General features: G+C 38.3%; 1 protein-coding gene across 35 annotated transcripts; it reads left to right on the top strand.

Moving 5' to 3' along the window:
* Window positions 1–56764: 56764 nt before the first annotated feature.
* SLMAP (sarcolemma associated protein) lies at window positions 56765–207036 on the top strand. 35 transcript variants are annotated; one of them, XM_055557639.1, is made up of 24 exons: window positions 56765–56966; window positions 121042–121189; window positions 140413–140485; window positions 147831–147867; window positions 149756–149818; window positions 153865–153960; window positions 154224–154295; window positions 155826–155966; window positions 156895–157032; window positions 158300–158468; window positions 158558–158608; window positions 159100–159150; window positions 163594–163656; window positions 178256–178315; window positions 183520–183600; window positions 183895–183954; window positions 189565–189687; window positions 190706–190780; window positions 193024–193344; window positions 193751–193868; window positions 197363–197534; window positions 201442–201576; window positions 203676–203765; window positions 205134–207036. In XM_055557639.1, exons 1-23 carry the CDS (start codon window positions 56769–56771, stop codon window positions 203757–203759), a joined length of 2529 nt encoding a protein of 842 aa, XP_055413614.1. In that variant the 5' UTR covers window positions 56765–56768; the 3' UTR covers window positions 203760–203765; window positions 205134–207036. The 35 variants fall into 35 exon arrangements, with proteins under 35 accessions (XP_055413614.1, XP_055413613.1, XP_055413620.1 ...); XM_055557638.1 differs by having other exon boundaries at window positions 121042–121195; XM_055557645.1 differs by lacking the exon at window positions 158558–158608.
* Window positions 207037–207486: the final 450 nt, after the last annotated feature.

Below are 207486 nucleotides of genomic sequence, written 5' to 3'. Positions count from 1 at the left end.
TAATTATAAGGTATTACAAAATTGTTAGAACATAGTGGTAACAGTGGCTAACATTTATTGAATACTTACTCTGTGACAGATGAAGTGCCAAGGAAGTAGTTACAAATATTACTTCACTGAATCTAGTGGGTAGACATATACTAGATATTTATACATCTTTTTAGATAAACTGAGGTTCTGAGAGGTTACCTGACTAGTCAAGCAAGTACTAAAACTCTGATGCAGGCTTGCAATGCACGCAGGCAATTTGCTGGGCGTTCATTCAGCAGTGTCCTCTCCACAAAATCCCCTCCCATCTTTCTTGGCCTGGTTTCCTGTGACTCATTCAACACTCACACATCTCCGCACCCTTCTGGAGCCAGCACCTCTACAACAACCTATGGATTACTGTCTCTCAGCAAGAGTCTAGTCTCCTGAAGCTTAGTATTCTTGGAGATCGGCTTCGGACTGGGTAAGCAGGAGGCACTTGGTCTGTGGACTGATTATGGATCCACCCTGGTACTACTGACTAGGATTCATTCAGCGCCTACTATGCTGAGCATAACTGAAGAACGGAAGTAAATAAGAAACACACAGTAATGCTCCAATAGGAAAGTGAGTAAAAGACAATGGATAATAACTCACAATAAACGTGTGTTTTGAAAAACAGCACAGTATTCATGCTTTTACACACTCTATCTTTAAAAATATATATATTTATGTGGCTGTATTGATCTTAGTTGTGGCCCTCGGGCTCTTGCTGTGGCTCAGAGCCTCCAGAGCACTTGGACTCACTTGCCCTGGGCATGTAGCATATGAGATCTTAATTCCAGTGTCCCCTGCTTTACAAGGTGGATTCTTCTTCTTTATTTATGACCACTTCTGCATTTTTCCATTGTGTTTAATTTTTAAAACAATAGTTATTTTTTGGCTGCATTGGGTCTTCTTTGAGGTGCATGTGGGTTCTCATTTCGGTGGCTTCTCTTGTGGAGCATGGACGGTAGGCGCCGGCTTCAGGAGTTGCGGTGTGGGGGCTCTAGAGCTTGGGCTCAGTAGTTGTGGCACAGGATCTTAGTTGTCCAGAGGCATGTGGGATCTTCCTGGACCAGGAATTGAGCCTGTGTCCCCTGCACTGGCAGGTGGACTCCCAACCACTGGACCACCAGAGAAGTCTCTACACAGATTATTTTATCTGATTATCCTAAAAGATGCGTGTGTGCTAAGTTGCTTCCGTCATGTCCAACTCTTTGCGAACCTATGGACTGCAGACCGCCAGGCTTCTCTGTGGGATTCTCCAGGCAAGGATACTGGAGTGGGTTTCCATTTCCATTCCCTCCTCCAGGGGATCTTCCCGACCCAGAGATCAAACCCACATCTCCTGCATGGGCAGGCAGGTTGTTTACCATTAGCACCACCTGGGAAGCCAAAAAGATAGGTCCTATTATTATTCCATTTTACAGGTAAGGACTCTGATGCTCCTCAAGATGTTGATAATGTCACAGCCAGTAGGTGGCAGAACAAAGACTTAAAACCCATTTCTCCCATTGAACCTCAGTACCTAAGCATTTTGCTGTACTACCCAGTCAAATTTACCATTAGACAAGAACTGTTTTGTCCATACCCATAGGATTTTTAGTTGAAATAAGTGTTAGCATCTCTCTTTTCAGGGAGAATTTCTAATATCCTCAGGCATCAATAGCGATGTTTGCTGGAGACTTTATTTAGAATAGAAAATGATCTTTTCCCAGCATCAGGGTATTTTCCAAGGAGTCAGTTCTTTGCATCAGGTGGCCAGAGTATTGGAGTTTCAGATTTAGCATCAGTCCTTCCAAAGAATATTCAGGACTAATTTCCTTTAGGATAGACTGGTTTGATCTCCTTGCAGTCCAAGGAACTCTCAAGGTCTTCTCCAACACCACACTTCAAAAGCGTCAATTCTTCGGCGCTCAGCTTTCTTTATGGTCCAACTCTCATATCCATACACGACTACTGGAAAAACCATAGCCTTGACTAGATGGACCTTTGTTGGCAAAGCAATATCTCTTCTTTTTAATATGCTGTCTATATTGGTCATAACTTGCCCTCCAGGGAGCAAGCGTCTTTTAATTTCATGGCTGCAGTCACCATCTGCAGTGATTTTGAAGTCCAAGAAAATAAAGTCTGTCACTGTTTCCATTGTTTCCCCATCAGTTTGCCATGAAGTGATGGGACCGGATGCCATGATCTTAGTTTTTTGACATTGAGTTTTAAGCCAACTTTTCCACTCTCCTCTTTCATCAAGAGGCTCTTTAGTTCTTCTTCACTTTCTGCCATAAGTGTGGTGTCATCTGAATATCTGAGGTTATTGATATTTCTCCCAGAAACCTTGATTCCAGCTTGCGCTTCATCCAGTCCAGCATTTCTCATGATATACTCTCCATATAAGTTAAACAAGCAGGCTGACAATATACAGCCTTGAAGTACTCCTTTCCTGATTTGGAACCAGTCTATTGTTCCATGTCCAGTTCTAACTGTTGCTTCTTGATCTGCATACAGATTTCTCAGGAGGCAAGTCAGGTGGTCTGGCATTACCATCTCTTTAAGAATTTTCCGCAGTTTGTTGTTTAGAGTCAATTTAACATAGTTTCTATGTTTAACATTTGTATGGGATCTAAGGGGAAAAGGTTACAAGCGCTTCCTTCTTTATTGAGGTTCTGTCATTAGAACCTTTGAATCTGTAAGGCTCTTAGATCAGATTTTCTCTCCAAACCCTTCATCGTATTCATGAATTTTCTGTTTTTTTTGGTCAGCCAGTTATCATTCTAATACCCCTTATTAAGGTAAAATTCTCCAAGCCAAGCTTCAGCAATACGTGAACTGTGAACTTGCAGATATTCAAGCTGGTTTTAGAAAAGGCAGAGGAACCAGAGATCAAATTCCAACATCATCTGGATCATGGAAAAAGCAAGAGAGTTCCAGAAAAACATCTATTTCTGTTTTATTGACTATGCCAAAGCCTTTGACTGTGTGGATCACAATAAACTGTGGAAAATTCTGAAAGAGATGGGAATACCAGACCACCTGACCTGCCTCTTGAGAAATTTGTATGCAGGTCAGGAAGCAACAGTTAGAACTGGACATGGTAGAACAGACTGGTTCCAAATAGGAAAAGGAGTATGTCAAGGCTGTATATTGTCACCCTGCTTATTTAACTTATATACAGAGTACATCATGAAAAACCCTGGGCTGGAAGAAGCACAAGCTGGAATCAAGGTTGCCGGGAGAAATATCAATAACCTCAGATATGCAGATGACTCCACACTTATGGCAGAAAGTGAAGAAGAACTAAAAAGCCTCCTGATGAAAGTGAAAGAGGAGAGTGAAAAAGTTGGCTTAAAACTCAATGTTAAAAAACTAAGATCATGGCATCCGGTCCCATCACTTCATGGCAAATAAATGGGGAAACAGTGTCAGACTTCATTTTTTTGGACTCCGAAATCACTGCAGATGGTGACTGTAGCCATGAAATTAAAAGAGGCTTGCTCCTTGGAAGGCAAGTTATGAACAACCGAGATAGCATATTGAAAAGCAGAGACATTACTTTGCCAACAAATTCCATCTAGTCAAGGCTATGGTTTTTCCAGTAGTCATGTATGGACATGAGAGTTGGACTGTGAAGAAAGCTGAGTGCCGAAGAATTGATGCCTTTGATCTGCGGTGCTTGAGAAGACGCTTGCGGGTCTCTTGGACTGCAGGGAGATCCAACCAGACCATCCTAAAGAAGATCAGTCCTGAGTGTTCATTGGAAGGACTGATGTTAAAGCTGAAACGCCAATACTTTGGCCACCTGATGGGAGAGGTGACTCATTTGAAAAGACCCTGATGCTGGGGAAGATTGAGGCAAGGGGAGAAGGGGATGACAAAGGATGAGATGGTTGGAGGGCATCACCGATTCAATGGAGATGAGTTTGAGTACACTCTGGGAGTTGGTGATGGACAGGAAGGCCTGGCGTGCTGCAGTTCATGGGGTCGCAAAGAGTTGGACACAACCGAGCGACGAACTGAATTGAACTGAAATAAAGTCACTACCTTGCAAAGTTGCTATTTTCTGGATGTTCATGAGGGATAGAAAGTGCTTCCTGTTATGGAGACAAGATCAACTGCTTTGTAATGTACACTCATTGGTCTAAGTTGTGCTTGCTGAGATTATACAGAAGAGACCAACTCTTCTACATGATAGCCCTGTAGATATTTGAAGGTGGTTATCCCACATCCTCATATAAAACCATACTCACAGAAAACTAGTCAATCTAATCACACTAGGACCACAGCCTTGTCTAACTCGATGAAACTAAGCCATGCCTATGGGGCAATCCAAGATGGGCAGATCATGGTGGAGAGATCTGACAGAATGTGGTCCACTGGAGAAGGGAATGGCAAACCACTTCAGTATTCTTGCCTTGAGAACCCCATGAACAGTATGAAAAGGCAAAATGATAGGATACTGAAAGAGGAGCTCCCCAGGTCAGTAGGTGCCCAATATGCTACTGGAGATCAGTGGAGAAATAACTCCAGAAAGAATGAAGGGATGGAGCCAAAGCAAAAAGAATACCCAGCTGTGGATGTGACTGGTGATAGAAGCAAGGTCCGATGCTGTAAAGAGCAATATTGCATAGAACCTGGAATGTCAGGTCCATGAATCAAGGCAAACTGGAAGTGGTCAAACAAGGGATGGCAAGAGTGAATGTCAGCATTCTAGGAATCAGCGAACTAAAATGGACTGGAATGGGTGAATTTAACTCAGATGACCATTATATCTACTACTGCGGGCAGGAATCCCTCAGAAGAAATGGAGTAGCCATCATGGTCAACAAAAGAGTCCGAAATGCAGTACTTGGATACAATCTCAAAAATGACATAATGATCTCTGTTCGCTTCCAAGGCAAACCATTCAGTATCACAGTAATCCAAGTCTATGCCCCAACCAGTAATGCTGAAGAAGCTGAAGTTGAACGGTTCTATGAAGACCTACAAGACCTTTTAGAACTAACACCAAAAAAGATGTCCTTTTCATTATAGGGGACTGGAATGAAAAAGTAGGAAGTCAAGAAACACCTGGAGTAACAGGCAAATTTGGCCTTGGAATACACAATGAAGCAGGGCAAAGACTAATAGAGTTCTGCCAAGAAAATGCACTGGTCATAGCAAACACCCTCTTCCAACAACACAGGAGAAGACTCTACACAGGGACATCACCAGATGGTCAACACCGAAATCAGATTGATTATATTCTTTGCAGCCAAAGATGGAGAAGCTCTATACAGTCAACAAAAACAAGACCAGGAGCTGACTGTGGCTCAGATCATGAACTCCTTATTACCAAATTCAGACTTAAATTGAAGAAAGTAGGGAAAACCACTAGACCATTCAGGTATGACCTAAATCAAATCCCTTGTGATTACACAGTGGAAGTGAGAAATAGATTAAAGGGCCTAGATCTGATAGATCGAGTGCCTGATGAACTATGGAATGAGGTTCGTGACATTGTACAGGAGACAGGGATCAAGACCATCCCCCTTGGAAAAGAAATGCAAAAAAAGCAAAATGGCTGTCTGGGGAGGCCTTACAAATAGCTGTGAAAAAAAGAGAAGCAAAAAGCAAAGGAGAAAAGGAAAGATATAAGCATCTGAATGCAGAGTTCCAAAGAATAGCAAGAAGAGATAAGAAAGCCTTCTTCAGCAATCAATGCAAAGAAATAGAGGAAAACAACAGAATGGGAAAGACTAGAGATCTCTTCAAGAAAATTAGAGATACCAAGGGAACATTTCATGCAAAGATGGGCTCAATAAAGGACAGAAATGGTATGGACCTAACAGAAGCAGAAGATATTAAGAAGAGGTGGCAAGAATACACAGAAGAACTGTACAAAAAGGATCTTCACGACCCAGATAATCACGATGGTGTGATCACTCATCTAGAGCCAGACATTCTGGAATGTGAAGTCAAGTGGGCCTTAGAAAGCATCACTACGAACAAAGCTAGTGGAGGTGATGGAATTCCAGGTGAGCTATTTCAAATCCTGAAAGATGATGCTGTGAAAGTGCTGCACTCAATATGCCAGCAAATGTGGAAAACTCAGCAGTGGCCACAGGACTGGAAAAGGTCAGTTTTCATTCCAATCCCAAAGAAAGGCAATGCCAAAGAATGCTCAAACTACCGCACAATTGCACTCATCTCACACGCTAGTAAAGTCATGCTCAAAATTCTCCAAGCCAGGCTTCAGCAATATGTGAACCGTGAACTTCCTGATGTTCAAGCTGGTTTTAGAAAAGGCAGAGGAACCAGAGACGAAATTGCCAACATCCACTGGATCATGGAAAAAGCAAGAGAGTTCCAGAAAAGCATCTATTTCTGCTTTATTGACTATGCCAAAGCCTTTGACTGTGTGGATCACAATAAACTGTGGAAAATTCTGAAAGAGATGGGAATACCAGACCACCTGACCTGCCTCTTGAGAAATTTGTATGCAGGTCAGGAAGCAACAGTTAGAACTGGACATGGAACAACAGACCGGTTCCAATAGGAAAAGGAGTACGTCAAGGCTGAATATTGTCATCCTGCTTATTTAACTTATATGCAGAGTACAACATGAGAAACACTGGACTGGAAGAAACACAAGCTGGAATCAAGATTGCCGGGAGAAATATCCATAACCTCAGATATGCAGATGACACCACCCTTATGGCAGAAAGTGAAGAGGAACTAAAAAGCCTCCTGATGAAAGTGAAAGAGGAGAGTGAAAAAGTTGGCTTAAAGCTCAACATTCAGAAAACGAAGATCATGGCATCCGGTCCCATCACTTCATGGGAAATAGATGGGGAAACAGTGGAAACAGTGTCAGACTTTATTCTTCTGGGCTGCACAATCACTGCAGATGGTGACTGCAGCCATGAAATTAAAAGACGCTTACTCCTTGGAAGGAAAGTTATAACCAACCTAGATAGCATATTCAAAAGCAGAGACATTACTTGGCCAACAAAGGTCCGTCTAGTCAAGGCTATGGTTTTTCCTGTAGTTGTGTATGCATGTGAGAGTTGGACTGTGAAGAAGGCTGAGCGCCGAAGAACTGATGCTTTTGAACTGTGGTGTTGGAGAAGACTCTTGAGAGTCCCTTGGACTGCAAGGAGATCCAACCAGTCCATTCTGAAGGAGATCAGCCCTGGGATTTCTTTGGAAGGAATGATGCTAAAGCTGAAACTCGAGTACTTTGGCCACCTCATGCGAAGAGTTGACTCATTGGAAAAGACTGTGATGCTGGGAGGGATTGGGGGCAAGAGGAGAAGGGGACGACAGAGGATGAGATGGCTGGATGGCATCACTGACTCGATGGACGTGAGTCTGAGTGAACTCCGGGAGTTGGTGATGGACAGGGAGGCCTGGCGTGCTGTGATTCATGGGGTTGCACAGAGTCGGACACAACTGAGTGACTGAACTGAACTGATAGTTCCTGTGTGAGTCCAAAGGTCTGAGAATGAGGAGAGCTGAAGGTATAAGTCCCAGTTTGAGTGTGAGTCCTACCTACAGTAAGAGAAGACTGTTGTCTTAGTTCAAAGACAGGCAGAGAATGAATTCTCCTTTATTCAGCTTTTCTTGTTTTTTTCAGCCCTCCAATGGACTGGATGAGGCCCACCTCCACTGGGCAGGACAATCTGCCTTACCCAAGTCTACCAATTCAAATGTTAATCTCATTTACAATCACCTTCATAAACACACCCAGCATAATATTTAACCAAGTATCTGGGCACTCCATGACCCAGTCAAGTTGACACATAAAATCAATCACCACAGTGGCATAGCAATTTCTGCCACGAAGACATTAGTGAAAACTTTGTGCTGCTAAGTCGCTTCAGTCGTGTCCATCTCTGTGCGACGCCATAGACGGGGGCCCACCAGGCTCCCCCATCCCTGGGATTCTCCAGGCAAGAACACTGGAGGGGGTTGCCATTTCCTTCTCTAATGGGTGAAAGTGAAGTCGCTCAGTCGTGTCCGACTCTTAGCAACCCCGTGGACTGCAGCCCACCAGGCTCCTCCGTCCATGGGATTTTCCAGGCAAGAGTACTGGAGTGGGGTGCCATTGCCTTCTCCAAGTGAAAACACTGTAATTTACTTCTTTTTCTTTCTGTTTCAGTTGTTTTCTTATTATATATACATAAAGGAAGGATTTAGTTAAATAGATATTACACAGATAAAATAAAACAAATATTTAATTCCAAGCAAAAAAATTCTCCAACTCTAATGTCTTTTTTCATTGTGCATATAGTCTATATGAACAGGATCATTCATTATATTTGTGACCTACCTTTTTCTACTTAAAAATATATAATTTGAACATTTCTCTGCTACAAAATATTCTTCTATGACATTTTAAATGACTGCATAATAGTCTATTGAATGGGTATATGACATTTTTCAGTCTCCTCTTGTTGGAGTGTCTTTAGGTAGTGTCTAATTCTTCACTATCATAAGCAACTCTATTACACTCTCGTTACCTCTTAATGTTTAGTTAATGAAAGCAATACATGCCTTCTCTAAATAACAATACAGAATTGTGCAAGATAAAAGCAAAGCTCCTTATTTCTATTCACCAGCTCTTCTTTTCCTCAGCATTTCTATTCCCAATGGGTCAACCAATGATTAAATAATTCATTGTGTGTCTTTCTGATATTTTTTGTTTTCTGACTTCTTTTTCCCTTTTTCTTCCATTCTGTTAACCTGTAGACTTTTGTTTTCTGCTCTTCTCATGCTCAGCCTTGAGCAGCCTCTCCACCCTTATTTGTTGCTTAGTCTGGAAAAACAGGGTTTCCCAGGTGATGCTGTGTGTGTGTGTGTGTGTGTGTGTTAGTCGCCTCAACTGCCAATGCAGCAGATGGAAGAGATGTGGGTTCGATCCCTGGGTCGGGAAGATCCCCTGGAGAAGGGCATGGCAACCCATTCCAGTATTCTTTCCTGGAGAATCCCACGGACAGAGGAGTCTGGTGGGCTCTACAGTTCATAGGGTGCCAAAGAGTCAGACATGACTGAAGCAACTTAGTACACCCTGAAAAATCAGACTAGCACATCTACTAGAATTATTTAGACTTTGTCAAAATATTTTATGAATGATGGCCTCACATCTTTCTGACTAAAGAGCATGAACTTCACTGGTTGCTCTTTCTGTTTGGCATTTTGTAATGGGCCTTTTAAACCTGCCTCCTGGCACTAACTGGGTCAAACGGGTGTAAAATAACCTTCAAATACAGTGAGGTGGATGTTTACTTTTCATAAGCTAAGAGTGAACTACATTTAAGAAATATTTTTATATTAACTTTTCATGTGTTCATAGAACTGATCATGAAAGGAAAATTTTGTAAAATAAGAATATTTAAATATATTCTTTTAGTGTTTTCATTCATTCAGTAAATATTTAGGGACTTCCCTCGTGGTCCAGTGGTTAAGAATCTGCCTTTCAATGCAGAGGATCCAGGTTTGATTCCTGGTTGAGGAACTAAGATCCCACATGCCTTGGGAAAACTAAGCCTGCAGGCCACAACTACTAAGTATGTGCCACAATGAAGATACAACACAGCCAAAAAAAGAAAAAAAGAACAGTTTTTTAAAAAGTTATAAGTTTGTGTAAATCAACTGTACTTTAACAAAATTTTTAAAAAGTAAATATTTACTGAGTACCTGTCACATGTCTAGATATTAAGAACGTCAAGATGAAAAACCAAAGCTTATTGTCTTTTTTTTAAAGCTTTCACAAGCACTTTAGAAAGCACCTGACAGTATGCTTTGTCTTCTTTGCCTGGATCCTCCCTTCAAAATGTGCGTTTGAGCATTCTGTCTCTGAGACGTGTGGCAGTAAACTCAACTCTCTATTGATAACACGTCGGCACCTGAGTTTCTGTATTTCTCTCTATTTTCTTACCACTACAAGCATAGTTACACCCTAGCAGCTACAACAGCATCTAGCTCAGGATCAGGAGGAAATTCCTCTGGCTGCCCAAATAGGTGGATATCTAGGGCATTTGGATCCCCTACAGGTCCTTTTGGTAAAACTAAGTCTAGAGACCTTGGCACTGCAATTCACACCATTATCTAAAGTTCACCCTTTCTTTTTTTTCCTTTCTTCTTCTTCAACTATGAAAATTGCTGAAATGCCAAGAGTTTGGTTACAGGTGAATAGGGAAGTCTGGAATGTTTTTAATCCTGCTCTCAGTATTGTTGGTAATATTAGAAGAGCAGCAGAGCCATGAATCCAGTCATGCTCTTGGCTACAGCAGACTACCCTGACTTAAGTGCACCTCACATGAAAAAAGGCCCAGGGCTTTAGTTGACAGTAAATGCAACCTGAGCCAGTGATGTGACCTGGCTGCCAAAACTAGCAAATGTGATCTGAACCAGCATTAATAGAAGGCTGGTGGCTGGGACAAGTAAGGTAATAGTCCCAGAGTACACCCTGCAGTGGTCGGATCACACCTGGAGGATAGTGTTTCATCCTGGGCACTGCATTTTAAGAGTGATGCTGACAAGCTGGAGTATGTCCAAGTTGGGCAACAGGATGATGAATGGCCTAGAAACTATACCCTTTGAGGAGTACTTAGAGGAATTGGGAAGTTTACCCAGGAAACTACAGGCCTAAGGATGTGGGATCAGAACAGGTCAGATCAGACCAGTCGCTCAGTCGTGTCCGACTCTTTGCGACCCCATGAATCGCAGCACGCCAGGCCTCCCTGTCCATCACCAACTCCCGGAGTTCACCCAGACTCACATCCATCGAGTCAGTGATGCCATCCAGCCATCTCATCCTCTGTCGTCCCCTTCTCCTCTTGCCCCCAATCCCTCCCAGCATCAGAGTCTTTTCCAATGAGTCAACTCTTCGCATGAGGTGGCCAAAGTACTCGAGTTTCAGCTTTAGCATCATTCCTTCCAAAGAAATCCCAGGGCTGATCTCCTTCAGAATGGACTGGTTGGATCTCCTTGCAGTCCAAGGGACTCTCAAGAGTCTTCTCCAACACCACAGTTCAAAAGCATCAGTTCTTCGGCGCTCAGCCTTCTTCACAGTCCAACTCTCACATGCATACACAACTACAGGAAAAACCATAGCCTTGACTAGATGGACCTTTGTTGGCAAAGTAATGTCTCTGCTTTTGAATATGCTATCTAGGTTGGTTATAACTTTCCTTCCAAGGAGTAAGCGTCTTTTAATTTCATGGCTGCAGTCACCATCTGCAGTGATTGTGCAGCCCAGAAGAATAAAGTCTGACACTGTTTCCACTGTTTCCCCATCTATTTCCCATGAAGTGATGGGACCGGATGCCATGACCTTCGTTTTCTGAATGTTGAGCTTTAAGCCAACTTTTTCACTCTCCTCTTTCACTTTCATCAAGAGGCTTTTGAGTTCCTCTTCACTTTCTGCCATAAGGGTGGTGTCATCTGCATATCTGAGGTTATGGATATTTCTCCCAGCAATCTTGATTCCAGCTTGTGCTTCTTCCAGCCCAGCGTTTCTCATGATGTACTCTGCATATAAGTTAAATAAACACAGTGACAATATACAGCCTTGACATACTCCTTTTCCTATTTGGAACCGGTCTGTTGTTCCATGTCCAGTTCTAACTGTTGCTTCCTGACCTGCATACAAATTTCTCAAGAGGCAGGTCAGGTGGTCTGGTATTCCCATCTCTTTCAGAATTTTCCACCGTTTATTGTGATCCACACAGTCAAAGGTTTTGGCATAGTCAATAAAGCAGAAATAGATGCTTTTCTGGAACTCTCTTGCTTTTTCCATGATCCAGTGGATGTTGGCAATTTCGTCTCTGGTTCCTCTGCCTTTTCTAAAACCAGCTTGAACATCAGGAAGTTCACGGTTCACATATTGCTGAAGCCTGGCTTGGAGAATTTTGAGCATGACTTTACTAGTGTGTGAGATGAGTGCAATTGTGCGGTAGTTTGAGCATTCTTTGGCATTGCCTTTCTTTGGGATTGGAATGAAAACTGACCTTTTCCAGTCCTGTGGCCACTGCTGAGTTTTCCACATTTGCTGGCATATTGAGTGCAGCACTTTCACAGCATCATCTTTCAGGATTTGAAATAGCTCACCTGGAATTCCATCACCTCCACTAGCTTTGTTCGTAGTGATGCTTTCTAAGGCCCACTTGACTTCACATTCCAGAATGTCTGGCTCTAGATGAGTGATCACACCATCGTGATTATCTGGGTCGTGAAGATCCTTTTTGTACAGTTCTTCTGTGTATTCTTGCCACCTCTTCTTAATATCTTCTGCTTCTGTTAGGTCCATACCATTTCTGTCCTTTATTGAGCCCATCTTTGCATGAAATGTTCCCTTGGTATCTCTAATTTTCTTGAAGAGATCTCTAGTCTTTCCCATTCTGTTGTTTTCCTCTATTTCTTTGCATTGATTGCTGAAGAAGGCTTTCTTATCTCTTCTTGCTATTCTTTGGAACTCTGCATTCAGATGCTTATATCTTTCCTTTTCTCCTTTGCTTTTTGCTTCTCTTTTTTTCACAGCTATTTGTAAGGCCTCCCCAGACAGCCATTTTGCTTTTTTTGCATTTCTTTTCCAAGGGGGATGGTCTTGATCCCTGTCTCCTGTACAATGTCACGAACCTCATTCCATAGTTCATCAGGCACTCGATCTATCAGATCTAGGCCCTTTAATCTATTTCTCACTTCCACTGTGTAATCACAAGGGATTTGATTTAGGTCATACCTGAATGGTCTAGTGGTTTTCCCTACTTTCTTCAATTTAAGTCTGAATTTGGTAATAAGGAGTTCATGATCTGAGCCACAGTCAGCTCCTGGTCTTGTTTTTGTTGACTGTATAGAGCTTCTCCATCTTTGGCTGCAAAGAATATAATCAATCTGATTTCGGTGTTGACCATCTGGTGATGTCCCTGTGTAGAGTCTTCTCCTGTGTTGTTGGAAGAGGGTGTTTGCTATGACCAGTGCATTTTCTTGGCAGAACTCTATTAGTCTTTGCCCTGCTTCATTGTGTATTCCAAGGCCAAATTTGCCTGTTACTCCAGGTGTTTCTTGACTTCCTACTTTTTCATTCCAGTCCCCTATAATGAAAAGGACATCTTTTTTGGTGTTAGTTCTAAAAGGTCTTGTAGGTCTTCATAGAACCGTTCAACTTCAGCTTCTTCAGCATTACTGGTTGGGGCATAGACTTGGATTACTGTGATATTGAATGGTTTGCCTTGGAAGCGAACAGAGATCATTATGTCATTTTTGAGATTGTATCCAAGTACTGCATTTCGGACTCTTTTGTTGACCATGATGGCTACTCCATTTCTTCTGAGGGATTCCTGCCTGCAGTAGTAGATATAATGGTCATCTGAGTTAAATTCACCCATTCCAGTCCATTTTAGTTCGCTGATTCCTAGAATGCTGACATTCACTCTTGCCATCTCTTGTTTGACCACTTCCAGTTTGCCTTGATTCATGGACCTGACATTCCAGGTTCTATGCAATATTGCTCTTTACAGCATCGGACCTTGCTTCTATCACCAGTCACATCCACAGCTGGGTATTCTTTTTGCTTTGGCTTCATCCCTTCATTCTTTCTGGAGTTATTTCTCCACTGATCTCCAGTAGCATATTGGGCACCTACTGACCTGGGGAGTTCCTCTTTCAGTATCCTATCATTTTGCCTTTTCATACTGTTCATGGGGTTCTCAAGGCAAGAATACTGAAGTGGTTTGCCATTCCCTTCTCCAGTGGACCACATTCTGTCAGATCTCTCCACCATGATCTGCCCATCTTGGATTGCCCCATAGGCATGGCTTAGTTTCATTGAGTTAGACAAGGCTGTGGTCCTAGTGTGATTAGATTGACTAGTTTTCTGTGATTATGGTTTCAGTGCGTCTGCCCTCTGATGCCCTCTTGCAACACCTACCGTCTTACTTGGGTTTCTGTTACCTTGGACGTGGGGTATCTCTTCACGGCTGCTCTAGCAAAGCACAGCCGCTGCTCCTTACCTTGGACGAGGTGTATGTCCTCACCGCCACCCTTCCTGACCTTCAACGTGGGATAGCTCCTCTAGGCCCTCCTGCTCCCGCGTGTTCTATACCTACAATACCTACCTAACATTGCCTCACCTGGCTCTCCAGCTTGCCGCTGCAGATCATGGTATTTCTAAGCCTAAACAACCACATGAGCCAATTCCATATAATAAGTCTCTCCCTCTCTCCCTCTCTCTGTAGTCATATCTGACTCTTTGTGACCCCACGGACTGTAACACACCTAGCTTCTCTGTCCTCCACTGTTTCCCAGAATTTGCTTAAAATCATGTCCATTGAGTTGGTGATGCTATCCAACCGTCTCATCCTCCATACATGTATTTCCATCCTATTGGATCTTTTTCTCTGGAGACTAATGAATACAGATTTCAGAACTGAGAGTGGGGTGCTACTGTAACAAATACCAAAAAACATTGAAGTGGCTTTGAATTGTGCAAAGGGTTGAGGCTGGAGAAGTTGTGACGTGCATGCTAGAAATATGGGCATTAAGGGCAATGATTCTAGTGAGGATTCACAAAGAAAAGGGGTGAGCTGGAGGGAAAGCTTCCCTCTATTTATAGAATATGTAAATCATCCATGCTGCTGTTGCTGCTAAGTCGATCCAGTCGTGTCCAACTCTGTGCGACCCCACAGACAGCAGCCCACCAGACTCCCCCGTCCCTGGGATTCTCCAGGCAAGAACACTGGAGTGGGTTGCCATTTCCTTCTCCAGTGCATGAAAGTGAAAAGTCAAAGTGAAGCCGCTCAGTTATGTCTGACTCTTAGTGACCCCATGGACTTCAGCCTACCAGGCTCCTCCCATGGGATTTTCCAGGCAAAAGTACATAGAACGTTAATAAATATATGGGTGGCAAAGGCTATTCTGGTGGGATCTCAGAATGAAATGAGGAACATGTTACTGAACAGTGGAGAAAAGGTGATCCTTGTTATAAACTGGCAAAAGAACCTGGCTGAAGTATATTCTAATGTTTTACGGAAGGTAAATCTTTCAAGTTGTGAAACTGGATAGTTAACTGAGGAGATTACTAAGCAAAGTGATGAAAGAGCAAGTTTGGTTCCTTCATGAATGCTTAGCATTAAAGGCAAAAGAGAGAAATGAGTCAAAGCAATGAATTGTTAAGCAAAAATTGACTAGAACTTTAAAAGTTGGAAAATTCTCACCCTGTTTATACTAAGGGTGTGGCCCACAGTTTGATTAGGAGCTTAGCATGGGTGTGAACCACAGACCTGATCAGCCACCCCAGCTCAGAAGGAAGGAAGGCTGTCAGACTTCTTAGACCCTATACAGAACTGGACTGTGGAGCTAGGTAGCTGCACACATGTGCTATTCTTCAAGGCAAAGGAAGAAGGATGCCCACAAAGGTGATTCAGAGATCACTGGGGCTGCCTCCTCAGTTTCAAGGGTGGGAAGTTTGTTGCTTCTGATTCAATAGGCTAGACAGCAGCCATCTGGAGCTTGGAGAGTGGGACCCCTCATAATTTTGGGACTGTGACCTCCCCCACCTGTCATAGCGGCAGAGGTGGGACCACCCCATTGGGTCTGGAAAGCAAAGGATCAAACCAAAAAGGATTATTCTCAAGCCTCGAGATCTAATATTATTTACCTTATGAGGTTTTGGAATTACTTGGGATCTGATACCCTCTTCTTCCTTCCAGTTTCTCCCTTTGGAGAAGTCTATCCTGTACATGTCTCTGTATTCTGGAAGCACTTAACTTATCTGATGTCATAGGTTCAAAGCTAGAGAAGAATTTTGCCTCAGGGTGAATCATACCTCCTGTCTCACTCATGCCTGATTGAGATGAGATTTTGAACTTTTAGACTTTAAAGTTAAGAAGCTAGAATGAATTAAGACTTTGGGGACCATTAGGACTGAATGAATGTATCTTACATGGAAGGGGGATGTAAACTTAGGGAGGGGTCAGGAGTGGCATGTTCTGACCTGAATATTCCTGTGCTGATGCTCTAACTCCCTATGTGATGGTATTTGGAGCTGGAAGATGATTACATTTATATGAGGTCACGAGGGTGAGGCCCCTTGATATGATTAATGTCCTTGTAAGAAGAAACCAGGACTCTCTCTCTGCCATGTGAGGACACAGCATGAGGGGGGATATCTACAAGCCAGAGTGCCCTTACCAGGGAACTGAGTTAGCCAGCACTAGAACTGTGATGGCACCCCACTCCAGTACTCTTGCCTGGAAAATCCCACAGCGGAGGAGCCTGGTGGGCTGCAGTCCATGGGGTCGCTAAGAGTCGGACACGACTGAGTGGCTTCACTTTCCCTTTTCACTTTCATGCATTGGAAAAGGAAATGGCAACCCACTCCAGTATTCTTGCCTGGAGAATCCCAGGGACAGGGGAGCCTGGTGGGCTGCCGTCTATGGGGTCGCACAGAGTTGGACACGACTGAAGCGACTTAGCAGCAGCAGCAGCAGCAGAACTGTGAGAAGGAAATTTCTGTTGTTTAAGTCACCCAGTTTTCTTATAGCCACCCCAGCTGACCGAGACAGTCCCCTGATATTCATTATCCCCCTTTTCCTTAGTTATGCAGCCTGGTTTAATTTGGGGTGGCACTGAGCCCATCTAACAGATTATTTCTTAACCTCCACAGAAGATACATGTGACCATAAGGTGAATAAGATGTATGCAAGAGTATTGATTAGAACATCTGGTTATACTCTTTTAAAAGTACACAGGAAAAAAAAAGGAGATATATAAATATAGATATAGACAGATAGCAAGCAGCTCTTGCTCTTTTGTACTCCTCTGCTTCCTTCTACTGCCAGCCTGGACATGAAGCCCCAAACTGCAGCAGCCATTTGGGACCATAAAGAAAATATTAAGAGACTCACATCCATAAGGCACCAAACTAATGCCTGCAACAATGTGCCTCTGAACTTCATAAAAATTAACCTTTATCTGTTAAAGCCACTGTAGTTAGATCAAATTGTAAGTAATAAATGACGTGAGTCAGCTTTTGCATTAAAGCTTTAACGGTGTATAAAAGCTGCATCAGAAAGCTTTAGGAGTTAGATGCTAGAAACAAGTTTGTCTTTAGAGTTGAATTCTCAGTTCATTACTTTTATATAAAAACAAAATTATCAGAGCAGATCAGATCAGTCACTCAGTCGTGGCCAACTTTTTGCGACCCCATGAATCGCAGCACGCCAAGCCTCCCTGTCCATCACCAACTCCCGGAGTTCACTCAGACTCACGTCCATCAAGTCAGCGATGCCATCCAGCTATCTCATCCTCTGTCGTCCCCTTCTCCTCTTGCCCCCAATCCCTCCCAGCATCACAGTCTTTTCCAATGAGTCAACTCTTCACATGAAGTGCCCAAAATACTGGAGTTTCAGCTTTAGCATCATTCCTTCCAAAGAAATCCCAGGGCTGATCTCCTTCAGAATGGACTGGTTGGATCTCCTTGCAGTCCAAGGGATTCTCAAGAGTCTTCTCCAACACCACAGTTCAAAAGCATCAATTCTTTGGCGCTCAGCCTTCTTCACAGTCCAACTCTCACATCCATACATGACCACAGGAAAAACCATAGCCTTCACTAGACGAACCTTTGTTGGTAAAGTAATGTCTCTGCTTTTCAATATGCTATCTAGGTTGGTCATAACTTTCCTTCCAAGGAGTAAGCGTCTTTTAATTTCATGGCTGCAGTCACCATCTGCAGTGATTGTGGAGCCCAGAAGAATAAAGTCTGACACTGTTTCTGCTGTTTCCCCATCTATTTCCCATAAAGTGATGGGACCGGATGCCATGATCTTCATTTTCTGAATATTGAGCTTTAAGCCAACTTTTTCACTCTCCACTTTCACTTTCATCAAGAGGCTTTCTAGTTCCTCTTCCCTTTCTGCCATAAGGGTGGTGTCATCTGCATATCTGAGGTTATGGATATTTCTCCCGGCAATCTTGATTCCAGCTTGTGTTTCTTCCAGTCCAACGTTTCTCATGATGTACTCTGCATATAAGTTAAATAAGCAGGGTGACAATATACAGCCTTGACGTACTCCTTTTCCTATTTGGAACCAGTCTGTGGTTCCATGTCCAGTTGTAACTGTTGCTTCCTGATCTGCATACAAATTTCTCAAGAGGCAGGTCAGGTGGTCTGGTATGCCCATCTCTTTCAGAATTTTCCACAGTTTATTGTGATCCACACAGTCAAAGGCTTTGGCATAGTCAATAAATCAGAAATAGATGTTTTTCTGGAACTCTCTTGCTTTTTCCATGATCCAGCGGATGTTGGCAATTTCATCTCTGGTTCCTCTGCCTTTTCTAAAACCAGCTTGAACAAATTCAGACTGAAATTGAAGAAAGTAGGGAAAACCACTAGACCATTCATGTATGACCTAAATCAAATCCCTTGTGATTACACAGTGGAAGTGAGAAATAGATTTAAGGGCCTAGATCTGATAGATAGAGTGCCTGATGAGCTATGAAATGAGGTTCGTGACATTGTACAGGAGACAGGGATCAAGACCATCCCCATGGAAAAAATGCAAAAAAGCAAAATGGCTGTCTGGGGAGGTCTTACAAATAGCTGTGAAAAGAAGAGAAGCAAAAAACAAAGGAGAAAAGGAAAGATATAAGCATCTGAATGCAGAGTTCCAAAGAATAGCAAGAAGAGATAAGAAAGCCTTCTTCAGCAATCAATGCAAAGAAATAGAGGAAAACAACAGAATGGGAAAGACTAGAGATCTCTTCAAGAAAATTAGAGATACCAAGGGAACATTTCATGCAAAGTGGGCTCGATAAATGGTATGGACCTAACAGAAGCAGAAGATATTAAGATAAGAAGATATTAAGAAGAGGTGGCAAGAATACACAGAAGAACTGTACAAAAAGGATCTTCACGACCCAGATAATCACGATGGTGTGATCACTCACCTAGAGCCAGACATCCTGGAATGTGAAGTCAAGTGGGCCTTAGAAAGCATCACTATGAACAAAGCTAGTGGAGGTGATGGAATTCCATCATCCTGAAAAATGATGCTGTGAAAGTGCTGCACTCAATATGCCAGCAAATGTGGAAAACTCAGCAGTGGCCACAAGACTGGAAAAGGTCAGTTTTCATTCCAATCCCAAAGAAAGTCTATGCCAAAGAATGCTCAAACTACTGCACAATTGCACTCATCTCACACGCTAGTAAAGTAATGCTCAAAATTCTCCAAGCCAGGCTTCAGCAATATGTGAACCGTGAACTTCCTGATGTTCAAGAAATACCATTACTGTCATATAATCATATAATCACCACCACCACCTACCTAAAAGATAGGTATATATATATATTGTGGAGAAGGAAATGGCAACCCACTCCAGTATTCTTGCCTGGAGAATGCCATGGACAGAGGACCCTGATAGCCTACAGTCCATGGGGTTGCAAAGAGTCGTACACAACTGAGTGACTTCACTTTCACTTTCACTTTCATATATATATCGACAAAATTAGGAAGCAATAATCATTGAAAAATAATCTTCAGAAAAAAGATAGTTCAATTCATTCTCCCTTTCTTCCTTCAAATATTTAACTTATAAAAGATATAGTCTTAAAGTTTGAGGGATAGCAAGCTGAATATGATGTTTTCTAGGACTGTACAATTTAGCAGAGCAGACCAAGCATGAATGCTATTAACAGTTATGCACCATTTTCTAAGAATTAGAGAATAATAGGAAAAATATCTGGGGGAAGTAAAAAAAATTCTCTCATATTATTGTAGCTATTAGAGTTCTTAGAGATACAACAGTTCTTTCAGCACATTGTTGAGGAAATTGTGGCTCAGAGAGCCAGTGACTTATTTCCCATAGCAAGTCCGTGGCAAAATCCTGCTGGGAGCCAGACCTCCTTAGATACAGTCCAACATTCTTTCTTACTACCCCACCCTACCTCTGTTAGGAGAAAGGCAAAATACCAAGAAGTTTTTCAAACTATAATTTTTCCACCACACAATCTGAAGTGGAGAGGAAAATCTCAAAGACCACAATAAAATAAGCCTGATTCTCTTTTTATCATGTACAGAAGCAATCCAGAAAGGCTGTGCCTCAGCTTTGAGACTTTGTCTTTGACTTCCTGTCATGATTTTTCTCTCATTGAATTTTTTTATTTTTAAGTCTAATCTTGACTGTGCAGCAACCCTGCCTCATAAAAATCCAACCAGCTTGTTTTGAAAATGTTTGTTCTCTTCTGCATTATGGGCAAACTAATGGAGTCTGACAGCAAAGCTTAAATTACCTAAGTTAAACTTAATCCAGAAAGTCTTCTTTGATATCCCAACTGGGCAGTGCCAGCTTGCACAAAAGACTAAGTACACTGCAAGCTCTAATTCTTGTGTGAGTAAGAGTTTCTTCTAAGGAAAGTAAGAGAAATAAACAGACTCCAAACTAGAACTGCTGTTCCTAGATACCTTCTAGTGAAGAACTTACAAAGAAACCAGTTCTTCTTAAAAAGAATTGCTGTGAAGTGTGTATTTTTGCAGTGTTGCTGAGATGGCAACCCCTACAAATAATTTTTTATGGAAAATAATTTTCAAGAGCCAGGATTGCTGATTTATGGGTTTGTTTGTTTGTTGTCAAATAATAATATGTACTTTGGAGTCACATCCTCTCAGTTTTAAATATGTGCTTTGAAGTTTCATTCATAAATATTCAGTGACAACTTGCTGAGCTTACAAAGTGAGCAAAACAGATGTAGTTGCAGCATGGCAGAGCTTTTAGTTTATTGGGGGAAACAGGTAAAAAAGAAAAAAAGAAAGTAAACAAGCAAATAACTAAAATGATGACAGATTACATACGAAGAAGTAAATACTGTGATAAGATACAGATTAATGGGGGTGGGCAAGACCTACTTTAGAAGGGCTCGATTAGTCTGCTAGGGCTGAGTGATATGATAAAAATAAATATTTGATTTTTGTTCCAGTTTGCTGGCATACAGCCCCCGAAACCCTTGGAATCTCTGGAGAGATAAGTGGGACTTTTGTATGTTAATGAGATGACTGGTAGCTGGGAGCCCCAAAATGACTGGTGACTGGTGCTGGTTGCCAGAAAGATCAAGGCATAATTAGAGGGTTGCGACTTTCAGTTCCACTGAAGGGGGAGGGGAGAGGTGCTGGAGATTGCCCTAATCACTGCTTGCTGATGATTTAATCAGTTGTGCCTTCATAATGAAACCCCCATTGAAACCCCTGAATGATGGGGTTCAGAGAGTTTTTTGGGTTGGTGAATGCATGGAGGTGCTAGGGGAGACCATGGACACGCTGCTCTTCTTCCCCCCTTACCTTGCCTTGTGCATCTCTTCCATTTGGCTATTCCTGACTTGTATCTTTTATAATGAACTAGTACATTGGCGACGGAGAAGGCAATGGCACCCCACTCTAGTACTCTTGCCTGGAAAATCCCATGGACAGAGGAGCCTGGTAGGCTGCAGTCCATGAGGTCGCTGAGTCGGACACGACTGAACGACTTCACTTTGACATTTCACTTTCATGCATTGGAGAAGGAAATGGCAGCCCACTCCAGTATTCTTGCCTGGAGAATCCCAGGGACGGGGGAGCCTGGTGGGCTGCCATCTGTGGGGTCGCACAGAGTCAGACACGACTGAAGCTACGCAGCAGCAGCAGTAAATTAGAGAAGGAAATGGCAACCCACTCCAGTATTCTTGCCTGGGAAATCCCATGGACAGAGGAGCTTGGCTGGCTACAGTCCATGAGGTCACAAAAGAGTCAGACACGACTTAGCAACTAAAACAACAAAACAAGAAACAATAATAGTAAGTAAAGTATTTCCCTGAGTTCTGTGTGCTGTCCTGGCAAATCACAAACCTGAGGAGAGAATCGTGGAAACTCCTGATTTCCAACCAGTTGGTCAAAAGTACCTGGGACTGGGACTGGTGTCTGAAGTGGGGGCAGTTTTGTGGAACTGAATCCTTTACCTTGTGGGACCTGATGCAAACTCAAGGTACATAGTGTTAGAACTGAATTGTTGAACACCCATGTGGTGTCTGAAAAGTTGGCAAATTGGTTTAGTGTGAGGAAATATTCATACCTTCGGTATTAGAAGTATCATGAGTAAAAGCTGTTCAGAGGCTGCCATAACGAAATACCACAGACTGGGTGGTGGCGCTAGTGGTAAAGATCCTGCCTGCCAGTGCAGGAGATGAGAGACTGGGGCCCATCCCTGGGTCGGGAAGATCCCCTGGAGGAGGGCACGACAACCCACTCCAGTATTCTTACCTGGAGAATCCCATGGATAGAGGAGTGTGGCAGGCTATAGTAGGGTCGCTGAGAGTCGGACACGACTGAAGCAACTTAGCACACATGGGTGGCTTGAAAGCTGAAATTTATTTTCTCACAGTTCTGGAGACCAAAAGTGCAAGATCACAGCGCCATAGGGTTTGTTTCTGGTGAGGCCTCTCTTCCTGACATGTCTTTTTGCTGTGTCTTCACATGGCCTTTGCTTAGTGTGTACAAGGAAAGAGAGAGAGAGAGAGAGATCTCTGGTGCCTCTTTCTCTTTCATAAGAACACAAATCCTATCAGATTAGGGCTCCATCCTTAGGAACTCATTTAATCTCCCTAAAAGCCCCAATTCAGTCATATTTGGGTTAGGGCTTTAACTATGAATTTGGTATGGACACAATTCATTCTATAACGGAGGATAATCAGAGAAGGCCTTTCAGAGGAGATGACATTTCCACTGAGATGTAAAGGCTATAGGAGCTTGTTATAGGATGAGCCAGAGGAGGGTCACAGAGAAGAAATAGGTGCAGAGGTAAAATGTGCGTTTGTTATACTATTTTGAGAATATTGAGTTATGATAGAGAAGAAAAGAAAAAGCAAATGGGATAAATGAAACTCATAAGATGTGCTACATATAGATAAGTCGTTAGTGGGTAGAACATGTGTGTTAAATGTAAATAGAAAGCAATTAAAAGATCAAGAGTAATATCCAAAAGGTTCTAAGTATACATAAGGCATGTAAGCACTAAATAAATATTCATGACATATTAAATATATATGAGATATTTAATGTCCAGGATACACTAAATATACATGAGCACTTAATATTTATGAGGTCTTAATCCAGCCACCCATGGGTAATAACTATTCTGGTCCATGTGTCCTCTGCCCAAAATATAGAAGTTCATAGCTGTTCAGCAGGGTAATTGGCAAAGTATAGCTCTTGGTCAGGTGTACTTGTCCCTATGTGTTTCTTGTAAAGCAAGTGAATACCATGGGCCCAGGGCACCCTCTGTCTGTGGGCCCTCTTGTTGGGCCCTCTTGCTTGAACTTCAACTCTGGCTCATGAACAGAGAAGGCTGACACAGCAGAGAGTTGAAAGATGTAAAAACATTCCATAACCCATAACATGTTTATAGGTATTGTTATGATTTTAATGGGGCTTCCCTGGTGGCTCAGACGGTAAAGAATCTGCCTGCAATTTGGGAGACCTGGGTTTGATCCTTGGGTTGGGAAGATCCCCTGGAGGAGGGCATGGCAACTCACTGCAGTATTCTTGCCTGGAGAATCCCCAAGGACAGAGGAGCCTGGCGGGCTACAGTCCATAGGGTCGCAAAGAGTCGAACATGACTGAACGGCTAAGCACGTTATTTTAATATTTGTGTATTTGCACAGGGTCTTAGCTGCATGCAGAATCTTCATTGCAGCAAGCAGGATCTTTAGGTACGGCATGTGAACTCTTAGTTGCAGCATCTGGGATCTAGTCCCCTAACCAGGGACTGAGCCTGGGCCCCCTGCATGAGGAGGGTGGATTTTTAGCCACAAGACGACCAGGGAAGTCCCTCCATAGCCCAGGATTTAAGCAGTGTGATCCTTCTGCCTTTCTCGCATCCTTTCCTAATAGTGTGTTAACTTACCATTTCTCTTTTCCTCTACCTCATGCTGTGTGTTTTAAATTGATTTTATGAACTATGTGATTCGAGCATTTAGTTTTATCTGTAAATTGAAATTAATTAGAATTAATTAAAATTAAAATTCATGTCATCAGTTACACTGGCCATATTTCAGGTGCTCAGAAGTTATGTGTGTTTGGTGGACAGTGCAGAAGAACATTTCTGTTATTGTGGAAAGTTCTATTGAGCAGTGATATTTTCAAAACTTAGAGGAAGCCATTGTGACTGGAGGGTGATGCCGAGGAGAGTGATAAGAAATAAGTTTGAGGGGAGGGAGTTGTTGAGGGACTTGTGGACCATGGTAAAGAGTTTGCATTTTAGTCCAAAATACAATACACATAATTAGCTTTATTTTTTAAGAAGATCCCTTGTGGTATTGCCTGGAGAATGGGTTAGAAGATGTGCAGAAGTGAGTTAACATAGAAGGCCGACTACTGTCCTCTGAAAGCGTGACTTTAAAGATTGTCCTTGGCAGGTGTCTGGAAATTTGGATTTTGGGAGAATTCCCACAACCCAGTTTTTAAGAGTGGTTCATTTTACTTAAACTGTTTATATAAAAGAAATGTGCTGTCTGCTGAAGACCTGCTTTCCTTTGAGGAATATGGAATTTTGATACCTGTGAAACAGAACATTGGAGAAAGAAGTGAGAACACATTTCAGGATTCTTGCCTGGGAAATTCCATGAACAGAGAAGCCTGGCAGGCTACAGTCCATGGAGTCACAATGAGTTGGACATGACCAAGTGACTAAACAACAGGTAGAACATGTCTGTGTGATTTGCCCCCAGTCTCTGGATACCAAGGTGTTTTGTTTTGTTTTTTAATTATGTATTTATTTGCCTGCATCTAGTCTTAGTTTCTGGAGAAGGCGATGGCACCCCACTCCAGTACTCTTGCCTGGAAAATCCCATGGACGGAGGAGCCTGGTAGACTGCAGTCCATGGGGTCGTGAAGAGTCGGACACGACTGAGCGACTTCCCTTTCACTTTTCACTTTCATGCATTGGAGAAGGAAATGACAACCCACTCCAGTGTTCTTGCCTGGAGAATCCCAGGGACGGGGGAGCCTGGTGGGCTGCCGTCTATGGAGTCACAGAGTTGGGCACGACTAACGTGACTTAGCAGCAGCAGTCTTAGTTTCAGCACCTGGGATCTTTGCATTGCATCATATGGGATCATTCATAGTGGTGTGTGGGCTCAGTGGTTGTGACTCACATGCTTAGTTGCCCCATGCTATGTGGGATTGAATCCACATCTCTTGCATTGCAAGGCAGATTCATAACCACTGGACCACCAGGGAAGTCCCTGGATGCTGAGTTTTAAACAAGCGTCCCTGGTTGGCAACATTTTGTTGTCACAACTTTTGCCAGGGTAATTAAGTATATACTGTGTAATTCTAGTGGGATAAGACTCCTGGAAGTTGGCTGATTTTGCTTAGAACCCCTTTTCTGTAACATGAATATGATTATATGTATTTTGCGTCCTGTTAAGTCTTCCTAGCAAATTATTAAACATGGGAGGTGGTCATGGGGACCCCTGACACAGAAGATGACGAGATTAACAATGAAGTGGAAAAACCATTTAAGAAACAATTTCAATCATCCATGCAGGTGAGAGATAATGACTTGACTAGAATGGCATCAATTTGGCTGATGTTAATGATCAATCTTCAGGTGCTTCTTACCCTTTCGATGCTTACATAAATCCTGACAATTATGGAATCCAGAAAAACTGAACCAAGAACTGTGACTCTAACTCATGGTAGGTTGGAGATATTCACTGCACTCATTTTCTCCTTGAATCTGCGAAGCTCCTACTGAGGGCATCTATCCTCTCTAAACCATTGGAATTTTTACTGTAGATCCTAAGGCTAAATTTGCTTAGTGTTGAGAGCCCAGGCTTCCATACTCAACTTCTTCATCTCCCATGACAGAACTGTATATGGGATCAAGGCTCATGTCTCTGTTAGTCATATACTAATATATTCTATTATAGTAAGTGCTACAGTTTTACATGGGTAAGATTTTTCTTCCAAGAGAAACTGTTTGCTTTATAATTTATACTTTTATATAGGCCTCACTTTGCTGAGCATAAAGAATGTAATAAATATTGTAGATAGGTATAAAAAAGAGATTACACAGTTTCTGCCTAAGGAAATTATTTACAACTTTCCAAGGAAGTATAACCAAGAAGGAGAGACCCAGATATGACCACAAATCAAAGAAGGGTAATAAAACTGGAAATGAGAAAATGAAGTGCTATAGGTGATCCAAAAGATTAAATCTTGCTGAGAGTTCCGAATAAGATACATAGAGACTTCCTTGGTGGCCCAGTGGTTACGAATTTGGGCTTCTACTACAGGGGGCTTGAGTTCAATCCCTGGCTGGGGAACGAAGATCCTGCATGCCATGCAGTACAGTCAAAAAAAAGGATGCATAGAAATAAACTCATTAAAGAATGCCCTTGAAGTCTTGAAACCCTTTGAGAGAGAAAAGAGATTTTTAGTTTTGATTTTCTAGTTTTTTGAAGGAAGGCTTTTAAGATCTAAAACAGCACTGTTGGGGGTGGATGCAGAAGTCCCACCTAGATCCCTGATCAGGGGTCATACTTATGTCCCCTGCAGTGGCAGGATGCAGTCCTAACCACTGGACCACCAGGAAGTCCCTTATTCTCTCTTGATCCCTTTGCATTATGATTCAGACTTTGTTTAAATGTTATTTGCAAGAGGTGTCATTTTATTACTGTAACATTTAGTATCTGTTAATGTGGATGCAAAGTGTGCAGTTTCATTTCATAATTGCTATGCAACTAGCACTGCCATTCTTTCACTCCATCTTCTCACCTTTCATGTCTGTGGTAGAAACCCTTGAGGCAGTCTGTAGCGATGAAGAGGTAGACCAGCAAACTGCAGGCACCAAGTGCCTGTTTCAGCACTTATCTCTGTCCCTCAATCTTAGACCCTAGAGAATGGTATAATAAAGTCATGTTTAACTATGTAATATCAAAAACTGGTAAATACTATATCTGCCATTTCCCCCTTCCTCTTCCCAGGTACTTTTCCAAAAGGACTGACTATGAAACTAGCTGTCCTGATATAAGACATGGCTGAAGAGGAACACAGTGACTTTAAAGAAGCATCAGATATAAGAAAAATAATTTTTTCTGTTGCGTTAAGAAAATACTCTGAAGCAGAGAAATAAACATTATTTGATAGAAATATTTACATTTCATTTGTATGTTAAGACAAGTAACTAGTAAAATAAGAAATTCTGGAATGCTATTTACATAGTTTTGAAAAAGAGGTACCAGAACAGCATTTGTATGGGCTGTCTTGCAAAAAGAGCACTAACAATAGGATCAGAACTAAATTGCTATATTTCAAATAAAACAGTGCATGGCTGGATAAGGGTGTGGAGTCCAAGTTGGAAAAGGGATTCAATACCAAGAAGGGGAAGCTATTCAAGCTGCATTTGTTTCTGCAGCCAGGAGTTCTCTGATGGTTCTTTGACCCACATGGACTGAGCCCATGTGCTACAACTACTGAAGCCATGCAGCTAGAGTCCATGCTCCGCCAGGAAGACACTGGCAACTGCAATGAGAAGCCCAATCGATGAGAAGCCCACATATATACCTAGAGAGCAGCCTCCACTTGCCACAGCTAGAGAAAGCCCATGTGCAGTAACAAAGACTCACAACAGCCAAAAAATAAAAATAAATCTTAAAAAAAAAATCCTATGATGTTAATACCCCAAGAGGGCACCCACTGTGAAAGAGAACTAGACAACCAGAATAAAAAAAAGAAAAGAAAAAGCGGTTTGCAGTGCTTTTCCCTTAAAGAGTCAGATTTGGTAGATGTAGGTAGGATGCGGGGGACGGGGTGGGGTGGGGGTGGGGGGCTCAGTGGTAAAGAATCCACTTTCCAGTGCAGGAGACGCAAAAGATGCTGGTTCCATCCCTGGATTGAGAAGATTCTTCTGGAGGAGGAAATCACAACCCACTCCAGTATTCTTGCCTGCAGAAGAATCCCATCGACAGAGGAGCCCGGTGGGCTATAGTCCATGACGCTGCAGAGAATCGGGCACAAACTGAGCAACTGAGCACACACACACACACACACAGCCAGGATGGGGAGTCTGCATTTTTTAACAAACTCTAAGTTATTCAGATGCAGGTGATCTGAGGATTGTACCTTGAGAAATGCATCGCTGCTTCAGATTTTCTATACAGAAGGTAGAGTGTGGAAAGCTCTCCAGTTGGAAACGGTGGCTAAGGGGACTTTTCTAGAGGTCTGTTTATAAAACAAACATCCTATATGTTTATTTGAGGTAATGAGGGCCCCCTGGGGGCCACTGGTTCAGCCATTGGTTAAGGGATGCTTAAGTGGGATACTTCTTAAACATGAATGTGCATATATATCACCAAGGATCTTGCTAAAATGCAGATTCTATTTCAGAGGGGCTGGGTGGGTCCTGGAAATTCTGTATTTCTAAAAAGCTCTGAAGTGATGCCAATGCTGCTGGTCCCAGGACCGCTCTATGGATGGCAAAATTTTAAGTGAAAGTGGGGTTATATAATGTAAAGAGATATAGTCAGAAATTGCACGTGAAGTGGAAAACCAATACATGAAATACAGCCATAGTCAGAAGACTTAATCCAAAGGTTGAGCAAATTAGAATCATGAAAGGGGACATAACTAAGAGTGAATCACCAAGGCTCTGGCTCTTAGCCTTTTTCTTCACATGGAGCATCTTTGGTGTCTGCATGAAAAGAGTGAGTGGGTGTGGGTGATCATAGATAAGGTTACAGGCCAGGTTCCAACAGACAGAAAGGTCCAACAAAGTTTCCTAAGAAACACAGTTTTCTCTGATTAACAAACACACCTCCCACAGACTAGAAAAATGCAGCTTTGCAATACAGGATAACTGATTATCACCACAGAAGTTTCAGAAACCAAGATCTTATCTTATCTTCCTCTGCTGAAAATCCTGGATGGTTCCCCACTGTTAGGGACAAATCTAGACTTCTGACCCTTGAATTCAATTCACTCCACATTTATCCGTACATTTCCAATACTATCTCTTACCAATATCTAGGTTTCTCACACTTTTTTTGGTGCAGGTCACACCAAACTACAGGTATAGTAAGCCTCTGCTCTAGTCAATTCTTTGCTGAAATATCCTTTTTCTAATATAGTCTTCAAAGTCTCATATAAATATAATAATGATATAACAACTATCTGTATTTACAAAGTCCTTACTGTTCAATAAGTACTACATTATCAGAATGAATAATTCTGAAAAAAGAATGTTTATTATGATTGTCCATTCATTTGTTCAGCAAATATTTATTGAGCCCCTGATGTTGGCTTCCTTGGTGGCTCAGCAGTAAAGAATCCCCCTGCCAATGCAGGAGACGTGGGTTGCATCCTTGGATAAGGAAGATCTCCAGGAGAAGGCGATGGCAGCCACTCCAGTATTCTTGCCTGGGAAATCCCATGAACAGGGGAGCCTGGTTGGGCTACAGTCCATGGGGTCGCAAAGAGTTGGATATGACTGAACGACTAAAACCAGCAATGTGTGCTTGATACTGTCTAGGCACTGAAAATCTAAATAAACAAGTCCCTTCCTTCAGTAGGCTTTTATTCCAGCTGTGAAAGTGAAAGTTGCTTTGTTGTATCCAACTTTTTGTGACTCCATGGACCGTACAGTCCATGTTATTCTCCAGGCCAGAATACTGCAGTGGGTAGCCATTCCCTCCTCCAAAGGATCTTCCCAACCCAGGGATTGAACCCAGGTCTCCCGGGTTGCAGGAGGATTCTTTACCAGCTGTGCCACTAGGGAACCCCATATTCCAGGTTTATCCAGAGATAGAGAAGTAAACATACTATATGTCAGTGATAAGTGCTGTGGAGAAAATGAGGCAGACTTGGGATAGTGATAACGGTAATTGGGCAAATACTTGCCTGGAGATAACAGTCATCCTGAGGATAGAGACAGAGGAAACATCTAATGCAAAAGGCATGCTTGTCATGCTACGGCAAGGGGAGTGTGAATGAAGAAGAGGATGGCTGGAACTGAGAAGTGGTCAGAGAAGTGGGGGAGGTGGTGCTAAATCATATAAGAGGGCTTTCTAGGTTAGTCTAAGAATTTTGCCTTTTCTTCAAAGTCAGATGGAAAGCCATCATCCTTTTCAAACGACTCACGGGCTATTGCCTTAAAAACTGATGACAGGGCAACAGGGGCCGAATCAAGGAGACCTATTAGGCAACTACTGCAAAGATCCAGGTGAGACATGATGGCAGCTTGGCCCAAGGTGAAAGCACGGGAGCTGCAGAGAAGTGGTCAGGTTCTCAGTCTATTTTGAAAGGGGCAGAATATGAGTGGGAGTTAATGAATGAGAGGAGCTAAAGACAAAGTTTCTGGGCTCTTTTAACTGGCAGGACAGAGTTGCTGTTTGTTATCTTATAGATGAAGAATTTGGGGTTTCGGGAGATTACCTAACTCCTCCGAAGTCAACTGTCTAGCCGTCTGTTAAAAGGTTCATGTGGAGAGATTGAGTGGTAGTTCTTCCTTTTACCCATGTCCTCAAGAAAATAGCTTTCATTAGTATAAAGATAATGCAAAGGCTGGGGAAGAGTTGTGGAATTTTAGGATTTCCGAGTGTCTCCCACTTTCAGAGACTCAGGAAAGAACAGACCCAGGTTGGGATGGCTGCAGGATGCCTCAGTGACATGTCGTCAAGCACTGAGACCCTGAAAGCAGCTTTAAAAGTCCTGGGGATCATCTTGCCTGCCTGCCTGGAATGGAAAAGACCTCTGGAGAGGGCTTTCTCTGGCCAGACGAAGGAGGATCAACAGCATAATCCCAATCCAGTTTCCCAGGACCACTCATACCCTAGAGGTCTTTGTTGTTGTATTGTTCAGTCGCTAACTCTTCGCAACCCTATATAGACTGCAACACGTTAGGCTTCTCTGTCCCTCACTATCTCCTGGAGTTTGCTCAAACTCATGTCCATTGAGTCAATGATCCTTTCCAGCCATCTCATTATGGTATGATATGAGGATCACTCATACCCTAGAAGTCTTGCATGGTTCATTGTAGTGGGAAAAAGAATCCCAGAAATAATTCTTGTCCACTTTGATAAGTGGGGGTTCTGAGCCATGTTTTATTTGAATGAATGAATTAATACACATATAAACAAACAAACAAAAGAAATATGACAGAGATGTTTACTATAGCATTGCTAATTAAAGGAAAGCCTTGGGGCAACCCAAATGTTCAACAGTGTGGGAATGGTTAATTAAATTTTGGTATTTAGAGAGAGTGTGACACTGTGTCTCTGTTTAGAAAGCTGGACCAGATCTGTATTTATGGGTATAGAAAGGTATCCACAACCTGTTTCAAAATGAAAGGATCAGTAGAATGTTATGCAGGGTATGAGTCTGTATAAATCAAACTCTGGGTGTATATATGCATATACAAATATGTGTATGAAGAGATGATTGGAAGCTGGTTCACAAAATTGTACTAATACTTATCTGTGGCTGGTGAGGTTTATGTAATTTAGTTTATTTCCTGCTTTTCTGGATTAACTGAATTTTTTAAAAATAAGCGTGTCTCAATTATGCAATCAAAAAGAACTTTTTCATCTTGGAAAAAAAATCTATTACCCAGGATTTTGCAGTTTTACCTTTAACTGTGCTGTAAAACTCTTTTATCTAAAGCTAAATTTTAAATATTCAGTAGACATTTTGCGCCTTAGAAAATTTTTATTAAGCCTCCATTTTCATCAATTAAATGATGAAAAGAAGTGCATTAAGTGGTGCCTCTTGATGCTAACCACTAAGCACTCAGCTCCATTTACTTATTTTAAACATTACTTTTCTTGAGCTTTCTTGCTAACAAAAATGAAGTGGTAATTTTTAAAAACCACAGTTTTTCCACAAATAGGATGACACGAATTCCACTGATGATACTTTTTAAAATGTGTTTACTTATGTTTGGCTGTGCTAGGTCTTCACTGCTGCATGGGCTTTGCTTAGTCGCAGCGAGTGGGGGCTACTCTCTAGTTGTGGTGCTCAGGCTTCTCATTTCTGTGGCTTCTCTTATTGTGGAACATGGGCTCTTGGGCACGAAGCCTTCAGTAGTTGCAGCACATGGGCTCGGTCGTTGTGGTTTCTGGGCTCCAGAGCACAGAATCAGTAGCTGTGGTGCACAGGCTTAGTTGCTCCGCGGCATGTGGAATCTTCCTAGACCAGAGATTGAACCCACGTCTCCTGCATTGGCAGGCAGATTCTTTACCACTCAGTGAGCCACCAGGGAGGCCCTGATAATAATGTTTGCTGAGGCAGAAATAATTTTGAGACAGCCAAAAGAAAACGTACTGTTTGAAGTCTGGGATTTTAGCACATTTATCACAGTGATCCTTCTTCTCAACTTGATTACAAAACTACATGACCTGCAAGTTGCTGCTGCTGCTGCTAAGTCACTTCAGTCATGTCCGACTCTGTGTGACCCCATAGACGACAGCCCACCAGGCTCCCCCATCCCTGGGATTCTCCAGGCAAGAACACTGGAGTGGGTTGCCATTTCCTTCTCCAATGCAAGAAAGTGAAAAGTGAAAGTGAAGTCGCTCAGTCGTGTCCGACTCTTAGCGACCCCATGGACTGCAGCCTACCAGGCTCCTCCGCCCATGGGCTTTTCCAGGCAGGAGTACTGGAGTGGGGTGCCACCTGCAAGTTACTTTTTCTTTAATCCTTGAAATTCTAGTGCTATGGACACTGCATTTATCTGTGTGATATTTCTAAATACATAGTTCTTGGATAAGTAGATCAGGTCAAATCAGGTGAACTGGTTGAATTCCAGCTCTTGGAGTATTAGGTACTAGGTCAAACTTAGGTCTTAGAGATGAAAATCACTATTAGTTGAAAAAAAATTTTTCAAAGACAGACGGCTATTGACAGTGAAATCAAGAACGGCACCATGGCTATAAAATGTTCAAATAAAAAACTCAAGAACTCTGCTACACCTGTTATTTAGTCACTAAAGGGAGAGGTTTTATTTTCTTTTGTTCACAGAAAGCAGGAAGAGGAGAAAGGGGGAAAAGGGAGGAAGTAAAAGATCATGAAATTGATACAGATTTACTGGAAAATAGATGAAAACAGAAGCAAATGTTAATTCATAAAAATTTAAAGTCAGTGATGCAGAAATGGAGCAGAGATCATATGATGTTTTACATGATGAAAAAAGTAAATGTAAAAAGGAAATTTTGGGGAGGGACAGAATATTTTTTTAGACTCTTCTCTCTCCTTCAGTCTTTTTATTAGTCACCAGATTCTGCTGATGGTTGAATTCCCAGCAAAACTAAGATATTAGAGAAGGTTCTTCAGGTTACCCTCACTACCTGTACCTGGTTCTAACTTCATTCCTCTAATCCTATCCTAGGTTATTACTGTAAATCTTATTTATTTTAAAACTTATTTATTTTTGGCTGCACTGGGTCTTTGTTGCTGCCCATGGGCTTTCTCTAGTTGCAGCCAGCATGGGGCTACTCTCTACTTGCAGTGTGTGGGCTTCTCATTGCGGTGGCTTCTCTTGTTGCAGAGCACTGGCTCGAGGGTGCTCTAGGGCGTGTGGGCTTCAGGAGTTGCAGCACTCGGGCTCAGTAGTTGTGGCACATGGACTTAGTTGCCGCATTATGTGGAATCTTCCTGGACCAGGGATCAAACCCGTGTCTCTTGCATTGGGACATGCATTCTTACCACCAGACCACCAGAGGAGTCCTAAAACTCCTGTTTTCAAATGCCTTTGTTTCAGTGAAAGACAAATCTAAAACTCCAAATTGTATTTTGATTTCATTTCACCCATGGAATTACTTACATTTTAGTGAGGAATAGTTGTATGAAAAAGCCTTCAAAATTTAAGTGTCCATCTTCAGCCTGAGTTTGTTCCCTCTTGGATTCCATGCCAGACCAGTTTTTCTAGTGGGCTGCTGTACATGTTTACCTGGACGTCCTACCCACCATTCAGACTCACCCCTTCAAGGCTTGCTCTTCCTTCTGGATCCCACATCTTCCCTTTTTCTCATCCCTCACATTCTGAAAATTATACCTCCTAAAAGCCCTCTTTGACTGCAAGGAGATCTAACCAGTCCATTCTAGAGGAGATCAGCCCTGGGTGTTCTTTGGAAGGAATGATGCTGAAGCTGAAACTCCAGTACTTTGGCCACCTCATGCGAAGAGTTGACTCATTGGAAAAGACTGATGCTGGGAGGGATTGGGGGCAGGAGGAGAAGGGGATGACAGAGGATGAGATGGCTGGATGGCATCACCGACTCGATGGACATGAGTTTGAGTGAACTCCGGGAGATGGTGATGGACAGGGAGGGCTGGCGTGCTGGGATTCATGGGGCTGCAAAGAGTCGGACACGACTGAGTGACTGAACTGAACTGAAAAGCCCTCTGAATCCATTCCCCCTCCTGTGTTCACAAGCTAAGACCTCAAATCAGGCGGTAACCATTTCTCATCTGGACCTGCAGTTGCTTCTGAATGGTTTTTCTGCCTCCAACCCATCTTCCATTTGGCCATGATTCTAAAATGTACAATTGATCATGTCCATTGCCTGCTTAAAAATTCTTCAGTGGCTCCTCATTGCATTCAGGATAAAAAACAAATACATTAACATGGTACTTGGGGTCCTCTGCAAGCTTGTTCCTATCTCCTCCTCTAATCTCTCTCTACCTCATTCTTTAAACATACTGCACTGCAGTCATGCTGAACGAATTGTTGTTTTTTCAAACGAGTCATGCCTCTTACTTCTGTCAAGCTGCTCCTTCAGCCTGAAATGTTTCCCCTTTCTCTACTTTACCTCTACCTGCAAGCTCCTTCTTATCTTTGAAGACTCACCTCATGTCCCCCTCTTTTCTTTCTGAAGACATTGCTGACCTATTTAGGCAGAGTTTCATGTAGACATTTATTCTGTAGAATCTATAGTATAGTTTTTTTTTTTTATTGATTCATAACAAATTGTCTCAAGACTTAGTGGCTTAGAACAATAATAAACATTTATTACCTCTTGTAGTTTCTATGGGTTGGGAATATGGAAGCCACTTGCCTAGGAAGTTCTGAATAGGCTTTTCTCATGAAACTCAGTCAAATGTCAGCTGGGCTGCAGTCATCTGAAGGCTTGAACGGGGCTGGAAGATCCACCTTCAATGGCTTACTCACCTGGCTGGCAAGTTGGTCCTGGATGTTGGGCAAGGCCTCAGTTCCTACTCTTGTGGGCCTTTCCACAGAGCGGCTTTCAAGTCTTCATGAGATGGCTGCTGGCCTACCCCAAAGCAAGCAATTCAAGAGACCAAAGCAGAAGTTGCAAATCTTTTACAAACTACCCATGGGAGTCACCCACTTTAACCTCTGCTATATGCTGTTGTTCACATGGACTGGCCCTGGTTCATTGTAGAAGAAGACTACACAAAGACATAAATATATATTAAAAAAGTAAGGCTCTTTAGGAACCTTCTTGGAGACTGGCTATGGCATACAGAGTAACAAATATAGTTCATGATGCCTACTAGCCAGTGACTACCAAATAAGATCATATTTACGTTTATTGTTCAAATTATGATGGCTTAAGCACTCATGGCCTATTTCCTGGAATAAGGAACCTCCTACTCTATATTTCTTTTCTTTTTAAAATTTATTTCTTTTGGCTGCACCAGGTCTTTGTTGCGGCACATGGGAACTTTAGTTGCAACATGCGCTCTCTTAATTGTTGCATGTGGGATCAAGTTCCCTGAGAAGGGATCAAACCCAGGCCCCAGGCACTGGGAGTGTGAACCACTAGGGAAGTCCCTCTTCATATTTCTGATGTAGCTCTTCTGTTCTCAGGAACAGCCCTTCCTGTACTTCTGCCCCAACTTTCTGGACCTGCTGCAGCTGACCTGTCTCTCACCTTTATGAGGACAGTGGGCACGGCTGTCTTAGACAATTGACTGTGCCCATGGCTTCTACCATTGACTTTGAGAAGTGCTTGATGTTCTTCCAGGAAAGTAAAACAAGATCAAGAACGCAACTGAGGCCAGGTTGTAACAGTGAGCAAGTCTTTTCAGCAGGCTTGGGAATATCAGAAAAGAAGTGAAATAGACCGGGTGACTTACACTGCTATTAGTAGCGGCTACTCTGAGAGGTCCACAGTCTAAACTTATCCTCAGAATGGTACAAACCAAGGTCCTCTGGAAAACACCATCAGCAGATGCCCCATGTCCTCCAAAAAACAAAGTGCCACACAGCCTGTCGTTAGTCTAATTTCTCAGGTCTGGGATTTTCAGTCTGTAAATACCACCGCAGGTAGAACGCCACGATCCATGCCATGGCATGCTGGGCCAGGCACTCTGTTCTTGTTGACAGCCTGCTCTCCAGCCCTGGCTGAAGAGAATAAGCCTGTTTGCTCTTCCAGCATTCCTTTTCTTCCCACTTCTATGACCCTCCCAAACAAAGAATAATCCAAAGAATAGTCCTCTGTATTCTACAAGGGTATGTGGTAATGTTTAAGCACAGGGTAGTCTAAATCCATACTTAGGGAAAAACATTTCCTTATAGAAATCATAACTTATCATTAAAGCATAAAACTACTGCGCGAGAAAGTAGCATTGACATACATACACCACCCTGTGTAAAACAGACAGCTGGTGAGAAGTTCCAGTATAACACAGGGAGCCCAGCCTGGAGCTCTGTGATGACCTAGTGGGGTGGGATGGGAGGAGGGGAGGGCAGCTTAAGGGAGAGGTGATATATGATAAATTATGGCTGATTCACATTGTTGTATGGCAGAAGCCAACAAAACATTGTAAAGCAATTTTCCTCCAATTAAAAAAACAGAAACAAAAACTACTAAGAGACGTCTTGTTAACAGCCTGAAACATCTACATTTGCTTTACCTTTAATTATTTCAGGCTTTCTTCAAGAGCTAGACTCGGGTGGATTGCTTTATATTTACATGTAGAGACTCCATCAGGATGTTTCCCAGCACTTAGGGAGAGTTAGTACCCAGGGGAAATTAGATCCTATGCTTTTAGAAGGTAGTTTTCCCAGCTGCTTTACTCATCAAGGTTAAAAAATAAAATCCTGGCCTCTGCCAGCCTGGTTATATCACCTGCCGTATTTACTTCTTGGAAAGCATGTCTCCTCTTCATTAGAGAGCCCAGAGGTCAGGGAGCAAAAATAGGAGCTGAAGGGAATAAATAATGCCTGGAAATAGAAAATAATGTCCAGCAGATTGTCATGTGGGAACAGTGGGCTGTCGTGAAATGGCAAGAGATTTTGATGTAAGTCTACTTTATGGTGGATGCTTCCCTTATGGTGGGGTAACTCAGACTGAACTTCTCTGAGCCTTGTAAATGATGTAAAATGATGGTAATAATCTCTACCTTACAGAGTCGAGTATTAAATGAAAAAATATATATATGATCAAGTCCCGGCAGGCAGGTCATGCTCCAGCTACAGCACTGGATGGTAGGAATAGAATGGTGAGCAAATAAAAATGAGTCACTGTCTTCATTGAGATTTCAGTCCAGAAGGGAAGACAGGCATTAAACAAAGAACTATCTAATTACGATTTGTAATGACTTGACCTATTTTAGGCTGGCATGGAATGTGGTCTTGACGTAGTGATGCCAAAGGTGGAGAGTCAGGGTTAGGGAGAATGTGTCAGGCTTCAGTCAGAGCATTCTAGGCTGCTGGAAGGTGCTCAATAAATGGGAGCTGCTGTAATAATTACTATTATTATCATTATTAATTTAGTAAATATTTATTGAGTATCTACCATGTGTACTATGCTACTGTGCATACTAGGATATGCTAAATATGTGAATTTAAGCAAATATCTTAACTTCTTTGGGCCTCATTATGTTCTCTGTAAATTGGGGACATTAAGAGTACCTACCTCTTTAGTTTTTCTTTGAGGATCCAAATGAAATAGTGTATATAAAGTGTTTAACAAATTGCCTGGCAAAAAGATAAGATAATGTATGTTAGTAATATTACTATTCCTCGGTAGTCAGGGCCAGCTACAGAATTTGCAGGGCTCCCTGTAAAATGAAAGTACAGGGCTCTTTGTTTAAAAAGTAATAAGAATTTCAGGATAGCAACAGCAAAGCACTAAACCAAGTGAGGGGCCCTGTACGACTGCATAGTAAACACAATCATGAAGACAGCCTTGTCACTAGTTATGTCATATATATGTATTTATATGCTTAACTATCCAAGAAGCTTGAATTTTTTTGTGGGGGATGGGGGCAGACACAACTTCTATAACTGTCAGTTGAATTTAGTTTATAAGAAGCATATATATTCAACATATCAATATATCAGTAGATAATTGGTGATATTTTCCTCAAATTTTTATTATGAAAAATGTTAAAGTGCAAAATTATAAGAATTACATAATGAACACATGTATATATACATCAACTAGGTTGTACAATTAGCATTTTATTATATTTGCTTTATTATATATTCATCTATCTAGTCCTCAAAACTTCTGTTAATCTATATTGTTTTTGGTGCATTTCAAAGTAAATTCCAGATATCAATATCAGTTACTAAAATCCATTTTTTTTCTTTTGATGTAATATTGACATATAGAGGAGCGTGGTAAATATGTTGAGTTTTGACAAATACATATACCTCTGTGACCCATACCTTTAGAATATTACCCATCACCCTAAAACCTTCCTTCATACCTTTTCCAAGTTAATCTCCATCTCCAGCTTCCATAAGAGACAACTGCTGTTCTGATTTTTTTTCCTGGAGCTTATAATCTTCAAAAGTACTTCATAAGTACTTAGCTTCAGTGCTGTCTCAAATGGGTGCACAGAAAATTCTGCAGACTGTAAAACAGGAAAGACAATTCTAGAATACCGTGTTGCAATCAACAAATATTTGTTGAGTCAAAGAGTAAAACTATTGAAATCACTTGAATGCTTTTTCTTTTTCTTTATTTTTCTTTTCGGCCACGCTGGCGGCTTGTTGGATCTTAGTTCCCCAGCCAGGGATCAAACCCAAGCCCTTGGCAGTGAAAGCACAGTCTTAACCACTGGACTGCCAGCGAATTCCCACCTTTTTCTTTTTAATAGTTTAATCTTCTGGTAAAAATTATAATAATGTATACTCCAGAAAAGTGTAAATAATATGGGAAAATAAAGAGAGGACATTAAAAACCACCCATCATGGAGGAATAAACATTTAAAAATATTCTATGAAATTTCTCCCAGATATCTGTGCATATATACATATAGTGATCTGTGGATGAAATTTAATAAAAATGGTTTCATACACATGTATGATCCATTTCTATCACTCACAAGTGCTGCACTGGGTTACAACATGAGCACATTTTACAAGCTGATTTATGATTCCAAAATGCCATCCAAAGAGGAGGCACGGATTTCCATCCACTGACTGGCTATGTTTTAAATTCTTAAGGATGGAAAATAAATGTTTGTTTTATATTTTTTCTTGAGGGTAGAAGAGAGAAACAGGTGAAGGGCTAGTAAGTGCCCCCAAAAGCACATCAGTCCAGTTGAACTCAGTTCAATAAGTAATTACTAAGCAAAGATAAGAGGGCTTCCTAGGTTGGTGCTAGTTGTAAAGAACCTGCCTGAAAATGCAGGAGATGTAAGAGACACGGGTTCAATCCCTCAGTCGGGAAGATTCCCTGGAGGAGGGCATGGCAACCCACTCCAGTATTCTTGTTTGGAGAATTCCATGACAGAGGAGCCAGGTGGGCTAGAGTCTATAGCATCGCGGTCGGACAAAACTGAAGTGCCTTTGCATGCAAAGTTAAGACTAGCTGCTGGGAACAGAAAAGATAAGGCATGAACCCAATATGTAGAATGCTCATACCCTAACCGGAGAAGGCTATGGCACCCCACTCCAGTACTCTTGCCTGGAAAATCCTATGGACGGAGGAGTCTGCAGTCCATGGGGTCGCGAAGAGTCGGACACGACTGAGCGACTTCACTTTCACTTTTCACTTTCGTACATTGGAGAAGGAAATGGCAACCCACTCCAGTATTCTTGCCTGGAGAATCCCAGGGACGGGGGAGCCTGGTGGGCTGCCGTCTATGGGGTCACACAGAGTCAGACACGACTGAAGTGACTTAGCAGCAGCAGCAGCATACCCTAACAGGACAATTTCTTTGACTACAGGGATTTATCCTTACTTGAGCCTACATAATGAGGGAGGATCATAAGGATCTCCTCCCAAAGGAGCACTGAGTCCTGCATTAAATTTGGTACAAAACTCAAAAGATATAAGTGAAAAGCCAGTCTCCCTCCTGTCCTTCTTTCCTACATCTCTCACCCAGTGTTTGATTCTTTAGGGTTTACCACTGTTACTGATTTCCTGTATCTCTTCCCAGAAAACGCTCTGCATATATATACAGGCATATGCTGAGCAGGCAAAAATATTAATTGTCCACTCATTGCTTACTCATTCAAGCAATTTAAAAATACAATTGTATGATACCTACACATAATTTTGCATGTTGCTCTTAACATTATACCTTGGAGATTGCTCCATATTTATTCATATGGAGGTGCTTCATTTATTTTTAGCTTGGAAATCATTACATAGCCACTCTTAGAGAGCGTCCTCATTCTTTTGTTTTCTTTAACTATCTCCACAATATACCACTGCGTGAATGTAATTTATTTAACTGGTACATTATTGATGGACCCCAAGTTTAGTCCCGATATTTTGCTAATATGATCCTGCAGTGATTGAAAAGATAAGGCATGAACCCAGTGATTTACAAGAATCATCTGGCTTTGAATTGAGTTAGTAAGTACTTGGTAGAGGCATTTGTTGGGTTATAGATGAATATTTAGAAGTACAAAGCATTAAATATATATGCCGTGTCTGAAGTATGTTCCCCTAAAACCACTGTTAAAACAAAAGCCTAAGAGCCAACAGGAAATCTCCACCCACTTAGTCAGACTCCTCGGGAGCAGTAAATAGACAGGCCTATCCAGTGTCTTCCAGGTTCACAGAGGAGCTTTGTCACACTAGTAGTAGCTCATTGTAGAGTCCATGCTTTGGCACTAAGAACTTCCCCTAGAGAGTTTGGATCTAGCAATATAGCATACAAATATTCACTTGTCACACAAATAATTCATCAAAAGGCCTTGGGAAACGCAAACGCAGAAACAGATTTCCTCTTGCCCTTCCCATTGATTTTTTTTTTACTTCATTTTGAAATAATTATACTTAGAGAAGAGTTTCAAGAATAGCTCATAGAACTCCCACACACTTTTTATTCAACTTCACCACTTTTTAACATTTGGCCACTTTTTAATATTTGGAGAACCTTTCCATACACACACACACACAGACACACACACACATACATGTGTATTTATGTATGTATTTACATGAGTGTTTTTTTAATGGATTAGTTAAGAGTAGGTTGTACATATAATGTTCTTTTATCCCTTAATATATTCCATAAAAATGGGAATAGTCTGTTGATTTTCAGGAGAAAGTCTGACCTGGCTACCTTCTGTTCTTTTTTGAGAATCACTGACTTTAAGAGCTAGAAGTAACCTGAAAGTGTCTAGTTCACCTCCTTTACACACAGGGAAACCCAGAATTAGCAAATTAGTCAGTCAAAGTCATATTGCTAATATCTGCCAGGAGATCCTCTCTTCTGGCTCTTTCCTCTTTACAAGCCACTTGGTATCATCTGGTCCAAACCATTCAATAGGTTTTATAAATGAGGAAACTATGGCCCAGAAAGGGTTTATGATTTGTCTAAGATCACATAAGAAGTTACTTTCCTGGATTCCATAGGTAGGTATACCTTTTAGTATGGGGCTCAAGAAGAACACTAATTTTCCTGTATTTGCACTCAATGGATAAGCTGATGAATGGACATCTCATGCTTTTGCCTGCCCAGCAATCCTTCCCCCTCCTCTGTCAACAGCTTTGGGAAACTATCCCTCTCCCATTAGATACAGAGTTAGTGGGACTGTACTTTAAAGTTCTGCACTTTTCTGGCCATGAAATGGGCATGTAACCCAGCCTCAGTCAGTCAGCTTCTCTAGGGCATTTGAATTTTTTTTTTAAATAAAGAACAGACTCTTTCCACTTGTTTATTTCTTTTTGGTTGTGCTGGATCTTTGTTGCTGCTCATGGGCTTTCTCTAGTTGCAGTGACCAGGGGCTACTCTTTGTTGCCATGCACAAGCTTCTTATTGTGGTGGTTTCTCTCCTTGCAGAGCACCAGCTCTAGGGTGCTTGGGTGTCAGTAGTTGTGGCACAGGGGCTCATTAGTTGTGGCACACAGGCCCTAGATCACGTGGCCTCCCATAGTTGTGGTTCACAGGCTTTAGTTGCCTTCAGCATACAGAATCTTCCCAGAGCGGGGATTGAACCCTTGTCCCCTGCCTTGGCATATGGATTCTTATCCACTGCATGGACTGTGCCCACCAGGCTCTTCTGTCCATTGGAGTCTCCAGGCAAGAACACTGGAGTGGGTTGCCATTTCCTTCTCCAGGGATTCTTCCTGACCCAGGAATTGAACCCTGGTCTCTTGCATTGCAGGCAGATTCTTTACCATCTGAGCTACCAGGAAAGCCCTGTATCCACTGAACCTCAAGGGAAATCCAGGCATTTGTATATTGAGTAGAAAGCCTCGGATTGAAAAAGATTGAGTTGATAAAGAGGCTCAGTTCAGTCGCTCAGTCATGTCTGACTCTTTACGATCCCATGGACTGCAGCACGCCAGGCCTCCCTGCCCATCACCAACACCTGGAGTTTACTCAGACTTATGTCCATTGACTTGGTGATGCCATCCAACATCTCATCCTCTGTTGTTCCCTTCTCCTCCCACCTTCAATCTTTCCCAGCACCAGGGTCTTCTCAAATCAGTCTATTCTTCACATCAGATGGCCAAAGGATTGGAGTTTCAACTTCAGCATCAGTCCTTCCAATGAATATTCAGCACTGATTTCCTTTAGGGTGTACTGGTTGGATCTCTATGCTGTCCAAGGGACTCTCATGAGTCTTCTCCAACACCACAGTTAAAAAGCATCAATTTTTCAGCGCTCAGCTTTCTTTGTAGTCCAACTCTCACATCCATACATGACTACTGGACAAACCATAGCTTTGACTAGACAGACCTTTCTTGGCAAAGTAATGTTTTTGCTTTTTAATATGCTGTCTAGGTTGGTCATAACTTTTCTTCCAAGGAGCAAGCGTCTTTTAATTTCATGGCTGCAGTCACCATCTGCAGTGATTTTGGAGCCCCCCAAAATAAAGTTTGTCACTGTTTCCATTGTTTCTCCATCTATTTGCCACGAAGTGATGGGACCGGATGCCATGATCTTAGTTTTCTGAATGTTGAGCTTTAAGCCAAATTTATCACTCTCCTCTATCACTTTCATCAGGAGGCTCTTTAGTTCTTTGCTTTCTGCCATAAGGGTGGTGTCATCTGCATATCTGAGGTTATTGATATTTCTCCCGGAAATCTTGATACCAGCTTGTGCTTCATCCAGTCTAGTATTTCTCATGATATACTCTGCATATAAGTTAAATAAGCAAGGGGACACTATACACCCTTGACGTACTCCTTTTCCTATTTGGAACCAGTCTGTTGTTCCATGTCCAGTTGTAACTGTTGCTTCCTGACCTGCATACAAATTTCTCAGGAGGCAGGTCAGGTGGTCTGGTATTCCCATCTCTTGAAGAATTTTCCACAGTTTTGTGATCCACACAGTCAAAGGCTTTGGCATAGTCAATAAAGCCAAAGTAGATGTTTTTCTGGAACTCTCTTGCTTTTCTGGTGATCCAACGGATGCTGGCAATTTGATCTCTGGTATCTCTGCCTTTTCTAAATCCAGCTTGAACATCTGGAAGTTCACAGTTCACATAGTGTTGAAGCCTGGCTTGGAGAATTTTGGGCATTACTTTGCTAGCGTGTGAGATGAGTGCAATTGTGGGGGTAGTTTGAAGATAAGGAGGCTACTTACTGGTTTTTGTTGAGCATCAGCTCTGCTTCCCATCCTTCCTGAGACTTGCTTCTTCATTGTTTATTTCCGTTCTCTTAGCTACCCTTGTTTTTCTAGGACTTTCCATAGGCTTATGTTGGCCAGGGGTAGTTTCTGTTGTTTGCAAACAAAGGAGTCTAACCAGTAACAGCTGACTGAAAAAAGTTTTGCTTTCTGCAACACTTGCTGAAACAGAACTGTGACATAGGTTGCAGAGGAAAAAGTTGGACCTGGGTACACCCTTTCTCAAAGCTTAGCATGAAAGGGTTTTTCAGGCTCATCACTGTGCCATTCAGTCTAACTGATGACATTCCACTTTCCCATTCCCTGAAGTATGTGAATGTGTTCCTTCACAGAGCAACCTTTCTGTTAGTTGTCGTTCTTAGAAATATCTCCAGCAAGGAGGCACCACTTAGTGGTTATTTTAACTCATTGTCCCCAAAGTGTCCATCCGGGTAGAGTGGTGAAATACAATCTGATTTGAGAACAGTAATCAAGGGTGGGCTCCCTGCCTGATTGATTCTAGGGTTTGCCACCAGTAGGAAGTGAAGACACCACTTGTTGTCTTTCCTGACCACCTGAGAGGACTTTTGGAAGGAACTCACTCATATGCAAGAACACATTGGTATCTCCATATTAACATTCAGACAGTGTAGCCTGAGTCTTCATCCAGGAAGAAAAAAAAAATCTCCAGGAAAGCATGATCATCTTCAAAGAAATTCACAAGTCCTCGTTGAAAACAGCTTTTTCTTCCTTAAAATTTTAAAAAATTTTAATATTCTTGGAATAATATATATATTATATATAGTTAACATTATATATAGTTTATTATTGTTAATATTATGACACAGAGCAATTTAGCTTCTCATTAGCCACTCAAGAACCATGCTTTTGCATGACTAAAGATCCAGTCATTTAACAAATACTTTTAGGTCAACTCTGTGCCAGGCATCAGAGTTGACCTAACAACTCTTTTGTTGACCATCATGGTCAACAAAAGAGTCCGAAATGCAGTACTTGGATACAATCTCAAAAACGACAGAATGATCTCTGCTCATTTCCAAGGCAAACCATTCAATATCACAGTAATCCAAGTCTATGCCCCAACCAGTAACACTGAAGAAGCTGAAGTTGAACGGTTGTATGAAGACCTACAAGACCTTTTAGAACTAACACTCAAAAAGGATGTCCTTTTCATTATAGGGGACTGGAATGCAAAAGTAGGAAGTCAAGAAACACCTGGAGTAACAGGCAAATTTGACCTTGGAATACGGAATGAAGCAGGGCAAAGGCTAATAGAGTTTTGCCAAGAAAATGCACTGGTCATAACAAACACCCTCTTCCAACAACACAAGAGAAGACTCTACACAGGGACATCACCAGATGGTCAACACCGAAATCAGATTGATTATATTCTTTGCAGCCAAAGATGGAGAAGCTCTATACAGTCAGCAAAAACAAGACCAGGAGTGGACTGTGGCTCAGACCATGAACTCCTTATTGCCAAATTCAGACTTAAATTGAAGAAAGTAGGGAAAACCACTAGACCATTCAGGTATGACCTAAATCAAATCCCTTATGATTATACAGTGGAAGTGAGAAATAGATTTAAGGGCCTAGATCTGATAGATCGAGTGCCTGATGAACTATGGACTGAGGTTCGTGATATTGTACAGGAGACAGGGATCAAGACCGTCCCCCTTGGAAAAGAAATGCAAAAAAGCAAAATGGCTGTCTGGGGAGGCCTTACAAATAGCTGTGAAAAGAAGAGAAGTGAAAAGCAAAGGAGAAAAGGAAAGATATAAACATCTGAATGCAGAGTTCCAAAGAATAGCAAGAAGAGATAAGAAAGCCTTCTTCAGCAATCAATGCAAAGAAATAGAGGAAAACAACAGAATGGGAAAGACTAGAGATCTCTTCAAGAAAATCAGAGATAGCAAAGGAACATTTCATGCAAAGACCAGCTCGATAAAGGACAGAAATGGTATGGACCTAACAGAAGCAGAAGATATTAAGAAGAGGTGGCAAGAATACACAGAAGAACTGTACAAAAAGGATCTTCACGACCCAGATAATCACGATGGTGTGATCACTCATCTAGAGCCAGACATTCTGGAATGTGAAGTCAAGTGGGCCTTAGAAAGCATTGCTACGAACAAAGCTAGTGGAGGTGATAGAATTCCAGGTGAGCTATTCCAAATCCTGAAAGATGATGCTGTGAGAGTGCTGCACTCAATATGCCAGCAAATTTGGAAAACTCAGCAGTGGCCACAGGACTAGAAAAGGTCAGTTTTCATTCCAATCCCAAAGAAAGGCAATGCCAAAGAATGCTCAAACTACCGCACAATTGCACTCATCTCACACGCTAGTAAAGTCATGCTCAAAATTCTCCAAGCCAGGCTTCAGCAATATGTGAACCGTGAACTTCCTGATGTTCAAGCTTGTTTTAGAAAAGGCAGAGGAACCAGAGACGAAATTGCCAACATCCACTGGATCATGGAAAAAGCAAGAGAGTTCCAGAAAAACATCTATTTCTGCTTTATTGACTATGCCAAAGCCTTTGACTGTGTGGATCACAATAAACTGTGGAAAATTCTGAAAGAGTTGGGAATACCAGACTACCTGAACTGCCTCTTGAGAAATCTGTATGCAGGTCAGGAAGCAACAGTTAGAACTGGACATGGAACAACAGACTGGTTCCAAATAGGAAAAGGAGTACATCAAGGCTGTATATTGTCATCCTGTTTATTTAACTTCTATGCAGAGTACATCATGAGAAACACTGGACTGGAAGAAACACAAGCTGGAATCAAGATTGCCGGGAGAAATATCAATAACCTCAGATATGCAGATGACACCACCCTGATGGCAGAAAGTGACTACTACTACTACTCACTTCAGTCGTGTCTGACTCTGTGCCACCCCATAGACAGCAACCCACCAGGCTCCCCCATCCCTGGGATTCTCCAGGCAAGAACACTGGAGTGGGTTGCCATTTCCTTCTCCAATGCATGAAAGTGAAAAGTGCAAGTGAAGTCGCTCAGTCATGTCCGACTCTTAGCGACCCCATGGACTGCAGCCTACCAGGCTCCTCTGCCCATGCGATTTTCCAGGCAACAGTACTGGAGTGGGGTGCCATTGTGTTCTCTGGGCAGAAAGTGAAGAGGAACTAAAAAGCCTCTTGATGAAAGTGAAAGTGGAGAGTGAAATAGTTGGCTTAAAGCTCAACATTCAGAAAACGAAGATCATGGCATCCAGTTCCATCACTTCATGGGAAATAGATGGGAAACAGTGGAAAGAGTGTCAGACTTTATTTTTTTGGGCTCCAAAATCACTGCAGATGGTGACTGCAGCCATGAAATTAAAAGAAGCTTACTCCTTGGAAGGAAAATGACCAACCTAGATAGCATATTCAAAAGCAGAGACATTACTTTGCCAACAAAGGTCCCTCTAGTCAAGGCTATGGTTTTTCCTGTGGTCATGTATGGATGTGAGAGTTGGACTGTGAAGGCTGAGCGCCGAAGAATTGATGCTTTTGAACTGTGGTGTTGGAGAAGACTCTTGAGAGTCCCTTGGACTGCAAGGAGATCCAACCAGTCCATTCTGAAGGAGATCAGCCCTGGGATTTCTTTGGAAGGAATGATGCTAAAGCTGAAACTCCAGTACTTTGGCCACCTCATGCGAAGAGTTGACTCATTGGAAAAGACTGTGATGCTGGGAGGGACTAGGGGCAAGAGAAGGGGATGACAGAGGATGAGATGGCTGGATGGCATCACTGACTCGATGGACGTGAGTCTGAGTGAATTCCAGGAGTTTGTGATGGACAGGGAGGCCAGGTGTGCTGCGATTCATGGGGTCGCAAAGAGTCGGACACGACTGAGCTACTGATCTGATCTGATCTGATCTGTGCTAGGCACATAGCAAAAGCTAACAGGTTCCTTACTCTTATAGAGTTTACAGTCCAGAGATTAACAGACGTTAATCAAGATGTTATACTTGTACCCCATTACAAAGTGTTATAGGTGCTATGAATTGACAAGTACAAAGATCTGTGAGAGATCGAAAGTAAACAGTTTTTCTCAAAACAGATTCCGTAATTCCAAGTGAATTTCTTAAAAAGGCTAGAGGACAATCCCTCCCCCTGCTCTATGAATCTATAAGTGGTCTGTGAGTGTACCAGCCCAGCCCTGGTCAAAACAACCATTAAAAATCTAGTCCCCCTTTCAGAGCAAAACTCAGGTTTTCTGCCCTTATTTTCTCATTGTGTTAATCATTATTGTTTTCAAAGTGAAAGATAAGAAGAAAATCAGTCAAAATGTTTGTTTTAAAGGCAAATACCATTGGGAAGATATATTCATTTTCTATTGCTGCTATAACAATCTACCATAAGTGGAGTAGCCTAACACAATTTCTTAAAATTCTATAGACTGGCAGTCCAACTGGGTCTCACTAGGATAAAAGCAAGGCATTGGCTTTTCTGAAGTCTCTAGGAGAGTATTGGTTTCTTTGCTTTTTCCAGCTTCTAGAGGCTTCCTTCATTTCTTGGTTTGTGGCCCCCCTTCCTCCATGTTCAAAGTCAGCAACAGGTTGAGTTCTCAGGTCACATCTCTCTGATTTACTTGCTGCCTCCCTCTTCCACTTTTAAGGACTCATGTGATTAAAAGTAGATTCACCCAGGTAATCCATGATAATCTTCCCAGCTCAAACTCTGCACCCTTAATTATACCTGCAAAGTCTCCTTTGCCTTATATAACCTAATGTACTCTTTCTTGTAGGTTCTTTGGATTAGAATATAGACATCTTTGAGAGGCTGTTGTTCTGCCTACCACAGAAGGCATGGAAAATGTTGGTAAGGGTGAAAAAAGGGAGATGCTTCATTCTTTGTGAACAAGAGGTACAAGGTGATGGCATTTTTCTACATATGGTAGTTATCTCCCGGCAGTGGAATTATAGGTAATTTTTTTTAATACTTCTCTGCTTTCCAAGCTTCCTACATTATAAATAAAATACTTTTTTAAAAAGCACTATATTTTAGTTATTTCGAAGAGTGTCTATTGTAAGGAAGTGGACATTGAGACATTTCAGAATAGAGTCATGATTGGAACTCACTGTGAAAAGTTTGGTTTGTGTGTGTGTGTGTCTCACACATACACACACACACAGATACACGGAAAAGGCAAAATGGCCAAATGATATGTCAAAGAGGAGTAATATGTGCATTCATTGTAATTGTAGTTTTCCTGTGCATTTGAAATGTTCTATAGTAAAAAGCAAAACTCGAATGGACAGAGAATGTATTTGATTTCATAGTCTAATTATCATTTTAAAGAATAACAGACTCTAAGAGTGAAAAGATAAGTTACAAAATCAAGGCATGTTTTCTCTGGCAACCATCTTTCCTGCTGATACCAAGTTATATAATTCGATTCCAGGAGTTAGAGACATAGACCTGACTGGTTTCACTTGAAAAGTTCTCATTTCTATAAGAATGCTTGTTTACTGTCAGCAGCCTCCTAATTTGTCCTAGCATTTCATATGCTCTCCTTGTTAGCATGCTGGACTTGAACAGAGCAGACTGGATTCTCAAAACAATATGCCCAGTGTGTGACCAGCTCTGTAATTTGACGGGCACAGTACAAAGTAAAAATGAGGGGCCTTTTGTTTAAAAAAAGTATTAAGAATTTCGAGACAACAGAGTCCTTCTCAACGCAGAGCCTGTGTAAGTTCACACGCTTATAAAATCGGCCCTACACAAAGCCCAGCAGACTCCACCAATGGTCTCCTCCCACCAAGCCTTATATGCTGGGTATGCTTGGTGGGAATAGGCGTGGAGGAAGAGCAGGAACTCTAGACTCATTTTACTAGTCTCTTTACTCCATTTCAACCAAATGTCTTAGGAATGCTTGCAATCAAAGATTCCATCTATGAAGTCTGTGAATTATTACCATTCAGTGAGATGCTTTTGACCATTATCAAGGACACTGTTGTATAATTATAGAACAATGCACTTATCTGAAACAAAAGCTCTAATGTAGCTTATTAAAAGGAAATTAATATTAAAAAACAATGATTTAGAATGTTAGTCTTCTCAAAATAAAGAATATACTTTAAATATTTTTTTAAAAATCACTAGATGAACAAAACCACCATGTATAAACAGTCTCTGATATTTTAATTGGTAACTAAGTTATTTAAAAACAAACCCAAATATACCAGTAAAAATTGAGAAAGAAAATGCCTCATGTGGCTTTTTGACCCATCCCTTTTATTCTTAAGCATTTGCTGCATTCCAGCTAACATTCTTAAATTGATTATAAAAAGCAAGAGAACGCTCCCAGTAATCAAAAGGGAACTTACACAAGAGTGACCGAAGAAACACAGTTTCTTATCTTCTTCTTTCTCCCCCTAATCCAAGCTTTTTGCTATTGATATAAAATATTTATCATATCTAGCAACTGAACAACAGCAACAACAATAATATTTATCACGTTTAGTAATAAGGCTCCTAGTGTTGATTTTCCTATTTCTGATAATATGATATTTTAAAAAGGGCATGCCTCAAATGGGCTTAGAAAAACATCTGAAAGGATATAGCTAATAAACTGTTAACAGTAGCTAGCCCTGGGCTGAGGATTTGTGATGAGGATAGAGAGAATTTTTACTTTCCTTACTTTTGCTTATATGAATATATACAATGAATATGTGTTCACTTTATCAAAAAAAATCAATAAAGAAATTTTTCAAAAAGAACAACAAATAAAGCCTATACTTTAGGTTTAGCATGGAGATTTAGAATCAGTCACTTAATCTCTTTAGTCTCACTTTCCCTACCTATAAAATGGGGTTAGTACCACACAGAGATGTTATGAGGAAAATGTATGGTAAATACACTTTCAATAAATGTTCCTTCTCTGAGCCTCAGGTTCTTTGCCTGCAGAATGAGGGAATTTGATTAGTTGTCCATGATCTTTCTGAAAGTTAATCTTCGGATTCCCTCTTTTTATATTCACAGAGAAAGACTGCTACGTGAAAAATAAATCTCTTTATTTGTCTGCAGGTAATTGTGTTTCTTTTATTTCCTGAAGAACCAGGAAGCCAAAAACTAATGAGCAGTACCTCTGGAATGTTTGGGTAACTCCACCCTGGGCACCTGGGAAATGACAGAGTATTTCCACTCATTAGAATCTCCCTGATCAGAGGGGGATGGGGTGGTGCGGGGAGAGCTTTTCTTATTGTGAAGATTAAACTTCAGTTTCAAGAAGCCAGTGTGTGCCATTAAAAATAGTATATCCTCTCAATTTTAATCTTTGACTACTCCAGTTCTTCTCTTTAATTAGTTCGCTTACTTATATGTGTTTGCAACTCAGATACTCTCCTTAAGCAGTTATGCAAGTTATTCACTATATCATCTGCCATTGGTTAAAATCCAATTTGATGATTATCGAATGCATATTAAATGAGTTTACAGAGTAAACTCTTTAAGTTGAGTTGTCTCTTACACATCTGAAATGCTAATAATTGCCTATCTTTCATGGTGCTAGGGAAATAATTTTGCAGTTCTTCCTTTCTTTTTCTTAGATTGAAAAGTAGCATGGATCATGGCAGTGGTAGTAATGATCAGTTTATTTAAAAAATAAAAATAAAAGAGGAAGAGAAAACTACTCATTGGGAAATACTATAATTCCACATTTCTCAAAACATAACATGCTTTTTATTTAATTAAAGTATTGTATGGATACAGAATCATAGACAGCAACACCCACATGGCTTAGAATTCAAAATATCTCATGTTTGAGATGTCTTAATTTAAGCCTTTTTTGTGCCTACCAAATACCAGTGGGTGAAGAACGCCTTCAATGCCATTTTAGCATTTCCAGCACCCTCCATAGCTTCATAAAATTTTTTACCCTTCCAGGTTATAGCAGTCCCAGCTATTCTTTGGAAAAATACGTGAAAAAGCGTATTCTCTTTGTTTAACATTCGTTTTAAGAGACTGTAGTAGAATTGAACATAAAGAGATAAATTTTGTTTCCACATTTATGAATACATTTCTCTATATGCAAATTAGAGATAATACAACTTGCCTCTTACTGTATGTGGAAGGCTGGAAGAATTCTTAGTATTAGTAATAATAATAGAAACTGACCTTCTTTGAGCATCTACTATTTTCTAGGCATCATTATCTTATTTTATCCTAATGTTATCTTATTTAATCCTAAGACTCTGTGGGGTACTATCTACTTTTTTTTCAAATGAGGAAATTGAAACTTAGAGAAGCTAAATCATTTATAATTTACAGTGCTTTTAAATGGTGATGCAATGTCTGATTTTGAAACCTTGATTTTCATGATTCTACTTTGATCTTCTAGGAGAAAGGTGGGAATATTCTGAAGACCACTGCATTCATTGCCTGCAAGTCCTTCAGCAACTGAAACTACTTTTCTATGTCCTTCTTTCTTGACCACCTCTCCTTATGCTTACGTGAACTCTTAGTTGTGGCATGTGGAATCTAGTTCCCTGACCAGGGATTGAACCCAGGCCCCCCTGCATTGGGACCACAGAATTTTAACCACTGGACCACTAGGGAAATCCTGATTCCTACTTATTTTTCACGTCAGTTTAATTACTCTACCATGCTCCCATTATCCGTGATAAATTCATTACAGCAAGAATCTTATTGTAATGTTTCATCACCTAAATAGTGAACAACTCAAGGGAGTCTTTTTTTTTTTCTTTCCATTGTTGTATTTCCAGGATCTATGGCAGTAGCTGTTTCCCACCTTCAAATAAAATATTTATAGAGTGAATGAATGAAAAGACTTTTAAGTTAAGTGACTTATAAGTTCATGCAAAGAACTGATTAGGGTTATGTGGAGAGTCCTATATTAGTTTATTCTACAAAAGCCTAAAAGTTACTACAAATGAAAAAAATTTCATCCTCTTATATTAAAACTTTTCAACACATCCTTATTTTTCTCCAGAATACAGTACCAGGAACACAGTAATTCAGTACATATTTGGTAAAATAGTGAAGAATGTTAGAAAAGTATACAAGGTCCTTATAATCTTCTATAATCTAACACATATTCTAATACTTTCAGTTCAGTTCCGTCGCTCAGTCGTGTCCGACTCTTTGTGATCCCATGAATTGCAGCACGCCAGCCCTCCCTGTCTATCACCAGCTCCTGGAGTTCACTCAAACTCACGCCCATCGAGTCAGTGATGCCATCCAGCCATCTCATCCTCTGGCGTCCCCTTCTCCTCCTACCTCCAATCCCTCCCAGCATCGGAGTCTTTTCCAATGAGTCAGCTCTTCACATGAGGTGGCCAAAGTACTGGAGTTTCAGCTTTAACATCATTCCCTCCAAAGAACACCCAGGACTGATCTCCTTTAGAATGGACTGGTTGGATCTCCTTGCAGTCCAAGGGACTCTCAAGAGTCTTCTCCAACACCACAGTTCAAAAGCATCACTTCTTCGGCGCTCAGCTTTCTTCACAGTCCAACTCTCACATCCATACATGACTACTGGAAAAACCATAGCCTTGACTAGACGGATCTTTGTTGGCAAAGTAATGTCTCTGCTTTTGAATATGCTATCTAGGTTGGTCATAACTTTCCTTCCAGGGAGTAACTGTCTTTTAATTTCATGGCTGCAGTCACCATCTGCAGTGATTTTGGAGCCCAAAAAAATAAAGTCTGACATTGTTTCCACTGTTTCCCCATCTATTTCCCATGAAGTGATGGGGCCAGATGCCATGATCTTCATTTTCTGAATGTTGAGCTTTAAGCCAACTTTTTCACTCTCCTCTTTCACTTTCATCAAGAGGCTTTTTAGTTCCTCTTCACTTTCTGCCATAAGGGTGGTGTCATCTGCATACCTGAGGTTATTGATATTTCTCGCGGCAATCTTGATTCCAGCTATGTTTCTTCCAGCCCAGCGTTTCTCATGATGTACTCCGCATATAAGTTTATTTTGTAATAATGAAAAGTACAGTATGTACTTTTCAATCATGTATCAAATACTTATTTAGTCACTATTATGTGCTAGGCATATTGGCCCATTGTTTCAAACAGCCTTATTCTTTTTCTCCCTGGAACCTTATGAAGCCATTCATCAAATACTATATTTATTGTGGTTTTCCTACCAGCCTTCTTTCAGTTCAGTTACCTCCCATAGAAGACCATCTCTGACTCCTTTAGCACCCAGTGCTTGCTTAGCCCTGATTACATCAAAGTGAAGTTACCTCTGTTTGTCACACTTCTCTCCCCATCCCTATCTCATAGTACTCAGGTGTAATCTCAGAAGAAAAATATGAGGTTTTATGCACCTATGTGTTTCCAGGGTTCAGGACCAAGCTTGGGACCAGGCCTCAATTCTATATATACGAATTGAAATGCACCGTCCGTTACTCTTTTATGAGCAAATGGATTACTACCTTGAATTCTCACAACAGGTGAGTTAAGTATTATCTCCATGTAATTGATGACAAAACGAGGCTTGAAGTGGTTTAGAAATGTGCCCAAGGTCACACAGTGGTGAAGCCTGTTGTCAAAGGAATCTGAAGAATGAAGTCACCACTGATTCTAAATGAGTATGGCTCATTTCTTCTATCTTTTTCTTGAAATTTTCGTTTAGATTTGGCGAAGTCTTTCCCTTTTGAGACTAATGACTCCTTATCTACCTTATTATTTTGAGTGCAGGAAATACCTCTTTCTTCAGATTCGAAATTGTTCGACCTCTTTCTGGAAGCAACGTGATGTTAACTTTTCTGATATAACTAACACTCATTTCGGGGTAGAATCTGAGTTAGGAGCCTTGGGGGACAAGATAGGCCCAGTTTACAGTAAGGTCATTTGAAATGGAATGCAGGGACTAAGAAAGTTTTCCTCCGGGCAGGATACCTGGCAAGGGGAGAATGGACCTTAAGATGCACAAATCCTAAGGCTTGTGGGAATTTAATTGCTCACACCTAGGGCAGCTGTGGGGTACTGTGTTGCCCACAGCTAAGATGGATGCTAATAGCATCTCCTTCGGATGAGTTTGTCCTCCTTGCTCATTGGTATTTTCAACCAGGACTATAGTGAATAAAATTTAGGAAAAGCAGGCGCCTTCTTACCAAGATGGTAAAGTAGGAAGTTGGCAAGTTACATTTAGGAAACCTTCAACAAGTCAAAAAAATTTTTATTGCCCTTAACCAAAATGGTAGTAAAGGTTGCCCCACGGTTTTGAAGCGTCTAACCCTTAACTAAGATGGCGTTCGGAAGCTTGTTGAAAATTGGCTTGCCCTCTTTTCCGCCCTTGACCAATATGGCTTCAGCGGCTTCGGTCACGTGACACCCCGACTACGGCGCGGGAGAGGGGGTAGGAGGGCCTTTGAAGGGTGCGCGTTCCCGTGGCGGTGCACCGGGTAGGTTTCAGTCAGAGTCACTATGGCGGCTGGCGCTGGCAAGGTAAGCTGAGGCGGCGGCGGCAAGGGAAGGTGGACCCGTCGTGGCGTCTGGGTTCCCAATCCCCTGAGCCCGTCCACAGAGAGGTTGGCCGAGGTCGTGGCCAGTCGCGGGGTTTGGCTGGGGTGGGTTGAGAGGGGCGAGGGCTGAGGCGGGCGGGCACCGGCGCCTGACGGCCGTTTGTTTTGATGTTTTCCCCCTCAGGTCAGAAAGTTTCCTGCCTCGTCGGTCACAGCCTGAGCGTGTCCCACCGGCCGCGAGTGGTGGAGGCTGCGGCGGACCCAACCCGGGGCCTCCAGGCCTCTCCCCCAATCTCCGGGCCAGCCTCCCTCCCCCACCTCCTCGTCCGCCTGGAGCTTCGGCTGCTGCCCCTGAGATGCGACCCTCGCGGGGGCGACCCTAAGAAGAGGCGACCTGTGTGCTGAGCACCAGCCGGGAGCCCAGGCGTCCGGGGACCAACTTCCTGCGGCCCAAGACCCCAGAGCCTCCCTCCGGGTCGCGCCTTGCTCGGTTCGCACCCGCCTGCGGAGCCGGATCCCCGCCCTGGTCGCGGGGACGCCCGCCAGGTGCCCGGGAGTCCCGCCTCGGCCGCTGCCCGCGCCCCCGCCGACCCCAGCTCCTCGTGCCAAGGACCCCAGCCACCGCCGCCTGAGCCCGGGCGGCCCGGGCACCCGGTGCCACCTCCCGGGCGGCCTCCGCGCAGCAGGGGCAATGCAGACTGTCCCGCTGGCCGTCTAGAGCCCTCCGCCGCCTCCTCCATCGCCTTGTCCCACCACTCCCGAGGCCCTCGAGGACCGGCGGTGGCCGCCCAGGGGTGCTCAGCTACACCTTTCTTCCGCCCGCAAGGACCCTTCTGGCCGCACCGACCCTTCCTTCATGCTGCAGTGCTGCAACATTTCCGCCACCGAGGGGGAAAAGCGGCCGCGATCCCAAACAAAACACAAGAATTGGCGTGTGACTCATCTGCTTGGATACCTCCAGCCCCCAAACTGTCTTCCAGGAGTTTTCTGGGCCGAAGCTGTCCGATGTTTGAGCCTTTACTTCCCAGGGAAGAAGATGGACTGAAAGCCGCCAGTTGGGGACTTCTGGGTGATCAAGGCGCTGCTGGGTTTTCAAGGAGGTGATGGGGCTTGCGCTGGCTTGTCTTCCCACCCAAGTGAAGAGTTGTTGATGTTCACTGGTTATGCTTAGACAATGTACAGTTTGCTTTAATTTAAAATTGTGGGGGGGGATAAGGGGGTCTAGGCTTGTGAAGGGCAGCTCGGATCCGGTGGAACTCCTCTTTGTCCCTGGTAGGAGAGACACCCCCAAGTCTGTCCTCGATGCCGTCAGCCTTGGCCATCTTCACTTGCCGCCCGAACTCACACCCGTTTCAGGAGCGTCATGTCTACCTGGACGAGCCCATTAAAATTGGCCGCTCCGTGGCCCGCTGTCGACCAGCGCAGAATAATGCTACCTTTGATTGCAAAGTGCTGTCCAGGAACCATGCTCTCGTCTGGTTTGATCACAAGACGGGCAAGGTAATGTCACTAAGTTGTCTAACAGTTGTTGCTTTTCGTTTCCCTTTGCGCTTTCTGTGTAAATGTATGCAGGATCCCAGGGTTTGCACCCAGAGGAGACTTTTCAGCCAGGCGGGGAAACCCAACTTTTTGTGTGTCTGGTTCTAGTGACTGAATGGAAAACAGAGAAGGAATTGTAATTAAATGCCTCGAGAGGGCGATGGCATCTTGATAACGTGGTCATTCCCATTGAAATCCTAAACCCTAATGCGTTTTAGAAAACTAGATAGTGAAACTTGGCTTCTTGCTTTCGTTCTTTTCCGAAAGGTGAATTTGCAGTTCAGTGCTTGATGAAGAAAGCAGCACTTCCCAGAGCAATGCAGGGAATCTGTGGCCAGTACTACCCTGGGGCTCAAGTGTCTCAGTGATGAGATGTAGTTAACACCACAGCTTTTAACTGAGGACCTTTCTAGCAAAGGACAGTGTTTGTGTAAATTTACATTTTTAAAAGATTTGATACATATTTACCTATGAAGGAGTAATTTGCAGTTATCAAAGCTAATTTAATTAAGCATGAACAACTGTAACTTTATAATTTCAGAGTTTTGTTTGCAAATTGGATGAACATATACCAATTGCTTTTGAAAATCACTGTTGATGTGCCCTTCAGCACTTATTAAAAACAACTAATGCATCCTTACAAAGGTGATATTTAGAAATCATTGTTAAAATTATTTTCTGAAATTACATCCAACTCTCGATTATTGCATTTCCTAGATGTTATAGGATGAATTTAGTTCTCATTATGTGTATTTTAGCATTTTTATATTGGCACCCTAATTAACTGTATATGTAGGTGCTTATGTCTTATGAATACAAGAAAAAAAATTGAGTAAAAAGACCCTTTCAATTTTAAAACTATCTTTGTATGTGGAGAATACACTAAAGAGTTCATCTTTGTGCTTAAATCTCAAGTTTTAGTTAAGCTACTGAATCCGTTCCAACTTAGAATTAAGTTATGTAAGACTAATAATATCTCCAATTTTACCTCCTGACTTTTTGGATCCTCTTGCTGAGTTTAATGATTAAGTCTGTTTTAAAAGAAGAATTTAAATCTTTTAGAAGAGTTGTGTTTTGAAATGAAGGAAACCTGAGCCTGAAAAGGAAGAGAAAAAGGAATACTCCTGAATCAAGGAATTATTACATAAATTGTTGTTCACAGAAAGGAGGAAAAGATTGCCCAAGTGCTCTGTGCTTGCATAATATCTATATCCTACTCTGTATGTAGAATGAGAACTAAAAAGTGTGTTATTTTTCTGTGTAACACCAGATGCTCCTTATCTGTGGAACAGATCCTTTTTTCTCCCTGGGAACTAAAGTTTGGGTGCCTGAAAGACCTCATAGATTACCAATAGTTATTTAAAGAACTCATCTTTCCAGCAGACAAATTCAGACAGCAGTTACCAGCTAGTTGCCTTAACCAGCTTTTACATTTTTGTCTTTTTATGTCCCTGAGTAACAATTATGATGCAACTTAATCAGATAATAAGTTTTATTAAAGTACATTGTACATGCACCATTTTTATTCTGATTCAATACTTAAAGGAGGCTCAGATTTTTTCTTTTACTTAGTTGAAAAACAGTGATTACATGAACAGTGCTTTTCATGGTTATACTAAAACCTGCATAGTTGGTTATTTTGAGATGACATATCAATATTGTGTTTTATGTATAAATTGATATGATATGTTAAACTTTTGAATGGAATTTATTAGAAAACCTCATCAGGATCACAGCTTATTTCTACCATTTGAATTTTTTTTTTCTTTCTTGCTTTTATTAGCTAAAACATACTCAGAATGTGAGGCCTTTAGAGTTCAATATAGCTATTGATTATTGTACCACCTAATCTAGTTAAGACAAATAACCTGTCAGATCTTGCCATGTGATCAAATTGCTCTAGGAATTAACTACTTAAAATTTAGGTTTGAACAGACAGTAGGTTTTTATTGAGCGTCTGTTATGTGCCATATATTGTAAGGTACATAGTTACAAAGAAAACCCACAGTTTGACTAAGTATCACTTACTGTTTTCTCTGTATGAAATTTCTAGTATAAGGATTTGTTATAATTGTATCATAACAAAAGTCCCCAGAGCCTAATATATATTCCCAGCAAATTTCTTTAGATAATACTAGAATCCCCTCCTTCTGTATGCATTGCCTCAGGTAAGTTTGTTTGTTTTTCCTCAACCTGCTTTAAACTTCAGGTTTCTCTTCTGAGGATAATAATAGTCCCTGGTGGCTCAGACAGTAAAGCGTCTGCCTACAATGCGGGAGACCCGGGTTCGATCCCTGGGTCGGAAAGATCCTCTGGAGAAGGAAATGGCAACCCACTCCAGTACCCTTGCCTGGAAAATCCTATGGACGGAGGAGCCTGGTAGGCTACAGTCTATGGGGTCGCAGAGTTGGACACGACTGAGTGATTTCACTCACTTCACTCCTTGTTTTCACGATTCAGGTAATCATGTAAATCACTTAGCACCCTGTTGCTTGCCCTTACTGAGGGCTCAGTCCTTAGAGAAGAGGGTATTTGGAGTGGAGAGATAAGGGAACTATCTAGGCAGGTCTTTGCAATTTGCTGTGGTGCTGTGGAATCTTAGGAAGGTAGAGTGACATTTTTTTCTTTCATGTGATGGCATGTGTGGAAGTAATTTTTTAAATTGAAACACACGAAGTTGACCATTTTGTCCAAATTGGCACCTTACCTGGGAAGTGGAGAATTGGGGTAATATGCCCTTTGGTTGACTTTCAATTTATGAGTGTTGCATTCTGCATTTGCCATTAAGGGAAGACCTTTAAAAGCTGAAAGAAATAATAACCATTTAAAACCTTCTGATTAGTCAAGCAATACATGTTTATTGTAGGAAATCTGCAAAGTGTAGGCAGATGGAGAGCTCGGTGACACTTTTTAATGCTAAGTTCAAGGAATGTTTAAAACCTGGTGACAGGTTTGGCACAAAGTGGAATTTAATAAGCTTCCCCAAATCATCTACTCAGTGATGTAGCAGGTGGATATTGCCCAGCTTGGATTCCGGCCCTGTGTATCATCTTTCACTCCTTTTTGGAGGTCAGACTCTTCAAATTAGATGGCAGATAATAGCATGTTATGATTTTTCTGTTGACTCAAGGTACCACTGAGCAAGCAAATCTGTCCATATGGTGGTTACACAGAAGAGCTAGTAAAGCAGGACTGCCTCCTGATTTGGATGGCCCTGTTTGATTTGAATCTTTGTGAACCAGTAATGGTCTAGTGGCTGACACAGTAGTCTATTTCCAGTTTCACTGTAGTTTACCAAGTAGTAAGTCCTAGTGGTAGTTGTCTACTTCCAGTTTCACTTTTTAAATTTAAATTCAACACATTCTTGAGCACCTCTTCTATCATGATCTGTTTTAGTGGAGGGCATAGTGGTGGGTGAAGGAAGGGGGAGAAACATCATAAGAATTGGTGAGAAATTGTTACCCCTTTTTAGGAGTTTATATTTCAGATCAAGAGGGTGACTAAACACCTTGAGAACAGTTGATTTGAGCCAAGATAGTATTATTTAAGTTTAAATGGCAAGAGAATGATGGTATCTGAGACTTTAAAATAGGAGTGGATGGGTACAGGTAAAGAGAAGATGCTTTTCTGGCTTGTGTTTGTGTATGAGAGGATGAAGGTGGAATAAAACAGACACGGAAACTGATCTTGTTGGACTGAAGGGTCCTTTTGGAGAGTCGCCATGATAGTAGCTGTGAGAGAACATTCGCTGTGTGTATGTTTTCATGTTTGTGCTTTGTTTTTGTGATGAGTTGTCAGACCCTGGAGAAGAGGGTCTCTGCCTTTTGTGTCTGTTTTCTTTTATTTCTTATGAGGTAGATGTTGAGTAACTGAAGCTAAGTAGAGAGTGGAGACAAGTTGTGGAGTGCCTTTATTTACTTTTCCAGGACGTGGACCCACGGGCTATGGAAAGACAGGGAGAGTTCTGTGCAGAGCACTGACATATGAAACCATAGTTTACGAGTGATAAAACAATATGTAGAATGACCAGGAACAAGGACAAGGGATAACCATTAGCTTAAGTTATTTTGTACTCTGTTACCATGCTATTCTAAATACTTTACATGTTAGCTTATTTAATACTTAAGTATCTATTTAAGATAGGTGGGAGTTCCTTGGTTGGTCCAGTGGCTAAGACTTTTTGGCCTCTGTCTCACAGGATCTTAGTTCTCTGATCAGGGATGGAACCTGCCCCCCGCTGCAGTGGAAGCTCGAAGTCCTAACCACCCAGCCACAAGGGAAGTCCTGAATCCAAGCACTTAACCACTCTGCTATTCCAGGGCTTTGTGAAAGCTTAGATACGATGCCATTTTGTAGGGGTACAGGCCAGGTTCACAGTAGGAATGAAAATGACTAAATGCCAGAAAGTGAAAAAAAGACAAGTGTGTTGTCTGTTAGGACTTCAGCAAATAGAGAAGTGCCATATGGACTGGAGATTGTAGGGAAGGTTTCATGGATGAGATGCAATTTGAGCTAAGACCTTAGGACTTTCTGAATAGGGCAGAAGGTAGACAGCCAGAATCAGTCAGAAAGGAGTTTTGGGTGGGAAGAAATCTAATGCCTCAAGTAAAGGCATAGAAGCAGGAATGATATGGTATGTTTCAAGGACACTGCAAGAAAGTCACTGCAAGGGAGAAATCTCCAGAATTTGACAACCAGGGTTGTTTTCTTTTGTCTTCTTCCTATATGACTGCAGAGATCCTGGCCTCAGTTTTTGGGGAGAGTGGCAGATCCTGTATTCATTGATTTTGTTTATTTGTGTGTTGTTTCAACAGATGCCTAATTTTTTTGTTGTGGTTGTTGACAGAAGTTATAAAGGTCAGAAAGAGCTGATTTTTGTGAGAAAGACATGTTTAATACGGATTAATGTAAACATGTTTGGAAGGCCCGGTTATATATCCCCAGGATGTAATCATTTCCTTCTGTCTTACTTTTCACAGTAGTGGAAAGTTAATGAAATATTTTATCCATCTTATCCATCCATTGTTTAAAATACGGACTACGTATACACTTTAAACATTTTTGTTCTACTTATTTGACTTTACTCCCTTGGTTGAATTTACTCTTCTCAGGCTCCTATTTGGTTTTCTCAAATGGTATTTATGTTAAAGCTTAGTATCTATTCTTTTTTATAAATAGGGAGGAAGGTATCTGTCATTCAGAGTTTTAAGTGAAAAGATTGTGAGATTGGTTCTTGATATATGTTAGCTACTTGAATTGAGAAAAATGGTGGCATTTGTTAGCTGCAGAAGTGTTCTAAAGACTCCTGCCTATACTTCTCTCACTGCCACTGCCAGTAGATGAACAGTTGATATACCCCTATTCAAAATCTAGGTTGCTATACCATTAATTTTTTTTCCCCCATTGATTTTTAGCATGATATGAGTGAGTGAATGAGTGAGTGAAGTTGCTCAGTCGTGTCTGACTCTTTGCAACCCCATGGACTGTAGCCTACCTCCATGGGATTCTCCAGGCAAGAGTACTGGAGTGGGTTGCCATTTCCTTCTCCAGGGGATCTTCCTGACCCAGGGATCGAACCCGGGTCTCCCGCATTGCGGGCGGACGCTTTAACCTCTGAGCCACCATGCAAAGCCTTCAAAATCCGTCTCTCATTTCCGTTTTTTTTCCAGCTTTGTTTTCTGTTGCTCTTTTTCTTTTTTTTTACCCTTTGCCCCAGACTCTGCAGTAGCTATGTGACAGTCCTCACTGTCCCTTGAAAAAGTGCCTTCCTTCCTTTTTTTTTTTTTTTTTAGCTATTTTGTCTTCCAGAATGACTTCTCCCCTTTGTCCCTTGAGGCCCAGTTCCCTACTCCCACTAACTGAAGAATTAATTGCTTCTTCCTCTCTGTTCCCATGGAACTTTGTATATAATTTCATTATGAGACACAAACAAGAAAATAACTGTGATGCAAATGTACCGTTGCTCAGCCAGATCTGTGCTCTTGAGCACAAGGGACTAGACAGTACATAAATGTTTGAATGAGTGAAATGAACAATGAAGCAGTCTCTGTTTCTGCGAACCCTGAGGGTCAAAGAGCAGAAGGTTATTCGAGTTAGTTCTCAATTTGAGATCACAGACTCAGTTTCCAATAGGTAGTGTTTGTATAAATCAGTACGTATAGAGCAGTTGCAGTGTGCAAGGCACTTTGCCAGGTGTTTTGGTATCTTAGATAATCTTGTGGTTGGTGATATAATTTTGAGCCATTATATTTATATCCATTCTCATGCAAAGTAATACTTTTAAGGATTTAATAATATTCAGCATGCTTTCTTATTTCACTTGATCTGTATAACACGTAGGAGGTAGGTAGAGCAACCGAAGACTGGCTCCATTTTATGAAAAAAGAGTTTGCTCTTTAGAGGTTATTTGCCCAAGGTCATCTCTTAGTAGCTATGGAGAGGTGGAACCAGAATCTAGATTGTTTCCCTCTGAAATAAAAGCTAGCTGCTACATTTATTCTAAACTATCTTATGGAATTAACAATCATAATGAAAATCTGTCTCTTGCTCTCTTTAAGGGTAATCTGATCTATTATTTTCTGGGAGTATGACTGAAAAACTTGTTGTATGACAAACTTCCAAAGACTGAGAGAATCTGAGTTAATTATTTTTCTGAGTCAGCTAGCATTTTTTAAACATACCCCTACTACTCCTAGCAATAAATGTATTTTTTCCTAAGTTTGCATTCAGGCAGCTGATTTGGATTTGAGTGTTTATGCAAATAAATGAAACGGCCTTGGAAAAACTTGTTTGCCATGTAAATTTTTAATCCTTTATAAAGAGAACAACTGACAGGTGTAGAGGAAAAAGGTAAGTTTGTGTAGGTATTTAAAAGCATGGAAGACTTTGGTGATTGTATTGAATCCTTTGTAAAATGTATAATCTGGATTAGATTTTAATTTAAAAATGTAGGAAAGTTTGTTTTCTTATTTATTTGCTTTAAGGTTTTATCTGTACTTTCAGGCTTATGGTTTTATCTACATTTATAACTACTGACTTATTCTAGCTGAGCCAGGTAGAAATGAATTTCAAATATGGATTTTCAAGCTATTATTTATTTTCTTATTTTTTACTTGCACAAGTAACAGGAATACATTCTTATAAAAATTGAAGCAATAGGGAAGTATGTGGAGTATATGTACATCATCTTTCACATAGGTACCTTTTACCTTCTTCCCTTCTAGGAGTAACCATTGTTATTAGTTTGGTATGTAATTTTCAGAACTTCTACTGTGCATTTGTCTACTTGGTTATATAGATAAATAGTTTTTTGTTCGTTTTTTTTTTCATAAGCAATTGGATCATAATTCTGTATGTACCTGTTAGCTGATGATATCAAGTGAATTGTGATAAGCTTATCTAAAATGTGTTGATATGCTCCGAGTTAAGACCAGCATCTAGACTGCTGTAAAATTAATATCACTTCATTGAGTGCTTACCAGGTAGTATACTGAGTTCTATGTACGTTATCTCATTTAATCCTCACAACAGACTTATGCAGTAGGTACTATTATTATCCTCACAGTGAGAAAACGTAAGTTTCAGGGAGGCGAAGGAATTTTTTGTTCAGGGTAACACAGGTAGTGGTGAAGTCAGGGTTCAAACCCCAGTCATTTGATTGCAAAATGCATACTCTTGATCACTCTGTTGTTTGCTTCCTCAGCACCTCTACACAATTAGTCATCGTTAATCTCATCACCAACCAGTTAGTGAGCAATAGACTGAAAGAAAAAAATTGAAATAAAAACCTTATTGTTTATTAACTCATAGATATTTTTTGTAGTAAATCTGTATAGAGTTTTAATTGAAGGTCAGTTCCTCAAACAGTATTTATTCATCACTTAAATTTTTACAATTTGAAAAAGAAAACAACTCTACATGTAAAGATATTGTAGTATCACTGTTCAGATAGTATAATATACTAAAAAAAAGGTACATTGTACTTTATATAGTATATAATATGCTAAAAAATACTTTTTCATTAGATAATTTATAAATATACTTTATTTTTATTGAGGTATAGTTGATTTGCAAAATGTGTTTCACGTGTATAACAGTAGTTCACGATTTTTATTGACTATTCTCCATTTAAAGTTGTTATCAAAAATGGACTATATTCCTTGTGCTGTACAATTTATCCTTATAGCTTATATATTTCATAGATAGTGAAGTGAAGTCGCTCAGTTGTGTCCGACTCTTTGCGACCCCGTGGACTGTAGCCCACCAGGCTCCTCCGTCCATGGGATTCTCCAGGCAAGAGTACTGGAGTGGGCTGCGTTCATAGATAGTAGTTTGTACCTTTTAATCTCCTACTCCAGTCCTTTCCTTCTCCCCACTGGTAACCACTATTTTCTTCTCTGTATCTGTGTGTCTATTTGTTATATTCAATGGTTTGCTTTATTTCTTAGATTCTACGTATAAGGGTTAACATACAGTATTGGTCTTTTTCTTTCTGACTTATTTCACGAAGCATAGTACCATCCTGGTCCATTCATGTTGTTGCATATGGAAAAATGTCATTCTTTTTTGTGGCTTAGTAGTATTTCATTGTATATATGTACCAAATCTTCTTTACCCATTCATCCGTTGATGGACACTTAAGTTGGTTCCATATCTTGGCTATTGTAAATAATGTTGCTATGAACATTGGGGTGCATGTATCTTTTTGAATTAGTCTTTTTTGCTTTTTTTGGCTATATACCAAGGAGTGGAATTGCTGGATCATATGGTAGTCCTATTCTTTGTTTTTTAAATAATATTCATACTGTTTTCCACAGTGGCTACACCAATTTACAGTCCAACCAAAAGTGTATGAGTTCCCTTCTCTCTACATCCTTCACTGGATAATTTCTAAGTATAATATGTTTGGGGTTGTATTTAAAATTATATATATGAACCTCCCCCTATAAGTAAATCTAATTTAGAAAACAATGAATTAATTTTTTAACTATTTAAATGTAGAAATATTAACTATATTATTAGATGCCAATTATAAATTTCCTTTCACTTCCAAAGTTCAGGGATAGAAGGTAAGATAATGTTGTATGTTACTAGTATGGCTGTGGTAGCTGGTTGTAGAATAAACGAAATCTATAGCTTTGAATTTTTTGGAAAAGTTTGCTTAGTAAAAGGGAATGTTATAGAGTTATCATATAAACCAGCAATTTTACTTCTATGTATATACCCAGAAGAAATCAAAACATATGTCCACACAAAAACTTGTACAGATATTCATAGTAGAAAAAAAAAGAAACTACTCGTTATCCATCAACTGATGAGTGGATAAATAAAGTGTGGTATACTGTATAAAAAAATATTATTTGGCAGTTAAAAGGAATGAAATATTGATACATGGAATAACATGGATGAACCTTGAAAACACTATGTTAAGTGCAAGAAGCTAGACACAAAAGGCCACATATGGTTTAATTTTATTTACATGCAGTTGGTAAAGACTCTGCCTGTAATCCAGGAGACCCATGTTTGATCCCTGGGTTGGGAAGATCCCCTGGAGAAGGAAATGGCAACCTATTTCAGTATTGTTACCTGAAGAATTCCATGGACAGGGAAGTCCATGGAGTACAAAGAGCTGGACACGATTGAGCAACTAACACACATGGAATGTGCAGGATAGGCAGCTCACTGGAAAAGAGCCTGATGCTGGAAAGACTGAAGGTTGGAGAAGGGGGCGACAGAGGATGAGATGGTCGGGTGGCATCACCCGCTCAATGGACGTGAGCTTGAGCAAGCTCCGGGAGACAGGCAAGGACAGGGAAACCTGGTATACTGCAGTCCACAGGTTGCAAAGAGTTGGACACAACTTTGCTACTAAACAACAACAACAACAGGATAGGCAATTCTACAGAAGGAAAGTAGATTAGTGGTTATGAGGAGCAGGAAGTAACAGGAAGTGTGATGGTTAATTTTATGTGTAAACTTGGAGAGGCCAGGGTGTCCTGTTTTGGTTAAATATCAGTCTAGATGTTGCTGTGAAGGTATTTTTAAAATGTGATTAACATTTAAATCAGTAGGCTTTGGATAAAGCAGATTACCCTCAAGAATGTGAGTGAGCCTTATCCAATTAGTTGAAAGCCTAAAGAAAAAAGACTGAGGTTTCCCCCAAGAAGGAATTCTGCCTTCAGAGGGCCATCGTATTCCAGGCTGCAGTAGCAGCTCTTCCTTCTCTAGCTTGCTGGCCTACCCTGGAGATTTCAGACTTGTCGGCCCCCAGCATGTTACGGGAGCTAATTCCTTAAAATAAATCTTTATCTCTGTATGTATATATGTATATGGTGTGTGTGTGTGTGTGTGTGTGTGTGTGTGTGCGTGCGCACACACCTACATCCCCTTAGCTCTGTTTCTCTAGACAACCCTGGCTGATAAATACATGGAGTGACTGCTAAATTGGGACAGGTTTCTTTTTGGGATGATCAAAATGTTATAAAATTGTGATTGATGGTTGCACAGCTCTGAACTGTATACTTTAAATTGGTGAATTAAATTGGTATGGTATGTGAATTAAATCTCAAAAAAAAAACTCCTATGGAAAAAGAGATATTAGATGCTGAAATAGACTTGTGAAACCAAGTAGTATGTAAGGAAGTGGAAGAGTGTAGAGTTCAGAGTGGGTAGGACCAGCAGAGCAGCTTTTGAAGTACAGTGTGGCTTAATTTTTGTCACTCGTTTCTTAGTGTGAATACCTTATACTCTTGGTTAGACTTTTGTTTATTAAATTTAGTAGACAGAGAATGTGTTTCGAAACTTTACATTTGTTGAAACAAAAGTCTAACCAAGAGTAAGATAATTGATATTAAGGAAGTAGTGACAAAATTTTGGTATTACTGAGAAGTTTTAATGCCAAAGTCTTCATGTGGGAGTTGAGAAATGGTTGGAAAGGTGCATTGTATAAGTCTCAATCTGAACCTGGAGATCTTAAGATAATAATTTTACTCACCAGTGACTCTCTTGTATATTCAGGCTCATAGAGCATGGTAAAATATTGGTAGAATGAATGTTGTTGTCTTGACTAAGGAAGTATTCATAGTTGTGCTTAAACTGGGACTGTTTCTGGTCTTTAACAAGTATCTCAGTGTCTCGTGTGCAGACAGAGCAGTGTAGTGCCCAGTTGTTAGTTGCTAAGTTGTGTCTGATTCCTTTGCGACCCCATGAACTGTAGCCTGCCAGTCTCCTCTGTCCATGGGATTTCCCAGGCATGAATACTGAAGTAGGTTGCCATTTCCTTCTCCAGGGCATCTTCTCGACCCAGGGATCAAACCTGAGTCTCCTGCATTGGCAGGCGGGTTCTTCACCACTAAGCCTCCAGATAGTGCCCAGTATGTAGTACTGAAAAATATAGTTATAATACAAGTAAGTCCAACAATAGAAGTATTTATGAATCACTGTTTCCAAGGAGCTAAGGGAGTGATGTATTCCTTATCCTAGGATTGGGGGTAGGAAATATGGAAGGAGTGAAGAGAACTTCCCAGAGAAAGTTGTTTTTAAGCTACTGTTTGAAGAATGAGTTTTTTACTCTCTGTATAAAAAAGAGCAGGACTTTCCAGCCCCAGGGAATCGTGTGTATTTAAGGCAGAAAAGCCTAAAGAGAATGATGTAATCTGGGAAATGCAAACCCAGAAGTTAGCAGAATTGAGGAGGGTAGAATAAAGCTGCTGTCAAATCTTTGGACTAGTCAAACACTGCTGGTAGAAGTTCTAGGGTTGGGCTACCTTAGTTGGAATCCTGGCTCCACTGCTTGCCAGACGTGTGACCTTGGGGAGTCTCTGTGTCTCCTTTTCCCTCATCTGTAAAAGGAGGCTAATAGTGGGATTTGCCCTAAGGATCGTTGTAGAGACCATGAGAATTCACATAAAGCAGCTAGCAGAATGCTTGGCATGGAATAAGCACAAACAGTCTCTGCCTTAGAGTAGTTCAATTTAGGATTTTTTTACTTCATGATGGTATGAAAGTGATAATAGATTCAGTAGAACAGTACTTCAGATTTTGGATTTTGATCTTTTCCTGCAGTGTGTGGTATGGTACTCCCTTGGGGTACAGGGGTAGTGACAGCAAGCCACGGCTCCTCGTCAACTATGAAATCACAAGGGTAAACAGCCTATACACTTACAACCATCTGTGCCCACACAACCCTTCTGTTTTTCATTTTTAGTATAGTATTCAATCGGAGAAGGCAATGGCAACCCACTCCAGTAACTACTGAGCGACTTCACTTGCAGTTTTCACTTTCATGCATTGGAGAAGGAAATGGCAACCCACTCCAGTATTCTTGCCTGGAGAATCCCAAGGACAGAGGAGCCTGTTGGGCTGCCGTCTATGGGGTCGCACAGAGTCAGACATGACTGACGTGACTTAGCAGCAGCATAGTATTCAATAAACTACATGAGGTATTCAGCACTTCATTATAAAATAGGCTTTGTGTTAGATGTTTTTTCCCAACTGTAGGCTAACTTAAGTGTTGTGAAGATGTTTAAGGTAGGCTAGACTGAGCTATGATGTTCAGTAGGTTAGATGGATGAAATGCATTTTCAGCTTATAATAGGTTTATTGGGACGTAACATCATTGTAAGTCTAGGGAGATCTGTACTCAATAACTTGTATCTATTTTAATTTTTCTTTGTATTTTTAGTTGATGTGTTTCCAGAGTAAGACCTATAAGCTTATTTTTCATAAGTATGCTTTTTCATGATTAAAAAGGTTTTCTCTCCTTTGAATATCTGTCTTTAGAGTCTCCTCAACTAAGTAAATTATTTGATACCTTGGAACTTTTTTGAATGTGTTAAAGAAGTAGTGTGACACAGTAAAAAAAAATACTTGGTCTTTGTCCGAGGTTCCTGGCACACAACTAAAATTCTTGGAATCTCCTGAATTTATCATTCTTATTGAGTGTCTTTTGTATGTTAATAAGATGACTGGTGGGTGGCAGACCCTGGATAGCTGGTGCTGGTCAGGATGATGCTGGTCACCAGAAAGACTAAGTGATTAGAGGGCTGGAACTGTGAGACCTGCTTACCATCTCTGGGAAGAGGAGGGGTAGCAGGTTGAATGAAGTCTGAATTCTATAAAGACTCTTGAACAGTGAGGTTCTGGGAGCTTTTGGTTTGGTGATCACATCAAGGTCCTGGAAGGGTGACTCAGCTGAGAAGACATGGAACCTTCTTGCCCTTTCCCCCATATCTTATTCTTTGCAACTGTTTCATTTGACCGTTCCTAAATTATATCCTTGTTGGAGGTATCAGTGACAACCTGGGACTTTGGCATTAGAAGTAGGGGCAATCTTGTGGGAATGAGCCCTTAACTTTTTGAATGTGGAATCCACTCCAGGCAGATAATGTCAGAATTGAATTGTAGGACACTCAGCTTGTATTGGGGCTACCCTGATAGCTCAGCTGCTAAAGAATCCACCTGCAATGCAGAAGACCCCGGTTTGATTCCTGGGTTGGGAAGATACCCTGGAGAAGGAAATGGCAACCCACTCCAGTGTTCTCAACTGAATAATCCCAATGACAGAGGAGCTTGGTGGGCTACAGTCCATAGGGTCGCAAAGAGTCAGACATGACTCAGCAACTAAGCACAAACACAAATGAACAGCTTGTATTAGAAAGTTGGAAAAGTAGTGTTGGAAAAGACAACCACACATTTAGTAACACAAGTATTGTGAGTATAAACAGTTCAAATAGTCTTATTAATATCCATTATCCAGCACTACCAAGTTTGTATGGTTTCCCTTTAAAAGGAACAAAAAATCATTAGCATACTTGGCCTACGATGCTTGATATGGAATTAAAGCAGTTGAGTAAGTTATAGGATGAAAATCTAGTTAATCAGGAAATGTAGAAGAGTGTATATGCTATATTAGGCAACATGGGGCATAATGAAAGTATTAGGATATTAACTTTGATCTTCGAGGAGCTTATTGTAGTTTAATTGGGAAGCCAAAGCTAACTCCATAAACAACTAGGGAAGAATTAAGTTCTAAATGGAATTAAGAGCTCTATGTGGTTAAGGTGGAGAAAGCTTCAGTTGGACCCTGAAGATTTAGGGTAGAAAATAAAAGGTGTACTTGGTGTATAAAAGTCTGCTTGAAAAGGCATGAAGCCAGAGGGATAGTCTAGTGGCAGTTGTGTGTTCAGTTCAGTTCAGATCAGTCCCTCAGTTGTGTCCACCTCTTTGCGACCCCATGATTCGCAGCACGCCAGGCCTCCCTGTCCATCACAAACTCCCGGAGTTCACTCAGAATCACGTCCATCAAGTCAGTGATGCCATCCAGCCATCTCATCCTCTGGCATCCCCTTCTCCTCTTGCCCCCAATCCCTCCCAGCATCACAGTCTTTTCCAATGAGTCAACTCTTCGCATGAGGTGGCCAAAGTACTGGAGTTTCAGCTTTAGCATCATTCCTTCCAAAGAAATCCCAGGGCTGATCTCCTTCAGAATGGACTGGTTGGATCTCCTTGCAGTCCAAGGGACTCTCAAGAGTCTTCTCCAACACCACACTTCAAAAGCATTGATTCTTCGGCACTCAGCCTTCTTCACAGTCCAACTCTCACATCCATACATGACTACAGGAAAAACCATAGCCTTGACTAGATGAACCTTTGTTGGCAAAGTAATGTCTCTGCTTTTGAATATGCTATCTAGGTTGGTCATAACTTTCCTTCCAAGGAGCTCTAATACAGGATGGACCAGGCAGTCGGGGTTAGATGACAGGGCAAACTTGTCAGGTTCCATTTTAGGAAGACTGTGAAGGTACAAGCGTTGATGGGGCAATAGGGCAGAAATCTTGAAGGAACCAAGGCCCAAGCCCTGGGATTAAGAATCTTGGTTTGTAATTTAGGGGAAAGTCATGCCTCCCATTAATCCAACCAAATAACCCTGATAACTAGGCTGATATGTTCTACAGTGGGTTATGAAATACCCATCTGCTTTATTAAGGTGGACTTAATAATAAAGTGATAGGAAAATGGTGAGGACTTGATTCATAGTGAGTAGACAAAATTCAAAGTTTCCCAAGTATGATTTCTTATTTTCAAGATTCTTTTTCTCTTGGCATATTAAAAAATTCCACTTGTGTGCCTCATTTCAAGGTATTTTTTTGGTCAGTTACTCTGAATTCTGGAATAAACTTAAATGACATTTCTGACATTGTCAGAAGTATGGATTTACTGTTTTGAATGAAAAATGAAAGAAGTTAAAAGGATAATGAAGAGAATATTGTATACGAATGTCCAAGTCAGAGGCAAATATTAAGTGACAGCACTTACTTCAGTAGATGTAGATTTTAAAGCATAAAATTTATGTAGTAGTACAGCTCGTGCCATTTTAAACTGATGCTGTAAGCTGAGGTTTTTGTTCATAATTGTCAGTTGTATGGAGGCAGAGTTTTCAGATAAGCATCAGTGAAGTTTATTGACATTATTGTGGTTTTTCTTTTTCATTTTTTTTAGCTGTATTATTCCTATTGTTCTTGGTTTTAATAGTTCATTTATTCCTGCCCCTCCTTACCTGATTTGAGAATTGTATCAGAATTTTATCCTTTGTTTTAGCTGCATCTGTTTTGAAACCTGATGTAACAATAGGTAAACTTTTTGAACAGTGTGTGAGAAACTGATTAAAAAGCATTTTCCATTATTAGGTGGTTACATTATAAAAGTTAGTCATTGTTGCTTCCTAGTTTTACTATTTACTACTGGTCTGTCATAGCAACATGGAAGTACAGGTAAGAAAATTACAGATTTCATTGTAGCTCTACTGATTACTGTTGCCATGTTTCGTGTGTGTGTGTGTGTGTGTGTGTGTGTGTGTGTGTGTGTAGAAAATATATATGTATTTAATTCTGATATTTGACTCTTGCTGCCAAAATATTATTCCCCAGAACAAAATATTTGGAATGTAGGTATCTGAATGTTGGGACTAGAGGAAAAAAAAATTTTTTTTTTTTAAAAGACTTGTTAAAGGGGAATACTCTTTTTCTTTTCTGATTTTTTGTTATTAGTGTCATAGCTCCAGGTTTATGACTATGTAAAACCCTGATGCTAACTGCTAAGTCGCTTCAGTCGTGTCCGACTCTGTGCGACCCCATAGACAGCAGCCCACCAGGCTCCCCCGTCCCTGGGATTCTCCAGGCAAGAACACTGGAGTGGGTTGCCATTTCCTTCTCCAATAACCCTGATAGTAGCAGTTAATATTGTTACTCAGCTCACCTAACGTGTCAGCTTTCTTTTGCTTTTGAATTTTCTGATTATCTGCAGAGTTGGGCTGGGTAAGTCTGAGTTTTATATATAGCTTTAAGCAGTGCAGTTACACAAAATAAACTGATATAATTTTTATGTATGTTTTACATTGTTACTTTTATTATATTTTCCATTTTCTATTGCTGTCACTTGCAAATTTTTCATTAATTCCTACTTTGTGGTTTTTAATCTCTTGGCTGTTTTAAGTATAGATATATTTTGGATAAATTCTGGATTTTGTTATTCTAAATTAGAATTTATTAGATGAAAGTTTAATGCTGTTGTGACAACATTTTGCTGATTGCCACAATTCTCACTAGTTTACCCCTTGTCTTCATAAAATGAATTTGGATCATGTTTATGACAAAGCTTACCCCTTGATTATATATTATTCTGGAAATTATATTTTTCTTGAGTATATATTATCAACTCCTTAATTATTATTGCCCTAAGAAATTTGCAGTCTCTAGAAAAGACAGTGGCCTGTGCTGCCTTGTATCCCTACAGCGTAGGTACAGTGCCTTGTTCTTGGTATGTAGTTGAAAAAGTTATTGCCAGTACAGTACCTTTCTTCAAAGAGATTGTAGAAATACTAACTTAAGAAATTTGTCTTTTTTTTTTTTTTAAGACTTTGTAAGGGAATATAGACTATTTTTTTCCTTGGAGTAGGGAAGAATACCAGAAATAATTCACAGAAACAACACATTGAAGTAAAATATCGATAAATTGAAATATGTTAAAATTAATTGTTTTCATTCAATAGAATAAAAAAAATGAAGACAAAAAAATAAGAGATAATTATAGTACACATCACTTGTAAAGGATTGATATCCAGAATGTAAAAAGAACTTTGTCCAAATTAGTACCAGATACAACCCAACGGAAACAGTGGTCAAAAGAGACTCCCAGAAGACGTAAGAATGGCTAATCAGATGTTCAGTGTAACTAGGGAGCTGTGAATGGAGACCTTGAGGCACCATACATACTCATCTTAAAGTTAGATAGTATCGAGTGTGGGTGACACTAGAGCAATAGGCCTCTGATGCTGTGTTCTTGATATGATGAGTTACACCGATTGAGTTTTGAATATTAAATTAACTTCATATTCGTGGGATAAAATCCACTTGATTGTACGTGTTATCCTTTTTTACATTGCTGGATTTGATTTACTTATATTTAGTTCAGGCTTTTTGCTTCTCTGTTCCTGAAAGATTAGTCTTAAATGCGTGTTAAGAGTTTGCTAGTGAAGTCATCTGGATCTGTCTTTTTTGTTGTTGTTGGAATGTTTTAAACTGTAAGTTTAATTTCTTTGTTAGCTATATAGCTTTTCAGGTCTTTTTCTTCTCATGTTAACTTCATTAGGTTGTGTCTTTCGAGTAATTTGTCTGTTTCATTTAATTTGTTGCATTTATTGGCATAACATAACATTACCTCATTATCCTTTTAATGTCTATAGAATCAGTAGTGATGTTACTTATCTCATTCTCAATACTGATAATTTGTATCTTTTCTGTTTTCATTATTTTGGATAGACATATATCAGCTTTATTTATTTCTTAAAGAATCAAATATTTGAAATAGATTTTTTCTTTATTATTTTTTCTACTTCCTGTTCTATAGCTTTCTGCCCTCATCTTTATTGTACCCATTTTTCTACCTTCCTCAGGTTTAATTTCCTCTTCTGTTTGCCAGTTTCTTAAATTGGAAGCTTAGATCACTGATTTAAAACCTCTTCTAATAAAAGCATGTGATGCTATAATATAACCATTTTAATGAACAAGTTGACATTATTACAATGTTAAACTTGTATATATCTAGTGACCCAGCAGTTTTTCACCTAGATATATATGCTAGAAAATTTTTCTTTCTATAAATCTGTATCAGGAGACATGCTCAAGCATGTTGGTAGTAGCATTTTTCACAATAGGAAAAACTGGAAACAGTGTAGATGCCCATTGACAGAAATACATATACATTTCTTCTAATTTACACTATGGAATACTGTACAGAAGTGAACAGGAATGTACAACAGCTGTGTATGTCAGTGTAGTGAATCTGAGAAATTTTGAATGAAAAAAGCAAGTTAAAAGAATACTTAGACTATGATGCCAGTTAGTATAAAGTTTAAAAATCACAATACTCATTCATACATCCATTTTACTACATATATAGTAATAGAATGATAAACATATTTCCTCTTGAGGGTGGCAGAGACAGAATATAAAAATAGCTAAATTTTACATAATATATACTGTAAAGTGTTAAATACTTTACATATATATATATATACTTATTTAATTCTCATAATTAAAGAGTACTTGTTATAAAGCAGGCACTATTATTATTCTCATTTATAAGTAAAAGGGGTTATAAATAAAAATGCAGAAAACTTTAACTTCCCCAAATCCTACTGCTAGTAAGTGGTAAACTTATATTCAGACTCCAGCACAGTTTGGCTGTAGAGTCTGTACTCTTAACCCTTAAACATACTGCTTGAGCCATGGGATGGGTAGGGAATGGGTTCTCAAGATGGGTGTTAAGGACATGGATATTTCTTTTATTATTTTTTTAGTTGTTATTCATGTTTATTTTTATATGTATCAACTATTTAATTAAACATTTAAAAGAAAAATAACAAAAATCAAGCTATGTGAAATGGAATGTAAGAAGCATATGCACCCAAACTGTACCCCCAATGAAAGTTTAGGAATTCAACACTTTTAATTTTCTCTGACATATTTCCTAGATACTAGTAGATCATGAAATGTCAGCAGTCATATAGATGATGTGTTATTAATGTTTTATGTCCTTATCTTGGTGATAATTATGTGAGTATGTTGGCTTAGTAGTGATTCATCAGGCTGTACAGTTTTTATTTGTTCACTTTGTAGGTATTCCATACTTTAATACATTCTTTATAATAAAAAAATCACAATGTAAGATTTTTCTAAATTCCAGGGATTTCTTATTGTAGCTACATTATGTATGTGTTTGCTGAGATGATCACAAGAGCATTATAGGATGAGTGATGAAGTAAAGGGGCTGACTTTTTGAGATTCTGCTTCATCATAAAGTCTATAAAAAGAATGAGGGAGATGTCTTTGTACTGAAAGAGAGAATTTTCCAAGATATGTATTGTCAGATAATAAAACAACATGACAAATGAGGCACAAAACAGTGTATATAATAATCTACCTTTTGTGCAAAGGAGGGAAAATCTATATTTATTGTTTATGTGTTTATGCATAAAGATATCTGGAAGGATACAAAGGAATCAGTAACTGTGGTTACTTGAGAGTAGGATGAGGGGTGAAGACTGAGTTGACCTGAGATAAGGTGGCAGAAAGACTTTTCAGTGTATGTCCCTTTCTGGTTCTTTTGAAACTATACCACCTATTCTAAATAAATCAACAAAAATAATTTATTAATTTGAAAAGAAAATATGGTTAGCATGGCTCTTTTAGGTAGATTCATATGTTTCCATTTCCAGGAGATTTGGTTTTATAATCTCTTGAAATGGAGAAATGTGGGGAATACTATACCATTAATTAATAAAGATTTATGGTCAAAAAGGACTATTTCAGTTAGATTCTCACTCTTTCCAGAATCTCCCCTTTTCTAGTGTTACTTCACTTCTTTGATTACCTTCAGCAGCCTCTTTTGGGTATTGTGCATTTATAGGGAGAACTTACCTTTTAATGATGAGGGTTTTTAAAATAATACAACCTTATTTTAAACAGTTTTATAATTTATAAACTGCTTTGGCACTGTGACTTTGACATTTCTGATGTCATTTAACTTTTAAAGTAGGAAAAGTTAGTGTTTAGATGGCCAAAATATTCCTTTTATTCTTTTAAAACGTATCTTTTAAAGACACATTTTATAAGCATGATAAAAACTACTCTTTAAATCAAAATCTCCAGAAGTTGAAATGGAGAAGTTGAAATGGAGATTAATAATATAAATCTATATACTGTTTTAGGGATATATTTAAAACCACTCCCTTAAAAACTGATCCAGAATTAAGGTGAAAGAAAAAGTTGTTATTTTTTTGTAGGGACATGGAAAGAAATATAATATGCATCCTAGGCTGCATATTAGAATCATCCAGCGCTTTTAAAATACACCAGGGCCTAGGCCCAGTCCCCTAGAGATTATGGTTTAATACTTATAAATTATTCATATTTTAAAAATCTGTACATTGTTAATATCTATGCAGATCATGTTGGCAGTATGAATATACTATTTTGATGGAATACTGAGAAGTGAAAATATATTAACCTAACCATACATTTCTGTAGTAAGTGGAATAAAGGATCAATTTTTTTCTTAGGCATTTATTTTCCTGTTTAGACTGCTGATATCAGCTAACAGATAAAAAATAAAACCTTACCTTAAAAAAAAAAAAAAGATAAAGAGAAAAGAAACACATAGAAAATATCCTGTGTAATGTTTTTGGTTAGTGATTTTTATAAACTGCCCATATGCCCATACAGGTGTTATAATGAAGTTTACTTATAAAATGAGTGTGAAACTCAGTTGAAGTGCTGTTATGGTTTTAGATGCTTTGAATAAAAATAGTACCAATGTGTAGGAAAATGAGAAAGATTAAGTATTAACTTACTGTGAAAATTTCCATTTCAGCACCTTATGTAATTTTTAGTGCATGTACTCCAGTATGGAATAAAATGCTAGCAAGATTTAGCAAACATGAACATTTACTTACTTTTAGAGATTTTGAAGTACATCTCTTAGTCTGTATAGATTAGGAATTGTATCAGTCATAATTAAACCATAATTTCCTGACACCCTGAGAGAATGAGTCATTTTAGAAGATTGGATTTTCTGATGAGCTGAAAATTTATACCTTTTGCTTCCATATAATTTTTGCATCATGGAAATTTTTCTAAAGTGATTGGACATTTCTCTATCGCTTTGACTCATGTAAAAGATATAACCTTTTCTTTTTTTAATTTAATTTTAAAATAATTAAAAAAATTAAAGTACAGTTGATTTACAATGTGCTTATTACTACTGTACAGCAAAGTGATTCAGTTGTGTTAATACATATATAATACAGATACACACACATACACATTCTTTTCTATATTCTTCTCCATTATGGTTTATCACAGGATATTGAATATAGTTCCGTGTGCTATACAGTAGGATCTTGTTGTTTATCCATTCTGTATGTAATAGTTTGCATCTACTAACCCCAAACTCCCAATCTACCACCCCACCTCGGCACCACAAGTCTTTTCTGTACGTGTATGAGACTGTTTCTGTTTCATAAACAGGTTCATTTGTGTCATATTTTAGATTCCACATGTAAGTAATACCATATGATATTGGACATAAACTTTTCATAATGACTTAGGTTATATTTACTGATACTTAGAGGCGTTAGAGGTTATACATTTTTTTTTTTAAACCCTGGTGCTGAGTGACTTTTCATAATGACTTAGTTACTTTTCATAATGACTTAGTTGTATTTACTAATACTTAGAACCCACTCCAGTGTTCTTGCCTGGAGAATCCCAGGGACGGGGGAGCCTGGTGGGCTGCCGTCTATGGGGTCGCACAGAGTCGGACACGACTGAAGCGACTTAGCAGCAGCAGCAGCAGAGGCATTAGAGGTTATTCATTTTTTTAACCCCGGTGCTGAGTGACTTTAGATTAGCAGTTTTAAAATGACTGAATTACGCATTTTTATGTGTTGGTTCTTCTTATGGGTTGTTATTTGTCAGTTTTCTGGGTCAGCCATTCCTATAGGAACTGTTTAGAAACAAAATAATTAAGCATATGTAAATATGAACCTGTGAGGGAGCATGTGAACTTCACAGTGGGTCAGCTTGGACATCTGCTCCCACAGTTCTCTTCTTTCCTTTCTGGGTATCGAGTGAATGTGTTGAGAGCAAAATGGTATTGTTGGAATCTTTGATATGTATGTTGTTGAAAACTTTTAGAAAAATGTTGATACTTTACATAAGATCAGATAACAGATGGTCATCAGATCTCTTCAACTTTTCTTTACAGAATAAGCAATTTTTGATTTCCTCAGCTTTTTTTTTTAATAATATGAAATACTTTTGTATTATAGTTTCAAAATTTTCACTCACTTTATTTATTGGCAAATAAAATGTAGATGGTACTTTTATAGTTCTTTCAGCAAACTGTCAGTCAAACTTAACAGTTCTATCAAGTGTTAGAGATTAAAAAACAACAACAACAAATGTTTGCCTTCTTAAAGGTCTCTTTGAATAAGGTAGTAAGAAATCTTTAGTACAGTTTTTTTTTTTAATTTGTATTTTTAATTTGTAATTGGAGGATAACTGCTTTACAGTGTTGTGTTGGTTTCGGCCATACAACATCGTGATTCAGCCACAAGTATCCATATGCCCCCTCCCTCTTGAACCTCTCTCCCCACTCCCCCAGTCCCACCCCTCTAGGTTGTTACAGAGCCCTGGGTTGAGCTCCCCATGTTCTACAGCAACTTCCCACTAGCTGTCTATTTTACATACGGAGTTTGTCCCACCCTCTCCTTCCCCTGCTGTGTCCTCAAGTCTGTGCTGTGTAGTATAGTATTTTTATAATGGCATATGCCTGAGTATTATTATATTATAAAGGAAGAACAACTAACTCAGTGTGTTGGCTAGTTTATGCTAGTTATGCTGTGGTGATAAACAGCCCCAAGATCTCAGTGACTTATAACAAGAAAGATTTATTGTTTGTTCATGTTAAATGTTTAGGAAGGTGGCACCTCCACCCACTTTTGTTCTCCTTTCTGGAATGCAGGGTGAAGGAACAACACCTATCTCATACATGGTTTGATAGTAAGTAGTAGAAGCAGAAGAGCTATGGAGAGCCATGGACTTAACAATTAAAGTTTCTGCCCAGAAGTGGATCATGTGACTTGCTCTCACATTTCATTGGCTAGAGTAAGTCACATGGCTAAACATGACACAGCTAGGCAGGGAAATGTAGTTAGTATTCATTTAGGTAAAATCAGTGGAATAATTGAGTCCAATCATATGTTTTACTATACTCAGCTTACTTCCGAACTCAGAGTGAAAATTATGTAGCCTTGAGAGCTGAGAAGAATATGTTTTAGCAAAAATGAAGTTTCCTACTCCCTTAAGAGTATTCCAGTATGCATGAGTGAAATGGCTTGTGTCTCTCTCAGAGATGAGAAAATTAAGGCATAAAGAAATTATAATTTAAAGTAATGTTCTTTTTATGAGAGAGTATCATTGATACACTACCTAATACCTTTTGTGAAAAACTCTGACAGTGAGTTATGGAGTTTAGTCCTAAGTGATTTTTTTCCCAAACATCTATTCATCAACTTTATTTTGCCTATTCATCTGCCTTGTCATGAACTAAATCTGTATTGATCATATTTTAAAATAAAACAGTGGGTTATATTGGTTCATAGAGTTGAACATTACAGTGTTTATTATTGAGATATTATTGATTTACAGTATTAGTTTCAGGTATATGATGTATTGATTCATATTTTTTATAGATTATACTCCACTCAAAGTTACTATAAAATATTGGCTCTGTTGCTGGTGCTGATAATATATCCTTGAAGCTTATTAATTAATTAATTAATATTTATACATAGTTTAGTTTGTACCTCTTAAGCCCCTACCCCAGTTTTGCCCTTCTCTCCTCACCTTTCCCCTCTGGTAACTATTAGTCCTCTATTTTGGAGAAGGCAATGGCACCCCACTCCAGCACTCTTGCTTGAAAAATCCCATTGTCGGAGGAGCCTGGTAGGCTGCAGTCCATGGGGTCGCGAAGAGTCAGACACGACTGAGCAACTTCACTTTCACTTTTCACTTTCATGCATTGGAGGAAGAAATGGCAACCCACTCCAGTGTTCTTGCCTGGAGAATCCCAGGGACGGCGGGGCCTGGTGGGCTGCCGTCTGTGGGGTCGCACAGAGTCGGACATGACTGAAGCGACTTTGCAGCAGCAGCAGCAGTCCTCTATATCTGTGAATCTGTTTCTGTTTGTTATATTCATTTATTTTTTTTTTTTAGATTCCACATATCAATGATATGTGGAATATTTGTAATATTTGTCTTTCTCTGACATTTCAGTAAACATAATAACCTCTAGGTCTATTCATGTTGTTGCAAATGGAAATTTTCCCATTCCTTTTTATGACTGAGTACTATGCCAGTGTGTGTATGTATCTGTATCTATATACACTATATCTTTACCCATTCATCTATTGATGAAGCCTTAAGTTTGCTTCCATATCTTGGCTATTGTAAATAATGCTATTATGAACATTGGAGTGCATGTATCATCTTGGCTATTGTAAATAATACTATTGTGAAAATTGCAGAGCTTATATCTTTTTGATTTAGTGTTTTCATTTTCTTTGTCTATATACCCAGAAGTGGAATTGCTGGATCATATAGTAGTTCTCTTTTTAGTTTTTTGAGGAACCTCCATACTGTTTCGGAGAAAGCAATGGCAACCCACTCCAGTACTCTTGCCTGGAAAATCGGGTGGACGGAGGAGCCTGGTGGGCTGCAGTCCATGGGGTTGCACAGAGTCGGACACGACTGAAGTGACTTAGCAGCAGCAGCAGCATACTGTTTTACACAGTGACTACATCAATTTACATTTCTACCAATGATGTACAAATATTTCCTTTTCTTTACATCCTTGGCACATTTATTATTTGTGGTCTATTTGATGATAACCATTCTGACAGGTGTGAAATGGTAGCTCATTCTGGTTTTGATTTGCATGTCTCTGATGATTGGTGATGTTGAGCATCTTTTCATGTACCTGTTGACCATCTATGAAACAGTAGAGTATTTAAAATAGAGAGTGACATAAACTACATAACATTTGTTTATTGGGCATCTCTGTTGCCTAGGTCCGTCTAGTCAAAGCTATGGTTTTTCCAGTAGTCATAGATGGATGTGAGAGTTGGACTATAAAGAAAGCTGAGCGCCAAAGAGTAGATGCTTTTAAACTGAGGTGTTGGAGAAGACTCTTGAGTCCCTTGGACTGCAAGAAGATAAAAGCAGTCCATCCTAAAGGAGTTCAGTCCTAAATTTTCATTGGAAGGACTGATGCTGAAGCTGAAATGCCAATACTTTGGCTACCTGATGCAAAGAACTGACTCATTGGAAAAGACCCCGATGCTGGGCAAGATCAAAGGCAGGAGGAGAAGGGGATGACAGGATGAGATGGTTGGATGATATCACCAAATTGATGGACATAAGTTTGAGCAAGCTCTGGGAGTTGGTGATGGACAGGGAAGCCTGGTGTGTTGCAGTCCATGGGGTCGCAAAGAGTCGAACACGACTGAGTGATTGAACTGAACTGATGTGACATGCTTGCTAGCTAACAGGGATACAGGGGTGAAAAGATACAACCCCTATTTTCAGGGATTCTGTTTAAGTGGACATGTCTACCAAAACTTAACAATTCAGAGAAATAATTGCTTGGAGAGGTACTATTCAGACGAACTGCTGTAGGAATGCTGGAATTGAATGGAATGACCAATTGACAAGGTCGTGAAGGCAGAATAGAATGGCTTCTCTGGAGGTGATTGATATCTGAAACACCTCTTAAAAGAAGAATGTGTTTTAGCTTGCAGATGTGTGGGAGGTACATTTTAGGCAGCCTGAGTGATAGATTTATTAGTACTGATAGGAGTAAAAATAGGTGGCTTGTTTGAGAATCTGACTTTGTGTGGTATTATTTGGGGAAGGAAGAAAAGATGAGGCAGAAAAGGTAGTTCAGAACCAAGCTGTGAAGGATTTTAACGTCATGCTACTTTTTCCTTTAGAACAAGTGGTGAGGCATTCCAAAAGATTTTAATAGAATTATACGATTAAATCTTTGTTTTTAAGAGTTGCAGTCTGGTGATAATGTGAAAGGCATTGAAATTGTGCTTAGAGGCAAGGAGACCTGGTAGAGTGTTAGAGTAAAAAGGACAGTTCGAGAGAAATTGCTGGAGTGCAACCAAACCATCTGGATGGAGTGAAACAAATTTGGGAGTCATCAGCTGATACAGTGAAGGCTGTAGGAAGTATTCCCAAGAAAGTGTATACATCTCTAGTAAGGTAGAAGCTAGGAGGGAACCCTGGGGTGATCAACATTTGAACCAATGTAAGTGAAAAAGAAAACAGACTTAGAAGGACAGCCAGAGAAGCTGAAGAACCAGGAAAGAGTGGATTAGTGAGGTACAAGGCAGGGAAGAGTTTCTGATAGAACACTCAACTGTCACCTTGTAACAGCTGAAAATATTGCTTGGATTTGGCAGGTAGCAGTCTCATCAGTCGGAGAAGGCAATGGCACCCCACTCCAGTACTCTTGCCTGGAAAATCCCATGGACAGAGGAGCCTGGTAGGCTGCCATCCATGGGGTTGCTAAGAGTCGGGCACGACTGAGTGACTTCACTTTCACGTTTCACTTTCATGCATTGGAGAAGGAAATGGCAGCCTGCTCCAGTATTCTTGCCTGGAGAATCCCAGGGATGGCGGAGCCTGGTGGGCTGCCGTCTGTGGGGTCGCACAGAGTCGGACACGACTGAAGGGACTTAGCAACAGCAGCAGCAGCAGTCTCATCAGTGACTTGAGGGCTATTCAGTGGAGTGGTGGGTATGGAAACTTACTGACAGTGGATTAAGAAGACTGAGTTAGGCAGTGTGACAGCTCTCAAAGTGCTTGACTGAGTGGATGCAGAAGGTAATTAAGGGTTTTTCCATATGAAAGATAAGTGTGTGTATACTTCAATGATGGTTCCCCCTCCCCAACCTCAGTTTTAATTTTTGCTACTTCCAAGGAGACTGTGGTGGTTTCCCACATGCTTTAGGAGAAAATCTGGAATGAGAAAAGCCATACAGGCACCCCTTGTCCACATTAATTTCTAAATAGACTTAAATGTAAACTGAAATCTTATTGAGTTAAATATACTTGTACAAATGGGACATGAATCACAGAGGTCAAAGTATATGTTAAAAGTTTATAATTCCAGGGCTTCCCTGGTGGGCCCGTGGTTAAGAATCCACCTGCCAATGCAGGGGACGTGGGTTCCATCCCTGGTTCAGGGAAGAGCCCGCATGCAACAAGTCAGCGCAGCCGTGTGCTACAACTCTTGAGCCCATGCTCTAGAACCCATGAGCCGCCACAACGAGAAGCCTGAGTACCACAAGGAAGAGTGGTGCTGCTCGCTGCACTAGAGAAAGCCTGCCCACAGCTCTGAAGACCGAGCACAGCCAAAAATAAATAAGTAAATAAATCTTAAAAAAAACCCCACAAACTTTGTAATTCCATACATACTAGAAATTAAGTAGTCATAAATGATATTCCCTACTACTTTTTTGATATTAAGTTTTTTAAGCTATGAATTTATCTATACATTTCTGTTGGTAGGAAAAAAGTACTTCTCTACAGAGTTTGTGTGTGTGTTTGTGTGTATGGTGGGGGGATGTTTGTGTGTAACTGGATACATATCCAGCTTTTACTCTGTCCAAAATATGTGAATGTCTCTGCAGACAGTTTAATGTGGGGATGATTGAGAATTACAGTTGGCCAGAATTAACCTTTTAGCATACATTTTATAATCATCAACAAAAGGTTAAATATTTTAGTATTCACCCTGACAAACACACACCTATTAAAGAACAACAAACTGTGGAAAATTCTTAAAGAGATGGGAATACCAGACCACCTCACCTGCCTCCTGAGAAATCTGTATGCAGATCAAGAAGCAACAGTTAGAACTGGCCATGGAACAACAGACTGGTTCCTAATTGGGAAAGGAGTACGTCAAGGCTGTATTTTGTCACTCTGCTTATTTAACTTATATGCAGAGTACATCACGCAAAATGCCAGGCTGGATGAAGCACAAGCTGGAATCAAGATTGCCAGGAGAAATATCAATAACCTCAGATATGCAGATGACACCACACTTATGGCAGAAAGTGAAGAAGAACTAAAGAGCCTCTTGATGAAAATAAGAGAATGAAAAAGTTGGCTTAAAACTCAACATTCAGAAAACTAAGATCATGGCATCTGGTCCCATCACTTCATGGCAAATAAATGGGGAAACAGTGACAGACTTTATTTTTCTGGGCTCCAAAGTCACTGCAGATGGTGACTGCAGCTGTGAAACTAAAAGACGCTTACTCCTTGGAAGGAAAGTTATGACCAACCTAGACAGCATATTAAAAAGCAGAGACATTACTTTGCCAACAAAGGTCCATCTAGTCAAGGCTATGGTTTTTCCAGTGGTCATGTATGGATGTGAAAGTTGGACTATAAAGAAAGCTGAGTGCTGAAGAATGATGCTTTTGAACTGTGGTGTTGGAGAAGACTCTTGAGAGTCCCTTGTACCGCAAGGAGATCCAGCCAGTCCATCTTAAATCAGTCCTGAATATTCATTGGAAGGACTGATGCTGAACCTGGAACTTCAGTACTTTGGCCACCTGATGTAAAAAAACTGACTCACTGGAAAGGACCCTGATGCTGGGAAGGATTAATTAAAGGCAGGAGGAGAAGGGGACAACAGAGGATGAGATGGTTGGATAGCATCACCAACTCAATGGACCTGAGTATGAGTAGGCTCTGGGAGTTGGTGATGGACAGGGAAGCCTGGCGTGCTGCAGTCCATGGGGTCACAAAGAGTCGGACGTGACTGACAACTGAACTTACTGACTGAACTGATGGGAATTTATACGTTAAGGTTGAGAAAAAGATGAAATAGTATGGTAAAATTTGAATATTTTTGTTTTAGAGATATGTTTTGTGAGTAATCAAATTCTATTTCTTCATTTTTATAGTACTTTGGTAGCTTATTATCTATTTATATAATTTTATGATAGTTTTCCTGTTGTTAATTCTTCTTGTTCTGGTAGTTCATTGCTGAATATGTAACTGTTTATTAAAATGTACTTCAGCATTAAGTAGACATGAAGATATCAAGCAGTTATTAAACATGTATGACTAATAATTTTCTGAATTTATACTATGTAAACTGAAGTCATGTATGTAGAACTCTTTTATAAACAGGGTAGTTAGAAATTAAGGTAGTTAACACTACAGTTTTTAAAGGGCTTCTCGGGTGGCTCAGATGGTAAAGAATCTGCCTGCAATGCAGGAGACCCGGGTTTGATTCTTGGGTTAGGTAGAACCCCTGAAGAAGAGAATGGCAACCCACTCCAGTATTCTTGCCTGGAGAATTCCATGGACAGAGCAGCCTGGCGGGCTGCGGTCCATGGGGTCGCAAAGAACAACACGACTGAGCTTTCACTTTCACTGTATTTAAAACAGATAACCAGCAAGGACCTACTGTATAGCACAGCAAACTCTGCTCATTATTCTTGTATAACCTAAATGGAAAAAAGATTTTGAAAAAGAGTAGATTTAAAAAGAGTTAAGTAGTTAATTTTACATATAAGGCGGTGGTTGCGTGTGTGTGCTTAGTCGTGTCTGACTCTTTGTGCCCCTGTGAACTGTAGCCTGCCCAGGCTCCTTTGTCCATGGGATTTTCCAGACAATAATACTAAAGTGTGTTGCCATTTCCTTCTCCAAGGGATCTTCCCAATTAAGGGGTCAAACCCATATCTCCTTCATCTCTTGCATTGCAGGCGGAGTCCTTACCTCTTGAGCCAAGAGATATGTTTAAAATTCACTCTAAAGTTCATGGAAAACATAATTAAGTTACTCTGGAGCAAAGAAGTCAAATAAAATCTTTTCAGTTTCAGAGAGTTATATCTATTAATGTAAAGATAATAAAGATGTACTGAAATATGTATTTTGAATATATTTTATGAGTTCTAGGGTGAAAAAAATTATTTTGAGCAGGGATAAGGGAAGGAAATTTTGGAGGAATGGCTTTTTAGGAATTTGAGCCCAGCATAAGTATATAGCAACAGTCTTATTTTTTTTTTTAATGTAGTTTTATTTAGCAGGTGTTGCAGTTTTCAACCTTAGTACTTTTTTTACTTGCACAATGTTTTCTATTGTAAAGCATGTATGTCAAAACCCAGAATCTGCACTGTCACTTCCTTAGTGTAAATCCGGCTTTGCTACTAAGATAATGTGCCTCAAACACAGTGTAAATCTCTCAGGGTCTTGAAAAACAACTTGAGAACGAGACAAAAAGTTTAAGGTATGATTAATTTTCTAATTTATGATTATTTAGGAGTTCATTCGGTATTTTCAGCATGGTTTTCAAAAAACCTATCTAGCGAACTCCTATATTAACAGAAAGTGCCCAAAATTGCTTAAGTTTTTTCACATAGCTTCAAGCTTGCTCAGATTAAATATTCAAAAATTGTTAATAATAGAAATCTCTCATACTTGAACCAATTTATTTTCTTTGCTAAACTTTAGAGTTGAAACTGATCCATGTAAAGACATGTTTTCTAATGGAAAGCAAAACACCATTTCATCTCAAAATTTACTTGATATTTTAGATTCTAATAAAGTTCTTAGAGTAAATCTAAAACAGTACTCAAATATGAGAAATACAGCAAGATGTTCTGGTGGGCTGTTTTTTTAGTGTATTCAAAGGGAATTATTTGACCCTGAACTACAGCTTTAATTGCATGTATATTACCTTCCAGCATCTTTTTTTAAAAGAAAAGTGAGGTGAACTAACAAGTAATATTTGTCATCATTTTAACAATAGAGTACTTTGATTTAAAGAGTAAAAGTTTGTAATAATTGTGTTGATTAAATGCAACCTTCTTAGTGATATTTTAATATAAAACAGTTTGTTTTGTTGGTGTTAATTCTACTGTTTTGTGACAGGTATAGTAATAATGCCTGCTATGTAGTAATGTTTAAAATAAGATGTGTCTTTTTAAAAATTGAGGTAATTTGGTTTATAACATTATATATTTTGTGTCTACAACATCATATTTCTGCTTATGTAAACCCTACACTGTGCTCACCACCAAAGTTTAGCTTGCATCTGTCACTGTACAGTTGACCCCTCTTTATCAGTTTTGCTCCCTCCCTTCCCCTCTGGTCAGCGTTGCTCTGTTTTCTGTATCCACATGTTTGTTTTTGTTTGGTTTGTTCATTTATTTTGTTTATTTTTATATTCCATACATGACTGAAATCATATGGTATGTGTCTTTTTCCATCAGAAGATGTGTTTGTTTTGATTCTTCATGTCAGTTTATAAATAATTAGCTGAATCAAACATTGTTAGAAATTGTCTTTATCATTGTTAAGATATTTATCACTGTCTGTTAGTTTTTTCTTGTCTATTACTTAAACGAATTGCTTTAAGTTAGAGGATTTTGTCTTCTGTTCATTGTTCTAAGTGCAGTTAGTGTTGAATAGGTTTTAACAGGTTTTCTCTTTTCTCCTTATATCTTTTAGATATTGGTTTTATTTATTACATTTCACTTAAATTGTATCTTTGTCTTTAGGGGATTTTGTCTTCTGTGTTGTGTATTCCTATATTTGACCACGATGAATTCTAAGTGTATATAGTTATTTTTACCATTTAAAGAGTTAACTCTTTAGGTTTGTATGGACTCTTACTTTTCATTATAGTGTAAAAAGATAAAAGAAATTTATGATTATGTTTAAGCATTTAGCAATATAAGCAAGTTATGTAGGTTTCTTGTCTGTCTCCAGTCAGTGTGGTATTTCAAGGGGAATTCTTTTCTTCCCTGAAACTGTAGTTTTGGAGCTCAGTTTTCTCTGATTCTTCACGGGATTTTTAGATGTGAAGAAATCCCCAATGTACATGTGAATTTCTAAAATATACACGCAGTATTGTGTAGATTTCAAAGTGCTGTTGGTTCATTTAGCCAGTGTGTTGAGCACTTCCTGTGTGCTAAGCACTGTTCTAGTTAAAGAAACAAGTCCCCGCCCCCGCGGAGCTGGCATCCTGGCATGCAGTGTGCCACCATCCGTCTTTCATCATCACCTCAATCTATTCAGGACAAGAGGGAGTGGTTCTGATTTGTTGACAGGGAATTCAACATAACTCAGTTCATCTTGTCGTGTAAATTAGCTGTGTTAAAGCAATGCTATTAATATGTCTCAGTTGTCCTTGTTTACTCGTGCTCTCTCTCCACTTGGTGAAATCTGACCATATCCCCTTCAATTATATAAATGTAGATTGTTTATATATTTTCTTAACTTTTTTTTAATTTACTAACAGATTATTTTTTAAAGTCATCAGGGTCATGATTCATTGAATAATTTTGGTTGTTATTTTTGTTTTCTCTCTACTCTGAAACTTATTTTTCCATTTTACTCAGTATGAATTTAACTTGTTGTGTGTGTGACATTGTACTTTCCTAGTTTTTAATTTTCTTGACAGTTTTGACATTTCCATCTTTGTTTCCATTATTTACCATTCCCATAAAGGCTTTACCTTTATCCTTCAGATTCACCTCCCCCCCCATATTCTCAAAATTCATATACTGCTTGCAGTCTTAAAATGCCACTTCTGAGCACTTTATTCCAACATTTATGTCCTTATCATGGATTTCTTAACCATATTTTTTAGTTTACTTTTAGTTTTTTGAAACACTTCAGTTGTTTTTAAGTATATTCACAGAATTATGCAGTCTTTACTTCTGTTTAGTTCCAGGATATTTTCACTGCACCTGAAAGAAGCTCTGTACCTGTGAGCAGTCACTCCCCGTTTCCTCTTCTCCCAGCTCCTGGTGACCACTAATCTACTTTCTGTCTCTCGAGATTTGCCTATCTGGAAATTTCATATAAATGGAATCATATAACGTGTGATTTCTTGTGTCTGACTTCTTTCCTTCAGCATAAGTTTTGAAGATTTGTCCCTGTTGTAGCGTTATTGGCACTTCATACCCTTTATTGACAAATAATATTCCTTTGTAGGGATATATACAGCATTTCATTTATCCATTTACCAGTTGATGGATATTTGGGTCATTTCTGCTTTTTGGCTGTTACGAAAAATGCCACTGTGAACATACATGTCCAGGTTTTTCTGTAGACATACGTTTTCAGTTCTGATGGTTATATCTCTAGGAGTAAGAATGGCTGGGTCATATAGAATTAACAACTCCACATTTAACATTTTGAGAAACTGCCAAACTGTTTTCCGAAGTGGCTATACTAGTTTACAGTCTCACCAGCAGTATGTGAAAGTTCAGTGTCTCTGCTTCCTGTTCAAAACTTGCAATTATCTGTCTTTTTTATTGTAGCTATTTAGTGAATATGGAGTATTTTACTGTGTTTTTGATTTGTGTTTTCCCCAAAACTAATAATATTGAGCATCTTTTTGTGTACTTACTGGCCATTTGTATAGTTTTCTGGAGAAATGTGTTCATATCCTTTCCCTGTTTAAAAAATTGGATTATTTGTCTTTTAGTGTTGAGTTGTATATTCTGCCTCCAGTTTCTTGATCAGATGAATGATTTGCAAATATTTCTCCCATTTTGTAGATTGTTATAAGGGTGCCTTTAAATATTATTATCATAAAGTATACATAACATAAAATTTATCATTTTAAGTGTACAAGTTAAATACATTCACAATGTTGTATAGCCATCACCTTCATCTGTTTTCAGAATTTTTCCATCATCCCAAACGGAAATTCTTTACTGATTAAACGATAACTCCCCTCTTCTCCCCCAGCTATTGATAACCTGCTGTTTCTACTTTGTGATTCTATAAGTTTGCCTATTCTAGGTGTCTCATGTAAGTGGAATTACATAATATTTGTTCTTATGGTGTCTTTTATAGCACAAAAGTTTTAAATTCTGAAGTTCAATTTATCCTTTATTTTAAAAATAACCTTAATGACTTAAAAGTTTTCAGTTTATACCATGCCTTGTGCTTTTCATATCATATCTAAGAATTCATTGCCTAATCCTAGGTCAGGAAGACTTATTTTAACCATTTTTGAGAATTCTGTTACTTGGCCCTCCCATTTGTATTTTAAACATGAACTGTCAGTGGTTTTATGAGAAGGATTTATAAGATGTACTATTTAAAATTTTTTTAGATTAAGACAGTGGGTTTCAAACCTTAGAATCTCCTGAGACGCTTACTGAAAAGATTGCTCAGATGAGTTTTGTACATTTGAAGTAAATGTAGTAAGTGTCCAGGAGACTTGGCCTCAGGTGGCTGAAAAAGTGTGGAATATCCAGCCTAATGATGAAGAGCCTGGATCCTGGATTCTGACTAACTGGCTTTGCCACTTTCTAGCCATATGATCTTGGGCTAGTCAATTGTTCTTGGTAGATATTCATTTCCTCTCTCATAGAATTGTTGCAATGATTAAACTAGCTAATACCTGTGAAGCACTTAGAATAGCTTGGGAATAGTACGCAACACATATGTGTTACCTTTTATTATACCCTTTCACTCAGTAATGTTATTCTTAGGGATTTAATCTAAGAATATTATCAGATATGTTGCATAAAGTTATATGTGTAACAGTTTCATCACAGAGATTAATTGTAAGAAGTCTTCCATATGTAGTCAGTAGAATGAACTGTGGTTAAATACATTAATGAAATTTATGAAATGTTATATAGCCATTTAGTCATACTCAAAAAACATTTTAATGCCTTGGGAAAATAATGATTTAAATGAAAAAGTCAAATAATATATAGCTATTTATAAACCAGGTCTATAACATTCTCTAAGAATATGAGGCAGGGAAGTGGTTTTATATGCAATGCATATAAATAAATTTGTTGAAGTGTTGACACTGGTTATCCTTGGAAGCTCAGAGGAATAATTTTAATTTTCTTTTGTATTTTACTGTACTTTCCTGACTTTGGTGATAAGTATTTTATACTCAAAAAAAGCACATTAATTTCGAAAAAAAAAAAAAAAAAACCCAAAAAAACAAAGCCCAATGTGAAAGAGGTTAATAGGATGATAGAAAAATAGGAAAAGCCTGGTATGAAATAGGAAAGCATAATGTGAACAGGAAAGCTGCATCCTAGTACTGCTGCTGCTGCTGCTAAGTCGCTTCAGTCGTGTCCGACTCTGTGCGACCCCATAGCCGGCAGCCCACCAGGCTCCCCCGTCCCTGGGATTCTCCAGGCAAGAACACTGGAGTGGGTTGCCATTTCCTTCTCCAATGCATGAAAGTGAAAAGTGAAAGTGAAGTCGCTCAGTCGTGTCTGACTCTTGGCAACCCCATGGACTGCAGCCCACCAGGCTCCTCCATCCATGGGATTTTCCAGGCAAGAGTACTGGAGTGGGGTGCCATGCCTTCTCTGCATCCTAGTACTTGTACTGTTATTAAATGGTTTTGAACCTTGAATGAATTTTCTCTCTTTCTCAGGGGACAGTTTCCTCATCTGTAAAATTGAGGAAATAGACTAACATCTAAAAGGCAGTATAGTAGAATGGTTAAGACCTGGGAGGTCAGAAGTGGGAGTTAAGGACTACAGCTGATATCATTACATGGGTTCCCATCCTATTTCTTATTTACTTGGTGACTTCTGGCAAGTAATTTGCCAGAAACTCTGTCTCAATTTTCTTATTTTTCTTTCTTTTCCTCCTTGGTTTTTTTTTTGGCTGTGCTGCGTCTTCATGGCTCCACGGGCCTTCCTCCAGTTGTGGCGAGCGGGGGCTGGCTACTCTCTAATTGTGGTGTGCAGGCTTCTTGCTGCAGTGACTTCTGTTATGGAGCACAGGCTTTATGGCATGGGCTTCAGTAGTTTCAGCTCCCTGGCTCTGGAGCATGGGCTCAGTAGTTGTGGAGCATGGGCTTAGTTGCTCTGTGGCATGTGGGAATTTCCAAGATACGGGATAGAACCCGTGTCTCTTCCACTGCGGGTGGATTCTTTTACCACTGAGGCACCAGGGAAGCCCTGGTTTTCTTATTTTTAAAGTGGGGATCATAACAATACTTCACAGGGGAGTTGTGAGAATTAAGTAAATTAAAAAATGCAAAGAAATTTATAGAGTCTGGCACACGGTAAGAATTCAATAAATGTTAACTATTTTTACTAGTATGTAGATCCTTTCTAAGGCAATTATTTATTGCCATTATTTTTAGTCAAATGATTCTTAAATTTGTCTGTCATTTGAAAGTTTAGCCATTTTCTGTTGAGATATTTTTGAGATTGTGGAGGCTGTTGATTTGTGTGAAAGCAAAAGTGTTAGTTGCTCCATCGTGGCTGACTCTCTGCGACCTCATGGACTGTAGCCCACCAGGCTTCTCTGTCCATAGAATTCTGCAGGCAAGAATACTGGAGTGGGTTGGCACTTCATTCTCCTGGGATCTTTTGGATCCAGGGATCGAATCTGAGTCTCCTGCATTGCAGGCAGATTCTTTACTGTCTGAGCCACCAGGGAAGCCCATTGATTTGTGAAGCAGAGTGTTTTGGACTCCTTGGCCCCACCCTCAGTTTGCCTTATTTGTTTTGGGTTTTGCGCACACAGCTTCTTTGAGGTCCTACATTATCTCATCCATGGGGGTATTTTATAGACCATTTCAGCAGTAAAAACCTTGTATTTGATGGTTTTTTCTGACTCTTTTTTGTTCTGAAGCTAATGTGTGCAGCTTTATTTGTAATCAGGTTGCATTGTCTGCTAAACTGTACCTATTTTTCTTCAACTGATGTTTCATTTTAAATTTAGGAAATGTCATAAAGCCCAAGGGAATGTTACAGCTCAATTGACTTGCCCATTCTAGAAAAAGCTAACAATTTATGATAAACTCAGAAATTGGTAGATCACCACCTCTGGTGTAACTCCATTGATGCATGGATGTTATTTAACCCCAGAAAAAGAATGTACCCAAATGCTTTAAGAGATAAATTTGTGTGTGTGAAAATCCCTTTCAGAATCAGCAACCATATTGAGATTCATTTTTGAATCTCTGAACTCTGAACAGAGGCTACAAAAATAGATGACTTTTATAATATATCGTTTTCTTTCGCTGACTGTATGAGACACTTAATTAGGCCTTCAGTGAATAGTGACTCAGCTATTCGCTTTGGAAATTTTTGTCTGCGAACGAGTCACTCTGTGATACCTCAGTTTATAATGGCAGTCAAAATGAAGATGAAATTTATATTTTAATACCTTTACTCTTAGATTTTCAGACGCTGTCTCCTTTTCTGCATGGAGTAACTGCAGTAGGCAGCCTACTATGGGAGGTCATTATTTCTCTGTTAGAGAATAAATTAGTAGAGTTAACATTGCCAGGAAGCAAAAGGTAGTAGTTTGACTGCCACAGTTAAGTGATACAATTTGTTACTTATAACAAATATAAGATATTTTCCTCTAATGGTACTAGTTCATTAATCATAACTAGCTATAATTCTCGTAACAAGAGAGTGGTGTGTCTTTTGGCTTGATGGATAGAATCAGTTTGAGACAGCTTTGTGACTCACTGACAAAAGTGGGAGAGATCTCTGCCTGCCCTCGGAATTGAATTTTATTTTAGGAAGAGTTGTTTTTTGAAGTATAAATATGAGAAAATTACTATTCTGCATGTCACATGCCTTATTCTATCTTTTCATGGGTTTAACTCAGCGTCTCCCAATTCCCCAAGCCTATACTTTTTGTATCTTCTGCTACTTGGTTTATGTTAACTGCAAAATATTTCTCTTCTTCCCTCCATATTTTTCTTTTGAATGTAAGTTTATGAGCTTTTCCTTTAAACATCTTGAATTGTCTTTTGTGTTCTTGATTTGTTTTGCTTTTTAAGATTTCAGTTTTTTTTATCAAGAGTAAACTGGTAATGTGTCTGCCTCTGTACAGGGAGGTTAGGAAACTGTGGGATGGGGGGATGCTCTTTTCGCTGCCACTGGACCTTTGGATCCCATTACATTTCCTCTGATCTTTTTAAACTTAATTTTCTAGTGTAGCATAAACACATTTACAAACTGCAGTTTGTTTCATGGGTTCTCTTTCTTTTAAAGTTGAGAACACAAAATTTCTTAAAGTTGACCATGTATGTTCTGTTGGTGGCATAATAGAAATGTACAGTCTTCCTTTAAATGATTCACTTGATCCGTAAACTTCAGAAAGTAGTAGAAGTGAGTAGAAGTGATGGCCTAGCTCTTCTAAAGGTTGTTTGGGGTCAACTGTGGCAAACTAGACTGTGCTTTCAATTCCTTTCTTCATCTCAACATCAGTTTCCTTTCATTCATCAACACTGGCAGTATTGCTGTGTGCTGTTCTATTTTGGAAAAGATATTAGAGTCATCGTCTTACTTCTTGTGTTTCTTCTTTTGTATGGTAACTGACTCTTCGTGATGGTGAGTCTGCAGGTCTATATCAGTATGATCCCCTGTACAGATCTCTAATAGGCAGCTGAAATCTTTGTTGCTTCCTGGACACATAGCAGGTCCATTCCATCTGACTTAAGCCCAGCAATAAAATTGCCTTTCTTGTAGTAATCAGTGCTGGCTGGTGCTCTCAACAGATGCTCCCATTCCATAGTGGTTATTCTCCCAGATGAAAATAAATGGTCATTTCCACAAAGCTGCCATATTTTACATTTCAAATATAAAGTCAAACAGATCTCATTTTTTCCATTATACAGTTGGCCCTCCCTATCCATGGGTTCTGCATCCATGGATTCAGCCAACCACAGATTGAAAATATTCGAGGGGGGGGAAATATTCTGGAAAGTTCTAAAAGCAAAAATTGAATTTGCCATGCACCAGCAACTGTTTGCATAGCATTTACATTGTATTAGGTGTTACTCTAGAGATGATTTAATGGACTTCCCTGGTGGCTCAACAGTAAAGAATCCACCTGCCAGTGCAGGGGACACAGGTTTGATCCCTGGGTTGGAAAGAGCCCTTGGAGAAGGAAATGACAATCCTCTGCAGTATTCTTCCCTGGGAAATACCATGGACAGAGGAGCTTGGAGGGCTACAGTCCATGGGTTGACAAAAGAGCTGGACATGACTGAGCAACTAAGTAACAACGAGATGATTTAAAGTGTATGTAAGGTTATATGCAAATACAAAACCATTTTATATAAGGAACCTGAGCCTCTGACGATTTTGATAATCAATGGGGGTTCTACAACCGGTCTCCATTGATACTGAGGGATGACTGTTCTTACAGGCCAGACCAGTACAAGCTCCCAAGGGGACCTGAGCTCTGACAGTGCCCTGGTCCTCAGAGAGGTCTTGGTGTACATGTGTATTAACCCCACTTTTCATTTAGCACAGCCTTCTCTTTGTGCTGTACACTCTGCAAGTTTCTATGACAGAGAATCCAGACATAAAGCTGAAAATCATGAGCCCAACTGACTGTGATGAGATGGTCTATGATATTTATCCTGACCTCAAGTCCCCCACAAACTACTTGACATTATTATATAAGTGACAGAAACCGTGAATAATTTTCAGTTTAATTCCATTGGCAAACAGGCTGTATCATCCTGTAGCATTTGCATCTCTTCACTATAGGCACTATTGTGATAGGAGAGCCCTCTTTCTAGCCATGAAGATCACATTTCTGAATTTCAAATGTACCATCATTTACCAAGTTACAGGATGCCACCGGTGCAGTCTTAGCCATGACCCCCTGGAAACAGTGAATCTCTTCCTCTTAACAGGATCTTCCTCCTGAACGTAATCAGTCTGTGGTGTCATGCTGTATGTTGGGCCACAGGCACACAGACATTTTTTAAAAGTACATGATATTCATGAATGGGCTGCAATTTTCTTAACTGTTCTTCCACTGCTGAGTGTTTTAACAGGTTCTGTCATTTAAAACTATTATAAATTTTGCTTTGCTTGGTATGTTTATACCTAGATCTTTACTTATTTTTTTTTATTACTTGTATAGGCTGAGTTCTCAGAAGTGAATCAAAGTGGATATTGGTTTAGAGCTCCGTTGGTATACTTTGCCAAGCTCCTTTCCAGACAGATTGTGCCAATTTATGCTCCTGCGATCAGCTTGTGAAAAAGTTTTTCTTATTTCACTTTTGGAAGCACTGAATATTACTTAAAATACTTTCTGATACTTTTATCAATAACAAGTTGGGTTCCTTTTTTGTGTTTCAGAGTTATTTAATATGTGCTTCTATATATTTATATATTCTTTTCACCCTTTCACTGTTCACTGGCTTTTTAAAAACAGTTCTATTGAAGTATAGTGTATATTCCATAAAATTTACCCATTATAAAAATAAGTTGAGTTTACTTGAAGTTAATTTATATTATGTTAGTCGCTCAGTCATCTCCAACTCTTTGCGACCCCGTGGGTTGTAGCCTGCCAGGCTCCTCTGTCCATGGGGATTCTCCAGGCAAGAATACTGGAGTGGGTTGTCATTTCCTTCTCCAAGGGATTATCCCAAACCAGGGATCAAACCCAGGTCTCCCACGTTGCAGTCAGATTCTTTACTATCTGAGCCTCCAGAGAAGCCCATTGAAGTTATTGGGTTTTGGTAAATCTATAGTTTTGTAGCCATCACCATAATCTAGCTGTAAAACATTTTCATTACCCCAAAAATTCTCTTGTACCTGTTCACATTTAGTCCTCAATCTCATATACAGGCTTAGGCAATCACTGATCTGCTTTCTGCCTCAATAGATTTGCATATTCCAGAATTTCAAATAAGGGAAATCATACTATATGCAGTTACTTGTGTCTGGCTTCTTTCACTGAACATTATGTTTTTGAGGTTCTCTTCTATAGAATATATCAATAGTTCATTTTATTGCTGATGTATCTTCCTCCGTGGTTGGTGGACATTGGGATTACTTCCAACTTTTGATTATTATGAACAGTGCTGCTGGGAAATTTGTGTACAGTTCTTTGTGTCTTTTATTTTGTTGACTAGATACCTAGCTGTAGAATTGCTTGGAACCCATTACATTCTTCACTTTGAATTACTTCACTTTGACTTTTCACTTTTGTGCATTGGAGAAGGAAATGGCAACCCATTCCAGTGTTCTTTCCTGGAGAACCCCAGGGATGGGGGAGCCTGGTGGGCTGCCGTCTGTGGGGTCACACAGAGTCGGATACGACTGAAGCGACTTAGCAGCATTACATTTTATATCATTACTTGGCCATAAAAATATGTTTCATTTAAAGAATGGATGATAGCACCATACTTGAGAAGAAACACAATTAAATAGAGTAAAAGAGTTAAATAAGAATGATTGGGTCAGGTAGGTGAAAGGTTCTAAGACATGTAGTATGTCTGGACAGTACTGGAACTCCCTTCCGGATTCCTTTGTACCTGAGCAACTACTAGAACCTTAAACCAAGTGAAGTCAAAAAAAAGAAGAAGATCTAAATAAACATTGAAAACTTTAGTTCTATGAAAAATGATAGAAATGGAAATGGAGCATCATTTGCATTGATTATGACAGAAAAATGAATATATATGACACACAGAATGCCCTTTCCATATAAAAGGTCAACATGATTTTTGTAGATAGACCAAAGAACTGTACAGTTAGTTCATTCAAGATGAAAATATGTAGTAAACAGACACTGATTGTTGTTAGTAACTACAGAAATAAAAATCTTATAAAATTATTGTTATATTAAATTAGAAAAATCAAAATATGTAGTGGTAGAAAGGTGATAGCGATGTTAGCTTTGGGTTTTGTTCTAGAGCATCTTCAAAGCAATGTAGCATAGCTGTCCACATCCTTCCAGTAGTAAGATTCTGAGTTAACTTTCATTTTAGCTTCTTTGAGTGCAATTAACATATTTTAATAGTAAACTAATAAGGAGGAAATAAACCAAAAGATAATAGCTACAGAGTTCTCCTGTGTGCTGAATTCCAGTCTGGTTGTGCTTCTCTGCTGTGTCTCTGTGATTCACAGACTCTGGAGACGCTAACCCAACTCAGTTCTTATTTTCCTCTCTAGCCTAGAGAGCTGCATCCGAATCCTGCTTTTCCAGCTTTGGCTAAATCCTGGATCTGATTGTTCTTTAATCCTATGACTCACATCTTGGGAGTTGCCCCCATCCCACTCCAAGAAAATGCTTTTAACTTTCTCATTGCAAGTAATAATTCTGTCACATCTTTTCTATGCTTTAATGGTTTTGTGTTAGATGCTCATTTGAAAATATGCTTCCGTTTGATTTTCTTTTTTCTTTTTATAAGTTCTTTGCAGAGGTCTTCTGTATGGGTGGGACTGAACACTTATGAGTCATTCCCAGTTAGTACAGTACAGCCATCCAAGAGTAAGTGATGCTTTAGTATGACTGATTGTCTGCCCAAAAGTGATAAAGCACAGCTGAAATCAAGAAACGGAAATTGATCTTTGCTCTGTTTACTTCCCCCTGTATCTTATCTTTTTTTCTTCTAATGTTAGAAATTCTTTCCATTCCTGATAAATTTTTATTGTATTGCTAATATTTTCCCTTAAGTTTTGTAAGGCCATAAGATTTACTGTTAGTTGAGTTTATGTAAAGTTTTAGGTGAAGTATTATGTAACAATCAAGAAACAGGCAGGATAAAAGGCCAACATTTTTTTCTGTTTTTCCTGTTCATTTTATTATACTTGACAATGATTTTTTTGCTTATGAAGAAATACATTACCCTTTGCTGTTCCCCTGAAACTATCACAACATTGGTAATACCCCAATACAAAATAAAAAGTTCAAAAAAATAAATACATTACTGATTTTCTTTGTATAGGGCAACCATAAATATTTTTCTACTAAAACTGTAAATAATCTTCTACAAGAGTTAATGGTACAACTGTATTTAGTTCCTTTAGTCTTTTCCACTCAAATTGACTTGACTACTTAGGACCCTCAGAAGAGATGGCCTGTGGATTGTACTAATACTTGAAAAACTAATACAACAGAATTGGAAAGTCCAGACTGTTAATGTGATTGGATTTTTCTTGATCTCCTCTGATTCCCACCAGCATGTTCAGGTCACTATACTGTCTCTTTATAAATGGTTAGAGGTATTAGTCCTTAGTAGTTCCCTGGCCTCTTGGTTACATCTTTCCTTATTTTTTTCTATACCTTTTTGATTGCTCTGTCTGAAATTCCTTCAAGCATTTGCTCCGCTAACTCTCCATAAAATGCTAATGTTCCTAAAAAGTTAGTCACTGTTTGTCTCATAAATTTTTTTGGATCACATATATTAAGATAATTTTAATTACTACTCAAGTACTCATGCCTCTCAGATATCTTGAGCTCTAAGGTCTGAGTTTTCTACCCACTGCCTGCTTACATTTATTCATTTGGATGTCCTATAGAGACTCTAAAAACAATATACCCCAAATTAAAATGAATCATTCACCACCCCCTCCCCAGTAGTTCCAGTTAAGGTAATGGCATTATCATCTGCCTAGTAGCTCACACTAGAAACTGCTGCTTTCATCACTGAGCACATAAGATCTGTCACTAAATCCTTAATTACTTCTAACACCATACAAATAGGAAAAGGAGTATGTCAAGGCTGTATATTGTCACCCTGCTTATTTAACTTCTATGCAGAGTACATCATGAGAAACACTGGACTGGAAGAAGCACAAGCTGGAATCAAGATTGCCAGGAGAAATATCAATAACCTCAGATATGCAGATGACACTACCCTTATGGCAGAAAGTGAAGAGGAACCTAAAAAGCCTCTTGATGAAAGTGAAAGAGGAGAGTGAAAAAGTTGGCTTAAAGCTCAACATTCAGAAAACGAAGATCATGGCATCCGGTCCTATCACTTCATGGGAAATAGATGGGGAAACAGTGGAAACAGTGTCAGACTTTATTTTTTTGGGCTCCAAAATCACTGCAGATGGTGACTGCAGCCATGAAATTAAAAGACTCTTACTCCTTGGAAGGAAAGTTATGACCAACCTAGATAGCATATTCAAAAGCAGAGACATTACTTTGCCAACAAAGGTTTGTCTAGTCAAGGCTATGGTTTTTCCAGTGGTCATGTATAGATGCGAGAGTTGGATTGTCATGTATAGATGCGAGAGTTGGATTGTGAAGAAAGCTGAGCACCGAAGAATTGATGCTTCTGAACTGTGGTGTTGGAGAAGACTCTTGAGAGTCCCTTGGACTGCAAGGAGATCCAACCAGTCCATTCTAAAGGAGATGAGCCCTGGGTGTTCTTTGGAAGGAATGATGCTAAAGGTGAAACTCCAGTACTTTGGCCACCTCATGCGAAGAGTTGACTCATTGGAAAAGACTCTGATGTTGGGAGGGACTGGGGGCAGGAGGAGAAGGGGACGACAGAGGATGAGATGGCTGGATGGCATCACCGACTTGATGGACATGAGTCTGAGTGAACTTCAGGAGATGGTGATGGACAGGGAGGCCTGGCGTGCTGCGATTCATGGGGTCGCAAAGAGTCGGACACGACTGAGCGTCTAAACTGAACTGAACTGAACTGAACACCATCCAGTGTAGGAGCTTGTTATTTCTGTATTCAATAACTGTCACTGGAGTTAATATCTGGTCTCCCTGCTTTCAGTCTAGTACCCCTCCATCTGTTCCCTCCCTGAGTGAAATGTCGGTTGGATCTTAGTATTTCCCTACCTAAGCCCTAGATTAGGTAGTTGCAAGTCCCCTGTGATTTATATGACAAAGGGTGTACTGCTTGATACATGCTCACCTCTCCAGCCGGTCTTCCTGTCATTGTCAGCCTTCTGCTTCCCATTCCTACCCCATCCCACCCCCACCCCACTCCCACTATGTTGTTCCTCACCTCTGTTTGCTCATGCTGTTTCGGCCCCTCCCCTCTCATCCTGATTCACTCTTAATCAGCCTTCATGACTCAGCGTGGGACAGTTCCTTCAGGAAGCCTTTTCTGAATCCTCAGGGTTGGGCCGAGTACCCTTCTTCTTTACTGGATTGTTCTTCTTAGTATAAGACGGTGTGGTTTTTCTCTTATTAATAAATTATTATCTTGACCTGACTTTTCTTTCATTAACAAAATTTATTTATTCACCTATTTATTGTTTTTGACTGGTCTGGATCTTCACTGCTGTGTGTGGGCTTTCTCTAGTTGCAGTGAGCGGGAGCTACTCTTCGTTGTGGTGCACAGGCTCTAGAGCGTGTACTCAGTAGTTGTCCACTAAGCACCCAGGCTTTGTTGCTCCAAGGCATGTGAGGTCTTCCTGGACCAGGGATAGAACCCATGTCGCCTGCTCTGGTAGGCGGATTCTTAACCACTGGACCACAAGAGAAGTTCCCACTTTTCTCTCTAGCTACTGCTCATATCTTTGCTTCCATTTAGAGCAGAAATCCTTAAAAAAGATTGTCTATATGTGTTCTTTCTCATTCCCTTCCCTCTGTTTTCTCTTGAATCACTCTGGCAAGGCTTTCGTTCTCCACTACATCCACACAGTTCTTGTCAAGGTCGTCGGTGGCTCAGGTTGCTATTTCTGTTGGTCAGTTCTTGCACCTAATCTTCCTTGATCTTTCAGCATCTCATTTGACATAGTTGATCTCTTCCATGTTTCTGGAAACATCTTTCACAGTGGCTTTCAGGACATGCCCCTTTCCCTTGGTTCTCCTCTACTTCACTGACCATGTATTAAGTTTCCTTTGCTTGATCTTCAACTCCCTGCCTAGAAACTTTGGATGGCTTCGAGGTTCTGTCCTTGATCCTCTTGTCTATTTGTACTTGCTTTCTTGATGATTTCCTCCTATTTCTTGACTTTGAATTTTTAGTATATGCTGATGACAACCAAAATATTATTTCAAGCCCAGACTTTTTCCCTGGACTCTAGGTTCATAATCAACTGCCTTTTTGACATTTCCACCTGATATCTAATACACATCTCAAATTTAATATGTCCAAAGCTGAACTCCTGATAACCTCCCCAGCCTCAATTTAAAAAAAAAAAACCTTCCCACCTTCAGCCCTCCCAGTTCACATAGGGGCAGTTATAGTTGACTCTTAAACGGCGTTAGGTTGAACTGTGTAGGTCCACTTATATGCAGATTTTTTTTCAGTGGTAAATACAACAGTGCTACATGGTTGGTTGAATCCTTGGATATGAACTTGCAGATACAAAGGAACCATGTATACAGAGGACTGACTATAAGTTAGAAGGTATACTCTGATTTTCAACTGCATGGAAGGTTGGTGCTCCTAACCCCAGAGTTGTTCAAGGGTCACCTGTATACCCTTCTAAGTCACTTGGGTCAAAAACTTTGTTATCCTTCTTGACTTCTTTTTTTTTCATATTTTATATACACTGTCAGGAAATTTTGTGCTGTACCTATGCTGTCATTTTATATGTGTTGTATAAGAAGTTGATGTTAACCCTTTTCCAGTTTTATAACGTTGCTTTATTTTAAGGGCAGGGATCATGGGTAGTACGTATATGCCCGTTATACTTCCCAGTGTATAAGATTGCTGTTTCTCCACGTTTTTTGCCAGATCCAGGTATCACTGTTCTTAATCTTTGCCAGACTGATATTGACCACTTTGATGATTGTCCATCTTCCCTGAGCTTTTTGGTCTCTTGAAAGTTTTGGAATTAGATGCTTATTTGCCCTTTCCTGTACGTGTCTCTTTCTCTCTCTTGTTTTTAACCAAAAATGAGGAGGGTGTAATGGGAAGCTCTCTGCCCCTGCCATAGTAATTTGTATACTGCTCGGTGTCCTAAAGAGCATTTTGAGTTTTTTACTGAGTGAGTTATAGTCTTCAATGAGCATTATTCTATTGCTGGACTGGATTTCCAACTCTGTCACTCAGGGCCAGGAGTATTGTAGGTCTCTGGTTTAGAAATGAAACTATGGCATCTGTTAAATATCACTTGCTTAATTTATTCAGAAGCTGGTTCACACTGTTAAATGACCTGTGGATTGCTAAACTATGCAATATATTCTAAGTGTATTTACATATACCTGAGAGTAGTAATTCCCTTTTGATACAATTTTGACTAGGGAATTCCTTGATGCATATTGTGGTATGTGTTTCATATTTTATAAATGGTTTCAGTCTATGCTGTGAGACGCAGACTTAGCTGCTTCTTTGCACAGGTTGTGGTTATTTATGGTAATATTTATGTGTAATGGGGCAATGGCATGCTATTTTTAACATCTGTATGTGTTAGAGTTCAGCTGTTACTGATTTATTTTTATCTCTATCAGCTGTTTACTGTTTAATTAATTGGCAAATTATTTTTAAGAACCTTAGCTTAAGAAAGATTATAAGGGAAAGGTATAAAGGAAAATCTTGCATCAGTTCTCTGACTGAAAAATGTTTAAGTGATTAAATATTTAAGCATTTTCTATGAATTTAGTAATAGTAGCTGCCATTTGTTTAGCAGTTTTTATGTACAAATACTGTACTAAATACTTTACATGCTTAACATCATTTAACCTTTATAACAAACAATCTGAGGTACATATTGATACTATCCTCAATTTATAAATAGGGATTTATAAATAACTCTATAGCTAAATAAGCAGGGTGACAATATACAGCCTTGAGTATATTTTCTGTATATACTCATGATGTACTCTGCATATAAGTTAAATAAGCAGGGTGACAATATACAGCCTTGACGTACTCAAGGCTGTATATTGTCACCCTGCTTATTTAACTTATATGCAGAGTACATCATGAGAAATGCTGGGCTGGAAGAAGCACAAGCTGGAATCAAGGTTGCAGGGAGAAATATCAATTACCTCAGATATGCAGATGACACCACCCTTATGGCAGAAAGTGAAGAGGAACTCAAAAGCCTCTTGATGAAAGTGGAAGAGGAGAGTGAAAAAGTTGGCTTAAAGCTCAGCATTCAGAAAATGAAGATCATGGCATCTGGTCCCATCACTTCATGGCAAATAGATGGGGAAACAGTGTCAGACTTTATTTTTGGGGGCTCCAAAATCACTGCAGATGGTGATTGCAGCCATGAAATAAAAAGACGCTTACTCTTTGGAAGGAAAGTTATGATCAACCTAGATAGCATATTCAAAAGCACAGACATGACATTGCCAACAAAGGTCTGTCTAGTCAAGGCTATGGTTTTTCCAGTAGTCATGTGTGGATGTGAGAGTTGGACTGTGAAGAAAGCTGAGCGCTGAAGAATTGATGCTTTTGAAGTGTGGTGTTGGAGAAGACTCTTGAGAGTCCCTTGGACTGCAAGGAGATCCAATCAGTCCATTCTAAAGGAGATGAGTCCTGAGTGTTCTTTGGAAGGAATGATGCTAAATGTGAAACTCCAGTCCTTTGGCCACCTCATGCGAAGAGTTGACTCATTGGAAAAGACTCTGATGCTGGGAGGGATTGGGGGCAGGAGGAGAAGGGGACGACAGAGGATGAGATGGATGGCATCACCAACTCGATGGACATGAGTTTGAGTAAACTCCGGGAGTTGGTGATGGACAGGGAGGCCTGGTGTGCTGCAATTCATGGGGGTCGCAAAGAGTTGGATACGACTGAGCGACTGAACTGAACTGACTATAGCTAAAGGATTGCTCAGAGAGGTTAAATCACATGCTCAAGGTCACACAGTATGTTAGGTGATGGAGCTTAAACTCACACCTTTAATGTTTTCTCTGTTTAATGTATAGCACATTGTTATTTGGATGTGATACAATTTGGCCTATCCTACGGTAAATCAAAGCTCAACAGCTTCCATTCTAGAGCATGAATTATTTCATTTATTCATAATATATTTTAAAAAATCATTTGTTACTTATGTCTGTTGGAACTTTCTGACAGGGACTAAATGTTTTAGACTGGAAAAGATGGAATCAATAGTGCTCTTTAGAGTATGATCTGAACAGTTTGGACATAGAGGTTTGGGAATTAGAAGCTTAACCCAGAATAAAGCCTTGATCTCAGATTTAGGAGAAGCATTGTTTAGTGAGAAATGTTATCAGAAAGAGAAATCTTGTTAAGCTATTTAAATTTGGCTTCAGAAAGAAAAAGAGACTTTTAACAAGTAAGGAGTGTGGGTGGGTGGGTGCAAGCAAGGTCTTTTGAGTCCAGGCACAGCATATTGAAGCATCAGACCTGGGACTTGTGTAGAAAATTGCTAGTAGTTAAGCAGGGATAGATTGGATGGTACTTTTAGGAAGAGTGGAAAATCCAGTTTGATAGGGTGATTGAGGTCACTTTGAAAGATTTGAAAACTTATTAGAGCTCTTAGATTTAATTGTGATGACAGCAAAGGATCAACAGCCGTTTTACAAAGGGAAACAAAATGATCAGGTTTATGTTTTAGGGTGTAGAGGGTGGAGGGTGTGGAGTCAGAGCCATCATCTTGGCAACTGTTGTGGACCTGGGTTAGAAGAACAGTGGAGGAGTGGGGGAGGCAGTGTGGAGTCGAGAGCTGTTTCTCAATCAGAACTTGTAGGAATTGGTGGCATGTTGCATGCCCTGTGGGGTTACTGACATGATTACTACCAATAGTATATTTATTGTTTTGTATTTGCTCTAAGTGACTTTGGAAAGTCACATGTTCATTCTATTATTAGAACATGGCTGATGGCTGAATTCCTGTTCAGAGGTGCTCAGGAAATGGTGGGTAAATAATGGAGTGAGTCCGGGCAGCTGTAAATAAAACACTCTTAAAATATTTATTTAAATTACTTGTTTGATATCTCTTCAGCAGGCATTTTGTTAAGGGCTGGGGATAGCACTTAGATAATAGGGATATCACTTATCTTGATCTTCAAGTGATTTGCCATGGGCATGAGGTGTCTAATAGACCTTGGTTGCTGTTCTTACTTTCTGTGTATTCTTTGGGCATATAATTTAACTTCTTTTTTTAAATTTTTTATTATTTTTATTAGAGTATAGTTGATTTCCAGGTGGTGCAGTGGTAAAGAATCTGCCTGCCAATGCAGGAGACACAAGAGATGCAAGTTCAATCCCTGGATCAGGAAGATCCCCTGGAGAAGGAAATGGCATCCCACTCCTATATTCTTGCCTGGAAAATTCCATGGACAGAAGAGCCTGAAAGTTTACAGTCCATGGGGTCGCAAAGAGTCGGACATGACTGAGCACTCATGCATAGTTGATTTACGTTGTTGTGTTAACTTCAGATGTACAGCAACATGAATCTGTTTTACATATACCCGCTGACACAGGATTCTTTTCCCATGTAGGCCATTACAGAGTATTGAGTACATTTCCCTGTGCTATTCATTCAGTAGGCTATTATATTAGTTACCTATTTTATATATAGCAGTGTGCATAAGGCAGACCTTATCTTAATTTAACTTCTTACCCTGTTCATGTGGGATAATGCTTATTTCATGGTATTCTGAAGTTCAGTTAAGGTCATGTGTGTAAATAGTCTACCATAATCTCTGCCATAAGCAAATGCGTGTTCCCTTTTAATCTGCCATAGACATGGAAGCTGGGAAACTCAGATTTATTAGGATTTTGTGTCAAACAGGTGATAGAAGGAGTTACTGAATGCATTTCTGAAAGAAATTTTAAAAGGTTACCTTTCCTGATGGTTTGGCATCACAAGGTCTGATTGCTGTTTTATTATTTTATTGTGACTGTAGATAGATTACTTAGATAGGTTACTTGTGTTTCAGCCTCAACCTGTTGATCTATAAAATGAGCAAAATCAGTCTTATTTCACATGATTGTTGGTAGAAACATTATACGTCGTGGATATGAAAGAATCAGACAAACATGAGTAGCATAGCAGAATGGTTGAGATTAAAAAGTTTGAATGTATATTTCTTCCTGTTACTAGCTTGAGAGGTGGCCCTTTGGCAGGGTAGTTAACCTATTTAAGCTCTGATTTCTTTATATGTGGTATTGGGATAATAAAATATCTATGCCATTGTACTATTTTAAAGAGTAAGTGGAAAAAGGCACGGAAAGTAGTTTATACAATCAAATGGTAAGCACTCAAAAGCTCATACTTATTGTAAATTATGTGGTGTCCTTTTGATACTATTGAACAATTAACTCTTCTTTGTTAACTTTTCTTTGGTTTTGCTCTGTGACTAAAATTTCCATACACACAGGTGAATTCTGGATATAAGGGATGTTGCCTTTCATGATAGTGAAAGAAAGCGATGATCCTTTAAAAAGAAAACTTCCTAACAGCTTTAACTTTGTCTCTTTAAAACTATGGGAAAAAAAATGTTTCAGGCCTTGTGTTTAACCATAGGTGGCGGTGGAATTTGAATGTGATACTTTCTATTATTAAATTTCAGTTCAAAATTTAAAAAAGAGTTAGTGACTGTTAGTTGGGGGCATTACCTACATATCCTGAGAAACAGGGGCTGTCATGAGAGATGTTGGGAATAGATTATGTTTGACAGCCTAAATCATGCATGGGTGGAAAAATGGGAGCTTCTGCACTATTTTCTTTGGTCCCAATAGTCATGTCCCATCTCAGCCAAAAGATTATTTCATAAATTGCATCACTGTATTTCTATGTATTTACTTATAGCCCTCAGTTACTTTGTTACCTTTTCTCTTTTGAAGTAGAATTATTATAATTTTTAAAGAACTTACCTATGGATGTATGAATTGTCAAAGCCTTGAGGAGACGAATCTCTTGAAGAATTAACTGTCACTAAAGGTGGGAAGACACGAGTAAAGAACAAGGTGCCTTAAACATTAAAATTATATGCCAACCTGAATGGTTGTGCTTAAAGAATGGAAAAGTCCATCATAGTTATTTTCATTACCTTTTAAGCATTTTAAAAAGTTGGGAATGTTCTTTTCGGGGGGCAGATGTGCTATTTGCATCTTTTAACATTTCCATTGAATTTGTTTGCCAAATAAACTGTTTTGTGTGTGGGCAGTTTTTGGGGTTTTTTCCTTTTCCTAAATAAGATCTAGATTGCTGTTTTGTCAATTTTTTCAGTCTTTAATGGAAAAAACTTGTGAGTTTCTCCCTCTCCCCTACCTCCTAATGACTATATAAATCATTATCAACTGTCCTAAGATTGCTCCCATAGTTTGCATTAGTAAACAATAGGTGGGGCTACATCCTTTAAATGTAGTTACCTTCTTCTATATTTTACACAGATGTGATCACAATGATTTCATTTTGTGGCAAATAAGACTGTTATTCTTTGGGTGAGGTTTTTTAACTATCAGAAATAGAGTGGAGGTGCAGTTATTTTTTTATTTCAGCTGATTTCAAGATGGTTTAAGCTAACATTTTGTGAGGAAAATCATGACCTATAAATTTTTGTTAGAGTATTGTGTACTTACAGTATCACAATATCCCTTTGCGTTATCCTTAATATGCTAAAATATATGGTATTTTAATAAATACATTTTTATTTTAGGTACTTATATGTTGTTTGAGGTAAAGCTCTCTTGGGGTCTAAAAGATTGAGTTTGGGATCGGTATCTGTTCTTTAATTACCTCAGTATGAGCTTCAAAGACAAAGTTGAATGCATCTTGCTGTGGTTAACACACCAAGAGAGGAGAAAATAATCAGGATTTGTCTGTCAACCCATCAGTTTGGGAATGTAGGAAATAGGTTAATCTCCTCCAAATTAGAATTTGGTGCTGGCTTTCAGTATGGTCATCCGTCAGAACTGTAATGTTCTGATATTGTTTATTTTGCATCTTACTGAGAAATCTAATATACTTTGTCTTAAATTTTCAATGAAGGACTGTCACAATTTTGTTTGTCTGTGTTAGAAGGGTGTCATCATTCTAGCTGTGTTTTGTATGTTTTGTAATGTTTTACAAAAAATTCCTCCTTCCTACCTTCGATATTTCTTCATAATCTTACCTCTGTTCCTATGTTAGAGAGATAGAAATACTTTTGCTTTCTCTTTCTCCTGTGGGCTGGCTCCACAAGAAAGAATTACTTTACAATGTGTCTTGGATGTCACTTGGAGATGGAAAAAAATCCTGGTGATTTCATAACACTTGTAAGACCTTTGGGTATATGTCAACAAGTTCATTTTAGTTTACTTGGGAGATTTCATTTTGGTGAGAACATTTTTACCACTTTTGTGTTTCCCTGTAGCATGTGAATAAAACTTTATATTTCCCCCTTCAGTGGCACAGCTTAAAAATTCCAGCCTCTGAAACATGTGGTGCTTTGCTAGTCAGGAAGCCAGGAAAGTTATATAAACAAATCCATATTGAACATGCATATAAACTAAGTTTGTGTACTCTAAGAAATAACTAAATGGTTGGTGGCAAAAAAGTACAAGTTATGGATCTCCCTATTTCTAGTGACTCCCGCTACAGTTCATCCTACACACAGCTGCTCGATTATCAGAGCTGTTGGAATACTCTCCCTAAAACAGTATTTTCATCAAATCCTTCAACAGTGGCTTCTGTCTGAAGAAATCTGGACTCCTAAGTACAATGCACAAGGCCCTCTCTTACAACTTCACTCTTACATTTCCCCACTTTTTCCTTTGATTTTGGTTACCCTGTGGGACTGGGTCTTTTATATATATATATATATATACATATATATATATATATATATATATGTACTGTAATATCTGTTCTTCCTCCTTCTCCTCCTCCTCCTCCTCGCCATTCACTCAGATCACTTCCCTCACTCTTAAGTGCCTCATTAGCAACTTACTGTATCTAACTTTATTTTCTCACCAACCTCTTAGGATTTTGGTACTTAATTCATACTCTCTGAATTTATTCTCAGTGTAGAGTGGCTCCATATTTGATTTTATGAGTGTGCAGTCTCTCTAGACAGGTGCCAAGTAAACATCAGATAGATTAAGTGATTTGTATTAATGGTGTAATTAGAGGGGAAATTGACTCTTCCTATTCTGATTGGTTCAGGAAAACTTCATAAAGTAGGATTTCATGAATTTGGACTCAAAGATCAGAGTGTTTAGTCCAAGTAGGAAAGAAGGAAGGCAGTGTGGAGATTTTGAGAGAATAACTGTCAAATCTGCAATATCTCTGTGATCATGACAATCTACTTAGTATACTCAAGTCTCAGTTTCTTAATCTATAAAATGGAGATGGTGATAGCTATTTGGTTGGATTGTTGTGAAGATCAGAAGTGCCTGCACATAGCAAGCAGTCAACAAATGGTAGCTGTTATTACAGATTAGGGACTCATGGAGTGCCGCCATAAAAAATGATGGAGGAGGAAGCTCCAAAAATTGGTTTCTTCCCCAAGATGACTGTTAAGGAGCACGACTGAAGCAATTATTTTGAAATTCTGGAGTCTAGGCAAACACAGCATCCAGGGGAGTGCTTAATGAAGAAAGAGGCTGGCAGATTTTTGAGAACTTCAGTGTTTTGCATAGTGGCTACCACTTTCCATCTCCTAGCTCTGTGGCAGAAAACTGGGTATGGTGGCCCCTGATTCCTGGTGTGGCTTTGCTTGTCTTTCAGAAATTGAGGTTGTTGTTTTTGTTGCTGCTTTTGATTGCTGAGGGTCTGGCCCAGAGGCTGGCCATTGTTTCAAACCCCAAAGACTAAAATGCCTTCCCTGGCTTCTGCCAAGGGGATTTAAAGAGACATACCCTTTCCCCCTTTTCTTATTGGATCCTGCTGTATAAGGAAATCTCTGTCAGGCTACTGGATGACCATGGAGATGACAAAACAGAGAGTTCAGTGATAATATATGACAAGGAGTATACTATTTGCAAAAAAAATAGTTTGGAAAAGTCAATAAATAAACTGTTGACTACAGCCTTCACCACATAATAATAGCAATCTCTAGGGTTGGAGAGAATCTGATTTCTTTAGTTACCACATTACAATATTCAAAATGTCCAATTCTAAAAAAAAATTACAAAGCACATGAAGAAATAGGAAATTATGACCCAATCACAGAGAAAAAAATGCCGATTGACAAAAGCCATCCCTGAGGAAGCCCAGACATTGGACAAAGACTTTATTTCTAATATGCTCAAAATGCTGAAGGAAACCATGGACTACTTAAAGAAAAGCAGGAGAACGGTGTGTGGAGAAGTGCGGAAGATCAGTAGAGAGATGAAAAGCATAAAAGAACAATAGCTGAAATAAAGAAATCAGTAGAAGGTTCTTCAATGACAGATTTGAGCAGGTGGAAGAAGGAATAAAAAAAAAAAAAAAAAAAAACCTTCAAGATAGGGCAGGACTAGAAAGAAAGATGAAGAAAAATGAACAGTACCTAAGGGACCTATGAGACATCATTAAATGTACCAACATATGCATTATGTGGCTCAGCTGGTAAAGAGTCTGCCTGCAATGTGGGAGACCTGAGTTTGATCCCTGGGTTGGGAAGATCCCCTGGAGAAGGAAAAGGCTACCCACTCCAGTATTGTGGCCTAGAGAATTCCATGGACTGTATAGTCCATGGGATCTCAAAGAGTCGGACACAACTGAGCGACTTTCACTTCACTATGCATTATGAAAATCTTAGAAGAGAGTAAGAAAGGGGCAGAAAAAAGTTATTTGAAAAAGTAATGGCGAACTTCCCTGGTGACGCAGTGGATAAGAATCTGCCTGCCAATGCAGGGGATACGAGTTCAGTCCCTGGTCCAGGAAGATCCCACATGCCAAGAAGCAGTCGTGTGTCGTAACTCCTGAGCCCATGAGCAGCAAGTGCTGAGCCTGTATGCCACAACTACTGAAGCCCATGGGTGTAGAGCCTGTGCTCTGAAGCCACCGCAATGAGAAGTCCAAGCACCACGACGAAGAATACCCCATACTTGCTGCAACTAGAGAAAGCCCACAACAAAGCAACGAAGACCCAGCACAATCTAATAAATGAAAATTAAAAAACAGTATTAAAAATTAATGGCTGAGAAGAACTTTATCATTTTAGCTCTTATATTTAGGTCTTTGATTCATTTTGAGCTAATTTTCGCATATAGTGGAAAGTAGGGCTCCAACTTTTGCAAGTAGTTATGCAGTTGTCCCTGCACCATTTGTTGAGGAAAAGGTTCTTTTCCTGTTGGATAGACCCTGTTCTTCTTTTTCAAGATTGTTTTGGGGTCCTTTGCAATTCCATAAGCATTTGAAGTTTGGCTTTTCCACTTCCCCATAAAAAGGGAGTTGAAATTCTGATTGGGATTGCATTGGATCTGTAGACCACTCTGGGTCCTATTGACACCTTAACAATATTTAGTCTTACAGCCCATGAACACAGGATGTCCTTCTGTTTATAGGCATATCTCAGAGATGTTGTGGGTTCAGTTGCACACCATTGCAGTGAAGCAAGTATCACAATAAAGTGAGTCACACAAATTTTTTAGTTTCCCAGTGCATGTAAAAGTTACATGCTATATTAAGTGTGCAGTAGCATTATGTCTAAAAAAAAAATAATGTATGTACCGTAATTAAAAAACAATTTTATGGGAGAAATGATGCTAATAGACTAGTTTGGAGAAGGAAATGGCAACCCACTCCAGTGTTCTTGCCTGGAGAATCCCAGGGACGGGGGAGCCTGCTGGGCTGCCGTCTTATGGGGTCGCACAGAGCCGGACAGGACTGAAGTGACTTAGCAGCAGCAGACTGCTGCTAAGAAGTCTGAAACAAAAGTTTCCAACTTTGGTTGACCCAGGGTTGCCACAAACTTTCAGTTTGTAAGAAATGAAATATCTGTGAAGCACAGTAAAGCTAAATGCAGTAAAACAAGCTGTGCCTATATTTGTCTTTAATTTCTTTCAGCAGTATTTTATAATTTTCATTGTACAAGTTTTTTATGTCTTTGATTAAATTTATTCCTAGGGACGTGAGTCTGAGTGAACTCCGGGAGTTGGTGATGCACAGGGAGGCCTGGCGTGCTGTGATTCATGGGGTCGCAAAGAGTCGGACATGACTGAGCGACTGATCTGATCTGATCTGATTTTATTTAGATGCTATTATAAATTGAATTTCTTTCTTAATTTCCTTTTTGGATTGTTCATTGCTGATGTATCACACATTTGATTTTTGTGTGTTTGTCTTGTAAACTGCAACTTTGCTGAAATTGTTTATTAGCTCTGTAGCTTTCTTGTGGGTTCTGTGGGATTTTCCATATATAGGATCTTGTCATCTGCGAATAGACACGGTTTACTTCTCCCTTTCCAATTTGGATGCCTTTTACTTCTTTCTTCTTGTGTCTGGCTAGAACTTCAGTACAGTATTGTGTAGCAGTGGTAAAAAGTAGGCTTCCTTGCCATGTTCCAGATCTTAGGAAGAAAGCTTTCAGTCTTTCACCACTGAGTATTATGTTAACTGTGAGTTTTCCATAAATGTCCTCTATCATGTTGAGGAAGTTCCTTTCAGTCTCAACTTTCTATGTGTGTGCGTGCATATTTTAAATATGAAAAGGGTGCTGGATTTTGTCAGATATGCCTTTTCTACATCAATTGAGGTGATTTGTGGTTTCTTTTTTTTTCCTTTTTTCTATTTCTGTGGTATATTATATTGATTGACTTATGTTGAACCACTTTAGATAAATCCCACTTTTTCAGCAAGCCAAGTCACTGCTTTTCCAGCATGGGTGAGTTCTGAGTTAGTCCTTCAAGAAGCACCCAGACACGTTAGAGTAGATAGACACAATAATTTGCAGTTTAGGTCTGCTCTGCTCTCTCTAAAACCAGGTAGCTGTGTCCCATAGTGGAAATACAGGCTGATATCTTAAAGGCTTCTGCTTTATAGAGGGAGGGAAGGGGGCAAGGGTAGGGAATGCTACAGCCATTTCCTACCATTTTTAAGTTGCCTTTTTCTTGATTCAGTGTTCACATAGTCACTGTACAACTTTTGTTTTCCAGAGTTCTGACATAGTTGGTTCTGACTCTTTCAGCATGTATTTCAACGTTTGTGTGGAGATGAGAGCTTGGAGCCACCTACTCTGCCATTTTGCTGATTTTACTTTCTTATTTCCTTTTTGATTCAATTTTTCTCCTTTTTTTCTTTCTTCTCTTAAGGCATTATTTGCTTTACTTAGTTCAGTTTAGTTCAGTTGCTCAGTTGTGTCCGACTCTTTGTGACCCCATGGACTGCAACATGCCAGGCCTCCCTGTCCATCACCAACTCCCAGAATTTACTCAAACTCATGTCCATCGAGTCAGTGATGCCATCCAACCATCTCATCGTCTGTCATCCAGTTCTCCTCCTGCCTTCAATCTTTCCCAGCATCGGTCTTTTCAGATGAGTCAGCTCTTCTCATTAGGTGGCCAGAGTATTGGAGTATCAGCTTCAACATCAGTCCTTTCAGTGAACACTCAGGACTGATCTGCTTTAGGATGGACTGGTTGGATCTCCTTGCAGTCCAAGGGACTCTGAAGAGTCTTCTCCAACACCACACTTCAAAAGCATCAATTCTTCGGTGCTCAGCTTTCTTTACAGTCCAACTCTCACATCCATACATGACTACATACTAGACGGACCTTGACTGGCAAAGTACTGTCTCTGCTTTTTAATATGCTGTCTAGGTTGGTCATAACTTTTCTTCCAAGGAATAAGTGTCTTTTAATTTCATGGCTGCACTCACCATCTGCAGTGATTTTGGAACCCCCAAAAATAAAGTCTGCCGCTGTTTCCACTATTTCTTCTGCTATTTGCCATGAAGTGATGGGACCAGATCTTTGTTTTCTGAATGTTTAGCTTTAAGCCAACTTTTTCACTCTCCTCTTTCACTTTCATCAAGAGGCTTTTTAGTTCCTCTTTACTTTCTGCCATAAGGGTGGTGTCATCTGCATATCTGAGGTTATGGGATATTTCTCCCAGCAATCTTGATCCAGCTTGTGCTTCATCCAGACATTTCTCATGATGTACTCTGCATAGAAGTTAAATAAGCAGGGTGACAATATACAGTCTTGGCGTACTCCTTTTCCTATTTGGAACCAGTCTGTTGTTCCATGTTCAGTTTTAACTGTTGCTTCCTGACCTGCATACAGATTTCTCAAGAGGCAGGTCAGGTATTACTTAGTTAATCATGTCCTAATTTTGTACTCATTCCTGAAATGATTCCCCTTTTTTCCTGTTTCTTTTTTGAGTTCTTTCCTACAGTTTTGTAATTATAATTTATATTTCTTTTCCATGCCTTGAGTTACTTTCTTAATGTCTTTTAGCTTGTTCTGAAATAGTGTAATTTTGATCTGTTCCCAAGGTATGTCTCTCATTATGTGTAGGGAGTGTTGTTTGCTTTTTATTGTTTTTTCTTAAAATAGCTATGAGATGAGACACTGATATTTTTCTGTTACTCATTTTTATGTAAAATTTGTTTTCCTGAACTTAGAGAAGGGAGTCATGATTCAGGATAACTTTTCTAATGTCACAGAGCTCCCTCTTCTGTTGTTTTTGTAAACTGTTTGAAACTATAATGGCTTCCTTTCCCCTTTTCTACTTTTATCTGGATCTTCCTTTCCTGTCTCTGTTGTCTCTACCCTGCTCAGTTTTGGTTCCAAACCCTACAGCTTTTGAGGGAAAGCCCTATCCTGAAATGCAACTTTGGTTGGTAGGTTGGTTTTAAGAATTTATATGACTCGGACTGCTCCATCCTTTTTCAGAATTTACCTCACACTCACTTGTTAGTGGATTGGGCTAAACTTTCCCCATTTTCAGATTCTCTTTTCAAATTGACTATCATATTATCCAGTGAGTAGACAGTGACTATTCTGAGGTACTCAAGTCCTTCAAATGCCCATTGCTTCTGTATGCATCCTCATGCACAGATGCTGATTTCATGCAGGTCTCGTAACTGTTGATGTTTTTTCCCACTTTTATTTTGAGTTTTGTATGGGTAATTTCCACCTGTTGTTGTATATGTTCTCCATGGCATTTTGGTTTTGCTGTCTTAGTCACTCTTTTTGATTTTAGGTGGTGATTCAAGTACATTAAAAAATCTGTAATGTAGTATCTGCCACCAAGAGTCCAGGATCCACTCTGCATTCATATTTTAAAATTACCCTGTATGGACTTGGGATTTCTGGCCTCTTGCTGATGACCTGTCTCCTGTGTTTGTGCTTCGTTCTGAAACTTTAAAAAATTTGTTGCTAGTTGGATCCTGGAAAACCTGTCAACTTAGAGAAGGCTAGAAAGAAGCAGTTTATCATTATAGTGGAAATGAGAGCATTTACACATTGAGGTGAAATTGCAAATGATACAGAACATGTTTGCTTACGGAATGAACAGCAGAAACTTTCTGAAGACCAAAGAGCAAATTATGCAACCTGTGAAGTGCTGTGCTTGTGTCTTTGAAAGTAATCATAATAAATGAGAAACAGGAAAGAGTGACTGATAGGGCGAAGACAGCCTTTCAGTTCAAGGATCGCCATCAATGCCTGATGGGGGGAGCATAACTTTAATTCAGGGGAAGGCACGGGGTTAATTGAGGATAAAGCCTGTTTGAAAACAGTGGGAGATGGACTTTGGCCACAAGCTACAGAGGGTTTTATAAATTCAGGGCTCCTGAGACACCTGCTCAACATCAAAGTGAATGCCCAGTGGCTAATGCAAACACTAGAGACAGATTGGGCATTCCTTAGGCTAAGATAGTTAAAGCTTCAATAGGATTTTTTTTTTCCCAGTGTAGTAAAATAAAATGGGAGGGGGAAAAAAAAAAAGCCTGATGGAAAAAGGTATCAGTATAGAGGAGAAAGTAATTTCTGGTTGGAGAGTGATAAAGGACCAATTGACATACCTACCAGGGGAAGTACATCCAGGGACTGTTAGCATCGTCACTTCCCAGTCCCTTGCAAACATAGTCACTTCCCAGTCTCTTGACTTTTTTACACCTACCTAGTGAAAGTGTGAAAGTCGCTCAGTCATGTCCAACTCTTTGCAACCCTGTGGACTATACAGTCCATGGAATTCTCCAGGCCAGAATACTGGAATGGGTAGCCTTTCCCGTCCCCAGGGATCTTCCCAACCCAGGGATCAAACCCAGGTCTCCCACATTGCAGGCAGATTCTTTAGCAACTGAGCCACAAGGGAAGTCCTATACCTACCTAACCTGATAGTAAATAGAATGAATAGCTTTTGTACAGTGTAAACTGAATAGTGGCAGATTGTTTCATTGAAGGTGCAGAAACATTTTTAAAATCAGTTTTTCACAACACCAAGGGGAGAGGGTAAATCAATATAAATATTTCTTCAGGGAAGTAAACTATTGCTGTCTAGCTATGCCCAAGTGCAGAGGCTCTGGGGCATGAATGGAGGTTAGTGGGGAAAATAGTGGGAGTTAATGAGATCGGAGAGGGAACCATGAGCCAGGTCGTATGGGGTTTTATTGGCTGTAATGGTAAGAACTTTGAACTTTATTACAAGATGTTTGGAAGCTGTTAGCAAATTGAGAGCAGAAGAACAGTGAGCAACTAATGTTAATGGTGTTTTCAAGCTAACTGGAGGTCAAAGGTACTATGGGTATGCTTTGGACATAATAGACGTTAGAATATAAAGAACCTGGGTTAATATTGATTAAATTCTTCTAATTTGAAAATTTATGGTTTTAGAGTTAAGAGCTACAAATATGAAGTGTTGAGATATATGTGTGCGAATGTGTACAGAAAAACACACACATTTTTTTGTTTTTCAAGCAAGCTTGCTAAACAGTACTGAACCTCATTTCATATATTCTTACTTCTGTTCTCTTAATTTTTTTTTGTTTAAACCACTAGTCACAGCCCAATAAATTGACTTAGTAACACATTATTGTTGTTCAGTCCCTAAGTTGTGTCCGACTCTTTGCAACCCCATGGACTGCAGCACACCAGGCTTCCCTGTCCTTCACTATCTTCCAAAGTTGGCTCAAATTCATGTCCACTGAGTCAGTGATGCTATCCAGCCATCTTATCCATTAGTAACACAATAATGGATCAGAATTTGAAGTTTGAAAACCACTGTAAATCTATAATCCCCTTATATGGCTTGCCAAGGCACATACAACTGAAAATGACCAAACCAGAATTCAGATATTGCCACATTTCCCAAGAATATATCTATTAAAAAAAAAAAAACAAACAAAAAAACAAGCTGGTTTATACAATGTTTAAGAGTAGGTTCCAGTGTGGAAAAAATCTTGAGGATCATTGTCCCTTCTTGAGCATGTTGCCTATGCTTCTCTCTCTGGTGTGAAATGTTAAGGCCTTTAAATTTCAAATGGACTTGTAAAATATCAACACAATTTTCTTTCCTAATGGCCTGTAATTAAATATATAAACTGCTAGCCAAAGTAACAGTTGGTCTCTCTTGAATTATAAACAGAATAAGTCATTTATATCCAGCCTGGTGGCCTTTAAATTGTCGCCTAGGAATTAATGAAAAGAAATGTCATTTTCATATTTTCTGCAAATCGCTTATTCTTTTGTTGTGTTTCATTTTGGAAGAGGGTTTTATGGGAGGAGTGAAGGATAAATGAAACATGAAGGTCAGTATGAAGTAATGGGGGAAAAAATGTCCCTTTTGATTCTGTTATATAAATCCTTGCTTCTGTCTTCCATAGCTCTGTGACCTTTGGAAAGATACTTGCCTGTGCCCTACTTTTCTCATATATAAATGAAAATAATATCTATATCATAGCTTTAACGTTAAGATTAAATGAGGGCCTGGTGGTGCAACATGTATTTTAATAAATATTAGTTTTCTTCTTTCCTTTCTTCTTTAGGAAGGAATTCAGTGAAAATGTGTTGCTAGAATAAGCAGGGCTGGAGAGTGTAGAAAAATGCAAAAAGAAAGGTACATCTTTTTTTATTGGTTGTTCTCTTCCTAGTAAGTCTGTTGTGTGTGATCCCAGTTGTTGATAATTTCTTTGGGGATAGATAGGTGATAAATAGGTAGGCTTCCTGTGCCTCCTGCTGTCCCTTCCCTTTGTAGAGACGGGGGATCACCCAAGTGATGAAAGGCAAGTTTAATGGGGCTAGCAAGTGACACCTTCACAGTTGATTCCAGTATTTTAGTTTCTCGTGTCTTCAATCTGTTTATCACAAAGAATTTACTGAAGACATGTCGGTCCTGATACCAAGTGTGTTAGTTCACTAATAGCTGTTCATATAGGTGTTACCTACTACCAATTGTCCTTGCCTGTGGAGTAAATAACACTTCCTTTGATTTAACCCAGAAATTATAGCAGCAGAGTTACAAAGTCAAAGTGAGATAGGAAGATAAAATTAGAGTTTTGTATAATTATCTTTAAAAAGATGTTTTATTGTGATATAATTTATATGCCATAAATTCAGTCTTTTAAAATGAACAATCCAGAGAGTTGTACAACCATCACCACTATCTAACTTGAGAACCTTTTAATCACCCCAAAATGAAACGTTATACCCATTAGCAGTTATTCACCCCACCCCACCCCTCCCCTCCTCTGCCCTGACACCTCAACCCCTTGCAACCACTAATGTGCTTTTTCTCTCTGTGGATTTGCTTATTCTGGATATTTCATATAAATTGAATTACATATGTCTTTTGTGACTGATTTCTTTTACTTAGCTTAATGTTTAAAAGTTCATTCATGTTATAAATCAGTACTTCATTACTTTTTATTGCCAAATAATTAATTCATATGGATGTAGTACATTTTATTTTCCTATTCATCAGTTGATGGACATTTGGGTTTCATTTTTTTGGCTCTAATGAATAATACTGCTGTGAACATTTGTGTACAAGTTTTTGTGAGGACATGTGTTTTCAGTTCTCTTCAGTATATACCTCAGAGTGGAATTGAAGGGTCATATGCTAGCTTTACATTCTAACATTATGAGGACCTTATAAACTGTTTTCTGAAGTGATAAACTGTTTTCTGAAGTGATATACCATTTTGTCCCAGTGGATTTTAAATCTCCCACTTTTAAAGTTCTGATTTTATATATAATGGAATAAATAGCTGAAATAAGCAATTTGAATTGATAGGGGGAAAAAATTCACCTGTAGTAGTTTGCAAAGTTGGAAGTACTTTTTTTTTAAAGTAGGTTTGAAATTATTACTATTAATCTTTGGCTCTTTTTTTAAATTTTATTTTTGCAGTTTTATCTTCAAGACACTAAAAGTAGTAATGGTACCTTTATAAATAGCCAGAGATTGAGTCGAGGCTCTGAAGAAAGTCCACCATGTGAAATTCTTTCCGGTGATATTATCCAGTTTGGGGTAGATGTGACGGAGAACACACGGAAAGGTACGGGTATGGATCGATTTTTCCTATTATTTGTCTTGTTAAATTTTTTATTCTGTTGTTTAATGTTAACAAAACATTTCATGCTTGTAAAAGCAATTTAACTGTGACATTTAATGCAGTGAAATGTTGAGTCTCACTTTTCCTATTGCTTTTCTAAAATTTTAAATTCTGAAATATTAAATAGTTTATAATCTCTATTACAGTACCAAAACATAGGGCAATGCTGTGTCAGTTAAGAAGCAGTTGGCTGAAGTGACACTATATTCAACCAACAAGAGCTTAAACCATAAGGATGAGTGTGAAAACGTTAGTCACTCAGTCATGTCCGACTCTTTGCGACCCTGTGGACTGTACCCTGCAAGGCTCCTCTGTCCACGGAGTTATCCAGGCAAGAATACTGGAGCCGGTAGCCATTCCCTTCTCCAGGGGATCTTTCCGACCCAGGGATTGAACCTGGGTCTCCCGCATTCTGGGCAGATTCCTTACCTTCTGAGACACCAGGGAAGCCCCAAACCATAAAAGATATCTATTATTAACTTATTAACAATAAGCCTGGAAATAGGTTGGTTCAGACTTCGTTCAGTTGGCTCTGTAGTGTTTTCAAAGAATCCAGGATCTTACTGTCCTCCCAGTCTGTTATCCTTTATGTGTTAGTTTCTTAAGCTTTTACTTGTCACCTCATGGTTTAAGGGTGATGGCTTCAGCCCCAGGCATGATTTTCCCCACACCAGTGTTCTAGGCAAAAAAGATGAGATGGGGACAAAGTACCTTCTAGTGTGACTTTCTTTTTATGTTTGAAAGAACAATCTTTCATAGACTCCTTCCAGCAGATTCCTTTGCTCACTGGCTACGTGGGTGGGTCATGTATATAGCTTTAGCTCTAGTAACAGAGAAGCCTGGCAAGGAAGTTACCTGACCAAGGAGAGCAGGAAATCCATGACTAGCATAGATCAATTATGATTTATCCCTTTGGTTGTGCGTTCATTGTTGCCCCAAATAAAATCAGAATTCTGTAGGCAGCTACTACAAATGTAAAATTTCATGTCTCAGTTTCTGAAATTAGAAGTTCTGTGGCTAAATAAATTTAGATTGTTTTTACAATTCTGAGGCTTTTTGGCCTTACCTAGTTCACTGTATAGTTGATGACTGAAATGATAATGACTGAATCATAAAACTAAAAAAATAGGAACCAAAAGTATGCAGTCCCACTTGTCATAGTTTAGTATGCACAGTGGAATGATTGGCAAGTTTTTCCTTTTGCTTCTCTGAGCATCCTCTGATCTGAATACCCTAAGTTGTTAGCCTCTAACATTTTACACAGTAGACGAGGGAATCCAGGTAGATGGTGATGATGTTGTGTGAATATATGTGTCTTGGTTGCTCTGTCATGCCCAACTCTTTGCGACCGCATGGACTATAGCCCACCAGGCTCATCTGTCCATGGGGATTCTCCAGGCAAGAATACTGGAGTGGATTGTCATTACCTTCTCCAGGGGATCTTCCCAACCTAGGGCTTGAACCCAGGCCTCCGCCTTGCAAGCGGATTCTTTACCATCTGAGCCACCAGGGAAGCCCTGTATGTATGTATGCGTATACATTTACGTACTGCAACTGCAGTATTATTTTTGTTGGGTTTTGTTGGCCTTCTCAGGGTGTTAGGTTTTGAAACATGGATGTGTGCAGGGCCAGCGTCTTAGGAATTTTCATTTACAGTTGTAAAATAGAAAAGAAAATTTGTATTTTGATGCAAAATATTGAGTACTTCTTACTAAGAGAACTCTACTTCTGTATAACCATACTGAGAACAGCTGCAGTGGACACTTTGATATCTCCTGTTGCTGTATCACATCTCTGCTACCGAGTCATTCAGCAAACATTTACTGAACTCCAGCTGTGAATAACACAGAGAAGGCAGAATTTAATTACATTGTCTTTCTCTCCAAGGAATATCTATTTTCTTGTCTTGCATTTCTCAAAGAGAATTAAGAGGTGTTAATTGGCGCAAGAATGAGGTAATCAAATACATTTAGGAAATGCTTAGTTAACCAAAGGTAGGCAAGACATCTCAGAGCTTTTAACATGCTAACATATGTGCAGGTCTCTAAAGGGATAATTGATTGAATGTAGATAACTCCAGACTCATTTCCACTTTTCTTCCTCATCTTGCTGTGCAGGACACTTTAGAAAATACTGTAGAAAGCTACGAGGAAAACTGAGACTAAGTGTTAGTACAGTATTATTTCAGCAACATCAATTCTTGCAGGCTTCTTTGAAAATTTACATATCTTTTATTCCAACTTTAAGGAAATTAAGAAAAATTTCTTCATCATTTAAAATGTTATTTCTTTTGGCACTTAATTGGCTTGAAAAAGTTGACTTACATTATGCATGGCCTCTTGGGATTCAGCTGTGTCATGAGTTGTGTATTACTATTTAAGCATATGCTTTAAAATTTAAAAAAAAAAGATGTTGCTCTATGCTAAACATTATATCAGTTGGAAAATCCTGTTGAAATTGTGCAACGCTATCGGATATCTGGTGGATCAAAGAAATCAAAAAAGGAACTTCAAACTATGTGGAAAGGAAAGGAGACTTTCCTACAAAAATATGTTAAATCCTTTACTCAGATAAAAATTTACAATCTAAAATTTTCCGTTATTAAAAAAGAAAGACAAACAATGAAGGAACTTGGCACTTAGAAGAAATTAGAAAAAGAACAAAAAAAAGAAGTTTGGAAGAAGAAAAATGAAAAGCAGAAATTAATGAAATGAACAAAAAAAATTTAGAAGGGGTGGCTAAGTGGCTAAGTCACATCAGTCGTGTCCGACTCTGTGTGACCCCATTGACGGCAGCCCACCAGGCTCCCCCCGTCCCTGGGATTCTCCAGGCAAGAACACTGGAGTGGGTTGCCATTGCCTTCTCTGATGCATGAAAGTGAAAAGTGAAAGTGAAGTCGCTCAGTCGTGTCCGACTCTTCGCGACCCCAGGGACTGCAGCCCACCAGGCTCCTCCGACCATGGGATTTTCCAGGCAAGAGTACTGGAGTGGGGTGCCATCGCCTTCTCCGTAGAAGGGGTAAACAAACCCAAATGCTGGTCCTTTAAAACAAAACAGTAAAATAGGTAGTTCATAAGCCTTGATTCCTTGTATATAAAAAATACAAGGAATGAGAAAGGTGGTATAAACAGATATGGGATATACCAAAAGAATTCTTAGAGATTGTTACATGCCAAACTGTGGCAAAAAAAAAATAGAGTAAATTAATGTTTTCCTGGCAAAATTACCCCAAGATGTAGAGAACTTTCAAGTTAATTTTTTTAAGAGACTAAAAAAGTTATTAAAAATTGACTAGAAACGTGCATTCAAAGTTAAATTTTGCCTTATTAAAAAAAAGATAAATCCAGTGTTGTGTAAATAATCCAATATAGGTAAAGGTGAGAAACTCAGAAAATCTTTTAAAGAAGCCAGCAGCCTTTCATTAATGCCAAATTCTGATACAGATAAAGTACAAAGAAAAAAAACTGTAATTTCATTTGTAACAATAGATAAAAAAATTCTGGTTAGGATAGTAGTAAATTCAGAAGTGAAGCTAGAATAAACAAAAGTAGGATTTACTCTAAGAATGCAAAAAATAATTCAATTTTGGGGAAATATGTCAACATCATGCACAAAATAAAGCTGAGAAATATGTACTGTAGAACCAGTGGATGTTGAAAAGGCAGTTGATCAAGTTCAGGAGTTGTTCCTAGTAAAAATTGTAAATAAATAGGATGAAAAAAAAAAAACAAAAATTATAATTAAAACAGAAGAAAAATAGCAAAAATGCTACACACCTATAAAAATACACGAACTGTTTGTGTATATCAATAAAGATAAACCTTAAACATTATTTCAAGAAAATTGCAAAAGAATGTATGTGGTATAATACCCTTTACACGAAGCATGAATTCATGTACAACAATGCTCTATTGTGCTTTCTTTTATTATATCAATTAAATTCTTTAAGATCTTTTAAAATTGAAGTATAATTAATTTACCATCTTGTGTTGTTTCAGGTATATAGCAAAATGATTCAGTTTTCTGTGTGTGTGTGTATGTATGTGCATTGTTTTTCAGATTCTTTTCCATTATAGGTTATTAAAAGATATTAAATATAGTTCTCTGTGCTATGCAATAGGTCCTTGTTGTTTATTTTCTAAATAGTACTGTGTATATATTAATCCCAAGCTCCTAATTCATCCCCCAACTTCCCCTTGCTATCCCATTTGGTAACCATAAGTTTGTTTTCTATGTCTATGAGTCTGTTTTTGTTTTGTAAATGAGTTCATTTACATTATTTTTTAAGATTCCATATATAAGTGGTATATGATATTTGTCTTTCTCTTATCTGACTTACTTCACTTAGTATGATAATCTGTGGGTCCATTGATGTTGCTGCAAGTGACATTATTTCATTCTTTTTTATGACTGAGTAGTCTTTCATTACAGAGAAGGCACTGGCACCCCACTCCAATACTCTTGCCTGGAAAATCCCATGGACAGAGGAGCCTGGTAGGCTGCAGTCCATGGGTCGCTAAGAGTCGGACACAACTGAGCGACTTCCCTTTCACTTTTCACTTTCGTGCATTGGTGAAGGAAATGGCAACCCACTCCAGTGTTCTTGCCTGGAGAATCCCAGGAACAGGGGAGCCTGGTGGGCTGCCGTCTCTGGGGTCGCATAGAGTTGGACACGACTGAAGTGACTTAGCAGCAGCAGCAGTCTTTCATTATGTATATATACCACATCTTATGGTTTTCTCCAGATATATGCTCAGGAGTGGGATTGCAGGATCATATGATAACTCCATTTTTAGTTTTTAAAGAAATCTCCATGTTGTTTAGCATAGTGGCTGCACCAGTTTACATTCCCACCAACAATGTAGGAGGGTTTCCTTTTCTCACACCCTCTTTAGCAATTATTATTTGTGGACTTTTAATGATGTCCATTCTGACCCATGGGAGTTGATATCTCACTGTTACTTTGATTTGTATTCCTTTAATAACTAGCGGTGTTGAGACTCTCTTCATGTGCCTACTGGCCACCTGTATGTCTTCTTTGGAGAAATGTCTATTTAGGTCTTTGGCCCATTTTTTGATTGGGTAGTTTGTTTTTTTATCACTGAATTATATGAGCTGCTTGCATATTTTGGAAACTAACTCCTTGTCTGTAGCAAGATGCAGAATGTAGCAAATATTTTCTCCCAGTCTTTTCATTTTGTTTATGGTTTCCTTTGCTGTGCAAAAGCTTGTAAATTTAATTTAATTAGGCACCATTTGTTTATTTTTGTTTTTATTTCCATTTCTCTACCAGACTCTAATGGTCGCTCTCTAATGCTTTTGAACACATTTATAATAAGGATATCAAATTGGACACTTGAAATGATAAAAAGTAATGCATGTGGATTTATGAAAAGGATTTTTTTCATCAGTCTGCATAGGATAAAAAACAGTGGAAGGATAATTTTTAAATTGCCCTTCATGCAGGTATTAAAAAGAATACATTAGGACTGCATGAATTGCAGGGATTTCTGTGAGATGTATTATTAAGTGAGGAAAGGATTACTTTCATAATTTCGTTATTTTTAAAAAGTCTCATCAGTCCCTATACATGTGCCTATATACATATGTGTTTTATATGCTTATATGAACATGGGAGGAAAACATAGAAGAATGCATATATATACTAATCATTAATGTGAATCTTTCTGGAGTATGATTGGAGAGAGGGAGTAAAGGAGCCAAGAGCCAATTAAAAAGGGCAAGGCTGGCAAAACTGCAGTAGAACCCTACAGAACGTGACATATTGTGCATTTGTATAAAACAATATATGTGTAAAAGGAAATTTTTAAAAGGTATGTGCAATATATATAAATGTTTTTATATTTGTGTGTGTATATAAATCAGTATTTTTGTTAAAAATGCTATGAGTATGGTGTGACTGAATGTATTAGTTCATGTTAGTGTCTCTTCTATTCCAGTCTCTCCAAAATAAGCTGATTTTGATGTTTCACTTTCTGCGTAGTGTGGCTTCAGGGAAAAGATCATTGGTCAGCACTTTAGTAATACTCTGCCCTATAGATATAAGATGTTATTGCCAACAAATAGGATGACTTTTGTAATAGATTGGAGGGGCGGGCAGGGAGAGAGGGAGAGAAGGGAGAAAGAGAAAAAGCCAACCTATCAGATCCTCCTGGAATGGGAGCCTTAACAACTTGCCTGCTGGCCACTTCTCTGTTCATAAGGCCACAAACTGCCCAGATGGCATGAGTTCTAGGTCGTACATTATAGTAACCCTCTGTTGCAGATCTTGGGACCGTTTAGTTCTATAAAATTCACATATATTACTAACTCCAGTTAGCCCTTCAGTCCAGGTCCCATTTGACCCACTTCTGTTCCTGAGTTAAGCCCCTGTGAGCAAAGGGTCTATTATGAGTAAGGTCAGTGGTATCTTCCTTTGATTTCTGCTGCAGTTGCGCTGAATTACTTTTACTCCCCACAGTATATCTTGTCTTTTCTGGCCTTCAGACCTTGCACGTGACTTTTTCCTTCCCCCATAAACCTCTGTAGGCTGAACAAGGTGCCCTTCCGTGTCCCTGTTGCACACTGTGCTCATCCCCTCCAAATGTTTGCTTCCTTCACTGACCTGTAAGCTGTACAAGAACAAGCAGTATGGCTGTCTTTATTGCAGAATCTTGCCTGCTTAAACTGGCACATATTGGTTGAGTAAATTTTTAAAATGTGTCATAAATCTTTATCTGCCATTTTACAAGAGTTCCCTCTACCACCTTATCTCAGCTGAGATTTTATTAGCCTTCCTCCTAATCTGGAGGCTTATATGACAATGGGGTATTGGCAACCTTCTTGTTACTTGCTGCCCTTTTTATTCTGTTATGACTCAGTTACTTCTCCTTAACCTGTCTAAGCTTTAATTTCCTCATCTTATAAAGTGGGATTCATGATACTGTTAACCATCTGAAGGCTTGTGGTATGATATTCAGTGTTCACATTGTGGCACAGCAGTCACTGTGAATGAACACTGAAAGTGAACATGAAGTGCTTAACTCAGAATCAGGTGCTTTAATTATTACTGAAACCCTTGCCAATTATTTGTACCATCCTTTTTTTTTTTTGGCCATCTAGTTTGCTTCTCTTTCTCAGTAGCTTCTGCTCAGGCTTCTTTACCCATCTGTCCTTTGCAACCCACCAGTGGCATTTCAGAGGTATACTCTCCAGCTTCTAGACTACTCCTTGATTTGGGACTGTGCTGTCTTGCTTGTTTCTAGCTCTTGGAAACTTTCACCATAAGCTTTACACACTTCCACTTTACAGCTTCTAGGGAAAACACAAAGGTGAGTCAACAAAGAATGTGCCAGATTGACTGAGAGAATCTTTCTCATGTCATGGCAGTCTTCTTTTGTTCATTTAAAAAATGTCTTCTCAACCCAGTGTATGCACCAGAATTACCTGCAGAGCTTGGTAAAGCTATAGACATGTGGATCCCACCCTTCAGCCCTAAGAAGGAGACTTGTTAGGTGTGGGGCCTCAACATACCTATTCTAAAAAGCTTTGGGTTGTTCTTTTGGGCAGCTAGGTTTAAGAACTCTGCTCCATTAAGTTTCTGGCAACTATTTTATCTGCTTTCCTTTATCCTCAAGTCCTGAGACTCCCTACTCACGCTGTCTGCTGTGACTCTATATGTCCTGGTTCTGTCCATGTATTTCCAGCTTCTTGCTTGGTTGTTTCCTCTTAAATGTCCTTCTTTCACCTTATAATTGCTCCGTACAAAGCTTAATTTCTGCCTTCAAACCAGAGCATTTTACTAACTTCCCAGTTTCACTTTTTGCTTATTCATTTTGTAAACAGAATATTGGTATCTATTCTGAATCCCGTCTCTTCTTTACCTTCAGCACTTGTCATCTAGACATTTGACTCCTTTCCCTGCTTCTACTTGTTTTTCCAGATGCCAGCCTGGAGTGTTACAGTAGCTGTCCACTTCTGGCCACCATATTCTCCCAACCCACTGCCTCCAGAATATTCTTCTGTTACAGCTTTATTGGTGTCATTATCCTGCTTTTAGAAGTCTTAAGTGGCTGTGTCATGCTGTAGAAGAAAGTCTGAAATGCTTAACTGTACACTTGAGGCCCTCAAAAATGTGGACTCAATTCAACCTTTTGATTTTTTCCATTACTTCCCTTAATATATGTTAAACAGTGTTACTTAGAGGTAAGAGGAAGAAAAAATTTGTTTGAATCCTAGCACTGCCATTTGCCATAGATGAGATCTTAAGCAGGTTACCTTAGCTTCTTTGATTTAAGTTGCTTCACCTTTAAAATGGAACATAAAAATAACTATTTATCTGGTTTATCATAAATAGTTAGCATATATAGTGTGCTTAGCATGGGACTGGCCCCTAAAGATTCTTGAAATATATTTCTTATCCAGGTGCCCGCCTTAGTTGTTCAATTCTCACATCCTTCTTGTTTTCTTTTTCTTTGCTCATGCCATTCTGCCTTTCCTTTTGTTTCCAGCTTTTGAAATTCTATTTTTTCTTTACCCTGTTCATAAATCCTTCTTCTGCCCTTGTCCATTTCAGATTCCATCAGTGCCTTGTAGCATTTATGAATTTTTTCTCCTTTGTTGTTAGATACTTCTAGTTTTCTCTACAAACTATTATAAATTGAAATCTGCGCAAGGGCAAGGAAGTTGGTCATAGTCCTCTTGGTTTTTCCCATCATTCCCAGTGTACTCATTTGCAGCCAGCAGGTTTTCATTGAGTATTGAGTGAACAGATAAAGCCAAAGAACAAACCAAGTCAAAAAATAAACAAGCAATATCACTCCCAAGTATGCTATAGAAATAAAGTAGCAAATTAATCCACATGCCTATAAGAAGGATTCCTTCCAGCAAATAAATAGGTCGAACGGGATTCCTGGGAGAGATAGCTGACTCTGAGTCCAGGGCAGTGTGGGAAATTAACACGATGGTGCCAGGTCAGGCTGTCTCACCCCACGCTCTCACTCCCTCTCACCCCGTGTTCTGTAAACAATGACTGCACGGCTGTGTAACAGCTGAGATCACTTATAGCAGTGCACATGTGCATCGTGAGGTACCCACTTGGTCATGGGCTACTTTGTGTGATATGCCTGTGTGAGCTTCACCATGAAAACGCTGGCTCCCCCTGCATTGGGGCTTCATTGGAGTGATATCACAGTTATGTTATATGAGGTTACGTTATGGCTACATTATGGCTACATTATGATTATGTTATGGCTGCTGCTATGGCTACTGCATCAGCCAGGAGAAAGGCTGTATTAAGGCCACAATGCCAGCCGGGAGAGAAGAAATGTGTCTGCAGTTCCTATGGCTCCTCGTGCCTTCTTCCAGCCTCTTAGCTCTAGAGCTAAGAGGCTGAACCCTGGGTTCAGCGAACAGTGTGAACAACAAGGCAGTTGGCATCAAGAACAGGATCAGCAGTACAGGCAGGAAATGTATAAACTGGATTTATAAGATTTTTGTCACATCAGAAAGCAGTGGAACTATCTAAGATTGCTGAGGTTGTGTTAGAAAGACTCAAGAATTAACATGGAATTCTGACTGATCAGAGATTAGTCAATTTGAGCATCAAACAATAAATAAAGCAGTAAATTGAAATAAATCCAATATGTTTAAATCCATAAACTTACAATATTAAAAAAGAAAAAGATTTGGTCACCTCTGGAACTTATTTCTCATTCTGAAAACAGGTAGATAAAGAGAAAGAAGAAAGCATTTGTGCTATCTTTACTATAGGAATTATACCTGAGATAAATAAATAGTTAAAGAGAATTTTCTTTTTTTTTTTTTTTAATCACTGAACTCAAGCTGATAGATGAAGAGAGGGTGATAGAATATCAATTCAAAAAAAAAATTTATTTTAAGACAGTCTCTTCAGCAAAAGAGACACTGATGTATAGAACAGTCTTATGGACTCTGTGGGAGAGGGAGAGGGTGGGAAGATTTGGGAGAATGGCATTGAAACATGTAAAATATCATGTATGAAACGAGTTGCCAGTCCAGGTTCGATGCACGATACTGGATGCTTGGGGCTAGTGCACTGGGACGACCCAGAGGGATGGTATGGGGAGGGAGGAGGGAGGAGGGTTCAGGATGGGGAACACATGTATACCTGTAGCGGATTCATTTTGATATTTGGCAAAACTAATACAATTACGTAAAGTTTAAAAATAAAATAAAATTAAAAAAAAAAAAAAGACAGTCTCTTCTGCAAAGGTTGTTGGAAAGCTGGACAGCCACATGTAAATCAATGAAGTTAGAACACACCCTCCACCATACATAAAAATAAACTCCAAATGACGAAGGCTTAAATATAAGATGTCACCATAAAACTCCTAGAAAAGAAAATGGACAAAACATTCTCTGACATAAATTGCACCAGTGTTTTTTTAGGTCAGTCTTCCAAAGCAATAGCAAAAGCAAAAATAAAAGCAAAATAAACAGGTGAAATCTAATCAAACTTACAAGTTTTTGCACAGCAAAGAAAACCATAAACAAAAGGAAGGGCAGCCTATTACTGGGAGAAAATATTTACAAGTGATTCTATCGACAAGGGCTTAATTTCCAAAATATACAAACAGTTCATACAACTCAATTATAAAAAAGCAAACAACTCTTACAGTGGTCAGAATGGTCATCATTATAAAGTTTATAAATAACAAATGCTAGAGAGGGTATGGAGAAAAGGGAACTTTGCTACACTGTTGATGGGAATATAAATCTGTGCAGCTAGTATGGAAAACAGTATGACGGTTCCTTAAAAAAATCAGTTGTCATATGGATGTAGCAATCCCACTCCAATTTATATCTGGATAAAAGTTATAATTTGAAAAGATATATGCATACCAGTGTTCATAGCAACACTATTTACAATAGCCAAGGCTTGGAAGCTGTCTAAATGACCATTTACAGATGAATAAAGAAGATGTGGTATATATACACAGTGGAATACTACTCAATCATAAAAAGGAATTAAATCCTGCCATTTGCAGTAACATGGATGGACTAGAGATTATCATATGAGGCGAAGTTAGAGAACGACAAATATCACATGGTATCACTTGTACGTGGAATCTAAACTATGACACACCACTACAATATTGTAATAAAGCCTCCAATTAAATAAATTTATATTAAAAAAATAAAATATGACACAAATGAATTTATGAAACAGAAACAGACTCACAGAAAAACTTTGGTTATCAAAAGGGAAAAGGGATGTTGCAGGGATAAATTAGGAGTTTGGGATTAGCAGATACAAATTACTGTGTATGAAATAGACAACAAGGTCATATTATATTGCAGTACTATATTTGATACCCTATAATAAACTATAATGGAAAAGAATATGGAAAAGAATATGTATATAATTGTATAGCTCAATCACTTTGCTATACACCAGAAACTAAGACAACATTGTAACTCAACTATACTTCAATTTTTAAAATAAAAAAATATATATTTTTTAATCTGATGAGTACTTGTCTAGCTATATCTCTTTTTTAACCTTTAAAAAAAAATGTCTGGGAATCAGAAGCTTTATGTAGCAAAAAGTACCAGAATGAACATTTGGTAACTTTCATCTTAGGTTGCAGTCACATGGCAATTAGATGAATAATTTCCCAACCTGGAAATGTTAACACTGCTCATTTGGGGTTTGTTTGTTTTTTTTTTTTAATGTTTTTTGAGCTTTTACTTCCTATTACTGCTGATCATTTCAAGTGATCCTTCAAACCACTCCAGTGGAGTATAGTATTGACCTTCCTACTCAATGCAGAAAAGGAGATAGAACCAGACTCCAGTATACCCCAAGAGTTTCAGTCTCCCAATCAAGTATTATAAAGAGTCTTTAAGCTTATCAAAGTCAACGTTGGTCCTTTAAGTAGTGTATGTGTGAAGAAGTAATAGAAGGAGCTGATTGTATAAAATAAAGTAAATATAATAACTCAAAAGCAAAATAAATAATCTGTATAAAAGAGAAAGAACTCATGTAATGGTAGGTTGTATAGTCATAAGTCTAATTTGTAATAAAATATTGTAATTACAGCAGGCAATTGTGGATTTTCCTCTTGCATGCACCTTGTTTTCCTCAGCACATCTGCTTTGCAGGTTTTAGCATTTCTGAAATTTTGCCTTTAGCTTACAGTACATGTGTACATTTAGCATGGCAGTGTTCCTGCAGCCACATTACCATGCCCAAAAAACTTTAAAATTGTGTCTTATCATTAATTTTGTCTTTGATTCATGGCAGTGTGACAGTAACAGTGTTTCTGGATGAATATTGAGAGGACAGTTTGTTTTAAAGTGCTTCATAGAAGGCTTTACAGCAGCATTTTCCAAAGTAGTTTCTTCATATGGACACAAAGTCTACTAAGCTCTGAGAAAGACTGTGGTTTAAAAAGATAAAAACTCTTTCAGTGTCTCTTAACCAAGTATTTTCCAGACTTTTCTGACCCCCAAATCCTTTTTTGTATACCTGCTAGCACTCTATTTTAGGAAGTGATGCTATCAGTTCAGTTCAGTTTAGTCGCTCAGTCGTGTCTGACTCAGCGACCCATGAACTGCATTACACCAGGCTTCCCTGTCCATCACCAACTCCCAGAGCTTACTCAGACTCATGATCAGTGAGTCGGTGATCCCATCCAACCATCTCATCCTGTCATCCCCTTCTCCTCCTGCTTATAATCATTCCCAGCAACAGGGTCTTTTCAGACGAGTCAGTTCTTTGCATCAGGTGGCCAAAGTATTGGAGTTTCAGCTTCAGCATCAGTCCTTCCAATGAATATTCAGGACTGATTTTCTTTAGGATGGACTGGTTCCATCTCCTTGCTGTCCAAGGGACTCTCAAGAGTCTTCTCCAACACTACAGTTCAAAAGCATCAATTCTTTAGTGCTCAGCTTTCTTTATAGTCCAACTCTCACATCCATACGTGACTAATGAAAAAACCAAAACTTTGACTAGATGGATCTTGTTGGCAAAGTAATGTCTCTGCTTTTTAGTATGCTGTCTAGGTTGCTCATAGATTTTCTTCCAAGGAGCAAGCATCTTTTAATTTCATGGCTGCAGTCACCATCCACAGTGATTTTGGAGCCCCCTAAAATAAAGTCTGTCACTGTTTACATTGTTTCCCCATCTGTTTGCCATGAACTGATGGGACCAGATGCTATCTTGATCTTAGTTTTCTGAATGTTGAGTTTTAAGCCAACTTTTTTACTCTGCTCTTTCACTTTCATCAAGAGGCTCTTTATTTCTTCTTTGCTTTCTGCCATAATAATGGTGTCATCTGCATATCTGAGGTTATGGATATTTCTCCCCGAAATCTTGATTCCAGCTTGTGCTTCATCCAGCCTGGCATTTCTCATGATGTACTCTGCATATAAGTTAAATAAGCAAGGGGACACTATACACCCTTGACATACTCCTTTTCCGGTTTGGAACCACTCTGTTGTTCCATGGCCAGTTCTAACTGTTGCTTCTTGACCTGCATACAGATTTCTCAAGAGGCAGGTCAAGAGGTCTGGTATTCCCATTTCTTGAAGAGTTTTCCACAGTTTGTTGTGATCAACAGAGTCAAAGACTTTGGCATAGTCAATAAAGCAAAAGTAGATGTTTTTCTGGAACTCTCTTGCTTTTTCCATGATCCAGCAGATGTTGGCAATTTGATCTCTGGTTCCTCTGCCTTTTCTAAAACCAGCTTGAACATCTGGAAGTTCACAGTTCACATACTGTTGAAGCCTGGCCTGGAGAATTTCGAGCATTACTTTGCTAGTGTGTGAGATGAGTGCAATTGTGCAGCAGTTTGAGCATTCTTTGGCATTGCCTTTCTTTGGGATTGGAATGAAAACTGCTGGCATATTGAGTGAAGCACTTTCACAGCATCATCTTTTAGGATTTGAAATAGCTCAACTGGAATTCCATCACCTCCACTAGTTTTGTTCGTGGTGATGCTTCCTAAGGCTTGCTTGACTTTGCATTCCAGTATGTCTGGCTTTGGTTGAGTGATCGATCACACCATCGTGATTATCTGGGTCATGAAGATCTTTTTTGTATAGTTCTGTGTATTCTTGCCACCTCTTCTTTGCATGAAATGTTCCCTTGGTATCTCTAATTTTCTTGAAGAGATATCTAGTCTTTCCCATTCTGTTTCCCATTCCCATCCTCAACTTCTTTGCACTGATCACTGAGGAAGGCTTTCCTATCTCTCCTTGTAATTCTTTGGAACTCTGCATTCAAATGGGTATATCGTTCCTTTTTCCTTGCTTCTCACTTTCTTCTTTTCACAGCTATTTGTAAGGCCTCCCCAGACAGCCGTTTTGCTTTTTTGCATTTCTTTTTCTTGGCGATGGTCTTGATCCCTGTCTCCTGTACAGTGTCACGAACCTCTGTCCATAGTTCATCAAGCACTCTGTCTATCAGATCTACACCCTTAAAATCTATTTCTCACTTCCACTGTATAATCGTAAAGGATTTGATTTAGGTCATACCTGAATGCTTTAGTGGTTTTCCCTATTTTCTTCAATATAAATCCGAATTTGGCAATACGGAGTTCATGATCTGAGCCACAGTCCACTCCTGGTCTTGTTTTTGCTGACTGTATAGAGTTTCTCCATCTTTGGCTGCAAAGAATATAATCAGTCTGATTTCGGTGTTGGCCATCTGGTGATGTCCATGTGTAGAGTCTTCTCTCGTGTTGTTGCAAGAGGGTGTTTGCTATGAGCCGTGTGTTCTCTTGGCAGAACTCTATTAGCCTTTGCCCTGCTTCATTCTGTAGTCCAAGGCCAAATTTGCTGTTACTCCAGGGGTTTCTTGACTTCCTACTTTTGCGTTCCAGTCCCCTATAATGAAAAGGACATCTTTTTTGGGTGTTAGTTCTAAAAGGTCTTGTAGGTCTTCATAGAACCGTTCAACTTCAGCTTCTTCAGCATTCCTGGTCGGGGCATAGACTTGGATTACCGTGATACTGAATGGTTTGCCTTGGAAACGAACAGAGATCATTCTGTCGTTTTTGAGATTGCATCCAAGTACTGCATTTTGGACTCTTTTGTTGACTGATGGCTACTCCTTCTTTTAAGGGCTTCTTGCCCACAGTAGTAGATATAATGGTCATCTGAGTTAAATTCACCCATTCCAGTCCATTTTAGTTCACTGATTCCTAGAATGTCGACGTTCACTCTTGCCATCTCCTGTTTGACCACTTCCAATTTGCCTTGTTTCATGAACCTAACATTCCAGGTTCCTATGCAGTATTGCTCTTTACAGCCTTGGACATTTCTTCCATCACGTCACATCCACACCTGGGTGTTGCTTTTGCTTTGGCTCCATCTCTTCATTCTTTCTTGAGTTATTTCTCCACTGATCTCCAGTAGAATATTGGGCACTTACCGACCTGGGGAGTTCATCTTTCAGTGTCCTGTCTTTTTACCTTTTCATACTGTTCAGGGGGTTCTCAAGGCAAGAATACTGAAGTGGTTTACCATTCCTTTCGCTAGTTTTATCAGACCTCTCCACCATGACCCGCCATCTTGGGTGGCCCTGCCCGGCATGGCTCATAGTTTCATTTAATTAACAAGGCTGTGGTATATACACTCAGTAATATAAGTATTGGAACAAAACATTCTTGTCTGGTTGCTTTAAGTACTTGCCTTTTTTTAGATTGAAAAGATAACTAACATTTCTATACATTCATTTATCTAGTTGACATAAGAACCTTTCCAAAAACAGGATTGGTTAGACTAAACTGTCAGCTTTGTCAGACATGATCTTTAACTGCTTTCAATAGTGCACCAATCTTGTACTGCCAGATAGTATTAGCCCTTGGTTCACCTTACAAATTTGTACGTTGTTTCGGTTGCTGGGCTTCATTAGAATATGTTTGGGCAAAAGAAATCCTTCGGTAACTCTCTGCACCTTTAAAAACAAAAAGCACATTTATTGTCAGTTTAAATACATTGGTAAATTGTCAGTATTTCTGAGTCTTCTTGTTTTGTGCTCCTCTGTTGTAGGCTGTTTATAATAAATCTCTGGGGGAGTCACCAAGCTGGGATAAATTCATTCATTCCCTGTCTTCTGCCAAGAAAAGGAGGCAGTTAGGTGCTTTTTGCAAGTGGAGATGAACACTGCTCATCTTCTTCACTCAGTATTGAAAGAGATACCTGAGTATTGAAGTAATGATACCTTTACTCCTGAGTATTGAAAACTATAAAATATTGAGTTGGCAAAAAAATTCATTTGGGTTTTTCTATACAATATTACAGAAAACCGGGATGAACTTTTTGGCCAACCCAGTATGAATGAGATACGTTTTTTGGAAATATTCATTGAGCATTTATTAAATACTGTCTTTGTACCAGATAATTCTGCTAATTACCAGATTTAAAAAGTGAGAAGCAATATTTATTGCTGCCCCCAAAGAGGATTGTGTAAATAGTAGATATTCACAATGCAGTGTATTTAGTCTTATAAGCAGAAATAGGAGGCTCTGGGGATAGCTAACTCAAATACTTTGGCCACCTGATGCCAAGAGCTGACTCATTTGAAAAGACCCTGATGCTGGGAAAGATTGAGGGCAGGAGGAGAAGGGGACGACAGAGGATGAGATGCTTGGATGGCATCACCGACTCAATGGACATAGGTTTGGGTGGACTCCGGGATTTGGTGATGGACAGGAAGGCCTGGTGTGCTGTGGTTTACGGGGTCACAAAGAGTCGAACACGACTGAGTGACTGAACTGAACTGAACTGAAGTGAACTGAGTGAAGGAAATAAAAAGTCTGATCCTGGATGATAAATATCCTTTGGTTATGCAGGCAAAGGGATAAAGGACATCATAGACAGAGGACAGCTTGTATAAAAGTCATGGTGTTATGAAAAGTAAGAAATTTGGAGATGCAGGTGGCTTGGTTTTGTAAAGCTTACCTATGGTATCAATAGATGGGACTTCCCTATAGCTCAGATGGTAAAGAATCTGCCTGCAATGCTGGAGAAAGAAAAGAAAGTGAAAGTGAAGTTGTGCCTGACTCTTTGTGACCCCATGGATAGTAGCCTGTACCAAGTTCCTCCATCCATGGGATTTTCAAGGCAAGAGTACTGGAGTGGGTTGCCATTTCCTTCTCCAGGGAATCTTCCCAACCCAGGGATCAAAGCCAGGTCTCTCACATTGTAGACAGACGCTTTACCGTCTGAGCCACCAGGGAAGTCCAACACTGTGAACAAAGAAAGTGAAGTTGCTCAGTGCAATCCTGGAGACCTGGGTTCAATCCCTGGGTCAGGAACATCCCCAGGAGAAGGAAATAGCAATCCACTCCAGTATTCTTGCCTGGAGAATTCCATGGACAGAGGAGGCTGGTGGGCTACAGTCCATGGGGTCACAAAGGGTCGGACACGACTTAGTGATTAACATATACACACATGGTACCAATAGCAAAACAAGAGGGTGGGCCTGAAATGAAGGTCAGTAGTTCGCAGTGGTAATTGCTATATGTTAGGCAGAGAGTTTAGAAGGATGCTCCATACCATAGATGATTCTCGAATCTGTGCTAGCTAGCACTTTGCATATAATAAATTAGTTATTAAAATTAGTATTGAATAAACCATGCTAAATTTCTGAAGCTTACTGTGCATTTCCAGATAATAGCATAGTCATATTACTTTGTGTTAATAATGCTATCTTCACAATTCATGAACCTGATCACTTAACAGGTTGCCCTCATAATGCATTAGCTCTCTAAAGTTGGTTTTCCTGAGATGTAATTTACTTACAATACCAATTTTACACGTATAGTTCACTGAGTTTGACAAATATATACAATCACATGTCCACCACTCCTCTAATCAGTTCAGTTGCATTCAGTCACACAGTCATGTCTGACTTTTTGCAACCCCATGGACTGCAGCACATCAGACCTCCCTGCCCATCACCAACTCCCAGAGCTTGCTCAAACTCATATCCATAGAGTCGGTGATGCCATCCAACCATCTCATCCTCTGTCGTCCCCTTCTCCTGCCTTCAACCTTCCCAGCATTAGGGTCTTTTCTAAGAAGTCATTTCTTTGCATCAGTTGGTCAAATCTAATCCTGATGTAGTGTATCTTCATCACCCTCCATTAGCTTTTGTTTGTTTTTTTAAAATATTTTAAAATATTTATTTGGCTGTGCGGAATCTTAGTTGCAGCGTGTGGGATCTAGTTACCTGACCAGGGATCAAATCCAAGCCCCCCTACATTAAGAACACAGAGTCTTAGCCACTGGACTACTAAGGAAGTCCCTCCGTCCATTAGCTTTTTTTTTTTAATCCTTCTGTTAGCATTTAACTAGAGTTTATTAAACTAAATAAAAAAAACCTCTTTGAACCCTGAAGAACATAGTATCTGAATAGAGAATTTTTTTTAAATCAACTTTTAAACTATGGAAATAATTTTTTCTGTAAAATATAGAGATATTCTGTACAAGAACTGCTCTTAAGAGGTTTTATCTCATGAAATCTTCAGAAGGAGGAAGGAAGAAGCAAAGCAACTGTCCACTGAGAGACTGGTGTAATGTTACATAAAGATGTTTGGAGGTGGAAGAAGAACCACCAAGAAAATAAAGCCATAATTTTAAATACTGAGCTGGTAACTTCAGACTGGAGTTCTCACTAACAGCTCTGATACTAAATAGCAGAGAGTTGTAGAAGTCCAAGCTGTTATTATACAGATTTTTAGAGTTTTGTGAGATATGGATAGGAGTTATAGGTTGGGCACAGGAGATTTAGGGGTAAAGACTGGCTAAAATTTAAACTAGGGGAATAGTTGTACTTCGGTTTTTATACTGGCATATAGGGGAGAAAGTACAACCCCCCCACACTCATTTATATATTTCCATATACTCAGATGACTTTATTGATTATTGCTATAGCATTGGAGGTTAGGACACTTTCAAGACAATTGTATGTGATTCTGCCTTTTTTGTTGTGATTCAATATGGATACGAATGAGTTTCTCCAAGGGAATGAATATTGCTGTTAAACCAACGAAATTATTTTCTTTCCCAGAAGTTATTATATTTAAGAATAAAATATGTGTTTAAATATGAGAGGTACAGAGATTTCTGTTTAACTAATTATTTTATCCGTGTTATTTGTTTGTTTTAACCAGTTACCCATGGGTGTATTGTTTCCACAATAAAACTTTTTCTACCCGATGGTATGGAAGCCCGGCTCCGCTCAGAGTGAGTATAATTTAATGCTATGAAGTTTCTGTATTAATTACATTGGTTAATAATATTCCAGATGATATTATACAGTTAATACTTCAGAATTATTCTAATAATGTTAGAAAATTGATGTAGTGCTTTTGGAATATAATATACTTCTGTTTAATATAATTCAGTTTCACATTAGTTATAATTCTAGTAAATAATATATAAGAAAGCACAGTTATTTTGTTTTCAAAATTAACTTTGCAATGTATATTTTGATGAAAAATTAGTTTTTTAGATTATTTGGAGTATGCCAGTTATTAATGAATGATAATTGTATTCCTTTTAATCTGCATGTCATATGACTTCTTAAACTATGGTTGCCTGTGAAGTTAATGCCAGTATCATAATCTTACAGGACTTTGAGGATGTTGACACAGTAGTCTATATTGGTGGGAGTTTTTGGAGGGATTTTCCAATTCTGTAGTTTTTTTTGTTTTTTTTTTTTTTCCTTTTTTTAATTGAAGCAGTGGAAAGGTCATTTAGAGGAAGACAACTTGAGAGGGGAATTTTGCTCATAAAATACAGATGTTAAAAGATAAACATATATACATTTTGATCTTGTACTTTTCACAGATTATTATTAAGTGTTAGAGGGACTTAAAATAGTCTTTAGACTTAAGAATTTTTTAATTTTGAGAGGGAAACCTTGAATATGCTACAGGCTTATTTCTATCCCCAACCAAGTATTTTCTGTCCTACAAAAGCAGAAATGAATATCTAAGGGTGGGAGGTTGAGAGCAACAGTGATGAGAAGGTACAGTAGAGTGCTGAGTAGGAGAGAGAAGGAGAAAGGGAGCAAAGAGAAGCCTCTTGTTACTGTGACAGTGCTTTCATTAGGGTTCTAGTATATTATGCTTCATTATTTCATTAGGATTCTGGTATATTATGCTTCATTATTTCATTAGGATTCTGGTATATTATGCTTCATTATTTCATTAGGATTCTAGTATATTATGCTTCATTATTTCATTAGGATTCTAGTATATTATGCTTCATTATTTCATTAGGATTCTAGTATATTATGCTTCAGTTAGAGACTGCCATTTTTTTTGTTTTTAACCTTTTAGGATATCTGAAGAAAACTAATTTTAAAACATTTTAAATTTAAAACATTAATCTGTTTCCTATTCTAAATTATAGTTTAATTAGTAAAATATAATTAACTTTGGGAACATTAATGTGACTTAGTTTTTAATATGACTTAGTCAAGAGTTAAGGCTTTAAAAATAAGAGTAACTGTTAATTGACTAATAATGAATGGCTTCTTAAAGACTTTGATGTTTGTATTTAACGAGATTTTTCTTTCATGGATTCAGAAGCTTTGAGCAGCTTCTTCAAGGGTCATCTCTGTTCTCAGGTTCCATCCAGTAGGGCATGTGAATTTTTTCAAAGTCTGTACTGGTAAATTGTGTTCCTTTCCCTCTTGTTTCCCCAGTGCTTTTCATCTTTGTTCCTGTTGCTTTCTCTTTGTTTGGTTTTTCTTATGTGGTTAAATGTTAGCATCATTTAAAATTTTACTGCCAGTTTCATTGTACATAATCTAGCTGACTTTCTGAAGAAGATGAATTTTTGAACAGACAATTAATTCTCTAGAGTTGCAGGAAGGTCAGAATGGTCTTTAAAAATAAACAGTCTGGTTCAAAGCCCAACTCCACCTATTCTGTGACTTGATCAGGCCTCCCTTTTTTCATTTGAAAAATGAAGTTAATAATGGCACCTATTGAACAGAAATTTTCTGAGGAGGATTAAGCAAGATTGTACACTTAAAGCATTTGGTGTAATACCTGGTTCAGAATGAGCACATGATGAATAGTGTTTCTGTTATTGTAATCTAGTATTTTTTTAGCAATCAAGATGCTTTTAAGTATGCCAGATTGTTTGGAGTTTCAGATACATTATGTAGATATCATATAATATTTTTTCAGGTTTTTCAGTGGGTATAGTATTTTCAAAAAGCTGATTCTTTTTTCTTCTTTGATTTTATTATATTTTACAAATAATTTTCCAATAATAAAAATCAGAGAAATTGCCTATAATACCACCACCTTGACACTAAATAATAGTTTTTCTTTTCTACAATTCCTTGTTGCATATCAACTCTTGGCATAATTTAAACAAAATACACCTAAGTCCACAATAGTTTTTGTCAAGTACAAAATATATCTTATGGAATGTTTTGCTAGATTTTTAGACTTCTGTTTATTAAAGAGATTTTCATGAGAACAGAAAATATTGTTATTGGGTCACTAAGAAAACTGTATTAAAAAAAAAAACTTCCATTAATACCATATGCATCTATTTAGACTTTATTAAGTTCATTTCCTTGTATGTGCATATCTACAGAGAAAAGGATACGTATCCAAAACAGCTATATCTGGGTGCTGGCATTGGGTTCAGTTCAGTTCATTTCAGTTCAGTCACTCAGTCATGTCCGACTTCTTGCGACCCCATGAATTGCAGCATGCCAGGCCTCCCTGTCCATCATCAACTCCTGGAGTCTACCCAAACTCATGTCAAATCAGTCGGTGAGGAGAAGGCGAAGGAGAAGGCAACGGCACCCCACTCCAGCACTCTTGCCTGGAAAATCCCATGGACAGAGGGGCCTGGTAGGCTGCAGTCCATGGGGTCGCTAAGAGTCGGACACGACTGAGCGACTTCACTTTCACTTTTCACTTGCATGCACTGGAGAAGGAAATGGCAACCCACTCCAGTGTTCTTGCCTGGAGAATCCCAGGGACAGGGGAGCCTGGTGGGCTGCCGGCTATGGGGTCATACAGGGTCAGACATGACTGAAGTGACTTAGCAGCAACCATCCAACCATCTCATCCTCTGTCATCTCCTTCTCCTCCTGCCCTGAATCTTTCCCAGCACCAGGGTCTTTTCCAATGAGTCAGCTCTTTGCATCAGGTGGCCAAAGTATTAGAGTTTCAGCTTCAACATCAGTCGTTCTATACAACACTCAGGACTGATCTCCTTTAGGATGGACTGGTTGGATCTCCATGCAGTCCAAGGGACTCTCAAGAGTCTTCTCCAACACCACAGTTCAAAAGCATCAATTCTTCAGTGCTCAGCTTTCTTTATAGTCCAAATCTCACATCAATATATGACTACTGGAAAAATCATAGCCTTGACTAGATGGATCTTTGTTGGCAAAGTAATGGCTCTGTTTTTTAATATGCTGTCTAGGTTGGTCATAACTTTTATCTAGGTTGGTCATAAGCGTCTTTTAATTTCATGGCTGCAGTCACCATCTGCAGTGATTTTGGAGCCCCAAAAAATAAAGTCAGCCACTGTTTCCACTGTTTCCCCATCTATTTGCCATGAAGTGATGGGACTGGCTACCATGATCTTAGTTTTCTGAATGTTGAGTTTTAAGCCAACTTTTTCACTCTTCTCTTTCACTTTCATCAAGAGGCTCTTTAGTTCTTCTTCACTTTCTGCCATAAGGGTGGTGTCATCTGCATATCTGAGGTTATTGATATTTCTCCCCGCAATCATGATTCCAGCTTGTGCTTCATCCAGCCCACCGTTTCTCATGATGTACTCTGTATAGAAGTTAAATAAGCAGGGTGACAATATACAGCCTTGACATACTCCTTTTCCTATTTGGAACCAGTCTGTTGTTCCATGTCCAGTTCTAACTGTTGCTTCCTGATCTGCATACAGGTTTCTCAAGAGGCAGGTCAGGTGGTCTGGTATTCCCATCTCTTGAAGAATTTCCATAGTTTGTTGTGATCAACAGAGTCAAAGGCTTTGGCATAGTCAATTAAGCCAAAGTAGATGTTTTTCTGGAACTCTGTTGCTTTTTCAGTGATCCAGCAGATGTTGGCAATTTGATCTCTGGTTCCTCTGCCTTTTCTAAAGTCAGCTTGAACATCTGGAAGTTCACAGTCCATGTATTGCTGAAGCCTGGCTTGGAGAATTTTGAGCATTAATTTACTAGCATGTGAGATGAGTGCAATTGTGAGGTAGTTTGAGCATTCCTTGCCTTTCTTTGGGATTGGAATGAAAACTGATCTGTTCCAGTCCTGTGGCCACTGCTGAGTTTTCCAAATTTGCTGGCATATTGAGTGCAGCACTTTCACAGCATCATCATTTAGGATTTGAAATAGCTCAACTGGAATTCCATCACCTCCATTAGCTTTGTTCATAGTGATGTTTCCTAAGGCTGACTTGACTTCCCATTCCACTATGTCTGGCTCTAGGTGAGTGATCACACCATCATGATTATCTGGGTCATGAAGGTCTTTTTTGTATAATTCTTCTTTGTATTCTTGCCACCTCTTCTTAATATCTTCTGCTTCTGTTAGGTCCATACCATTTCTGTCCTTTATCGAGCCCATCTTTGCATGAAATGTTCCCTTGGTATCTCTAATTTTCCTGAAGAGATCTCTAGTCTTTCCCATTCTGTTGTTTTCCTCTACTTCTTTGCACTGATCACCGAGGAAGGCTTTCTTATCTCTCCTTGTAATTCTTCGAAACTCTGCATTCAAATGGGTATATCTTTCCTTTTTCCTTGCTTTTCACTTTCTTCTTTTCACAGCTATTTGTAAGGCCTCCCCAGACAGCCGTTTTGCTTTTTTGCATTTCTTTTTCTTGGCGATGGTCTTGATCCCTGTCTCCTGTACAGTGTCACGAACCTCTGTCCATAGTTCATCAAGCACTCTGTCTATCAGATCTACACCCTTAAAATCTATTTCTCACTTCCACTGTATAATCGTAAAGGATTTGATTTAGGTCATACCTGAATGCTTTAGTGGTTTTCCCTATTTTCTTCAATATAAATCCGAATTTGGCAATACGGAGTTCATGATCTGAGCCACAGTCCACTCCTGGTCTTGTTTTTGCTGACTGTATAGAGTTTCTCCATCTTTGGCTGCAAAGAATATAATCAGTCTGATTTCGGTGTTGGCCATCTGGTGATGTCCATGTGTAGAGTCTTCTCTCGTGTTGTTGCAAGAGGGTGTTTGCTATGAGCCGTGTGTTCTCTTGGCAGAACTCTATTAGCCTTTGCCCTGCTTCATTCTGTAGTCCAAGGCCAAATTTGCTGTTACTCCAGGGGTTTCTTGACTTCCTACTTTTGCGTTCCAGTCCCCTATAATGAAAAGGACATCTGTTTTGGGTGTTAGTTCTAAAAGGTCTTGTAGGTCTTCATAGAACCGTTCAACTTCAGCTTCTTCAGCATTCCTGGTCGGGGCATAGACTTGGATTACCGTGATACTGAATGGTTTGCCTTGGAAACGAACAGAGATCATTCTGTCGTTTTTGAGATTGCATCCAAGTACATGCATTTTGGACTCTTTTGTTGACCATGATGGCTACTCCATTTCTTCTAAGGGCTTCTTGCCCACAGTAGTAGATATAATGGTCATCTGAGTTAAATTCACCCATTCCAGTCCATTTTAGTTCGCCAATTCCTAGAATGTCAGCATTCACTCTTGCCATCTCCTGTTTGACCACTTCCAGTTTGCCTTGTTTCATAGACCTAACAGACCTAGGTTCCTATGCAAATTGCTCTTTACAGCATCGGACCTTGCTTCTATCATCAGTCATGTCCACAACTGGGTGTTATTTTTCTTTGGCATTAGGTAATTTTTATTTATTTTCTCATGCTTTACTTTACATGTTTTCTATAGTCAATATTTATTATTTGTATAAAATCAAGAAAAAGAAACTAACATTTAAAACATCTCTTCCATTTTTATGGGGCAGAGAAGAAAAACTAAAGTAGTATATACCTTTTTAAACCTTCAGTAGGCACCACATATGGTTTCTAGAGGTGCAGGGGTGAATTGTTCAGAGTGTCTGAGAACACATGTAAAATCAGAGGAGCAGAGCAGGGGATTAATATGGTCTTGGTGGGAGTCTGTATAGCATACTATGGGGGCTCAGAAGGGAGGTGGGTGATAGTACTTAATATTCCATTTTATTCAGCATCTTAGTGTCCTTGTGACTAATTGAATTGAAATTTTTCTTAGGGGTTTGTAGTTACTACAGTGAAATCAGAATTTCCATTCCTATTTTTAAGTCCTGCAAGATCAGTTCATCAGGAACTTACCTGATGAACCAGCTGAATCTAAAAACTTTACCTAATCAACCATCAAGCTGACTGTGACTCGATTGGCCTCTTGGATATGGAGTGAGGAACAACTGGTAGGGGGCATGAGTGGCAGCCTTGATTTGTGCTCCATCTGCTCCCATCCCCCCACCCCCTCATCCCCACCTCTACACACACACACACTCACATTACAGTATCTTACAGGGCATTTTAAGCAGGAACCCTGGCTTCCATAGCTGCTCTGTTCTCAAGGGAGTGGTAGTAGTGATCAAGTGCTACTATGTCTTATTATAAGGTACTGTTAAAACAAGGTACTGTTTTAAGCTTTCTATTTATATTAGCACATTAAATGGGGGAGCCTGGTGGGTTGCCATCTATGGGGTCGCACAGAGTCAGACACGACTGAAGCGACTCAGCAGCAGCAGCAGCAGCACATTAAAATACTCATCAGTAATCCTATGTGGTTAGTTTTATGATAATCTCCATTTTATGGATGAGGAACCTGAGACCTATAATGGTTAGATAACTTGCTCAAGATTATACACCTGGCTAAGTAGAGCCAAAATTTGAACCCAGTCAGTATGGCTTTTGAGCCCCATGTTTAACTTCTCCACAACACTGCCTCTTTTATACTCTGCAAGGCCAAAAAGGGTGATTAGTACCGAGTGATAGTGTGTTTAATGTTTAATTTCAAAGTGATATACTGAGTTTAGCCTCATAACTACATATAAACTTGTAAGTGTGTGAGGTAGCTGGGTAGAGAAGAATAGTACTTATGTTTTGATTGCTAAAGTTGTACTCCACTAGAACATATTTCCAGATTCTAACCTTCTTTACTGTAGAGCTTTGCTTTTTAAGACTTTCTGTGTAGGACTACTTAATTTTAAAAGAACTTAATTTACATGTTACAAAATTTTAAATGGATAGTTTAAGGAGTGCTTCTTTTCTGTTTAGTTCTTATAACCAAGGAATTCACCATAGACCTCATTAATAGTAGATCCAGCAAGGGCATTTAATGTATTTTGGATTTTGAATTTGTGTTTAGAAATATATTACTGTGTAAAAGGTTTGTGTGTTTATTACCTTATTTTCCAACAATAATGTATGTTTATGAAGGATAACAAATAATGCACATTCTTTTAATTAAATGAAAGAAAGTGTAACAACTTTGGGGTTTAAAATATGCTCGTACTGTCATACTCTTTTCCTCTGTTGTCAGAAAGTTAGATAAAAATTCTAAATTTTACTTTTCAGTGTCATCCATGCTCCATTACCAAGTCCTGTTGACAAAGTAAGTTGCTAATGATTATTTTTTTCCAAACTGATTCAGCTATATTGCTTTTGAAAATGTTTTTGTTTGTTTTAAATATGCTTTACCTAGAAACTTAATTTTCTTTTGTAACAAAATGTAAGAGTGCATTTGGCTGTACAGTTATTCTAGTCTGATCTTCAGTAACTAGATAATGTACGATGGATGTTTTTTAAGGAAAAAGCCTTTGTTATCTCAATTAGTGGCTGACTCTTAGCCATAGGGAGTTAGTTACTACTTTTTATTCTGAAATATGTTTCTGCCTAGGAATATTTGTAAAAGCTTTGTGTTTAGATAATTTACTCAAAATATACTTACACATGGAAATAAAACAGTAGTACAGGCTTACATAAATTGCTCTTTTATTGTCCTTGAAGATCAATTTACTTGACTTGGACAGAAACTTTGCATTAATTAATTATTAGAAAAATTTTTTTTCTTTTGTTTAGAAATAACAGTGTATTAAACAGTAGATATTCTTGCTCGATAGCAAAAATAAAAAAGTCATTTGTATCTTTTGGCATTAAAGTGGAGCTATTGGGAGAAATATTTTCCTTTTTATTTTCCTTTCCATTTGGATAAAGAATGAAAGCCTACCTGAAACTGAAGTTATCTGTTAGATTCCTTTTTTAGAAGTAAGCGTGGTTAATCATCAACTTCAGCAATACCAAGAATCATTTTAGAAGTAAATAGTGGCCCTGCTTATTCAGGGGAGAGGGTAGTGGCACCCCACTCCAGTACTCTTGCCTGGAAAATCCCATGGACGGAGGAGCCTGGTAGGCTGCAGTCCATACTAAGGGTCAGACATGACTGAGCGACTTCACTTTCACTTTTCACTTTCATGCATTGGAGAGGGAAATGGCAACCCACTCCAGTGTTCTTGCCTGGAGAATCCCAGGGACGGGGGAGCCTGGTGGGCTGCCGTCTATGGGGTCGCACAGAGTCGGACACGACTGAAGCGACTTAGCAGCAGCAGCAGCAGCTTATTCAGGACTAACTTTAAAAAAATAATAATGTCACCTCTTGTCTTCTAGTTAGAATATTAATTTTAAAAATAGACTTTCTGAGCTTAATAAGGAATGACGTTGTTAACATTACTAGTAAGTTAATATACAAGGCTAGGACAGTATTGAAAATGTTAACAGCAACCTGTTAGTGCCTTTCTCTTTTTTTTAATAATGCTATGGTTCTGTATTTCACACCCAGGAGAAACCCTTTATAGTTATTTCTTCCCATACTCTTGCATTCTAAGCATTTCTGTTATGACTTATAATGTTTGAACACCATGATTTCCCATCTTTTTCTTCTTAAAACCTATCTATCATTAAAAGGGAAAAAAAAAGATAAACCATTTTTCATTGCCTCTGGCCATTGGACAAAGTATTGTATTTCGTGTCCTGCTTCCTCCCCCACAGGCCCCACATACAAATACCATTTTGAAGATGGCTACTTCTAAATGAATTGTGACTTGTTAACATATTGAAGAACTATTTAACAGTGTATTTTAAAGGAAAGAATGTAGATCTGTTGACTTAGCAGGTGTTGTTTCTGGGTAAAGAAAAGGCTATATTGCCTTTGTGCTGGAAGTTTGTGATTTGGTTTATCAAGAATGTTTTCATGGATAGCACTTGTCGTACCATCCTGGTTGTAAATCTCAAACTGATCACTATAATACAATACCATCTATAGGTTCTAGACACAGAGCAGAAATATTTTGAAAACTAAAGGAAATCAATTAGAAAAATAAAATTTGAAAAAATTACTTATTTTGCATGTTTCAGTAAATAGGCATTTCAAGGACTTGGTTTGGCTTTAGTATCTTCTGCAAATATTTTGTGTGACTGTTGATGGTATGTCCTTTTGTTTCTAGGTTGCTGCTAACACTCCAAGTATGTACTCTCAGGAACTATTCCAGCTTTCTCAGTATCTTCAGGTAAAGTAAATCTTGAGATTTCTTTGTCTTTAAAATTAGAACTTAGATTTGATTTTGCTAGTTCACAAATATGGGCTATAGAAATATTGGCTACATACAAATACAAAGGAAATACATTTTCACAGTAAAAAAAGGAATTAAAAATAGTTTTTATAAAAAAAATAGGATTTAAAAAGTCAGAATTGTTAAGTCTGGAGAAGATAAGGTTCTATACAAGAGAAGTTTTTTTCCTTCAAATATGAAGAAATTCCACCATGTTTCTTTATCCAAATGTGAGTTTTATATAAAATTAAACCTGGAGAGATTTTGGGTGCTATTTATAGCTATAATAGCAAATAATATGAACCATTAAAATATTAACTGGGTTTCCCTGGTGGCTCAGATGGTAAAGAATCCGCCTGCAGTGCAGGAGACCTGGGTTTGATCACTGGGTTGAAAACATCCCCTGGAGGAGGACATGGCAAATCACTCTAGTACTGTTGTCTGGAGAATCCCCACGGACAGAGGAGCCTGGTAGGCTGCAGTCCATGGGGTTGCAAAGAGTCGGACATGCTGAGCGACTCAGCACACAAAATATTAACTATTAATAGTAAATATATAACACTTACTATATCCCAGATTCTAGTCAAGCACTTTACCTATATTAATTCACTTAATCTTTACCAAAATCCTATAAAATACATATTTTATACCCATTTTTATAGATGGACTTACTGAGGGACAGGAAGTTTAAATAATTTGCACAGTATCACATACCTAGTATGTGAATGAGCTGGGACTTGAACAAAGACAAGTCAGACCTCAAAGTCTCTGCCCATAAATACTGTTCTGTGCTGCTCAGGCTGTAGAAAGATTTCTTGACAGGATAGATACTGTTGTAGAATGGGCTCCTGAAGATGTTAATACCATAGTTAAAGAGCATAGAAATCTGGAGAAAAAATATAAGTGATTGTTCTTTCTTTTTTTTCTTTCTTTCTGATTTTGATAGATTTCGACTGAATTATGGTTCTATATTTATAGAACCATATGTATATATATAGATATATATCTATAGAGCATATCTATATATGCTCTTAATATCTGAAGAGCATATCATAGGGAGCATGATTAAGGAAAACTCTGGATCAGGAGTTTAGAGATTGAGGTTTGTATCTTGATACATACTAAATTAGTTCTGTGACCTTGGGTGATTCATTTTATATATGTACGTCTTCAGTTGCCTTTTGTTTAAAATGATAAGACCAAGCCAGTGACCCTGGGTCCCTCCATTCTTTTATAGATCAATCACTAAGAGCAGTCCTACTGCAGTTAAAAATGAACACATATGTGAAAATTATCAGTGTATTAATCAGATCTTGTCTTCCCCTGGGCATAATGTAGTGGTGATTTGAAAAGCGGTTTCACACACTTTCAGGTTAGAGAACATAGACTCTATCCAGAATTCCCTGGATTTGATCTGTGGCTTTAACTTTGGACCTGTTGGAAAAGTTGTTTAACTCTTGTGTGCCTCACTTTCTTCATCTGTGATATATGTATAGTAGCATTTATATCACAAAATTGTACAGAATAAATGAATTAAAACAGGGAATTCCCTCAGAGTCCAGTGGTTAGAACTCAGTGCTTTCACTGCTAAGGGCCCGAGTTTGATCCCTAGTTGGGGAACTAAGATCCTCTAAGCCAAGTGGTGTGGCCAAAAGGAAAAAAAAAAAAACAAAAACACATAAAGCGCTTAGAACAATGTCTGTCATGTAGAATGTATGCTATACATGTTGGTAGCTGTTTACCATTCAGCAGGAAGTCACATTAATTGATCTGCTGCTGCTGCTGCTAAATCGCTTCAGTCGTGTCCAACTCTGTGCGACCCCATGGACTGCAGCCTACCAGGCTCCTCTGTCCATGGGATTTTCCAGGCAAGAGTACTGGAGTGGGGTGCCATTGCCTTCTCCCTTAATTGACCTAGCTCTCTCTTATTTTTTGAGGTAGAAGACATTTTTTTTTCACTTTCTCACCTCTTTTGTTATTTTATTTTTATTTGGAGGATAATTGCTTTACAGTATTGTGTTGGTTTCTGCTGTACAACAACTTCAATCAGCCATACGTATACATACACTCTTCTCTCTTGAGCTTCCCTCCCGACCCCAGCCAGCCACCCATCCACTGAATCCCTGTCCTCTAGGTTGTCACAGAGCACCAGACTGGGCCCTAGCAGCTTCCCACTAGCTCTCTGTTCTTACATGATAATGTATATATTTCAGTGCTGCTCTCTCAGTTCACACCACCCTCTCCTTCCCTCAGTGTCCACAAGTTCATTCTCTTATGTCTTGAGGTAGGAGAAACTTTGAGAAAAATCTGTTCTAACCTTCATTTTTCTTATGAGAAATATGGGGCTTCTATGGGTAAAATGATTCCCAGGCTATGTACTATAGTTACTAGTCATTGTCAACTGTGACTCTAACGCTCTCATTCTAGCTCTCTCATTTCTACCTTTTTGTCAGTTCTTTGAATATTCATAGTGGCGTAATCGTTCACTGTTCTTTTTCTGATTGTTTGAGAGAAAATTATACTGGCTTGTCTTTTCTGTATACATCTCTTGGAATTGCTGAAGTCCTAATGTGAGTTGTAAACCTTTTGAATAAAAACTGAAATAGATACATTTCATGTCTCAGAACTAATCAACCATTCCTGGAAGTGTTAGGTATCTGTTAGGATGTGGTTCATGGAGTTATGAAACTCTAAATGGAATTGAGTAAAAAAGGTTAAATTACACCATCTAGTGGAAGTAATGGTTGTTTGCTGGGTTTTTGGTTTTGTTTTTAAGTAAAACTTTTTGTGTCATTAGTGCAATTTCCTGGATATTAGGAATGTTTTAGAAGCTTAAAATAAACTTGGCACCTAGTCACTTTTAAGTGTAAGCTGTATTTTAATGTGGGTTCTGAGGTGGTATGACTTTTATTGGAGTCCATAATCTATACTTTCAGAGTTATATTAAAAAGCAATTCCTCCAACTCTAATTAGGCCAGATTTTCCCTAATCATTATTTATCAAGGATATGGAGAGCAATAAATGCATGCTTTAAGCCTCAAGTGCTATGTTTGAAGTATACACTTCTCAGTTGATGTAGCTCAGAGGTCTTAGGGTAGTAAATCTTCTTCTTTGGATAATGACAGGAATAGAAGAAAGTGAAATTTAAAGTTTTGCCAGAACCGCAACTGAATGCTGTGTGAGCATTTTCACCTTGGCTTGCAGTAAAGGAGACCTTCTTAACAGCTATCAAATGTTAACAAGTGACCTAGAGATAAGGCCTTGCTTGCCAATGTCTTTCTTTGGAACAATATTCCTTTGGAGCTGCCAAATAGTTATTTAACTCATTGACTCCCAATTACATTGAATTAACACTTGGCCTCGTACTTACGTTTGTGTGTGTGTGTGTGTGTGTGTATACATATATATATATATAGAATGCAGACTCGTATCATTTGTTGGATTTTTCTATTCTAGATTTTGTTCTTTTAAACTCATTCTTGTGAATTACAGTTAAAGAAACAAAAACAGATGACCTATTTCCTGTTACAGAGGAAGTTGCAGCGAGAGCACCCCTAACAGCACTACTTACAGTACAGCTCAACAAATAGGCTAAAATGATCTGTGTGCAAGTGTGTGTGTGTGTGCGTGCACCTGTGTGCACTCAGTTGTGTCCTATTCTTTGAAACTCCATGGACTCTAGCCTGCCAGGCTTCTCTAACCATGGGATTTTCCAGGCAAGGATACTGGAGTGGGTTGCCATTTCCTTCTCCAGAGGATCTTCCTGACCCAGGGATTGAGCCCGTGTCTCTTGCAGCTTCTGCCTTGGCAGGTGGAGTCTTTAACACTGCACCATCTGGGTTAAAATGATGTGGGCTAAATATATTATACTAAGTAGATTTATCAGGTTTGAAAGCAAGATACACTGTAGGATGTGAAACAAGAATGTTTTCAGAATGTGGTAATAATTGTCAAAGGAATCATGCTGAGGTTATTAGAATTTCTTTTGTGATTTATAATATTAGGAGGCCTTACATCGGGAACAGATGTTGGAACAGAAGTTAGCCACGCTTCAGAGGCTGCTAGCCATTACCCAAGAGGCTTCAGATACCAGTTGGCAGGTATTCCAGTTGCCTTTATACTCATAAAGCATTTAAGCACAGCTCAATATCCCTTAGATGGTTATTAAACTGAAATTAAAATTATGTAGCAGACAAAGGCATAGTTATTTCTTAATGAACAAATATTGAAAATTTATCATTTTAAACTGAATGTTGGTCAACTTTGTGATTTTTAGGTCTTTTTTTGTCAGTAGCAACCTTTTGATATATGTTATTTTTTAACTACTCTGGGATTTTATTTATATTTCATTTTTATTTAACAGGCTTTAATAGATGAAGATAGACTCTTATCACGGTTAGAGGTTATGGGAAACCAATTGCAAGCATGTTCCAAAGTAAGTATCTTTCTAAAGTACCTAAAGGAAAAAATGCATTGGTTTTTATATAGCTTCATTTCTTTGACTGTTATTTTGAATACATTCAAAAACATCTATACATTTTTATCATTTTTAAAATCTTTTACCATTACATGAAATTTCACACATACATGTAAGTAGAAAAAATTGTATATAGTGGAGAAGGCAATGGCACCCCACTCCAGTACTCTTGCCTGGAAAATCCCATGGTCGGAGGAGCCAGGTGGGCTCCTGGGGTCGCTAAGAGTTGGACATGACTGAGCAACTTCACTTTCACTTTTCACTTTGATGCATTGAAGAAGGAAATGGCAACCCACTCCAGTGTTCCTGCCTGGAGAATCCCAGGGACAGGGGAGCCTGGTGGGCTGCTGTCTATAGGGTCGCACAGAGTCGGACACGATTGAAGCGACTTAGCAGCAGCAGCAGCAGTGAATACCCATATATAATTCTTTTTTCCATCATAGTTGATATTTGTTGGAGAAACTGGGTCTCTCACCCTGTACAATTTCCCTCAATCTGGAATGATAGTTAAACCTTCTTGCTCCTCCTCTACACCATAAATTTATACAGTCCATGGAATTCTCCAGGCCAGAATACTAGAGTGGTAGTGACATATTAGTGATCTTTGATTATCCTTTCCTATATTCATTCTTTTATTTTGTAAAAATGGTAATACTGTAATTCTATTTTTCCTTCATTTACTAGGTGCATTACTTCTGTAAAGAGAAACTTACCCTCATAAACCATTTTATTTTCCTAAAGAACATTTTCTTTAGGAAGGGAAGGATGAGTGATTTTCTCCCTTTATTTACTGGATTTCAAAATAATGTTTTGGCTCCTTTTCATCTGCCAAAGAATGACCAATGAAGTATTTTTTTCCTCCAAATGAGATTTAAATATATATCATGGGTTAAACCTGTTTCGTTTTTCTTATTGATTCCCAGTTCTCCCATCTTTGGGAGACCTTCTTCAGGGACCTTCTTTAGGTTGACACCTGAGTTCTTCTGGTAGCACCCTACCAGACTTGGATAATAGCTTCCTGCTATCATATCAGACAAGGTAGTCCAGATTCATCTTGTACATTTCTTCCGTTAGACTTGAAATTAGCTTTTTCCTCAGGGTACTCTTACTCCTTTTGGTTTAGTTATTGTGTTAAAATAAAATGCTTGACACCCTTTAAAGGTTAAGAGATTATTTTTGCCCATAAGTGTAAATATTGTGGCTTTCAGAGAATATGGCAAGTATTAATAGAATAGTTCATTCATTTTGTATACTTGGGAGAAATTTTCAGTTTACTTTGACTTTTTTCTGTTGAAAGTATGAGTTAATATGCTTGTGAGAGCATAATTTACTAATGTAACTTTTATATACAGCTTCAGTTAATACAGAGTTGACATAATTTCTGTTTGGAGGAACCTTAATATAGAACTCAGAGAACATCACAATGTGTTATTTTTTTCAAATGGTAAATACTTTAAAAAAATAACTATAAATATTTTTTAATCCTAGAATCAAACAGAAGATAGTTTACGGAAGGAACTTATAGCGTTACAGGAGGATAAACACAACTATGAGACTACAGCCAAAGAGTCCCTGAGGCGGGTTCTTCAGGAGAAAATTGATGTGGTTAGAAAACTTTCGGAAGTTGAGGTATTTCAGCTTAACAGACACTAACCAAGACTATGGTTTTACAACTTTAGCTTAAAAGTGCTAGCATTTCAAGACATTTCAAACCTGGGTATTAGTATATAGCTAGGAAGTTTTTCCTGTCCTATCTGGTGGGAAGGAGCAGTATGCTGTTTTCATTTTAGGAGTTCTTAGCATAGCCACATGAGTTCTGGTGTTTATAGTCCCTAGTCAGTGATTAAGGAAATAAAAGCCTAACCAGGGAATTTTACTATTTACACTTTGGTTAGATTTCAGCCTCCACACAATGGACCATGATATGTGCCAGGGATAATTTTGTTTTCCTTCTGATTGAGGATAGTCGATCTTAAGGCAGAGAGCTCCAGCACTATTCTTACCTTCCCCATCCTCCAGAGAGGAAAATTGTGCCTGGATGGGGTTACTGTTTGCTTCTCCAGGGGATCTTCCCAACCCCAGGATCAAACCTGGGTCTCCCGCGTCACAGGCAGATACTTTAACGTCTGAGCCACCAGGGAAGCCCAGTCTCAAAGTGACTGATTCACTGTCAGATCATTAATATGATGTGCAAAGAAAGAAGAATGTTAATTGTCCTCTAATTTTGTTGATTGTGTGCACATTATTAAATGTGCTTTTAAGAAGTGATAGGCTTAAAATATTTTCAAGGCCAAAACTCATACCCCGTGACCTTTAAAAAGTGTGATTACATGAAAGATCAGCCTCTCCTTCCACGTTTCGTTTTTCCAGGTTCTTTGTATTTTCTGTTTTAGCATGTACCTGAAATAGATTGAAATTCTTTTGTTATTTAACTGAACCTTATATAAAATCAAGAGTAGATTCTGATTTAGAACAGTCCATAGAATTATAGTTTGTATAAATTGAATTTAGAATGTGCATTTATTCTAAATCCGTTATCTGTAAACTTGAATTACAGCGAAGTCTTAGTAATACTGAAGATGAATGTACCCATCTGAAAGAAATGAATGAACGGACTCAGGAAGAATTAAGAGAATTAGCCAATAAATATAATGGAGCAGTTAATGAGATTAAAGATTTATCTGATAAATTAAAGGTATGTATTTCTCAAACTGGAAATATATAAATTTATCATCCCTAACATGCTGAATCACTTAAGAATTTAGATATTGCTGAATAGTTGTTGATGGAAAATTTGGTAATGGTTTCAATTTATAGTATAAATCAGTTGCCATTTAACCCACATCCCATTACCAGTGATAATTAAAAGTTTGTAAAAGCTGACATATTTCCTTTGGATGAAAGTAAATAATGAGTAGTTCATAATAGGCATTTAAAAATATATAACAGTAAGTAGATAAGAATCAGCAAAACCCAAGATACTCAGACTTTTGGAAAACTGCTGCTGCTAAGTCGCTTCAGTCGTGTCCGACTCTGTGCGACCCCATAGACGGCAGCCCACCAGGCTCCCCCGTCCCTGGGATTCTCCAGGCAAGAACACTGGAGCAGGTTGCCGTTTTCTTCTCCAATGCATCAAAGTGAAAAGTGAAAGTGAAGTCGCTCAGTCGTGTCTGACCCTCAGCGACCCCATGGACTGCAGCCTACCAGGCTCCTCCGTCCATGGGATTTTCCAGGCAAGAGTACTGGAGTGGGGTGCCATAGGACCTGCTTTTCTTTAAGGTGTCCCAGATTCAGGGCCCAGCTAAGTTAGTGCTGGAGCAAACCCAGAGAGAACCTTCACATGATTCCTTCCAGGAGGCCATAGCCTATGCGTGGACTGCAGCTCCCTGTAGCTATAGGATATTTAGGATAAGGACAGACCAGATCACATGTAATGCCATGTTGGTCCTATAAAATGTTAGAACTGAGTTTGTGAAGACCCGTCTTTATGTAATTCACGCCATAGATTGAGTGGCCAGAAGATAACCCATTTGTTAACACAAGACCAGAACATAACTCCCATTCGTGTGAATGGTTAACCTATATAGCTTTAAATATTAGACTTGTTAAAAAGAGGTCATTTTAAAAAGTGCTTGATTCCTTTAGTTAAAAGTAATTTTGTTTAAAATTTCAGAATAAGCTACATTGTAGAACTTAAAAACTAATTGAAACAATAGTAATTTCAAGGAAAACCATATTTCCCTCTTGAAAAATGTGGTTTTCATTTTGACCCTTATAATCTATGTATGTATTGTGTTTGCTTGCTTGCTACAAGTTTTTCTCTCTGAGTTGATACGGAGGGATGACACAGTACATATCACTTTTGACATCATTTACATGAATAAAAGGAGTCCTGCTTTAGACATCTTAAAACGAGGTCAGATTTTATTAAATAGCTGGATTTTCTTTTTCGTTTTCAACAGATAGCAGAGGGAAAACAAGAAGAAATCCAACAGAAGGGACAAGCTGAGAAAAAAGAATTACAACATAAGATAGATGAAATGGAAGAAAAAGAACAGGAGCTCCAGGCAAAAATAGAAGCTTTGCAAGCTGATAATGACTTTACCAATGAAAGGCTAACAGCTTTACAAGGTAAGTTAGCTAATCCAGAAATTGATCTGATTTAATTTTTTCTTTCTTTTTATCTGTGAAATATCTTTTTCTTGGACTTTTATTTACAGTACGGTTAGAACATCTTCAAGAGAAAACTCTTAAAGAATGCAGCAGCTTAGGTAGGTGTCACCAAATTTCTTACTTAAAGCTGAATTTTTATCATTAAATTTTTGTTTACTATCACATTGTGTACTTGGCTTTCTTTAGGAGGGATGTTTTACATATTAGGTGTAAAGTATCTACCCTCTTTCAGAAAATTTCCTTTAAAAATACGCTTGATTGCCACCAGTGGGCACCATTGTGTAGTCTTTGAAAAATGAATGAAATTTATACATCTGAGATGGTCTGCTTAGAGATATTTAAATAAGAAAAACACATGAACAGCAGAATCCTTTTTCTTTTGAGTTTCATTGAAAGGTTACCTAGCAGTTTTAGCTTTTTCTCTAAGATGATAGAAAATGGCAAGTTGAACCCTTCTTGTAAAAATAAATTTAAACTGTTCAGTCAGTCTTAATGTCAGTAGGAATACAAAATGCCATGGTTACAGTTGAGACCAGTTTTAAAGTAATACTTTCTATGATCAGGCAATGATACACTGTCTTAATCCTAGGGATACAAGTTGATGACTTCTTACCTAAAATAAATGGGAGCACAGAAAAAGGTAGTGTAAAAAACTTAAATATTTTTCTTTCATGATATCCTTTTTACTATTTAAGCAGGATAGAGAGGTCAGGGATTTTAGATTTTAAGTGTTTGGAGTGAAAAGCATGCTGTTCATAGACTATTAAATCCCATCTTTTAAAAGTCATGCTTCCTTTTATTTTCTAATTCTTAATTCTGTGAGCTGTGGTTAGATGTCCCTTGTTATATGGAAATTTCAGTTATTGAAATAGTAAGATTTTAATAATGTTCAACCTTATTGTTGGTTTATATAACCTAGTATAGCTTCCCCTGCCTTCTACTATATTTTCAAAGATGATACCACCATTTTCTTCCATCAAGTACTGCTTTCTGGGGATAATTGGCCCCTGTTTTTTAATATTTGTGCCCTGCCCCCTTCCTGGCCAAGAGTTTACTTAAAAGTCCAAAAAAGAAACAAAAATAGAAAAAAAAAAAAAAAAGTCCAGTGAGTCTTTGGATGTGTTATCGAAACTGCTCTCTTTGTCTGTTTCATCAATCAGAGAAAAGGGAGTCAGTCATGTATGCCGTCTGAAAAATTATTTTTTGTTCTTGATATCTTATCCTTCTTTCTGGATAGCTTGGGTTATCTCTTGCCACAAATGTATAACCACTGTTGGTTTTCCTACTGCAACATGGGTTTTCTACTCAATGGTTTCTATATTCCTTCAGTCATGAAGATTTGTCCTCCCCTCCCCATTCATCCAACATTAACTGAGCACAAGCTATATGCCAGATCCTGCATTAGATGCTTAGAGTACAAAATGAATAAAATTATTTTCTGTGTTTACAAATATATGTGCCTCTCAACTCAGTTTTTATATATAGAAGATGCCAAGGTCAGTACCCGAAACTTCATACTAAATAGTTTTTCCATGTATCAGGGGGTATCTTTATAATTTTTGGGCGGCATCTAAACTCTGATAAAGTTCAGAGGTGCTTTTTTGGTTTGTTTTGGTTTGGTTGGTTTGTTTTTAATCAGGAAGTGGAATAATAGGCTCAGGTAACCATATATATGTGAGGTGCAAGATCAAGAGCTAATATTCCATGTATAATAAAAATTGAAACCCTAAATTTAAAAAAAGTTTCATCAATCGTTGTTATTTGACTATTTTATATATGCTTTGTGAAATAACATTGACACTATAAAATTTCAGTTTGAGTTTCAATTTGAGACTTTTTAAAGGTGTAGTTTATATTCGTTGCACCATTATTATTAAAGTATATTTAGTAAACATATGTAAAAAGACTTTATCTTCATCTTCTAAAAGCTTCTCATTCTTAAATGGATTTATATTTTCTGTTGTTATTTTGCTCTTTTTTCTCTTTCTGGCATATACACTTCTCATTCAAATCCATCACCCTTTTGACTTGAACGTGTATTTGTTGATAAAGCTAGTGTTAATTCAAGCTGGGAGCAGTCTATTTCTTTAGTTAACAATCTTTTTATGTACACTGAACCATCATTATGTTATTTAGAGTTGTAAAATTATGGCTTACAATTTTTTGCCAATTCTAGTTTATTTAAATGAGAAAAGCTGTAGACAACTCCTTGATTTAAAACTGAATAAGATATTAATATTTTGGATACCTTAGGGTACTCCTGGCTATGATTATTTTTCCCTTGCAGATGTTAGTGCTAAATTGAGTAGTGTGTGAGTGACTAATAGAATATCTTTAAAGAAACTGAGTAGTAGATATCTGGATAAGCACAGAAGCTTCATATGTAGTTACAGAGTAGATTATGGATAAGATGGGTCTCTTCTGAATCATTTATGATACAGTAAGAGACTAATTATCAAGTATTCAAATATTGTCAAAGTCTGTAGTTATAATGTGCTATTAGATATAATTGTAACTAAAATTACTCTTTAAGCAGTAGAGGGAGAACCAAGTTTAGTTATAAGAGAATATTTCAAAAATGTCTGGAGAAGTTAAGATTAATAATACTTCTCCAGTAAACTCATTTTTAAGATTACTTAAATCTGAAGTAGCTGCTATAAGCACAACTTTGGACTATAATTTTTAAAATGTTACCTAGTAAGCATATTTTGAATATATCTTAGATGGTATTTAGAAAAGTGCTATCTAATAGAACTATCCTGAGTGCCACATACATGATTTAAAATTTTATGGTAGTCACATTAAAAATACAATAAGGAATAGCTAAATTTTTAATAATATATTTAATGATATGTTTACTTTAGCCCACTGTATCTAGAATATTATTTAAATATGTAGTCAATATTAAATTATTACAAATGAGTATTTCATGTTTTTTATTCCTTAGTAAGTTTTTGAGGCCTATAGATATTTAATTTTTGCTGACAACACATCTCAGTTCAAACTAGCAACTTTTTTTAAGGGCTCAGTAGTCACATGTGGCTAATGGCTACTGTATTGGACAACACAAGTCTAAAAAATTGAAATACTTAGGTAACCCATGTATAAATAAAACACATTTTGTCTCATGATTCTTATTATGTTTCTGTGTCTACTTTTTCTTTGCATTCCTACAACCCTCTTTAGTATCACAGGACACCATCACCACTCCTCCTGCCCCCACACTTCAGTATCTGATTCGTGACTCCTGGTTTAAATGATCAGTGACATCTTTTATAGCCTTGGCAAAGTGAATTCCCTAGGGCTTGCTTTCAAGTAATGAAATACCAAAAGTGTCGTGATCCAAATCATTTACATGCACTACCTGAAAGACTTTTCTCTTGTGTGTCTTAGGAAATAACCTTTATGAAATTCACATGTATATTTATCTTTTATATTAATCTTGCATTTTATCTAAACTAGTATAGTAGATATTTTAATGTAGAATTATATAGTAAGATCAGAGTAGGTAAAAAGTTTGATTTTTGGCTTGGTGTGTGATGGTGGATTGCCCTGCATTAATAAATTTCATCTGAAGTCTTGTGATGCTAGTTTGAAACTCGGTTTCAAATATGTTTTATACAGTCCTTTAGTTAGGCTAAAATTTAGTTTTACTGAGTTTTCATATTTAACAGTGATATTGTATAGTTTGAATTTTGAAAATGTTGTCGTAGCTTACATAGGAAGTACTTTTTAAATTTCACTTTAGATTTTTTTTTTTGATTTTTAATTTCTGTTGCAGTTAGGCTTATTTTTTCTTCTTGAGGCTATATTGTATCTCTCTATATTAATAATTTAACTATGCAGCTATACAATTATATAAACTATATATGACTGTGTGTATGTATATATATAAATATATATGTGTATATATAAAAATATATATATAAGAGAGCTGGTCTGACTTGGTGACTGAACAGCAACAACAAATAGAAAAATATATGTTTGCACACCATGTAGCTAGGTAAAGGATAATGAGAGATTTAATGATGAATGATGATAAATAAGAAAGCTGTTGGTATAGATGTCAGAAGAGGTTATCCAGTGATCAGAGTAGGAGATGCCTTTGAAGCAAAGTTGAGATGATATGAGGCCAGGTGGAGAAGAGAAAAGAAGCTTTTACCATCAGTCTGACTCATTGTCTTTGACAGGTTTTTGTGCTTTTACACCTTCAAGATAGTTGTCATGTTGGAATGTATTTTTAACTCTTGAACTTCCAATGTCTGTTTGGTAGTTGTGAAAGATATAAATATGTACTTGAAGGATGTAATCCAGATTCAGAAGTCGGCTCTTTGAATCAAAGTAATTAAAAGTTTACTGTAGGAAAAGGGCTGAAACTTTTATTAGACTATGGTTTTGATTCTCGTTACGTATTTGGGAGAAAAATGTATTTAATCTGAGCAAAATCATTTACCAAGACCCTTATTTTAAAATGTACAGGCATTGATTTTAATCATTTAGGCAGAGGTAAACAGTGTAGTAATTTGATAGTATATGAAGTATAAATTAAGTGACTGGAGGAAAGACTACTTGTGAAACGAAAGTGTAAAGATTAAAATATTGTATCAGTTTCTTTACAATTGTAAGGCATTATGGTATGGCATTCTTAAAATATTTACTTTTTTGCCTCTTAACTAAGATGAATAACTTTGAATAGGGACTGTTAGGGAACAGTCATCTGAAAACCAATTCAATAAGAAATATAAAAATTTTAAATTAATGGTATTTATTAAGCTCACATGGAAAAAAGATGCATTTTAAAAGTGGGAGAAGCTTTTTAAAGCAATATGTGACAATGGTGTTCTTGAGCTATTTGGATAGAAACTGCACCTTTAAAAGCTAACCATTTGGGGTACAAATTAAGATTACATAATTACAGTTTTCACTCATTTAACTCCAAAATATGTCTGCTATTAGTAAAACTTGATTAACTTTATTCAATTACCCATGTTAGTACAAACGTTTTGATTTTCCTACCTTTGCTGTTGGTTTTCAAAAACAGCAACAAAGACTATATCCTTAAAGGTGTTTCTTTCTTTATTAGAGCACTTGCTTTCAAAGAGTGGCGGGGACTGCACTTTTATTCATCAGTTCATAGAATGTCAAAGTGAGTACAGAGTATTTTTCACATTGATTTTAATTAAGTCAGGGGTCTAAATTGAAAAGTGAGAGGAAAAATGAAGATCTCCATGTGTTTGTTGTGGTAGAAGTGCACAAAGGCCGTCTTCAGACAGCAGTGATTCTTTACCTACTGTTTCTGTTTCTCTCTTGTGAGAAAAGTGTTTCTCTTACATTTGCTTTCACAGATGGAGGTGAGCATTTCATGTTCCTCACACACAAAAAAAGATGAAGTTTCAACCTTTTTAATTAAAAATCATTATTGAATAGTGAATAAAACAGAATGTCAAGGAACTAAATGTCTGGCTGCTTAAGAGACAATAATAACGTTCGCCTGTTTTACTGAAGTTCTACTTCTATCCCAGTTTCGGATTTTGAGTTCTTAGACAAATTTCTTAAACGATTAAATGATGTCACAAAAATAGTGATTTCATTTGGGCATCAGGATAGCAAGAGCTTTCTAAGAGAAGTAGTAATAGATTGTCCTTCAGTGTGCCACCTACTGCCTACCCTGGAGAAGTTGTACAAGGCTAATTTTAATAATATTTTAAAGATAGACTGGTTGGCTTTTGAGGTGATCTATACCTCTGCTGAATTCTGAACAAAAGAATTGTAAAATCCCTCTTACTTGAAAATCATGTGACTGCTTAAATCTGTAAAAATCACAAAGTTGTCTTATTCTCTTAGTTTCTTAGTAACAATTAAAGGTCACTATGTGTAGTAAAAATTTATTGATAAAATTTATACTTTTCCCTATCAGACACACACTTTGTCAGACTCTTTTTTTTCTTTCTGTTTGCTCTCTCTCTTTGAAAGGAGTGGTTTTCCAAATATTTCTGAATTCGGTTGATGGGTGTGCATGCATGTATGGTTACTCTCCCACCCTCTGTTCCCACATCGCCAATCTGAAGAGCATTCATGGATTGTAAGAGTCACACCTGGTAATTATAGCAGGCACAAATTCAACAGATCAAATATTACACTCCTTAGAGTTGCTTTAAGGAAACCTGAAATTTCATTGAATTGTTTTAGAAGAACTGTTTGTTCATTGAATATTGAATGTAAGCTTAATACTACTTTAAGCCAGATATTTAATAAATATGGTATATTTCTTTGTTCTTTAACAGTTTTTTCATGAAGCAAAGATTAGTGCATCTTTTTGTTACCTTCTGATTACTAAATCTCACTTTTATAGGCAGTTGACACAAGGATTTGGGCAAAATAATTGGTACCCACTGAAACCAACTAAAAGTAGAATATATGATCTAAAATATAAATCTTTAGGAAGATTTTATACTTAATTTTGTTACATGTGACCATTTAAAAATATTTTTATTTTCAACTTTTGGGGTTCATATTTGAACCTAAAGAAATAAGAGCAGAGAATTATCAAAATAATGTTTACTAAGGTACAGTTGGCAAAAATAATTTAAAGTATTATTATAAAATGTGTAAAATGTATAGCTTTAGTTTTAACACAGAGCAGTGTTCATTTTAAATAAAGAAAAAGATGTTTGGATATTTTTTATTGAGTCATAGTTATGGAGATAAACATTCAGAGATTGAACAGAAGTTATATAAATTCTGGATTACAGCTATCCCTTCCATGGTGATATCAGCCAATAAGGTTATGTTTACAAGGACTATGTAATGGCATGGGAAAATGCTAAATGTGGTAGGTACATAGAGGGGAAAATGAAAATATAAAACCCTGTTTTGTGGACAAAGAATGAACCAAAGAACAGAAAAAATAAAATGCAAGCATTCCTAGACATTTGAATCCACTGAGTTCTTAAGGATAAGAAGTTTGGGTTGTGAGTTCAGCTAGTTAGGGGTATAGCATGTTATCTGAATCCATTTGGTTTCTGAGTTTCCGTGGCAAGTAGCAAGAATTTGATTAATGAGGATGCCCATTGTCCCTCAGAGTTTCCAAATCTGTTTGGCTCCTTAAATTTGGATAGCTGGAGCTGGCGTAGTAAGGGTCACCTCTGGTTTGATTTGTTCTCATTTCCATTATGTTTTGACATTTTTATTGTTTGATGACAAGATGCCATTGTAGAAATTATTGTGCCATAATAAGTATTATAGCAAGCAAAGCAAATTCAGCAAAAATCTTACTGAAGTGAACTTGTGAAACAATTTTGTATGATTTTTTTTACAAGCACACATAACCTTTTTTGCCATTATTTTCTTTAATAGGCATCTTGAACTGATTTATAGTCTTGAACAAGAAGCATTTATTCTGTGAGCAGTAATACTTTATATTCTTGTTTCCAGTCTTTTAAAAAATGAATATTAAGAACCTGGCTTTCATTATTTACTGTGCTTGTATCCTGTAAATTCACTTAATGTTTTAAAAATTAGAAAGCAAATAGTGTACTTTCGTAGGGGTTATCTTGCCTATTTTAAACATATTGACAAGTTTTTTTCAGTTTATGTGTATGACTCCATAAGAGAACAATTTGATTGTTGGTTCTCTCTGTTTATAAGGTGATTTTGAGGAAATTAAATGAGTCAAAACACACTTCAATTTGTTTTCCTTTTATGGTAAAACAGACTGTGCTCCTTTTAATTCTCTTGTAGGAGAAAAGCTTTTAATCTCCAGCACAGAGATCGGATTTTGAACAGATTTAAATATAACCTTTTGCATAATTCCAGAACTGTGAAGTAAAATTTCAGTATAAAAATACATAATACAAAATCTAGGATAAGTAACGTTAGTAAAACTTGCTATTAAAGTTCTAGCAAAGTGTCTTCTTTAGAGATTCAGGCATGAAGTTTGGTTTAAGCAGAACTCCACATTGCGTGTTCCCTGCAAATTTTAGTCACTCAAGGTTTACCATATAAACTTGTATGAATACATTGAGACCTCTGTGTGCTTGCCAAACATGCTTTCTGGGTTAAAAATTGTGTTCTGTCTCAGTCTGTGTAATACACATCCTGTGAATTCTGCTGCTTGATTAACTTGTGTGCTTAGTGAAAGGATGAAAGGCGAAAGGTAAGCTAAGGATGTAGAGACCCGCCATCAGGTGGTGGACATGAAGTGGAAACAGCCTTCTCTGGCCTGCTGCCCGCCTCTGTGATTTCTCTTGCTACTGTTTGTCGCAGCAGCTGGATGCCAGAGAAACTTTGCTGAGATCTGCTTTATGGAGACAAACTGCCCCTTCCCCACAAAGACATCTCCGTTTTGATGATGGAGTTAGAAGTCCCATGACATAAGCCTCATGTCTTTGTATTCTTACAGAATACTTTCTATATGACTTAGTTGTTTTTCTTTTTTCTTTCTTCTTTTTATTTTTTCGCCATGCCTCTTGGCATGTGAGGTCTTAGTTCCTCAACCAGAGATCAAACCTGCGACCCCTACATTGGAAGCATGGTCTTACCACTATACTGAAAGGGAAGTCCCAATAGTTTTTACTATTATTAGGCAAAAGTCTTATTCTCTTAATATTTCATAGTTTATTTCTACTTGTTTATTTCCTAATTTAAAAAAGTTTTTTATTTCCCTCCTTGCCTCCCATCCCACTTTGACATTGCAGTCACAATCTGTGTATGATTTTCTCATTCCATCCTCCCTTCTCTTAGGGCTTTGCTTTGACTCAGAAATTGCCTTATTTGGAGTAATGCTTTGAATCTCTGATGCTCATGTGATTGTTTACTTTTCATCACTCTATGATATCAGCCTCTCTGAACAATTTCAGGCTTATTCTGATTGCATATTGTACTTGAAACAGTTTTAAAGTTTCTCTAAGCCAAAGCAGTTTATTTATGACAAAGAATAGAAAACGCTTTGTGTGGTTCCCTGCTCTTATTAGTTAATGTTCCCATTACAGTAAAGTCTTGAGTTTAAACTAACTCATTTTTTATTTCTTTGTTTTCAGAGTAGTTGTTCAACTTAAGATATATTGGAAGGTTTTTATTTGTTGTTTACTTGTACCAACCATTTCCCCAGTCAGCTAGCTTTCCAATATTTCTGCCAGATTTTTTCTCAATATAAGTGCACAGAAGATAGTCTTAAATTCATGCCAGTAATGTTTTGTTACATAGAATGTTCCTTTAAAAAAAAAAATCTGTTTCTGTATTCTTGAAATTGGTTCATTTAATTTTAAATCTATCCTTGAATTCCAATCTTGTTTCCTCTTTTTTTTCTTTATTCTTTATTTTTCTTTTATTCTTTTATTCTTTATTCTTTATTCTTAGGTTTTAAGACAAGTAGCTTTTGGAACTGTTTTTATAGAAAGGCAGACTATCTTCTACAATGGGACTTGCTTTAAGTAATTTTATTTTGCTGCAGAAAGTAATAACCTTGTGAAAGTCTATATTATTAAAATTTGCAACCTCTCAGAATCAGTCTTTGCAGTAATAATAAAGCTTTCTACTATGTGAGCTGCTATTCTCTGAAATAAATTATCAGCTTGATGTTGAATGCTATTTGTTAATTTTTACTTTCTGTCTTTTAAAAAAATGTTTATTTATTTGGCTGCTTTGGGTCTTAGTTGTGGCGGGCAAGCTCACATAGGTTTTAGCTGCTCCGTGTGGGATCTTAATTCCCTGACCAGGAATCAAACACGAGTCCCATGTATTGCAAGGTGGATTCTTAACCATTGGACCACCAGAGAAGTCCCCTGGTTATATCTTGATGTTAATTCTAATCTCAGTTCCTAAGCTATATTTCCCTTTAATGACCTTCTAGGTAACTTTAGCTCATTTTTATTTGTGATGTTTAGAGTTGGATCAAAGGAACGTTTATGTATTCTGATTTGATCCCTCATTGGCAGTATGACTGTGGGTGGTATGATCTTTTCAAACCTCAGTTTCCTCTTTTATAAAATGGGATGGTAGTACCTATTTCATAGGATTATGAGAAATGAGACCATATTTACTAAGTGCTCTAAGTAATGCCTGATATGCAGAAATACATGTTACCTAGAAGGTAGAAAACTTTCTAGGGAGCATGAGGCAGGGTTTAGAAGATCATTGTCAGTGGGACCTTTCATGTTGAAAGCTTCATTTTATTCCCATTTTCAAGATAGTGAAAGCTAATTGATGTAGCTTTATTGTACCTGTTAATGTAATAGGTTTCTGACAATCTAGCAATTGTCTAACTTAAATTACCAGTATACATACCATTTAAAAGATTTGGTCCAAGCACATTATTTTGATGCCCTAGTCATAACATTATTTTTTTATAATGAAACCTAACTTTGAGATTTAGCAATATTCTCCAAGTTGGCATTTATTCTTCTACTTTTCTGTTTAAGGTCCCTAGGGAACTGACACCCATATCTGATTGTCAGTGCTGTTTGAGTTTATATTCTGCTTTCAGTTAGTTGTAGCTGTCATGTGAGGAAAATGGCTCTTGAAGAACTAGGCACAACTGTGCTCCTGTTGAGCTTCTTTTGTTTGCATGGTTTCTCATTTTCATTCTGTGCCACATAGTAATATAGATACTATGTCATATATTTTTATCAACCAAGAAATAAATTTGGTTCTTTTCTATTCAGTCTTTGACAATATTTGATGGTTTTTTACAATTCTATCATGTTTTCTGATTATACAAAGTGCTTTGGTGGTGGTTCTCAAATGTTGTCAAACTTATTAAAACCATCAGTTCTACTTCTTGGTAGGTTCTCTGCAGAAAGGCATGTGTATATGGATCAGGTACAGATTCAAGAATGTTCACAGCAGCATTATTCACAGTAGTTCAGAACTGGGGAAAAAAACCCAAAAGATTTTAAGTGTTCAAATAGGTAAAAAAAAAAACACTGAGAAATATAGGATGAACAAAGTTCAAAAGCACTAAAATTATATTATTTAGTCACACATATTTGAGTAATATGACTATAAAGAAATGTGAGAAATTAGGTACCATAAAAGTCGGGATGGTGCTTACCTTTATGGGATTGGAAAAGCAAATGTGGAAGGCTTTGAGGGTGGTGATTAGGTTCTGTTTCTTAATTTGGACTGTAGTCATACAGATGTTTTCTCTTTAAAAGAAAAAAAAGACTTTATTAGCCTGTCCGTTGTGCTTTATGCACCTTCTTGGATGCTATGTTTTATACTAAATATGGTTTAAAATAGGGAAAAAATGAATAATTACCTCTCTAAAGTAACACTCAAAAAGAGGGAGTTTATTTTAAAAAAAGAAGCTCTTTATCTTTCAGTTGTGCCAAGGGAAGTAGTTCTTTCAAGACCTGCAGTTATCATTACAAGGAAGTTCTGTTTTGCCTCTGAGGGGTCTCTGACTTCCAGTAATCCTAAAGAGTTGAAGTCTCCACCCCAAGTTTGAGAACTAGTAGTCAGAAACCTTTTTGAAAACAATAATCTTTTCCTTAATATTTTAATTGCAGAGCACTAATGATTCACTGGATTTGATCATATAATCTTAAATAATTTCAGTAGTGATAAGAGCAGCAGGTAATTATTATTTAGCACTTAATATTGATACTGTTCAAAATTTTTTAATGTATTTAATCCTTAGTTTTTTAGAATGAAGAAAATATTCAAATAATTTTTCCAAGTTTAATCTCTTTAAAATAAACACCTAATTTATTCATCCAGCAAGTATTATTAAGCCTCTTACTATGTGTTTGCTGCTCCTGCTGCTAAGTCGCTTCAGTCATATCTGACTCTGTGTGACCCCATGGACTGCAGCCTACCAGGCTTCTCCGTCCATGGGATTCTCCAGGCAAGAATACTGGAGTGGGTTGCCATTTCCTTCTCCAATGCATTGAAAGTGGAAAGTGAAAGTGAAGTTGCTCAGTCGTGTCTGACTCTTAGCGACCCCATGGACTGCAGCCTACCAGGCTCCTCCATCCATGGGATTCTCCAGGCAACAGTACTGGAGTGGGGTGCCACTGCCTTCTCCCTACTATGTGTTTACCTGGCATTATTTTAGCTTTGTGGTGTATAGAAATGAACAAGACACAGCTAGCTTTGCCTTCATGGAATTTACATTCTCTTGAGAAAAAAAAAATTAATAGACTAATAATATGTCAAGTAGTGATAAGCCCATTGAAGAAAAAAATGGAAGATTATAAGGCAGTGAAAGTGAAAGTCACTCAGTTGTGTCCAACTCTTTGCAACCCCATGGACTATACAGTCCATGGAATTCTCCAGGCCAGAATACTGGAGCGGGTAGCCTTTCCCTTCTCCAGGGGATCTTCCCAACCCAGGAATCGAACCCAGGTCTTCCACATTGCAGGCGGATTCTTTACCAGCTGAGCTACAAGGGAAGCCAAAGAATACTGGATTGGGTAGCCTGTCCCTTCTCCAGGAGATCTTTCTGAGCCAGGAATCGAACCAGGGTCTCCTGCATTGCAGACAGATTCTTTACCAACTAAGCTATCAAGGCAGTTCAGTTCAGTTCAGTCACTCAGTTGTGTCCAATTCTTTGTGACCCCCATGGACTGCAGCACGCCAGGCTTCCCTGTCCATCACTTAAATCCCAGAGCCTACTCAAACTTATGTCCATTGAGTCGGTGATGCCATCCAACCATCTCATCCTCTGTCGTCGCCTTCTCCTCCCACCTTCAATCTTTCCCAGCATCAGGGTCTTTTCAAATGAGTCAGTTCTTTGCGTCAGGTAGTCTAAGTATTGGCACTTCAGCATCAGTCCTTCCAATGAATATTCAGGACTGATTTCCTTTAGGATGGGCTGGTTGGATCTCCTTGCAGTCCAAGGGACTCTCAAGAGTCTTCTCCAACACCACAGTTCAAAAGCATCATTCTTTGGCGCTCAGCTTTCTTTATAGTCCAACCCTCACATCCATTCTTGACTATTGGAAAAACCACAGCTTTGGCTAGACGGACCTTTGTTGGCAAAGTAATATCTCTGCTTTTTAATATGCTGTCTAGGTTGGTCATAGCTTTTCTTCTAAAGGGCAAGTGTCTTTTAATTTCATGGCTGCAATCACCATCTGCAGTAATTTTGGAGCCCCCCAAAATAAAATCTGTTACTGTTTCCATTATTTCCCCATCTATTTGCCATGAAGTGATGGGACCAGATGCCATGATCTTAGTTTTTTGAATGTTGAGTTTTAAGCCAACTTTTCCACTCTCCTCTTTCACTTTCATCAAGAGATTCTGCCATAAGGGTGGTGTCATCTGCATATCTGAGGTTATTGATATTTCTCCCAGCAATCTTGATTCCAGCTTGTGCTTCATCCAGCCCAGCATTTTTCATGAGGTACTCTGCATATAAGTTAAATAATCAGGGTGACAATATACAGCCTTATAGATGTACTCCTTTCCCGATTTGGAACCAGTCTGTTGTTGCATGTCCAGTTCTAACTGTTGCTTCTTGACCTACATACTGATTTCTCAGGAGGCAGGTCAGGTGGTCTGATAGTCCCATCTCTTTAAGAATTTTCCACAATTTGTTGTGATTCACACAAAGACTTTGGCATAGTCAGTAAAGCAGAAGTAGATGTTTTTCTGGAACTCTTGTACCTATCAGGGCAGCATGTGGGATTTGAACATATTTGAGATTAAGCTGAGTGAGTTGTACATGTGTCTCGGGAGTGTGTGAGATGGAGAAAAACCGCATGAAAACCCAAAGCAAGCCTAAAGGAGTTTTAAAACAATAAAAATGCCTTTAAGAAATAAACAAAAGGACAGATAGTATTTTAGACTCTGCATGTTAAAGGGTCTCTTTTATAAGTACCAACTCTGCCATTGTGGTGGAAACCAGCCATGGACAATATGTAAATGAATGAACCTGACCGTATTCCTATAAAACTTGGTTTACCAAGCAGGCAACAAGCTGAATTTGGCCCTGTGGGGCTGTAGTTGGCTTACAGACCTTGTAGATTGTGGTAGGGACTTAAGATTTTATTTTAAGGATGATAGAGTTTTGAGCAATAAATTACCCCTAATGTGTGTTTATAATTTTTTGAAGAAGGTGGTACTTCAGTCTTCAACATCCTAGAGAAAGATTGAAGTGGCTTTTAGAACCTGTGTTCATTCTGTTTCATTATTTGCTATATTAATATAACAAGCATTTGTAGAATCTGTATTATGTGACACAATTGTGTTGAGAAATTATTAATAAGATACCTTGCTGCTTTCACTAGACCTAAAAGATTTATCTTGGTAATCCATGAAAAGTACCTGGCACTATATCTAATGTATAGTATTTGAAGTAATGAGTATATTCTTCAAAGAGTTTATAGTATGATGGTAAAGATGGACATAAATAAATATATACAGTATAGCTTAATAGAGACACTAATGAAGAGCTATGGAATGGGAGAGGAGAGATACCAGATTCATCCCAGATAAAGGAAGAGAAGACAAATTCCGTTTTGCGGGATGAGATAAGCTCCTGTGAGACTTCTGGGTGAAGATGTTTGAGAAGTAGTTAGGCATCAGGGTTCTGGAAGAAGAGAGCAAGAATGAGACTAGGCATCAATATGTAGAAATTATTCAAGTGTAGCAGGTAGTTAATGCTATTAAAATTTTTTTGAGCTCTCAGAGACTAATTTCTTTTTTCTTGCTTGGTAAAACTGTAAAAATTTGTACTCTGCTTTCCGCCAGTGCAGGCAGTGCTGCATTGCAAAGCTTCGTACAAGCCTCTCTCTTTCCAGTGCGATGTGCAGAAGAGAGGTTGTGGCGTCAAAGGGCCTACACTTTGAGCATTGGGATAGTTCCTGCCAAATTGCCCTCTAAACAAAATAATCATACTGACTTACACTTCCCCTGAAAGGACAGAAAGCTACTCATTTACCCACACCCTCTCAGTCAGTACTAAAATTCAGTATATTGCCAGCCTGATGGGCAAATAATGCCATAGTATTGCGTTAGTGGGTAGACCATGGATTTCTCAGATTTACTAGACATTTGCATTTCTTGGCCTGTGAGTTCTGTGTTCCTGTTCTTTGCCCTTCTTTCCCCTGTGTTATTTGACTTTCTGTTATTCGTTTTTGGAACGTGTCATGTCTTTGTTTGCCTTCTTCACTGGCACTTTCCTCATTCCTTGCTTTGTTTTTTGCTATGAGTGCCTTCTGACATACTGTTTACTTCTTTATTGCCTGCCCTCCCAGCACCATTAGAATAAGAACCAGGAGGGCAGGGATTTTGTCATTTGTTCATTCTAATGTTTCCAACACCTGGGACAGTGTCTGGCACATAATAGCATCCCCTAGTTAATGGTTTGATGAATGAATGAAGTGATTAATAATCTTTATCTGTTATTTGTTTTTCAAATATTTTCCCGTGTTTGCTTCCTCTTTAGCTTTGTTTATGATGAGTTTGATCATGTAGAAAATTTTAACTTATATCAGATCATACCTATTAGTTTTTTCACACATGAGTTTTGAAGTCTACAGTTTGCCTACCCCCTTTTTACCCCGTTGTTCCTTCATTCACTTCTCCTACCTCCCACTCCCCACCTCTGGCAACCACCAGTCTGTTCTCTGCACCTATGAGCTTGTATGTTTGTTTGTTTTAAATTCTACATATGAGAGAGATCATATGGTATTTGTCTTTCCCTGTGTGACTTTTCTTAGCCCTGTGTTAGCACTTAGTGTGCACTTAGCACTTAGTGTTAGCACTTAGCACTGTGCTCTTGAGGTCCATCCGTGTTGTCACAAATGGCAAGACTTCATTCTCTTTTATGGCTGAATGATACTCCATTATATATACATGTCCATTCATCTGTGGGTGCCTTATCTTGGCTGTTGTAAACAATGCTACAGTGAATGAGGGTGTGCATTATTGTTCTTCCAGCTAGTGTTTTTGTTTTCTTCAAGTAAATACCTAGAAGTGGAATTGCTAGATCATATAGTAGTTCTATTTTGAATATTTTGAAGAATCTCCATACTGTTTTTCATAGTGGCTACATCAGTGTACATTTCCACCAACAATGTGCAAGGGTTCCCTTTCCTCCATATTCTTATTATTTCTTGTCTTTTTGATGATAGCCATTTTAACAGATGTGAAATGATATTGTCGTATGGGTTTGGTTTGCATTTCCCTGATGATTAGTGATATTAAGCATCTTTCCATGTGCCTATTGCATTGCTTTTCGCTAAATTGTGTCTGACTCTTGTGACCCCATGGACTGTAGCTTGCCAGGCTCCTCTGTCCATGGGATTCTCCAGGCAAGAGTATTGGAATGGGTTGCCGTTTCCTTCTCCAGGGATCTTCCCAACCCAGGAATTGAACCTGGGTCTCCTGCATTGCAGGCAGATTCTTTACCAACTGAGCTACAAGGGAAGACTTCATGTACCTATAGGCCATTCTGTATATCTTCTTTGGAAAAATCTCTGTTCAAATATTCTGTCCATTTTTAATGAAATTCTTTTTTGCTTTTTGACTTGTTGATACATATTTAGATCATAATCAGAAGAAAAGAAAGTCAGTGAAAGCCTGAGAAAAAAGGAATGAGCAAGCACATACAAGAAGTAGGAATGAGTCGTATCCTAGAAGCCAAATGAAAAGAGTTTTAAAAAGGAGGCAGTAAACTTTTGATTAAGTATGATGAATAGGTCCATTCATAGTAAAAGATAAAAGACATAAAACACAAGAACAGAGAGAATGAGAGTAGAAACTTACTTTAGAAACATAAAACAGACAGTAGAGGTAGAGATTTTGAGGTTAGAGATTTTAGAGGATGGAAAGAAAATTCTTAATGAGTATGAAGTTTTCTTTTGAGGTGATTAAGGTATTTTGGAATTAGATGAAGCTGGTGGTTCCATATTGTAGTGAATATATTAAATGCCACTTTATTGTTCACTTTAAAATTGATACACTATGTGAATTTAATCCCAGGTTTTTTTTTTAGAAAAGACCATATACTGAGGCACATGAAATTTAAGAACACCAGGGATAAAGAAAAGATTCTGAAAATTGTCAGGGAGAAACAAAGGATCTCATACTGTATTATTAATCATAATAAACTAAATAATAATATAGTGATAAATAAACCCTGAAATCATAACAGCTTAATTCACAATTTACTTTTTTTTTCTGCTGTGTCACAGGCTTGTGGGATCTTAGTTCCCCAACCAGAAGTTGAACCCAGGGCACGGCAGGGACAGCCCAGAGTCCTAACCTCTAGGCCACCAAAGTGAAAGTAAAAGTGTTAGTTGTTCAGTCCTTTCAGACTTTTCGCGACCCCGGGGACTATAGCCCACCAGGCTTCTCTGTCCATGGAATTCTCCAAGCAAGAATACTGGAGTGGGTTGCCATTCTCGTCTCCAAGGGTCTTCTCCACCCAGGAATCGAACCCAGTCTTCTGCAGTGCAGGCAGATTTTTTACCATTTGAGCCACCCATAGGCCACCAGGGACCTCAGAGATAGTTCCTTTTCATTTATGCTACATGTCCATGGTGAGGGAGAACATTCTGTTCCATATTGTTACTCAGGAATGGAGATTAATCTGAACACTTTGTTTCTAGAGTGGGAAAGGAACAAGTGTAGAAAAGTCCTGCTCTCTTGTAAATGCTTCCGCCTTGGCTAGAACCAGGCACATGGACCTTCTTCAGTTAGGGACTTGCAATGTGCAGTCTTCTCAGGTGCCCAGAAAGGTTAGGCAAACCAGGCACTGCTGAGCACAGAAATCTCTACCACACATACTGAGGACCAAGGGTCTGACTGGCAGCAGACTTACCTTCCAATTTGAAGCTAGAAGACAGTGAAACGATTTTTTTAAAAATTCTGAATGACAGTTTTTCCTGTGAAGTTGTGTATCTGTCAAACCATCAATCAAATGTGAGCATAGAACAATAGCATTTTCAGAGGAGCAGAGTTACAGAGCTTTTACCTTCTACCCATCTCTTATCCAGAAATTATCAGAGGCCACGTTACACTAAAATAAAATAGGAAGAGGAGGACTTTCCTGGTGGCACAGTGGAAAAGAATCTGCCTGTCAGTACAGGGGACACAGGTTCAATCCCTGGTCTGAGAAGATTTCACATGCTTTGGAGCAACTCAGGCCATGTGCCACAACTACTGAGCCCGAGTGCTGCAACTCCTGAAGCCTGTGTGCCTAGAGCCCACGTTCCACAAGAGAAGCCACCACAGTGAGAAGCCCAAGCACCGCCACTAGAGAGTGGCCCCCACTCTCTGAAACTAGAGAAAGCCTGCACACAGTAACAAAAGACCCAGTGCAACCAAAAATAAATAATCAAAAACAATATTTGGAATCTGGGAGCAAGGAATTCTGCACAGGATATAGCTCAGACTAGAGCAGGAAGGTGAAAGGACTAGGGGAAGGGAGAAACAAGAATATATGATAGATTGCCTGGTATGTTTGATGATATTGAGAGTTTTAGGGTTCTGTAAGAACTTGGGCTGTGTTTGAGATATGTTTTTTAAAATTAACACAACAAAAGAGGACATTATAAGTTCTAGAAACACTAAATGTTGTATAAGAAGAAAAATATAATTATGGCATATAACTCAGATGCAAATAATAGTCATAAATTCTGATTGCAGATGGACAAAATGTAACTCTTATTGAGAATATTAGAATATGAGAGCTTACTCATCTGTAAGAGATTATCAGTAAATAATGCCTAAAATGGAAAAGTAAAGAAATAGCAATATATTACTTAGAAATGTGAATGTAAATACCAAAAGAAATAACTAGAAGTTAAAAGTTGTTGTCTGTGGGAAGTGATTTTTCAGGAATGGAACGGGGTAAAACAGAGGCTGAAGAAAACATCCTATATTATGTATCTTGTAAGAGTAATGCCTTTTGAAATTATCTAAATTTATGACTTTGTCTTTTCTTTTTATAAAGGAGGTAGGAGCAAACAGTGCCACATGCCACACAGAGCCTATATGAAATGAAAATTATGAGTGATCTCAGAGCTCTTTCAGTGGTTGGGTGATTGGTATAGACCAACTTGCAGTGGGTTGAAGGGTAGAAGAATAGAGAAATTATTTCAAATATTGTAAAAGTGTAAATTGAAGGAGACCAAGTGACATACATCATCAGATAATGGGATATACAGAATTAGATATTATCCTCCTGACTGGAAAGGTAGAGTATGAAAAATCAACTTTAAATAAATGATAAAGAAACTATATTATACAGAGAATGAATGCCCCATAAAATTTTTTTTAATTTATTTAAATAATTAGCTCTTCTAAAATGATTCCTTTTACTGAAACATGTCATATAGACATCTCTGCTAAATTTTATCAATAGGGAAAAGTAAGCTGTTGATATGATTTGTATTCTTTATCTAAATGAAATACCTTCCTGGAACTCCTTTATTTCAAGTTAATATTGTTGATTTAAAGAGTGTTGCTTTGTTTTTTCTGAGTCTTTTAAAAAGTGCAAGGCTATTACAATAAGGTAAAAAAAAGATTTTTAATAATAAAATAAGGCGAAAATTAATGAAAACTGAAGGCAGATTGTTTCCTTGCTCTCAGGTTTCTGCATTAACCGGATTCCTCTAGTACAGTTCAAGTTCTCTTAGTTCCCCCTTCCAGGTTCAAGTTTTTGTTCAAGCCTAGTCATGGGAGTAATGCTATCATCTTTAAATTTGGTCATGGAATGTGTTACACTGCCCTGCTCAGGGAAGTGCTTGCTGCTCAGTTTGGGCTTGGATAGTAACGTTTATTTTCTTTGGCAGAGAAGCTGATCGTCGAGGGGCACCTAACCAAAGTAGTAGAAGAGACAAAGCTTTCAAAAGGTTCGTTTTCTGTGGGGTTTCTGTGGCATTTTTCTGTGGGTTTTGACAACTCTTGGATAATGAAGGTTAGTGTACATTTCCAAGGTCATAGCAGTTTATCCATCAATTTATGTCTTATAGCTCACAATCCAGTAGTAGTACCAGATAATAATATAAAACAGTTGGAGTTCTGTCTTAAGAAGGATATGTTCATTGGAAGGTTTCTTTTTAAATGGGTATATACGTGTGGGGTTTTTTAAATCTTGGAATAGGTTTCGTTAGCTACTAAAGATTTGTTGTGATCTCTGTCTCACTTCCAGCATTATTTTCAGCTTTGATCTAAAATTTTTAATCAAATAGAGTATAAATCTTGTTTGAAACAGATGAAAAATGTTTTCAGTTCTCTTTTTCTAATTATTGTACGTTTAATATTTGTTATGATATTTAATATTATCTTAATTGCTGGCATCTCAGTTTGGTTTAAACAAAAGTGATTATGTAGAACCTTATATTTAGTGATGAATAGTCCTATAATTGCTTGAAGTAATTTATTCTGTTAATTATTTTCTATAAAAAAATTGTCAGACCTTAGAAAAGAAAAGTAAGTTTTAAAGCATCATGTTGTCAAGTCATTTTTATGTGTAGGGAAATTGGGCAAATAAATTTAGTGGAATATGTTCATTATTCCTTCTAGGACTTTTTATCAGGAGAACATGTCAGTATAAAATTTAAAACTAAATTCAAAATCATTTGGGTCAGTTAAAACAATGAATAATAAAAGGTTGCTGTACTCAGTTTCATTAATTCTGTTTTATGACAGTAACTGGATCCATTTGGCTTTTAAAAATATTTAAAAGGATAGTGTTATCCCAACTATCTGGTGGCTTCCATTTGGAATTTTGTGCACGGCACATGCCATATTTGGGGAAAGAATGCATAAAATATGCATCACTAATATTGTTCTGGCAAACAGGCATTGAGTTTCAGAACAGTGAACTATTTTTAGTACGTATGGCAATTTATTTCATCTTATTAAAGTGAGATGAGAACAGATTTTAAAATAGCTTTTACTTCACCAACTAAATACCTATTCAGATTAGTTGGTTAAATAGCCAACACTTTGATGTAATGTAGCCTTAAAAAAATCAGTGCTGCTTTTAATTAAAAGTATCTTGCTACCTTTGTGCTTCTATTTAATGCATTATGAATTTGAATTTATTTCCTTGAAATTACATGATGTCATTATTGAAAAAGAAAATGTTATGATTTCCTTTTGAAATCTGGCTATAAAATATGTATTGAAAACTTTAAAGAGCATGCTTAACAATTTACTAGCAGTTTCACTTCTGAGTTTTTATCTTAAAAAGGAACAAATTGGACAGATGTACAAGGACGTTTGTATTGTTTAAAAGCAAAAAGAAAACATAAGCATCCAGTAATAAGGACATTTATTAAATAAATTATAGCAAGTGTGTCCATGCAAGTGAATAGAATACATCCTTTAAGAATGGTAATACAGAAAGTTCCCTGGCAGGCCAGTGTAAGGACTCAGCACTTTCACTGCCAGGGTCTGGGTTCAGTCCTTGGTTGGAGAGCTAAGATTCTGCAAAGCCTAGTGGCATAACCGGGAGAAAAAAAAAGGGGGGGGGGAATGAATGCTAATACAGATATAAGTTTTATATACCCAGAGATTTTTCTGTCAGCTCTCAGCATTTTACTGGCACTAACCACAGTTGGCATGCAGAGGTATATTAATCCCTGTAACAAACTAACATGGCTGAAATAAATTACATTTAAATGCTTTATATCTGGCTATAAAGTATTTTCTTTTGGATTTGGCTGGATTATTTTATTATTTAAATACTTTCACTGGTGATGTTTTTAATAGAATTTTATGCATTGAAAAATATCAATTGCTAGAAATTGCCAGTTACTAGTTGTTACAAGTCTTGGTGGTATTAATGTTTCCTTCAGGTATTTCACCTAATGCAAAATGCAGTTGTAGGTTGCCCATGCCTTCTATTTAAGCCCTGACTCAACTTGCAGTCATTTTATATTTATGGTAGATTTGTCATGAAATTAAAAGACACTTACTCCTTGGAAGGAAAGTTATGACCAACCTAGGTAGCATATTCAAAAGCAGAGACATTACTTTCCAACAAAGGTCTGTGTAGTCAAGGCTATGGTTTTTCCAGTAGTCATGTATGGATGTGAGAGTTGGACTGTGAAGAAAGCTGAGTGCCAAAGAATTGATGCTTTTGAACTGTGGTGTTGGAGAAGACTCTTGAGAGTCCCTTGGACTGCAAGGAGATCCAACCAGTCCATTCTGAAGGAGATCAGTCCCGGGTGTTCTTTGGAAGGAATGATGCTAAAGCTGAAACTCCGGTACTTTGGCCACCTCATGTGAAGAGTTGACTCATTGGAAAAGACTCTGATGCTGGGAGGGATTGGGGGCAGGAGGAGAAGGGGACGACAGAGGATGAGATGGCTGGATGGCATCACCGACTCAATGGACATGAGTCTGAGTGAACTCCGGGGGTTGGTGATGGACAGGGAGGCCTGGCATACTGAGCAACTGAACTGAACTGAACTGAAAGATGGCAGCAGAAAAAAAAACAAGAATTTGTCAAACAGCGGCTTTTAATTTCAGGTTCTACTAGCCACTGGCTTTGTGCCCTTAGGCAATTTACTTTAGTGCTTTAAACCTCAGTTTCCTCATTTATAAAATGGGATCAACAGTATATAACTTACAGAGTCTTGTGGAAATTTAATGACGTACTGTTTATAAAGCAGGAAGCACCTTTCTGTTAGCAAATGTTAGTTCTTCTTCTCTCCCCCCTTGATTCTTGATCTTGCTTTCTTTGCAAATAATGGTTCCAGTGGTATAAGAACTGGCCTATGTTTGTTTTGCCCATCCATTGTTATGTTGCTTGAAGATATAGTGAAAACAGTCACCTTATTGTAGACTTGCCAGTTTGGGAGTAGTTTGGTATTGATGTTGGTAGCTTTCCATTTACCCCTCTTATATATACTATGCATTTTAATAAGTAAGTACTGCAGAAAAAATCAACTGGTGTTGTGGTTCATGGGGTCGCAAAGAGTCAGACACAACTGAGCAACTGAACTGAACTGAATGAATTTTAATACAGGGAAGTTGGGTGCTGCTTCATAGCTGAAGAGTAGAGGTTTTAAATAGTAGAGACTCTTGTCACTCATTTGTTGTGTCCTGTTCGTCTTGAATAGATTTGATTTGCCTCCGTATAATAACTGTAGTGTCAAGACACAACAATGATGCCACATGACCTGACTTGCAGTAAACTGTGTCTTTAATCATCTCTTTTTGGAGCACCTCCTACATACTGTGCCTTGTTTGGACTGAGGATATAGCAGTTAATAAAACAGACAAAGATTCCTGCACTCATGGAGCTTATATTCTACTAAGATCTTAATGGAAACCTCTAAGGCAATTTTACCTTTCTAGCTACTGTTCCAAATAGGAAATAAAAGTTGCTTGTAGGCCAGAAGAATATGTCTGAAAATACATTCCTCTTGGTTTACCTTGACACCTTGATCGTAAAATTGCCAAGAATATTAAAATTAGAAATCTTTTTGTCTTTTCTGTTCTGTTCCAACAGAATGGTTTCTTTTCTTTCTATATATTGATAAGATGTATTCACCTCCCTTATTTGAGACTGTAACTTTGTGATCAAAACTAGTACATTCAGAAATGTCTAACTAGAACACACTGAATGCACACTAGAGGTCTCAGATTAGATTCCCGTGGGCCTCAGCGATCAGTGACTTCATGTCTAATCCAAGCTCACTGTCTCTCAGCAGTTGGTCTTTGATTAGAAATGGCAGTGAGAAAAGATGCAAAAGGCCTCTTACAATCCATCACTCATTTCACAAGTTAAGCCACAAATTTAGGCTATTCTTATATGGAATAGCCATAATACGTTATATTTCAGTATTAATTATTTTGACAGTGATAGTTTCAGATATGTTTCTGACTACTTCTCAGGTGAAAGATATCTCTTGATTTAGTTGATTATGAAAACAGTATATGTTCACTCTAATTTTTCACACAGTTTATGACAGTGTGCAGTTAGAAAGTAAATGTGCATCCCTACCTTCAGAAATGACCATTGGTATCTCTGTGGTATGTTCAGCTCTTTTCAGTCTAAACAGTCACATTATACATAACAGACTTTACTTTTACTTAATAGTAGTGAATCTATCTAGAACATTTTCCATTTGGTAATGAACAATGCTGCAGTGAACATCCTTATGGATATATACTATTGTTGCCTATTATTTCCTTAGGAAAAAGTAGTAGAAATGGATATGCACATTTACGTTTTTGAAATAGATTACCAAAAACAGTATAGTCAAGTGCATTACATTGTAAAAAGTAATTATATATCTACTGAATTTATAATCTGATTGAGGAAATAAGATATATGTATATACAGAGAATGCTATAAAACAACATGATTAATGATAAAAACATATGTCCCAGAGAAGATACAATAAAAAGGAGCAACATGCTGGAGAAATGAAGACTTCCTTAGAAGTGATGGGCTTAAGCTATATCTTAGTATAGATTGAATAGGCCAAGTAGTGAGAATTGTCCTTAAGTTTAAGGAAATATCAATTTAAGCAAAGAATTTAAGGCTTGTGGTTCAGGTACTGTTGCGTTTTCTTTAGATATAAAAGGCTGTTAATGTTCTTTTTTCAGTGTTACTTTTAATTTTAAAAAATAATGGTAATTTTTTAAAGAGTTTTTGTTATGAGTATAAATATTACTAAGGCAACCTAACTAGTGTTTTTATATAATAGAATCATTTTCTTTCCTCATCTTCATACAATGTCCACATTGTCCTGGAAATTTTTGCTATATTTGTTGCAGTTCTCTGAATACTTTAGCAAAGCTTGCTTCATTTTTGTTTCCAGTTGGCCAGTGGACAGCCTTGAACAAAAGCCCCAGTCCTCTGCACAGCAGTCATGATCCACATAATAATTTAATCTGAGCTCCGTGTAATAAGCAGCATTCCATTTGGGACTAGAGTGGTGAAGAAGTAAGAGCTTCAGTGACCTCAGTTAATTTTAAAAGTATTTTGCATACCAGTAGATATAGAGCACCCATAGCCTGAAGCACTTTTAACTGATACAAGCTTTTTAATTGTAACATGATTCTACTTTTTGTTTTTTTTCCTACTTGTTAGAAAACCAGGCAAGAGCAAAGGAATCGGACTTGTCAGATACTCTGAGTCCAAGCAAGGAGAAAAGTAGCGACGACACTACAGGTGAGTGTTAACCTAAGGTTTATAACTCTGCAGATGTTATTGTTAGTTATTGTTGCCTACCAAGCAGTTTAGGTATGCAGGTTGGTGTGGGTGGAGATTTCAAAATTTGTATTTGGGAGGGAAAAGCAGTGCTTCTATTTATCAAATGATTCCCTTGACAATTTGGATAAATTTTAAAACTACTTACAATGATCCAAATATAATAGCTGTATAAGTTTCACTTACTTATTTTGAAAAGGATAGCTTGCTGATAGAGTTTGCTGTTTATAATTCTCTTTTTTCCCCCCTCTGTAGACGCCCAAATGGATGATCAAGACCTAAATGAACCCCTTGCGAAAGTGTCCCTATTAAAAGGTACTTTAACATGTTTTTATGACATTTAAACCAGGGCATTGGATTCACCCTTGCCACAAATTCAGTTCCAAGTATTACATGATGTTTTAAGTTTTAGTTAGAAGAGTAAGATAGCTTGTCTACAGTAGCAGAAACTAAAATTTAAAATGTTGATGTTGGTGCTTAAATACTTTGAAGAAAAATGTTTAGATTGTAAAATAATTTGTGTCAATCAAAGTTATTTGTAGGGAAAAGCAGTAAGTGGTAGAATGTGAAATATAGCTGTGGGTTTTTTCTGTTTACTTTGATGTCTCTGACAGGAACTCTATCATTTTTCATGTAAATTAGAAAAAGTTAAAAATATTAACTTTCTAGAAAGAACTACCTATTTAAGTGCCTTAGGGTGTCTTTTTGATAAATCTGTGATTGCCAGCATTTAGTCTCTATTATAATTGCTTTATTGTACACAAGAAAAGTTGACATAAGTCCAGCTCAGTAGGTTAAGCATTTTAGTAGCAATGGACCAATACCAGGCAAGTCTCAGAAAACAGCAGCAAAAGCAGCCTGTGGAGGTTTCTTTGTATGGAAATGCCTTTGCATCTGGCTGGGCTCTTAAGGGATCGCCCAGTTCAGACCCTAGGTTTGGGATTATATAAAGGGAGCCTTGGGCTTCCCTGGTGGCACAGTGGTAAAGAATATACCTGCCAAAAAAAAAAAAAAAAGGATAAAAGAAAATTAAAAACAACAAAAAAGGATATATCTGCCAGTGCAGAAGCTGCAAGGGATGTGAGTTCAATCCTTGGATCAGGAAGATCCCTCGGAGGAGGAAATGACAACCCACTCCAGTAGTCTTGCCTGAAAAATTCTATGGACAGAGGAGCCTGGTGGGCTGCAGTCCATGGGGTCACAAAGAGTTGAACACGACTGAGTGACTGGATGCATGCATGTGCATAATGCTTTCACACACACACAGAAGCCTTGATTTCACTCTGCATGATTATGCTGCTCTCCTAGCTACATAACAATTAGAATTGGAAGTGATTAGCAACAAGGTTACTCAGATTCTCTAAGAATTCCTTGGTCTGGGCATCATAGCCTTCTCTTTTCTTCTCCCATGGATCCTGAAGCTGACATAGCTGTTTTGAGCCACCTTTGATTGAATTCCCTTACCAGGAGAAGTCCTGAAGATTACTGGTCCAGGGAACCAGTTGCCAACCTGCATTTAAGTATGATCATAGTTTCCCATATTCCTCCTGATCTATACTCTTCTCAGATGACCTCTGGTGTTTGAGACATGGCTTTTCTTTTCTTTTTTTTTTTTTGAGGAAAAAAGCAAACAGAAGTTTAAAATAAGGAAAGTGACAGATCTAGCCAAACCTTGAGAGTTGTAGACAGTAGCCCCTTTATTTTATTCAATGAAACCCTATGCCTGGCTTCGTGAACCATTATCTTCAAATTTTATTATTTCCCTTTTTAAAAAACAGTCAATCTTTATTTAGAATTATAATACGCTATCTGTGTGTTAGTCATCCAGGATTAGGAAAGGCATCTAAAGTAAATTAAGCAGTCACCATGAGCTATAAATGAAATGATGAAACAGTAGTAATTTTCCTTGAAATATTATTTTCAGTCAACATATGTCACTTTTGAAAGAGAAATAAAGCTGTGGCTTGATCCACAGGTTTTTATGTACTTGAAATCATTTCCATAAAAAAGGTAAAAAGAAAACTTAAATTCAGACCCAGTAGAATCTAATGCAGATTTGCTTCCTTTAGGGAACCATGCCAGAGACCAGTGGTTTCAAAGTCTGATAAGACTGTCCTTGGCATTTGAGGAGTTTCTAGTCAAACTGGCAACAGAAGAGGTATAGATGATAAGCTGTTTCTCGTGGTTGTTGCCATTAGGAGTCAAAGAAAGGGAAAAGAATGTCCAGATTATATATTTGTTTCTTTTTGTTTATCTCAGAAGATGGGTAAGAAAGGCATTTCATGGAAGAAGTATCATTTGCAATGACTCTGAAAGTGTCATACCACAAAAAAGCTGAACTTGAATCTTGTCAAGATTCTAGATTCAACTGCCAACTTGCAGGACATGTAAAGAACAAGGGACGTAGTGTAAATGATGTGGTAGACAATGTGATGTTTCTGGTTTGGCACATGTTGAACAGTAAGGTTTTTTATAGGTCCTGGCTTGCCTGAAACCATTTATACCCATTGTCCCAGCATAATTATTAAAAGCTCTTCCTTCCAAGTTCACATGTGCCCCCAGTTTTGTATTGTCACCCTTGGAACCAGAAGCAGTTGGAGTGTAAGGCAGAAACTAGGACCAGAAAGCCATTTTCACTTAATTCTGTGACATTTATTGAAGCAGGAGATACAGAGATAAGACACATGAGAAGGCTACAGTCTTATGGGAGAAGGAGACATTTTGATAGAGTCATAAATGTTTTAGTAGGTGTGGTGGAAACTTTGGAGAGTGTAGCTAATTTCCTGGCTAGGGGCAGAGACGGGGTGGAGCAGTAGTCAGGATGGGCCTTCCAAATGAGTTGGTTAAAGGTAAGTAAGAGTACCCAAGAGTGAAAAGGGAGGCATACATTTCTTTAAAATAGTGCTGACATTTACAAATAGGACTGTTTAATATAGCAGAAACATTTACCAGTAGGAAAGTGTGGTACAGCACAGGCTGTGTTGGGCAAATGTGGAGAAAGATGACTGGGCCAGAAAGAAATGTTTGGGAATTCTCTGCATAGGGATGGACTGTGATAGCAAGGGAAATTTATAGAGAAAGAAGAGCAATGGGAAGATCAAAGGAGCCAACAAAATATCCAGTTGTCAAGAAGGGAGCCAGCTGGTCAGAAGGACTAGCAAAGTAAGAGGCTGCTCTTTGAGGTCCCCTAATCTACGACAGAGGAGGCAAGAATATACACTGGAGAAAAGACAGCTTCTTCAGTAACTAGAGCTGGGGAAACTGCACAGCTACCCAGAAAAGAATGAAATTAGAACACTCCCTAATACCACATACAAAAATAAACTCAAAATGGATTGATGGCTTAATGTAAGGCCAGACACTATAAAACTCTTAGAGGAAAAAAAAAACTCTTAGAGGAAAACATAGGCAGGACACTCTTTGACATAAATCAGCAGTATCTTTTTTGATCTACCTCCTAGAGTAATGAAAGTAAAAACAAAAACAAATGAGACCTAATTAAACTTAAAAGTTTTTGCACTGTAAAGGAAACCATAAACATGACAAAAAGACAACCCTCACAGTGGGAAAAAGTAGTTTCCCACTGACAAGGGGTTAATCTCCAAAATACACAAACAACTTGTACAGCTCAATATCAAAAATAAATAAATAAATAAACAATTAAAAAATGAGCAGAAAACCTAAATAGAAATTTCTCCAAAAAAGACATCCAGGTGGCCAACAAACACATGAAAAGATGCTCAACATCACTAACTATTAGAGAAATGTAAATCAAAACTACAGGGAGGTATCACCTCCCACAGTCAGAATGGCCGTTATTTAAAATCTACAAACAATAAATGCTGGAGAGGGTATAGAGAAAAGGGAACCCTCTTACATTTTTGGTGGGAATGTAATTTGATACAGCCACTATGGAGAACAGTGTGTGTGTGTGTGGTTAGTCACTAAGTCATGTCCGACTCTTTGTGACCCTATGGATTGTTGCCCAGCCCGCTCCTCTGCCTGCCTGTTGTGAATAGGGCTGCAATGAACAGTGAGGTGCATATATCTTTTTGAATTATAAATCTCTATTTTTAGTTTTTTAAGGAGAACAGTATAGTGTTCCTTAAAAAACTAAAACTAGAACTACCATATGTCCCAGCAGTCCCACTCCGGGTCATATCCCTGGAGAAAACCATTATTCAAAAAGATACACGCACCCCAGTGTTCATTGTAGCACTGTTTACAATAGCCAGGTCATGGAAGCAAGCTAAATGTTCATCAGCAGAAGAGTGAATAAAGGAGATGTGGTACATATATACAATAGAATATTACTCAGCCATAAAAAAGAGTGAAACAATGCCATTTGCAGCAACGTGAATGGGCCTAGAGATTATTATTTTAAGCAAAGTAAGTCAGAAAGAGAAAGACGAATACCATATCACTTACATGTGGAATCTGAAATACAACACAAATGAACATATCTATGAAACAGAAACAGACTCACATAGAGAAGAGACTTGTAGTTACCAAGGGGGAGGTGGAGTGGGGAAGGGAAGGATCAAGGGTTTGGGATTAATCGATGCAAGCTATTATATATAGGATGGATGAATAACGGTGTCCTGCTGGGTAGCACAGGGAACTATAATCAATATCCAGTGATAAACCATAATGGGAAAAATAGGAAAAAGAATATTTGTATAACTGAGTCACTTTGGTATACACAGAAATTAACACAACATTGTAAATGAACTTAAAAAAAAAAAGATAAAGGCATCATGACACTTCCTACTTTAATACTCCTAAAAAATAAGGACGTTATCCTGTATAATGACAAATCCAGAAGTGGGCAGCTAGAACCTGGGCAGACTTCCATATATGATGCTGAAAGAGAAATTTTGTAGTTGCTATGATAATGCAACTGCCACTGGAAAAAATCTCTCTTGCTTTTCCTCCACCCTTACCATGACTTTTCAAAGGAAGAATTGATAGACTGGCTAAAGTAGATGAACCTAGAGTTAGAATTTTTGATAGGGAGAAGATATGAGGATGAAAACACATGTTTATAATATCTGAGACCTACTGTGTTTGCATCATGAAATTTTATTTTTAGTTCTTTTCTGATGGATTGAAGTTGTTACGCCTGAGCTATTGTAAACCAAAGTAATAGTCGAATAATAGAATAGTAATAGTAGAATAATAGAATATACTAGAAGAGTATGGCCTACCTGATGATGCATTTATTTCAGGCAGGGTTCAGTAGTAGAAAGTTTTAATACAATGAAAGACGAGCAGAGTGACTAGAGAGAAAAGAGGGAGGGAGCTTATTTGAGATGTAATGCTGGTTCTGATGTATTTTGATAAGATCACTAAGTTACATTATTTAATAATTAAGAAAATATTTACTTGTTATGTACGTGACATTGAGGAAGCAGTGATGACAGAGTAAGCACAGAGGAGCTTTCAGCTTAGTTTTTATTTTGTATGCCACAACTGGGGAAATCATGCTAAAATCTTTTTTCTTGAGGATAAGTTTCTTTCTGTTTTTCCATTTCCAGTTAAGTTGCAAGTGAAAAATTTCTGACCTGTTATCAAGGAATTTCAAAATTGAATAAGAATAGCATTATGCCCGTATTACTAAATATCAAGCCTTGCATAAGTTCTGCATAAGCCTTACATAAGTGAAACATAATTTATTATATACTAGTATATGTTTTATAGTACCATTGCCATTAATTACTAAATATATATTTAATTGTATTTGTGTTCTTTCTCCAGGGTAAAATGACTAAAATGCTTAATATAATTTGCTTCTAAATTTTATTAAACTTAGTTGTGCTGTGTTGTTAATTATGCATGTCTAAACATGAGAAAGATTGCTAATCTTTGGTTGTAGAGATTATATCATACTAACTCTTGCTTTTAAAATAAACATATTTTTGTCAGATGACTTGCAGGGTGCACAGTCAGAAATTGAGGCAAAACAAGAAATTCAGCATCTTCGCAAGGAATTGATTGAAGCCCAGGAACTAGCTAGAGCAAGTAAACAAAAATGCTTTGAACTTCAAGGTGAGATTAAGATTACTTTGACTCTTCAGGGGATGTGAAAGCAACAAGATATTACTGAATGGCCCCAAGTCCAGAGGCATGGTTATCCTCTTCCAAATCCATGACTTTACTAGATACGTGATCTTGGAACTTTACTTATCCTCTCTGAGCTTATGATTCAGATCAGTTAAGTAGAGACAGTTATAGTGGTATGACTTTCTTCTGAAGATCAAGAAGGACCTGTTAGAATGAAAGATCTTAAGAGTTAATTACATATTAAGTACAATAGAAGGAAAAGAACATAGAAATATTAATTTCTAAGTTTTAATTATACCTAATATTAGCTACTCAACATAAGATAAGGGACATTTATATTCCCTGCAGTTTTACAGTGTGTTCTAAAGTAAATGAGAGGAGCCAGGCAAGGTTAAGGTAGAGAATCTTCAAATGTCCCAACCACTTTTTATTCTAGTAGCTCACTTATCTATACAGTCATAGGCCAGTTGGAGTCAGTGCTGTCCCCTGGAGCTAACCTTTTTGTATCATTCACAGTAGTTATCTAGTTGCAGTCGATGAGTACCTTACAAAGTCTTAGAATCCTCATGTTCTCTAAAATGGCCTTCCTCACCAGAAGGAAGATTTGTATCCGACAGGGAACCGTGGACTTCCTGTCAGTAAGTACTTACTATGTACTTGGCAGGGAACATAAGGATTCTAAGTCTGGTTTTCAAATTTAAGCTCACAATGTTGATTAACAGCTGTCAAGAATGCTTCTCAAGTAAAAAACAGCATATATTATCTCAGCCATATAAGATATAGAAAACTCCTATTCAGTTGATACATTTATTACTTACTTACAACTGTTTTGTGCTCCTAAAAATCTTTAAACTACCTGATTGCTAATACTGCTAATACTTACTGCCTAACTTTTGTTTCCCTCCATGAGCTTTAGGAGAGAGTTTCTTAGGATTTTCCAGTTGCTCAATTCTGAATATTTTCATTAAATCACAAAATTAGACATACTGTACTTTACTTCTAGCTCTTTTGGAAGAAGAAAGAAAAGCCTATCGAAATCAAGTTGAGGAATCCAGTAAACAAATACAGGTTCTTCAAGGTATGGAACACTTCAGGGCTATTTGGGATTGTTACTGTTTGTTTGTTTGTAGTAATTCAAAAGAAATGGAAAGTAAGAATGCAAAGGGTTCCCATTTTTCATGGCTTTGATTCTTCTGTAGAATCTGAGACTGTAACTGGCTCTTGGTGGCCTTTTCTTTTTTTTTAGAGGGAAGGTTCCCTAGTACTGCAATAGTACTTCCCACTTGGAGTGGGGAGAACAAGAGTGAAGATTCGAATTTGTAAGACTGTCATTTTCTGGGTTACATAGTGACTTACTATAGAGGAGGCCTTCAGACAGGATATCAGTTTGAGTCGGTCGGTGCATCAGCACTTTTAGCTTGTTGGTGATATTATTTCTAATGCTCCTGGCACACTTGCGTTGCAACAAAAATTGTTTACTGCGTGGAATATAACAGTGGTCCCTGCACTACCTTCATGGGCAAAGGCTGCTCTCCATACCCACCATTTTGCTCTCTCTTTGTGTGGGCTGTCACAGAGTCTTTACAGAAACGACCTGAAAGACACCTGTCTGTCCAGGGTTTTCTTTGAACCAGAGCTTCTGGTACTTTGAGGCTATAATTGTGAGATGCTCCAGGAGATGTCTTTCCCATGCCATTGTAAAATCCCTAAAGTAAAATTAATTTGCCTTCATCGTCAGAGAAGGAACCAATGTTATTTTTAAATATTTGTTTTAGTGACAGGGTAAAAAGAAATTAAATAGACAGGTAACCCCTGTTGAGATGAAATGGGGAGTCAATGTGTGAAGCCTAGGGTATTTGCCCTAAAATGCCCAGAGAAAAACCAGTCTTTTGGGGTTTTGTTTCTTCTTTTTGAGTCAGACATTTCAGTTATTTTAAAAATGTAATTGTATTATGGTCAAACAAGAATTTCTGGGGTAGCTGGGTAGATGAATTTTTAAATTCATGAGAGTTCTTCACAGTTTTATTACAGTTTAATGCTATTATCCATTAGTTTACATAAATCTGACATATCTATATTTCCATCCTGTATTGCGTATGGACAGTTATCCCTAAAGGTTCATGTAGTGGTGCCTCTTGTGGTAAAGCTGCCTTACGTGAGCATCATTGAGTGCCCCCTAGTGCCAGCATGTATATTTCATGATTTTATCCACAAATCCATGGTCATGTAATCCCTGGCCATCGTGCCCTTCCAGACTTTGAGGTTGTTAACCTCTTACTGCTTCCCACAAACTTAAATGGTCTAGTATTTAATGTCTATTTATGAGGCAACCTCTTCCTCCCCAAGCCTGAAATCCTCTTATTTTAATTGTTCTTTTCTACCTAACGAATTTTTTTATACTTATACTTTTCTTGTGTTATAGTAACCAAGACCAGTATTCTAGTTCTGAACCCAGTATGATTTTATACAGATTGTTTCCAGTTCACATCAACAAGACCAGAGCTTTAAAAAATATACCTCTGACTGGGCAGTATTCAGTAACTTTTATTAATTCATTAATTCAACCGATAATCCTTGGTTCTTTACTCTTCTAGTCTTGAGGATAGTATACATGAGATGTACAGTGTAGTGAAAAAGATGAACAATAAGCAAATAAGTATATAATGTGATATCCAATAAGAGCAGAGTAAAGGACTAGAGAATGACAGTGGACTATTTTTAGATAAGCCATCAGAGAAAACCTCTTTAAGGAATTGACAATTCAACAGAAAATTGAGTTAAGACTATCAAAGGTTTTATTAATGTTTACCATCTAACCAAGTAGTTCTGTGTTTATGAATTCACCCTTATGGGAGAAAAAAATCAAGATTGCATTATATTGTCATGAGTAATTAAAAACTCAACAGCATAATATGTCTGAAATAAAGGATTAGTGAAGAAAGTTAATATAGCTATTTTGTCGTTAAAAAATATTTATCACCCGCAGCGTAGAGAGCACTGTATTTATTATGATTGCTCCCAGTTTTTGTTTTTATGTATGTATAAATGCTTAGAAAAAAATCTGGGAAAATAAGTACCAAATGTTAGAAGTAATTTTCTCTGTGTGGGAGAAATAAAGATCACTTTGAGCTTTTTTCCTCTCTTTATGTTTCTGTATTTTGATGTTTCATGCATTAAACATGGATTGCTCGTACAGTTTAATCAAAAGCAACAAACGGCTCTGACAGCCTGGGCTGTGCAGTAACTACAGTCCCATATGGACTGTTCTTTTATTCCTGATTACTTGAACTAAGAAAATGATGAGTAACTATACTTTTGTAGCCCAACTACAGAGGTTACACATCAATATTGAGAATCTCCGGGAGGAGAAGGACAGTGAAATCGCAAGTACTCGAGATGAATTGCTTAATGCCCGAGATGAAATTTTACTCCTTCATCAAGCGGCAGAAAAGGCTGCCTCTGAGCGGGACACTGACATTGCTTCTTTACAAGAAGAGCTTAAGAAAGTGCGAGCTGAGCTTGAGCGGTGGCGGAAAGCAGCATCTGAATATGAGAAAGAAATCATGAGTTTGCAAAATAGCTTTCAGCTTCGGTGTCAACAATGTGAGGACCAGCAGAGGGAAGAAGCAACCAGGCTGCAAGGTGAGAAATGTCCTTTACGTAAAGCTCCTAATGCTTGACACTGATAACTTCATAACTTGTACTGAATAACACAGTCAGGCTAATTTTCTCTTCCATAACGATTGATTGTATAAAAGCAATGTTTTTATATTGGGGCTATATACGTTTTTCACATCTGTAAGCTCTACAGTGAATTGAAAAAATTTGCAATTTTACATTTATTTATTTAAATACTATTAAAAATTATTTGTCTTGTAAAAGTGAAGTGGGGAAAAAAATATTACTGAAGTTCAGGGTGATGAGAACTTTGCTGAGGCATAACTGCAAAATAACAGAAATCAAGGAAAAGCCATATAAAATCTTTGTTTTTAAGGGGGAAAAATAGTTACGTTCCTATATTAACAAATGTGTTTTGGGACTATTTTAGGTGAACTAGAGAAGTTGAGAAAGGAATGGAATGTATTGGATACCGAATGCCGTTCTCTAAAAAAGGAAAATGTTTTGCTGTCTTCAGAACTGCAGCGGCAAGAAAAAGAACTGCACAAGTATGCACGGACTCTTATTTAGGTTCAAAATACTTCTGTGTCTTAGATTTTCATCTAAATTTAATTTAGTTTTGATATTGAAATATCTTTTGGAACAAAATATTCAGCCAGACTCTTTTCTGGCTACTTGGTAGGTTAACCCCACTAAGAGAGTACTGAAGCACTTTTTTTCTGGCACCACCTCTATGTCCTTTCCTTTGGGTGTACTCATGGAATACAGATTCATTAAATGCCCCTTCCCACCCCCATTCCCAAAAGCTCTAAACAAACAAGCAGCAAATGATCTATGATTAAATTCACCTTTAAGCTAAATGATAATAAATTTCAAATACAAGTTTGTTTTTTTCTTTCATGCCAGTGATCCCTTCTGTTTATAAGGTTCATCAGAAGATGGCCGTGATAAAAGAATTGATATTATTCAAAGACACAGAATCAGCTTTTCCTTATCAAACAGGGATATGTAAAAAGTAATAATATATAAAATAAAAAAATCTCTAAAACCAATTAAATCTGTCATAGTATCCAGTACCCTACAGGCAAACCAATGAATGCAATAGATTTGTTCCAGCAAATTTAGTAGAGAGTCTTGTTTTCTTACCAACACTTATTGTATAGTTCAACATTTATTTCTTTCTTTAAAATTTGACCCATTTTGATCCATATTTTTTATTTAAGCTGTGTTTACATTCTAATTCAGAACATGAAGCTGCAAGTGTTAGTCACTCAGTCGTGTCCAAATCTTTGCAACCCCATGGACTGTAACCTGCCAGGCTCCTCTGTTCATGGAATTCTCCAGGCAAGAATATTGGAGTGGGTAGCCATTCAGCCATTCCCTTCTCCAGGGGATCTTTCCAACCCCGGAATCGAACCCAGGTCTCCTGCACTGCAGTCAGATTCTTTACTGTCTGAGCCACTAGGGAAGCCCAAATTTGAAGGTAGTACATGTTTATTATTGAAGCCATTCTTTAAACTGTGTCCCTTCCCTCAGTACACCAAAAATGTGAGTCATTACTCTCTTGTTAGCCTTGTGCTTATACTCCTGAAGAGTATTAAGGTTAGCAAAAATTCAGTGATCAAGCTCAGTGCTCATAGAAAATAAGCTTTAGGGAAAAATGATAATTAGATGTATCAAAATAGCGTTCCTCATTAATTCTTATGAAAACAAAGACAGTTGCAATATTGGTTATATACTAAAAAAATCAAGAACTAATTGAAGGAGCAAGATGTACTGACTTATTCTGTGAAACTCCTTCCTATACTATTATGAGCTCAGTATCAGTATCTTTTTTTTTTTTTAATATCAGTGTTTTTAAAGCACTTTTTTCTCTTCCAATGCCTTACTATTCCATAATCTTTTCTATGGGTATTCCTCTTTGAATGTTTAGAGTTAATTAACAATAGAGAATAAAACATGTTTGTTTTTAACATAAAAGTTTGTAAAAGCAATTTCAAAATATGAACAGGACAAAATAATGGCCCAAAATACAAACAGACAAATAAATGGATGCACTCACAGACACATACACACACATATGTTTATGTGTATTTAGTATCAACTGGTCATCAGTTGACAGAACATGTGGGCAAATTATTTGGTATAAAATGTGTGTAAGATGATACAGACACTCAGGTTCTTCCTATCTGGAATACATTTGGATCTTGGTGAATCCATTTAGTTTGGTATTCTATCAAGCAAGAAATATTGATATTTGATTACCAGTGTTGATTATCTTAAATTATTCTTCTTTTGGAATATTTGATATTTTAAAGATTCAGACTCTATCCCTTATTTTTGAGATATGATAAATTGAAATCTAGCAGATTGTTAAATGCTATTTTTAAAATTACTTCCAAGTTTTGTTTAAATGTTGAAAAGCAATCCTACAAATTCCTTATGAGTTAGAAGCATATGATTTTAAAATATTAGGCCCCAGACTGTTGGAATATCAGTGATCAAGTTATCTGTCTAAACGCACATAAACTATTTAGACATTAATTCTGCTTTTTAAATTTTTTGATTTAATAGTTCTCTTAATTTATTTGTTAAGCCACCCCAGCATTTGAGTAGTATTTAGAAGCTAGTCTTTCTTTACAGTGTCTTACATGCTGTTTAGTTCCTAGCTATATTCCCCTAACATCATGCTCACACCTAGGATCTGCCTAGCATCCAATCAGCATGAGATTTATTCTCTATAGTACTTCAGGTACAGTATTGAGTCTGAGACTTATGATCTATCCTGAGAGGCATATAACATTAAAAACCTTATCCTCCTTTAGCTATTTCTGTTGTAGATGGGAGCCAGATTCTTTAACACAGCTACAGTGTACAGGTCTTTTCTTCTTTGTTGTCCATGATGTAGAAGGAATTGAACCAAGAATTTACATTGTTTTGTTTTTTTGTGTTTTTTTTTTTAATTTACTTTTAATTGGAGGATAATTGCTTTACAGAGTTGTGTAGGCTTCTGCCATACATCAACATGAATCAGCTACAAGTATACATGTGTTCCCTCCCTCTTGAACCTTCTTCCCATCTCCTACCCCATCCCACCCCTCTAGGTCATCACAGAGCACTGAGCTGAGCTTCCTGTACTTTATAGCAGCTTTCCACTAGCTATCTGTTTTACATATGGTAATGTATATATTTCAGTGCTCCTCTCTCCATTTGTCCCACCTTCTTCTTCCCCCGCTGTGTCCATAAATCTGTTCTGTATGAACAGAATTTCTATTGAGGCTTGTCAAGAGGTTTTCGTAGTGCGTAAATGTGATTTTTTTTTTTTTTTTTTTTACATCAAATTGTAACAGTAATCACAGGATTTAAGCTGGAAAACAGCCTCAGAAATTCCTGAGTTCGGTCTTCTTGTTTGGCCAAGGAGGAGGCTCTCCTTGAGTTATTTGTGTCTGTGCAAACAGCGCCTGGCACAAATCAGAGAGGCCAGGAAAGGCTCACTCAGAGAATGGAATGGTACCAGTGAACTGACTTGCTCAGCATCCCACAGCTAAATAGTGGCAGATCTGAGGTCTACATCTCAACCATCCCAGTTCTTGGTTTTGTGTTTTCCTCTCATTTTGGTATCTTCTCATTTCAGTAGGTTTATCTTTAGTTAAAGTTGGAAGTGGCTCCTAAACTTTTAAGTTTCTGCTCGCCATCCTATCTGTCAAGTACTTGAAGAAACTAGTTGAAATATGTGTTTTCTTTTCATGTAGAAGACCTACATATAATGTGTATGACCAAATATACAGTCACCTTCTACTTCTTTTTTTATAATTTCAGCCTTTGCATGTATTTGATTATCTGAAAATAAGAAACAGCTTTAAACTCTCATTGATTTAGTGTTTTAATGCTTTTTTAGTTCTTGAAAATATCATTCTTTTTTTTTTCCCCACACTTTTCTCTTCTGAAATCCATTCCATCCAGCCTAGTAAAATATAAAAGAAATTGAACTTCCTGCTGTGTCTGGATTCTGCATGAATAATTGTCAATATTTCTGTTGCAGTTCTCAGAAGCAGAGTTTAGAGCTTACCAGTGATCTCAGCATCCTGCAGGTGACCAGGAAAGAGCTTGAAAATCAAGTGGGATCCTTAAAAGAACAGCATCTTCGGGATTCAGCTGATTTAAAAACTCTTCTCAGTAAGGCTGAAAACCAAGCAAAGGATGTACAGAAAGAGGTAAAGCGAAAAGACATTATGAGCCCAATTATGGTTGGACTTAAAGCCAAAAGCAAATCAGATATTCATGCTAGTTAGAAATAAAGGGAAGCATTACCTGCCACAGAGTTGATACTGGATGTATCTCTGCCTGGTGATTTGTTAGCTGTGTATTATGGTCCAAATATAGGGAATTTATCAGTGAGGTTTGGTCTCAAAATATAAATATACAAACTTACATTAAAAGGTTTTCTCTACCAGTTAGTTGACCTTTGTACCAGATTACTCAGTTCATTGTTTATCTTTCCAGACAGTATCACATTTAATTTAAGGGACTTTTGGAAAGTAAACTGGGGCCACCCCATAATCCTGTCCAAACCCCTCAGGTGAAACTGGCCTGAAAAGTTACTTATGAAAAAACTCAGCTCATACCCAGTCAGCCAAACTCATGTTCTGTGGCCTCTTCCTTTCTTTCCCCCATCTCTTTTTTTCCCTTCTTCACAAATAGGCATGCTCACTTTTCATGTCATTTTGCGTAAAATCTCAACTTTGGTGACTTTAAAAAAAAAATTATACTTAAAATAGTGAGGGTTGGTGTTGGAGCCCCCTCCCCACACACACAGGCATGGTTGAGGTTGACCATGGGGCAGTAAGAGCTGCAGTCAGTCCTCTTGGCCTAATACTACTGCCTGCATTGACTTGTGGCCAGCTAGGGGGTGGAGAAGGCTGATTCATTTCCACCTACCTGGCAGGGCTCACCCCGGTTGTAGACCCTCTTAAATGAAGGATTGGTTTTAAACAGAAGGAACTTGAAGACAACTCTTTTGTCTTCAATAACAAGTTTCCCCCAGATTGTTTTAGAAGATCTGTTTAATCAATGTAGTTTTTCTTTGCATTTTTCTTCTCTCCTTATAGTATCCTGAATCTGGAAATGATTATTGTTCTTCTGTCTTCATGTTTGTTCCTAAAGGAAAAAAAAACAAAAACACAAAACTGTAACATTTTTTATTTACATGTGGCCATATTGATTTTGTAATATGTTCATTTTTATCTACTTGCTAAGGATATGTGTTTTTGGAGAAATCTCATTTTATTTGGTTGGAACACAAATTCTGTGCCAAAGTAAATATCCTAGTATTTAATACTGTAAGCACTTTGTGTCCTTCCAGTCCACATGCCATAATTCTTTCAAAATCTGGGAAGAATGCTGTGGTTGGAAGATAAATCTATTGTATGTTATTCTGAATGCATTAGCCATTTTGTTGCATTGCTTGTTTGCCTGTTTTTGGTCACTGAGCGATCAGTGCAAAATGCTTTGACTGTTCCCACAAATGGCAGTGGCATGTTGTCACAGCATCTAAATTGTTGATAGCCTCTGGATTGCATTAAATGCAGCACATTTAAAAATACGTCTGATCTTGTCAATATGTTTCTCTTCTATTTTCTTGTTCAGTGTTTTCATTGTGAAATGATGTGTAGTCATCATGCTCCTTTGTAATGTAAAATTGCTTTTCTTTCCGTTTGTCCTGATGTCAACTCTTGGATACTAGTCTGTAACTAAAACGTTCTTAAATGAGATTCTTCTGTCTGTGTAATCCACTGCAAATGAATTACGACCTTTTATTAATGCACGTATATTCCCTTTCAACATTTCCGCTTTTTCTCCTTTCTCTCATAGAATCATACTTAATGTGCACAGTATAATGATTCTGTATCTTCAGCACTGTCACAAGCTAAAATATCACAAACTGAGCAAGCCCAGATATGATTATTTTTAAGAAGAAGAACCAAAGGTGTTGGTAATATTGTGTGATACTTCCATCTTATCTTAATCAGACCTGAGCTCGTTTCTCACCTCTGAGTTAGAAAGCAAGATGGAGCAAAATGATATCCAAGGGAGATGTGAAACTAAGGCTGTAGAAGATGACCTTTGTTTTGACAATTAAATCTTAAATATGTGGCAGCTTTTTTTTTAACATTAACAAAAAGTACATGAGAAAAGTAAAATTTAATCCTCAATATTTAGAGAAAAATAATGATATACCATCTTAATATTTGAATTAAGAACACATCTGTATATTTTGATTTAGTAGGAATATCTGTAATTTAAGAAACATTGAGCACCCAAGTCTACCCTGCAAAGACTGACTCAGGAAAGTTGTGTAGCTTTACCATCTAACCCTGGGGCCAGAGTCCTTCCCACCCCCCCTCACAAGCTGAAGGTAAACAGCAGGATTTTCCTGACAAAGCTGCCTTCCTGTCTTTTTCCACAACTTCTGGAATGGAGAAATGATGAAGTGCTTTGGTATACAGGGCAGGCTGGATGTAGGAATGGTGGAAAAGGAAAGTAAGGGAAAATGTGGATCAGCAAAGCACTTTTCACTTAGTCACTTTAGGAATCAGATCATTGAGAATTGATTATGTTCTAAGAGACTTGGTGCAGAGACTAGTCTAGGTACACTGAATTTGTTTTGGCAGCCTGCCGGTAACCTTCTGCCATCTGGAAGGAAGTACACAGACCCCACAAACTAAAAAAAAAAAAAAAAACCTGTCATGAAGTCCATGAATCTTACTCCTTAAGTTTATTCTCTGGCATACTACCCAAACTTTTTCTGGGAATGTGGTTAGGTAACAGGGAGTTCCTTTCATATTTTACCTCCCTCTCTGTACCCATGTCTTCCTGCTGTGGTGAATTTGCTGCTGACCCTAATCCCCTGCCTGCACTACTTCTGACTAATGTTTTTCCACATTTGCATCTATAATATTTATCTTTGGAGTGCATAATGATGAGTGCCTGATATATCCCTCCAAGGTGTTTGCATTATTCAGAAGCACCATATAAAGGTGTACCTTCATTGAGAAATTCCTAGGATACAGCCAGAAAGAAACTGGAGACTTTTCAGCCTCATGGGCTATGTTTAGGGAAGAGGAGAAATCTTTCTAGTATGCCAGACATGTGGTATATTTATTTTATATTCAGCCCTTGTCTGTCTGTCTGCCTCCTAAAACTTTCAGAAATGACAGAGTGGAGGCTGAGACAAAGGCGCAGCCAGCAGCAGAACAGTGTTTGCTCTTTGCTGGAGAGCTCAGCTTGCATGGAAGATGCAATATCTCGAAGTGAAACCAGTCTTGAATTCCTGCCTCCTGGGGCATTTAATGTAGGGGCAAACCATCCTCCTTTTTACCTTGATGTCACCCGTGTTCAAGGGCTAGATTGCCTGTCCAAACTTTATTTTATATACAGTGAACTGTTTTCCAGAGCAGAAGGTGGCGTGTTTCACTAAAGAAAAATAGCAGCAGCAGATTTTCTTAAGTTATTTTTCATTGATGCTTCTAAGTCTTAAGTCAAGAGAGAGATATGTCCCAGTCATAGTGATTGTTACCTTAGATAATATTTCTCTGCTTCGTTTGCCTAGACATTCCTTATCCAGAACACTTTAATACACAGTGATGCTGGGTAAAGGGAGATCTAATGAGAATTAAAAGTTATTACTTCAAGACTAAAATAACTTGGCTGACATTACTTACCAGGATATAAACTCAGACTTCCGAAACTTGCCATTTAATTAGGCTATGGAGGTTTCTCTTCACTTGCTTTCCTTTTGCTCAGTTTGGAATTTTACTTTTCTCCTCTAACTCACTTAATGGAAAAAGTGACACCTTATATTAGAAACACATGATACAATGGTGACTTCTCTTAATTTTTTTTTTTTTAAACTCCAAGGCCAGAAAACTCTTACATAGAATCAAGTTAACATTAAAGGCTTCTTATTATCAGTGCGAATGATCCTTATCCTCCTTATAACAAAAACGCTTGACTGTGGTGGTGCAGGTGACTAAGCAGGGTCTGGTATTTAAACCTGACTAAACACATAACTTCATACCCATTTTAAGTTGAGTCTGCACACTCTTTTTTCTTTGCCTTTAGTATGAAAAGACACAGACTGTACTCTCAGAACTGAAGTTGAAGTTTGAAATGACTGAGCAGGAAAAACAGTCAATCACAGATGAGCTCAAACAATGTAAAGACAACCTGAAGCTGCTCCGAGAGAAAGGAAATAATGTAAGTCTTTGCAAACTTGGCTTAGCTTTGATTGAGAGGCAGGCGAGAGCCCTGAAGCTGATTTTTCAGAAGACTTATAACTGATTTGAGAAACTAAGACCTGTAGTACACATGAACCAAGCTTTTCATTATGAAATTCCATAATGGAATCATTGTGCTGTCAAATTTTTGAGTAAGAATTTGCCCCTTTAGCCTGTACCCCTAGAAAAGCCTAAGGACTACCTGAAGGAAGAGCCTTGTTTGCAAAAAAAAAAAAATTTACCTAAGAACTGCCAGCTTTTCCTAGATAAATCTGAAGTTCTGTCACTAAGCCTCATCTAGCTCTTGTTTTCCCCGCTCTGGGAAACAAAGCACTGTACTGCCAGGGACCCACTGAAGAAAGGGTGATGCATGGTGACTCCTTACCATTTGATTGTATCAAAAAATGGAGACTTAATGGTGGTTTTCATTTTATACTAATCATGCTCTGAGGCACATTCCTAAAAAGCTTAGTGGCTTCTGGGCCTCTTATAAACATTTGGAAGTATTAGTGAGTTTCTGTAGGGCTGTGTGTGAGTGAGTATGTGTTTGTGTGTGTGTATGCAGTTAGAACATTGTGGTATAAATTGAGTTTAACAATATTAATTTGTATTTCATTTGCTAGAAAGGCAGATGGTCTTTTGAAAGATGTTATACTAAATAAATGTCGTGTTACACGTTTTAGTGATCATTGCCTTTGTGGGCCCTAACTGATGGATGTTCAGTGTGGTTGATTGTGCTCTGACTGATTTCAAACCCCTGTCATGGCTTGGACACAGCAGTGGGTATGAGCCACACACTTCCCATGGAGGAAGGCACTCTGCTTTAACTTGCAGCACAAGTACCAAAGAGTACTGTTGCATGGCCATCCAGTTACACAGTCCACACTCAGAATGCTTATGAGTTGTGCCCAACTGTCCTTTGCTTAAAGAAAGTTTTAGTTTAAAATAAATAAAGACTTGTTGCTCAGGTGGAAGCCTTTCAGAAATTGATGAATTGGTTATGGAGGCTTTATGATAAGCAAAAATGGATTGCATTTATTGTAAAAATGTCAATTACAGAACTCTTCTGAAATCAGATCATAACGGTTTGGTTACTTCTCTCTTTTATGTTAATTCATCTCTCTCTGATGTTGGAATTTCAGTCTACCTTCTACTAAATTAACCTGTGAAGACATCTAGCATAATCAGAATGGATCCCTCTGTATGATTTAGAACCTTTTTGAAAGTAGCCTTGCTATTAATAGTTACAGTTCTACAAATAATTTACTTTAAGGGTGAATTTCCTATTTTTATATTAGAGTTATGGTAATTAAATATTACTCTATAATAACACTCATTGTAGTAATTCCCTTCCAGTTTAAAAAAAAATTACTGGGAATTCCCTGGCCGTCCAGTGGTTAGGATTCCATGCTTCCACTGCATGGGGCACGAGTTCAGTCCTTGCGCAGGGAACTAAGATCCCACGTGCCATGAGGCACAGCCAAAATAATAATAATAGTAAAATAAAAGTTAAAAATTACTTGTATTCTGGTAACATAACTGAAAGCCCTGAGGCTCAGCTGCCTGTCTTTATATACTAAATGTTTCTCATACAGTGTGTCAGATCTCTTGCTTGATTTAGGAACTGTGTATCACAGGGCATTTATTTTTAAGCTTGAAAGCAATACTGTCTCAAGCAAAAGAGTTCAGGTTAAAAAAAAAAAAGTTTTGATAAAGGGATAAGATAAATCCAATTATCTTAGCAATTTCCAAAGGAGTACATTGTCAAATAATGGATTCCAAGTATGGAACAAAAATACCATACCATCAAGCAGAGCGTCAGTTGGTGAGGCATTTTCATCGCTCTGTCTTAAAGTGCTGTGTTTCATTATGCAGTTAGGGACACCCACATTGCCTCCAGCCATTCTTTACAACTGGTAGTTTACCAGCTTACTTACCCTGGCCCATCATTCTGGATGATATTAGATGTCTTTAAAATGTCTTTGTACCCTCCGTCCCACCCACCCTGGGTTCTAAATCATCTTATCTGATTTTTTTTTTGTAGCATAAAATGATTTTAATATCCCTTCCCTTCTTTAGCCTTCCATATTACAACCCGTCCCAGCCGTATTCATCGGCCTATTCCTGGCTTTCCTGTTTTGGTGTTTCGGTCCATTGTGGTAGAGAAAGGTACAAGCACTACTGTTGAGTCCGTGTCTGTCTGTCCCCGTCACCTGTTTGTGCCATATTTGTAATATAGTGCATGGCAAAACCACGCAGGTATTTTGTTACCTGAAGCAAACCCTTCATTTAGTATGCTACGTGTTGTGTCATACCGAATGAACTGAACTAATCACATAACATTTTGTCTTGTTTCCTTTGTAGTAACGCTAACCATGAATTAATTCCAATCTAACCAGATGTTAATATGCTGCCTTTAACTGAGTCTTTGTCTCTAGCAAACTGGAGTAAACTATGAGTTGCTGCAACTTAGTACCCCCTTCCCAATTATGTTTAATCAGATTTGAATGACAAATGAAGAGTTTGCCTCTTTGAAGTTTTCAGCAAGCTTTCCTCCCCCTCCTCTCTTCCCTCTTTTTTTCTGTAGTGTAGAATTCCGTTGTTTCAACCCTTTGCCTATATACACTGTAGCTAGGAAGATGAAAAAAGATGAGAGAGTAGCATAATGGACAGTGACTCAGAATCCCAACCTCAGTATGCACTTCCTTGTGAGAGTATCAACCAATCCCATCTTTCTGAGCCCTGATCTGCAACAATACAACATTTCTTTAAAGGCCAGCTTTCCCAATAGGACTTAGAACACTAGTGAAAATAAGGCTTTCAGATAAAACAAACTGATATTGTAAAGCCCTTTGATAGTTCATAGAGAACAGCCTATTCATGCTTGCCTCCAACAAACATACAGGTTAGCACAGCATATAAGATGACCATGTGGCATTATTACCCTTGGACGTGGTCTTTACCAACAGCATCAGACAGGCAAGGACCTTAATATCACTTTTCTGTTTTGAACCCCTTCTGATTTTGTCTTCTATAATTTCAGATTAGACGATCAAAACTTTGACCGTTTTCTTTTTATCACCTTACCCACCAGCCCCTTGTATAAAACTATGCCAACATGTGAGTCTGGTTTTTAATCAAGAAATAAACATTTTAGGCAGAAACATACTCCAGGAATCTGTGTACATCAGTTACCTGAATATGTGGACATCAGAGTAAATAAAACAGGCTGAACTCTGAGAGTTTCTTAGACAAGTCGCTGTTAGGCTTCAAACAAAACTGAAAACTGCCCAAGACTCTCCCAAAATGTATTATGCTTCCACACAGTGGTCCTCTAAAAGTTCTTGCTATTTTGGCTCTCCTCACATCCTCACTCCCTCACCTTTTCTTCTTTTCTTTTTAAAATATTCTTATGCAGATATAAGGTTTTTCTAATATTCTGTTAAGTATTCAGGACTCTGTGGAACCAAGGGGTAAATAGGTATGAAAAAAAAGAGGGGAGAATGTGATTTTGACTCTTGGTTTCTTTCCACACAGAAACCCTGGCCCTGGATGCCCATGTTGGCTGCCCTGGTTGCGGTGACAGCCATCGTGCTGTACGTGCCAGGTCTGGCCAGAGCTTCTCCATGAGAGCGTTTCTTGAGTCCGTACACCGTCCTCCCTCTAGAAGCTGGCACCACACTCATGCTGGGGACAAACAGAACCATTTTCTTCCTTTTTACCTCTTAAAACAGCAGAAGTGCAAGAATACAGCTGTAGGGTCATTGCTTTAAAGTATATAAAATGTATCTGTCTATAAAGAGGATATAAAATTGTGACTCTTCTACTGTAAGCAATAATTTGCTTGCAATTTTTCATGTAATTTTTAAATGAGTATGTTTAAATTCTGAATATTACGGTGGCCTAAAGTAGGCTTCTTGGTACACCAAATTATTTATAACATTAAATTTATGGGTATTTTACTCTGAATTCTAATGGCCAGGTAATTCTTTCTTTTTTTTTTTTTTCTTTCTTTGATTCGATAACTACCCAAACCAAACAACTGATACATACATGGGAAGAGAGGCCCTGTGTGCTCAGTGCCTATCGGTTTGAAATATATACACATATATATATATTTTTTACATATTTACGCCATTTTTACTTGTTATAAAACCACTGAGCTATTGGGAACAAGACTTAGATACAACTGTTTGCGTGGATTTTTTTTTTTTTTTTTTAAGGAGAAATACACTTGGAAAATATTCTGTTCTAGTGATGATTTGGGGAATATGTGCACGCTTGTTCAGCCTTAATGTGACTTGATGATGTGGAGGACATCAACTTTGAAAAACTTTCCATGAGAGTGCGTATTTTCTTGAGCAAACTGAAGTATTTCTGGGAGCAAAAACATAGTAATTATACAGTTTCAGTGCAGTAAACCAAACTGTTGAGTCAATTGGAATGTAATTTATTAAACCTCATGTATTTAAAGAGATATTTTTCTTTAAAAGCCAAGTTACTTTCTCATATACAGCATTTTAGGAAGCATGATTTTTTTTTTTTCATATCATCTCTTCCTCCAAGCATGTTTAATTGAAGAAAGAATTAATATCTCTTTAGATAAGTTTTTACTGACTTAATTTGGTTATGATATTTCAAAGCTAATTCGTGTTCAAGGTGAGCTATTTTACCTACCAACAGATTTCCTGGTTGGGTATATAAATGGTAATTTTCTTTTTATCGTTGTTAACTGGGACATTCTGTTAATGAGAAGCACTATCCCCAAGATGATAGTATTCCATGCACAGTGAAGCACCTAAGCACTGCTTGATGTTGCAGATTTAAAACACGGAAGTGAAGGTTTAGCTATGGTTTTTGTACGGCACCACAGTTATGTCAATAAAGATTATTTAGGTCATAGAATATCCTGAAGTATCACATAGTTAAAATTTTTCAGTCAGTGAAAACTGGGAGGGAATGTCAGTGAACGGGCTTGAATGTTCTGTGGCAATCCACAGGCCTAGCCAAATATTGAAGTAGAGTTTAGGATATAATTTGCCTTGTGATGTTTGGCAGTCATTGTTTATACTTTAAAGGTTATACTTTAAGCTCTTTGGGATTTGCTGTTGGGAGGATCACTAGACTTATGGAGGAATTAGTCACAAATTGACTTGTAGAAAATACTGTCATGTAGTTCATTTCATCTTCTTCTGTTGCAGGAAGCCACTCCACACAGAATGCTAATATGCCAGTGGTACCCAGTACCTCTTGTATATAGGTTATTGCAAATATTGTTCTGAAATGCTTAACTTCAGAATTACATTTTTTAAAGTAAATAATTGTTTAAATCTATTTTGTAAAGATATAAAGTACAATAGAATTTCTGGAGTACAGATTAAACTATTTGCACTAACACACGTGATGTGCATGATTTAATAAAATAACTTTACTCTCCCTATGCATTTTTGAGTTGGATATCATTGAAGTTCTTAGTACTGACTCTGCTATTGTGTTATTGGTTTTTCTTGAAATGACTCTTTGTGCAACATAATATACATTTGGTGTTCTTCAGGGTTTAAAAGAAAACGCTGAGCTGTTTCCCCCAGGTTTTATTAGCCTTTTATTTAACTTACTGGTCTTTTTTTTTTCCCCCTTTAACTATGGTTATTGTTAAAATGTGACTCACTTTCCAGACAAGTCTCTTTAAATGTAAAGTCTAGTATCAATATTTACTTTATTCAAATTGAATAAATGGGTTTTTGTAGTTACTGCCAGTTTTCCTTAAGAATATAAATGAGCCTATTCATAAGCAGTACCCCCAGTTTTGTTCAGTTTGTATTCAGGTTATATAAAGAGTAGGATTATTCACTGGTAGTGATAGAGCCTTTAAGAGATTTTAATCGTAGCA

The sequence above is a fragment of the Bubalus kerabau genome, chromosome 20 (genome assembly GCF_029407905.1).
Source record: "Bubalus kerabau isolate K-KA32 ecotype Philippines breed swamp buffalo chromosome 20, PCC_UOA_SB_1v2, whole genome shotgun sequence".
Lineage (NCBI taxonomy): Eukaryota > Metazoa > Chordata > Mammalia > Artiodactyla > Bovidae > Bubalus > Bubalus kerabau.
Note: the sequence above shows the minus strand (reverse complement) of the source record. Positions and strands in the feature narration are given on the sequence as shown.

What these genes read in the sequence shown, in the direction of transcription:
- SLMAP (XM_055557636.1), top strand. Translation starts at nt 56,769, where the DNA reads ATGCCGTCAGCCTTGGCCATCTTCACTTGCCGCCCGAACTCACACCCG. An exon ending in ATTTATCTGATAAATTAAAG is followed by an intron (nt 157,033 to 158,299) that starts GTATGTATTTCT and finishes CGTTTTCAACAG; the next exon opens with ATAGCAGAGGGAAAACAAGA. An exon ending in CAAGAAAAAGAACTGCACAA is followed by an intron (nt 193,869 to 197,362) that starts GTATGCACGGAC and finishes TTTCTGTTGCAG; the next exon opens with TTCTCAGAAGCAGAGTTTAG.